Raw genomic sequence first — 243,793 nt, forward strand, 5'->3', positions numbered from 1 at the left:
TATCACTTTTCATCTAGTTATCATGTATATATTCTTTTTATTTGATATTGTCCATTGCCCAGAGTTCTTTGGGATTGGTGTGAGTTTTAAATTGTGTGCAACAAATAAATAATTAAACTCACATAAGTGACATGGTTATATGCTATACTATACCTTTAAAATTGAACAATTTGTTTATTTCATTTGATTTATTTGGCTACCCGTCTTCCAAAGTGACTCTGTATAATGAACAAGATTAAAACATCAATATAATAAGTAATAAAATTAATTAAAAAAAATATAATAGAATTAGAAGAATGAAGAATGCCAATCAGGGATAAACACATCTTTGATCAATTATTTATTTATATCCCATCTTTATTATTTTTATAGATAACTCAACGCAGCAAACATACATATTACTTCCTCCTAATTTCCCCACAACAACAACCCTGTGATGTGGTAGTCTGGGATAAGAAAAAGTGACTGGCTCAAAGTCACCAGGCTGGCTTTCATGCCTCAGGCAGAATTAGAACTCACATTCTTTCCCATTTCCTTTGCCTAAGAGGAAAACACTTTTAGAAAGGCCAGCAGAGTTGGGGCAGATTTAATCTTCAAAGGGCCAGAATTGTCATTAATTTGTTAAAGTCATCTTATAGAGGAGATGGGTGGCATAAAAAAATAATAAATAAAATAAACAAAAATGCCCCCCCCTGCTAGACTGGACAGAGTGGGTAGTAAACAATCAGAGACAGGCAACCTCCAAAATCCTGGCCTCATGTCGTGAAGATGGCATCCTACTGAGATCCAATAGAGTTTGTGAAGCAATGATGTTACATGGGCATGTAACCAAGGTGCAGTATAATTGTTTGTGCCACTGCCGCATTCTAAAACATGGGTGTATAATCTTTTGGTTTCCCTGGGCGGCATTGAGTAAGACGAATTATTTTGGTCTGTATATAAAATATACAATATAGTTAATGTATATATATCACATAAAGTCAAAGGTTTACAATCTTGTGGGACCACATTACTAGCTGTGCAGAGCTGCATGTAGCCCATGGGCTGGGTTGGACCCGCCTGTTCTAAACCAACTTCCAGATGCTCTTTACAGGCAGCACCATATGGAATGCAGGACCATAATTCACTCGGGAAATAATCAAAGTGTCAATGATTATACACAGTGATGTGTATAATACACAGCATCTCCTGATCCAGAAAGGGGCACAATTAATATCCAACATAAAGTTGTGTAAAAACCTTTCTATCCACAGCTACTACCTCATGTACAGCTGAGTATCATCAGCATCACTTTATGTATAGATTGTATACATACAATGAAGCAATGATGACCTAGGACTAAAGTAAATACTAGAATAGCAACATCTTGGCTCAGCAGTGTACTATCTTCTCACAAGAAGTAAACACTTTTGGCAGGCTTATTGGCTGAGTAAATTAATGTTAGGTCAAATGGAATTGCTATGGAATCCTCAAAATATGGAACCAAAATGACCGTATTTTACTGTGTGACTATTCTGTCTCAAATTTAACTTCATTGTGGCAGTGGAGAGAAAGAATCTGGAATCCAGATATAATTATTGTGTTGCTGTATCTGTTTTTATGAATTTTGTTTATTTAACACATGTACATACAATTGACTCAAAACGTCAAGGAGAAAAAGATAAACCATGTCCACCTGCATTGAACTTGCAAACATTTTAGCTTAGTACATTATATGGTGAAATTGCGCATATAGTTTATGGTCCAATGGATCAAATTGGCTTAAGTAAATCACAGAGTTTGCTGGAATGCTTTTAACCAGGTCAGAACATCCCTTCTGAAGTTGTCTGGCCCCAGGTGAGGTGAGAAAAAAAATGGAATAGGTTGAGAGGCGGATGGATAAAGAATGCAATTTTAGCTCCATTAATACAAAAGTAATTTCCTGTAAAATTTGCAAAGGCCTTGCTTTGACCTATACCTGAATAATTAGAAGCATGTTTTTCTTTACTCTATTAGCAGCCAAAGCTTATGCATTTCCTGAGGACTATTATCTTAGATTTTCAGAAGTAATTTTCAAATGACTGTACCCGGTTTTGCATTCAGGAATCGTGATGATAAAAAAGCTCTACCGTGGCTCATTTCCAAGGTTGATCTCGTCCGCCCACCCCCACCCCTGCTGGACAAACCATTCACTAAGAAATGCATGAAAAAAAAAATCTCAGCAAACTTTTCCTTGGCAAAATGTATTCATTCGTATAGGTGGCAATGAAGTAAACTCTTTGACAAGTCCTATAAAGAGAACAAGTAATTCCCCAGTTCCACCCCAAATGCTAGAGTTATTTTCCTCTTCTACTGCTACCCAATTTGACAGGCCTCTGTTCTACTAGCCTCCCTTAAAGCTTTGAAGACCAGGCTATCCCAAGTGTAAATTCTGTTCATTACTCTGTAAGTTGTGTAATTGCACATTATAAGTTTGACTTGGTGTCAGGTCTTTGTTATTTTTAATATTTTAATGTGGTTAGTTTTATGGCTTATATTTTATATTGTTTTAACTTTTTGATTGAGAGCCACCCAGAGTTGGTAAAAGTTGGATGAGGTTGGATGAGAGTTGGTAAAAGGTTTTGAAAGGTTGTCCTCTAACACCACTGGATGAAGACGCTAGGACTTACTGTCTTAGCAGAGTGAGGAAAATCCTCAGGGATGATTCACACCCTAGCCAGCACTCCTTCACTCTCCCACTATCGAGTAGGAGATATAGAAGCATAGCCAGTCATATGAACAGGCTGGAGAACAGCTTTTATCCGTGAGCTGTCAGACTCCTGAATGCAATGTAACATCATAACTATGTAGTATGATAGATTTGCAGGGCCAGTGCAATATGCAACATGTTCACATTGGTGCAATATAATGTAATGTAATGTTATGCACATATATGTATAGAGGGTAGTGTATTTGTTAGTATGATGTATTGGGTTAGGGATGTTCTTTCGTTCACTGTGAGTTACTGAGATGTATTTGTGTTGGGGGGCGTGCACTAAGGGAGGCTCAGCCAATCTTATTATATACATGTTGTGCATTGACAATAAAGGTTTGAATATAGACAGTCAGAGCTGGATTTTCCCATTAAAAGAAGGGAGCTGATCCTGTAATGGGAAGAAATTTTAGCCTCTTGTCTCCCTCTACCTGGCCATATTTAAAATTAACATTGGCCTGAAGTTGGGCTATTAGTCCAATCCACGAATGGGAAAGTTTCAATTAGGGCTAACGATAACCTAGTTATAGTAACAGTTACAGTAGCAGACTACAGAGTTGGAAGGAACCTTGAAAGTCTTCTAGTCTAACCCTTGCTCAGGGGACCTTATATCATCTTAGACAGATATAGTGGATTATAGAAGGAACAGATCAGACATCCAGCCCTTGCTTATCAATGGAGACCGAGTGGAGCAAGTGGCCAGTTTTAAGTTTCTGGGTGTTACCCTAAAAGAGGACCTGACCTGGGGTGCCCACATTGCAGCCCTGGTCAAAAGGGCCCAGCAGAGATTATACTAGCTAACAACAACTGAATGAAAAACTGCTGGTGACCTTCTACCGCTGCACCATAGAGAGCATTTTAACTTACTCCACCTCTGTATGGTTTGCCAATTGCACAATGGCAGATAGGAAAGCACTCCAGAGGGTTAATGTCATTGCCCAGAAGATCATTGGTTACCCTCTCCCATTTGGAAGAACTTTATAGCTCCCACTGCCTTAGGAAAGTTCAAAACATTCTCAAAGATCCAACTCATCCTGGGAACCCTTTTTTTAAACTATTACCATCTGGCACACTGTACAGAATAATAAAAACAAGGAGAAATAGACTGAAAAACAGCTTCTATCCCAGGGGAGTAGCTCTTTTAAATTCTACTGTATAGTGCAGTGTCGGTGCCGTGTCAGGGGATTCCGGTTCAATCTGTGAAGGGTGAAGGATGTATGTTTGTGTTTATTTTCATGGTCATAGTCATGATGTGCACTGAAGATGGTATTTATTTCGTTGTACAAGGTGTAATGACAATAAAGTAAACTAAACTAAATTGTCCTATCTCTTCTTAAAAATCTCCAGTGATAAAGCACCTACAACATCTGAAGAAAAGCTGATCCACTGGTTATTTCTTCTCACTGACACGAACTTTCTTAATTCTAGATTGCTTCTCTCTTTAAGAGCTGAAGAAGCTTCTTGGATGAGAAGCCAAACGTCTTCAAAGCAAAAAAAAACCCCAGAAAGTCCAGCTGCCTCTTGAAAAAGCATCTTTGGGACAACCAAGAATTGGATGACGGACAGACAACCAGGACTTCCGTAGACTTCTCCCTTTAATGAGCCTAATCGCAAGTCCAAAGCGCTCGGTTAGCGTTATTTATAAAGGAAAGGCGACCAGCAGAAGGTCAGTACAGCTTAATTTACACTGAGGAAGCAAAATGCTGCAGCGACTAAATTCTATGGAGGTCGGCACTGCACGTCACACTCGCACACCGAAATCAAGGCAAACCAAAACGCCACGTGTAACACCGGCAGCGCTGAGCAGCCCGCGCCGCCCTCGCAGCAAACGTTCACTCAGGCAAGAGCGTAGACAGCCGGTTCTGCGGGTGCGTCACGCCATCCGGAGGCCTTCGCTTCACGGGAAGTCGGAAGTCGCCGGGTTTGCTGACGTGTGAAGAGGCACTCCGATGATCCTGGGGAGTGTGGCGGATGAATGGTCGGCATGGAGGTCCTTTACCATCAGACCAACAAGTGGGTGTGCGAGGGGCAAGCCGTGGAAAGCTCTCCGGAGCTGAGAGCAAACGCGGAGATAAGCTGGGGAAAGCGAAGCAGGCTTTGGGGGAGGAAAGGAGCGGGAAGCGGGGAAGAGAAAGGCAAAGGGAGAGGACCGTTTGCCAGGAGGCAACCAGCGCCAAGAGCCAGGCTTTTATTAAAAAAAAAAAAAAACACTCTCCACGACCTTGCATCCTTCCCCGTAGGAATGGGGGACCCAGGCCCTTCAGGTGTTCTGGATTGCACCACTCGGTATCCATATCTCCCCTGCGGGGCAGCAGCACTTCAAAACCCTTGCTGCTTTACTCAAATTTTAGGGAAGAACCCTTCTGGATGAGAAGCTCAACAACAGGCAGCTTCCTGAAATCCAGTTCCTGAATTTAAGAGGGATTTCAGTTTGAGTAAATGGTGCCTTGTTTAATTATCCCTGGCTATCCAATAAGCTAGGGGTCTTCAAACTTGACAGCTTTAAGACTTGTGGACTTCAATTCCCAGAATTCCTCTTCTAGTCATGTTGGCTCAGGAATTCTGGGAGTGGAAGTCCACAAGTCTTAAACGTGCCAAGTTTGAAGACCCCTGCAGTAAGAGAACCTTATTGCTCAGTTGGACTTAGTCTAATAATCGAAATAAAACTCACGTTGATGTACAAAAGATGGCTTTGATTAATTTCATGCTGAGACGGTGGACCAGTACAAAATATTAATGGTAATAAAATGCGCTTTGCTTATAGAAAGGAGGCTTTGTTTAATTTCATGTTGTTACAATTAAACACAATATAACCAAACAATTCAGTTCAATAAAAAATTAACCAATAACAGGAGCTACCCTGAAGTGAGAGATAATTCATAAAAATAATACTTGCTCATTGAATTTCTAATGCTTTTGAAATAGCTTCCGTTACAGCAAACTGGGTATTTCTGCCCAGAGTGATGAACTGAGAATTTTCACTTGAGGCCCTGGCAAAAGGATCTGAATTCTTATTGAGCAAGACAAGGCATCCATGATTCCTCATTTAAAAACATTAATTTCATGTTTTCTTAGTTATGGTATTCTACAGAGATCTTTGGATAGGGTTTAAAGATTTTGGAAAAAAATATTAATAGGCTAAATAAACTTCATAATTGAGAAAACTATGAAGTAAATTAACACTAAGAAAATTAATTCTCTTTAATTTTTCATTGGAAGAAATTTGATAATTATAAATATTTCAGGTGAAAAAGGCCTTGCACTTTGTCTCTTCATCTTCATAAAATTCCAACATAGATAATCCACTTCTGCTATTAGGAAACAGAGTGAGTTCTTTATCAGTAATAACATGAATTGACCTGAACTTTGGTGTCCCTGGTCCAACTGTATACTTGAACCAAGATTCAAATTTCCCTTGTGTTATATTTAAAATATGCCTTCACATATGACTGTCTTGTGAAACTATGGTCGTAAAGTTGGACAAGATGGATTCTGATTTGAAAGGGAAAGAAATTGTATGAGAGGCATTGAAAGTCTGAAACAATCAGCAACATATTGATAAGTCAAATGTAGAATGAAGAAGTCTAATGGACCAACTACATGAATTCATCTGAGCTATAATGTGTTATTATCTTTTTTTCTGAATGTAGTATTTGCCATTTCTCCAATCCAAGGACAAATATTAACTTTAAGTACCAAGTTTTGAGTGCTTACTTCTTACATTACTTAATTTTTGAAAAAGTCTAAATGATACCTTTGCATCTGATTAAAATACTATTCAGTATTTTGGGTTTGTACTGTAGGTTTGGCATACAACCTCGGCTGAGCTTAGTTTTTGTTTACTAACTTGGTCTGGTATATGTTTAGATTTTTTGTTAGCCAATCCAAATCCTTGCAGAAGTATGTTAGTATGTTTTCTTTTCTTTTGTGGTTTTAAAAGGTTTATTTTACTGAGATATGATTTAATGACATCGTAACTATAAAATAAAATGAGAGTAATATAAAACATCATACACTACATATTATTAAAATTAGCAACATTAAATATTGGTTAAATCCAGTGGTGTGATTCAATTTTTTTTTACTACTGGTTCTGTGGGCCTGGCATGGGAAGGACACTGTAAAATCTCCAGTCAGAGGTGGTATTTGCTGGTTCTCCAAACTACTCAAAATTTCTGGTACCAGTTCTCCAGAACTGGTCAGAATCTGCTGAATACCACCTCTGGTTAAATCTCTTGCTTCATGACTTGGTAAAGTCAGTTCGGATTTATCTGTTGGGTTATCCATATCATAGGACACTTGGAAGGTTACTACATCCATCAGAATCAAACACAGCATCCACTATCCAACAACTATTTATAATTATCCATGATCAAATTGATTTTTAACAACCACATAAATAGATTTTTCTCCATGAATATAATAATAATAGATACATAGCACAATTACAGATGATGTCACCTCCTAGATATTCTGAAAAAGTGTTAATTATGAAAAAGCCAACTGTATGGAGTTATATCAGATTCTGATGGGAGGAGTTTTTGCTTGACACTGCATCAGAAAGTGCCTGCAGATCTCTCTTTCTCCCCTGCCCTCTCCACCTTAGCAGAATTGGAAGAACGCTAGCAGGTTTTCCTGGGACAGCATACTGTCTAGACCAATACTGGTTCAAAGAAATGGTACTTTAAGCACCTTGGATTGAATTCATCAATTAAAATTAATTCTTACTTCAGATAAACTGACAGTAACATATTTCTATGAATATTTTCTTTCAAATATACATATTTGCGTATGTAACATTGCTGCACATTTGAAGAAATTAAATGTTTTTAATTTTTTGGAAGGGGGAATTGAAATATATGTGATATTTAATTTTTAAAACCCATACCAGATAGCATTTACTTCATTTCTCTATAAAATGCGTTGTATATAATAGGATTCACTAGTAGAAATAAATTAATTGAAAACATTGAAACATAGCTTATTCAAGCAATAGAGTTGAAAGTTTCCTTTAAAATTGTTTTAAGTTCTGTTATAAATGGGAGTTAAAAATGCTGACCTTTAAGAAAAGTTTGTTTTTTAATTCTTTGCAAGTTACTTCTAATGTTGAAATAAAAAGAAATATAACCATCAAAGTGAAGAAAGGCATTATATTTTAGGTTGTGTTTTTCCCTTTATCAAATAGATACAGACAATTTTGATTGGAAAATAAAGAAAAAAGAATGGGAACTATGGGCCAGAATATACATTCTGGAGTCAGATGTTTAAATCAGTTTCCATTTTTGAACCTAAAGTTTCATTAACAGTTCCTCTTCCTTTTCCACCTCCTCTATTTATTTTTTCATTCTATCCTTTTCATGACTTTCTGAAAAATAAATGTTGCTGTGGTTATTTTTTCATATGTTTAGTATGTGTAATGTATTAGAATTGTAAGTCATCTAGTCAATTGGCAGAGATGGGCGGCTATAGAAATTGTATGTATGTATGTATATATATTATGTATGCATGCATGCATGCATGCATGTATATGAATAAATATTTTTCTAATATAGACCAAATTTTATATCTAGTTTATGAATGATATTTAAAATGAAATACATGGAAAAATATGCCATCATTTATTCTTTTGCATTTTCATGGAGAATAACACCACACGGCTCCCTGTCTTCACATTAGTGGTCTTTTTCTTGCATATCTGCTCCATACTTTATCTACCTTCTCATTGCTTTTTCTTTCTCTCCTGATGTGATGCCATCATTTCTGTGCCGTGCATCCATTTCCAGGAGATTTTGTGGAGCAGAGCATTCTTTCCCTCCTTTCTCCACTGGATCTCCAGTGTCCTGTCCCATTTTCTGTGCCTCAGGTGTGAATTGTTCTGTTTCCAAAACAGGTCTTCCAATTGGCAAGGCTGAGTTCTTCCCATCATTTCACTCCCATTGTTTGTTTTGGAGATGATCCTTAGGAAATGTGCCAGATAATTAATGGAAGCATCACACCTCCCAGTTTTAAGATAAACTAGAAAGCACAGATCCATCAACACCCTCATTTTATTAGAATGTGAAACTGTGTTTGAGAAACTGCTTGAAGTAGAAAGTCTCCTATGTTTAAATTGATTTAGGTTTTTCTAGTAGCTAAAATAGTTAAATATTGAAGTAAAAAAAAAGAGTGAAGTATTGTATTCAAGCAATTAAAGATTGGGTTGAAATTTGCCTTTTAAGAATATTAAATATTTGAAGACAACTCACTATTTTCCTTAAGACTATTTAGACTGGAGTTTATTTATTTGGTTTCTACAAAATATACCTGTAGCGCACAACTTTTGAGGAAGACTTTTGTAGTGTTTAGTCATGAGGGGTAGGAAGAGGTAGGAGCATTAGATGGATGTACGGGAACGTAAAAGGTTAGTATGTAAAAAACAAAATACTGACTTTATAATTTCTTGCCTTTTTATTTCAATTGCCTGGAATAACCAATGATATTCAGAATACCATGAATTTAAAACAAATCTTAATAAAAATAGAGATGGGGAAAAAAACCATCCACATTTTTCTTTTCTTTTCTACAATTCTGTCACCTCAGTTTTGCAAGTAATGTGGTGATAGTTGGTAGATTCTGTAAGGCTACTGTATTTAATCAAGTCTGATGTGAAAAGAATCAATTTGACTTTCTTGGTCATCTGCAGGTGGTCTTAGTCTCTACAGTTGGGGAGACAAATGGTTGCTTATAATCCTGCATTGGGTTTGCATAAAAACTTATTTAAATCCTTATGGAAAAACCTTTAATACTTATGGAAAGTAATGTATCAATATTAAGAAGTACATGTAATTTACCAACCATATAATATTCGTTTACTTGAACACAACTCATTTGGAGAATCTCTTTTGCTTTGTGCATTAGTGTCTATTCTTGAAAAATTCACTTTTTCTTTTGGAATAGCTAATAGATTTCCTCTTTTCCTGTTTTCTTTTTCACAGGCAGATCCACGAAGTTCAGTCGTACATGGGCCGCCTGGAAACCTCAGACAAGGAGTCTGTTCACTGTGAGTAATTGGTATATAAAAGCAGCTTAACTGTTGGTTTAATCTAATGCCACAAGCATTTTGCCCTCTAATAATATCTGAAACTCACTTTGTTGAATTCAACGAAGAAAAACAGATCAGAAAAATATGGTATAAGAAATTTACTATTAACTTGTCAGTTTATTTAACATGCCTCAATAGACTTTAAAATCGGTATCAGTTGTGAAGCCATGTTATTTGTATCTCATTTATTATTTACCAGAATCTCATTGGGTTATTCATCCAATTTCTGATAGCTCCTTTTATCTGACCTATGCAAGTTGAAGTATTCACTTCTATTAAACAGGATGATTAGTTGGAAAGAAAATATTGTGCATCTTAAAGGAGCAAAAGAACTTCTTTTTATTTGTTTTCCTCTGTAGTGGTAGAAAATGAAATTCAGGCACGTATAGACAGAATTTTTAGCAATCTAGACCGGCTGGAAATCTTCTGTAACAAGGAACCTCCAAACAAGCGGCAAAATGCCAAACTGTGAGTGATTCTTCTTCTTGATGTTATCTTAACCCATTTTAATTTCCTGATACACATCAAGGGTTGTGTTATTTTTATGCTGCTGCTATTATTAAAAAAACTCCCAAAACAAATGAAAGGTGAGGAGTAATAAATGCTGTGATTCAGATAGATTTCTTTGGTTCTATAAAGTTTAGCTGCCATTGAGAAGGGCTTTTTGTGGTTATCATTGCCTCTTCCCCCCCTTGCCCCCCCCCGAGCTCTTCCCCCCTTTGCCCCCCCCCCGAGTGATTTCTCGGCAGATCTCCTGGACTGGATACTATAGGAATAGTAGGCCCAATAGTAGTAGCAGTCTTGATAGAAAGAGTATTGGAAAAATTTCCCATCTGAGACATGAAAATTTGCTTTTCAACTAAAATATATAATAGCAGCTAAAGAGGTATTTTGTACATCTATCTGTATGTGGCCAAAAGTATAACACTGTTTGAGCACAGGTTTTCTATAATCATGTTTCACTAAACAATAGCAGGTTGCTTTATAATACTCCTGCAATCTTTTCCCATTAATTATTGTTTTATTTGGGGGGGGAGCTTATTATCTATTGCTTCTTTTCAGCCGGGTTGACCAGTTGAAATATGACATTCAACATCTGCAGACAGGACTGCGAAATTTCCAGCATCGTCGCTATTCACGGGAGCAGCAAGAAAGACAACGTGAGGAGCTTCTGACTCGAACATTTACCACTAATGTAAGTCCTGCCCTTAAAACCAGAGAACTTAGGCTTACATTTGCTTGCTTTCTGATTTCAGTCCTCAAAATTTTACAGCCACATTTAAAAAAAAATAGCTGTTGTTCGCATAGGTTTTTTTTTAACCTAAAAATTAAGTGAACAATGCACTTGAGAATGCATCATTAGAGCACAGGATTTCTATAAGTATGGGGACAGAAGTGGAAAAGAATTTGGGAGGGCAGGAAGTTTGAATTTCATGGCCATAGCATATGGTTGACTCTGTAGAGGCTTTGGGTTAAGAATGTTGAGGAAAGATAATCAAGATGCTTCCATTTCCTTCCCTCCCCCTGCAGGATTCTGACACCACCATTCCAATTGATGAAACATTACAATTTAATGAATCCCTTCAAAATGCCCACCGTGGCATGGATGATCTTATTGGAAGCGGAACCAGCATCCTACAGGGCCTGAGGGATCAGAGAGTGACATTAAAGGTGGGCATAGGGTAGGACCTTCACCTTTTTTGTTTATGGTGACATCAGGCATCCACTATATTTTAAATTGGAATATCAGAAATTCATCAGAACAGTTCAAGCCCCCAATTCAGTCATTTTTGCTTTGAATTACATGGAATTTAAATCTAGCTTTATTTTTGTTGTAGCTTTGCTCTCAAAGCTGGCTGCAGTACTTGCATCTTTGGGAGGAATTGGGTGTTTTATTAATGTAATAATTCAATTTTTTGGAAGATGCCCATAGTTAAAATAAGCACAACTATAGAAATAAAAGATAATTTTAGAAGTCTGCTCCTAGACGAAGCTCTTCTGGCTTTTGTGACTTGGACTGTTTCACATAGCAAGTGCTTTGCCTACAAGAGATCATGATTCTCTGGTTTGTCACTTACAGCTTTCCAGTGATGGTTGATTGGAAAGACTCATGAATCCATAGAGAGAGAGAGTTGGATTCAGCAACAAACTGGGCTAGATAGGCAAACTGTCTTTTAAGCTGTGTGGCAACTTTAATAAAGTAATGGAGCTACAAAAAAACTTGTATCTGATGGTTGTATCTCCATTCTGAAGTTCTGAAAGTGGATCCTCCATGCCAGTGGTACCTAAGTTTCTTTTCTTTTTAGTTCTTCCATTCTTCATCTTCCTTGCTTCTTTACCCTTCTTCAGAGGTCCTGTTTATAATCATTACTGATTCTGGTCTCATTTCTCCAGTCACGCCTTGTGTATTTGATCTCCTCTACTTTTTCAGACTGTCTTTGTATTTTCTATGTAATCTATTTTGTTACTGTGTATTCTATCACTATCAGCATGTTATATCCTTAGTACAAAGCCCTTGGTATTTCTAAATTATGTAAATCCTTTCTCCTCATCTTACCTTCAAATGCCCCATAGCTTCTTCTGCAGTGGTTAAACAAAACAATTAGAGTGCTTAGTAGTTGCTGATGCAAAGAACGGTTCGGAACCTGATGCCTGTTTTTATTCTAACCTTACTTTGTTCTTGAGCTAATACTTAGAAGAGGCTGGATTGGTCAAGGGATGCGGGCCTTGTGGATTCGGCAGTTTCTGATGTTTTGGAAATAGAAATATTTTGGAATGCAACTGTTTTCTGAGATCTAAATGACCAGTTCCAGAAATCTTTGAAACTGTGACAGATAAATAAAGTGCCTCTATTAAAGAAAAAACTATTGGTTGAATATTTACAAATAGCTGAAAGGTCCCTTTCTCCTAATTTCATAGCAAACATACTCATTTTCTGCACACCTATGCCTTGATGGACAAATAAGCTTCCAACTGGTTCATTATTTAATTACATAGTGCTGTTTTTTAGTTAGATATGTGTATAGCATACCATTCTGGAGAAGTCTGCAACATTCCATTTCTCCTCTTGCCCACACCGGCTGCCAAACTATCATTGGAAATGCCAGATCTGTGAGCTCTGGAAGATGGCAGAACATTCCAGATTTCTCCTGAACATTCTGTATCTGGGACAGTGAGTTTTACACATTCCTGTTGCGTTACTATTCTGATAGCTGCAGGCATATTCTCCTTGCTTTTAGGTGGTTCTTATTAGCTGCTGTCTTATTATCTTGGTATGTTTTCAGCTTAAGGACCAGACTTCAATATATTCAGTATATGCCAAGGTATTTACATATCTGTGGTTTGGGCCATTTTTTGCTACCTTATTTATGCACAAAATTGTGAATAGGATTCTATGACTGTGTAAAGTTACACTATAGTTAGGTCGTCCATATAATGTATTTGCTCTTCCTGTTATTGTGGTGGATCTATTTGAGTCAGTCTAGCTGCATAGTTCATGTCCTTGTAGTTGCCGGACTTATTTGGTGTGATTTGCTCAACTAGCAATGGAGAAAATTCTATCAGTGTGCTCTGCACAGAGGAGGGAAGACTATCGATACGGTAAGCATCCTAGCCAGTGGAGCAAGTCCCAAGTAATCTCTATGCAGCAGTAGAATCCAGTGGTACATGAGATTGTGAAACAGCCATTTGGATGACAGACAGCAGAGAGTCATATGGCTCTAATGGGACAACATCTTTCATCATCATCCAAGCGACTTAGTTCAAAGAATAAAAGGTATAATGGTCACAAGGATGTCACTTTTGGAGTTGGTGAACCGAGGAACAAATACATTGCTGAGACGATTCTTTCTCCGTAGGGGAAAGAATAAGTGCTTGGGAGAGAAAGATAATAACTATGCGTTCAGTATGGGCTCATTTTCTCACCCCATTTCAAAGTCCCGTTATTTATTATTTTGTTATTTGTAGTTTCCTGGAACAGAACTTTGCAAATAACAAGGATGACCTATATTGCTTTATGGCTGGGCAGACTTACATGGGAAAACGTACATAATAAGGAGCTTTTATTAAAAACAGTTTCTTAGTTTGTGATTGCAAACTGTATGCAAGGAAGTTGTGTAGAACAGTCAGGAGTCAGCCTGTGGTACAAAAACCAGCCCCTCTGCAATGAGTAAATCATGATCCACAAGTATATTGCCATTTAAACTGATCTTAATTTGCAAGACGGCTGATAATGCCATTTCAACTGTATACATTTTAAAACACTCTTCTATTGGATTGAGCAATAATAGGGGATAATTTTAAAAGCAGAAAGGAAATATTAAATAAAAATAGAAAATACTACTCTTCTTCTCTCCTCTCCCCTCCTATCCTTCCCAAATCATTTTTAAAATTTCAGGTGGCTGTAGATGCTTACCGAAGGCATAAGAATTATAAAGAATTTCTGAAGAGCAAAAGGTTGTTGGTTGGAAATTTAGAGTGGGTGAGAAAAAATGGGTATGTAAAATAAAGTGGTTCACACATTTGTGTAAACTGTGTATTTTGCTTCTGGAGAGACTGAAGGCTCTGTAGGAAATATCTGAAGAGATAGACCTTGATAGTCAAAAACCCTTTCTGACAATTTTTTTTAAACTAATATTATCATTTTTTTTCTGTCACTTTTAGGGCACTCACAAGAAAATAATGGATGTTGCCAATATGCTTGGTTTATCTAACACAGTCATGCGTCTCATTGAGAAACGTGCCTTCCAGGATAAGTACTTCATGATTGGTGGCATGCTTGTGACATGCATAATCATGTTCCTTGTAGTGCAGTATCTTACCTGAAAGGCTGAAAAACATGCTACCAGACTGGGTTGGACTTTCTTTCTACACCGACTACCAGCATAACTGTGAATTTCCTGGATTGGCCACCGCTGCCGTGTGACTCATAAGATGCTCAAGTTGAGCGGCTTATATAGTTTTCTGCCATTGGTATGCAGAGATGCTTAGCTATACAACACTCATCATTTCTCAGTCATTTAATGGACAGTTGCCCATGTGACTCTCAGGCTTAGTTGAAGAGCTGTCTCCTTTTGTTCTCTTAATAATCCTGGTATAAGTTAAAAAGCTTCTCAACAAAGTGCCCAATAAATAAAGTGTTACTATTGGATCTATAGATTTCATAGTTCCTCAAGATCTAGATATTTATGAACACTGTAATTACTAGAGAAAATGAAGTGGCTTGGCTTGAAGGACTTGTTGGCTTAACTTATTGCAGGTGTGGGACGCAGGGAGACTGTCTTGTTCCCAGCAGTGATTAAAATAAATAGAAGTCTTTTAGTCCATGTGCAATGGTGATGGTTTTTGATAATTATAGATTCTGTGTCTGTCATTTATCTAGAGTAAACAGACAGTGAAGACTAGCTGAACTAGTTGCTAGCTGTAGCAACTTACTTTCAAGTAAACAATTGATGTGTTAGGGACCATGATAATTTAGATACATGTGCTAATGCTCCCTGTAGCAGAATCCTGCTTTTAGTATTGGGAAAGAAATGTGGAACTTGCTGCTTATCCTAAAAGAGAATAACAAACTTCCTTACAAAATGCATTTACATGTATATTTTTAAAAATTTATACTTAGAATCACTGGTTCACAGTATAGACAATTGTCTTTATCACAAAATTGTTGTCTTTTAATTCCTCCAGCTTTTGTGTATTCAGTTTCTTCTACTATTCATGAATGTAAAATTTGTTACTTATTTCTGCAATTTTATGCTGTACAGTTCCCACAAATCTCTGAACTTTTTATATAGAGAGATTTAACAAGATGAATTTAGCCACTTTTGAGTCTAAAGTATATAATTCTTAATGGATTTGGGGCTGGGGGGCAGGGGTGTTGAAATTTTGTGCAGATCTCTTAAAGAACAGAGTTAAGTTGAAAACTTCCAGGTAAATGCATATAAACCTATCTCAGACCTATTGTTTTTTGTTCCAACTGGACCAGTATTATTGTTCTTTTTGAAAAACCTGATTGTGAGGAGATGAATAGTATAGATACAGCAAATTATGTGGGCTGTTCTATACTGTAAATCTCAAAGATTTCAAAAAAATCCTTACAGCTGACATATCCTGTGTTGTGAATTTTCTGGTTGCAAATGGTGCCTGGCTGTCCAAGTAAGCTGGGCTAACTAAGGTATATTATCAAAGCTTAACTGTTTATTATCAAAACTTAACTGACTCACAGATGAACACAATACAGAAGCCTGATGATGGCAGGTGAGATTCTGCCAAAACGTTGCTACAACTTTAAAAGGACAACTATAATGACGTGGGAAAATACCCGAACAAAGCTGAATACCATACAAAGCTTAACTGTCTTTCTACATCCCCAAATTCATTAATACAACCATATGCTGAAATAAACATCCAAGCATCATGTACAAATTGCAATCTGGCCATGTTTCCGATAACAATTTATTTGATTCTTGTTCCATTTTTACTGATAAGGATAATGTTTCAGTAAGTTTAAGCAGATTAAAAATGCTTCCGAACAGATATGGAAAATATTCAACAGTAATTATAGTTTCATTCTGTGTCCCCCCTCCCCCGCTTCTGCTGTATTGACCTACTTCAAATTAAAGTTCCTTTTTTCCTTTAAGGAGTCACATGCTTTGCCTTAGATGAGGTAGTTAATTGAAAGATGACTCAATGTTAATTAAGTTTATTGTCATGCTATATTGTACATTTTTTAAAAGATAGAATATGAAGCAGAGATTTACGTGATGAAATTTTTTTTTTAAGGATGTACTTATGGGTGGGTGGAATAATATGAGAACAAATTGTTAGATATTGGAAAGCCCTTGAATCTTAATTTTCAAATTAATGTCTCTTTAGAAACATTCAGTTTGCCTTTCCAAGCCCTTAATAATGGCAGGTATAGTATAAGTCAACAGATTATTATAAACAGCCATAAATGGAGGTAACTGGAATTTTAAACCTTGATCATTAAAATGAATTACCTTGCATAGTTAGTAGAATTATGCATGAATAAATTGGAAAAAGTTTGAAAGCCTCCAAGTAGGTATGCGTATATGGCAGAACATTATATGTACCTTGTGGAATGCCACCAATAGTGTGTTTGCTTGCATATCGCCTAGATCAGATGTGATTTTGGGGCTGTTATAGTGGCACACAAGAAGCCAGCACATCTCAAATCTATTCAGAACTGTTCTTGCTGTTGACAGGGAATGCTGCATGAGATGTGGATCTCACCAGCACTGGTAAGCACACAAAGTCACTGGAGTGTAGAGATTAAGGGCTGTACTGGCACTGGGGCAGCGGCCTTAGTCAAGGGTACATTCCAGAGGAGCAAAAAAATAACACAGTTTGGATAGTTTGTGTCAGAGAAAGAAGGTGAAGATGGCCTCTCCCTAGTCATTCTTCGAGTACATATTTTGGGTGGAAGCAGTCTGCTTTGGTTTGACAAGATTTCTATCTCTAGATGAGAAGCAATAAAGAAAATTGCTTAGAAGGATCTCAACTTGTCTTTCTTGCATTTTGGAGTCTGTCAAAGGTTTATTCCATATTGAGAAGTTCTCAGTATACCTACTTTACAGGGTTGATGTGGGAGAAAAATAAAAGAGGATGCTATGTATGCTGCACTGAGCTACTAAATGAAAACTGGTTAAAAATTAAATGAATGAATACATAAATAACTTAGTCTATGCCTTCCATACCCAACAAAACTTTAATGAATCTTTCTGGGAGAGAATAATCCATGAATGTCAATTAAATCCCATTCACATAAAGTTACCTTTTAAAAAATGTTAGTAATAACATGTAAATTATATGGGAATACTTCATTTCACCAAGGAAACAGAAATCAGTGTGTTTGAGTCTGTCTGATGACAAAATCAAAGATTACTTTGGAATATAAGACACGTGGCACACGTGGCACACGTGGCAGACAGAGAGGCGTGGAAGCAGTACTCAAGGACATTAGCGGACCTCGCCCGAGCGCGAGACAAACGCTGAAGAAAAAGAAGAAGAAGACTACTTGGAATATAAGAGACTAAATGGATTAAGGAGCATGAATCAATGAATGAAACTAAGGAAGGAAGAAAAAAACAGGTAAGTTGTATGGATAAACTGGAATGGAATCTCTACAGTGGACCTGGAGGAAGATGACTTTCTCTTGTAAAGAAGAGTTGAGAATACATGTAGGGAGGCATAGTTATAGTTCGTGGTCTCTCTCATTCCCACCCATCCATTCATGCCATCAAACAGACTATTTTCCCCCATGCATCATATTCATTCATAATCTATAATATTTCCCAAATCTCATCTATTTTTTTGTTTATCACAGTTCATTGGATAAACAGGAGCTGGCAAATCCTACTTTTCATTGATGTACTCAATAACCTAGATAAAACCAATTCATTCTGACACAGTAACACATTTTTATCTTTTCATCCACAGTGGACTATATTTTACAATTTTTCACTTAGTGACCAAAGTTCACTACAGCAACGAATAACCACTACACTACAGAACAAAGTGTCTAATGAAGTGTCATATCACAACCACTGCAGCATTCCCGTGGTCACGTGATCAAAATTTGGATCCTTAGCAACAGGTTCATATTTAGGATGGTTGCCAGGTCTCGGGGTCATGTGATCACCTTTTGCAACCTTCTGACAAGGGAAGTCAATAGGGAATCCAGATTCACGTTACAACCATGTTACTAACTTAACAACTGCATGGCAAGAAAGATAATAAAATAGGGGCAAAACTCACTTAACAACATTCTTGCTCAGCAACAGAAATGTGTCTATGTTGCCCATGGTGCATTTGTTGAACTGAAAATGGATTTGGATTAGATAATGTCTTTGCCCATTTTGATTATATGGCAGCGAATTGGCTATATTAGGAGATACACAAAAAGTAGTTGTATGAAATAAAAGCAAAATAATAACAAATAGTAAAGTAGAAAAGATAGACGCAAGTAAGAATGCAAATTGAATCAATTTTGGATTGGATAAGGAGTATTGTACTGTACATCAAAGTAATTTGGCAATATATAGTACAGAGGATGAATGAGGATTGAATCACTAAATAAATACATAAAAGAAGAGCGAATAATTCAAGAGAAAGCCAGTAAAATGTGTTGGTGATCAGATAGGATAACAGATAACAGATAATCAGAGTTGGAAGGGACTTTATAGGTCATCTAGTCCAAGCCCCCACCCGTGGGAGACCCTACACCATTTCTGACAGAAATGGTCCAATCTCTTCTTGAAGGTCTTGAAGTGATGGTGCTCCCACAACTCCAAGGGCAAGCTGTTCCATTGGTTGATTGTTCTCACTGTCAGAAAGTTTCTCCTTATTTTCAGGTTAAATCTCTCCTTGTTCAATTTCCATCCATTATTCCTTGTCTGGCCTACAGACGCTTTTGAAAATAGCTTGATCCCTTCCCCCCTGTGGCAGCCCCTCAAATATTGGAAGACCGCTATCATGTCTCTCTTGGTCCTTCTCTTCACCAGACTAGCCAAGCCCAGTTCCTGTAACCATTCTTCATATTCCTTAATCTCCAGTCCCCTAATCATCCTGGTTGCTCTTCGCTGTACTTTTTCTAGAGTCTCAACATCAACATCTATAGAGTTAATGAAATCCTGAATCAGAAAGACACAGGAATAGAATAAAAGGCTATATGAGCATGAAGCACTGCATGGACACGATATAGACAAAAGTAGTTTGGAAGGTATGAAGAGGTATAATGAATGGTACTAAGTTTAAATTAGATTTATCTCTTTAATTTTCTTGACTTATTTATTTCTTACTCCTTTTCTGAGCTATTCAAAACATTGCTTATCCTGATATACCTATCATTTAGGAAAGGATACGGAGGTTTTGAAAGAGATCAGATGTCTGCCAGGTGTTACTGCCAGCAGAGACAAGGGGCATATTTTTAAAACAGTCAAGAATACTAAGGACTGTGATGTTGATGCTCTCTTGGCACAAATAACCAAAAAGATGTACTGTCTGGGCAGAATAATTACCATGGTTTGGGGTAGGAACTTAGTAGCTCACCTTTTCAGAGGTTTTACCTTAATAATAAATACACCCAATCTTATTAAAAAATTTAGTTTCCCGTACTTCCTTAGACAGTTCAGGAAATGTTGAAATCCTAATTTCTGGAACAAGGAAAGTTAACAAGTAAATCAAGTAAACCAAGTGCCAAATGGTTAATTATTCCTGAAGTTAACCTGTGCCTCTAGTTTTCTAGTCCGTTGACATCAGGGAAACAGCATTTATCCTGTAGTTTTATATTCAGCAGATTCAGAGCACAAAAGAAGTGGACCTCCCTTTCTTAATGCTAGTTAAATACACTTTGAGATAATCAGGCAAAGTTTGATTTTGCTTTCTCTTTCAGCAGCTTACAAGCTCCTGGTATTATACCCAAAGACTGTCAAGTTTTCCCAGTTTTATTTTATAAGCAAAGGTTGTCCTCTAGTGGTAACAGATGCAAATTTGCTCTCTAACTATATGTAGATTGAGCCTGCTTATTTTCTTGCAAACATTTCATTACCCTAACTAGGTAACATTATCAGTGCTAGTAAGAAGTACTGTTTGCTGTCAGCTTATATTCTGGTGTCTTGCCTTCAGTAGGTGGGGGGGAATTCTTTGGTTGGGCTGTTTACTGATGACTCTGGTAATTTCTTGATTGGGGTATTGCTTACTTGATTGTTGGTCTGAAGTTGACCTTAGAATTAATCTATGCTGATCTCAGTGATGATTACTGGCAGAGTGGTACTTTTTCTCTTTTGGGCTGGTTGATTGTCTCTTTTGCATAGTCTATATATTTTGTTAATGCCTATGTGTCTATTGATGTCTGATTTGTCAGAGTGCCAGGTTCTAGAAATTCCCTGCCCTGGTCAAGGATTGTCACATTTTCCCAACTGAAACTATAAATCTAATTTATATGTCGTGAAATTAAATAATTTTCATCATGTCTTCTAGTTGCCAGTTGGTGTTTATGAATGCGTCCTGTCAATCTTCTGCTTGTTTGTCCTGCATAGTGATTGTTGCACTTCTTACATTGTGTGTTGTAGATGACTCCTGTTTTTTTTTTTTCTTCTGGGGTTGCTGGGTCTTTTGGTTTGCTTAGGATGTTTCGAAGGGCTTGTTTGCTACAAGATTCCATGTGTTTGTAGTAGTCAGTTGGTTTCTGAGATATTTTTGATGTATGGTAGTGTAATTCTTTTTAGGATTTATGTTGGCTGTGCTCTATTGGATTGAATGCTCACAGACTTTCTGATAAAGTTGTGTGGCTATCCATTTTGTTGGAATGTGTTGTACAGAAGCTCCCTTTTCTTTTTCTACTGTTCTGAGTTGCTGTAGTGCAGGGGTCACCAACCTTTCGGACCTCAGGAACCACTAAATTATTAATTTTAAATCCCACGACCACTAATATGAATTCAGCGCACCACTCACTGAAGTGCCTGGACTCCCAGTGACAGGATGGGGTCCTTCAGGCACTTAGCTTGGCCGCCTGTTTCTGCAACCTTAAACACTCAAAGAACCATTTGGACCCATTTCCCATAGAAAACAAAACACTGAGATCTCTCATCTCTTATCCATCTCTCCCTCTCTCTCTCTCTCATCTCTCTTTCTTTCTCTCTCATCTCTTTTTCTCTCTGTAATTCTCTCTCCACATCTCTCTCTCTCATCTCTCTCATCTTTCTCTGTATCTTTCTCTGTCATCTCTCTCTCTCATTATTATTTTTTACAACAAAATTATAATTGTGTGAACAGTGTGGTCCCGTAGAGTCTTACATTTTTATACAATTATTACAATATTTATTTTCTTTAATATAGTTGACTATCTTTTAAATTTTGATCTTAATACATATAATTTGTTAAATTATCAATCTTAATTATTCAATATTACAATGTATTATTTTTGTGTCAATCTCTGTAGTCTTAAGCTCACTCCTTATGTGTTTCTGTTTTTTTAATTTTTGCTTAATATTGAAAACACTGCCTTTTAGGACATATTCATATCGTTAATATATTTAAAAGTTTCATTCATGTCCCCTCTCCCTACTTTCCTTTCTGTTCTCCAGGCTGTACATATCCACTATCTCCAATCTTTCCTGATACGTTATGCATCTGAAACTTTGCACCATTTTTACTGCCCAGCTCTGGACTCATTAGAACTGGACACAGTATTCCGAATGAGGTTTGACCTGTATAGCAAGATCCGGACCTCCTTCTTCCTGCTGGTGATCCCTCTAGTGATGTACACCAGATTTGTTTATATTTTTGCCTTCACAGCTGCCTAACCACACTGTTCAATTTACAGTCATCTGCCATGAGTTCATCTAAATCCTTTTCTCCTGTTGTTCTGTCTAACACTGTACTCCCAATACTATATCCTGCCAGCATCATTGCTATGGGGGACCTGAAACTTATTTTAGCTGACTAACAGGAAAAGCTCTCAATATATTCCACAATGGAAGAAAAGGTTTATATACTGTATAGGAAGAAAATACCTCTTCTCTCATTCTGAATCAAATGTAGCATTTAGATTTGTGCCTTTCTTAACAAGACATTTGAACAAAATAGCAAATATATAGGAACTGGCTTCATCTTAAGTGCATTGCTGGGGAAAGCAATAACTGGAAGACAGACAAATAACGTGTTTTCTGGTCCCACAAAATAAAAAACTGTGGTCTTAAAATGCCAAATGTTATAGGAAGATAGCTTCATTGAGGGCTTTGATGTACAACATTACTTTTCCTACTATTTCTAGTGGATAATAATACAACAATTGCTGTGTTGGACTGGGTGAAGAGGGTTCTTTGGGGTCCAACTGTCTGCTGATAGTCAAATGGATGTTTCTACTGAGAAGTCCATAATGGAAATTGTTAGAATCCAAAGCCTTTAATTCTCAAGAGACAACTATTTCTAAATAGTCTGTGTGAGCATTGGTCATGAAAATTATTTATAAGCCTTTTATGAATTTGGCAGGTAGTTAAGAATACTTTATTTTGTTGGTATTCCTAAATGATCCAGCAGGGGGCAGGAAAATGCCAGCAAAAAGACCAGAGTATAGGAAATAATTAAAATTAATGGACATGCTTCAAACAGCCTCTTTCTATAATATGTCAATCAGATCAAGAGGAAAATACTTAAAATGGGGAACAAAACTTCCCAATAATTAGATTTTCCTAAAAGCAAAGTATATACATTGTTTATACAAAGTCTGCTCAACTGGAAGACACTCAACTGCTTTCAATTTGGTTTCAGCTACATCACTGAAAATACTTGATTGTGGTTTTAACAGACATTTCAACTTCTACAGTTAACAGATAGGTTTAGCCCATGATTGGAGCTATAATGAAGATAGAGTATTGGAATGAGTACAACCTCTTTCTCCAGTTCCTCTAGTTTTAAAATCTGAAGAGGGTGTAAGCACATTTCTTTGACAGTCCTCCCTCTCTCCCCTATTCTCATGTCAGCATTTTTGCTCAGAATGAATTGTAGACTAATGTACCGTATTTTTCTGAGTATAAGATATACTCCCCCCCCACACACACAAAAGAAGATGAAAATTTGAGTGCGTCTTACACACCTAATGTAGCCCTGCCCATGAGGCCAAAAATGCGAGGCACAGAGGCGGCAATGGTCAGTGGCAATCCTTGCAGCCTGGAGCAACTGATTGGGGGTATTCCAGAGGCTGATCCACCCACCAATCAGCTGCTCCTGCTGAATCAGGCTGCAATAATGTGCTGAAGCTGACCTGGCTGTTTGCTATTTCCTTCAAGGACGTGTCAGAGTTTGCAGCAGCAATCACATCCAGAAAGAACACACAAGTAAATGATTCAGCAGGATTCAATAACTTCTCTTTATATATAATATAACAAATGAAGTAAATATACAATACCAAAAGCAGGTTTTCCAATGGTAGTAAATACAAGCAAAACACAAGCAAAGGAGTGGAGTTTCAGTTTCAGTTTCAGAGCAGCATGCAGCTTTAGTACAGAACAGTTAAGCTAAGCCACGCCCAGGCTCCTTGCTGTCTCTTTCTTGCTCACACAGCAAATATTGTTTCAGTTTCCAAACAGGCCTCAACTGTCTCACACACTGACAGGATGCTAGCCAGATGAATACCAATGGATGCTGGTAGGCAGAGGCAAAATCCCCCCTTTATTTTCCTCCCCCAAAACTAAGATATGTCTTATACTCAGGAGCATCTTATACTTCAGAAAATATGGTAACTATCTTTTCAGATATCTGTAAGGACTTCTTGACAGATAAAATAGAAGGTTACTTGGAATCAAAGCTTTCCTTCAGTTCACATGTTGAAAAGATACTGAAATGGATTGATTGATTGATTATGTGCTATCAAGTTGTTATTAACTGTTAACGAGAATTTCTCTCTGACAATCTGACCCTAACTCAGTCTTTCTGGTCTTCATTGCTGTTGCAACTGAATCCCTCTAAGCTGGTCATCATCTTCTACATTTCTCAGCATTAGAGTCTTTCCAGAGAGCTAGGTCTTTGCATAATGTACCTCTTCCCAAATTAATCCAAATGTTGTCATTTGAGTTTCATTTTTCAGAATCTTGCAAAACTCTTCCTCAAACAACTATATATATGATATTGACATAAGATATTGAAATCCTAGAACATTTCTGTCTTTCAGATTTATCACCAACAGCAATAAAGGAACAAGCAGTCAAGAAATATTCAGTAAGCTAGCATTGGGTAAAGGCCTTTGAAAAAATATTCAGATGCCATGTGTCCATGGTTGTGCAGATGGAACTGTGTACACAATATTCCCCCATGATGTTCAATGGAGGCAGCAGTTGGATTTTGAAAGTACAATAGAAAAAGTGTTGACATTTTCAAATTTTGGTGATGGACAAAACTCCTTAGAATATCATAAATAGCCAAAAAACAAAAACAAAACCCAAATAAATATATCACTCAAAAATCAGTTCAGTGTTTTTATTTGAGACACAAATGGCTAGGCCCAAATTATCATATTTTGAACACAAAATGCGAAATCTCAGCTCCATTGAGAAATCTATAATGCCAGGAAGGAAGAAAAAAAAAGAAAAGGACAACCAGTAACAAGATAAATGGACTCTTTTACAGTGGTGATAGGTACACTTACATCACCAAAAGACCAGATTGGTGACAGATCAGAAAATGTATCTGCGTGGCCTCTAAGGGTCAACACTGAGATGATGGCACATACAAAAAGCAACATTCAGTATAAATTCAGTGGGGTTTGAATACAGAAATAAATGGAAGACTTTGTCTAGCTTTTTTTTTTAAGTCAAAAATTGGTGTATGAGTAGCACAGAATGAAAACTAGATTCTGAAACCTTTTTCTTGCTTTTCAGAAATCATGTAAGAAAATATCTGATCCTACTATGATTCCTGTACTACTTTTGCATTGAATAGCAGGGTTTTTTTTTTGCATTCACTTTATATATTTGTGACCATTAAAATAATACTATGTGTATATTTCATATTGAGAAACTTTTACAGTACAATAGTTTTACTTACAGATTACAGTCAAAAGAAAAGTGGGGCCAGGTAATAATTGTTTAAAATTATCTGTGCCCTGAAGTAATTTCGTTTAACTTTTCAGATAGATGATGTTAGAGATGATAGATACTTTTTGAGGGTTCATTTGGGTATACTTTCAAAGGTTTAATGCACTGATTGATTTTCATGAATCTCTAACAGAAAATACATGGACTGCGTCTGTAGAAAGTTTATATTTCTATTTTTAGTGTAAAAAGATGGGAAAGTATGGCATTTCTAAGAGATTTGGAGCTTGCTCTGCTACATTGGCTGGATTACTACTTCAAATTGCTCAAGGCCTGCTTTTTTAATTTTGTTTTTACTGTCCCAGGTTTTCAAGAAATAACAAGCTGCATGGAAGCTGGTTGTGATTCAGATATCTGCTTTTGATCTCAACAGAGATATATTACTGATGATCAAAGACTGAACATTTGTAGGATGAATTTGGCCCATAGGCAACCAGTTTATAAATAAATCATGTAAAGGATTTGGATAGATATGAAAAGGCTATTAAAACTGAAGCTTAGCCAGTAATATGAGGCAATGTGTGGATGGCTGTTAATTAAACTTTTTGTTTTGCAAAAATGCCAAAGCAGTGGGAATTGGCTAAAATATAGACTCCAGCCTGAAGGAGTAGCCTACATTTAGACTACCCTTTCATCAAACTGTAATTAGGAAAATCCAAGGTGGGATGGAGACGTACATCCATTTACCCACCCACTCAGTGCGTTTCTGCTCTGTTGAGAGTTTAACAGTCTCTTTTCAGCACCTGGACAGCTCCAATTTGTCTGCAAATGCCTAAAGAAAGCAAGTCGGATATGTAAGAACACATTTTTTTGAGACAAGACTTGGGGGGGGGGGGGAGGCTTTCCTTTTTGGTGACCAGTTCACATATTCATTATTACTGAAGAGGCCTTAGAAAATCACAGTTGAAAGCTACAGTGCTTCCTTTATGGCTTTATAATCTATGGGTTGGGTTCAATTCAATTATGTAACGGAGTGGTATCATCAGCCCACCAATTTAGGATTGTCTCCTAAGTCAGAGTGGATATATGCAGCGGTTATATAGGGTGATGTTGATGAAGAGAGGGAAGATCTGTTACAAAGGCATGAAACAGCTAAATGGGGCTTAAGCCCATACAAAGAGTTTTATAAAAACAATTCCACTCCCATTTTTAATGTAAAAAAAGGGAAAGCACATTCATACTTGCAAGCTTGTTTACTACAGCCATTGTAATTCTAATATAATAGCTTTAAGCCTGTGATTCTTAGTTTGCTCTACCTTGTAGGGGTGGCATAAGCTACCCTTAAATGAATGATCTGACTACAGTTGTTTTATCAACTACCAAGGGAGGCTTTGCATGAATCTCTCTATATAAAAGCGAAATACCACTCACACATCATCACAAAATCTCAAGAACCATAAAGCTTACAAACTTGAAATTTGGCACGTATGTTCCTCTTGGCTTCTAGGTGCTCACTAAGAAAAGATTTTTTTGAAATTACCATCACAACATTAGTATTTTGTATATTATTATTAACACGCTCTGATGCTAAGGAGTTCTATTCTCCCTCCTCACCTGAAAAGAAATCTGTTCCAAATGCAAAACACAAGCAGAGGAGAGGAGTTTCAGTTTTAGTTTCACAGCAGCAACCAGCTTTGGCACAGAACACTTGAGTTAAGTCACACCCAGGCTCCTTGCTGTCTTCTTCTTGCTCACACAGCAAATACTGCTTCAGTTTCCAAACAGCTCTCAACTCTCTCACCACTGACAGGATGCTAGCCAGATAAATACTTATGGATGCTGGTAGGCAGAGGTAGAAATTTTTCCCCCTTATTTTCCACTCCAGAAACTAAGCCCGACCACATAATTTTATAGTGAAGCATGAGTATCGAGCTAATAAAATATGTTCCAGTGTAAAATAATCAATGACCTTATGCATGGGAAGAATGATTAGGCTTATTATCTCAACACAACATCTCCAGATTATTCTGCATTTCTATTCCTTTCCCTCCTTATCTTGCCTTATCCCTGGGCTATATAGTTTTTCTTCCGTGGCTAGCAACCCAAAAGTTTCAATCAATGCCAGTCCTCCAATTCCTTCCCCAAATCTCTGCCACTATCCCCAGGTGCTCTCTTTTATTAAATCATTATTGTTTTTCAAACTGCAGTCCTCCAGGTGCCTTGGATTAGAATCCTGTTATATTACAAAATCTTGACCAATCATAAAATAAAGTTTGTTAAAGAACCAACAGATTTTAGCCTGTAATAAAAAAATTGTAGACCAAGACAGTGAAGGGGGAAAGATTATAATGCAGCATTTCATAATCTGATACCATCCAAGTATATGGGACTACAGCTCCCATCATTCCCCATACTAGCTGGCCAATGGTTTAAATAAGACTCATTCAGTTTTTGAATACTTCAGCTTATTCTTTTCCCCTATTTTCTTGGATTGAAGAAACATCTTGCGGGCCTTTGCCAAGTACTTGACTGATATTTCATCTGGTATTCCTCTCCCTCCAACACATTGCTTAGAAACCCAACTTTTTAAAAACCTAAGCAATGTCAACTGCATGTCTTGGCTCATTAGGTGGTTTTTTCAGGCCCAGGGTGCCCCACCCCTGCTGCTAGCATCTGTCTGCAGCAGCACTACTAATGAAGCCCTGATGCTCCTCAACATTTTTTGAGGGCTGAGCTGTCTTAAACAATGGATTTACAGATAGGAAAGCAGAGCTGCCTGTCTTTTGATTAGTGGCTCATGGTAGCTGAAAGGCAAGTCAGAAGAACTTTAAGAATCTATGACAAGCAGGCTTCTCCCTTGTTAATGTCATCTGGTAGGGGCAGAGGCCCAAGGGTCTTGCACAGTAATTCATACAGTCTGATTTTCCCATATCAGGAAACAGCTGGAGCCCACTTAATTTTTACAATGCAAAGTATTAGGCCATGGAGGTCATAGCCTCAGGAAACAATCCAAGATTGTGAGCCTGGGAGCAGAAATTTCAATTAGGCAATTTGGAGGAAGAGATTCCACTGAGTCCGCTTTGAAAAGGACTTTCAGAATGACTTTCTCTTTACCAACTTGTGTCCTATGGGCAGAAAGACAAATTATAAAACAGAGACAAATATAAATAAATTATTTAGCAGGCAAGAGAAAGGAAAATGCTGCGCCTTTAAGGATTGCTGCTCTTCAACCATGACTGAGGAAGGAAAATCCATTTGCAAGACTTGGAAGGATATAATATGTGTCATTTGTGGTTCGGATGCAGGGCAAGTTACTGTATTGCAAGTATGAATAATCAGTTGGGTTCTACTATAAAAACTGAGTACTTTCTCAGCTCTTTCACAATTTTAAAAATATAATTGATGAGAAAAATCACCTTTACATTCTTATGAACTCCTCTTCCAAAGTTTTAGCTTTCATTTTTAGAAAAAAATGATTTTCTATAATATTTCATGCTCTTGTAAAATCATTGTCAGCTTCCTTAACCTGTCAATGCTACTTTTCTCTGCTTCCCCCGCTACTGGTGTAAGAATTAAAGATCTCAGTCAGTTGGCCAGACTAAAAGACTTTGAGCAACTTGTCCTAACTTTCTCTATCATCTGTTGACTTTTCCAGATTCCCGATTGTTACAAAGTGAGAAATTAACCTTAGGCTCTTCAGGTTTTATTGCACAATACTTCATCCATGAATACCAGTCATTCTGATTAAGACAGGTGAAAGATGGATTACAATATAATTGGAAGGGACATATATAATCCAAATGTCTGATTGTCTTACAGCTCACTTGGAGTTATTTTAAACTGGAAGCATTATATTGGGGAAGAACTTGGCTGTGGTCATTGAAAATAAGCTGAATATGAGCCAACAGCATAATGCACTTTCTGGGAAAATTAATTCAGGTCTAGGCTGCCCTACATGAAGCAAAGATGCATGAACTCTTCATTTTCCTGTACTTTGTATAGGTGAGACCATTTCTGAAATACTGTGCTTGGAGCACCATATTTCTCAAAGGATGGGTTTGGAAATACCAGAAGACTCAGGAATTGAGATCATGCCTTATGAAGATAAACTGGAAGAACTTGGGGTACTCATTCTAAAGAAAAAAAGAATAGGGAGAAATGGGGCACCTGTGGTCAGGTACATAAAAGAGCTCTGTTGGAAGGATGGTCCAAAGCTATTTTCTATTTGCTACCAAAACTACCCCCCAAAATGGGGATAAGTTGCATCTATGGGGATTTTGTATAAATATAAGGAAACATTTCCTAGTTGTAAATTTATACTTCAGTAGAATTGTCTTCCAAGGGAGGTTGTCCGTCTTTGGAGTTTTTAAAGAAGAGGTTAGAGAATGATTTAATGAGCTTTCCTTGTGGTCTCTTCCAATTCCACAATGACATGATTCCATGATTACACTCTTCCTTGAAGAGTATATTGACAATAATGGCCAGGAACCTGTTATGTTTTTTTTAGCAACAATTAGTGGTACATACATTCATAACAGCCACCCCAACTTTCCTACTGTAGTCTACACTAATTCCTAAATGAGAATGCTTATTATAAGGTACATTGTTTTCAATTTTTTTTTTTGCACGGAGCAGCACATTTTTAAAAGAAAGGTCAGCAAGACAAAATGTTTTGAACTAGAAGTACAGGCATGCACTCTCAACACCACTCTCAGCCAAAGAAACACATTGGATGATTTGGGGCCATTTACTATTTCTCAGTCTAAGTAGAGAATATTCTATAACAGGAGCCTGCAACCTTAAACACTCAAAGAGCCATTTGGACCCGTTCCCCACAGAAAAGAAAACACTGAGAGCCAATAATTTAACACTGATTGGGTGGGGGGGTGTTCTCATTGTCTCATGCCCCCAATCAATGAGAACACCTCCCACCCAATCAGAACACAGCCAAACCCCCACCCAGTCAAGTCGCACTCCCACTGGCAGTTAAAAGAAAAAACACCTGCAAGCTCACATTACTCCAAGAAGCACAAAGTCAAGACACAAGCCTGAAGATGACGAATGAGATTTCATCAAACGTCACCAAAATATTTCCAATTTTACGCGGAGAAAACCCGAATAACCAAAGATACACACACACACACACACACACAAACACACACACACATATATATGTTTTCTTAAGTTTTCGTGGCACTTACATGTATGGATTCAGCTTTGTTGAGTATTCCCACGTCATTATAGTTGTGCTTTTAGTTGTAGCACTTTCAGCAGAATCTCATCTGCCATCATCAGGCTTATGATGGCAGATGAGATTCTGCCAAACGCTGCTACAACTTTAAAAGCACAACTACAATGACGTGGGAAAATACCTAACAAAGCTGAATGCCATATATATATATATATATATATATATATATATATATATATATATATATATATATATATACATATATATATATATATATATATATATATATATATATATATACACATGCACGCACATACATACACATACACACACACACACACACACACACACACACACACACACACACACACATATATGTATGTATATATATATAATATCTCACCTGTGCCAATGAGGTGAGAAGTCCAGGTTTCCAAATGAATATAAACAAGCAAACAAGTCCAGTAATGACAGGGTTAAATTCTTTGAGCCAGGAAAGTTCTTGGCAGTCTCCCACAAGCTGTCTGCCAAGTCCAATAATAAAACAAGAACATAAAGCACAGGCTATCGCCACACACAGAATCTATCGGAGCTTCTCTCACAAATTAACACGTTGACCCGAACAAGAACCCAGAGCTAACACACTGACTTTTATTCCCTGTGGGGTGTGTCAGTCTCTCATCTCAGTTTCTGATTTGTCCTTTCTTTCTGCGTTGCATCTCATGCTTTTGCCTGCGTCTTTGCCTCGCATCAAACCAACATTCCTCAACCAGAGGCTCTGATACGTCCTCCTGGTTATCTGCCGACACCTGAAGCACAACCAGGGAGGAAGGTCTTGCCGAAGAGGAAAGTCCTGGGGAGGAAGGCAATTCCAAATCCTCTAACAAAGCAGGCTCAAACATTGGAGCCAAATCCTCCTCTTCCTCATTATCCAAATCTGTGTCCTCTAACAGAGCAGGCTCAAACCTCAGAACCACAACACTATCCCTCACCGCAGGGGCCTTCACCCGAGTCTGATGATCAGGACGTGGTTTCAATGGGAACTGTGCATGGAATCTCCAGATAAGGTCTGGGGCATGAACTGTGGAAGCATCCACCCAGGAAAGAACCTCCGGTCCATCCCCCAGCCTCTCAACGAAGTATTGAAACCATCCTTTCAGCCAGTGAGAATCCCGAATACTGACCACCGTGTCGTCAGCAGTAGGATCATCTCCGGGTACAGTTGGAGGAACTTTCTCGCAGGGGACAAGTGCTCCAAATTATGATGATCCGTCCGAACCTCCACCTTGTGCCAGGCCCCCTCAAGATGATGTCGCCAAGTCTCAAACGCAGTCTTGATAGCCAGCAACTCTTTTTCCCAGATAGTATAGTTGCGCTCAGAAGGAGTGAGTTTCCGAGAATAGTAAGCTCAAGGAAAAAGAGGAGCACCATCCGCTGGGGCTTGCAACAACACAGCCCCAATAGCCACGTTGGACACATCCATCTTCACCACAAAAGGACGATGAGGATCAGGATGCCTCAGGATAGGTTCCGCGACAAAGGCCTTCTTGAGGGCCTCAAAGGCCTGTTGCTGTGGGGCCCCCCACTGGAACGGGACCTTCTTTCTAAGGAGCTAGGTGATGGGATCCGTAAGCTTGGCAAAACCCGGGATGAAGGTCCGATAATAATTAGCGAATCCCAAGAGATGTTGAATGTCTTTCACTCGACGAGGGGGTTCCCAATTACACAAAGCCTCCACTTTACGTGGGTCCATGGCAATGCCTTCGGGAGAGGTGATGTGCCCAAAGAACTCTATGGAAGTCTGGAAGAAGAGGCATTTCTCCAGCTTCGCATAGAGTTGATGCTCCCGAAGACGTTGCAATACCTGACGAACTTGTTGAATATGGTTGTCCCTGGACCTGGAATAAACCAAAATGTTGTTCAGGTACACCACCATGAACCGATCGAGCATGTCCTGGAACACGTCATTCATCAGGTGCTGGAAGACCGCGGGGGTGTTGCTCAACCTAAACGGCATCACGGTGTATTCAAAATGGCCGTATCGGGTGCCAAATGCCGTCTTCCATTCGTCCCCCTCTTGCATCTGCACCAGGTTTTAGGACCCTAGAAGATCGAGCTTGGTGAAGACAGTAGCCTCCCGTAACCGCTCCATCAACTCTGGAATGAGCAGCAAGGAATAACTATTCTGCACCGTAATGGCATTCAACCGGCGGTAATTGCAACACAAGTGCAAGTCTCCTGTCTTCTTTTTAACGAAAAGAACGGGAGCAGAAAGAGGGGACAATGACAGCCAGATAAACCCCCAGGCCAAATTCTTTTCCAAGAAATCATGAAGGGCAGCCAATTTGGGCTCAGACATAGAATACAGGCGTCCCTTGGGTAGTGGGGCATCGGGCAGAAGGTCCATGGGACAGTCATAGGGTCGATGCGGGGGTAACTGATCTGCCTCCTTCTCACTAAATACATTGGAGAAATTGGAGAGTTCAGGAGGTACGGAGACAGCGGGGGCAGCGATGTCCTGGCCAGCACAGGTGTGTCATAAATGGTCCACACACTGGAGACTTGGGAACGAAATGGCGTTCTGTGCCCATGCCACCCAAGGATCATGTAACTGTAACCAGGCCATTCCGAGGACCAAGGGGAGATGGAGGTCCACTGTGATATAAAAACTAATCGCCTCCTCATGGTCCCCAATAACCAGGCGCAACATCTGGGTAACGAAACGAATGGGCCCAGCACACAGTTCTGGGCCATCAATCATTTCCACCCTGATTGGAGGCTCCACTGCAATCAAGGGGACATCAAAATGAGTTGCAAAGGCCTGGTCCATAAAACTGGTCGTAGCCCCCGAGTCCACCAACGTAACTGCAGGAATCCCCTCCAACCGGGACAGCAAGAAAACCCGAGTGTCTAGAAGTAAATGTCGAGGGGGTCCAGAGTCCACCTCCGCTACTTCGGGTGGTTGATTGATACGTGCCTGACCTAGGGTTTCGCCGAGGCCGGGCCTGCCCCATTTCCCAACTGATCGAGTTTTGATTTGGGCACTGGCTTGTGTGCCCCCCGTTGTTTAGCAGAACAGGAATTCGCAAAATGTCCAGGCCCCCCAAAATATAGGCATAAGCCTCCCTGGAGTCTCCGTGTGTGTTCTTGGGCCATCAAACGAGGTCAGATCGCATCCAACTCCATCGGCTCCTCGGCCTTGGCCATGGCACTGTGGGAGACCTGGGGTGCTGGTTGTACAGGATGCTGTGGCCTTGAGGTGGATGGCTGCTCCGGAACGGGGCATTGAGTCTTATGCCGTTGAAGTCGGGCATCAATGCATAAGCATTGCACCACCAGAGCATCGAGGGTCGGGGCCGGCGCCACATGAACCAACTTTCCTGTATGTCCTCTGACAGGCCATCTTGGAAAGCATCCATTAAAGCCGCATCATTCCACGTAGAGTCCAAACAGAGCAGTCGAAACTCTGAAATGAACTCCTGCAAGAGGCGTTTCCCCTGGCGAAGTTCCTTCAGGCGTCTGGCTGCTGTCTGAGCCCGTATGGGGTCCTCATACATAAGTCTCAGGTGATGCCAAAACCCCTGATAGTCTGTTAGCAATGGACTGTCCTGTAGCAACAAAGGAGTGGCCCATCTGGCAGCCAAGCCTGACAGAAGGCTGATTACAAACCCCACCCGAGCCTGGTCATCAGGAAAATCCTCCGGCCTCAGAGCCATAAACAATTGGCACTGTCCCATGAAAGCCGGGAACATTTCAGGCTGCCCAGAGAACTTATCCGGCACAGCTACCAGGCATTTCCTATGGGGAGGGGCAGGAGAAGCAGCACGAGCCTGCAGCAGAGTGAGTTGATTCATCAGCTGAGTAACTTGTTGCTGCAAAACTTGGTTATCGTTCTGCAGCTGATTAAGTCGCTGCTGTTGCTGTTGCTGTTGCTGCTGCTGTTCATCCATCTTGGTCAAAAGATGGTTTTTGTTAAGGTTCGGGTCAAAAATATTATGTCTCACCTGTGCCAACGAGGTGAGAAGTCCAGGTTTCCAAATGAATATAAACAAGCAAACAAGTCCAGTAATGACAGGGTTAAATTCTTTGAGCCAGGAAAGTTCTTGGCAGTCTCCCACAAGCTGTCTGCCAAGTCCAATAATAAAACAAGAACATAAATCACAAGCTATCGCCACACACAGAATCTATCGGAGCTTCTCTCACAAATTAACATGTTGACCCGAACAAGAACCCAGAGCTAACACACTGACTTTTATTCCCTGTGGGGTGTGTCAGTCTCTCATCTCAGTCTCTGATTTGTCCTTTCTTTCTGCGTTGCATCTCATGCTTTTGCCTGCATCTTTGCCTCGCATCAAACCAACATTCCTCAACCAGAGGCTCTGATACGTCCTCCTGGTTATCTGCCGACACCTGAAGCACAGCCAGGGAGGAAGGTTTTGCCGAAGAGGAAAGTCCTGGGGAGGAAGGCAATTCCAAATCCTCTAACAAAGCAGGCTCAAATGTCAGAGCCAAATCCTCTTCCTCATTATCCAAATCTGTGTCCTCTAACAGAGCAGGCTCAAACCTCTGAGTCACAACATATATACATATACCTATAAATGTTATGTCTCACCTGTATCCACAGGTGAGCAATCAAAACTCTAAAGTTCCAAAAATATAAGCAACCAAAAACAAACCCCAACAAAGATAACTGCTGAGGTTTTTCCAGTCCTCAGCAATAATTCTGAAGTCTGTTCAGCAATCCTGAAGTGCCTATAAATCACAATGCCTCCGAGAATCTTCACAGTACTTTTGCTTCAACAATACACTTTGCTTCTGGCAAATTTCTCAAGCCAATCCGTTTCCTTTTATCCCCTAAAGAGGGCATGTTAGTCTCATTAATCACTCGTTTGACGCTTCTTTCCCAATTGAGATTGACGTCTCAATCTCCGTCTATTTCTCAAGTCAAGCCAAGATCCCTCAAAGCCCTCTTCCTCACTTGAAACCTCTCGCATGTTTTCCTGATTATCTGTTCTCGGCTGCTGTGTAATCAGAGAGGGATCTTCAGGGGAGGACTCTACCCCTTCAATAAATTAGGTTCGTCTCTCATAGCTAAGTCCACTTCCTCATCCTGGCTACCTTCAAAATCACTCAACAATGCAGGCTCAAATCTCAGTGCCAGATCCTCTTCACTCAAGCTCACATCTGCTGACAGACCAGATTCCAATCCCAGAGTCACAACATATATATATATATATGTGTGTGTGTGTGTGTGTGTGTGTGTGTGTGTGTGTGTGTGTGTGTGTTGTGACTGGGAGGTTTGAGCCTGCTGTGCGCTTTGAGTCTGATGTGTCAGAAGACACAGGTTCGAGTGATGAGGAGGGTTTGGCATTGGGATTTGAGCCTGCTTTAATGGAAGATGCAGACGTGAGCCAGGAGGATGAGGAAGTGTTGGCATCACCATCCTCCCCAGAACCTTCCTCATCAATTATGCCTCAAGTGTCAGCAGATGATTGACAGAATGTGCCGGAGTCCTTGGGTGATGATCAAGCCGATGAATGTTGGGTTGATGTAAGGACTAGATGTAGGCTGAGACGTCAAGCACAAATTGAAAGAAAACATCAAATCAGGGACTGAGTAGAGAGACTGACACACCCCTTTAAGGAATATAAGGAGGCGTGTTAGCTTGGAATCCCCGTTTGGGTCAAACTTTGTTATTTACTTTTGCAGTTTGGAAAAAGTTTTCTGTTTGCCATTTGGCTGTGATTTATAGTGCTTCTCGTTATCTGGATTTGCAGACAGCTTCTGGGAAAGCTGCCAACGATGACTTCAGCCAGAGGAAAGTTAACTCTGTTGTTCCTGATATTGTCTGTTCATGTTTTTGCCTTTGGACATTTGGACTCTCACCTTGTGGCCACAGGTGAGACAGAACATGTATGTATGTATGTATGTATGTATGTATGTTGTGGCTCTGAGGCTTGAGCCTGCATTGTTAGAGGAAGAAGACTCGGACGATGGGGAAGAGGAGGAATTGGGAATGCCTTCCTCCCCAGGACCTTCCTCTTCGGCAATGCCTTTCTCCCTGATTGTGCCTTAGGTGTCGGCAGATAACCGAGAGGGAAAGCCTGAGGCTAATCAGGAGAAGGAGGAGGGCATATCGGAGCAGAGAATCAAGTAGATGAATGCTGGCTTGATGCTAGACAACATCGCAGGAAAAAGTGTGAGCTGCAATGCAGGAAGCGGGGATGAATCAGAGACTGAGCTGAGTGACTGACACACCCCACAGGCTATAAAAGTGGGTGTGTTTTCTCTGAGAGCTCCGTACGGGACAAAGTGTGAGTTTTTCTGTGGAGCTTTGGTGTATCCTGTTTATTGAAAGCCTTCGTGATTTATGTTCCTGTTATCTTGTCGGACTTGGCAGGCAGCGTGTGTGTTACTGCCAAGAACACTGCCTGCTTCAAAGAATTAACTCTATAACTACTGAATCTTCTTGCCTGCCTGTATTTTGTCAGAGTTGTGAACTTTCCATCCTCAAAGAAACAACTGAGAGATGAGATATACAAAGTGACAAGAGACAAACTGCTGATATTCAAGGGAACAGAAATTGTAATGTTGAAACAAATTCCAAGAAGAATAAGGGAGCAGAGAAAGAAATACAGATTTCTGGCTGCCCAACTGAATAAGAATAACATCCTGTTCAAATGGCTCATCCCAGAGGAAATGTTAATATCATGGCAGGATAAAAAGTTTAAAATAGACAGTATAGAAAAAGTGAGGGAATTCTTTGAACTGTATGTGGTATCAGGAGAAGACCAGAACAGCAAAGAGGAAGTGGAAAGTAGGAACCAAAAAGAAAATCGGGTGGAGGAAAGAGAAATAGAACAAGAGGAAAGAGAGCAGAAAGAAGTGGAAAGAGAAGGCGTAAGAATGAGACACCAAACAAGAGCAAATAAGCTTCAACAAGAAACAACTGCAGAGTAAGATGGCGGAAGAAATCAGATTGATTTCCATTAACATCAACAGTTTAAATTCACAAATTAAGAGGAAAAAAACGATAACTAAACTACAGAAATTGAACTTAGATATTATATGCTTTCAAGAAACACATATCCAGACACATCAAAGTAAACTGTTAGAAGCACCAAAGTTAGAAGATTTATACGTATCTCTTGCCCATCAAAAAAAGAGGGGGGGTAGCAATATATATTAGGAAACATTTACAAGCAAAACAGGTATATGCAGATGAGAAGGGTAGGATTAGAAGTTTACATAAATTATAAGAAAATGTTATTGACAGTGATATATGTGCCGAACGAGAAACAAGAAAATTTTTATACCAAACTATACAGAAAATCAGTAGAACAGGAATATGAGAACATATGCTTGCTAGGTGACTTCAATGCAATAGCAAATTTAGGGAAAGGTTACAATAACAAAAACCTAGGGAAAAAAAGGAAAACATTACCAAAGTATTTTATCACATGGCGGAAGAATTAGGATTAAAAGATATATGGAGAGAAAGAAATCCAGACAAAAAACAGTATACTTACTATTCAGCACCACACACATCATGGTCAAGATTGGATATGTTACGGACAAATGGAGAAATGGAACATAATATAAAAGAAATAGAAATTGAATCTAACACATGGGCATAATCCCATTAAAATCCCATTAAAATAATTTGGAAAGGATTGAAAAAAAAACAGAAGGTGGATACTAAACAAGGAGATCCTAAAAGAAAAAGAATGTGTTAAGATGATGGGAAAAGAATTGGAGTTCTTTCTGAAGGGAAACAAAAAACAACAACATCAATTCCAAACCTATGGGACATGGCTAAACCATATATTAGGGGCCTGGCAATTTCATATAATACACGTAGATATAAGGGGAAAAAAGGAGAACAATCTAAACTACTAGTTACTCTTAAAGATTTAGAAAAAACACTAGAAAATACACCACATAATAAGACAGCAAATACGGAGAGGATAATTATTAGACATAAATTGAACATGTTAGCACAAGATGAATGGTTACAGGACATGAAAAAGATAAAACAGAATTATTTCGAACATGCGAATAAGCCAGGAAGGTGGCTAGCTTATAGACTTAAGAAAGAAAAAGAAGAGAGCAATCCAACAATTGAAGAACACTGATGATACACTACAACATCAAACTGAAAAGAAAAAACATATTGTTACAAGTTTCTTTGAGGAACTATATAGTAGGGAAGACATACCAGAGGGAAATATCCAACATTATTTAGAAGGAAAAGATCTACCTGTGATCCCGGAAGAGGATAAAGAAGAGATAAACAGGGAAATAACATTAAGAGAACTGCAAGAGGCAATCCTGAAACAGAAAAACAATAAGACACTGGGACCGGATGGTCTCCCTGGGGAACTGTATAAAATGCTCCAAGGAAAATTAGAAATGCAATTATTAGAACTCTATAATAAGGTACTGACGACAGCAAAATTATCTAAGTCATGGGGAGAGACATACATAACATTGATCCCAAAAGAAGATTTGGACCATCAATTAATTCAAAATCCCTTTTAAATGTTGATTATAAAATGTTTATGTCCATAATGGCAGAAAGATTGAAAAAAACCCTTAATCAGATCATTCATAGTGATCAAAACAGATTAGACAAATTAAAAATAATACTAGAATGGTATTGAATATAATAGAATATTATGAAGCAAACCCAGGAAAACAATTGGCAATGGTCTTCCTCGATGCACAAAAGTCATTTGACAATGTTAATTGGCAGTTCATAATACAACAATTAAAAAACATGCAATTTGGCAATAAATTTATTAAATTGATTTTGACAATTTATACGACACAAACGGCCAGTGTAATAATGAATGGTGACAGAACGGAAACATTTAAGATCAACAAGGGAGTAAGGCAGGGATGCCCACTGTCACCCCTTCTCTTTATTCTTACTGTAGAAAACTTATTGGAAAACGTTAGGAAAAATGTAGAAATCAAAGGGGCTTTAATTAAAAAGGAGCATTATAAGGTACAGGCATTTCCCGATGATATAATATTTTTTCTGGAAGATCCAGACGATACAGGAGTAAAATTAATAAAGGAAATAGAGGAATTTGGCAAGGTCGCAGGCCTTAAGATTAATAAAAACAAAACAAAATTATTGACTAAAAATTTAAAAGATAAGCAAAAAAAAAAAAAAAGAATTAGAAGGAAAATTGGGAATGCAAAGTGTGAAAAAGGTAAAATACTTAGGCATTTGGTTAACAGCAAGATGCTCTTCAATTAAAAAAGATAACTATGATAAATTAATAATACAAATCAAAAAAGATTTGGAAACCTGGGGGAAATTACAGCTATCACTACTGGGGAAAATTGCGGCAATTAAAATGTTCTACCCTACCAAAAAATACTATATCTTTCTCAAACTGTACCAATAAGATTGGATAAAACCTTTTTTAGAGAATTAGATCGAATAATAAGTAAATTTGTTTGGGATGGGAAAAAAGCTAGGATAAAAATGAAATTGTTACAGGACAAAAGAGACGGGGGTGGCTTTGGACTCCCTGACTGGGAAATGTATTATCGGGCTGCGGCTATGGTATGGATTAAAGATTGGATCAACCTGGAAAATAGAAGAATATTGTCGATAGAGGGTCACGACTTGCAGAGAGGGTGGCATAGTTTCCTATGGGATGGGAAATGTAAACAGCATGCATATTGAATAAGGAAACTTCAATCCAAAAAGAGATCACTCTGGCGGAAAAACAAATCTGGTCATGTTGCCAATTTCAAAAGCCGATACAAAAAGTTATGCCACCAGATAAAGACCGAATGCACCAATTATCACATTAAACAAGAGGAAAATCTTCTAAGCACCAATTCCACCAGTGCTTTTTACAATTTTGTAAACAACAAACTAAAAGATTCAAGGTCCATCCCACCCCTGATAGGACCTAATGGTAAAGACTGCAACGACGACACCATTAAAGCCAACATCTTTAACACATTTTTTGGCTCAGTATTTGTAAACAGCAATGGATCATGCCCAGTATTTCCTAGCCGAACCACAGATAACTACAATGATCTAATACATATCAATTTTACAGAAGACAATGTTGAAAAAGCACTTCGCAATCTAAAACCATCTCTATCTATTGGACCGGATGGAATATGTGCCTATTTCTTAAAAAAGCTATCCACTGCCATAGCCAAACCTCTAAGCATAATCTTTGAAAAATCTTTCAGGACCAGTTCCTTGCCTAACCTATGGTCACAAGCCACAGTCATCCCCATCTTCAAAAAGGGAGACCCCAGCCTAGTTGAAAATTACAGACCAATCTCCTTATGCTGCGTCACCTATAAAGTCATGGAATCAATTATTAACCAATCCATCATCCTCCACTTAGAGACAAACAACCTACTCTCCAATAAACAATTTGGTTTCAGAAAAAAACTATCCTGTAATCTGCAACTGTTACATTGCAAAAACATATGGACTACACAACTTGATCAGGGCAAAACAATAGACGCAATCTACATAGACTTCTGTAAAGCCTTTGATTCAGTGGTACATGACAAACTACTACTAAAAACAAAATCCTATGGACAACTGCATAACTGGATAGAAGCATTCCTGTCAAACAGACAACAAATAGTCAAAATTGGGAGCGTCCTATCAAATTCTGTACCTGTCAATAGTGGTGTCCCCCAAGGCAGTGTTCTAGGACCAACTCTCTTCATACTCTACATAAATGACCTCTGTGATCATATTAAGAGCAACTGCGTTCTTTTCGCTGATGATGTAAAGCTGTTCAATACCACAGACAATACTGCTACCCTTCAAAAAGATCTTGACTGTGTATCAGAATGGTCAAACAAATGGCAACTTCAAATCTCAACAAATAAATGCTCTGTCTTACATATTGGCAAAAAAAATCCAAAAATAAAATACAAGCTGAATAGTCAAGATCTTGTTGATGATCCAAGCTCTGTAAAGGACCTTGGAATATTCACCTCTAATGATCTAAGTGCTAGAGCCCACTGCAACTACATAGCCAAAAAGGCATTAAGAGTTGTTAACCTAATCTTACGTAGCTTTTTCTCTGGTAATATCACACTACTAACTAGAGCATACAAAACATTTGCTAGACCAATACTCGAATACAGCTCATCAGTCTGGAACCCACATTACATATCTGATATTAGCACAATTGAGAAAGTCCAGAAATATTTCACAAGAAGAGTTCTCCACTCCTCTACTCATTGTAGAATACCTTATGCCACCAGACTTGAAATTCTAGAACTAGAAAACCTTGAATTATGCTGTCTTCGGTCTGATTTAAGCATGGTATATAAAATCATACATTGCAATGTCCTACCTGTCAATGAATACTTCAGCTTCAACCATAACAACACAAGAGCACACAACAGATACAAACTCAAGGTTAACCGCACCAAGCTTGATTGCAGGAAATACGACTTCAGCAACAGAGTGATCAATATCTGGAATACTCTACCCGACTCTGTAGTTTCTTCCGCAAACCCCAAAAACTTTAACCTTAGACTGTCTACTATTGATCTCACCCCTTTCCTAAGAGGTCTCTAGGGGGCGTGCATAAGCGCACCAACGTGCCTACCGTCCCTGTCCTATTGTTTCTTTTATTTTTCTTTTATTTTTCTTATATGTACCCATTTCATGTATTCATAACTATGTATACACTTATACTTATCTTGTAAACCATTGACAAATGAAATAAAATAAAATAAAATAAATTTTCAGAGACACATGATTAGAGATTCATTAATTCGGACATGGAACAAGATTAAAAAGAATCATTATACTAAAATACCAAACTGGTTGTCAACTATGGAAGCACAAATATACCCAAACGCAATGGATCTGGGGAAAAAGAGGAGTTACAAAGACCTATTAGACCCACAAGGAAGATTAAAAATGAGACAAGAATTACAGCAACAAAATATAAAGATAAATTGGAATACAATTAGACAATGGATAGAAGAATTATGAATCAGGAAATTGAATTTAATTTGGAAACTGTTTTATTAGGTATAATAACACAAAAATGCAATAAAACAGATAGATATATTATGTTATATATATTAACAGCTGCAAGGATTTCGTACACACAACTCTGGAAGGAAAAAAAGGTTCCACCAGAAGGCATGGTTATTAAAAAAATAATAGATTGCATAGAGATGGAAAGGCTAGCAATGAAAATAAAAGACGGAAGATTCAATTTATTATAGGGCCTGGGATGCCTGGGATGTGTGGTTTAGAAATAAAAATAAAATAAAATGGCAATTAGGAAAAGAATGAGGGAATATGTAAATATGTAAATATACCATGGAGAAGATTGAGATGTAAGGATAAAAGATATTGATTTATAGTAAGAGTAAGATGTAATGGTAAAGGAATAAGTAAATACATATACTGAAAAATGTGAGGAAATGCAAAAGATGTCTTGATGTTGATAACAATGTATAAAGTTTTGTTTTATGTTTTTTAAAATTTGGAAAATTAATAAAAAAATTATTTTTTTTAAAAAAGAGTCTGGCTTCCAGCAGCCTATGTAATTTGCAATGTTTTGTTGGCTATCTGCTTACTGTGCTTCTTGGGAACAGAAGTTATATTTCTGATAATAATACTAGCTAAAGTAGAAGTCCCATTATGACAGAGTATACTGCAGAAAGTTAAAAAAAACACAGCCACAAAAACTCAGCACGTACCTTTTATTTACACAGTGGGCTCACTAACTACTTTTATCACATATCCTCCCACCACTTTGGCAGTTTCTAAGCATTGCTTGATAACCAGTTTGATGTAACGGTTATGGCATCCTAGAATCTGGAGTTCTAGTGCCAGCTTTGGCATAAAGCCAGGTGATGACCTAGGGTCAGTCACTTTCTCTCAGCCCTAGGAAGGAAGTAATGACAAACTACTTCTGGGAAAAAAAAACTTTGCCAAGAAAACTGCAGGGACTTGTTCAGGCAATATCTGAGGACCAGACACCACCAAATGAGGAAAAATAAACACAACTGATTAAGTATGACTGGGGTTTTAGAATACACATTTGGAGAATACAAGTTAGAGAATTTGGCATTATTTCATTTATATATTACATTCATTTCATTTCTAGTAGATTCATTATGGATATTCTGTTTCCCTATGAGAATTGACGTGGCTAAATCAGGGCACAAACCTACTTTGCTAGTTACTCTAAAATTTAATAAGATTTTGTAAAAGTTGCAAAAATATGGTAATTAATACTCCAGATATGTGAATCTGAACTTGCATTTCATTTTCATCAGCCCAATTTAGCTCTTGTTTTAAATTTAAATGTGATATTCTCAGGAAGCCAATGGGGTTTCTTCCCTAGTTAGTCATTCTTATAGAAAATCCATTGGCCAAGTTAAAACTTTGCCTTAACATAATATCATTTGGTTTGAGCTTAGCAACTTGTCTGAACCCAGACACAGTAGGATAATGTATGAATCAGATTACTATGGCTTGTTCAGCAAACCTAAAACAAACCATAACTTAGCATTGACTGAAATCAGTGGGGGTTAACTGATGCCAGTTCCAATCATCTTAATTGGTCAAATGGGGGTTCAGTTTGGAGTGCAGTTTCCAGTGCTGTGCAGTATGAAGGGCAATTTGGAAAGGTGGAATATAAATGTTTCAAAATAAATAAGGAAAAATATGGAAATTCATATATACTCATATCCCCCATAAAACATTGAATATATCCAGCAAAAACGAAAACATCAGCTTATGCCTGTCCTTATAATGATTCTTCTGGGATTTTTTCTTCTTCTTTGGGAGGATGGGGTGAGGGGAGTGTTCTGTACCTGGGTTATTTTTTAATCTTGCTTCTTAAATGAAAGAACAGCATTTCAGAATCAACAGATGGAGCTGACAGAAGGAAGACTATATCTTTCTGTGGGTGCACAAACACACACACACACACACATATTTGCAAGAGACAACACCCAGCACCAACACAGACCAAGCTTGAGACCACAATAACTCCAGCAACAGTATCTATGGTAACACAAGCTCCTATATAACTCCAGCGAGTCACAGTTAATGAAAACCTTTGAAATGCTAGCTGTTTAATTGTCTTTGTTTTTTTTAATTTTAGAGTTCTTTAAAAAAAAATTGGCATTTAAGTAATGTACGAAAGAAGCTATAATTGTATCTGCCAAAGCCCAAATTCCTACAGGAACTTCAAAGGCAATTATAGCAGGAAAGATAAAATTAAGAAGGAGAAAAAGAAGAACTCACAATTTACTAAAGGGGAGTAGAAACAATGCTCTTTTGACTCTTTTGGGCCCCCAGTAGTCTCCTGCAGGAACAAGAGTTTCATATGCCCCAATTAAGGTTTTTGGGTGTGCAGGGAGAAGGCAATTGAGTTAGTGATGGCAAAACACCACTTCCTAAATCCTGAGTGGCTACAATCAGCCAAGAACAGAATAAATGCTTTTGATTTTCAGTATGTCCCTCTCTTTTTAGTCCGAAGCCGAAAGCAACAGCCTGAGGATGGCGAGTGGGACCTCGCCAAAACATCGCCAAGTTACTCTTAATCTGACACGGGAAAAGACCTGAACACACCTAGACCTACATATATGTACCTGTGAAAATCTACGAATATGTGTGTGTGTGTGTGTGTGTGTGTGTGTGTGTATGAGTGTATGTGTGTGTATATGTATACATATACGAATACGTATTCAGCTTTGTTTGGGTATTTTCCCCCGTCCTTATAGTTGTGCTTTTAAAGTTGTAAATCTCATCTGCCATCATCAGGCTTGTGTATTGTGTATACATATAAATACCCGCGAAAACTTAAGAATATATATATTCCACAATTATCAACACCATTGTCCATTTTGGGACTATGCAATCTGCATAGGATTGTGATGTGGGAGCCCAGTCAGGAGGAGGGGAAGAGAGGCAAGAGAAAGGAGGAATGGTCATGCTTTCATATCATGACTGCTTATTGTACCCCATGACTATCATTAAGTGTTGTATCTTATGATTCTTGACTCTTGATGAATGTGTCTTGTCTTTTATGTATACTGAGAGCCTTTGCACCAAGTCAAACTCCTTGTGTGTCCAATCACACTTGTCCAATAAAGAATTCTATAAAGAATTCTATCAAACACAAGCTCTATAGCTGCATGGCATGCTTACCAATGGCTAACTGAACTATAATTTATTAATAAACCCAGTTCTTATCTAGGCTCAGAAGCTAAGAATCAGATTTTAGGGGGGGGGAGGGGGAATCTTATAGAAGGCACTTCTAAATCACTTCTGTAACACTGCCAAGTTAAGTGCAAGGCTGTGTTCCTGCAATTGAAGTTGAGTTGACTTCTAGAACATTTTGGTTTTTTAACCTCATGGTAGTTTTGATTATTCAGATTAGCCTATTTTCAAAGTGCTTCACAATGATGATGTAAGTATCAAAAATCTCATTACTCTGATAAATTATTCCAAACACAAATACTGGATTTTTATCATATGATCACTTGAACTGCATGTTTAATACAGACAGTAGCTTCACCTAATGCTAACTCCTATTCAGAAACCAAAAAAAAAAAAAAGGATATAAAGGAGAGAGTTTAATGTGTGATCCCTTTCAACTTAGCTTTCTTTGCAAGCAAACTAAATCAAACCAACTTGTTTAATCAGGTGTCTTAGGGACAGGAAGAGTTAGGAATCTATTCTTTTCTGCTTAAAGAAAAACAAGATTAATCCAGTTTCTAAAGGTTTTACATTTACACATCAATCTAAACAGGATGCTTAATCAGGTTGTTGAATGAACAATACTGGTTGGATGCCCAGAACTCATTAAACTTACACCTATGTTGAAGAAACCCCAAAGTTATGATTAGGTTCATTAAACACATCCATGATGTGCAAACCAAAACAAGACTAGACGCTGTTTAGGTATAATATGTTTAGTGAATTCATGATATATTCAAAAAATTACTGTGACTAAGCACAATCAACTACAGTTTATTAGTTTGGTTGATTCTCATTCTCTCATTCTATACTCCTGGATGCAACTCTTTACCTTTAAGATGGAGATTGGCTTCAGCTAGTTGCTTTAATAGTCAAACAGGAGCAGCTGATGATCCCTTTCAGAAACCTTCCCTTAGGATCCATCTTTCAACAGGTTAGCGTTTTCTCGATGTTTGCTTTTTTCTCCCCCTAAGATGACTTTTGCAAAAGGCCAACAAACACGATCTGAATTGAGTAGTTGAAGGGCATTTTTCAGATTCAGATGAACTACTGGAATAGTTACAACTATTGTAGCTACAACAGTGAGCTCAGGTGGTGGTGGTGGTTGGAAAGTGTACTTCAGATAATCTGAAAATTCCTTCTAAAATGTATTTCTTGACAGATTAGAAGATGTTCATTATTTTTATTTTTCCTGTTGTTATGTATTTGCATACTTGAAATACTGCCTTTTGATTGGTCCATCAACACTGCCTTTTGATTGGTCCATCAATACTGCCTTTTGATTGGTCCATCTTATATATTTGAATACTTGTAATACTGCATTTGGATTGGTCTGTTTGACGGCGGGAAATTCAAGGAGCCGTCATTGGCCATGAACCACGAGCAGCCACTATAAAAGAGGCTGCCGCGGCTCCGCAGTCGTTCAGTTTTTGCAAGAGAAAAATAAAAGAGCTGAAGTCACACTGGTCTCGAGTCGATCTTTCCCACGACTTAACACTGGTGATGAAGGTGGGATTCTGAGACAAAGGAGACCAGTTGAGCACGTGGCAACAAAGACCAAGCAAAGACGAAACAGCCGGCAGCAACTCGCCACCCACACTGTTCAACCCAGCGACAGAGGACTGGGACTCTTACATTGACCGATTCCTCATGTTCCTCAAGAGCAATGAGTTACAGGGGATACCCGACAACAGGAAGAGAGCCGTGTTCCTGACCCACTGTGGGCCCAAAGTCTTCAGGATGGCCAAAGCATTGGCAAAGCCCCAAGACGTGAAGCAGATGGCGTGGCCAGACTTGGACAGAATACTGCGAGCCCATTATGTGCCAGCCGTCTCCAGCCTCACCCGGAGGTACGAATTTTACAAGCGAGACCAAAAAGAAGGTGAGAGCATAGGAGATTTTGTTGCAGCTCTAAGAAACATTGGTGGAGCGTGCAAATTTCTCAATATGGACGAGGCCATGCGGGACCGCGTGGTCCTTGGACTCAGAGATCTCACCTTACAGAGCTGGTTACTGACCAGACCCAACATAACAGTAACCAAGGCCATCGCAGAAGCTACCGCAGCTGAAGCAGCGCAGAAATCAGCAGCCACCATGCAGAAAATGAATAGAGCAACACAAGGAGCTTCAAAAGACCCCAGCCCCGCTCCAGATGAGAAGCCAGAGGGGATTCAAAAGACCACCGCCACTACACACCATGAGGACATTGAATCCATGTCTGAAAACAATGAGGAGGAGGAAGAGATCAATAAACTCCAGGCGGAAAGAAGCAGATGAGACCGAAGAGAACAGAAATCAGAATTCCATTGTGCAGGATGCTGAGGAAACCACCCACAACCCGAGTGCCGTTTCCTTGATGCTGTTTGCAGGCACTGTGAAAAACGGGGACACATAGCCCGGGTCTGCCGCAACAAAAATAGCTACAGCCCTCGATGAAGAGGGAGCAACCCCCCAGAATGAGAGAGAAACAGACAGGGAGCCATTGGAGCTGAGAGAACAGAAGCACGCATTTCAACGAGACCAACAGGAAAGTAGAAACGCACCAGACAATCATAATTGGCCACTCGAGCGCAACCGATGCAAGAAAGGTGCACGTACGAGTCACCATAGAGGGACAGCCAGGTGAGATGGAGTTGGATTCCGGTTCATATCTGTCCATGGCATCATGGAACACACCAAAGAGCCTGATACCAGGTATGCAAAGAAAAGAATTGGAAAGGCAAAAAACTAACACTGAAAGACTACCAGGGAAACAGGATTCCTGTAGTCGGACTTGGACACTTCCAAGTCAAGTTCAAAAGGTACACAGCAATCCTTCCATTGACAATAGAAGACCAGGATTTCCCCAGTCTGCTGGGACTCGAATGGTTCACACCCCTGGGAATCGGAGTGACCGGAATCAACAGCGTCACTGAGACGGACTGGGAGGAGAACCTGATGAGGGAGTTCCAGGACATGTTTGATGGGAAGCTAGGCAAGTACCGAGGGTCCCCTATCTCATTTAATTTGAACCCTAACATAGCTCCAATCAGCCTGAAGGCAAGGTGAGTCCCTTTAGCATTAAAACCAAAAATTGATGAGCAATTGGATAAACTCATCGCACAAGGGGTATTAGAACCTATAGACCACGCAAGGTGGGAAACCCCAATCGTGACTCTGATTAAGCCAGATGGGTCCGTGCGCATCTGCGGAGACTATAAGGCCACCCTCAACCATGCGCTACAACAAAGCATTCGTTGGGGGGAGAAAAAGTTTTTGTGAAGCTCGACCTTGCACAAGCGTACCAGCAATTGCCAGTTGACCCAGAAACAGCAGAGACACAAACAATTGTGACTCACAGGGGGACATTCAAATGCAAAAGACTGCAATTTGGAGTCAGCGTGGCCCCAGGGGTGTTCCAAAGTTTGATGGACCGCCTATTACAGGGAATAAAAGGGGGGGGTACCATATTTTGACGATGTACTGGTATCAGCCCGGGACAGAAAACAACTGGAAAGCCTCCTCAGGGAAGTCTTACAAAGATTTAAAGAGGCGGGACTCAAAGTGAAAAAAGAGAAATGCCAGCTAGCCACTGATAAGGTTGAATTCCTGGGGTACCTCATAGATAAAGAAGGGATCCACTGAAAGGAAAATCAGAGCAATCAAAGAAGCTCCCAGACCCGAAAATAAAACAGACTTAAAAGCATTTCTTGGACTTATTAACTTTTACAATGTCTTTTTGCCGCACAAGGCAATGACGGCAGAACTGCTACACAGGTTGCTGGATAAGAAAGCTACCTGGACCTGGGGGTGACGAGAAGAAACCGCATTCCAGGAAATCAAAGACTTACTCACATCAAACTCTGTACTGATACAATACAGCGAAACCTTGCCCCTGACATTAACCTGCGATGCATCATCGTTCGGCGTCGGGGCCATACTCAGCCACACTACCTGATGGAAGAGAAGCACCGATCGTGTTCTACTCCAAAACACTATCCAAGGCAGAGAGAAACTAAAGCCAACTGGACAGGGAGGTGCTAGCCACAATAACTGGAGTCAAACAATTCCATGAATACCTCGACGGCAGGACATTTTTACTGATCACAGACCATAAGCCACTTCTAGGAATACTTGCAGGGAACAAGGTCACCCCCAACATATTGTCACCACGGATGACAAGACGGTCTGAGTTCCTTGCTGCATACAGCTACAATTTAATCTACCGGCCAGGGACGAACATATCACACGCTGACGCCCTGAGCCGTTCCTCCCTACCTGAATGGGAAGAAGACCTGGCACCAACCACATCCACTCTACAGATTGAGACATTACCAAACCTGCCCAGAACCGCATCAGACATCACAAAAGAAACCGCGAAAGACAAAAAGCTGGTGCGGCTTTTAAATTGGGTAGGTAAAGGGTGGCCAGAAACTGAAAATGACAAGACTTTTAAACCATTCTGGAGCAGACAAACAGAACTCTCGATTTTAAAGGGATGTATACTATGGGGGGATCGGGTAATCATACCGGAAATACTTCAGGAACAAATACTGTATATGTTGCATGAAGGACACCCAGGTATTGTAAGAATGAAATCCCTGGCCAGGAGTTACGTATGGTGGCCAGGGATGGATAAGGATATTGGGAGATGGGTGGAAACGTGCACACAATGCCAGAAAGTCAGACCTACACCCCCTGCGACACCTGTACTTGACTGGGAAACACCGAGGGGGCCCTGGTCGAGGATACACATAGATTTCACAGGGCCAATGAAAGGACACACATTTTTGATAATAGTAGACGCTTACTCCAATTGGCTGGAGGTAAGCGTCATGCATTCCACAACAACGGAAGCCATAATCAGACAGCTGAGGAAGCTGTTTGCAACACATGGGTTACCGGATCTATTGGTCTCAGACAATGGGCTGCAGTTCACAGCGTTGACTTTTGAAAGGTTCCTAGCTGAACAGGGAATACAGCATGCCCTAATAGTGCCGGTGTGGCCAGCTACGAACGGACAGGCAGAACACATGGTTTGGTTTACTAAAGAGACACTAGATAAACTAGACACGGATGACATCCAAGAAAAAATCTATAAACTGCTAACCATACAGCATATCACACCCAACACAACAACTAATAAAAGCCTAAAAGAACTACTGATGGGCAGAAAATTAAGATCACACCCCATAGATTACACCCCACATACAACCCTGAAAAGCCAACAGACTCCTCCAGTAAGTACTGCACATTTGGAACAGGGGACCTGGTCTATGCAAAAAACCTCATGGGGAGACCCACTTTGGATACCAGTGAAAATAACCCAAATAACAAGACACTGGTCATACAGAGTAGAGACAGAGAAACATAGACCAACTGAGATCAAGAACACTAGGGAGAAATACTAACAACCCTAGGAGTGAAGGAGAGGAACACGCACATACACAGGAACCACATCAAACATTAAAAAATAATAGCAACCAAAACAGAGAGGGGGGAGACCCCACAAACACAAATGAAAGGGGAGGGGGAGACTCTCCACAAACATGAGAAGCAATGAAACAAACCATAACAACTCACCAACCAACAATACCAATAGCCCCGGTAAGAAATCACAATTACTTACCTGAAGATGACATCGAAAGAAGGAAGCAGGCAGTGGAAAGTCAACACGACGCCACTCCTGGAGGGAGCAGCCGAGCCGACTCAACCAGCCCAGGTGGACCAGGTGGGAGCGGCATGGCTGACTCACCCTTCCAGGAGGTTCCACGGAGAAGGACGAGAGAAACAGCGACCCCATCCGAACCGGCCGAAGACAACACCGCAACTGAATTGCGCAGATCAAGTAGAAACCATAGAAGCCCCGCCTACTTACGTGACTATGTAATGTAGGTTGGACTAAACCAAATGGGGAGGGGTGTTATGTATTTGCATACTTGAAATACTGCCTTTTGATTGGTCCGTCAATACTGCCTTTTGATTGGTCCGTCTTATATATTTGAATACTTGTAATACTGCATTTGGATTGGTCCGTCTGACGGCGTGAAATTCAAGGAGCCGTCATTGGCCACGAGCCGTGAGCAGCTGCTATAAAAGAGGCTGCCACGGTTCCGCGGTTGTTCAGTTTTTGCAAGAGCAAAATAAAAGAGCTGAAGTCACACTGGTCTCGAGTCAATCTTTCCCACGACTTAACACCTGTAATAAAATATTTTTCCCTTCCCAATTTGTATGTGCTGCACAGGGCACAGGAATATTATGAAAAAAGACCATTTGTGCTGCTCCAACCTAGATTGGGGAAACAAGTAGAAATCTGAAGTTACAACAAGGAAACCTTGAGTTAATCATATTTCTCTGTACCTGGGAGCAAAATAATAGAAATGCAACTTCTAAACATTTAGGATTTTGCTGCAACAATTTTTAAATTAGATGTTACTTTGGGCTTGTTTGTAGTTGTCTTCTGAGTCTTTTTAAGAGGATATTTCATTTTTGAGCTTCCTTGGGTATCTGTGGCTGGATTCATTCATTATGCTGACCATAACATGCTTTATTTGAACTGGGTCAGTTTTCAACAAATAATAATTAAAAAATGCTGTCTTTCTATAGGGCTTCTCTCGTGTTAGCTTCACAGAAGAAGCAGTCTATCCCACAATGGCTTTCAGATGTGAATCCCAGCTGAAATAACTCTTTCCATTTCCACTCTGGTCCCCCAGACATTTTCCCCTTCTTTCCTTTTCCCAGGCCATAAGAAAATCTTCCATGCCACAAAAGAATACAGTGCTTAGGTGAGCAATACTTTCCACTTATTTCCATGGGTAAAATCTTCTCTGAACTAAATAGTGAGTGACAAATGGTTCTTTTAAGAGAAGAAAAAACAATGAGAAGCAGATGAGCTGAGTTTCTCTGGTGGTGAAATATCTCCCATGCATCAAACATTCCAGATTGAGAAAAACCAACCTTTATTTCAAACTTCCTGACGTTCTTCAAAGGTTTTGAGACCACTAATCCCCAAATTCCTAATCAATATTCAGCAGATATACACTGCTTTCTTGGGTTTGGCTTAGTTTGTGTGATTCTAATCATTGTGTAACATAAGCCATATATCATCATGGTTTGTAAACCCATTGTAGTTTATAAACAATGATTTAAGGCTTATGTTAACCAATTATGATTTAACCATTGCTAAGCAAATATAGTTTAACATCTGGACCCTATCCTATTATGCCCATCACTAATGCTGGATAGCTTTCATTCCATCACTGAAGTTTTATATAGTTTTTTATAAAGCCTCAATAACATGACAACAACATAGCAATCCAGGTTTTCCTGGCCAGAGTTTTCTAAATTCTTAACAAATTGATGGTTTTTACACTGTAGTTTTATTTGCTTACTATATGAACCTGAGCCACTTTGGTGAGATAAGTGCCTATATAAATTTAAAAAAAATAAATCATAAATAATTGAATTCCATTGCAGAGAAAATGCTGCAGGCACAACTCCCCTTAAATATCATTTTAAGAATATCATCTTAAAGTGCAATTGTGCTGTACCAGCCAGTCTATGGGAATTGGATAGTTACTTAGGAATTATGAGTTGTACCCTTAAGGGAATGCATCATGGTAAATGTAGTTAAAGGTATCCTGGGAAATGTGGCCACATCTGTAATCCTGATTGGTCACTAAATTGACCCTCGAGGGATTGGGGGAGGTTTCCCTCCATTCTTGCCTGGACTCATGAACTGATAGTAGCTTTTTCTACTGCTACAAGATGGGTTAGGAGATAACCATCTTTTACCTACAAGGCAGATATACAAAGGATTGGTCATAAAAGAAGAACTTCATTACAAACGTGAATTATGAGGATACCTGATGAATCAATAAATGTTCTTGTTATGGACTTCTTGTTGAGTTATCTCTCTGCATCTGTACAGTTTATGAATCGTAACACAGAAGCATGCAGGGCTCCTCGGCAGACTGACAAACTGCAACCAAAACCGAGGATGAGTGTCAGTTGCACAGAACTGTGTGCCGACACACCATGCCCTCGTTCGTGTCTTCCCATCTGTTTAGCCAAAGTGAAGGATGCCCTGAAAATGTATGTGTGGATAGACACTCAAAGCACCTGCACCCTGGCCAGACCTGCATTCTTTGACCTTTTTGAGATGCAACAGGCCAAACTTCCCTTCACTGTATCAATGTGCCACGGACCAAGAAGCACGGCGTGGAGGAAAGCTACTGGACTTTGCATAGAGTCATTAGACAGAAGTACCCAATTCCCACTACCGCCTGTATTTGAATGCCATGGGATACCGAACGATCGCAGTCAGAGGACCTGAGGTCATAAATAACATGCCTCACCTATAGCACCTGGCTCATCACTTTCCCGCTCTAGATCCAGAGGCTGAGGTCCTACTCTTGCTGAGAAATAATGCCCCATGCGCCTTCTCTTCCCCGAGTCAGTTGGCAGCCCCATAGACGGCCCAGTGGCCATCAAATCTCCACTAGGATGGGGGATAATAGGAATTATCAGTGATGATCGGATGCAGGCTCCAATCAGGTGAATGCCTTAGCACCATTGAAAATAAGAAAGCCGTTTCAGACTAAGAGTCCACTGCCGATCAGTACACTTTCGCTAGGACACCCTAAATGGCTGCCAGCAACCACCAGGTGTCCACTAAGATGCTCTACACGAGCATACGCATCTGCAACACCCTTTCCAGGAGCTTCCCAACACCCTTTAACACCGCGGAAGCAAGAGTACCATTCCAACCCTAAAAGGCTGCCAGAAGTGACCACCAGACTTTCACCTTTGCCAACAAGAGTACCTGTACACCCTAAAAGGCTGCCAGAGGTGACCAGCAGTCTCGCACCAAGAGGCCGAACTTGAAGATTGGACCTCAATCTTTGCATGCTTTGCTTTGTTTGATGCTTCATTAATGTTTACTGTTTTTTCTTAGTTATATAGCTAACTGTTTATCTTAGTTATATAGTTATATGCTATTCAGTTAGTGTTACTGTTTACTGCTTATCTTAGTTTATACTTAATTTTTTTCTCTTCTCTTAATAGTGGAATTTACAATTCCAGGAGGGGAGTGTGCTGTCCCAGCCAGTCTATGGGAATTGGATAGTTACTTAGGAATTATGAGCTGTACCCTTAAGGGAATGCATCATGGTAAATGTAGTTAAAGGTATCCTGGGAAATGTAGTTCATGTCACGTGGCCACATCTGTAATCCTGATTGGTCACTAAATTGACCTTCGAAGGGTTGGGCGAGGTTTCCCTCCATTCTTGCCTGGACTCATGAACTGATAGTAGCTTTTTTTATTGCTATGAGATGGGTTAGGAGATAACCTTCTTTAACCTATAAGGCAGATATATAAAGGATTGGTCATAAAAGAAGAACATCACAAACATGAGTTATGAGGATACCTGATGAACCAATAAATGTTCTTTGTTATGGATGTCTTGTTGAGTTATCTCTCTGCATCTGTACAGTTTATGAATCACCTCTGTACAAGATACAGAAAAGCAATGGCTGGAACTTCTAAGTATTCAGATTTATGTGTGTCCACGAGGAAGAGAGTGTCTGAAGATGGTATAAGATTGCACCCACTTCTCCAGTCCTTTAACCTGGTTCTAGCCCTAGCTTGCAAATATTTGCCAATTTTGTAAGGATGTGGTCAATGCCCTATATTGTCCAGCAATACAATAGCACAGACTTTTGGTGGTCTTTCAAAAATTGCCCTATTTCTATACCAAATTCAGAAGGAAAAAACAGCATGCTAAGCTAAAAGCTACAGTTTGCAAGCCACAATCACTACATTCATACAACACCAAATTAAGGATGGACCAAATTATAGCAGAGTCCCATGTGTTAACTTACAATACTGTACAACAGGAGCAAATGGCAGATATGCAATAAAATTTGTCCACATTTGACCTATGTTACTGTGTTTTTAAGACATTGACTTTAATTTTTTTTGGTATGTCTTGGTCTTTTTCCTTATCCCTGGATAGGACTCCAAACAACTTTGATGATCCCAGTTCAAGAACCTCTGAAAGCAGCAGTTTTATCTTCCCAGATTAATTTCTGATCAAAAAAATTGTTTCACAAGTGGAGTTCTACTTTTCAAATGACAACTTGTCCAGAGATCTATTCCTTCTGAGGCATATGCAAAGGGACAAGATGGGATTTGTGAGCATAAAACTTCTGACAACTTTTTAAAAGGTGGGTAATTTTTTTTTGTCTGTAAAGAGAGATGTTAAGTATTACTTGGATCCAAGATTCTGATCATCTGATGCTCCCCCAATCTGATGTCCTTCCATGTTTGGAATGGTAGCTCCCAGGATTGAGATTTTTTTTTGAAAAAAAAATCTTTTAGAAATGTAGATAACAATTATAGCTGTTTTAATGAAAGAAAAGTGATCACAGTTTTTATAAATTTTTCTAACGTGGCTCTTTTCCTTACCTTTTTTATAATTTCTGAATAAAGATCAACAATTAAAGTCCAGTTTGATGCAATTGGAAATGGCAATTGGTAATTTGGCATGTTTCCTTGATCTTTATTTAAAAAACATAGTAGACATTGCCTCAAGTTTTTGTTTTCTAGAATAGAAAATACTGTATAATTAATATAATTTGGAACTGAAAAGTTACAAGATATGACACTAGCCTAGTTGGATTCAGAGGATTTTGCTAGCAAATTTATGGAAGAAGAAATTCCAGCATTTACTTTTGGTGTATCTTGGCTAAATGGAATCTTGTTGAAGGAATTGCACCTCTAAACTCTTGTTCATGGTGAGCAAATACCTAGGACAACTATTTCTCTGCTATGCATCTATTTGTTGATTGTTGGCCATGATATGATAGATCAATTAGCCCTTAAAGACCATTCTTTTAATAATCTTCTATCAGCTGCTTCATGCAGCTGTCCTGTTGAATTAGGGGCAACTTAATGTTTGTTTGCATCTTACAACTTTATGAAATCATTTCCTGATCAACAGTTCCCTGGGCTGTCCCTCACCAAGTATATTGGATTATCTGTCCCACCTACAACTCAAAATTACTAACCATGGGGGTATTTGGAGAACATGGTAGGCACTGTAGCTCAATATATTTAGGTAACCAGGATACGGAAAGGCTGAAATGCAGGCTGAAATGTTTTTCTTTATAATATTTGTGATTACTTCAGCTACTATATATGGAATGCATAAACTTGTTTTCCTGTATCTTTTAAAACAGTTTCCAAAGCATGCTATGATCCAAAGTCACATGAAATGAAGTAAATTGTTCTTTTGAATGTCATTCATAAACCATTGAATGTCTGCAGCTTGTTTTCCGAAGACAAGCTCATGTTTCTTTTCAAGTACATGTACAATTGGGAGATGCAGATAGGATCTGTTTCTAGATTTGCATAGTTATTCCTTATTTTAGATGCAACCTAAAAGCATGATGTTGATGTCCAAAATATCGAACTTTTTTTTAATCAAAAGAATTTAAAAAAAGATATCTGCCCCACCTGGTAAACCAGATCTTGAAATAAACTCCACAGGAAGACTAAAATTACTTTTTATTGAAATTGGCTATAAAAACCAACTTTATATTCTTTCCTTTTACTTCAGTCTTAAACTTTGGCTCATTCAAATATTGTTAGAGGATTAAAATTAATTTTTTCTTGGTCCCACCACACAACTAACAAGCTTCTTTTGTTAAGTCCAATGGGGGGCGGGGGGAAGGCCCAGCTACTCTCTTGAATTGTTATTTGTATTTAAATTTAAAACCTCGCCAGTTCCTTTTTAGATCCAAGGAAATATTCTTTTCTAAGTTATTTAATTGGACTGTCATTTTTATCTGGTCACAATAATAACTTTTGGAAGGTCTATCCATAGAAGCAAACCTGATTGCTGACATATGGATATTATGACTACTGTTTTTTAATTCCAATATTTTAAGTTGATTTATCTAATCAAGGCTTAAATGAGATGTATTGTTACTTCTAATCATTTGTGAATTTTTTCTGACACCAGGATTGAAAAGATGATGTTTTATGGATTTGTTTATCAATAAGAGATGAGATATGGGATGAAGACTTATTTGCCATCCTAGACAGAGGGAAAAGTCTTATTTTTTTTGTATTTGTGATTGGTTACTCTTGGAAGTCATTTATTTATTTTCTTTTTTTATAATGTTTTTTTTCTTTTTCTTCCACTTTTCTCTTTTTTCTTGCACTTTTTATTCCTTCTGTTCTTTTTATTCCTTCTGGTTTTTTTTGCTAAGTTTGAATTAGATTTTACTATTATGATTTTAATAAAATTAAGGAATTAGGGAGGTTTGAACTGCTTCTGAATATTATGTGTATGTTCTGAGCTTAAAATATGCTCTATCTCTTGTCAAGAAAAATTGTATATCTTTATCAAAGTCGTCTTACTAGCTTCTGATTTTTTCTCTTAAAAGAAATAAGTAGATGAAATGCTTAACTTGGAACTGGCGAGCGACCCTTTATGCTCTACAATTCTTGAAGTTGCTGGAACTCAATGAAGATGGGACCAAGGTGAGGAGGAAAAACCCTCTCCCAGAGACTTTGATAAATATCCCTCTAAGCAAAACGCTCCTTGCATAGAATGTCCTTTCATGTGAAGAATCTGGCTGTTCTTCATTCCTGCTTCAGGAAAACTTTCTAGATACAATCACAAAGCTGTTTGGGCCTTTTGGTGACATTGCCTGCATACGCATCTTCAGACCTGGCAAAAAACGGTGAAGAAAACTACCTCTTCTTATTCTGAGCTTTTGGTCAGATGGTGTGCATTGGTAGAATATGACAGGCTGAAGAGTGCCTGAAAGGCTTTTAGAGGGCTTATCCACAAGCTGTTCTGTTCTCCTGGGCAAAGCATCGAAGTGATCAGCCTCTCTATTCTCAAAAAGACGAATGTGGTCTGTCAAGAAGATAATGAAAATATTGAAAAGGTACCAAAGTCTTTTAGAAAATGGTCCAACAAGTCATCGGAAGGCCTTGAAGATTTCTCCCCCTGCAGTTTATCTACAGAATCAGATAGAGTCCCAGTTTCTACTTCTATCAGTTGTAGACCAGCCTGAAGTCTTCTCTCCTTGGCATGTCTACAACTAAGCCCTACAACTTAGCAGGTCAGGCCATCAAACCAAATTCCTCCAGCATATCACATACAGACCCTCTTCGATTACGCAAACCATTGTCAGGGCCACGATGCCCCTCATCTATTTCTGCACCAAAGTCAGGCCCATCAGAATTACAAAAACCATCCAACTCTTCCCGGGGCAATAGTGTAGGTCCAGAAAACTTGCAGAGACCAAAGAGGCATGGACCACCCAATAACCAACCAGTTGTACAGAACTTAGAGTGTTTAGGTTCACGACCTTCTTACACAACCTTCTGTAAACCAGTAGGTGTTTCTCCTATGGTAATTTGCCTTCCTCAAGGGCCTGATGGGACCAGGAGTTTCCACAATACCAGAGGGAGAGGGGGAGCTCTCTCAAAACATTAAACTTTGTGGTTTCTTGGCAGGGGGCAAAATCTTTATGCATGATAATTGGGCACATACAACACCCTTTGGAATGAGTTCAATTCCAAGGAAGTCAGAAGTGCAAGGAATAAGAAGGCTCTGGAGAAAAAGAGAGAGATAATCTGCGCAGTGTAAAACTGTCTTGTATGAGTTGGCAGATACTTTTAATTTCTCTGTTTTGTTTTCCTCATTTAGTCTCTCTTTCTTTCCTTTCCTCATCTCCAAAGATATTTTCAACTTACACTGCTTGTAATATTTACCTTTCCAACCCCAACTGCAAGATTTTGTGTATCTCTAGTTTTTCCCTTCCCAAACACTTCTTTTCCTTTTGCAACATGATCCTTTGAATTGACAACGTATTATCAATGGTTAAAGTGTCCAAATGATTGACGGTTACAATTGCCATTTAAATTTTGCATTAATTAGACTTTGAGCACTTGTCTTGTAGTGCTGTGAGAAATTGACGAAGGATATGCTGTTTAAGCGCAGACAATAAAAAGTGATACAGAGATCTTTTGCCTCTCTCTCTCTCTTTTTTTTGCTGCTTCTGTCTTTTCTGCCCAAAGCCTTGGACAAGGACAAAGAACCAAGAGCAGCAAGGGCTACACATTGTCTCCCTGTTACTTGGCCTACAATCTGGTTAAGTAAAGGCAGTCTAGCCACATGCAACTGGACAAGTTAATAGAATAGAATAGAATAGAATAGAATAGAACAGAACAGAACAGAACAGAACAGAACAGAATAGAATAGAATAGAATAGAATAGAATAGAATAGAATACTTTATTGGCCAAGTGTGATTGGACACACAAGGACTTTGTCTCGGTGTAAATACTGTCAGTATACATAAAGAAAAGGTACATTCATTAAGAATCGAGAATCATAATGTACAACACTTAATGATGGTCATAGGGTACAATCAACAGTCAAATCATACTAGGAAACAGTCAATATAAATTGTAAAGATACAAGCAACAAAGTTACAGTCCTACAATCACAAATGGGAGGGGATGGGTGATAAGGAGTAATGAGAAGATTAACAGTAATAGTAGTGTACACTTTGTAAACAGTGTTGAGGGAATTATTTGTTTAGCAAAGTGATGGCTTTCAGGAAAAAACTGTTCTTGTGTCTAGTTGTTCTGGTGTACAGTGCTCTATAGCGTCGTTTTGGGTGACACATTTCTGATATTTGACTTTATGGAGTGAAATGAATACATGATTACCCTAGGATAGTAAGCTTAGTGAGACAGCTCTTCCCATTTCTCTTAAGAATGAGAAATTAAAGAATTCATGTGCTTGGCCATTGGAAGGAGGGTCTTTTTTTTCTTTGAGTTTCATTAGGATACTCTGCTTACAAATGAACAAACATCATACACAGAGGCCAATAACTTCGTAACTCCAAACAACTACCAAGTGCCTCGTGTGACAGCTTGCAAGGAATGGAACGTGGTATTCAGGTTTGGATGATGGGCAATAAGCATTGTATCAAGCTATAATGGAAATTAAACTTTGTAATTTAGTACATTGTGGCTTCAAGCATTACAGTTTGGTCAATGAAACCTAGTTAATATTTGTGGTTTATTAAACCTGGTTAATAATTGTTGCTTTGTATAAAGTCTGAACTTTCAGGGTTGTACATCCACATTATTTTAAAAATCATCTACTTGACAAAGGTTTATCTTGGTTTTCTTTGCTCAGTCATTGGTGCTGGCAGTATGAATCTTCCCCAGCCACCAACTAGTTTTCCTGGTCATTATATGGAAATTCCACACTAGCTAAATCCACCCACTTTCCTGTGAATTATTAAATAACATAATTCCTAATCTTGAATGTACAATCTTAAAAAATATATAGGAATTCACTGAAAAATGGCGTTCAGTTAACAGCACATGGAAGAAAGGTTTTAACCCTTCAATTCCCTGCTATTATTGTATTGATGTAGCTGGAAAGGCATTGGGAGTAAAGCTTGATGTTTTATGGATGAGAGGGAGGCTGAGAAAACTGATATATTTGGGGATTTGCTGCCCATCTTTCCCTAAAATGAAATGAGGTTAGCTGGACACAGTATATTTTCTTTTCATCCAGTATATTTCCATGGCTGAGGAAATACTAGAATCTGTATCTCCTCACTCCTATTCCAACACCTTCACTGCACTGTTCCAAGTCTTTGCAACATACATACCTGTTGCACTAGCTGCATTCAAAGAATGAAGCCCCTTGATAATATTACGATTGTAGCCAAGTATGTAAGACGTTTCCTTCTGCTCTGCTTCACCTTCAAACACTACCTCCAGACATGTGGGCATTAATTCATCCAAATTATACCTAGTGTTTTAGAATATAGAATATATAGAATTCTTTATTGGCCAAGTGTGATTGGATACACAAGGAATTTTGTTTCTGGTGCATAAGCTCTCACTGTACATATAAGCAACAAGTGATAAATCATGATCATAATCATAAAATACATTCATCATAAATCATACAATACAATACTCTGTGATAGTCATAGGATACTAAATAAGCAATCAACATAAATCATACTGGGATCCTAAATAAAACAATCAGTATAAATCAATATTTTTTAAAGTTTATTTAATAAGGGATTAACTTTTAAACTTGAAGTCAAGTATATGATTGTAATGCATCAGATGAGGATTTTTTGTTCTTCCAATTTCAACTCCCCATTTGTATCTTTGCCACTCAAAAATTGATTGATTTTCTTGAAGGAAAGGTATCACAGGGACAGTTGAATTCTAATAGCATCTGCAAATCAGCATAGCCTATTTTACATCTTTCATATCAAGCTAGGTTACATTTTATATATGCACAGATACACACAGGTAATCCTCATTTATCAATTACCTTGGGAGCATGCAAATGTGAGTAGAGAAATAGGTACCACTTTGGTGGGAAGTAATAATGTTCTGTGTGTCTTGGTATATAGTCATGCTGGCTAATTGATCACCAAAATATCTTCAGATGACCCTGACTTCCCTGGATAAGAAATGGAGATGAGCATCGCCCCCTAGAGTAATTATGATGTTGATGAAAAAATAACTTTAGGACCATTTACTACAGTGGTCATTTTACTGCAGTGTAAAATTGATTAAGGGTGGTCAGCTTCAGTCTGTAACTGCAGTTGGCCAAACTGCAGTGCAGATCTTGGAGTTGAGCTGTATATACACACAAATGTTTGCTCTGTGTATATGTGAAGTGTAAGATAATTGAGCAAAAGGACAACCATTCCTGATATGATATATTTTCTCACCATCCCTTCAAGGGTGCTATAACTAATAGTGACTGAAGATATCAAATGAGATATTGTTTCCTGTTGTATTTCTTGTAATCTGCCATCAGCACAAAGCATGCAAATTAATAAAACATAAGTGTGTCTTTTATCACACAAAAGTCCTTAATTTAAGTCATAAATCATAGCATGGAATTTATTTCATATTTTCTATTTGGTTCTAATCTAACACATAATCCAAAGGCAACATAAAAACCTACAACTTTAAATTAACCAATCACAGTTTAGGGAAATTCCTGAGTTCGTTTCATAGCTCAAGTTATGTGAACCTTGATTCAATTATTTCTGCTAATGGAGGACTGTTGTTGAAACATAGCCAAGTCTGTACATTAACTATATAGAAAAATCATTTCTCATCTATTAGTTTATTCATGCAAGGACATTATCTCAATGTACAGTTTTTACAGCATATAAGTAAAGGCTTCCTGGTAGGTCTTGAATAATATGTGGTTAGGTTGTTGTTGTATACTTGTAAAGGAGGTCCTATATTCCCAGATTATAGCATAAATCTGCATGATATCCCTATTATCCATTAGAAAGTTTTTATTACTGTTTGCAGCCAAGTTGAAGTCAATAATTAAATGCTTCTACTGTCCACCATATAATGTTGTTATTTCTGCTTTATAGAGAACATGAAGTTGCTCAGAGGCTTCCTTCTCCTCCTCCAACTGTGAGGGGATTTTTTTTCTACTTATGGACAAACTTCACAAGTTTGGTTTTATTTAATCACATCCTGAGCTATTTTGAGTTAATCAGTTATCAACAACCACCTACATGTTCTTCCCCTTTTCTTGATGCCCAGCATAGGCTTACACTGAATTAATTTACCAGCCACAGAAGAATATTTTCTAGGGAATTAAAAAGTAAATAAATAAAGTATCCATGGCGTGCTTTCACTTGCAGAACACAGAATCGGGTACTGTAATACCTCACTTCCATAAGTTTCTTTAGCCCAAGGGAAGTCAGGTCATCAATCGTTTCATTCCTAGGAGCTGGATCCGGAAATGTTTAGCAGAGCTGCAAATTCTGCGCTCCTTTAGTATGACCCTCTCAGGTTGGATGTTGATTCTATCAGCTGAGATCTAAATTCCTCAAATTTAGTCCTCGAATTACAACAGTTCATTTAATGACTGCCCAAAGTTACAGAAGCACTGAAAAATGTGACTTATGACTGTTTTCCACAGTTACAATCTTTGCAGCATCCCTCTGATCATGTGATAAGAATTCAGATGCTTGGTTCATATTTATGACCTGTTGTTTTGTCCCATGGTCATGTGATCGCCTTTTGCGACTTTCTGACAAGCAAATTCAGTGGGGAAGCCAGATTCAATTAACAACCGGGTTACTAACTTATCAACTGCAGTGATTCACTTAACAACTGTGGCAAGAAAGGTGATAAAATGGGGCAAAACTCACCAAATGTCTCACTTAACAACAGAAACGTTAGGTTCAACTGTGGTCATAAATTGAGGGCTACCTGTATTACAGTGGCTTCACCTAGGTCACAGATTAGGCAACTTGGCATCTTCCATGTAATTTGAATTACAACTGCCAGATGCATCATGTGCTGGCTATGCCCCTGCCTGGTTTAACGAAGTGGGGAGGGAGTCCTGATATGTTACTTGACACCACTGTGATGACATGAGTTTGACACTCCTGCTCTATTGCAAAAATACCAGGTTTACTAATCTGGTGTTAAACATGCCATCGTAGTAAACATGATCATGCCAAGTCTGTAGCTAATATAAGTTAGAGGCAGGTCAAAAGAGTTGAAACAGCTCTTTAATTTCCAGGTTTTGGTTTTAAAATGTTATGTTTCATAAGATTATATATAATTGCTGTCCACCAAATTATTTTCTTCATGGTGTAGAATAGAGGAAGGATCCTCTGATATTCTACTTTCCATCTCCTTTCTACTGCCCTTATGTAGGGTGGAAAAGGTTAAAGATGGAATTAACCTTTGGGACTTTCCATATTAATTTGTTCTATATTAACATACTCCAAAAGATGAAATCTGATTGGTCCACACAGGCCGTTCCCCGATTGGTCAACAGAACTGCCGTGATTGGTTTTCTAAGAATCAACCGCGATTGGCCGAGCCGATCGTGGGAGATTCAAAGCCCTGTCATTGGCCGGCAAGCCGCGAGCAGTCCCTATATGAAGGGCTGCCGCGGCTCCAAGATCCTGAACAGAACTATACAATAAATAAGAGCTTTGAAGTATACTGGTCTTGCGTCTCTCATTGGGACCAATCTACCTGATCTAACACTGGCGACGAGGATGGGATTGTGAGACAAGAGACCAACCGAGCACGTGGCACCGAACTGGCACGACCGACGAGATGGCCAGCCAAAACTCGCCACCTGCACCCTTCGATCGAGCAACCGAGGACTGGGAATCATACATTGACTGATTCCAAATGTTCCTCGAAAGTAGCAACTTAAAAGATGCAAACGGACAGAAGAAAAGGGCTGTATTTCTGACGCACTGCGGGCCCGCAGTGTTCAAGATGGCAAAGGCCCTAGCCAAACCCACAGATGTAAAAGAGATGGACTGGACCGACCTCGACGTCCTGCTACGGAACCACTACGCCCCCACCGTACCCACCCTCATCAGACAGCACAAGTTCTACCTGAGAGATCAGAAGGAGGGCGAGAGCATTAGCGATTTCATGGCCACACTCAGAGACCTCAGGGGCATGTGCGGGTTCACCGACATGGATGAAGCCTTGCAAGACCACGTGGTCCTGGGGCTCTGGGACCCCATCCTCCAGAGCCAGCTGATGGCTAGGGCAGACATCTCTGTCACTAAGGCCATCGCCGAAGCTAGGGCCGCCGAAGCCACCAAGCAGTCCGCAGCTCGGATGCGGCAGACAAACGCAACCAGCCGATCAGCAGCTGGGGAGACGGCACCAGCCCCCAAAAAACATCCGGAAGCCAACCCCAAGATCACCACCACGCACCACGGGGACCTCGACTCCATTTCCGACACCGAGGATGAGGAGGAGGTGATCCACCGCCTGCAAGCAGAATGAGACCAGTGGGAGCGGCAAAATCGTAAGTCGGGGTTCCAGTGCACCGGGTATGGGGGTGACCATGCCCAGTCAGAATGCCAATTCCTCGATGCCGTTTGTCGGCATTGCGACAAAAGAGGGCACATCTCCAAAGTGTGCAGGAATAGGAGAAAAAGCAGCCCCCAGCGGCGAGATGGCAGTCCCCAGTGACGAGACGGCAGCCTCCGGCAACGAGATGGCACCCCCCCCAGGAACCGAGACCGATACGCCGAGAGCCAATGGAGCCGGGATGGGAGGAACCAGCGGTTCGGCGAGGCCAGGCGAAAAGAAGAGACCCACCAAACGGTTGTCATTGGACACTCGACTACCTGCGACGCCTGGAAAGTGCACGTGGAGGTAGGCATCAAAAACCAACCATGCAAAATGGAGGTAGACTCGGGATCATACCTCTCCATGGTCTCCTGGCGCACCCTCAAGCGCCTGCTGCCTACCATCCACAAGTGCAACCTAGAAAGCCAAAAGCTGACCCTGAGGGACTACCAGGGCAACCCCATCTCCGTAGCTGGGATTGGACATTTTAAAATAACCTTCAAGGGCCACACAGAGGTGCTTCCGCTCACAATCGTGGACAAAGACTGCCCAAGCCTCCTGGGACTTCAATGGTTCACACCATTGGGAATTGAGGTGACAAGCATCAACCACGACTGGGAAGCAACGCTTGTGAGGGACTTCCAGGAAGTGTTCAATGGCAACCTAGGCAAGTACCAGGGGTCCCCAATAGCCTTCAATCTAAACCCGAACATTGCCCCAATACGCCTTAAGCCACAGAGGGTGCCATTTCCGCTCAAGCCCAAAATCGATGAGCAGCTAGACAAGCTCATCGCGCAAGGGGTCTTAGAGCCAATTGACCATGCCCGCTGGGAAACCCCCATAGTCACCCCGATCAAGCTGGGTGGGTCAGTGAGAATCTGAGGTGACTACAAGGCCACCCTCAATAATGCCCTGCAACCAAGTACTTACCCCATCCCAGTGGTGCAACACCTTCTGCATTCACTGTGGGGAGGCAAGGTCTTCGCAAAACTCGATCTGGCACAAGCGTACCAGCAGCTGCCAGTCGACGTGGAGACAGCAGAGGTGCAAACCATAGTAACCCACCGGGGGGCTTTTCTATGCAAAAGACTCCAGTTCGGAGTCAATGTGGCACCCGGGGTATTCCAGAGCCTGATGGAAAGACTACTTCAGGGGATAAAAGGGGTGGTGCCCTATTTTGACGATGTGCTAGTGTCAGCCACCAATGAGAAACAATTGGAGAGCCGTTTAAGGGAGGCACTACAAAAATTCAAAGATCCCAGGCTGAAGGTGAAAAAAGAAAGATGTCAACTTTACACAGAGAAAGTTGAGTTCCTGGGGTATCTCCTAGACAAAGACGGAATCCACCCCACTGAACTGCAGGCATTTCTTGGGCTTATCAATTTTTACAATGTTTTCCTACCCCAAAAGGCGACCACAGCAGAACCCCTATATAGGCTCCTGGACAAAAAGGCTACCTGGACCTGGGGGAAGCGGGAGGAAAACGCATTCAAACAAATAAAAAATCTGCTAACATCCGACGCAGTTCTCATCCAGTACAGTGAGACCCTGCTGTTAACTGTGACCTGTGACGCGTCACCCTTTGGCATTGGAGCAATCCTCAGTCACACGCTGCCAGATGGGAGAGAAGCACCCATCGCCTTCTTCTCACGGACACTATCTAAACCGGAAAGGAACTATAGCCAGCTGGATAAGGAAGCCCTAGCAGTCATCAGCGGCGTAAAAAGATTCCATGAATATCTCTACGGTAGGCCATTTTCAATTATTACAGACCACAAGCCGTTGCTGGGGATACTGGCAGGGAACAAGGCCACCCCAAACATCCTGTCACCAAGGATGACGAGGTGGTCTGAGTTCCTTGCTGCCTACAGCTACCAGCTGACACACCGACCTGGAAAGACCATCACGCATGCAGACGCATTGAGCTGAACCCCCCTACTCGACCTGCAGGATGACCCGGCACCCACCACAGCCACCCTGCACATAGAGACTCTACCCAATCCACCCCTGACTGCGTCAGACATTGCCCGAGAAACCAATAAAGACAAACGGCTGGCGTGGGTCTGGAATTGGGTGGAGAAAGGGTGGCCAGAAACCAACGGTGGCGAGCAATTTAAAACCTTTGGGAACCGGCATACCGAACTGTTTACACAGAAGGGTTGCATACTTTGGGGGGACAGAGTTGTGATTCTGGAAACGCTGCAAAAGAGGGTGTTGTCTATGTTGCATGAGGGGCACCCGGGCATAGTTAAGATGAAACCCCTGGCAAGGAGCTACGCCTGGTGGCCAGGGATGGACAAACAAATCAAGATTTGGGTAGCCTCATGTGGGAGGTGCCAGGAAACCAGACCAAGCCCTCCCTCCGACCCAATCCTGGAATGGGAAACCCCCAGGGGACCATGGTCCAGGATCCATATAGACTTCACCGGACCTACCAAGGAACACACATTCCTGATAGCGGTCGATGCTTACTCCAACTGGCTGAAGGTAAGCACCATGAAATCCACCACTACGGAGGGCGTTATCAAAAAGCTAAACAAACTATTCACCACCCATGGCCTACCAGATGTACTGGTGTCAGACAATGGGCCACAATTTACCGCAGTGGCATTTGAAAAATTCCTGGCAGAACTGGGCATACGACATGCATTGACAGCTCCCACTCATCCGGTGGCGAACAGGCAGACGGAACGCATGGTTCGTTACACAAAATATGCCATACAGAAAATAGAAACTGGGGACATGCAGGAAAAAATAAATAAAATGCTATTAGTGCAACACATAACACCCAACACAACGACCAACAAGAGCCCAGGAGAACTTCTCATGGGCAGAAAATTACGATCCCAGCTAGATAGACTGCACCCCGAGAAATCCCCAGACTCAACAAGCAAACACCGAACATTTAACACAGGAGGCACAGTCTACACAAAAAAACTTCACGGGGGACCCACTCTGGGTACCGGTGAAAATCACCCAGGTAACAAGCCCCCGATCATACCAGCTAGAAACGGACGATGGACGAAGCTGGAAATGGCACATCGACCAATTAAGGTCAAGAATAGCCACCGACAACGAAAACAACTCACAAACACCACAAAGAGTTACTAATAAAGAAACTGTTATGTCCCTGGAACTTAAAGAAGTTCCCACCCAGGTCCGCTTCGGTGCTGCGGGGGCGGTTGCCCTCTCTCTCATTGGTTGGTTCCCCAGCAGCCAGCTATAAAAGCAGGCTGCGGGTCCAACCAGTTGCTGATCGCTGCGAGCCAGTTCCAGGCTTGGCAATGCACGTTCAGTCCTTTATTATTCTAATAAAGTATTTGTTGCATCCATGCCCTGGTTCAGCCTCTCATTTCCCGAACTTAACACTGGCGACAAGGATGGGATGGCTACCAGAGGCACAATGCAACCGCTGAATCACTAGCCGCTGATCCGTAGCCAGAGAGAATGATCAGCAGGCGAGCAGAGCAACGCTGATCCGCAGCCAGAGAGAGCGGTCAGCAGGCAACGAGAGCGAACGCTGATCCGCAGCCAGAGAAAGCGGTCAGCAAGCAGCGAGAGTGAGAAGCGCCTGTAGCCGCTTGTTAGCCAAGCTACAGGGAAAGTGAAGCGCCTGCAGCCGCAGCCGCTGCGTTTCTTTAGGCGCGAAATTCAAACGGCTGTCATTTGAATTTCCACCTAGAAGTACAGCGCGTGCTGTATTACAAAGTCACTGACGCCCACACAGGCGCAAATTTCAAAACGCTGCCAACGACCATTGCAGCCTAACCTCGTGTTAACCCAGAGAGAGAGAGAGTTGTGAAAAGCCTCCAGAGCTGAAGTCACTTGCCTGCCACAGGCACAAAAACCTTCCTGCTGCTGCCCCAGAGAGATTTTCTCAACAGATTATTCCAACCTGATTTTTCATCATGAACTCCAACCCGGTTTTCCCAGCGTTCAAGCCAGATGAGGAGAAGTGGGAGTCATACAAGAATCGCTTTAACCATTACATCGACGCAATTGGGTTGGCTGATGCAGGGAGCACCGGAAAAATCATATTTCCTGATCTACTGTGGAGCCATCGTCTTTGATACTGCCACAGCACTCGTGGCTCCACGTGAGTTAAAAACGCTCCCTGGACAGAACTGTTAGAAATCCTTACTAACCACTATTCTCCTAGACCCTCACAGATTGCCAGGCGGTTTACTTTCCGAATGAGGAAGCAATCAGACAAAGAGACCATCAACCAGTACATGGCTGCCCTCAGAACTGCAGCTCTCCATTGTGGGTTTGGGACCTACCTGAGGACATGCTCCTCGACCAGCTAGTCTGCGGAGTCAAGGACCTTCACCTCCAAAGGCGCCTACCGCTAAGAAGGACCTCAACCTCACGCAAGCCGCCGAGGAAGCCCTGGCAGCAGAGCTGGCAGCACACTCAGCCACCGAAATCCAAGGTCCTGCTTCCAAGCAAAGTGCAGTTTCAGTCCACTCTGAAGAGGTGGTCATCGAAGAGGACCCCAGCGATGCAGCCGACATCCACCGCCTCGCCCACGCCAGACCCCTGCAGGTAGGAGCCAAGCAAGAAAGCGTCAGTCCACCCAAGCACATCACCCTGTGCCTATCCTGTGGTGGATCTCACCTGAGGACCACCTGCAAATTCAAGGGAGCCACTTGCAACATTTGCCACAAAAAGGGGCACATCGCTAGAGTCTGCCAGGCCGCTCACAACTCGGCACAAAGGCACCCTCCTTTTCACATTCTGGACCCCAAAGGCAAGTATTGAACTGTCGCACTCGCCACCATGCTAAGCACGCTTGCCATGCCATTAGTAAAATTTCTCTCTCCGTTTTGTTAGAAGGTAGACCTTGTCGCATGGAGGTTGACACGGGTCAGCGCTCTCAATTATCTCTTGAGCACCATCAAGAGACTACAGCCCAATCTATCCAGAAACCGGCTCCAGAAGTGCCAGTTTAGCCTGAAGGACTACCAGGGGAAGGACATTCCTGTAATCGGCAGAGGCAAGTTTTTGTCAATTTTAAAACTTTCAAAGGCCACCTACCTCTAGTGGTAGTTAACGGCAACCTCCCCACACTCTTGGGGCTTGATTGGTTCCCCTATCTCGGCCTAGGGTTAACAGGAGTCCATGCTGTCTCAACCTCAGACACTGACTCCTTATTCGCTGACTACTCAGACGTATTCAGCAATGAACTGGGGTGTTATAACGCAACCTCTATCTCATTCTCAGTTGACCCCAAGCAGTCCCAATCAGGCTAAAACCCCAGAGAGTCCCATTCGCTATTCGGCCTAAATTAGATGTGGAACTGGATAAATTATTAAACAAGGGGTCATTGAGCCAATAGATTTCGCCAAATGGGAGACGCCCATTGTCACACCCTCAAAAAGATGGTAGCCTGAGAATTTGCTGACTACAAAACCACAATTAATAAATTTTTACAAGTTAGCGCTTACCCAGTGCCCGCCATTCAGCACTTATTACACACTTTTGAACCTGGCAGCATTTTGCCAAATTGGACATGTCTCAAGCGTATCAACAGTTCCCTGTTGACAACCAAACAGTGGAACTCCAGACCATCGTCACCCACAGGGGTGCTTTCCGTGCAAGCTGCCTAATTTACCCATGTAAGTGTTGCCCAGGCATTTTTCAATCCCTCATGGAGCGGATTTTGCAGGGCCTCCCTGGTGTAGCACCCTACTTCCGGCGACATCTTAGTCTCGGCCAGGGACAGACCCCAACTCTTCCAGAGAGTTCGAGCAGTGTTAGAGAGGTTCAGACAGCATGGCCTCAAATTAAAAAAGAAAATGTGCCATTGCCACTAGACAGGTGGACTTTCTGGGTTATAAAATTGACGCCTCAGGCATTCACCCCTGAGTCCAAGGTTAAGGCAATCCACGAGGCACCCACTCCAACCTCCAAAGCGAACTACAGGCCTTCTTGGGGCTCTTGAATTTTTATGCATCGTTCCTGCCCCATAAAGCATCTGTGGCGGAACCCCTGCACAGACTTTGGATAAAAAATCGGCTTGGCATTGGGGTCACAAGGAAGACTCAGCCGCCAAGCGCAGTCAAATCACTACTCACGCCGGAGGCGGTCCTTATTCAGTTTGACCCCAACCTTCCATTAGTGCTAGCAGCGGACGCATCCCCTTTGGAATTAGGGCAGTGTTAAGCCACAGGCTCCCCAATGGCTCCGAGGCCCCCATCGCTTTTTTCCAGGACGCCTCTGCAACAGAGCGCAACTATAGCCAAATCGATAATGAAGCTTTAGCAGCTGTCGCAGCTGTGAAGAAATTCCATGAATTTCTTTTGGCCACTTTTTCGAGCTGGTCACGGATCATAAGCCTCTCCTGGGCCTACTGCAGGTGACAAACAGACCCCTCAAGTCCTGTCTCCTAGAATGACGAGGTGGACTCTTTTCCTAGCGGCATACTCGCATAGACTCATACACCGTCCAGGTAAAACATTGTCTCACGCAGACGCCCTCAGCCGCTGCCCCTGCCTGCTCCAGCTGAGGATCCTGCCCCGGTCCACGCTATTTTTGAGGTCACCCAACTGGACCTCCCATCACTGCCCTAGACATTGCTGCCAAATCCAAGGCAGACAAAACGATCGCCCAGGTACTGGACTGGGTGAGGAGGGGGTGGCCGGGCAGTGATGTTGAAACCAAATTCACGCCTTTTAAGACCCGCCTACAGGAGTTATCCAGTTTGCAGGGATGTTTGCTGTGGGGGCACACGAGTGGTCATCCCGACCTCACTGCGCACCCGAGTTCTGGAGGCACTGCACGAGGGCCACCCTGGCATCGTCAGAATGAAGGCATTAGCACGCAGCTACATATGGTGGCCCGGCCTCGACGATGACATCAGCAGATGGGTAAGCTCCTGCCTTCCCTGCCAGGAATCCCGTCCATCCCCTCCAATTGCCACCCCCACCAGAGTGGGAAAGCGCCAGCGCACCCTGGTCCAGGATTCACATCGACCTAGCGGGCCTGACGCATGGCAAAATGTTCCTGGTGGTCGTGGACTCTTACTCTAAATGGATTGACGGCACACTGTCCACAACCACCACGCAAGTGGTTACCAAGGTATTAACTCGCCTATTCATAACGCACGGGCTACCAGACTCAATTGTTTCCGACAATGGCCCCAGTTCGCATCGGCCGAATTCAGTCGCCGCTGCCAATCTGGGCATCCGCCACATCTTCACGGCTCCCTTTCATCCTGCCAGTAGCAGGTTGGCAGAAAGAGCCGTTAGGACCACTAAAGAAGCTCTGGCTAGGTTCAGCAAGGAAGACTGGCACCACAAACTCTCCCGTTTCTTGCTGAGCCAGCACTCAACCCTGCACAGTCACTAATAAGTCCCGGCTGAACTCCTGATGGGTAGACGCCTGCAGACTGTATTGGATAGGCTGCACCCACATTACTGCCCTGACTCTCCCTCGCTTCCACATCGGGGTTAGGCATTTTGTCTTACAGGAACCCGTGTTCGCTGAGGAACTTCGCTGGAGACCCTCTGTGGATCCCGGGCGAGGTCGTGGCCATCACCGGACCCAGGTCATATCGAGTCAGACTGGAGGATGGCGGATCTGGAGAAGGCACCTGGATCAGCTGCGGAAGCGCCTAGACACTCACGTTAGCAGTGACTCATGGTTGCAGACCGGTGCAGGGCTACAGCATCAACCCCACATCAGCACCAATTCCAGGGACCAGTTCACGCCTGCAGCCGAGTCGGGACCCCGAACACGACTCGTGACCACCTGTTGGCTGACCAGTCCGAACCAGTCAACGGAAACACATCCCCAGTGACCAGCCCTACGAGTCCCGATCCGGCACTGACCGAGGAACGCGCTCGTGACACCCCACGGTCCAACCTTCAGTTGCAGACTCTGATCTACCTGACAATGCCCCAGAGTTGCGCCGTTCTGGGCGCCAGCACAAGCCTCCCGCGTACCTTAAAGACTATGCGTGTTCGCATCTGGGGGAAGGGGTGTTATGTCCCTGGAACTTAAAGAAGTTCCCACCCAGGTCCGTTCGTGCTGCGGGCGGTTGCCCTCTCTCTCATTGGTTGGTTCCCCAGCAGCCAGCTATAAAAGCAGGCTGCGGGTCCAACCAGTTGCTGATCGCTGCGAGCCAGTTCCAGGCTTGGCAAGCACGTTCAGTCCTTTATTATTCTAATAAAGTATTTGTTGCATCCATGCCCTGGTTCAGCCTCTCATTTCCCGAACTTAACAGAAACCAGAGGGGGGGAGAACCTCAGGCAATAAAAAACAGGAAAAGAAAATCCTAAAACGCAAACTGAACACCCCCAAGCCGAAATAAACCAACAATACTCACTGGGAAATGATGAACCAGTAACAGACGAACAACCCGGAGCTTCACCTGGAAGGAGCACCCAAGCCAGTTCAACCAGCCTGGAAAGACCAGGCGGGAACAGCGGAACCAGCAGCTCAACCAGACCAGGTAGACTGGGAGGGAGCTACCGCAGTAGGCCTGGCTCACCCTTCCAGGTGGTTCTATCAGAAGGGATGAGAACAGCAAGGAGTCCATCCGAACCGGTGGAAGACCAAACACCAACTGAACCGCGCAGGTCAAATAGGCAGGTACGAAGCCCCGCCTATCCGCGCGACTACGTAATCACATTGCATAGGACTGAACCAAGAGGGGAGGGGTGTTCTATATTAACATATTCCAAAAGATGAAATCTGATTGGTCCACATGGGCCGTTCCCCGATTGGTCGACAGAACTGCCGTGATTGGTTTTCTAAGAATCAACCACGATTGGCCAAGCCGATCGCGGGAGATTCAAAGCCCTGTCATTAGCTGGCGAGCTGCGAGCAGTTCCTATATGAAGGGCTGCTGCAGCTCCAAGATCCTGAACAGAACTATACAATAAATAAGAGCTATGAAGTACACTGGTCTCGCGTCTCTCATTGGGACCGATCTACCCGATCTAACAAATTAACACACACAATCGCTTTGGATGGTTTTGAAAGGTTGTCTGCTCTCTTGAATTAGCTATTTAGTTAATTTAAATTCTTGCTTGTTGCTCATGTTTCTCTCTCTTCTTGCCTTTTCTGCCCTATTTTACCAGTTAACTGTTTTGGTTTTTGTTGATATTTAATATGTAAACATCAGGCTTTATTTTTGCTCACTGTATGAATAGCATGTGTGCATACTCCAATTTCAAGATAGTGATTGGCTGGAAATATGCTGGAGGAAAACAAATTTGGAAATTATTCAGAGCAATTTTCCAATAATCCCACTAGCTGACCACCAGGAGTTGAGGTTCAAATCAGAATTCATATGTTGAGTATGGTCACTCTGTTGTTCTACTTATATGCTACTACTGTAGAGTTACACACTGTGTAAGACAACACACTAAAATAAAAATGAAATAAACTGTATGGCTTAGTCAGTGCAACCTACAAATTCAGCCCATTGTGGTTTATTCAACAAATAACTCAGATCCATCCAATTCCCTGTTAGCTTTAGAGAAAAAAGCTCCAGCGTAAAAGGCAACAAACTTAAAAATTACATTAGGGAAAAGAAGTGACATGATTTAAGCAAACAGAGACAATTTATTCTATTCTCTCTGAGTTTAGGTAATGTGGACGAGATCTCAACCTCTCTGAAATAAAGATGAGGAAACATATACGGGAACGGGGGGATGAAAATATAGTTACCAGATGAGAAATCTGAGGCAGACCTTGCTATTTTTAGAGTCCTGCACACTTGAAATGAAATTATAGCAATTAAAACCACAATTTCCTAACTCCAATTTGCAGCCATGCATGATGACAGGTATAGCAGATACATGAGACGGGGTGGGGGGTTTGCCTATGCCCATTCCCCCTTCACAACTTCTTTCCTTGCCTCATAATTGTGAAATTGTCCTCTTTTATAACTGGCCTGTTCTAAAAAAGAGGGTTAAAATAAGGAATGGCTGCTGTAATTAACATTTCTCTTTTCCCTTTTCCTTTTAAAAAAAGGTATAATTTCTGTTTGTAAAAATGAACTCCTTTGCAAAAAATCAAACTTGGCTAGATAGAAATATGCATCAATGGAAACATTTGGGAAGGAGTTACTGTTTTTCAGAGCCCACTCGACCATTAGGCAGCATGAGGCAGTGTTGCTGAAGGGCAAAATTGATGATAGAATTACGATCAAGTGCAGTGTACGACTTACCTTTTTACCAGTATTGAAAGAAATGGAGTTGCCTGGAATAAGAGTCAGCTGCTCCTATACCTGGAAGAAAAGAGGGTGGAAAATATTTTTTCTCCTTTATGCCGTGGCTGGCATGGCAGGTTTGCATACCTTACATTTTACAAGAAGAAAGTGCCAATGAGCCATTGGCATCTCTATTTTAAAAAGCATCTTTGAGTCCTTGAAAGATGCTACCAATGTCCACCAATCTGGGCCCGAGTAAGAAAAAAATAAATGAACAGGAACATACACATATAGCTAATGTTAAAATATCTGTTACATCCCTCCCTCCCTTTTCTGTTTTTCAAGATCAGTAGCTAGGCGGCCATGATGACTCATGCTGGGCTTGTGCACCACTGAGGTCAGCAGCTCGGCGGTTCCATTCCCGTAAGAGAATAAATTGTGCAGGCAGGGGTGGGATTCAAAAATCCCAGCAACCAGTTCACTGCCCAGTTTCTGGGTAGGCATGGCCATGGTGGGCGTGGCCTACTGGAATTTCCAGGAGGCCATTTTTCACCTTCCCCAGGATCTGGAGGCTTCCCTTGGGCCTCTGGGAGAGTAAATATGGCCTCCCTGGGATCCAGAGGCTTCTGGAAGCCAGAAATAGGCCCATTTCTGAACTTCCTGAACTTACGGTTCAGCATTTTCTGCCTTCCCCAGACTCTGGAGGCTTCCCTCAGGCCTCTGGGAGGGCAAAAATGCCTTCCCCCAGGGTCCATCGGCCCTCTGGAAGCCGGAAACAGGGCCATTTTGCCCTCCCAGAGGCCCGAGAGAAGCATCCAGACTCTGGGGAAGGTGGAAAATGGAACCGGAAGTTCTGGAAGTCCAGAAATGGCCCTGTTTCCAGCTTCCAGAGGGCCTCTGGATTTCCAAAAGGCTCGGTTTTTGCCCCCCTAGAACCTTCATGCAGACCATGCACTTACCTGCAGCCAAAACGGACCATGTGGTGACTCCTGGGAGGGGTGTGGTGGGTGTGGCCAGCGGTTGGTTCTACTACTGGTTCAGTGAACCAGATGTAAATTTAATATCCAGTTCTTCTGAACCCAATAAAATCTCACCCCTGCATGCAGGGACAAGAAAGGAGCTTTCCCTGAATACAGCATTCAGGCATCCCACGGGTAAAGATAACATGCCCCCCCCGCAAAGAAAATCCTTTCACAGAGGCAGCCAGTCACCTCAATGATCCCTGGATAACACATGCCATACACTATGTCAGTGTTCCAAGTAAATTCTCCAAACAACCCAGAACTCAGAGACAAAGTCCATCAAAATAAGAATTTATTAGTGTAGTCCTGTTGGCACATCTGGGAAAACCTAAATCTGAATTCCCATTTTTCCCCCTTTACACTAAAACTCACACCCTGCCCCATTTAGTGACTCTCAGATCACATTGGCCAATCAATCTCCGGTCTCAACTGGCGCCAAATTCCAATCACTCCCCTCGAGATGCTAGCAGCTTGTCTTTGACTGCTGGTGAAACAATGTTGTTGTGACTATTCCCTTTGCAACTCTCCTGTTCCCACAGCTTGCCCATCCCCCACTGTGGCAGCCCAGAATTTGTCTCAAGATGGATCTGGGGCTGACATGCTAAATAAATAAATACACCCGGTGGCTTTGAAGTTCATACTCTCAAATTGGTTGTCATGCCAAATCTGGGCGAGTTTTGAAATCTATTGTTGTGGTCCGCCAGCAGCCCGCAGTGCTGGCAGCAGAGTTGGACAGTGGGGAGGAACATGGGCCAGTCCTGGAGTCTGGGGACGCCTTGGACGAGGGGTCTGCATTTGACATAGAGATGGGCCAGGGCCACCTGAGAGTTATGTGTGGACTCTTCAGAATCTGACATCAGTGAGGCAGAGGACAGGAGAAACCAGGTCCCAGTGCGTGCTTGTGCAGAGTTGCCAGAAGGCAAGAACAGTTAAGACAAAAGGGGTGACTCAGGAGTAAGGCTTGGAGATGATTGACATCTCCCATAAGACATAAAGGAGGAGCAAAGGGACATGAGCTTTTGCAGGAAGCAACTTTGTTCATTCTGGTCATATTAAACTCTGAAGCTCCGTGTTAACTTTATGCTCTGTTTGGCCTTGTACAGCTAATTAGCAATTTAGTTGTTGGCAGCATTTCAAGGGAGATAAGGTGGGTGCTTATCAGCCTTAACCCAAAAGACTGTGGCAGACTTCTATTGGCTGTGAATGCATATAATTCATAGCTGTTGAAATAAAACAAAAGGTTTTTGGGAACAGTGTGTGATAGTTACTGTCTTGGTTAAGCCTTGGACAGAACATCTATATTCATGATGATACAGCAGGTTTCATCTGCGATAAGCAGTATGAATTGTGGTAAGGACTCAACAAAGAAGAGGACCCGTAGAGCTTTCTCTCTGCAGATCCTGGGTCAAAGGTGGGGTATTTATTTATTTGGCATATGGCATGTATTAGCCAGGGATCACTGGCTGCCTCTTTTTTCCAGGCAGTATTATCTTTACCGGTGGGATGCCTGAATGCTGATAGGCTTTTAGGGGAGGCTTCTTTCTTGTCCCTGCATGGTTTATTCGCTCATGGGAATTGAACCGCCGAGCTACTGACCTTAGCAGTGCACAAGCCCAGCATCTTACCACATGAGCTACCGCAGCCCCAATGGTGGGCTAGTCAGACACAGTTATCACAATGATTTCTTGTATTGAGCAGAACAGAAACCCTACTTCCATGATGGTGAACCTATGGTACGCATGCCAGAGATGGCATGCAGAGCCCTCTTTCTGGACAAGCGAGCTGTTGCCCCAGTTCATCTCCACTGCACAGACATGCATGTGCTTTCCACCAGCCAGCTGGTCTTTGGGTCTCTGTCATGCATGTACAAGGGGCAGGGTGCATGCAGAGGTCACACATGCATGTGTGGGGCAGAGCATATATGAGGGGCAAGGGGCAGGTCGCATGCACAAGGATCACATGCTTATGCACCGGGCATGTGCATGGGAGTAATGCATGCATGTGTGGGGAGGTGGGGTGTGTGCACAGGGCACGCATGTGTGTTGCAATTTGGGAATGCGTGTGCATGCATGTACTTTGGGCACTTGGTGCCAAAAAGGTTAGCCATCACTGATCTACTTATTTGTGTTCTGTGCAACTAAAATAGTCAGCCCGCAATGAGGCAACATTAGGGTTACAGTTAGGGTACCATAGGATAAGTACAAAACCATAGATAAGTACAAAACCTTATATTGTGTTTCTCTAGTTAATGGCCATGGCCCATCAAAAACAAAAATTTACCTTAAGCTTGGAAGTGGTACAAAAATTGTCCTGCTCTTCATGTTTAGGGCACAGCTAAAATAATTCATTAAAAATAGCTTCTTTCATATCAACAGTGCCCATCACCATGGAAGTCAAGTCCATATCAGAACACATTAAAAAGCTTCAAGTAGTGCACACAACCCTTTATGTTCTTCATGGGTAACCATTTTATCTTCTGATTTTACACAAAGTTTCTCCTTCAATAACTGTGTAATGCCCACTATCCATCTCTCCCCTGCCCCAAAGGTATATTCTTTCTTAGATTCACACAGCAATTACAAATATTTGCTGGTAATAACAACACAGTCAGCTTAGCTAACCTAGTTATCTATGACATTCAGGGATAAGCTGTTTTTAACACCAAGAAAAATAATTGCAGTGAGACTGGTTGGAGGAGGATTATCTGGGCTTCTTATAGGATGTTACTAGGCAGATGTCATTGCTCCTTCTGCCTGCCTCCCCCATTTGAACATTATCTTCAATTTCATAGAACATGAAGAATAATTTAAAGCTACCTTGTTCGGAAAAGTTTATTTGCTTATCTATATTAATTTATATGACAGTCTGTTTCATTCAGTGGTGGGATTCAGCCAGTTTGCACCAGTTTGGAAGAGTTTCTGAGTTTGGTGAACTGGTTGTTGGAAAAAAATCATTAGGGCAGAGAACCAGTTGTTAAATTATTTGAATCCCACTACTGGTTTCATTAGTGCAACTTTGCTTGGCCTAATATAAAATGTCCTAGAGATTAAATGTAATAAATTACACTTACTAGAATGAAAGACAAAAATCTAGTTTTTTTTTCAATTGTACCACTGTATAAGTAATATTACACAGGCAAGTATTTTAAGGGAGGGAGGGATAAGTTGAATTCCTTTTATTTAGGGCTTTGAGCATGGGATAAATGCAGTTGATGCTTCAGGGAGCTCTTTGGTGCCACACCACAAACTACAAGTACCTCAAACTGATCTTTGTAAGCTTGAGAATTAAAATCCTCTTCTTCTTCCTTCTCAGTTGAACTTGTAATGGAACAACCTAATTCTACTTACCTAAGAGTAAGCTTTAAGAGGGCTTAGTTCTCAATAGATATGTATAGGAGTATGCTGTGTGTTATCGTTATTGTTTTTTCTCAGAGTCCTCCAAGATCTCTCTCTCTCTCTCTGTGTGTTTGTACAAGCAAGAAACAATCCTGCAAGATGTGTGTGTGTGTGTGTGTGTGTGTGTGTGTGTGTGTGCAAGCAAGAAACAGATTGCATTTTTCTCAAAGCCCCATCCCTATGCTTTTTCATGTAATAAGGATTGCATGTAGGTTGCCAGTTGCTCCAGAGAAAAAGGAGGAAGGGGAGCAGGTTATTTCTTTTAGAGACATACTTTTTCTGCATAGAATGCCATAAAATTGTTCAGAATGTCAGAATCAGAGGTGATATTCAGCCAGTTCTGACAGGTTCTGGAGAACCAGTAGCGGAAATTTTGAGTAGTTCAGTGAACCAGTAAATATCACCTCTGGTTGGCCCTGCCCCCATCTATTCACTGCCTCCCAAGTCCCAGCTGATCAGAGTCCCAGCTGATCAGCTGGGCCTTCTTTTGTTGCCCCGCACAGGAGAACGGAGCTGGAAAGTAGGTTAGTGGGGTGGGGAGGGAATGGAGATTTTGCAGTATAGCCTTGCCCTGGAGTGGGGTGGAAATGGGGATTTTACAGTATCCTTTCCCTGCCACGCCCACCAAGCCATGCCCACCAAGCCACACCCACAGAACCAGTAGTAAAAAAATGTGAATATCACCATTGGTCAGAATATTTATTGATCTGGCATATCGATGGAACTGGCATTTAATTCTTCTGCAGGCAGGGTTATCGATAGCATGTGGTAAAAAAAAGGCAGAGTGCTAATTACATCATTACCATTGCCATTTTGACTTTTTTGAACACACCCTGTTAATGCTGTGTTTAAACTGCACATTAACATTTCTGAATTTAGCTCCAGCGTCATAGGATACACTGATGAACAGGGGACAGAGAAGAGATTAAAAGCAAAATTATTTTTACACAATAAACCTGAGGCTGGGAGAGGAGTTCATTTATTATCTCATTGTTTGGGCCATTCTGTTAACAATGAAAGATTCATGTGACTGCAGATAATCTAATAGGTACGTGCAGAATGGGGCTGTTGGTAACAGATATAATTGGATGTCATGTTCTGATGTGTTTTAGTAATTTAGTAAGCCACTTTACACCAATTTGTAAACAAAAGTAAGAGCACTATTCTACTCATTCTATTAGATTTACTGCCAGGTTGCTGATTAGGTACGCTCCCCAGGTTGTTTTGAATCTAGATAACACTAATATTCCCATGTCTGATTGTTTATAACTTGGGTGAAATGTTGCATGATAGGTCAACAATTTTTGAATCAACATACTTCAATCAACATACTTCAGTTTAAAACCTGGGACCTTCACTGCCGTAAGATTGAAATTGGGTAAAATGGTTGCCACTTCAGTGTTGCTGCACTATGGAAGTAAACCACACAGGGGTCTCTAAACTTGGCAACTTTTAAGACTTATGGACTTCAACTCCCAGAATTTCTCCACAAGCCATGTTGACTGAGGAATTCTGGGAGTTGAAGTCCACAAGTTTTAAAGTTGTCAAGTGTGAAGACCTCTGACTTACACTATCTTCATATTGTAGAAAGTTAGCACCCACTCTTCTCCTAGAAAAACAAAATATTCTAGGAAATATTAAAAAGGCCCATTATATCCCTGAAGGAGAAAAGGAGAAACATGCTCTTGGAAAGAAGCCCCTACCTTTGTTAATAGCCCCAGAAAGACAAAAGATATCTTATCTACAACACAAAAAACCTTCAGCTCCAGAGTGATATGGGATTAGCCCTCACTCAGATCCAAACAAGGACAAAGACATTAAGCCATAATAGGAATTGCCCAAGCCCCTTCATTACATCACCCAGCAAGATTCAACCAAGCTTGGGACTCTACAACCTACCAAGTTACCCCTACATGGCCCCATGGGAGTCTGACAACCAATCAGGATATATTTCTTGGCACAGGAACAGGAAGCAAGTTCAAAGCGATTGAACTTTTAACTTTGAGAGATTTATAACCTCTCTCTCTCTCTCTCTCTCTCTCTCTCTCTCACACACACACACACACACACACCCCTATGCTTTTTTTGCCTAGGACCTCAAAACCGTGTGATCCTGTCCTCCATTAAACTATCTTTCCAAATGACTTCTATGTTTCCAGTGTCTTTCTCCCCACTTGGAACTGAACCCAGATGGACATTATTACCCAGTCAATGGTGAAAAAAGTGACAAAATGCATTGTGATACCACAATGCAAAACCTGTTTTTTTGATACAAGCATCCCAATTTTTAGTTCACAGAGTCTTTGTTATGATATATATTCCATCATTTTCTCCCCACTTTTCCCTTTGCAGTTGTTTAAGCACTAAAACAATAAAGTTTCTCTGCATTATTATTATTGTTGTTGTTATTGTTATTGTTGTTAATCTTGGTGAGATTCACAGCCTCTGGGGCTAGTTGGTAGCTCAACAGCTCGAATCCTAAGAAGGACCTAGGAGCTATTAAAGTAGCATCAGAGGATATAAGCTGTTCCAAGTAGCGTGGCTATTATTACTATTACTATTATTATTTTGGTAGAATGAGATGATTTGGGAAGATTCCGTAAATTGCTATGAGTTAATGACTTTTATTTTAATGTTAGTATTTGCAATGTTCTGAATCATGGAAGAATGCACTAATCATTCAAACCATGTACCGCAGCCAATAAAAAGAGCAAATGAGGACGTGGTGGTAGTGTTAGTTACTGTAAGATGATGATGATAGATAGATAGACGATAGATAGATAGATAGATAGATAGATAGATAGATAGATAGATAGATAGATAGATAGATCTGTAGGATGGATAGATAGATCGGTAGGATGGATGGATAGATAGATAGATAGACAGACAGACAGATAAAGTGAGATAGATAGATAGAAAGATAGATAGATAGATAGATAGATAGATAGATAGATAGATAGATAGATAGATAGATAGATCGGTAGGAGGGATAGATGGATCGGTAGGATGGATGGATAGACAGACAGACAGACAGACAGATAAAGTGAGATGATAGATAGATAGAGATAGATAGATAGATAGATAGATAGATAGATAGATAGATAGATAGATAGAAGAGACAGACATACATATTCATAGAAGATGCATTTTCTTATATGCCCATACTTATACATACAAAATGCTAAACACTAAAAATGAATCCTATATTTTGAATATTTGACTGTAATATTATTAAGATATACAGAATAATTTTATAACCCAATGTTAATAAATGTGAATTTGTAATTTATTTTTCCTGTTCTGTATTTTGTCTTAGTTTATGCATTGAAGTTAATCTTGAGCATTTTTAATTGTTTGTATTTTATAAAATGCCTACTGTTCGCCTAAAATAAGACAAAAAAATTGCAGTGTTGTGGTTATTGCTTTTTTCAGATTTTCCAAGCAGGCTGTTTGATCTGCGATGGTATTTTCACAAATGCAATGCCACCCACAAGCCTCTTACATCTGTAACAATCTTGTCCATATTTTGTGAGGATGTGGGAAGAAAAGAAAGCCTAACTTCAGTGCCCTTGCCTGAATGCTCTTGATTTCTCCCACTCCCCAAAGGCACATAAATTTATTTAGTTATTTAATTCAACAATATAAGTACTCAAGATTAAAGACGGTAGTTTTTTTTTAAAGAAACCCCATTTTTATTTGTTTATTCGATTTCTATAGCTGCCCATCTCAGAAAAGTGACTCTGGATGACAAATAATCATGAAACAATTGTTTAAAAGTGACACTAATTTAATTCACACTTTGCAACCTGCTATGTGGAATAGAATCCAGTTATTCTTTAGCAGTGCTCTGAATGGTATGTTGCAGTTCTCACTTCCAAAAGTGCACACCAATATATATTGATTTTGAAAAGGGACATATGAAAATAAATGGAAATATGCTTTCTCCACTTCGAGAATGATACAAAATGTGACATAGATACATTGATTGATTGATTGCGGATAAATAGGGAAATAAGAAGTGCTCTATACATACTATAACTAAAACAATCTAATAATGTGTTAATTCATTTTTAATTAATCTTTTAAAAATATACATCTCTCTCTCTCTCCCCCCTCTCTCTCTCACACACACACACACCATCTAAAATGTAACAGAGTGCTTTACACTTGAAAAACCGTTGAGGCAATAAAAATGCTGCAGGTATGATGGAATGTACCAGCCTAGAACATTGTGTTACTCCAAATATTCTGAGGGGAACTCTGGACCTCATACTTACCTTTAGGAACCATTGTTTTAACATCAAACATATGTATATGTATAGTAATATTCCCACTTAATCTTGTTTCTACCTCTATTCTAGCTCTCAATAAAGCCAATCTTATATTAAACAGCATTCCCTTTCTAACGATCATCTTTTGTCTGCTTTAGTATTTCAATTCTTATTTATTTTTTGACTTGCTTCCCAAAGTCCTCCCTTGGGTCTTTGTCTCTGTCTACATCTTTCCTATTTAACCCAAATATTTCTTCCATCTCCACTATCTTTGCTGCAGTACCTCTGGAGGATCTGCCTAAGCCTCTATTTTCTCTTCAAAAATACATTTCTTTTTATCCAATCCCATATTTTGATCTCTTAATATATATTGTCCCTGATTTAATTCATAAGTCTTTATCTTCTTCTCTTCCTTCTCTTCTTGTTTTATTTGTTGATTTCTCTGTTTTATCTTTTCCTCTGGTCTTTCTATTATCTCCTCTATTTCCTGTGTTTTATGATCTTTATTCATTGTCCCTTGTTGGATATTTTCTAGTTTCCCCACAACATCATGCATTAAGTCTTTTATCTCCCTGTGGTTCTTTGTCAACATATCATAGGTACTTTGAAGCATCAACACCATCTCTTTTTGAAATCTGCTCATCTCCCCTTGATGTAACATTTTAATAGGTCCAAATATTGCTCAATAGCCTGTTAGTAGTCTGTTACCACTTCAAAGTCTCAATTGTCTATGACCTCAGAAAGCCAGTTTAGAAACTGTTGTAGAGCGATGGTAAGGAAGAGGCATGAGACCAGAGCGTACAACTAACAGGCTTTATTGCAATGAATAAAGGGTTGTTGCGTCTGCTAAGCTAACTCGCAGACCAGCGGGCGACAACGGGCTGGCTCTGCCCGACAGCCGACTTATATAGCCGGCTGTCAAACGGAGCCAACCAATGGGAGCTGCTGGTGCTCCCGCTCAAACAGCGGACCTGGTTGGGAACTCCAACCAGTTCCACAGACATAACACTCCTTTCCCCAGCTGGGAACATGCATAGTCTCGTAGATATGTGGGTTGTCTCGCTGGCGACCAGAGCGCCGCAAGTCGGGTGAACTGCCGGCCGGTGTCAAGTCCTGGCTCGGACGTGCCCCAGCGGTCGTTGCAGCGTGGGCTTGCCCTGGTGTGGTGTCCGGCGGTGCTGGCGAAACCTCCTGCTCTGGTTGGTCCGACCGAGTCTCGAGGTCCTGCTGGTCAGCTGGGTCGCTTGGTGGCTGGATCGGTGACTCCGGTTGTAGACTCGGGTTCTCCATCCAGCCCTCTCGCCGCCAGGGAAAACCAGGTTCCGCAGGGGATCTGCATCAGGCGTGGGTGAGGCGCTGTTGGCGCTGGCAGGTTGGCACGGGTTGGTATCTGTCGCGCCCATCCGTCGCCTTCTGAGTTGATCCACGTGTCTCCGCCACAAATGTCCATCCTCCAGGAGGACCCGGTAGGATCTGGGGCCGGTGACCGACACGATTTGTCCCGGCACCCACAACGGGTCCCCTGCGTAGTTCCTGGCGTATACCAGGTCTTGTGGGGCGAAGTCTCTGACCAGACTATCGGACCCTAGAGGGGTGTCTGGGCACAGTGGGGTGTAGCCTGTCTAGGGTGGTTCTAAGCCGTCTCCCATCAAAAGTTCGGCAGGAGATTTGTTGGTGGTAGTGCAGGGTGTTGTGTGCTGGCTGAGTAGGAAACGAGACAGCTTAGAGTGCCAATCCTCCTGGCCAAACCTGGCGAGTGCCTCCTTGGTTGACCTAACTGTTTCTCTGTCATCCGCTGTAGCGGGATGGAATGGTGCTGTAAGGACGTGCCTGATGCCCAAGTTGGCAGTGTACATGCCGAATTCACATGATGTGAACTGTGGGCCATTGTCTGAAACCAGGGTGTCTGGAAGCCCGTGGGTGACAAATAAGCGAGTTAGGGCTTTCACTATTGCCTGGGTGGTGGTTGTGGGAAGTAAGGCTACATCAATCCACTTGAGTATGAATCCACGACTCACCAAGAAGGTCCTGCCGTGCACAGGTCCAGCCAGGTCGACATGCAGGCGGGACCAGGGGGCGTTAGCACTCTCCCATCTCGTGGACGTGGCAGCTGGAGGGGCGGCCCTGGTTTGTTGGCAAGGTTGGCAAGAGCTTACCCAGTTGGCGATTTGAGTGTCCATACCGGGCCACCAGACGTAGCTGCGGGCCAGGGCCTTCATTCTTACAATGCCTGGATGTCCTCGTGCAGCACTTTCAGGATGGGTACTCACAGGGATGCAGGGATGACCACTCTTGTTCCCCACAGTAGGCAACCTTGTAATTTTGACAGCTCCTGCTGGCGGGTTTTAAAGGGGACAAAATCAGTTGTACATTGAGTTTCCGGCCACCCCTTCCCACCCAGTCCAGAACCTGGGCGATGATTTTGTCCTTTTTCGAGTGCGCCGCGATGTCCTCGGCTGTCACTGGAAGCTTGAGTTCGTTGAACTCCGAAAATGGCATGGATGGGCGCTGGGTCTTCGACTGGGACTGGCAGGGGGCAGCGACTCAAGGGCATCGGCGTGGCTCAAGGTCTTGCCAGGACGATGCACTAACTTGAATGAGTAGGCGGCCAGAAACAAAGTCCATCTGGTCATTCTGGGTGAAAGTACTGCATGGAGTTTGCTTATCTCCAGACAGAAGTCCTAAAAGAGGTTTGTGATCAGTCACTAACTCAAAGTGGTGGCCAAACAAGAACTCGTGGAATTTCTTAACTGCAGCCACTGCGGCCAGGGCCTCTTTATCGATCTGGCTATAGTTCCTCTCGGTAGGAGAAAGAGTCCTGGAAAAGAAAGCAATTGGTGCCTCGGAACCGTTGGGGAGTCTGTGGCTCAGGACAGCCCCAATGCCAAAAGGGAATGCGTCAGCGGCCAGGACCAGGGAAGACGTTGATCGAATTGAACTAGGACCGCTTCTGATGTGAGTAAGGATTTGACTGATTTGAAGGCATGGGCTTCTTGGGTCCCCAGTGCCAGGGTGAGTCTTTATCTAGTAGCCTATGTAATGGTTCAGCGACAGATGCCTTGTGTGGGAGGAATGAGGCGTAAAAATTCACGAGTCCCAGGAAGGCTTGTAGTTCAGTCTTGTTGGTAGGTGTGGGTGTCTCATGGATGGCCTTCACCTTGGATTCAATGGGGTGGATGCCAGAGGCGTCTATTCTATAACCCAGAAAGTCCACCTGCCTAGTGGCGATGGCACACTTCTCCTCTTAAGTTTTAGGCCATGCTGCCTGAACCTCTCTAGCACTGTCCTGACTCTCTGAATGAGCTGGGGCCTGTTCGTGGCTGAGACTAAGATGTCATCGAAGTAGGGAACCACTCCTGGGAGACCCTGGAGAATCCTCTCCATGAGTGACTGGAAAATGCCTGGGGCTACGCTGACCCCGAATTGGAGGCGCTTACATTTGAATGCCCCCTGTGCGTGACTATTGTTTGTAACTCCGCTGTCTGCTCATCGACAGGGAACTGTTGGTATGCCTGGGACATGTCTAACTTAGCGAAAATGGTGCCGGGTTCGAAAGTGTGTAACAGATGCTGAATAACGGCACAGGGTAAGCGCTGACCTGCAGATAGCGGTTGAGCGTGGTTTTGTAATCCGCGCAGATTCTCAAACTGCCATCTTTCTTGAGTGGGGTGACTATGGGGGTCTCCCATTTAGCGAAATCAGTGGGTTCTAGCACCCCTTGCTTAAGTAGTTTGTCTAGTTCTGCATCCAATTTCGGACGGATGGCAAAAGGCACCCTCCAGGGTTTTAAACGAAGAGGGATTGCCTGGGGGTCTACTGAAAATGATATGGGGGTGCCCGAATAGCAACCCAGCTCATTGCTAAATACATCGGAAAAATCTGAAAATAGTGTATCTACATCAGAAGTTGAGACAGCATGGATCCCGGTTACACTAAGGCCGAGAGAAGGGAACCAATCAAGTCCCAATAGACTAGGGAGGGTACCATTAACAACCACTAGGGGCAGATGGCCTTTAAAGGTTCGGAATTGAACAAGGAACTTGCCTTTCCCGAGGACAGGAATGTTCTTGCCCTGGTAGTCTCGTGAGCGTCAGGTGGCATCTTTGTAGCTGTTTTCTTGACAGCCTGGGCTGGATCCCCTTCAGGGTATCCCAGGAGATGATCGAGAGCGCGGATCCCGTGTCCACCTCCATCCTGCAGGGTTTACCTTCTAGGAAAACAGAAATTTTAATTTTATCAGGGGTTAGGGAAGTATGGTTAGCATGGTAGCAGGTATAGCAGTCTACCACTTGCCTTTGGGAGTTAGAAGGTGGTGGAGGTCTTTGAGGTAAGGATCGCCCTGCTTGGCAGACTCTAGCGATGTGACCCTTCTTTTGGCAGTTCAGGCAGATGGCGTTTCTGAACCTGCAGGATGCCCTAGGGTGGGAGCCTCCACAGGTTAGGCACATGGGAGGTTGTTTGGGGGTGAAGTTGCTTCTCTGCCCCACTCCTACCTATGAAGGCTTCTGATGATTTAGGCGGTTAATGTCAGACGTGTCTGTGGGGTCATCTTCGCTGATTACCTCTTCGGAATGGACAGTGTGCGTGCTGGGTTTAGATTGATTTCCCTGAATTTCAGCTGCTGACTGGGCTGAGAGCTCAGTAGCCAGGGCTTCCTCCATGGCTAAGGCTAGAGTCAAGTCTTTTTTCACCAGTAAACACCTTTGGAGTCTCAGATCTCTTACCCCACAGACAATCTGATCCAGCAGCATGTCCTCCAAATATTCTTTGAATCCGCACTGCAAAGCGGCTGTTCTCAGGGTGGCCATGTATTCGTTGATCGACTCCCCCTCTGCTTGCTTCCTGACTCTGAAGGCATACCTCCTGGCTATTTGGGACGGTTTGGGTGAATAGTGATTTGAAAGTATTTCCTGTAGCTCGTCCCATGGGACGCTTCTGATGGCGCGGGGCGTGACTAATGCTGTGGCCGTGTCGAAGACGGTGGCTCCGCAGTAACTCAGGAAATAGGACTTCTTCCTATGCTCCGCAGCGTCGGCTAGACCGATGGCGTCAAGAAAATGGCTGAATCGATTTTTGTAGGAGTCCCATGTTTCCTCGTTTTGGTTTGAATGGAGGGAATGCTGTATTCGCGCTCATCGTGGAAAGGGAAACTGGTTCGTCTGCTTCAAATCGCTATTTGAATTTGCGCTCTTAAAAGAACGCGGTTGCGGTTGTCTCTCTGGGCTGCTTAGCTCTTTTTGAAAATCGCGCTCTTGGTGAGCATGGGTGGCCTCGGCTGCTATGCCTGTGGCTCGTTTCAGCGAATCAGCTCAAACAGTATCAGTTTGAATTTCACGCTCTTTGCGAGTGCGGGGCGGCTGCGGCTACAGCGCCTTGGTTTCTCTCTCTGTGGCTTACAGCTTTCTGAAATAACGCGTCTGGTTAGCCTTCGACCATCCCATCCTCGTCGCCAGTGTTGTAGAGCGATGGTAAGGAAGAGGCATGAGACCAGAGCGCATAACTAACAGGCTTTATTGCAATGAATAAAGGGTTGTCGCGCCTGCTAGCTAACTCGCGATACCAGCGGGCGACAACGGGCTGAGCTTTCTGCCCGACAGCCGGCTTATATAGCCGGCTGTCAAACGGAGCCAACCAATGGGAGCTGCTGGTGCTCCCGCTCAAACAGCGGACCTGGTTGGGAACTCCAACCAGTTCCACAGACATAACAGAAACCATTTGCTCAATCCTAGTGTTGCTACTCAGTGGAATGCAATAGTTATAGTTCTTTGTGTCCCACAGTTAGTCAATTAGTTCCATTTAAGTAATCCAGGAAGATTTCCAATGCCTTAAGTCTACTCTGTAAATTCAGTCATAGATCCTGGCATTTAAAAGTCACTTTCTTTAGATGTCTTCCATAATCTCACAGTTAAATCTCCAATAGCCATGAAGTAAACAAATATAGAACAGTAGATAGCACAGCAGTCCTCAGGGTGTTATTTATTTCCACTTTTTTTATCTTATCAGTATTTTACCAAGGTTGTAGGAGTTTAGTATATATTCCATTCACCAGTAGATAGTGCCTTCAGTTTAAATTTCAATGTTGCACAAAATCTAACAAACATTTATTTCTGTTTTTTGCAAATAGTCAATATTCAGACAAATAATTCCAGCATTTTAAAATTCCTTGCCAAAATATTGCCAATAAAGTTTAAAAATCCAATCTTTCTATATTTTAAAGATTTTGAATTCTTCCTTTAGTTCCTTTTCTTCCAAGCCTATATTTTTTCTCTCTGTAATTTTTCATCACTTTGATAAGCATTTCTTCTTTTAAAAAAAAATTTTTTTTTATTGAATTTACAATTAAAAACATATCAACAATACATACACAAAAAGAAAAAAAAAAAGAACATCCGGGCTAGCGAACTGGAAAAAGGAGAGAGGAAAGGATGTAAAAGAAAAAAGAAAGAAAGAAAAAGAGTAAGAAATGGAAAGGATACTGTTAAGTTTGGGTAATGAGAGGCTGAAACAGAGCATGAGTGCAACAAATACTTTATTATAACAATAAAGGACTGACCGTGCTTGCCAAGCCTGGAACTGGCTCGCAGCGATCAGCAACTGGTTGGACCCCGCAGCCTGCTTTTATAGTTGGCTGCTGGGGAGAACTAACCAATGAGCGAGGGGGAAAACGCCCGCAATGTGAACGGACCTGGAGTGGGAACTCCTAGAGTTCCAAGGACATAACACCCCTTCCCCCAGATGCGAACACGCATAGTCTTTGAGGTAGGCAGGAGGTTTATGCTGGCGCCCAGAACGGCGCAGCTCTGGTGGGTTGTCTGTCAGTTCAGAGTCTGTAGGGGAAGGCAGGATCGGTAGGGAGTCACTAACACGCCCTTCGGATCGGGTTGGCTCGGGACTCGTAGGGCTGGTCACTGGGGACGTGCTCCCGTTGACTGGTTCGGACTGGTCAGCCGTCTGGACGTCGCTGTCCGTGTTCGGATTCCCTGGATCAGCCGCTGGTGTAAGCAGGTCACCGGAACTGGTGCTTATGTGGGGTTGATGCTGTGGCCTCGCCCCGGTTTGTACTTCAGAGTCACTGCTGACGAGGGTGCTGTGACGCCTTCGCAGCTGGTCCAGGTGCCTTCTCCATACTCGGCCGTCCTCCAGTCTGACCTGATATGACCTGGGTCCGGTGATGGCCACGATCTCGCCCGGGATCCACAGATGGTCTCCAGCGAAGTTCCTCGCGAATACGGGTTCCTGTAAGATAAAATGCCTAACCCCTAATGTGGAAGCGAGGGGAGAGTCAGGGCAGTAATGTGGGTGAAGTCTGTCCAATACAGTCCTCAGGCGTCTGCCCATAAGGAGCTCAGCTGGGGACTTGTTAGTGACTGAGCACGGAGTTGAGTGCTGGCTCATCAGGAAACGCGAGAGTTTGTGGTGCCAGTCATCCTTGGTGAACCTAGTTAGGGCTTCTTTAGTGGTCCTAACGGCTCTTTCAGCCAATCCGTTACTGGCAGGATGAAATGGGGCCGTGAAGATATGGCGGATGCCCAGGTTGGCAGCAAAACGGCTGAACTCGGCTGATGCGAACTGTGGGCCATTGTCAGAAACAATGGAGTCAGGCAGCCCGTGTGTTACAAACAGGCGAGTTAATACCTTTGTAATTGCTAGCGTGGTGGTCGTGGATAGTTGTGCCACGTCAATCCATTTAGAGTAGGAGTCCACGACCACTAGGAACATTTTCCCCTGCAATGGGCCGGCTAGGTCGATGTGAATTCTGGACCACGGAGCGCTGGCGCTTTCCCACTTAGTGGGGGTGGCAATAGGAGGAGCTGGACGGGATTCCTGGCAGGGATTGCAGGAGCTTACCCATCTGATGATGTCCTCACGAGGCCCGGCCACCATACGTAGCTGCGTGCTAGTGCCTTCATTCTGACGATGCCAGGGTGCCCTCGTGCAACGCCTTCAGAACTCGGGTACGCAGTGAGGTCGGGATGACCACTCGAGTGCCCCACAGCAGACAGCCCTGCAAACTGGATAATTTCTGCAGGCGGGTCTTGAAAGGTGTAAATTTGTTTTCAACATCACCGCCCGGCCACCCCCTCCTCACCCAGTCCAGTACCTGGGCGATCGTTGTGTCAGTCTTGGATTTGGCCGCAATGTCAAGGGCAGTGATGGGGAGGTCCAATTGGGTGACCTCAAAGATAGCGTGGACTGGAGCAGGGTCTTCAGCTGGAGCCGGCAAGGGACAGCGGCTGAGAGCGTCTGCGTGGGACAATGTTTTACCTGGGCGGTGTATGAGTCTATACGAGTATGCCGCTAGGAAAAGGGTCCATCTCGTCATTCTAGGAGAGAGGACTTGAGGGGTCTGTTTGTCCCCAGCTAGTAGACCCAGGAGAGGCTTATGATCCGTGACCAGTTCGAAAAAGTGGCCAAAGAGAAATTCGTGAAATTTCTTCACTGCTGCAACAGCTGCTAGAGCTTCCTTATCTATCTGGCTGTAATTGCGCTCTGTTGCAGAGAGCGTCCTGGAGAAAAAAGCGATGGGAGCCTCGGAGCCATTGGGGAGCCTGTGGCTTAATACTGCCCCAATTCCAAAGGGGATGCGTCTGCTGCTAGCACTAATGGAAGGTTGGGGTCGAACTGAATAAGGACCGCCTCTGACGTGAGTAGTGATTTAACGGCGCGAAAAGTGGAGTCTTCCTTTTGACTCCAGTGCCAAGGCGACTTTTTATCCAACAGTCTGTGCAGGGGTTCTGCCACTGATGCTTTATGGGGCAGGAAAGACGCCTAAAAGTTCAATAGCCCCAAGAAGGCCTGCAGCTCAGTTTTGGAGGTTGGAGTGGGTGCCTCGTGAATTGCCTTAACCTTGGACTCCAGGGGTGAATGCCTGAGGCGTCAATTTTATAACCCAGAAAGTCCACCTGTCTAGTGGCAACGGCACATTTTTCTTTTTTTAATTTGAGGCCATGCTGTCTGAACCTCTCTAACACTGCTCGAACTCTCTGGAAGAGTTGGGGTCTGTCCCTGGCCGAGACTAAGATGTCGTCAAGTAGGGTACTACACCAGGGAGGCCCTGCAAAATCCGGCCCATGAGGGATTGAAAATGCCTGGGGCAACACTTACGCCAAATTGGAGACGGTTGCACCGGAAAGCACCCTGTGGGTGACAATGGTCTGGAGTTCCGCTTGTTTGGCTGTCAACAGGGAACTGTTGATACGCTTTGAGACATGTCCAATTTGGCAAAAATGCTGCCAGGTTCAAAAGTGTGTAATAAATGCTGAATGACGGCACTGGGTAAGCGCTAACTTGTAAAAACTTATTAATTGTGGTCTTGTAGTCCGAGCAAATTCTCAGGCTACCGTCTTTTTTGAGGGTGTGACAATGGGCGTCTCCCATTTGGCGAAATCTGTTGGCTCAATGACCCCTTGTTTTAATAATTTATCCAATTCTGCATCTAGTTTTGGCTGAATAGCGAATGGGACTCTCACGCGTTTTAGCCTGATTGGGACTGCCTGGGGTCGACTGAGAATGAGATAGGGGTACCGTTATAACACCCCAGCTCATCGCTGAATACATCTGAGTAATCAGCGAATAAGGAGTCAGTGTCAGAGGTTGAGACAGCATGGACTCCTGTTAGCCCTAGGCCGAGATGGGGAAACCAATCGAGCCCCAAGAGTGTGGGGAGATTGCCGTTAACTACCACTAGAGGTAGGTGACCTTTGAAAGCTCTAAAATTGACAAGGAACTTGCCTCTGCCGATTACAGGAATGACCTTCCCCTGGTAGTCCTTCAGGCTAAACTGGCACTTCTGGAGCCGGCTTCTTGATAGACTGGGCTGTAGCCTCTTGAGGGTGCTCCATGAGATAATTGAGAGCGCTGACCCTGTGTCAACCTCCATGCGACACGGTTTACCTTCTAACAAAACGGAGAGAGAGATTTTACTAATGGTATGGCAAGTGTGCTTGGCATGGTGGTGAGTGCGACAGTTCAATACTTGCCTCTGAGGTCCCGAATGTGAGAAGGGAGGGTGCCTTTGTGCCGAGTTTTGAGAGGCTTGACAGACTCTCGCGATGTGCCCCTTTGTGGCAGATGTTGCAGGTGGCTCCTTTGAATTTGCAGGCGGTTCCCTCGGATGAGATCCACCACAGGATAGGCACAGGGTGATGTGCTTGGGTGGACTGCTGTTCTCTTGCTTGGCTCCTACCTGCGGATGCCTGGCGTTGGTGAGGCGGTGGATGTCGGTTTCATCACTAGGGGCTTCCTCTACTACCACCTCCTCGGAGTGGACTGGAACTGTCGTTAGCTTGGAAGTTGGACCATGGATTTCGGTGGCTGAGTGTGCTGCCAGTTCTGCTGCCAGGGCCTCCTCGACGGCTTGTGCGAGGTTGAGGTCCTTCTTAGCAAGTAGGCGCCTTTGGAGGTGGAGATCCTTGACCCCGCAGACTAGTTGATCTAGGAGCATGTCCTCCAGGTAGGTTCCAAACCCACAATGGAGTGCTGCGGTCCTGAGGGCGGCCATGTACTGGTTGATGGTCTCTTTGTCTGATTGCTTCCTCATGCGGAAGGTGAATCGCCTGGCAATCTGTGAAGGTCTGGGAGAATAGTGGTTAGTAAGGACTTCTAACAGTTCAGACCATGGAACGTTTTTAACTCACGTGGAGCCACGAGTGCTGTGGCAGTGTCAAAGACGATGGCTCCACAGTAGATCAGGAAATATGATTTTTTCCGGTGCTCCCTGCATCAGCCAGCCCAATTGCGCCGATGTAATGGTTAAAGCGGTTCTTGTATGACTCCACTTCTCCTCATCCGGTTTGAACGCTGGGAAGACTGGATTGGAATTCATAGTGAAGAAATCGGTTGTACAATCTGTAGAAAAAATCTCTCTGGGGCAGCAGCAGTAGGTTTCTAGTGCCTGTGGCAGGCAAGTGATTTCAGCTCTGGAGAGGCTTTTTCACAATCCTCTCTCTCTCTCTGGGCTAAACACGTGGTTAGGCTGCCAGCCGTTGGCAGCGTTTTGAAATTCGCGCCTGCGTGGGCATCAGTGACTTGACTTACAGCACCGCGCTGTACTTTTTAGGTTTGAAATTCAAATGACAGCCGTTTGAATTTCGCGCCTAAAGAAACGAGCGGCTGCGGCTCGTAGCGCTTCACTTTTCCTGTAGCTAGGCTAACAAGCGGCCACAGACGCTTCTCACTTTCGTTGCTGGCTGACCGCTTTCTCTGGCTGCGGATCAGCGTTCGCTTCTCGTTGTTTGCTGACCGCTTTCTCTGGTGGCGGATCAGCGCTCGCTCGTTGCTTGCTGACCGCTCTCTGGCTGCGGATCAGCGTTGTTTATCGCCGCCGATCGATCTCTCTGGCTGCGGATCGGCGGCTAGTGACTCAGCGGTTGCATTGTGCTTCTGGTAGCCATCCCATCCTCGTCACCAGTGTTAAGTTTGGGTAATGAGAGGCTGAAACAGAGCATGAGTGCAACAAATACTTTATTATAACAATAAAGGACTGACCGTGCTTGCCAAGCCTGGAACTGGCTCGCAGCGATCAGCAACTGGTTGGACCCCGCAGCCTGCTTTTATAGCTGGCTGCTGGGGAGAACCAACCAATGAGCGAGGGGGAAAAACGCCCCCGCAATGTGAACGGACCTGAGTGGGAACTCCTAGAGTTCCAAGGACATAACAGATACCTACCCAGTTCCAATCACTGTTCATCTACACTCCTCCAGCACATTCTTTGTTTTTTCAGCTCCTTCAGCTTCACAGCAGCCATCTTTGTCGTTGGATGGGAGGGAATCCCTTGGTCCAGCTGGAGAGCTGCTACTCTCTGTGACTTGCAAGGTGCTCGTCCTTTCTTTGTCACCTCTACAGGGTGACTTTAGCCCCTTGGGGGCCCCTCCAACAAGGAGGATTTGACACAAGTTCACGGAGCCCTGCTCCTCACATCTAATCTCTCTGTTGTGTCAAACCGGAAGAACTTCCACCCTTTTAAAGAACCAGCCACCACAGACTGCACTGGAATAATGGAAAGTGAGTAAGGAGCTAATAGGCAATTGTCACCTGCTCAAGAATAATCTTGGTCTGAATGAAAATCACTAAATAGACTGCACTTTAGGTAGAAAAATCTAGAACAATCTAAGAAATTGGGGCTTCCAATGCAAGACATTCTGAGACTGTAGAGAAGAACAATTCATCTTATATATGCTTTGGTACATACAATGTCGACAGGAATGGAAGAAGACCTCAGAATGGGGAGAGAAAATGCTGTCAATGTATAATACTTGGCAAATGTCAATTTAATTTTAATATTACCTTTTTGCATGTGATGTAGTTTTGATTTATATCTCTCTTATTTGCTCAATGTTGAATGCTGCATGTTTATAATTTGAAGATGCTTCTGACACAAAGAAAGAACATTATCTCTCTTTTTTTTTCAGCCAAAAAGGCTCACAGCTCAGTTTTTATATAATCCCTGCCTAAAGAGATTGTCCCTAATTATGGTTTATGCTATAAAAGACATGGCATAGGAAGAAAAGGGGAATAAAGAGAGATAGGAAAAAAGGAAATTCCAAAATAATGATAACTGGATTATTCTAGAAGGGATAAGATAAGACAAACCAGAGTTTGCAGCATCCTGGGGAGTGTTCCATTAGCTTAGGAGTAGGCAATCCTATACCTGACACAAGAGCCACTGCCTCCAAAACGTCACAATTTCCTAGTAAAAGGGAAAGCCTTAAAGGTGGACACCAGTTATGCTGCTTGTGCGTGGTGTGAAAGATGTAAGTAAACAGTACAATCAGAGGAGAACTGGGGTGATATGGCCTATTGCCATATTTCAGCCTGCAACTCCATAATTGCATTCTGAATCAAGTGAAGCCTTCAAAATGTCTTCAAGGACATTAAAGTAATTGTTGCTGGAGGTTAATGATGCATGCTGAATAGTAGGAAGCGAAGAGGACAGATCACAGCTGGTTTACCCAGTGAAGTTGGCAAAAAAAAATGTTCCTGGCCCTTGGCATCAATGGAGAATAAAGCATCAAATCCGGATCAGAAGCAACCCTACATACTTGATCAGCAGAAATAATGGTCCCTTGTCTTGTACTGCAAGTATTCACAGTTCTATTGCCTGATTTGCTAATTGTCAACACTTCTGAGCAAAAACAAGTATAACATTAAAATACAATGGGCTGAATGAAAATGAAATGGAATGCATCTTGATTATTTTTTTTTCCATTTAAATAACCATTTGAAAAGAGCCTGATCAGAATTGTGCCATGTGGGAAGGGGGTTTCTGTTTCTTCCTAGGTCAGATGAAAAATACCCCAAAGCTGCAATTAGTCCTTATAGGACTAGGCTAGTATCATGCGTAGTCAGAGTATCTAGGAGCAATTTTCATCAGAACCACACTGGGATAGAAAGAATCAACCCCCCACCTCTGCATCATTGTCTCAGTCCTGCCCTCATGATGATTATTTTAAAAGAAACACCAGGATTTCTTGTTAACTTACGGGATCTCACTCTGCCTACTAAATCATGCACAGAAGTATTAAAGCGCATACTCTGAGCTGAATGTAAGCTGAATATTATTAGCAAACTGAAGATAAATTGATTGCTTTGATAATATGTGAGAAGCTAAACCAAGTATAAAATGAAAAATGTAAAACTGACAGATTGTATTGTAACCCTTTTCAAAGAAGCTCACATGTTTTGCTGTTGTAAGGTGTTATTTAGGATGATTAACAGTAGTCACTGTGGTCCCATCATTTCCCAAATAGCCTTCTTTAATGCATCAGGCATTCAAAGAACAACGCTGGAAATCAATCAGCCCTTATAACAGTATTTCATTATCCTATGACTTTAGTAAACAGAGGGGGTTAATTAACAATGGTAACGCTGAATGAATAAGTACCAGATTCCAAATCACCTTTGATTTTATGACAGTGACATCAGGTAATCATCATGTGACAAGTTTCTATCACAGAAATGTGGCTTAGATGTACTCTATAGCATGCAGCTGTCTTCAGAGGGTTTTTCTGCCCCATCTGGACCACCTGAGGCATCTGACTAATTCTGTCTAATGATAAGGCTGGTTCTGCTGGAGTGTTGGCTGGAAAAATATTTCATCGATTTACAGAAAAAGTTGTCTTTTAAGGAACATCTTGTCCTTCCTATTTTTAATTTGTGGGTTTGCCAACTCACAATATAGAGTGTGATTTATAATGGAAAGATTAAAGTGCTTCAGTTTATATTACTGGTTTCATATTTAATCTGTTTCAAATCTGGATTTTTGTTGTTATTGCTGAAGAAACTGTAGTGTGATAGCTTTGAAATCAATCTCAATGGTTTTGTTGTACAATGCAATTTGGTGGACATCTTGCTTTAATGTGGAAAAGGAAATTTCTGGGTTGAAAGGTTGACCGTAATTATTTTGTCATCATTCTCACCCTCTATGCATGCACATATGTGCATAGAGCAAAACTATCCTCTATTCAGAAAGCAGTCATTTATCTGAATAAAGGTTCTTTTCTCAAAGGCTCTTCTGCACTACTATTACTATTAATCTTCCCATCACTCCTTATCACTCATCCCCTCCCACTTGTGACTGAGGACTGTAACTTTGTCACATGTATCCTTACAATTTATATTGACTGTTTCCTAGTATGATTTGATTGCTTATTGTACCCTATGACTATCATTAAGTGTCGTACCTTATGATTCTCGACTCTTGATGAATGTATATTTTCCTTTATAGATACTGAGAGTATTTACATCCAGACAAATTCCTTGTGTGTCCAATCACACTTGGCCAATGAAGTATTATTCTATTCTATTTTAAAAAGTACACTGTTCAAATTTTAAAACTTTTAGACCAAATTAGACAATTAGATGTCCGGTTGGGCCATTGTTTCAGAGATATTTTTCTACCAAACACAGAATGATCAAGGGTGGACAAAGAAGTAATGGGAGAGGAAAGGGACAACTTCCTGTTGGTCATTGAGTTTCCTTGTGGAAGCACTGGGAGCACTGGAAATTCCCTTCCTTTCTGTTCCAAGTTAAAGGTCAGAACAATGAGAGTTTTAATAGTATATAGATGTATAAAGCAACCTTTTGAATCTAAAGAATGTCCAAGGAATTTGGGAGCTGAAGATCAGTTCACTTAACAAGGGCACAAGATTGGTAAAAGCTGAAATAATACCTCAGTTTTTGTAAATAAATAAATTATGGAAAAGTGAAAAAATACTGCAAAATACACTGACTCTTCAATCACCTTTTCTTCTCCTGTTTTTGATGAGAATGCCCTACAGTTTGAAAAAAGTTTTTAAACAATCACTGTCCTTTCCCTCTATAGAATAAAACTAATTTTTCAAAACAATTTTGTCTTTCCCTCTTAAAGTGAGAGGCCTATCAACTCACACACTTCGAAAGTGACAGTGCTTTTCAGCTGAATCCAAAGTGTAGGAAGGAGGAATGTTTGGGTGGGAAGATCATTATTTTCAAGCTCAGCTAGAAACAACACATGACAGGTCCTCCCTGAAGAGATGTTGAAAACTGAGAGTCAATTGTGAAAGTAGTCATTTGGCAAGCAAGCAGGTCCACAGATTTGACGTCTTTAAGGTTCCAAGAACAGCCACAAACAAAGATGACATATGCATGCTTAGAAAGTCGCCCACAGTGCAGTAGGCAGCCAAGTTAAACATGAAGAAGATATCAGAAGTCTTTCTTAACCCCACCCTCCACCTCCATCTGTTGAACCGACAATGCTATTTCTGCAAATAGATTAAAGTTGGGGAGTGGATATTTTAATGTTTATAGGACACTTGAGTTATTCTGAGCTGATTTCAATTCTGTCACTTGAAGACTATCGTTCTTTCAAGTTGCAGTCCACTAGAAGTCAGCCTTTGAGGACTGAATAGAACTTATTGCAAAATGGAAATGGGAAGGAAAGTGCTTTAGGGTCTCAAAAGACTTTGCAGGCTTGTTGTGTGCTTAACAAGCCAATCAGATAAGTTGCAAATCAACCTATGTTGTCTGTAATATAATTTTCTCATAATTTTGGGAGCAGGAGGAGAATGAGGGTGACATTTAATCCTGGATTAATAAATTACTTACATGCCTAGATATTCTAGGCTGTATCATTGCTATTTTTTATTTTTAAATATACATCAACATCAGTACATGAACAGTGTGGCATCTGGGTATCATTCATTTTGATACAGACAACAATATTAATATTAATATGTGAATCAAGAATTACCAGTTTTTGAAGACGCAGAGGAACTAAAGATCAAATTGCCAACATTTGCTGGATTATAGAGAAAACAAGGGAGTTCCTGAAAAACATCTGCCTCATTGACTATGTTAAAGCCTACTATAGTGTAGGTCACAACACACTGGCAAATTCTTTAAGAGATGGGAGTACCAGACCACCTTACCTGTCTCCTGAAAAACCTGTATGTAGGCCAAGAAGCAACAATCAGAACCAGACGTGGAACAACAGATTAATTCCAAATAGGGAAAGCAAAAGGACAAGGCTTGCATTTTCATCCTGCTTACTTAACTTATATGCAGAATATATTATATAAAATACTCAGGCAGGATGAATCACAAGCTGGAATTAAGATTGCCAGGAGAAATATCAACAACTACAGATATGTAGACAGTACCACTCTAATGGCTGAAAGTGAAGAGGAACTAAAGAGCCTCTTGATAATAATGTTGAAAGAGGAGAGTACAAAAGTTTGTTTGAAAATCAACATTAAAAAAAAAAAAAGATCATGGCATCATTTCCTGACAAATAGAAGGGGGAAAAATTGAAGCAGATTTTATTTTCTTGGGAGAAAAGCTATGAAAAACCTAGACATCATATTAAAAAGGAGATACATCACTTTGTCAACAAAGGTCTATATAGTCGAAGCTATGGTTTTCCTAGTTATAATGTATGGCTGTGAGATATGGACCATAAGGAAGACTGAAGCTGAAGCGGAGGTGGTATTCAGCAGGTTCTGACCAGTTCTGGAGAACCGATAGCGGAAATTTTGAGTAGTTTGGCAAACCAGCAAATCCTACCTCTGACTGGAGATTTTACAGTATCCTTCCGCTGCCACGCCCACCAAGCCCACAGAACCATTAGTAAAAAAAAAAATTGAATCCCACCACTGGGCTGAAGAATTGATGCTTTCAAAAGGTGGTATTGGAGAAGGCTCTTGAGAGTTCCTTGGAGTGTAAGGAGGTCAGATCAGTCAATCCTAAAGGAAATAAACCTTCATTGTTCTTTTGAAGGACAGATACTGAAACTGAAATACTTTGGCCACCAATGAGAAGAGATGAATCACTGGAGAAGAGCCTGATGTTGGAAAAGATTAAAGGCAAAAGGAGAAAGGGATGGCAGAAGAAGAGATACTTTGGTAGTGCCATGAATTTGGGCAAACTCTGGGAGGCAGTTGGAATAGGGGAGACTGCTATGCTGTAGTCCATGGGGTCATGAAGAGTTGGACACAACTTAACAACTGAACAACAATATAATATCTAACTATGTATAATTCTTTGCCATTAATTTTTTCTTTTCTTTGTTTTCTGTTATTAACTGGATTAAGGAAATACATAATTTGCCTTATGAAAGCACTTCACATTGCCTTGCAAGCTTGATCTATACACTTAACTGCCCACAGAAGCCTGGGCCAGGCATGTAGAAAAGCCTCTTCTCCAATCCCCAAAGTTCTTGAAAATATTGGTTGAGGCAATGGAGAAGGCAAAGTGATTCAACATGTCTGCTTTGAATCACTTTTAGAAATAGTAAGGTAAATGTAAAAGTTCCCCTTGCTCATACATGCTAGTTGTTTCTGGCAGTAGTACAGATCATCTAAAACTTTGGTGAAAGAAATAGGCCTTTCAAAGGTCTGTTTGTGACAATGTCTGCCTCTGTTTGTAAAATGATTCTTATATAGCCAGACAGAAAGCCTGGGCAGAAACAAGGGTGCCTGAAGCAGGGGTTTCAGAGTGGGTGTCTACTCTTATTTTTTTCCCAATTATCTGGAAGAACGATGTGGCTAATTGAGGTCTAATTACATTCCTCCTGTTCTATCAGCTGTCTCATCTCATTAGATCTGCCATTTGAGTCTTAGGGAGATGGATACATAGCTAGCAAAGAACTTGTCCAAAAGGGAGAGGCTCTTGTGTTACCCCAACCCCCCTAAGAAAAATCTGGATTTAACTCCTAGAGTCCTTCTGGTTTAACTGGAAACTGACATTTTAGACTTCTGCAATTTATAATATTGCCTTGGAGGCTATATTTCTACAAAGGTATCCTTGAGAGCCTTTGTGTGCCAGTTGTTCGTTCCCACTCCTATATAGGAGTCCCTGGGCTCAGTCATTCAAGCCCTGGTCATCTCACACTTGGACTATTGCAATAAGCTCTACATGAAGCTACAGCTGGCACAGAAAGCATCTACGTGGGTAGTTCTTGGGGACCCTGGAGTGTCCCATGTTACACCATTGTTCTACAAGCAACAAAGGATGTCAGTTTGCTTCTGGATACGAATAATTTTAGGAAATAATCATCAAAGTGTTTACAACACTGTTCATTACACTGATATTCATTCTATCATAAAGAAGCATGGAGGTTAAAGTTACCCACTAAGATTATAAATTGAAGCAGCTCAAAACTAGCCCAGACTAGGTTAAGCAAGTTGGGAGGTATCTTGCCAGGCAATGGGGCAATTGGTACACTAGAAGACTCGAAAGCCTACCTGTCTGGCCTTATCTATAGGCATTCACACTCTCAGGAGCGGAGACTCTGGTCACTAATGGAGAATCTTTAAAGATCAATGCTGTTACTCCGCTACTGAAGATTGAAGACCTAAAATACAGAACAGCAGTTCTCTGAGAGAGTGAAGCCACCATCTTTGTCCAAATGGTTCACAGTAATACACTCCAAATTTGCACATTAATCTACCACCAAATTATAAATGAATGAAACCTTGGAACTTATAGACATGGTGTTGGCCATTAATATCTTGAGGCCCAATGTGCCAGCAATGTGACCATTGAAGTATAGGTGTTAGATTGGGTAGATCGGTTCCCACAGAGATGCGAGACCAAAGTTTACATTCAGCTCTTTATTTCAGTGTTAAGACCTGTACAAAAAGTTGGAGCCGCGGCAGCCCTTCATAAAGGGATTGCTTATGGCTCGGCGGCCAATGACAGGGCTTTGAATCTCCCGCAATCGGCTCGGCCAATCGTGGTTGATTCTTAGCACGCCAAACATGGCCGTTCAGTTGACCAATTAGGTTGCGGTCCATGTAGACCAATCAGTATTCAGAGTATGCTGATATAGAACACCCCTCCCCTCTTGGTTCAGTCCGACGGAGCGTGGTTACATAGTCGGCGCAGGTAGGTGGGGCTTCGTACCTGTCTAGTTGACCTGCGTGGCTCAGTTGCTGCTTGGTCCTCGACCAGTTCAGACAGGCTCCTCTTTGTTCCAGTTCTCTTGGATAGAACTGCCTGGAAGGGTGAGCCGGGCCTACTGCGGTAGCTCCCACCCGGTCTATCCGGGTCGGTTGAGCTGCCGATTCTGTTGTTCCCGTCTGGTCTTTCCGGACTGGTTGAACTGGCTTGGCTGCTCCTTCCAGGTGAACCTCCCGGCTGCTTGTCTGTTTCGGGTTCGTTGTCTACTGGTGAGTATTGTTGGTTTCTTTTGGCTTGGGGTTGTTTGGTTTGCATTTTAGGATTTTCTTCCCTACTTTGTTTTTTGTTTGAGGTTCTCTCCCCTCTAGTTTCTTTATTAGTGGTTATCTGCGGTATTTGCATGTTGTCAGTGTCGTCGGTGGCTGTTCTTGACCTTAGTTGATTGATATGCCACTTCCAGCTTCGTCCGTCTATGGTTTGCAGTCAGTAAGACCGGGGGCCCGTTACCTGGGTTATTTTGGCTGGTACCCAGAGTGGGTCCCCTGTGAAGCTTTTGGCATAGATGGCATCTCGTATGTTGAATGTGTGGAGTTTGCTCTGTGGGTTTCTTGGGGTTATATGTGGGGTGTAGCCTGTCTAATGGGGATCTTAGTTTTCTGCCCATGAGTAAATCCGCTGGGCTTTTGTTTGTCGTTGTATTGGGAGTTATGTGTTGTATTAAAAGCATTTTATTTATTTTTTCTTGTATATCCCTGGTTTCGATTCTCTGTATGGTATTTTTTGTGAAACGAACCATGCGTTCCACCCGCCCGTTTGCCACCGGATGCCTGTTCCACCAGGAATTTTTCAAAGGCTAGTGAGGTAAATTGTGGGCCGTTGTCCAACACTAGCATGTCTGGTAACCCATGGGTGGTGAATAATTTGTTTAGTTTCTTGATGACTGCCTCTGTGGTTGTGGTTTTCATAGTGCTTACCTCCAGCCAGTTGGAGTAAGCATTGACTTCAATCAGGAATGTGTGTCCTTTGGTAGGCCCAGTGAAATCTATATGGATTCTAGACTAGGGACCCCTGGGCGTTTCCCATTCCAGGATTGGGGTGGCGGGTGGGCTTGGTCTGGTTTCCTGGCATTGTTTGCATGCAGCTACCCAAGTCTCGATCTGTTTGTCCATTCCTGGCCACCAGGCGTAACTCCTGGCCAGGGCTTTCATTCTAACTATGCCCGGGTGCCCCTCATGCAACATAGACAATACCCTTTTTTTGCAGAGTTTCTGGAATCACAACCCTGCCCCCCCAAAGTATGCAGCCTTTTTGCATAAAGAGTTCAGTTTGCCGGTTCCAGAAGGGTTTGAATTGTTCGTCGCCATCGCTTTCTGGCCATCCTTCTCCCACCCAGCTCAAGACTCGCGCCAGCTGTTTGTCTTTATTGGTTTTTCTGGCAAAGTCTGACGCAGTCAAGAGTGGGTTGGGTGCCATCTCTATGTGCAGGGCTGCTGTTGTGGGTGCCGGGTCGTCCTCCAGGTTGGCTCAATTCGTCTGCATGAGAGATGTTCTTGCTGGGTCAGTGTGTCAACTGGTAGGAGTAAGTGGCAAGGAACTTGGACCACCTTGTCATCCTGGGTGACAGAATGTTCGGGGGGGGGCTTGTTCCCTGCCAGTATCCCCAGCAGCGGCTTGTGATTGGTGATGATTGAAAATGTCCTACCATATAGGTATTCATGGAAACTTTTCACTCCGGCGATGACTGCTAGGGCCCCCTTGTCCAGCTGGCTGTAGTTTCTTTCCGGCTTGGATAGTGTCCTCGAGAAGAAAGTGATGGGTGCTTCTCTTTCATCCGGCAAAATGTGGCTGAGAACGGCTCCGATGCCAAAGAGGGACGTGTCGCAGGTCACGGTTAATGGCAGAGTCTCGCTGTATTGGATGAGAACTGCACCTGATGTTAGCAGGTTTTTTGTTTGTTTGAATGAATTCTCCTCCTGCTTCCCCCAGGCCCAGGCGGTTGTTTTGTCCAGCAGCCTATGGAGGGGTTCTGCTACCGTCGCCTTCTGGGGCAGGAAAACATTGTAAAAGTTAATGAGGTCGAGAAAAGCCTGCAGTTCAGTCTTATTCCTAGGTCTAGGGGCTTCTCTGATGGCTTTGAGCTTTTTTTCTGTGGGGTGGATTCCGTTTTTGTCTAGGAGGTACCCTAGGAATTCAACTTTCTCAGTGCAAAGTTGACATTTTTCCTTTTTAACTTTTGGTCCAGTGTCTTTGAATTTTTGCAAGACCTCCCTTAGGCGGCTTTCCAATTGGGTTTTATTTGTAGCTGACACCAGTACATCATCGAAATAGGGAACCACCCCCTTAATTCCTAGTAAGAGTCAGGCTCTGAAAGACCCCGTGTGCCATGCTGACTCCGAATTGGAGCCACTTGCACTGGAATGCCCCTTGAAGGTTACTTTAAAATATCCGATTCCAACTACAGGGATGTAGTTTCCCTGATAGTCCTTTAGGGTCAGTTTTTGATTTTCTAGCTCGCGCCGGTGGATGGTAGGCACCAGGCGCTTGATTGTGCACCAGGAAACCATGGAGAGGTAGGATCTACCTCCGTCTCGCATGGTTGATCCTCAATGCCTACCTCCACGTGCACCTTCCGGGTGTCAATGGTTGAGGAATGGCCGATGATGACATCTGATGGGTCTCCTCTCTCTGCCGCATCTTACTGAGTCACTTGCTTCAGCTGTCCTGGCTCCACCGGCTCTCGGCTTGATGGTCTCTGGTCCTGGGGGTGCCGTCTCATCGTTGGGGGCTGCCATCTCGTTGCCGGGGGCTGTGGTTCCTCTTGTTCAGGCATACCTGGCAAAGTGCCCCCACTTATCAGCAATGCTGACAGATGGCGCTCGAGGAATCAGCATTCTGAGCAGGGGGTGGTCGCCGCCACAGCCGGCACAATGGAACCCCAACTTACGACCTCTCCGTTCCTGCCGATCGCGTTCCGCCTGGAGTTGGTGGATCTCCTCCTCCTCATCCTCGGTTTCGGAGAAGGAGTCGACGTCTCGATGGTGGGTGGTGGTGGTTGCCCTGGGGCTTGCTTCCAGGTGTTTCTCTGGTGCTTGGGTCGCTTCGCTGGTCGCTGGCCAGTCCTCCGCATTCATCTGCCGCATCCAAACTGCTGACTGTTTGGCTGCTTCAGATGCAGTCGCTTCGGCGATGGCCTCGGTAATGGAGATGTCTGCCCTCACCATCAGCCAGCTCTGCAGGATGGGGTCTCTGAGACCGAGGACCACGCAGTCTCATAGAGCCTCATCCATGTCGGTGAAACCGCACATGCCTCCAAGGTCCCTCAGCGTGGCCATGAAATCACTGATGCTCTTGCCCTCTTTCTGGTCCTGCTGATAGAACTCGTGCCTTCTGATGAGATTGGGCACAGCGGGGGACATAGTGGCACCGCAGCAATGGTTCGAGGTCGGCCCAGTCCATCTCCTTCACATCGGTGGGTTTAGCTAGGGCTTTAGCCATTTTGAACACTGCGGGCCCGCAGTGTGTCAGGAACATGGCCCTTTTTTTCTGTCCATTGGCATCTTGCTGCTCTCAAGGAACATTAGGAATCGGTCAACGTAGGATTCCCAATCCTCGGCAGCCTGGTTGAAGGGTGTGGGTGGCGTGATGCTGCTGGCCATCTTATCGGTCGTTTTGTGCTGCTTCGCCATGTGCTTGGTTGGTCTCTTGTCTCACGATCCCACCCTCGTCGCCAGTGTTAGATCGGGTAGATCGGTTCCCACAGAGATGCGAGACCAAAGTGTACATTCAGCTCTTTATTTCAGTGTTAAGACCTGTACAAAAACTTGGAGCTGTGGCAGCCCTTCATATAAGGATTGCTCACGGCTCGGCAGCCAATGACAGGGCTTTGAATCTCCCGCAATCGGCTCGGCCAATCACGGTTGATTCTTAGCATGCCAATCACGGCCGTTCAGTTGACCAATCTGGTCGCGGTCTGTGTGGACCAATCAGTATTCAGTATTTGGAGTATCCAGATATAGAACAATAGGTATGAGTAAACTCAGAAAAGGACATCAGAATGAGATTCCCAGTCTCTTTTCCTCCTGAAACAATGAATGTAGTGCCCTCCACTATACCTCCAATTTATCTCCTGCTACAATATTCAAGTTCTCAGCCAGATTTTAAAAAGTAAAGGTTCCCCTCGCACATATATGCTAGTCATTTCTGGCTCATCTCGGTTACAAAGTCAAAGAGCCAGTGTTGTCTGAAGATGTCTCCATGGTCATGTGGCCAGCATGTCTAAGATGCTGAGCTTGTCGATCAGAAAAGTCGGCAGTTTGGCAGCCAGATTTACATTCACATAATTACAATCTCACAATCACCACACAAGCCAGGTATCAGAGATTTGACAATGCCACTCACACCTCAGTCAACACCTGAATCCAGAGTGGCTAGACCCAAAACACCATGTAACTTGAAAAAAAATTCTACCACTCTTTATGCCACTGGAAGGTTCATCTCTTCATGGAAGTCTAATTTCATTGCAGATGTTGATCCATACTGAGAAGAAAACAAAAGGAAGTTATGGGTGCTTTAAAAAGAAATAAATATTCCACTGCATTGAGCAATGAATATATCCTGGTAAACCTATGAAAATTTCCATAGGTGTCCATAGATTCTGGGCAGTAGTAAAGAAACAGCATCCATTGTTCCCACTGAGGATGTTTGCTTGTTTTTTCAGTAAAGTTTACAGCTCAGCTGTTCCCTAATGTACTCCATCCAAGTATTAGCTAGGTCTGATCCTGCTTAGGTTTCAAACCTAAAAAGGAATCATAGGCGTATTTAAGTGTTATATTTTCCACATATAATTAATGGGAAGCAGAGTCATCTCCACAAGGAAGGGACACACTAATACTCAGGCTGATCCAAGGTGCAAGATGTGGCTATTTCAAGAACTGAAAACCCAGCTAGAGACTAAGTTTGGTCCTATAAATCAGTTCTACTAACTCTGGGAAGGTCTCTTTTGTGTTGAAGAATCTGCGGAATAGCAATTTTTTTAAAAAATCGCTATCACGTGGGAATTTCCTAGGTTATTTTTTAAAAAATGGTTCTGGAACAAGACACTTGGTAACATCTTGATGTAACAGGTCAAACTATTCTAGGTAATTACGCTTGAAACGTTCAACCCTCTCAAGGGCATGATACTTGAGAACTGATTATGAAACTTTAATATATTAAAATATAGTTATTCGCCTTTAGATGAAATTTACAGCTGGATTGCTGCATTTGTATCCTTAAACAACATCCTTTGAATTATAATTGCTATGGTAATTATGAGCCAAACTGGATTACCATGGTAACTGGCTTTTAAACATTTGCACCTGAATAATAAAAATATATATACATTTCGTCCTTTTTGTTCAGTCTTCAGCCATTTTGTAACTATTTCTCCTTAGGGCCTAGAATTGTACAACACAGATGGGCAGATTTCCAAATAAGATAAAAAGCCTGTGGAAATTGTTGGGCAGAATTGAATGATGCAACTTTTACACTCCAATAATGTATATTCTATGGGATAATGTAATTCACAATCCATACAGTTTCTTCTCATTCCTCTTCCAAAGGATACCTCTTGAAGGTTGTTCCTCAGATTGCTAGCTGAATTAATGGCAGAGATCATATTTGAAGTAGTACGATGCTGTGTCTGATAGGTTAGATTTTTGCAGCGTTCTCCAAATGAAGCTGCTTTTGGAAACTATCTGGAATCTGCAGTTGGTCCAGAATGAAGTAGCATATGCATTCTGGTCACCTCATGGTCTGCCTTAGTTGTATCACTCTTACATGTATTGCACTGGCTCCTAGTTGTTTTTTGAGTACAACTCAAGATGCTGGTTATTTTTGTTAAAGCTTGACATGGATAGGCCAGGTTATTTGTAGGAATACCTCTGTTTCAACTGATATGACTTTGGAGCAGTGGTGGGATTCAATTTTTTTTTACTACCGGTAATTTTTTTTACTACCATGGCTTGGTGGGCATGGCAGGGGAAGGGTACTGTAAAATCTCCAGTCAGAGGGGGTATTTGCTGTTTCTCTGAACTACTCAAAATTTCTGCTACCGGTTCTCCAGAACTGGTCAGAACCTGCTGAATACCACCTTTGCTTTGGAGGCATGCCTTCTCCAATGTCATGGCAATGTGGTCATTAAACAAGACAGCATGTGACTGCTCATGTAACTGATTTCTTGAATGAACACAATTCAGCATTGCCAATTGAGATTGTTAAGCGATTGCTTAACAGGTAGTATAACCCCAAGCCATGGACCAGTGCTGGTCTGTGGCTCATTAGGAATAGGGCTGTGCAAGCAGCGGGTGAGAAAATGAGGGGTCATTTGAGCATGAACAGGAACTCAGTTGCACACACACACACACACCCTCCACACACACACTGCTGCTACCAGGCCATGAAGCCAGAAAAGTTGGGGACCCAATAGTATAGCAGACAGATATGTAGGCAAGGAGTATAATCCTCCCTGCTGAAATCCAACTAGGATTTCCAACTTCAGAGGAAAAGATACTCATGTGTGGTTTGCCCTGGACTTCCCAGGGCATCCCAAACCTGTCTACGTCACCTCACACTTCTTTTCTTACCATGTTTCTTCTCTGCTCTCTGCTTGGACTTTGGGTGTCTCTCTCTATCATCTCCAGGGTTGGCCGAAAGAGCTGCCTGCCAAAGGAATTCAGCTCCCTTCTGTGTGTGCAGAAGGGAATGGCCTTGGTGTGGTTTAGGAACAGGGCTCAGATATTCAGAATTAACCTTGGTTTCTACTCCCCTCCCCCAAACTCCCCATTCACATGGAAGAGAATTCCTTTGACAAGGTGTGGGAACATTTCTACACCCCTCCAAAGTTGCCCTTAGCTCTACTTGGCAAGCAGCTCCTTCAGCCAGCCCCCAGAGATGAGACACAGAATATCCTTGGCAAGTAACAGCCATTTACAACCTTCCCTACTGGCTTCCCCATTGACTTTTTGGGGGAATCCAACAGAAAAAAAAATGCAAATGGTGATCACATATTCCCAAAGTATTTGCCAAATGATCGTAAATAAAAATTCGTTGCCAATAAGGTACTCTGGAATTGAAAATATTAAAAAAACAATAACATTGTTCCCTAAGAAGATTTTTAAACTGCAAAGGAGAGAGAAAAGGGAAAAGATCTGGTTTTTTTTTCCTTTTCCTATACTGACAACTAAGAGACTTAAGCAAGAAATTGGAAAAAAATCCACTTTGACATTAATAGGCATTTAATGCTGAAAATAAAAAGTCAAAGGGATAATAAAGATTTCTGGATAATCTGTTTTGAAAACAGGAAAGGAGAGAAAAAGTATAAAAGGGCAGGATCTGGAAGGGAGGAGACTGCCTGGAATTAAAAAGAACCTACAGCAAAATCTCAACAAGACTTCCAAAAGATACATTTTAACTGAAACATCGCAACAAAATAGTAAAACCCCAGGAAGAGAAAGTAGAAAAAGAAATAAGTAGAAACAGCCTGGGACTATTTGGATTACTTGGTGATCTCTAGATTTTTGGTTATTGTATTTGAATGACTAAAATCAATCGGGTGGTTGTTTAAAACTGTTTAAAATGGCTCCACTTTTAGAAGAACTGAAAATGGAACTTAAAAAGTACAAAGAAGATGCACAAGAAGGGAGAGGTTCTTTTGGCTTCGTATTTCAGTTCTTAGAAATGGAGATTTGGAACTATGAGAAACAACAAAAAATGCCTGCAGAACAAGAAGATTGCGACAAAGAAGAAGCCATCTTTAATGAACAAGTAATCTTAGGTGGGGGAAAAAAAAGGAAAGGAGGAAAGAGAATGGAAAGTTTAAGACTGGGAAAAACAACCCCCCCAAAAAAGAGAGTGAAAAATAAGTATAAAATCAGAAAGCAACAGAAGAGGGAAATGCAGAAGAGAGAATTAGAAGAGAGACAAGGGGGTAAAAAGGGGAGAGAGAAGATGAGAGGGAAGAAAGAAAGGAAAAGAAGTTATAAAGGACATAAACAAAATATAAAGAAACAGGGTGTATATAGAGATAATGGGTGAAAATTTAATGGAAAAAGGGATTCTGCAAAGGTACATAAGATAGTATTGTTATATTAGAAATAGAAATAATTTTAGAAAATATGAAACAATGTATGATTAAAATGTTTGATAAAATTGCTATCGTAATTCAGTGGAATGCTTGTCAATAAATAAATGTAACAAAATGAATATTTAATTATTTATAAAACATATGTGAAGAGAAATAAGGGAAAAATTAATTATGGAGATTATATGTGTCTTTAAGGAAGTATGATATTCAATTGAAATGTTAAAGATGTTAAGATTTTAATGATTATTAATGATAGAACTGAATTGGAATGGAATGAGGGTTTATAATTACATATATTTATAATCCCTTTTTAAAAAGAATATAGTGTATATTATAAGAGTTGCAAATCCATCTAGTTAACTCATTATTTCTAAAACCACTGAAAGGGAGGTATATGACAACCCAGCAGAGTAGTGTTATGTTGTTATCTAGTTTTTCCAGTATGTCTTTTCTGGATGGTGGGTGGGGAGGAGTTGAGGTGATTGCAATAGCAATTACAGTAACAATATACAGTGTATGCACACAGTTTGTTAAGGATGCATATTTGCCTTGGCTTATTTCCAGGATGAAGTTTCTTCCTTTCTTAAAGCCATCCTTGTGCTGAAATAATTTAACATATGATTCTTCCAAAATTAGTATCTTCTTATATATTATTTAAACACTTTTATTGTGAATACATCTGAGTCTCTCTGTGCCGTCTAGAGAGCAGAGCACAGCAGTATGCTGCCAGCTTGACAAGTAGCATTACATAGTCAAAGGAAGCCAAGAAAAATATGAATTCTTTTTCTAATCAGCATGTTTTGTAACCCACTTGTTTTTCTTCATCCAAACTCTAATGATATTATTTCATTGGAAACCCAACAAGATTTCAAGAGTTCAATTGTTTCCTTGGATTTCAGGTCTTGAGAATTTTAGCCACAGATGGCTTACCTTGATTAACCTCAAAAACTTAACTGGATCAGATGTGGATGGGAGACCACCAGGAAATCCCAGAAACACAGGCAAGACCAGGAATTTTTTTTTAAAAAAAAAAACAAGGTGGCAAACCATGTCCATACTGTTGCCAAGATAATGACATGGAAAGTTTCATGTTGAATTCAGAGGAATGTTCCTCTTTAAAAAATAAATAAAAGAAAAGAAATATTGAAGTAGACTTCAAGCTTTGGATATACCTAGAAATGTTTAAAAATATATATATAAGTATGCACAGACCATGTAGAATGCAGCTTTAAAATATGTCTGTTTGTTATATAACCCTGAAAAGTATTTATTTATTTGTATTCCATCTTCATTATTATTTACTCAAGATGAACATATCCAACATTTTTTCATCCTCTTATTTTTCCAGAATAACAACCTATAAGATGAGTTGGGCTGAGAGAGTGACTGATTCAAAGACGCCCAGCTGGCTTTCATGGTTAAGGTGGGATTTGAACTCATGGTCTTCCACTTTCTAGCCTGGTACCTTAACTATCAGATCAAACTGTCTCTCAGTCTAAGTGTATTGTTATTCAAACATAATTATAAGCTTATTATTTGAATTTATTTTAAAATGTTCTAATTGTTTATTACAAATCTAAAAATAAGCTATAGGTGATGTACATCTGTTCAGTTTTGCCTATTTAGAAGAATTTGGTGTACAAAAAGTTGGAAAAAAGAAAAACAAAGAAAACATTTAATTTTCAGAAAAAGCTAAGAAAAGGTGGGAGCTGAGAAAGAAGGCTTAAAATAATCTTGTTGACATGTGCTACTTAATCAATTTCATTTTCTGAATCTGAAATAATGTTACAGTGCTATCGGTTATTTCAACTACTCCTGAGTCTGTATTTTTTATCACTTATTATTTTCATGGACTTGAAATCCATGAAAATGTAATAAAAATATTTTCTATTCTTTTACATGTTTCTGGATTTTGTATTCTGTCATTCCTAATTCCAACTAGTTCTTTCACAGTTTTTATGTATCATTTTAGAATAAAAAATTGGAAAATATTTCATTACAAAAACACAGAATTCCTTCTTCATAAGGCTTTGAAAAAAGGAAAACAACTCATATTTAGTGTGTTAGTGTCACACATGCACAGAAATACACACACTTTTCATTTTTTTTACAAGAACAGCTACAGAAGGAAGTTACTGTCTAGATTTATCTTTCACCCACTGAAAAATAAGAGGTGGCATACTGATTCCTCAAGGTAACCCATGACTGGAAAACTTACTGCCAGGAGGCTAAGTCATGAAAGTTCTAGAAATAATAAGCCTATTTTCGGGCTTTCTTAATGAAATGACCAGTCTACATAGTCAAGAGTGGGCTAGAAAGTGCTATGGTCTTTCGCTTTTCACTTTCTTATTTTAGGCCATAGGATGCTTTTTGTCACAAATCATACAAAGCAAGCTGTGAAATTTTTGAAAGCGGTAGTGTTGCCCACTCCTCCTTTTGAATCTGGTTGTGCTGGGTGATAAAATATAAATTTAAGGAAATTAAGCAGGGGTGGGATTCAAATTTTTTAATAACCGGTTCTGTGGGCGTGGCTTAGTTGGTGGGCGTGCCTTCATGGCCATGTTATTGGCTGGGCGTAACCAACTCAATATCACTCACATCAAGGCATGCATCTCCTCGCCTGGTCTCTCATGACTGTGGGGATGCTGCAACAGTCATAAGTGTGAAAAATGGTCATAAGTCACTTTTTTCAGTGCCATTGCAACTTTGAATGGTCACTCCACACAAGCAAAGTAGGGGAAAAAACTCCAGAGAAGTTCCTGAGACAGGAAGTCTAGTCCTGCCAAGAATGTAATAAAGGGTTAATGGAGAGGCAGTTTCTGTAAGCAATACCAGAATGTTTCCTTCCTGCCTTCCTTTCAGGATTAGGGCAGTAATTTCTTCTAACAACCAGTTCTCCAAACTGCTTAGAATGTTAACAACCAGTTCTAGTGAATTGGTAGAATCCCACCCCTGCTCCTAAGCCATCCTACAGATGGCTCAGCTTTGCTCCCACATAATATTTAATGGGGGAAGATGAGAGTGTGGAAACTCCAAAATGTGTCTGTTTATTCCAGCAAGCAAACTTCAAGGAGTTGGTGTAAGCTTTAAAGAAACCCAGTCTTACACAGAGTCTAACTCCCACCGAGAACTTGAGACAAAATCCCAGAGGGAGGGTCCTATAAAAATAGGGACTCTCTAGCACTTTCTCAGTGCCCGTTTTGGTTTTCACCTCCCTTTCAGCCATATGGGAAAGAGATGAAAAAGATCAGAAGTGGATGAGACCCTGAATCCATTTGAATGTTATTTACCCAAATTGCACCAATGTGATTCCCTCCCCTCTCCCCCCCAATTTTATTTACTTTGTTTTGAAAGAAGAAAAAGGTAATGTGAAAGAAAGTGGCAGCTTCAATTTTGCGAAGGCTGGGGGAAAAATCCCTGCAATACAGATATGGTGGTGTGTAACTGTGTAGAGCCAGCTCATGATATTGAGTCTGTTGACTGAGAAAAAGGGATGACTGGACTTTTTATAGCTATAAGTCTACATACAGCTTTATCATTTATTTTTTATAGTTAAAATAATCACCCCTTGCTCTTATTTCTTCCTCTTTGCCAGATGATCACTCTATGCAGCTTTCTTCAGACTTGTTTACTGAAAATAACTCTTCCCTGAAGGAGCTAATTAATCACTCATTAGCTCTCATCAGGGTTTGCTTATATCCATGCCTTAATTCTGCAAACATGGCACCCAGTGGATTTTTTCACACATTGAGAAAGGAATGGTAAGGAAAGGAAGGGGAAAGTTAGGATTTGTCTTTGAAAGATAAATTTTTATTTCCCTTACAATATATTTCAAAATAACTGATTTTTACCAATATGAAAACAAACTGAGCTACATGATTGATTGATTGACCATTTTCATCATTTATTGAGTTTTAGCAACCACCTAGATAAATGAGTTATGCCTAACTTGATCTTTCAAGTCTTCCAATGTGTCTCTATTGCCAACCATCTTGCTCTGGTCATCCTCTTCTCTTTTCTTTCCCAGCATTAGAGCCTTCTTCAGACAGGAGGAGGTCCTTGCATGATGTGTACAGAATAGAATAATTTGGTCATTTGTTCCTCCAATGAGAACTTTAGGTTGATTTGCTTGATGGTCCATTTGTTTGGAGTACATTAACAATAATTTTGTTGGTTGGTTGCAGGATCACAAGGCAAAAACAAATAACCACTTTTATTTTATATTATCTGTATGAATATTCTCCATGATATTCCTACAACAATGCATGTTTAATTGCATATGAAGAGAAGAAGCAGGAGTGCCTTCTTTTCTTATTGAAAAGAAGGTTTCTTTGAAATAATAAAATATTGCATTGTTTTCGCAAAGGTGCTTTTAAAACTACCTGTAGGAAAACTTCCTGTTTCGGCTCATTACGAAAAGTCTATTATCCTCTATATTGGGGGGGTCAAACCCAAGGCCTGCGGGCCACATCTGGCCCATGAGGTGCTTAAATCTGACCCATGGGGCCAACCTGGAAATAGCAAAGGATCGCCCCACGGTGCCCAGTGCTGCATTTTTAGCCTGGCCTCCTGCAGCACTCTGCTGTCCAAAATGAACTTCAGGGAGGGGCATACAAGGCCCCACCATGACCCATTTTGGTTGGCAGGGTGCTGCAGGAGGCCATCTAGGCTGAAAATGGAGCATGAGGGGAGGGGTTCGCACAGCTCCCTGTGCCCTGTTTTTGCCAGCAGGATGCTTGAGGAGGCATCTGTCCTGTCTCCTCCTCCAGCCAGCCCACAGAAGAGAACTACAATACTGATCCAGCCCTCGAAGAAATCCAGTTTGACATCCCTGACCTATATGATGCATTCCCTATGGTTTGGAATATAGATCCCATCATCTTAGCTAGCACAGCCAATGGACATAATAGCTCTGAACAAAAGGGAATTAGAGTCCAAGACGTCTAGTCAGCAAATGTTTCTGAGATTCCAACTTCTCAAGCCGATAATCTAAATTTTCTAAACCTCTTCTCTGGTCTTTAGAGAAAAGAAAAAGATCTAGAATTTCAGGAAAGAAACAGAAGGTAGGGTAAGATGACTCTAACCTAAGAGGCCTTACCATTCAATATGCAAACCCAGATAGTTATGAATGAAATCATCAGTCCAGCTAGCCAGGGCGGCCTGATTGAAAATGGCTATCCAGGGTTTCTTGTTCTTTCAGATTAGGCTCTCAAGGGACATGATAAGATGGCCAAGCCAGACTTTTGATTTTTTTTTTAATGCCATGGAAAGGCAACTTTTGTTTACTTGCAATATATGTATGTATACTGCGACAATGATTATTTTTTGAACCATTTTGTAGATGTAAAAAAGATTAGCCACATATGTTGTTCTGATGCCTCTAGAATCCTTCAGTCTTTGTTTATTTGTTTGACCAAAACTAACCCTTCGTTAAAGAATCTAGGTTCCATTTGTATACCTGTTTTTGGCTGACCTTGACAATCTCTCAGTATCTTGAGGGCTTTGTGGGGGAGAGGAGGCAATTATACCAATCTGTCCCAAAGGTTCTTTTTCAAAAGGCAACTGGACTTTCTTGTTTTTCTTTGGAGATCTTTCACTTCTCATCCAAGAAGTTTCTTCAGTTCTGACTGGATGGTAAGGAATGGAAGGATTTATATTCCTTGCAGACAGCTGGTCATTTGTATTCTTTTAGGGGCATTAAAGCCACCTGAGGGTTTATCTGTGTCATCAGGGGTCACCTCTAAAAGGATGCAAATGACCAGCTGTCTGCAAGGAATATAAATCCTTCCATTCCCCACCATTCAGTTGTGGAAATCATAGGAAGTTCAGTTGCCTCTTGAAAAAGCACCTTTGGACAACCATGACCTGGATGACTGAGAATCTCCATAGACATACATCAATCTGCCTTTGCTGATAAATATAAGAGGCTTGTTCCTATTTGGTTCCAATTATATTTTATGAACTGTCAGGAATTTATCATCAGATGTCTACAAGTTACTATGTTGTTTGCATGACTTGCTCTTTTTCTGGCTTCAGGGAGCTTTTGGTCCTCTCCATTCTATCTCATGCAACAGTAATCAGTTCTGAAAGTATCGCATTTGGTTTGGAGACTCTCGTCTTCTACACGTCTGTCAGGGCCAAAATAACCACATAATGAGAGGGGTGACAGTTTCCTGGTGTTTTTAGATTTTGCCCAAATGGGGGAGAAATTGTTCTAAGCAAAAAGCTTTTTGAAAAGGAAAGCTAGGGAGGGGTGGAGTGGGGTGGGGAGGGGAGGGGAAAGGAGGGGACAAGAGGAGATGAGAGAAGAGAAGAGTAATTCTTTTCTACATGAAGCCATGGACTCCTCTGACTATAAATTAGAGGTCTCCAAACTTGTCAACTTTAAGACTTGTAGACTTCAACTCCCTGGGAGTTGAAGTCTACAAGTCTTAAAGTTGACAAGTTTGGGGACCCCTGCTATAAATCCTGCTCAGCCACAAAATTTGTCTTTGTGGAGGGCCACCTGCCTACCTCTCTTTCTTCTCTTTTCCCACTTCACCCTATTGCTATCTGGGGGTTGGTAACAGAAGGAAAAGGAAGCTGAGCTATGCTTTTCCCCTCAGGAGAAGCAAAGGGCAAATCAGTGTTTTGAAAATGCTGCAAGATAACATTCAACAAGGTTGGCAATGCACTTCTTTCTTAAACTGGGCATTGGGAAAAAGAGTTTTCAGCCTCAGAAGAGAGAAGTTGGACAAACAAAAGTTTTCCATCCAATCCCATCCAATCATGGGATTTTGCTCTCTATTTTCTTGGAATATTGAAGGCTGCAGCTTAAACAGAAAGAAAATGGTTCTTAGTACAGTGAAGAAAATTGTGGCCAGATAACCTATGTGCTTACACAATCCACTGTCCAGATAGAAACTGTAGATGAAAATTTTTCAGGTTCTGCACTCCCTTCTTGGAGTTCATGATCTTCAAGAGGGAATCTTGATAGGCAGGCTTCATTGATATTGAGAAACTGCACATTTATACAAAATAATTGCAGTGCTGATAAATATTATTCAGAAATTTTGCCCTCCAATGAATTTAACTATCTCACCCAGGAATTCCATCAGTGCCTGTTTTTGTCTGGAAGTCTAAATGCAATGGACAACGACGATGTAGCTTTGATGGGGACATGCCTTGGTTAACTCTTGATAACACTTGAGAGGAATATAATAGACCAATGGTTCTCAACCCATGGTCCACCGCATTGTCATCACAGCGGGTTGCAAAGGCTTGAAGAAATTTTATGGTTTAAATCTTGTATTAATTCTTGGGTATGGTCTGTGGCCATAGTCCGTTGCCACAAAAGGTATTTAAAGAGATCTGTGGTGAAGAAAAGGTTGAGAACCACTGCAGTAGACAATTTAATGATTAAAAAAAACCCCTACCATATTGCTGGTCAGGAAAAAGTTTTGAAAGAAAAAAATATTTAGAAATTTTGCCTTGACTGGCACCCCAACTAGAATTAACTGACATATTCCATGCAGAAGCTGACAATGACCACTCATGAGGAACTGAGGAATCATCATACTATTTTTATAAGATTGCACAGATACAAAACAATTTAAAAGCAGCTGAAACCATAGCAAAACAAATAGATCTTTGACAGTTAAAGGATACTATCAAATACTAAGGTCTGAGGCTAAGATCAGTAAGGGAATGAGCACAGAAAGTAGTGTTTAGCAAAACAATTCAGTTTTTGTTGTCACAGTATTATAATTAAAATGTTCAAAGGAGTGATAAGAACCATTAGGAAAACACAAAATACATAAATACAAATATTTTTCACAAATCATTGAAAACATATATACATCGTCTAGTTATCGCTAGGTGTCATCTCTAGGTATCCTCTATACAGATACTCCTGGCTATAGTTGATTTTTTAAAAAGGTTTATTTTCTCATCGTTTTTAAAGAATTTTGTCTGTTCAGTTATTCACCGTTGTAAATGCTTGCTATAGAAAAAGTTATGTGGAAAAATAGAAACACACCATAGATTCTAACTGTGAACTTCTTGTCTATTTTAACAAGTCCTTCCCAGTATCTCTCTCGCTCTCCCTCTCCAGAGAAACATTGCAAAGTGGGAGAAATTGCAATATAATATAAAATAAATGATCAAACATGTTGGAGATGCATAATTTAAATATCCAAATCTAACTTTTCTTGGCACAAAATTCAGATTACTATAAACTACTGTAGTATAAACTACTATAAACAAATGACATTGATGTTAAAAGCCTCATGTGTTTTACGGAAAGACTGTCAATTTGGTTACTATGTTTTCTCTGGTGCCTCTTTCCTTCCTTTTCAAGCTATAAATGCAACATGACAAGCCTGAATTTGTAATCCCTGCTGTTAACTAGCTAAGAATTACAGATGTCCTCTTGCGTTTATTACTCTGTCATCTATTAGCTTCAGTCCAGTTCAATAGTAATATTTTTTTTCTTTTAATGAAAAAAAAGACGCGTAAGTACAAAAATATTTCCTCTTATTAGTTGAATATTGCCCTTTCTTATTTTGGAAATTAACCTTCTGACAATATATTTCTCATTACTTTTTTCTTCATATAAGATGTTCTATATAATATTGCAATATAACATCATCATTTGCTATGAACGGAAATGAAAACCTAGGATCTAATGTACTTCTTTCATTAGAAGCAAGCACTTTTTTTTTTCCAGGGCAGACGAACCTTGGATACATTGGCTTCTTTGGGTTCTCCCTTTATTTAAGCCATCTATCCTATCCCAAATATCTGATTTCAGAAGCAAAATTAGATGTTACATTAAGCTACACTAATTACATGTGTATTAAAATAGCAACTTATGGGGGAAAGGCAGCTTTGTCTAATTCTCAATCATAACCTCATTCCTGATATATATTATGCTTTGAACAAATTTTTCACTGTACCCAATCTAAGTGGGGTTCTAGACCATTATTGAAAGTATCTCAGTAGTGTCTTGGAGTTATAAAATATCTGGGAAGATATGTTCCATGGAAAAGTGATCTAAATGAGAACCCAAACTTGATCAAGCTCTGTGTGATTATGCTTTTTTCCATACACTGAGATCTCATAAACAACTTTTTTTACAACTGCTCTGCTTGTAGTTCTGATATAGCCAGAACTATATATAGCCTGCAATGGTGCCAAAAAAAAGTAGTCACAGTTATGCAATTAAAGCATCATTCCTTTTTATGTGTGTAGCAACATACACAGATACACACAAAAGGGGAGAGGACTTTAGTTACATGGTCGGGGCTGCCATCTTAATTTTTTTAACTCCTTCCTGTGGATACACCTGGATCATACCTTCTAATGGCTGAATGAAGTAGAATGTGATCACACTGAAGCAATTTCTAATTATGAGCTCAATACTATAAGAGCCATCAGTTTCTAATATATAGATCACATGAGGAACTTCTGGGTTTTAATCAATTAAATAACTTGACTGGGTTCTATGGAACCTTCATTCTCTGACAGGATAGTTCTTCAAAACCTGGAGTATGTACAGATTGCCATCAATTGTAACCATTCAGGCAATAGGATAAAAATGTTATTAAATTAACTGGATTGAAAGCTATCGGGAAAATGCCTGGCTAAACACGTATGGGAAATGGAAAAATGTCCCTGAAGAAGAGAATGATAAACCCTTTCTATATTGTTACTAAGAATGTTATATGGATCTGTTCATAAAATCATCAAGAATCAAGTTGCCTCAAGGAAGTCATACTACATATTTTGATTTATTAACATTCAATTTGGATTCAATCTTAATTTCAATTATATCAATTTAGTTTTTCTACCACCCATCCAATTTATGGCCAGTAACACATCACTTGAGACAAGTGTGGATCTCAGTTATCTAAGCTGCTAGCCATCATTTTATCTTATGATCTTGATTCCTCATTCATTTGTATGCTAAATGAAGAAGGGTGATCTACTAATTATTTCGGGAAGATTTTAGATCTTCTGCTCAACATTCTATCCTGAAGATACAGAAGCTTTTGTTCCTCAGCCCTAAATGAAAATATTTGAGATTAAATTAGTAAAATTGCATGAAAAGTTAGCAGTGTTCACCCGACACATTTACTCTTTGTTCTCAAAAAATAGAGAGTAGACCTGGGATCTGAGCAATGCTGATAATGGGCGAGTGTTTATAATTTGTCTGAGGTAAGGGCAGCTCTAAAGAATAGATGAGAATCAACACAATTTAAATTAAATACAAACTGTTGACATGACCACTCCTTATGAATAACATACCTTTGAATAATTTCTGCATTCTGAAATTTTAGTTCAGTATCAATCTTTCATGAAGCTTCTGGACTAGACTAAATATGTCAGATCTCCTAGTAGTTCAGTTTTACACCTTGGTTAGAAATTATAGTATAGCATGTAGTTCAGAAGAGCCTTGATAGTGAAAATAAGATTTAGGAATAGTTTTATCAGTGAGCTTGGAATAATGTTAATATCAATATCTCAATAACCAGAGTTCTGGCAAACTCACCTTGATGATTTCAGCAATAAGCTTAGCAATTCTAGTTAGGCCATAAGATTTGTACGATCATGCTTGAGATGGATCATGTGGAAGGAGATAGTATAATCAGAAATTATGTTCAAGTAAAGGTGGGCAAGGTGACATGTTAATAATACTGAGAAATAAAATTATTTTCTTCAAATAGAAGACAATTCAATTCAATTTCATGGAATGGTTATATACCCATTATTTTTCTTCCCAAGAGCAGTGCTGAGGTTTCATGGTCAATTTGTCAGATAGTTGAACTGAGATTTGCCTTATAACACAATGTTATACATGTCTACTTAGAGATTATAACACAACGTTATACATGTCTACTTAGAGATAAGCCTTATGGACCATAATTTATGTGTTTAGGAATTCAAAGAAAAAGTGAGGAGTTATGACTGTTGAATTCATTGTGAATGTATAAAAATAAATAAATAAAAAGAAATTAATTAAAACTGTCTCAAAACAAAGTTCAGTCAGAAATGTCAGACAATACTGCAATGTAAAACAAATACAAGACAATGTAAGGTTCAGCTGACTATATACCAAAATGGATTTAAATATATTTTTCAAAAATGAAATATAAAGACCCAAATTTCCTCTTAAGAAGGGATGTGCAAGGAGATACATTTGTTCATCATAGCTGAATGAAGTTTTCAACCTGACTTTTAACCAGTAAATCTTCAATTTAAGCTCACAAAGTGAGTTTAGACAAATTGTTTTTCCTTTGTGAATCCTTTACAAGGGTTTTAAGGCTATAATGAATACGTTCTTCTGAACTTCTTGGACAAAGAGCACTATGCAAATGTAAATATGATAATTTTGTATCTTAAGGAGCTTTATATGCAAAAGAGAAGTCCAAAAGTGTAATATATGCATCAGTAGGTGTTCTTTCTTCAAAACAGGTGTCATTTCTTTTGTGTAGTGGGATGTGAACATATATCTAATTGTAAATGTATGTTGTGTATATGTCACAATTCTGCACCACCCTGTTTCTGTTTGGCAAAGGCTTAGTTCCTTCACTTCTTTTTTTCCTCTATCCACACAATTATGTAACAGAAGAGCCAAAACATATATTAATTTTTCTCCACCCAACAAGTGGATGGTAATATAAAAAGAAAGTAATATGCTTAATTTGCTATGTTCAGTCATATCCTAAAACAGTGTTTTAAATCTGCAGAAAATTAAGTGGACTCCTTATCTGTTTAAGATACTTTTTAAATCTTGGATTATTAGCCTGTTAACCAAGCTATCTCCTCATGTTTCTTGTGCTTTATAATTGGCATATCTTTTTAAAAAGCAGCTGAACTCCCCCCCCTTTAAAAAGTTAATTAGGGAAATAAATAATAAATAAATTATGCTAAATATCCCCACAGCCACCTTTTCCTTATTGCAAGGGACTAACATCACATTGTATCTGAAAAAGATCTTGTATCATAATATTTTTAAAAAACACATGCTTTGACTATGGATGCTTCCAAACATGCAGTTCCTAGCATTATCAATCAAAGGCAATAATGTCCCTTGTAGATTTCTGAGATAAGAAAAATGAAGATTGAGGTGGATTACATTTAAAAGAAAACAATATTTGAATCCTCCTATGATTTCCATAAATGAGACTGTATGTTGGTTCAGTAAAAGCTTTCCCTGAAAGCACCCACTGAGTAGACAAACCAAAACATCACATTGCTTATCACTTTGAGGAACTTAGAGTGTCTTTGTCTTGAACAAATTTTGTGTTAAGATATGAATGTCCAGCTTGTTTTAACAAAAGCTTATGTCCAGTCACTTATGTCCTTATTAGCTCATGTTCAAGGGAAACAATGTAAAAGACTTGGACATCTTCACTTCTTATTTTTATATGTAGATCGGTCATGCAAACAATATGATATTTCTACAAGCAGAAATTTAAAATTCGCACAAAACTTGCAATAAGAATATTTCTCTCCTTCTCTCTTACATCTGTCATACACACAGATTTTTTTATTTACTTGCTCTCCATCTCCTCCCTTCTCCCTCCCTCCCTCCCCCTCCCTCCCTCCCTCCTTTCTTTTTTTGTAACTCCATCTAGTAACATGCTGCCCTGGGTTCCCCTTCCTCTAGCCACAACAGTATATCGCATCCTATACTTGCAGTGAGAAAGCTATTACTTGAGTCACCCACTGAGAAATGCTCCACAATCTTTGCTCAGTAGAGTCCCATGATGGCAATGCCAACATCCTTGGATGGCCGGCGGTCTTTGACCAAAAAGTTGATCATGCTCTCTGATTTGATGAGCAGGTTGCAGCCTAAAAAGAACACCCCAAAGATGACAGTCAATGAGAGGACACAAAGAACAGCAATCTGGACCACTTGGGTGATGAAGAGGTTCCTTTCATCTGGGAGCAGGATGGATGCCCCTCCATCGCTGGCCACCACTGTTCCTGTCCCATTGCAGCAGCCAATCAAAATCCCCAGATCTTGGGATCGATTGGAAAACATATCTTCTTCCAACAATGTTTGGTTAAATAAGGTCCCATTCATTCTGTATTTCAATCCAATGGAAGTTCCGGGAAAAATGAAAACAGTAAGCCTTCTTTTGCTGAGCGACCCTAAATGATATAAGGACTCCTCAGTAGTCAGCAAAGCTGTCTCCTGCTTCTTGATCTTCTTGTACAAAGGCACTGTCAGCACAAGAAGGTAGACAGCTGTAAAAGGACAAGGAGACCACCAACGCCACTCTATCCAATCTTTAAGAGAAACAGGGCAATTCCAAACGTCAGATTTCCAAGCAGCTGGGAGCATGTGCTGTCAAACAGGCTGGAATCTCAAGAGAGGCATGTTGCATTGCACAGTAAAGTCTGTAAGCAGCATGATAAAAACAACTTGCAGGGGGAAAAAAAACTCCACCCCAAACTGATCCTAAGCACCACCTTCATCCACCACTACAGGCAGAGAGCTGCCAGTCTGCTCACAGTCCTTCTCTATCCAGAAGAAAACCAGTTCAGTACAAAGAGTTCATGTGCTGAGATGATGCACTAGCATTACCAAACACATAGAAATCTTTTCTCCAAAGAGCTCCTGAAGTGCTGTGTGTAAATCCATTCTTTCGCTGTATCTAATCACTAGCTTATCAGCTGCAACTCCAGTTGAAAACTGTTCTCCCTGAGATTAGCAAAGAATACCTCTTCTTACAGTTTTAAAGGGAAAGGCTCTGCAGGGGCTTTGAACCTGAGAAGTTTCCTTCTTTCCCACACTCTGTGTTGAGAGGGATCAAGGACCAGCTGATCAGTCTGATTTTTCCAGTCTTTCAAACAAAAAAAATCTTTTTCATAGTTTCAGTATCTTTTACTAGTTTAATCTCTAATGGGTATTTGCAAGCATTTTTCCTTGCTGTGGATTGGAAAGGGTGGGAAGCTAATTTGAGGATTCTTGCATCAAAATTCACCCTAGATTATAAGCACTGTATGCAATTAGTTTATCCTCATTTCTTATGCATCATAAAATGTGTTTCCCCCAAATAGTGCTTCTGATTAGAATGAGGCTCAGGTCCCTTTCCTAAGCTAGAACTACCTTTTTAGGTGATCATTTTTGTTTTATTTATTTATTATGTTTATGGAAAACTACCTAAGAAAATTATTTTCTGGACTATTTTTACCCTAGAGGGTACAACTGTTGTACTGTAGTAGTACAACTGATTAATATGACAAAATCAGAGTAATATTTGGGTAGATCAATAGTTGCAGAAGAGGAATCAAGCCGTATGCTGTCATATTTATATGCAGAGAGAAATGCAACCATTATTGAAACAGAATGTAGACTACATTGTTTGTGATCTGATCCGGGATCAACAGAGTTCTTCTTACATTCTTACAATGTAAAATTCTTAATATCATAAAATAATGTGGGACATAAATTGTTTTTTTTTTTTTATAAATAGTTCTTAGCAAAATTAAAGCAGTGACCAAGTATGCACATAGTGTTTTACAAGAGTATATATTGATGTTTTCAAAGAACTAAAATGTTTTAAAATAACATTTTAGTGCCAAAGTGCCTAGCATGAATGCTGCCGGAAAGCATTTTCTAGGAAAGGAATACTACAATTATTATGATTATGATACTAAACGGGCAGGAATACCCAATACCTTAGATGATAGGTCAAGATCCAGATGGATCTTGACAGACTTGAACACCGAGTCCTATCTAACAAAATGAAATTCAATGTAGAGAAAAGGAAAGTCTTACACTTAGGCAAGAAAAATCAAAAATACACATATAGACTGGGTGAAACCAGGCTTAATAGCAGTAACTGTGAGAGGGATCTTGGAGTCTTAGTGAACAACCAATTAAATGTGAGCCAATAGTCTATGGCGGCAGTCAAAAAAGCCAATGCAATTCTAAATTTCATTAACAATGGGGGGAATTCAAATTTTTTAATAACTGGTTCTGTGTGTGTGGCTTAGGTGGTGGGTGTGGCTTGGTGGTCATGTGACTGGGTGGACATGGCTTGGTGGTCATGTTATTGGCTGGGTGTGGCCAATTCAATATCACTCACATTGAGGCATGCATCTCCTCGCCTGGCCTCTCAAGACTGTGGGGATGCTGCAACAGTCGTAAGTGTGAAAAATGGTCATAAGTCACTTTTTTCAGTGCCATTGTAACTTTGAATGGTCACTCCACACAAGCAAAGTGCCAGCAAAGGAGGGGGGAAAAACTCCAGAGAGGTTCCTGAGACAGGAAGTCTAGTCCTGCCAAGAATGTAATAAGGGTTAACGGAGAGGCAGTTCCTGTAAGCAACACCAGAATGTTTCCTTCCTGCCTTCCTTACAGGATTAGGCCAGTAATTTCTTCTAACAACTGGTTCTCCGAACTGCTTAGAATGTTAACAACTCTAGCAAATAGGTACAAACTGGTAGAATCCCACCCCTGGATACAATCAAGGTATGGGAGGTACTAATATTAATACCAGTTTATAAAGCCTCAGTAAGATCACACCTAGAATAGCTAAAGACCACCTGGTGAATCCCCTCTGCATTGGACTAAATCTCATTCAATCCTAATTCTGCATGGACAAATTGTTATACTGGGAAATTATAATGGAAAGCATACTCCAATATATCTAATGCTGGTGTGGACACAGTTAGAATGCATAGTTGAAAATTATGCTAAATAATGGAGATGAGAATCTTGTTGGGCCAACAGGCAATGGCCTTAGTTTCACTTTTTACATGATGCTGAGGTAGAAAAGAAGTTTGGAAGAAACAAATGCCCTCAAGGAATGAGTCATATACAAAATCTACAGTCCTTCAATAAATCCACTTCTTTAGTTCCTCCCTGAGTTTGTAATATAAATTCTCATGCATGTCTCCGTAGCCAGGATTTAACTGTAATTAGTTCACTGTATTCCAAATGGTCCTGCTCACAAGGAGAACTTAAACTCTCAAGTAGCTCTTCCACTCCCAAGGAGACTCCTGTTTTGATGGATCTTGTTGCCAAAGATACTATACTATATAAGGGTGTAGACATACTTTCAAGAATGCAGACAGGTTGAATAAAAAAATCTTTTACTGCTTGGAGCTTGGTCCTGTATAAGCAATCAAGTGATACGATTTTGGAATAGCTGTAAACATGTTCAGGTTGGGAATTAGAACTGGAAGTCTACTTTCAATTCAATTTTCCTCAGTTTCAGTTGCATGTTTAAAAACAAGCTAGGAAAATGGCTTTGCTTGACTATGAGGATTTTATTTTTGCACGGTAGAGGGCAGCAAAACTACAGAGACCAAATGAGATCAAAAGGCTACATGTGACTCATCTGCCTGTACATTAAAGAAGCTCAAATGCTTTCAGACAGTTTTGAAGTCCTTTACTAAGAGATTCCTGACATATCATTTTCCCATTCCATTAATGCCTTCTTTTGATAGTGTGTTGAGTGTATCTTATTTAATTAAGTAGGTAGCAAGCACCAGGAATTTTTACTTGCATTCGGATGAACATGCATGTAGGTTAAAAATATTCAGGACATCATCCAAAAAAATGATGAAATATTAGCCCCCTCCCACATCCCCTTGTGTAAGTTCCAAATTAAATTTCTTCAGTCTTGGTTAACATCTAGTCCCTTTGCCTTGACTTGGAAAGTTGTGAGGAATGTCTGCTGAAATATCAGAAGGAGAGGAGGATAAGGGGTGCATTGTTTCCCATGTTTAACAAAAGCAGAAGAAGCCAGTAAAATTGTACAGTAGGTTTATATTTGACGTAGTTTATATGGTTTATATTGATAGTGGAATCCAGTTTTTCTAAATTAGAACTGCAGGATGCAATTTTTAAAGCATTACACATAGCACTTTACCTATTCTATGCTTTATTCAACCATCTCAAATCTCTGAGTTTGTATCTGATACTTCTTGATCCCTTAAAATCTGTTCTGTAATTATCTCTAGAGCTATAATTGCTATACAAATTCTTTGATAAATTGAAAGTTTTGAGAGGGTTATGCAAAGCTGTAGGTGGATATACAAACTAACCCATCTAAAATCATCTTCAAAGAAGAGCATTTATGTAAATATTTCTCCAAGGATTATATACTTCTGTGAGATTTTTGCCATTTGTACATTCGTAGGGGATGATGCCAAAGTGGGCAAGGCCAAGGTATAACTTGCTTAAGGGTAAAAGGCAGGTAGTGGTTTGTGTGTGGGGGGTTTTTGGTGGGGGGGGTGGGAATGCCACCACCTCTCTCAACTTCTTTCTCACTTTCTCCCCCCAAGGGCTAGAGTTCCCATTTCTGAAGATGATGGTCAAGGAACCGACCCCGCCCCCGCCAAAAAAAACAAGGAAGGGGGAAGAAAAGGAAGAAGAGGAAGAGGAAGAGGAAGAGGAAGAGGAAGAAGAAGAAGAAGAAGAAGAAGAAGAAGAAGAAGAAGAAGAAGAAGAAGAAGAAGAAGAAGAAGAAGAAGAAGAAGAAGAAGAAGAAGAAGAAGAAGAAGAAGAAGAAGAAGAAGAAGAAGAAGAAGAAATAATAGTTCGGGGTTAGGAATTGGAGCCAGTTTGAATGGGATGATTGCTGCTGTTTCTTTAAATTTGTCATTAAACCCAGCGGGTCAAGTAGGTTAAAAGGAGAGGGGTGTTTTTCTCACGTTTGATTCCCGTAGTTTTGTTACAGTAGCTCCACTGTAGTAAGGGAATTAGGCGCAGGAGGAATAGGGAAGTTTAGGGTACATTCCGCCACTAAAAAGAAAGGGGGGGGAAAGGTGGCCAATGAATTTAGGCACTGGGGGAGGAAATCTTTGCCAGGGATAAAGGGTGTATGGCAGTGGCTGGCAGAGGTCGTCTCCTCCCTGCCAAGCCCCCCGCCCGTTCTTTCTGGGAGGGGTGGAGAAAGGATCCTATGAAGCTGCGACCTCAGCCACCGGCGAGGGCATTCCGTGACTCCCATCTGACAGCTGTTTCCTCTCTCTGGCTTCGTCTGCCCGATATTCGGACCTCTCGGCGACGCGGCTTGCTAGAACTTCGGAAACAAACTTCTCCACTCCGCTCCACAGTTTTGTTAAGTTGGGACCAGGATGGGCAAATTTGCTTCCCCTGCGCTTCTGGTCTTTAGCCTGCTTCTTCTGGTCGCCGCCGGAGTCTGCGGTAAGTTGGGAACACCCGCCGCTTCCCTCCACAGTTCAGCTGCCGAGCTCCTTGGATGGCTGCTGATTTTCCGTCCCCGCTCCTCCTCCCACACCGGTTGAAAGAAAGCGGTGAAGATCTCTTTCCTTTGCGTTTGCTGGCTGCGAAAGGGAAGTTCAAAACTTAATGAAAAACCGTCCAAGCGTTACCTTTTCCCTCTGCTTTCCAAGATAACTTGAGGCACGGTACAATTTTATGCTTTCATACACTACAGTACTCAAAAGAAAGCTTTTTTTGAGTCCAGTGCTCCTTTACCTTCAGGCCGGTGTGTGCCGACGGTTACTTTCCTATATTGAAGGGGATGGGAATATTTTTACCGTTGGAAACAAAAGCCTGCCTTTCAAACATAGTATTTAAAATGTAACAGGGCAAGTTTGTTTTCAAGTAAAATTATATCTGGTTCTTCCCGTCCCAAATTTGATAATATACAATAACCAACTCAAATCTGAAGGCTTGGAAAAGACACTCAACCTAGCTCCATCATTCAAACTAGAATGCTGCCCCATCCAGAGACATTCATTGATGGCAGGGTGGGGAACTACCATCCTCTGAAACAGGGGTCTGCAACCTTAGTAACTTTAAGCCCTGCGGACTTCAATTCCCAGAATTCCCCAACCGGCTGGGGAATTCTGGGAGTTGAAGTCATCCAGGCTTAAAGTTGCCAAGGTTGGAAACCGCTGCTCTAAAGAAGGTTGCTACCTTTTTTCTACATTATTCTAATCCTAGTTTTATAACTATTGGAGCGGCTCTTGATAACTTTCCATTTTCCAAATTGATTTTTTCCCCTTAGCCATGCAAGTTTTAAAAAAAATACAGGGTTGGCCTGTCCAGACTTGGGCTGGGGCCTCTTGGAAGACAATAATTAATACAGTTATAGCCTCTATTCATGTAGACAGATAAGTATGAAAATATAGTACATTCTACTCTACAACAAGAATGGATATAATGTGATCTTTATGTTCCTTTAGTTTTATTCAAAATATGTTAGGGATTAATCTCCAGAGTAACTAACAATTGACATAATCAACCTCAAATGGTTAGGTTCACACAAGAATTAAGACCAAAAGCATGCAATCCACACCATCAAGTTTTTGGGACTGGAAATAGAAATCCTAGTGATCTATATTGAAGAAATGCACCCTATGCCTTGGCCTTCCAAATTCTTCTTGTATTCAGATTTCAATCCAAAACATCCATTTCATCTACCTATTCACTTCCGTTCTACTTCACTTTCCTAGTTGGTGCTACATCAAGTCATGCAAATGAACAAAAGGAGAAGGAACATAATGTCTTTGGGAAAATTAAATATGTGTGTGAATAAAAAGTCACAGAGAGGAGCCAGGAAGGAGAGGTTTACATTTCTCCCCTAGTCCTGCTCACCACGTATTTAATTAGTACATTTCCAAACTGTCCATAGTCAGTCAGTGGTCATATATAATAAAACCAGGAGCATTTTAGGAAGAAAAAGTGATACATTAAATCTCTCTCTAACACACACACAAACATACACAAACTCACTGACTCTTGCAAAATGGTTTTCTTCTCATATCCAGTCCATCCCTAAAGAAGCTTAAAGTTGTTTTTAGCTCTTCTGATTTTCAAGTCATGTTTTACTTCTTGTTCTACAGATACGTTCTGGCATATTTTACATCATTTGGTAGGTATTAAAGTTTGGATCTATCTCCTGCACCTTTAGGCATCACTTCTTAGGTCTGGTTGCTTGGCACAATTCTCTCTGGCCTCTGACACGAAGTTGCAGATGTCAGCCCTTTGAGGTAGTTCAGATCAGAAGTACCAGTATTAACACTACTTTTATTGTAAAGTTACCATGACAGAATCTTGCAAACCTGAAAGCACCACTCCCCTCACTTATTTTTACTCTCCAGAAAACTAGGTAGGGTGCCATCTGAGATAATGTTTCCACACTCATCCCTCTTTTGGATTAAGGTTTCTCTTATCTAGGCTGCGGCTCTTCCTCCTGTTTACCCAAGGTTATTTTCACACAGCCCATTACTGTACAACAGGAGAAACCAACAGTTGGATTCCACATAGACTGTTTCACATGTCATGCCTGCTCATCACTTTCCATTTAACCCTTGTCAGGATTTATTTTATAAACAAATCTTTAGTGCTTTGGACCTGTTTCTTTTTTTAAACACGGGGTTATTGTTGCTTTGAAAGAATACTAGGCTTGTACTATTAGAATATCACTTTAAATTAAGAAAGAAAGTTGGATGGTGCCCATTGTATGCTACTAGTTCTGTCATCATTGGATTCATTTCAGGTTTTCTGATGCTTCTGCCAACAAAGGGATTTTTATGGCTGCTCTTTTTGATCCTTGTATTATTGTTTATCTCTGAAGAGGCAGCTAGAGTGCTGAAAATTGTTAGGATTGTTGTCTTGGAATCAGCAAAATGCAGATGCAGCCTCTCTTTCCCTCTCCTTCTCCCCCTCCCTCCATCCCCACCCCCTCTTTCTTCCCTCCTCCTAGTCAGAGGGAAGTGGACATCATTTCTCGACATTTGTTGACAGCACCATCCTTCCCTTGGTGGCGATAGATGACTAGCCTTTTATTGATTGTTCCCTCCTGCTGTATCCTACACACTCTCTACACCTGTTATTTGTGGGCCAGGCTATTGAACATTCTTTCAGAAAATTGCTATACCCATCTTCAGAAATAGCCTAATAGGTAAGAGACATGGGACAAAAATTGCACCATCCGAAGTACCATTTCTACTTCATCCTGTCCATGTTAATCAAATGACTGAAGTTATCACTTGATGCATCTTTCCAAATTTGCCCAGTCTGTGTTAGGGTTTGGTGTTTATTTTCCAGCAGATGGAATGTTTGGTGGGAGGAAAAATGAGTCCAGTGGAATCTATTAATGCTTTGCGCTATGCAAGTATAGTTAGTTAGGACTGTTCCTTGACCTTGTTAATGTTATGTGGCAACAGGGATTGGAACATGATTCATGCCATTTTTTTCTTGGCTCAAGGAAGTGGACATTACACTGATTTGGTCATGTGGAAGAGACCAATGAGTGCATCTGACTGCAAGGAATGGGGGAAATCATTTGGGAAACAGGTAGCTTGGTCTATATGAAGAAAGCTTATCTATCAGTTAAGTAAGTTTGCAGGTTGGAACATAGTACACAGACAGCACTGCTTGTGCTTGTGGACAATTTCTAAGGACATTGTGATGTAGGGGGTGATGACCTGGATTTCCTTGATATCTGCTTTCAGTACCATTGACTGGGATCTTTGAGGATAAGGAGTAGTGGCCAGGAGCAGGGTTGGTTTCCTTTCTCTTAAGTAAGTTCCATTAATATTAGGGGAAAGGGAGAGGTCAAGCCTTTGGCCTTTACTCATGGGACACACTAGGGGTTGAATCTCTTACCTCTGTTTTAACAGCTATATAAAACTGCTGAGATCAATAGCCAGCACCCCGCCTGTTTGTTTGGTATGCTGATGATACTCAGCCATACATCTCAAACCTGAACTGACCAAGTACTGTTACTAATACTATGTCCTAGTGCTTTGAGACTTTGAAGATCTAGACAGAGAGGAACAGGCTTTAATTTGACTTTACATGGGGTGGAGAGGCTATGGATGTTTAGTTCTCTCAAGATCAGACATATCCCAGATGGTGTTGCACAGAACTGATATGCAAGTAGGGTTCTCCTTGGTTACCTGCTCCTGTTTAAAGAGCAAGTGACAGTTGTGACCAGGAAGGCCTTTGTCCAGATTCTCCTATTGCACCAGTTTTGTTCCTCCTGGACTCAGAATCCTTTCTCTCAGTCACTCATATCCTAAACACTTCACATTTAGACTTTTTCAATGCATCTATAAAGGATTATCTATGAGAACCATTTGGAGTCTGTGATTGGTCCAGAATGCAACCTTATGTGACGCTTATGTCTATCTAAAATATATCTAAAGGTTGCTTGAGCTGAAATGGCTAGTGAGTTTCAGTGTGCAATTTGAGATGCTGGTGGTGACCCATAAAACCCTTCATGTGTGGTTACCCAGAGGATCCACTTTCTCCCATTATAATTGCCCACTGGCAGATCCAGCAAAGTGAGAATGTTCCTTGAAACAATATCTAAAGGATCCCAGGAAGCATGCCTTATCTGGAGAAGCATCCACAATGGTATAACCCCAGGGATTTTAAAAAACAAATTAAAATTTTATTGGTTTTTAAAAACAAACATAAACAAACAAAACATAACAAGCTATATTCCATAGGTGTACATACAGTGTGCCGGTTGGTTTACAAATTGTTTTGTGCTTCCATTTCGTAGTCTTCAATTACAATTACATTACATATAATATCATATTGTCAATCAAAAATTAAATACCTTAGTATCATCATTAATCAATCATTTAACTATACTTTTACTCATTCATGTTTTACAAGATAATCATAATTTACTTAGTTTGTTTTATAACAGTTCATATTATCATCCCAAATCTATCCTAAAATCATTTTGTAGATATAAGAAAGAAGTACATCTTTATATATTTATTATTTTCTAAAAGTTTACATATTTCATTACTGTACTTTATTGTCTAACCATTGATAAAAGATCCCAAATTTTATAAAATTGTTTATCCTCTTGTTCTCTAATTTCAAATGTCAATCTACTCATTTCAGCACATTCCAATATTTTCTTAATGATTTCCTCCTGTGATGGTATTTTCTCATTTTTCCAGTTTTTAGCAAATACAATCTTAGCCGTTGTTAATACATTTACAATCAGGTATTTCAAGTCTTTATATTTCAGGTAAAATTCCCAATAAAAATATCTCTTGTTTCAAGTCTATATGTTTTTTTGTCATTTTTTTCCAACCACATGTGGATTTTAGTCCACTATTTTTTAGCATCCGCACAAGTCCACCACATATGGTAATATGAGCCAGGTGTCTGATGACATTTCCAACATTTTTCGGATTTATTCATGAATATTGGCACCCTTGTCTTGTTCCTCTTCTTATAATAGAGTCTGTCAGCTCTCCCTCTATCATTACCTTTGCTGTTTGCTTATAGTGTACAGCTTCTATTGCTTGAATAAATTTTCTAGCAAAACCCATCTGTTCCAACAGTAATAACATGAATCGCCAATTCACATTGTCAGATGCCTTCTGTGCATCTAGAAATATCAGAGCCATTTGTTTTTCAGGATGTGCCTCGTAGTATTCCAAGGTGTCCAAGATTACTCTCGTATTGTCTTTAATTTGTCTCTTTGGCAGAAATCCATTTTGATCAGGATGGATAAAATTATTTAAATACTTTTTAAGTCTTTCTGCCAATATTGAAGCAAAGATTTTATAATCTGCATTTAGTAGAGAAATGGGTGTATAGTTCTTAATTTGTAATGGGTCGGCCTCCTCTTTTGGAATAAGTGTAATATAGGCTTCTGACCGTGATTTAGGTATCTTCTTCTTTAACATAACTTCATTCATAACTTCTAGCAATGGAAGATTCAATGATTCTTGTAATGTTTTATAAAATTCTGCTGGAAGTCCATCTGGGCCTGGTGCCTTTCCATTATTTTGCTTCTTGAGTACTTCAGTTAACTCCATCATCATTATATTGCTTTCTAACATTTTTTCAGTCTCTTTAGGTATCTGAGGTAAATTAGCATTCTGTAAGTACTGCTTAACTCTTTCCTCATCAATATTCTCTTGCATGTATAATTTCCCATAGAAGTCTCAAATGATTTCCTTCTTCTCTTTGCTACCATGGCAAACTTGGCCTTGGTCATCTATTAATTGCAATATTTTCCTTGATTCTTCCTCCTTTCTCAATTTGTATGCTAACCATCTACCTGGTTTGTTTGCGTCTTCAAAATAGTTCTGTTTAGCACCTCTAATTTTCTGTGCTAATTCTTCTTTTTCTATTTGACTCATTTTGTGTTTAATTATATCCATTTTTAGCTTGATGTCCTTTTTCTGTGGCATTTTCAAGTCTTTTATGCTCATCCTCTAGGGCCTTAGAGGTTAGCCTTTTCGTAGTATTCCTTTTCCTTGTATAGTCTATTATCAAGCCTCTAACATATGTCTTCATTGTACCCCATACATTCTGAATTGATGTATCTTCTTTTTTGTTTTCTCTAAAGAAAAAAGCCAATTCTTTCTCCATCCACTGTGTGAAGTCTTTTTCCTTTAAAATAGTATTATTTAATGTCCATCTAGATCTTCTTTTTTGTCCTTTCCATTTAATTGTCATTGGATTGTTATCTGCCCAAATACTTGTTTCAATATTTATTTCTTGAATGTTAGATATTAATTCTGTTGACATCCATATCATATCTATTCTGGACCATGATAAGTGTCTATTTGAATAGAAGGTGTATTGTTTAGTTTTAGCATTTCTTTCTCTCCATGTATCTTTTAAGAACCCCGGGGATTTTTATGGCCCTGACCCTGTCATCCTTTAAGCGAATTTGAAGTTCTGGCTCTCTCCCCCAGGCCATAGGATAAAATATTCTTTTCATTGAATGTCCCCAAGGTGCTTTTTTCACGAGGCAACTGGACTTTCTGATTTTTATTTGAAGACATTTCACTTCTCATCCAAGAAGCTTCTTTGTCAGCAACCTGTATGACTGAGAATTTCCATAGACATTCTCATCTGGATGATGTTTTTGCAGAATCAGGCTTGGTTTTTGTTCTTTTTATTCAGGTTTGACCCTCTCATTAAAAAAAGTATTATAAGCTGCCCAGAATTGGATGCATTAGGCAGTTTTATAAAGTTGTTTAAATAAGCACTCCAAGTCCCTTGATCTGGCTCTCCCCAGAGTAATATTTTCAAATACAAAATAAGCGTATTTTCACTACACTGACCACATCCCTGTTCTTTTTAAGTGAGTCCTGCTGGACAAGGGGCTGCTCATAGGGGGGTGAATTTGCTCTCTTTATTCTTTATATTTGCTATAAATGCCTCATTAGGATTTCTAGTTATTTTTGGTAGGAAACTCCTATACTCTGCCCAGTCGCGTTTTCACTCACAGACTAGCAGAAAGAGAAGTGCACAAAAATATGTAAATAGATTCAAATGGCCTATTTTCAGACAATGGAAAGACTGTTTGCAGCAACCACCTCCAAATGCATTGGACTACAAATTCCAAAATGCCCACTGGATATACTGAATTGAAATTTTGGGAATTATTGTCAACACCTCGTCTGTATACCCTAGTACAGCAGGCCGGTTTGAAGAATGCTGATTTTCTTATTTATTCATTAATAACATTCAATATTCTATGAGATGGTGTATAACTAAAAATAACTGTCAAAATCTTTGTGTGGTGCATAGAGAACACAATACAGGGAAAGCTAAACAACAAAATTTATGGTCTCTCTTTAAAAAGGAAAACAAGATCAGAAATCCCCTAATTCCCCTTTTATAAGTATATCTAAAGGTTTTCCCTGTCCAGTTGTGTCTGACTCTACAAGGTAGTGTCCATCTCTGTTTCTTAGCCAAGGCACACAGAACACTGTTACCTTCCTATTGAAGTGGTACCTATTTATCTACTTGCCTTTGTCTACTTTTGAATTGCTAAGCTGGCAGGAGCTGAGGCAACCCCATCACAGAGAGCTCAGTTCTTGAACCCAGAGTGTCAGTTTTCCGTTTTTAATTGCTGAGCCATCGCACCCCTTTGAACTGCTAGTTTATCTCTATATTGTGATACGTGCCCCCTAATGGCCACAAATCCCTATAATGTGTCTTCCAAAGAGATACTGGATCTGTCTGTCCTGGATTCTGTTCAGTATACTCAATTCAATACGCTCCAAATACAAACAAGTCAATAACACAGTCCCCTAGACAACACATGCACACAAGCATCTGCAGTCTATTGTGCACTACTCACCCCTACTTCATTCTTGCCCACTGCTACTATTGCAACTCCAACTACTCCTTGTGAGTCCTGCTACTCCTACTCCTTGTAATTTCTGCTAGGAAAAAATATTTTTCTAGCTGCTTTCCCTCCTTTCCTTTACACCTCCTCCCCTCTTCTAACTCTTACACACCAACATCGCCACATCGGTTGTCCCTCAGCACCGATTTATAGCCACAGTAGCTAGGCTGGCTGAGGAGAGAGCTTAAAGAGACAGGACAACAGCAGCACATATCTTAGCCATTTTTTAAGAGACTGATGCCATTTCTGTGTCTTTCTCATACTGCAGTAGGGGACCAGCAATGACATGTTGCTGTCCCACTCTGTGTAAAATATTGAAACAATACAGTTGCAATATTAACTAAATGGCACAGTTGCAATGTTAACTAACTGAGACATGAATTGTTATCTTTCATTTGTTCCAGCCAGGTGAGCAGTTGGTGCTTGGCTATTACAGTGAATCCCTGACCCCACAAATATACAGGCAAAGCATTGATAGCCCATTTTAGTGCATAGGCTTCTTCTGCTGTACTTTTGTTGTTTCGGAGGAGTATCTTTGAGAGGTAGATCATAGGATACTCCACCCCTTCATGGTTTTGGGTAAGTACTGTGCCTGAGCCTATGGAAGATGTGTCAAACAAACAAACAAAAAGGGTATTGAAAATCCGGCCTTTTCAATATTGATTTCCCACATAGTGCATCCTTTACTTGCTCAGATGGTTCCTGGCATAATTTAAACCACTGCATCTTGGAGGGTTATGTTTTCTTGTTAGATCTATGGGAGCTTGAGCTACAGTAGAGAAAAGAGATATGAACCTTTGAAAATATCCTTCTAATCCACAGATTTTAGGATCTGGTTCATCCTTTCTGTAAGAATATCTATGGACAATAAAGACTACCTTTTTTATTTCTGGGTCTGCATATAAATATTTAAGCAGCACTAATTGGAAATTGGATCCTTGATCCATGAGAATCTCATTTGTTATTCCTACCCTACTAAAGATCTTTACTAGCACCTCTGCTATTCTTTTGGCTGTCAAATTCCTTAATGGGACCATTTCAGGATACCAAGTTGCATAATTGCAGACAACCAGGATATACTCTTTTGCTTTAATGAATCATTTATTTATTTTATTTGGTTTGGTTTGTCAGTTGCTTACAAGATATAGGTATAAGTAAAATCATAGTTATGAATACATGGATACATATAAGGGGAAAAAAAAGAAACAATAGGACAGGGACGGTAGGCACGTTGGTGCGCTTATGCACGCCCCCTACAGACCTTTTAGGAAAGAGGTGAGGTCAATAGTTGAAAGTCTAAGGTTAAAGTTTTGGGGGGTTGGCGATCATGGCAAAGGGCCTACGATGTCCACATCATTTTAGAAAAAGGAACTTTTTCTTCATAGGAACTTTATTCTGTTACTCTTTTGGTTTTAGCAATTGACACATAGGGCAGAATCTATAGTAATGGACCATTTCTTTATATCTCTCTGGCCAGTGGCCAATTAAAAATCTATCCAAGGTTCTATATGTTGTCCCATTTCTAGCAATAGAATTAGAATTAGAAGAACTTTATTGTCATTGTACAAGTACAATGAAACTGTGGATGCACCCCAGCAACTGTTCACAATACAATAAAACCAAAGTACTTAAAAATGAAGATAAGAAAAATACAGTACCCACATTTCTATTTGCAATTTGAGAATACAATATCTACAAATATCTACAAAATATACATCCAACACTGACTGTAATGCTTAGCCGAGTATAATACACAAGAAATGGATTGTACTGTAATATGTTATTATACATCTGAATGGGGTATTGAGATTTCACATCTTTTCACATCTTAATAAGGTAATTACTTTGTGTTTATTTGTGGTTCGGATGGCCCAGGGAAAGAAACTATTTGTTAGTCTAGTGGTGTGGGATTTTATTGACCTAAAACGCCATCCAGACAGCAGCAGGTCAAAAAGATAATTGCCAGGGTGTGAGGGGTCTTCTATAATGGCCTTGATTCTGCTTTGGCAGTGGGACCTGGCTAAGTCTTCCAGGGAGGGCAGAGAGCAACCAATGATCTTTTGAGCTGTGTTTATCACCCTCTGTACAGTTTTCCTGTCCTCAACTGTGGAGCCTGCATACCACACACCCAGACAACACGTCAGAGTGCTCTCCACAGAGGCTTTATAGAAAGCCAGCAACAGCTTCTTATCCAGATTGTTCTTCCTGAGAACCCGCAGGAAGTGCAGCCACTGCTGAGCCTTCTTCACTATGGCCTTGGTGTTAGGAGACTAGGAGATATCAGCTGAAATATGGATGCCAAGGAATCTGATCATAGGGACACTTTCCACTCATTCTCCGTTGATGATGAGTGGGGCGTGGTCCTGTCCATGTTTCCTGAAGTCCATAATCAGTTCTTTGGTTTTATGGACATTCAGTGACAGATTGTTCTGTGAACACCAGATAGACAGGTTCTCTATTTCTGCCTTATATGCTGTCTCATCCTCTCCGGAGATGAGACCAATCACGGTCGTGTCGTATGCAAACTTTATGATGGTGTTTGCTGTGTGGCTTGGTAAGCAGTCAAAGGTGTACAAGGCATATAGCAGGGGGCTCAAGACACAACCCTGGGGGAACCAGTACTGAGTGTGATAGTGGAAGAAAGATGGGGGCCAAATCTAAGAGACTGTGGTCTGTTTGTCAAAAAGTTCTTAATCCAGGAGCAGGTGGGAGTGGGGACCTGCAGATTATACAGTTTGGTTACTGTTAAGTTCGGGTAATGAGAGGCTGAACCAGGGCATGGATGCAACAAATACTTTATTAGAATAATAAAGGACTGAACGTGCTTGCCAAGCCTGGAACTGGCTCGCAGCGATCAGCAACTGGTTGGACCCCGCAGCCTGCTTTTATAGCTGGCTGCTGGGGAGAACCAACCAATGAGAGAGGGCAACCGCCCTCGCAGCACAAACGGACCTGGGTGGGAACTTCTTTAAGTTCCAGGGACATAACACCCCTTCCCCCAGATGCGAACACGCATAGTCTTTAAGGCGCGGGAGGCTTGTGCTGGCGCCCAGAACGGCGCAACTCTGGGGAATTGTCTGGTAGATCAGAGTCTGCAACTGAAGGTTGGACCAGTGGGGTGTCACGAACGCGTTCCTCAGTCAGTGCCGGATCGGGGCTCATAGGGCTGGTCACTGGGGATGTGTTTCCGTTGACTGGTTCGGACTGGTCAGCCATCAGGTGGTCACGGGTCGTGTTCGGGGTCCCGACTCGGCTGCAGGCGTGAACTGGTCCCTGGAATTGGTGCTGATGTGGGGTTGATGCTGTAGCCCTGCACCGGTCTGCAACCATGAGTCACTGCTAACGTGAGTGTCTTGGCGCTTCCGCAGCTGATCCAGGTGCCTTCTCCAGATCCGGCCATCCTCCAGTCTGACTCGATACGACCTGGGTCCGGTGATGGCCACGACCTCGCCGGGATCCACAGAGGGTCTCCAGCGAAGTTCCTCGCGAACACGGGTTCCTGTAAGACAAAATGCCTAACCCCGATGTGGAAGCGAGGGAGAGTCAGGCAGTAATGTGGGTGCAGCCTGTCCAATACAGTCCGCAGGCGTCTACCCATCAGGAGTTCAGCCGGGGACTTATTAGTGACTGTGCACGGGGTTGAGTGCTGGCTCAGCAAGAAACGGGAGAGTTTGTGGTGCCAGTCTTCCTTGCTGAACCTAGCCAGAGCTTCTTTAGTGGTCCTAACGGCTCTTTCTGCCAACCCGTTACTGGCAGGATGAAAGGGAGCCGTGAAGATGTGGCGGATGCCCAGATTGGCAGCGAAGCGACTGAACTCAGCCGATGCGAACTGGGGGCCATTGTTGGAAACAATTGAGTCTGGTAGCCCGTGCGTTACGAATAGGCGAGTTAATACCTTGGTGACCGCTTGCGTGGTGGTTGTGGACAGTTGTGCCACGTCAATCCATTTAGAGTAAGAGTCCACGACCACCAGGAACATTTTGCCGTGCGTCGGGCCCGCTAGGTCGATGTGAATCCTGGACCAGGGTGCGCTGGCGCTTTCCCACGTGGTGGGGGTGGCAATTGGAGGGGATGGACAGGATTCCTGGCAGGGATGGCAGGAGCTTACCCATCTGCTGATGTCATCGTCGAGGCCGGGCCACCATACGTAGCTGCGTGCTAATGCCTTCATTCTGACGATGCCAGGGTGGCCCGCATGCAACGCCTCGAAAACTCGGGTACGCAGTAAGGTCGGGATGACCACTCGAGTGCCCCACAGTAGACAGCCCTGCAAACTGGACAATTCCTGCATGCGGGTCTTGAAAGGTGAGAATTTGTTTTCAACATTGCCACCCGGCCACCCCCTCCTCACCCAGTCGAGCACCTGGGCGAGCGTTTTGTCTGCCTTGGTTTTAGCAGCAATGTCAAGGGCAGTGATGGGGAGGTCCAGTTGGGTGACCTCAAAGATAGCGTGGACCGGGGCAGGATCCTCAGCTGGTGCAGGCAGGGGGCAGCGGCTGAGGGCGTCTGCGTGAGACAATGTTTTACCTGGACGGTGTATGAGTCTATACGAGTATGCCGCTAGGAAAAGAGTCCACCTCGTCATTCTAGGAGACAGGACTTGAGGGGTCTGTTTGTCACCTGCTAGTAGGCCCAGGAGAGGCTTATGATCTGTGACCAGCTCGAAAAAGTGGCCAAAAAGAAATTCATGGAATTTCTTCACAGCTGCGACAGCTGCTAAAGCTTCCTTATCGATTTGGCTATAGTTGCGCTCTGTTGCAGAGAGCGTCCTGAAAAAAAAGCGATGGGGGCCTCGGAGCCATTGGGGAGCCTGTGGCTTAACACTGCCCCAATTCCAAAAGGGGATGCGTCCGCTGCTAGCACTAATGGAAGGTTGGGGTCAAACTGAATAAGGACCGCCTCCGACGTGAGTAGTGATTTGACTGCGCAAAAGCGGAGTCTTCCTTGTGACCCCAATGCCAAGCCGATTTTTTATCCAAAAGTCTGTGCAGGGTTCCGCCACAGATGCTTTATGGGGCAGGAACGACGCGTAAAAATTCAATAGCCCCAAGAAGGCCTGTAGTTCCGCTTTGGAGGTTGGAGTGGGTGCCTCGTGAATTGCCTTAACCTTGGACTCCAGGGGTGAATGCCTGAGGCGTCAATTTTATAACCCAGAAAGTCCACCTGTCTAGTGGCAATCGCACATTTTTTTTTTTTTAATTTGAGGCCATGCTGTCTGAACCTCTCTAACACTGCTCGAACTCTCTGGAAGAGTTGGGGTCTGTCCCTGGCTGAGACTAAGATGTCGTCCGAGAAGTAGGGTACTACACCAGGAGGCCCTGCAAAATCCGCTCCATGAGGGATTGAAAAATGCCTGGGGCAACACTTACGCCAAATTGGAGACGCTTGCACCGGAAAGCACCCGTGGGTGACGATGGTCTGGAGTTCCGCTGTTTGGTTGTCAACAGGGAACTGTTGATACGCTTGAGACATGTCCAATTTGGCAAAAATGCTGCCAGGTTCAAAAGTGTGTAATAAATACTGAATGACGGGCACTGGGTAAGCGCTAACTTGTAAAAACTTATTAATTGTGGTTTTGTAGTCCGAGCAAATTCTCAGGCTACCGTCTTTTTGAGGGTGTGACAATGGGCGTCTCCCATTTGGCGAAATCTGTTGGCTCAATGACCCCTTGTTTTAATAATTTATCCAGTTCCGCATCTAATTTAGGCCGAATAGCGAATGGGACTCTACGAGGTTTTAGCCTGATTGGGACTGCTTGGGGTCGACTGAGAATGAGATAGGGGTACCGTTATAACACCCCAGTTCATTGCTGAATACGTCTGAGTAGTCAGCGAATAAGGAGTCAGTGTCTGAGGTTGAGACAGCATGGACTCCTGTTAACCCTAGGCCGAGATGGGGGGAACCAATCAAGCCCCAAGAGTGTGGGGAGGTTGCCGTTAACTACCACTAGAGGTAGGTGGCCTTTGAAAGTTTTAAAATTGACAAGAAACTTGCCTCTGCCGATTACAGGAATGTCCTTCCCCTGGTAGTCCTTCAGGCTAAACTGGCACTTCTGGAGCCGGTTTCTGGATAGATTGGGCTGTAGTCTCTTGATGGTGCTCCAAGAGATAATTGAGAGCGCTGACCCCGTGTCAACCTCCATGCGACAAGGTCTACCTTCTCACAAAACGGAGAGAGAGATTTTACTAATGGCATGGCAAGCGTGCTTAGCATGGTGGCGAGTGCGACAGTTCAATACTTGCCTTTGGGGTCCAGAATGTGAAAAGGAGGGGTGCCTTTGTGCCAAGTTGTGAGCAGCCTGGCAGACTCTAGCGATGTGCCCCTTTTTGTGGCAAATGTTGCAAGTGGCTCCCTTGAATTTGCAGGTGGTCCTCAGGTGAGATCCACCACTGGATAGGCACAGGGTGATGTGCTTGGGTGGACTGACGCTTTCTTGCTTGGCTCCTAACTGCGGGTGTCTGGCATGGGCGAGGCGGTGGATGTCGGCTGCATCGCTGGGGTCCTCTTCGATGACCACCTCTTCAGAGTGGACTGAAACTGCACTTTGCTTGGAAGCAGGACCTTGGATTTCGGTGGCTGAGTGTGCTGCCAGCTCTGCTGCCAGGGCTTCCTCGACGGCTTGCGCGAGGTTGAGGTCCTTCTTAGCGAGTAGGTGCCTTTGGAGGTGAAGGTCCTTGACTCCGCAGACTAGCTGGTCGAGGAGCATGTCCTCCAGGTAGGTTCCAAACCCACAATGGAGAGCTGCAGTCCTGAGGGCAGCCATGTACTGGTTGATGGTCTCTTTGTCTGATTGCTTCCTCATTCGGAAAGTGAACCACCTGGCAATCTGTGAGGGTCTAGGAGAATAGTGGTTAGTAAGGATTTCTAACAGTTCTGTCCAGGAACGTTTTTAACTCACGTGGAGCCACGAGTGCTGTGGCAGTATCAAAGGCGATGGCTCCACAGTAGATCAGGAAATATGATTTTTTCGGTGCTCCCCTGCATCAGCCAACCCAATTGCATCGATGTAATGGTTAAAGCGATTCTTGTATGACTCCCACTTCTCCTCATCCGGCTTGAACGCTGGAAAAACTGGGTTGGAGTTCATGATGGAAAAAAAATCAGGTTGGATAATCTGTTGAGAAAATCTCTCTGGGGCAGCAGCAGGAAGGTTTTTGTGCCTGTGGCAGGCAAGTGACTTCAGCTCTGGAGAGGCTTTTCACAACTCTCTCTCTCTCTCTGGGTTAACACGAGGTTAGGCTGCAACGGTCGTTGGCAGCGTTTTGAAATCGCGCCTGCGTGGCGTCAGTGACTTTGTAATACAGCACCGCGCTGTACTTCTAGGGTGGAAATTCAAATGACAGCCGTTTGAATTTGCGCCCTAAAGAAGCAGCGGCTGCGGCTCGCAGCGCTTCACTTTCCCTGTAGCTTGGCTAACTAGCGGCTACAGACGCTTCTCACTCTCGCTGCTTGCTGACCGCTTTCTCTGGCTGCGGATCAGCGTTCGCTCTCGTTGCCTGCTGACCGCTCTCTCTGGCTGCGGATCAGCGTTTGCTCTTATTGCCTGCTGATCGTTCTCTCTGGCTACGGATCAGCGGCTAGTGATTCAGCGGTTGCATTGTGCCTCTGGTAGCCATCCCACCTTCGTCACCAGTGTTAAGTTCGGGTAATGAGAGGCTGAACCAGGGCATGGATGCAACAAATACTTTATTAGAATAATAAAGGACTGAACGTGCTTGCCAAGCCTGGAACTGGCTCGCAGCGATCAGCAACTGGTTGGACCCCGCAGCCTGCTTTTATAGCTGGCTGCTGGGGAGAACCAACCAATGAGAGAGGGCAACCGCCCCCGCAGCACGAACGGACCTGGGTGGGAACTTCTTTAAGTTCCAGGGACATAACAGTTACTAGTATATCTGGGATAATAGTGTTAAACGCAGAGCTGTAGTCCACAAAGAGCATCCTCACATAGCTCTGTTTGTTCTCCAGATGACTCAGTGCTCTATGAAGTGTGATGTCCACAACATCCTCTGAAGATCGGTTTGCTCTATCAGCAAACTGATGTTGAACAAAGGAGGTGGGAGGCAGTCTCTGATGTGCTGTGAAACCTTCATAATGGACCTTGTTAACACTATGGGCCTATAGTCATTGAGAGTGTTTATATTTGTTTTTTGGGGAACGGGGATGATGGTTGCAGCCTTCAGGCATTGTGGGATGATGGCATGTGTTAAAGATAGAATGAACAGCTCTGTAAGTACTTCTGCATGTGGTCAGCACACGCTTTAACTACTGCACCAGGAATGCCATCAGGCCCAGCAGCTTTCCTGGGATTTTCTGCTCTCAGTGTTTTTCTCACCTCATGCACCTGAAGAGAAAGAGGTGCAGCGTCGTGATCCTCGTGAGGCAGTATGTCCAGGTTATTGGTGGTCTCAAAGCATGCACAAAAGCTGTTTAGCTCCTCTGACAGAGTGCTACTGCTCTTGCTGTTTGTTGGGCGCTGGCCTATATAGTTGGTCAGAGCTGGTATCCCCCTCCACATCTGCCATGGGTCACTGTCAGTAAAGCGGCCCATGACCTTCCTCTTATACATCTCCTTAGCATGTTTGATGTCCCTTCTCAGCTCAGCTCTGACAGTGCTGTACTGTGAGGTGTCACCTGCTCTAAAAGCCAGGTCATGGGCCCTGATCAGAGTCTGGACTTCTCTGGTCATCCGGGGTTTCCTGTTTGGGAAGGTCCATATGCGTTTGTCCACATTGAGATTTTCTACACAGGTCTTCATGTAGAAAAGCACAGTCTCCGTTTATAACTCAAAGTCCTGTTGTTTGAAGATGCTCCAATCTGTGCGGGCAAAACAGTCCTGAAGCTGGGAGAGGGCATTTTCAGGCAAGCATCTAATAGTTTGACTGCTAGGTTTTGTTCTCTTCCTAAGGAGAGTGTAGTCTGGTAGTAAAAGCAGGTGAGATGGTCTGAGTGTCCTAAGTGGGGAAGAGGTTTTGCTCTATAAGCATGCTTAATATTTGAATACACATGATCAAGTGTGTTTTTTCCCCTGGTTAGGCACTTAATATGTTGGTAAAGTTTGGGGAGCACAGTTTTAGGCATGCTCTGTTGAAATCCCCAGCAATGATACGAATGCCCTCAGGATGAGCTCTCTGTTGTGTGGTAATTAAGTCTTGAAGGTGACTGAGCACCATGCTAACATTAGCATCTGGAGGTAAATATACAGCAGTGATATACCGCAGCTCCTGTGGCAGATAAAACAGTCTACACTGAACAGTCATGGCCTCTAAATCTGGTGAGCAATGGCTGTTTGTTATTTTGCTGTTTGTGCACCAGTCTTTACATACATAAATAATTAGGCCCCCTCCCCTTCTCTTACTGGAGGCTATATTGCAATCTTGAGGGTGCAAAGCCCAGTCCGCTAGCTCCACTGTAGCATCAGGGATTTGCAGGTGCAGCCAGGATTCTGTGACAATTATCAGACAGCACTCACGAATTGTGTGATTGTGGGAGATCTGCAGCTGTAGTTCATCCACTTTGTTTATGAGGGTTCTGGCGTTTGTGAGGAACATAGATGGTAATGGGGTTTCTGTGGTCTCTTCCTCAATTGAGTTAGCAGGCCCGCTCTGCATCCCCACTTCTGTTTTCTCTCCCTACTCTGTCTTCTATGCTTGCTTGATCTGACAACAATCCACGGAGCTCCTGGGGATCTTGCTAACTCCAATGGGATATTGTGGGATTCTGTTTAAGTATAGGTGACTTCAGTTTTGAGTTGCTGTCCTATACTTATCAGGTCTTCTCTACAGTACATTAGTCTGTTGCAGGATGGAGTAAAATGCAGGAACAAAAAGAAGTAAAAACACAAAAAGAAGAACAGACGTCGGGAGCATTGAGCCGCTGCAACCATGTACGCTGCCATCTTGTGTGCTGCTCATCCAGACCATGGATTTCCATGGGCTGATTCCAATATGAGCCTTGGTGGCGCAGTAGTTAGAGTGCAGTACTGCAGGCTATTTCTGCTGATTGCTGGCTGCCTGCAATTTGGCAATTCAAATCTCACGGGCTCAAAGTTGATTCAGCCTTCTTTCCTTCCGAGGTGGGTAACTTGAGAGCCCAGATTGCTGGGGTCAAGGTGCTGACTCTAAACTGCTTAGAGAGGCCTGTAAAGCACTGTAAAGCAGTATATAAGTCTAAGAATCTTAAGTGCTAGTGCCATTACCTTGAAATACAGAAAGGACAAGACAGAATTGTTCTGGCTTGTCCTTTCTGTAGGGAAATATGGGCTTCTGACTTCCCAATGCTTTTTTCAATTGGGCAGGAACAAAAGGTTTCTTAACTCTTTTCATCTTTACACTTCTGTCTCCTTAGAGTGCCTAACTCTTTGGACAGGCTTTTTTAAAATTATCCTTTCTCCTTCTGTATCTTCCTTTCTAACATCATCTGACCTTTTTACTGACATGTATTTCTCAGCCAATTCCTTGACCCATTTCTGGGTTGTGATCTTACACTCCAAATGTCACTTTAGCAAGGAAAAGCAATTGCTCTAAAATTATTTCCTTTATCACAATCAATTATTTTCTGCCTAAGTCTACCAATCTTGCCCCCAGTTCATAAATCCCTTCATGTTTGTTGTAGGTGTAGCTCCTAAACCTCTGTTCGTAGGTATAAGGGGTTACAACAAACCTCTACAGGACATGGGAATAATCCATTACTTCTCTTGTTGGAAGGTGACTTTAAGCACTCAGAGCCTTTTCCATTAAACATGGGGCTAATCTGGCTACCCATTCACTCTCAGGACCTTGACAAGAGATGGCAACTCTTTCAAACATGGTACAATAGGCTTCTATGTCTTTTTCCCCTGACAACTTAGGGATTTTTTTAAAAAAATCTTTGGGACTACTTCTCTTCGCTAGAAATTCTGAAAAACTTTAGAAATGACTAGATCCCGTTAAGGCTACCAGTCCCTAAAACACTTTTGTTCTTGCCTATCCTTCCTTTCTGTGATATTGGCCAAGTATCTGAGCCTAGACCCATTTTTAGCTGGGCTGTCTTTTTCTTTGGCTTAACTACAGGTGTATGATGGATACCCATATCTAACCCAAGTAGTGGGCTCTTCTAAGGGAGAATGTATTTTCTAACTTTTCCATGTCTGTTTGGTTTAGACTTTGGTAAGGGCTCTGATGTTTGCAGCTAGGATGTTGGCTATTTCCTGCAAAGTCTGGCTCTAGGAGGGCCAAACTCCTTTCTTTTTGCAGCTAGGTTTTGTTTTCTGTCCATGGAGTCTTTAATAAACTCCCTGAGTTTAATCCATCTTCATTTGTGCGGTAGCTACCCTGTTTTGATATCCCACCCAATTTTCAATGCGTAACATCTGGTTTTGGATATTCCACTGCTACCACCACTTTGTCACATATTCTTTTCAGTATAACCCAACTCAGTGGGCTCCAAACGCAAATGACCGAACAACAACATCCCATTGCTACTACTGGTACTCAATTACTACTCCTTGGGAGTCCTACTACTCTTATTCTTTGTGAGTTCTATACAAAATTCTCTTGCCGGCTAATTTACTTCCACACATGAACACAATACCTCCTCTCCTCTTCTTTTTCTTCCACACAGCACCATAACACCCAGCTGTCTCTCAGCACAGCTTTTATAGCCACAGTTGCTATGCTGGCTGGGGAGACAGTTTAAAGAGACAATATAACAGATGTTGGGCATTTTCTGGGCAACCTGCTCTCTCACAGTGTCAGGTAAGTGTTCATCTGATTTATCATGCTTACAAAAAAAAAAAAAGTCTGCTGACAGTTAAAATTTCTGAGAAAGATTAGTTTAAAGCATAATAATAGACTGGTTCACATATCATGCTTAGCTATGACTTATTGACTAAGCCACCACTGACTAAATTCATATACCACACCAAGTTATGACCAAGGTCTTGCAAATCATGGTGGCTATAGTCACACAATGTAGTAATGTACTAAATAAATTATGTTATAGCCCAATGCAGACATAAACACTTTCTGTCATCTTGAGGACTACCCAAAATTCATAGCACATCGAGGCCACATTCCAAACACAGTCTAAATTTTTCTAGAAATGTAGGATTTAAGGTATCTATTTTATCTATTGACAATACTTATCATTTTTCCTTTTTGGGATGTTTTGGCCCTATCATACTTGTACCAAGAAAAGGATGCTATAGCCCTCCCCTCACTTTGGCCTAATATAATGTGTGAATTGAATCACATTTTTTTTTGGTGGGGATTTAATGCTTCTTAAAATTACTTTAATTGATCAACCCAGATGCTTTCATGTTCAAACTGGGCATATATTACAATCATGCAAACAAGATAGTGAAAATGAAATAAGACAAGTGACATAAGTGAAATAAGTCATATGCCACTTGAATTCTCTAAAAAAAGACAAAAGTCAATATAGCAAGTATGACTATTTATGGTCAGTTCATATTCTATATAAGCAGTATATAAGTCTAAGTGCTATTGATATTGTGCAATTTTGGCAAAATATGTAATTACTGTTAAGTAAAACATTTATATTGTACAAATGTTTATATTGTACAAATGTTGAGTTTAGCAATGAACAAAGCATAAATAAGTTTAATTTCATGCCCTCATAGAATTTACATCCTAAGAAAGGAACTAAATGTTAGAAGTGCCAGCGTTCCAGGAAAACAAACTCCAACCGGAAAACTCTGAGGCAGGCATTTTCTCAAAGTTCCATTTTATTAGAGCTGTCATACTGGCACATCTGGGAAAACCCAAATCAGAAAGTTCCAGGTTTTTGTCCAATAATTTAAAATACAAATCCATCCCCTGCACCCATCATTCCAGCACATCCGTGCTGGATCACCATCCGTTCCAACTTAAGACATCCTTCAACCACTCCTCATCCAGGTTCAGAAATAACATGACCTTGACTTTAATAAAGAATGCTATTATGTCTAAATACATACGCTCCATAAAATCCCCTTTCCCAAATTCCCAAGCTCAAGAATGTGGCAGCATGGAAGCTTCTGGTGCTAATATGGCTTCCAAAACTGACAGGAAGGTGATAAAACTGCACCAGATATTGCATTCTGCAATGTATTATAGCTATAGGAAACAAAAGGCCATGATAGCTCAAAAGCTAACTACCAGTACTAGAAAATTGCTTTTTGGTGACCATTCCTTGGGAAGATGGATATAGATAAATAGATTTCTGATCATTCCCTATAGTAAAATTAGGATATCTAACTTAGCCAGGTTTAAATAACTACAGAACCCTGGGAGAAATGGCCTACTCTACATCTGAGGAATGCTGTTCCAGGGGGTGAGGTCCATGTCAAGGAAAACATGTTTGCTCAGTCTTGTAAAATGACAACATTTAATAGAAGAGACACAGATTGTATCTACCTGCCTGAATATACCAGGCAAGCAGAAAGAACGAGAGTAAGATTGTCCTTCAGATAACCAGGTCTTAAGTCACAAATGGCTTTAATGACAGAGGGAAAAGGTAACAACCAGCATCTTGAGTTGCACCTGGAAGCTATCTGGCAACCATTGTGGTTCAAGTAGCAATAGTGACACTGATCAAAACAAGAAAAAAATGTCTTATAATTATTGAGGAATGTATTTTTTCTTTCTTTTTATGTACACTGAGAGCACATGCACTAAAGACAAATTCCTTGTGTGTCCAATCACAATAAAGAATTCTATTTCTATTCTGTAAGAAGTGCCAATTACCATTTATTTTGAATCATAACTTCAAGATGGTCTTCAAGGGCACTCCCATGTAGAATGTATTGCAGTAGTCTAATCATGGGGTGCCCATGCCATGAATGACTATCAAATATATCCTCATTCTTATTTATAAATGGTTTCCTGTTAGCAAACTTGTTCTGTCAAATGTCAAAATAAGCTCAGTCCTAATTTTCTGATAAGGCATAAAGACTCAACCATTTATCATCTCCCAAGCTATGAGCAAAAAGATAGTTGAGGGTGAGGGCTGGGGGCAGGGAGAGGACTTTGCTGAAACTGATGACCAACTTTTTTGCCAATCCACAAAGACAAAAAACATTCCAGGAAGAACAGGGAAGGCAGCTCCTATACACAAGTCACCATCGAGTTAATAATAACCCAGGAAGGTTAATCAACAGTTTCTCAGAGCTTTTAGGAGCTACAAAAGCCGCAGCCTGTGAATCAGCAAACCAATGTGGTTATTAGAGGGGGTACACTAGTAAGCAAGGAGAATAAATTATATAGAGCTGCAGAAGGGGCTACAGCAACCCTAGATGGAAGACTACCTTCCTCCCACATTAAAGTAGACTCAAATTTATGTTGCTCATCATTGTAGGCAGTGTCCACTGATGACAATAATGTCTTGTGCAGAAGTTCCTGGTAGTGCAATAATCCATGTAAAATTACTAATGGGAGCAAAGAGATGTAGAAAGCCACTGCATTTTTTGCAGGACTGACCTCTGGGGCCCTTAGATCTGATTCCTGTTCAAAGGAGAGAAAAAAATCTCCCTCTGTAAGGTGAGGGTGCACTAGTTTTGCACGTAACCTCAGAACTAACGCTGCAGAGGTTGCTGGAGTCACACAGCACCGCAGGCCTATACGGGGATCTGCTGCTACTTTTTAAAATTACTTTTTATGTTTGTTTGTTTTTAAATACAGAATAAAATTTAAGGAAAAAGAATAAAACAAAAGCGATGAGACAAGAATAAATAAAGTGAAAAGAAAAAAATAGGAGAAGAAAAAATACAAAAGACACTACATGGAGCTTACCTGTGAAAATTATCTGGAAGCTACTGCAGAATGCAGCCATGCAAGCAATCTTAGGCAAGCTGCATTTATTGTCGGTTTGCTTCTGTGTCCAATGCACAGTGTTGGTTATGAACTTTAAAACCCTACGTGGCATGGGGTCAATTTACTTGTGATGCATGCAGCCATGGGGCTGGTTAGTACCCTGAAGTCCCTTCCCTAACTTTTAAATATTATTCTTATTTTTAAGAGTTTTATATTATAATATTTAAACATGCCCAATACCACTCTATGAGGGTGATAAAACTGATGTATAAATAATAACTAAATAGAACATTTGATTGTCTTTGCAGCAGTTGTAAATGTATTCAAAATGTATTCTCTAGAGCAGGAGTGTCAAACTCAGATTACATTGAGGGCTACATCAGGGCTGTGGTTGACTTGGGGGGGCGTGGGGCGTGGTCGACTGGCTGGGTGTGGCCAACTGGGTGGCATGCCAGCTTGACGCCACTCACTGGATTTGGCTGACTGGGTAGGTGTGACCAACTAGTGGGCATGGCCAGCTTGACATCACTCCCCAAAGTGCTGGCATGTTTCCTCTTCATATTGGGTAAACCAGGCCAAAGCAACGTGGGCCGGCTCCTTACATTTTTTAGGGTAGCCCAGCAGGCTGGATCCAGCCCGTAGGCCTTGTGTTTGACACCTCTTCTCTAGAGTTAATGGTGCTTCTTTATTTTAAAAAAATACTTGTGCTTTGCTGGAGCGGGCCAGAGCAGCTTCAAAGGATTTTCAAAACAAATTAGTCTTCTCTTGTGAACTTTATTTCTTTCTATCAGAAATAACATATAAAGATCCAAACTCAAAAGTGTAAAAACTTTGTGCAAGGAAGTGGGGATTTATCTACATAAACTTTTTGCTATGTGAAAGAAGGCTGACTAGAGGGGTTTGGTCGTGTCTTGTTTTGCTATTTTTATAGTAAGCTCTTTGGGGCCAGGACAGTCTGCTTCTAGCTTTGCAAATTTTCCACTGTATTAGAGGAAGAACAGCCTGGTGGAGTTTTAGAGAATCATACCAACTTTTTCCAGTAGCAGATAGAAGGCTGTATGTGCAGATTTTATTGGGTTCAGTTTTTATTGTATTTGTCTTTTAGAAAATACAGATATAAGAGCATAGGCACCTAGAGTTCCTGAAAAAGGAAATGATTTTGTTTTAGCTGTTGTTAGGCCACCAACGTGTTTCAAGCCCGACTTGTTTTTATTGACATGCATTGTGCAAAAGCTGGCTGCACCGTCTGCCTGCCTGCCTGCCTATGGAGTTCAGCCTTCACAATGGCAGAGAGAGTCCTAGAGAGCAGGAGGCTAGTTACAATGCAGAGACTAGCTCGATTTAAAGCAGAAGCTGGATAACCTCCAGCTTCTTTTTTCTACAAATAAAGATCAGGTGACGAGGGGAACATTGCATACTAGGCTTTGTTTAGTTTTAATACTACCACACACTAAAAATTAAATCCATAAAAAGAGAAAGCCTGAACACGCAGATTCTACTCACAGTCTAAAATAGGATCTGTTTGGTCTTCTGCTCCTGGCCAATATACACAGTTCTGTATCCTATTGCCTGTCTGCCATGACTTCATGGCCAATATCCAAATACCTGAGACAGCACATTTGGTCTAATTTTATTTTCTTTGAGAGTGTGGCCAGAGTAATATCATCATTTCCTTGATTTGGCACAAGGAGAAAGAAATCCATTCATTCTTGTTAGCAGAGAATTATACAAAAACAGAGAATTATACAAAATTATACAAACATTTGTGATTTGACAATGTCCCTGGTGAGAGCTAGTTTGGTGCATTGGTTAAGGTACTGGACAAGAAGTGAAAAACCAGGAGATACCTGCCTTGTATATGAAAGCCAAGAGAGTGATAGCCAATCACTCTTCTCAGCTCCACTAAAAAAAGCAATAACAAACCACTTTTGAAAATTCTACTTAGAAAATTGCATAGACTTTTCCAAATAGTTGCCGAGTTATAACTGACTCGAAGGCATATGTATATATGTATAGATGTGTGTGTGTATGTGTGTGTAACGTGTATATGTAAATGTATATATAATTGTAACTACATATTATAATTGTGTATTTAGGGCAAACATAGGTTTCAACCCATTTAGTATGTAAAATCATCTTCCTTTATATTTAAGTAAGATATTTACCTATATTCTTTCACTAAGAGAGGTAAACAAGGTTAATACATTTCATTTCTTTTGCATTGCTGTAAAGATATTGCTGATAATTCCTTAAGGAATGCAGGCATTAGCTATTCTGAAGTTCTGTGTAAATCTTCAGAAAGCAGTATTTAGCATTTTTGCTTTTAACCCTTAAACATTTTTCCTAGATCAGCCTTGTAAAATGGAGGAGTGGAGCAGTAGAAAACACTGTCTGGTTTAAGCATGTTATACAGATTCAACTGGATATTTTTGAATTAGATCAGAAATTAATATTTGGGGCACATTTTTTAATTGGAGATTTTCACCAATTACTTGCCAGTATCTAATAAAAATTATTAGCAGGACATTCTATATTGCTTATTTTATGACTAGACAGATATCGCTGAGCAAAATAGGACTGGGCTTCCTTTCTTCTGCTACCATACATCCACTTGTTTAAAAATAATTATATTAAACAGCATCCTCTTTCAGAAAAACAAAACCTGTACACATTTTGATATAGATAGCTGTGTGCAGGAGTGGGATTCAAATTTTTTAACAACCGGTTCTATGTGCGTGGCTTAGTTGGTGGGTGTGGCTTGGTGGTCATGTTATTGGCTGGGCATGACCAACTCAATATCACTCACATCGAGGCAGGGCATCTCCTCGCCTGGCTTTTCATGACCATGGGGATGCTGCAACAGTCATAAGTGTGAAAAATGGTCATAAGTCACTTTGTTCAGTGCCATTGTAACTTTGAATGGTCACTCCACACAAGCAAAGTACCAGCAAAGGAGGGGGAAAAAACTCCAGAGAAGTTCCTGAGACAGGAAGTCTAGTCCTGCTAAGAACGTAATAAGAGTTAACGGAGAAGCAGTTTCTGTAAGCAACACCAGAATGTTTCCTTCCTGCCTTCCTTACAGGATTAGGCCAGTAATTTCTTCTAACAACTGGTTCTCTGAACTGCTTAGAATGTTAACAACAGGTTCTAGTGAATAGGTGCAAACTGGTAGAATCACACTCCTGGCTGTGTGTGTTGAATTAAACAGCCAGCTCTCACTTAAGAGATTGATTCCATTTTCCAAAGAAGAAATCTACTCAGAAATAGAATTAGATATTAACTTTCTGAATTTGTCATTTTGTCAATTGAGCTCTAGATTAGCAGGTTCAAATCAGAACTTTGGGTGTGAATAGAGTCTTCCCCAATCCCTATCTGATCAGCTTTACTTTAAAAGCAAGTACTGCAAAGTTTTCCAGGTTTGTTTCTCTGGATTCTGTTTGCTTATTCAGAGCACAGATTGCTTAATAGTCTGCATATTTCCTGTTTATATTCATTTAAATGTGCAAAAGTATTTAGAACCAACAGCAAGCAGAGTTAATAAATCTCCACTGGTCACATGGAAAGAACAGATGTAGAGAACAAACACTGTATGTTATATTGGTTGTGAAGGTGGGGGGGAATTAACACTCTTTGAAAATCAAATGGTTGAAGGTGTAATTAGGGCAGCCAACAGCGAATTGCCAATAAATTTCAAAGAATGCCAAAACCAATGAAGAGCTGTTGATGTCAGCTGCTTTGTTGTAACCAAGGAAAATGCTTTTGAGGCCTATGGGCTAATTTTTGTCTGTTGTATTTCAGATAATAATGTATGTACCACAAGAGGAGCAAATTCATGTCAACAGTGCCTGGCTGTAAATCCACATTGTGCTTGGTACTTCAATGAGGTAAGTCAAAACTAAATCTATATGAGTGCATAATAAGCACTTATCATGTAGGACTCGAAGGACACTTCAAATGTAAGTTTAGGGGTTTTTTTTGTACACAGACACAAGGGCTTTGAATTCTATCCTAGATGTTCTGATGCTACCAGTAACAAAGCAGAGTGTAACCAAGTTTCAAAAATGCTGTCCTATTGCCTTTGCCTCAGATTCTTTTATGGAGGGAAAAGCGCCAAAGGAAGAGTGGGGAAATACGAGAGAGTTATTGGTGAAATATTGCACCATCTAGACCTCAGATAAAAGTACGAGTTTCAGGCATGTTGTTGCACAATAAAAATCGTGTATGGAAGCATGCCCAGATTTAACCATCTGTAGTGAAACCTGCTGACTGACTGTGTAGTTAATTGTATATTTAAGAAACAGAATAACAGATAAAACCCACAGGAAAGAAAAGCCAGATAAAAGCACTGGGCAGATTAAAATAATCAAATGCTGTTGGAGAGTTACCATAAAAGGCCTTGGGCAGAATTTCTAAGGACAAAAAACCTGACATTTTGGAAAGCTTATATTTATGGAATATAAGTTTATGGAAGAATGTATTTCGTCAATATTGGTTCTGAATAATCCATAATTGGTAGTCTTTGCTAATAGTTATTTATGCCTGGATCACTGCTTGAATGGACTATTATAATGCACTCTAAATGAAGTTGCCCTTGAAGAAACTTCAACTGGTACAAAATGCAGCAGAGCAGACAATTATGGGTGCCCCTAGAGTGGCACATGTCCGTGAACTGCATTGGTTGCCAGTTTGCTATTGAGTGCCATTCAAAGTGCTGTTTTTGACATTTAAAACTTTACATCACCCCAAAGCCAACGTATTTGAGGGACTGCTTCTTCCTGATTATTTATACCAATCCCATCAGGTCAGGTGAAAAGAACATGTTACATGTCCTTTTCTGACATGGCATTTTGGAACATCACTCCCCTCAAGGTCAAATTAGGCCTTACAGATATGTCTTAAGATGTGGTTTTTCCAAGAGACAAGGATCCTTTGGGAAAAGGGACCCCGTGAGATGGTTTTATTATGTTTGAATTTTTATTGCATGCATTAAAACAACATGTTGTATATATGTTTCTTGTTTTTTGTGCTGATTTCAAGATGCTTTCTAATCGTTTTACTTAATGTAGACTATACTTGTAAGATAGATAGCTATATACATTTGATAAATAAATAAATACCCATGTAGAGCCTACCCACTTTCCATTATAGCTCAGTTGTTATATATAGTGATCTTACAACACCTATCATCAGCTGTGTTTCTATGTCGTTAATCAATCTGGAATGTGCCATTTACCAGCTTCTTTCGGGGGGGGTTTCAGCTAAAATGGTAAAATATTATTTCAGCCATTCTTAACATATATTAATATATTTGTATACTTGTGTGCAGTAATTCCTGGTCTTTGTTTCACTTACCAATCTTCTTGCTCTTTTGATTAAAGTATTTCACAAACAAATACAAAATTTTCAAATCACCCAAGCATCCAGATTTTATTTTCCTTTTCCTTACACTGTGTCAATTTAACAAGCTTCAGTATTGACAGAATATTGCAGAAAGTCTACACTGCAAAAAAATACAACAGTTGCAACTGCCTTGTAGCTTGCAGTAGAAGAATTATGGTTGAGTAACTGTTAGAAATACATGGTAAAGGAGTGTGAAATGCTACATGTAAAAAAAATAAGCTGAAGGATATGTTTCTTTTAAATCACAAAAACCCAATTAATAATGGCATCCTCTTAAAGTATTTAAATAATGCTTTTCCATTAATGTTAAATCCCAAGAAGGAAAGCCTTTTGGCTCCAATCTGCCAGGAATAGGAGAAGATTTTAAAAGAGAAGCAAAATGCCCACCCACCCCGCCCATTTCTCTAGAGTCTTTTGATTATGTTCCCAGAATTTTTTCAGTTTAAAAAGCATGTCTTCTCACTGAAAGTTCCTTTATTATTCCTTATTGAATAATTGTAAGTTGCTTCAGCAAGTAGCTTTATTTTTGTTTTTGACCCAAGATTAAACACCATGGAATAAAATCTCAATAATATTATACAGAACAGTTGGAAGAGCACTTGGCAAGCATATACCACTAGTGAGATATTAAAAGAATCGTACACAATGACCCCTAAAATGCATTTATTCTTTATAAGCAAGCCAGAAAACAGAGGCAATTTTAGAAGCCACTAGTGAACTCCAAAGAGCTGTTTGGTATCATTTGGGAGGCAAAAATTGCATTTCTTAGTGTTTCTTCATCAATGAGAAGTAATCAGGCAACCTTGGCATTTACTACACAATTTTCCTTTCTGTGAATACGTGTATGATCTAGTTCTATCTTCTGGTGTTAAGGCTTGATAGGTTACTAGATGATAAACCAAATAAAGGAAGATTATGGTCCCATAATCTCTTAAATCCGATAAATTTAAGGGACTCTTAAGTCCCATACATTCAAAACTCCTTGAAGACAAGATTACATGGAGATTTCTAAAGAGAGCAGTATCTGTGCCTGCTGATATATTGACAAAGGAAGGAGGCACAGTCATTTTATATTAATAAGTACAATTGGTAGATTCCACAAATTTGAAATGTACTGCTGTCTACCCTGGAAACCTTGCAATTTAATCTTAAAACTATAGGTTTCTGAATAATAAATGTGGAAGTGAATTGCAATTTACTTGTGGATGGAGGATGCCAATATACAGTATAAACCAAATGTGCAGGTTGCCCATGTGAGGAGTATGTAGCATCATTAATTAGGCATCTAGCTAAAAGACAGGAGGTTTCCAGAGCATGGCTCAATTCAGGCCGCCATCTCTCAGACTTGAAGCAGATCTGAAGTTTTTGCTACAGGCTGAATCATGTCCAAGTGCGTATGTATAGGAATTTAGAGGTGACTTGGGGAAATTATGAAAGAATCATTGAGGAGACTTGGGGAAGTGATTCAAAGTCCAAAGACTGAAGCAAATGAGAGAAAGAAGTTCAAAATAACCTCACCTTGATTTTGTTTAGTGTAAGATGAGACAAAGAAAAACTTTGTTAGGCTTTCAAATTCTGTTATTATACATGGCAGCAATAAAGTATTATTTCACTGTCTATTTCTCGTCCTGGCCTACCTTGAAAGCATGATAGGGCATGAGATTCTTCAGCCTGGATGTATATATGACCTGAGATTAATCATCTTTCACTTAGACAGAATAGCAGAATGAGAAACAAAAATGGTACATAGAATAAACCTTAATTCTCTGTTTATACCTTGTTGTCCTCTTGTAGGTCCTGAGATATTGAAAAATCAGACCATTGGATTCATGTCTCTAACAGTTTTAGAATTTAAATCTCTTTATTGGGTTTAGAATGAAAATAAATAAAATTTGAAGCCCATCATCTTTGTTTTGAAGCACCAGTCTTACCCGGGCTCCTTCCTTGATTACAGCATCCTCTAAATCAGGGTGTGGAATTATGGCTCAGGAATTCTGGGAGTTGAAGCCCACAAGTCATAAAGAGGCCATCATTGCCCACCTATGCTTTAAATGCTCAGCACAGCTAGCATTCATGGCTATAATGTGACATATCTCTATCCATGCCTATCTGTCATCTAATCTGCTAATCCTCTGGGCAGCATAGAAATTTAATAAATAAATCCTCACTGTCCTGTTGTCCCATTGATGGAATGAACAAGGAAGTAGGAATGGATGCTGTTGCTCTGCACTCACACTCCTCTCATTGCAAAGCACCTCCAGGTGCCTTTTCCTGCTGAAATTTTAAATTACTCCTCTACCTTCCCTTATGTCACTTTGAATGTTCATCCATTTTGGTGATATACACTTTTTGTTACAGACTATGCCCAGAGATCACTCGCTACTTTCCAAAAGCAGGAATGCCACCTCAAGTGAATCAATAGTTACAAGTCTCTCTGATGTCTTTTAGAACTTTCTTTAGAAGGAATGCTGTAATAACACAATGTTTGCCTTATATATACAGTAGAAGATTGCTGGCTTGGGACTCATCAGAAACACTTTTTGCTTATGAATTAGCTACTCTTCTTTGGATTTTTATTAAATTAAATACAGAGATGCATTGTTTCATCTTTAGATAAAGATGATAATTAAACAAAAATGTTACTGCTGGGTTCCAAGTCAACAACATTTCATGTGTAAGGCAAACATATAGGCATTGATAGCAGAATTCTTACTTTAAAACTGGTTTCTTGTACTTTATGCTTGTGCATTTTGGTGATTTAACTTCATATACATAAATAAGTTTAATTTTGTACATTTGTGTATAAATAAATAAATGTACAAATCATACACTACTAAAATTTAAAACCATCCTGTCAGCATTCTAATATGACAGTTTTAACATTTTCATACTGAAGTTCTTTTTTGTTTGTTTGTTTATTTATTTATTTAATTAATTTTCCTGACAGCACAGTTCCTAACAGCACAGTTTCATTAACTCAGTTCATTATAAAAAAAACAGTCCTTGAAAAAATAGTATTGTATGAAGATTTACTGTAACACTCAAGTTGCTTTCTTTTATAGGTACATCAATAAAAGCCTACTTATTTATATTGGTTTTATAGCTTAGTATATCCTTAGTATTTCTCTTTCCTTTATTTTGTATATGCTGGTTACAAAATGCTAGCGTGTTTCCACTTTTTTCCCTCTGTCCAATTGACTGTCTTCCTCATAATTCCTTTCCCTCCTAATTCTTCCAGTTTCATGAGTCCCTTCCTTATAAGAAGCATCCAGTTAATTCTTTATTTACTTTAATAGAGTTCAAGTAGAACTTTATAAAACTAAACATTCCACTCCAGAGTAGTCCAGAAACACTGATCTGTCTATTATGGTATTGAACTGGTTGTTTTCTGGAAATCAAAGAAAGTGATTCATGATGATCCAGAGCTATTGTTTCATATCAAAAGATCAGATCATGTTTTAACTACCCTAGCAATTCAGAAGATTAATTTCTGAATAACCTCTGGATTAACTCTAGGAACAGTCAGTTCAGTATGATCCAGAGGGGGCAAAAAATGTTAGGATTTTCCAGAATATTCTGTTTCTAAATTGTTGAGTCTACATAATCATAACATATTATTTTATCATAACCATCTACTTTATAATGGCCTGCCTTGAGGATCTTTCAGTTTTTAGATATACTATAATTTCTAGAAAGTTATCCATCCAATGCTTCCTCAAAGTGAGGATCAGGATTGGTACCACTCATATTGAAGTGGTCAACCATCTTCACATTAAATACTAATATCACCATTCCAAGGAAGATAGATAGCCTCTTTACTGCTTGAAGAAGAGAATTTGTTTAATTCCAGGAATGCAACCTGGTGATTGACCATCTGCGTGAGAAGCAGCCTTCTGAAATCTTGTTTATAATCCATAGACACATTTTTCACAAGTCAAGAATTATTTCTACAGTCAGGGATTGATAAAGAAGTGGAACGCACGCAAGCGCATACACACACGATATATGTGTGTGTGCATGTGTGTGTGTGTGTGAGATGCATGCTTGTGATGCAGAAGTAGTATGTGTGTGTGTGTGTGTGTGTGTACATATATACATATACATATACATATATGGATCTTTGGTTATTTGGGTTTTCTCCCACGTAAAATTTGAAGTATCTAGGTGACGTTTTGATGAAGTCTCATTCATCATCTTCAGGCTTGTGTCTTCAGCTTTGTGCTTCTTGGAGTAATGTCAGCTTGCAGCTGCTTCTTCCTTTTAAGTGCTAGTGGGGGTGTGACTTGATTGGGTGGGGGCTTGGCTGTGTTCTGATTGGCTGGGGTGTGTTCTCATTGGTTGGGGGTTTGGCTGTGTTCTGATTGGTTGGGGATTGGCTGTGTTCTGATTGGCTGGGGGTGTGTTCTGTTCAGGTGGGGGCTTGGTTGTGCTCAGGTTAGTCTTAGTTGCTGGGGGATTTGAGCTGGTGAGCTGTGATCCTGCTGCTTGGCTTCGTGGTCGTGCCACGTGTCTTCATGGTGGGCGTCAGTTCGCTTCATGTATGGGTCGGAGGGGTTTGAAGTGGGTAGTGGTGCAGTTGCGGTACGGCTTCTGGTCCGTGGTCGTGTCTCATCTTCTGTGTGGGTGTGAGTCTGCTTTTTACATGGAAGTGTGGTGGTAGTATCTTGTGTGGCCCTCGTGCATGTGGGTCTGGTGTCATTCTTCATGTTAGGTACTTGTTTGTTCATGAGGACGGGTTTCCAAATGGCTGGTAGGTGGGAGGTATCATCTCGTTTATTCATGCAGTGTGGGCATTTTTCTATCTCTATGGCTTCTGATTATTCTGTTGTTGAAGTGTTCCAAATAACCAAAAATCCAAAGATCACCAAGTAATCCAAATAATCCAAAGCTGTTTCTTCTTGCTTCTTTTTTCCACTTTCTCTTCCTGGGGTTCTATTTATTTTGTTGCCAAGTTTCAGTTAAAATGTATCTTTTAGGAATCTTATTGAGGTTTCACTGTAAATTCCTTTTAGTTCCAGGCAGTCTCCTCCATTTTTCCAGATCCTGCCCTTTTATTCTTTTTCTCTCCTGCTTTTAAAAGCTTTTAAGTATCCAGAAATCTTTATTATCCTTTTGACATTTTATTTTCAGCTTAAATGCCTATTGATGTCAAAGTGGATTTTGTTTCAATTTCTTGCTTAAGTCTCTTAGCTGTCAGTATAGGGAAGGGAAGAAAAAAAACCCCAAATCCTTTCCTTCCCTCTCTCCTTCTCTGCTTCAAAATCTTCTTTGGGAACAATGTTATTTTTTTTATAGTTTAAATTCCAGGGTACCTTACATTGTTGCTTTTGCAGTTTAACCCAGTCAACCAAAACTTTCTCTTCTTATCTTCCTCCTGCATATTCTTTTCTGGTCGAGTTTTTCTTTGAGGTGGCCATTTCTGACCACCACTGCAACTGCCTTTGGGAATGGGAGTAATGACTAGCTGAGGAGGAGAGATGTGGCTCTCCTCAACCCTGCTGGCAGTCTCTGCCCTCTTCACCACCTCTATGGGGTGGCTTAGCCCCAAAACCAGCCGGCTTGGGGCACTCCAGCAGCGAGCATGGATTGAAACTGCGCACGATCACAGTTTCGGTCTGTTGGCGAAGGAACTTAAACCGGAAGTCCCTTGATTGGTGTTTCTAATATCTTCTGTCTGTTTTGTGGCTTTTTTTTGTCTTGATTGGCTGCCAACATTGTGTTTCCTGTATTGGAGGCTTTTAGTGCAGCTTGGCTCCAAGTAAATGGATGGCTATCATTTATTAGGAAGCTAGGTTTCATCTGGGTGGCTGGTTGGGGTGTGTTTGAGCTGGAGGTATCGGGGGTGTCTGTTTGTGCCCAGGTGTTTGCCTGGCTTGTGGTGTGGAGATTTTTTTGTTTGTGAGTGCAGGCTTCCAAATAATTGACAGTCTGGTGGAGTCATCTCTTCTATTCATGCTTTCAGGTCTTTTTTCAGTGATACTCCTAGTGATACTCCTTTGGAACTTTCTATGGGTCTGAGAGGTATGCCTCCTTTGTGTATTTTTGGGAGGCCGTATAGTTTGGGGCATCTGGAAGATTTTTCTCTTGGGATGCTCGTCTGTTGGATCTCTTTGTTCATGTGGCTGGTTATAATTTTCTTCTTGGTTATTTTTTCCAGATATGTGGTTGGGTCCATGTTTATGGGTTTGTATGTGGAGTCTTGGAGTAGGTCTGTCAGTTTTGTTTCGTAGTCTTTTCTATCCATTACTACTGTGGCATTAGATTTATCTGCTGGAAGTATGATTATGCTGCTGTCGTTCCTTAGGGCTTGCAGGGCTTTTAGTTCCTCTTTGTGCAAGTTGCTTTTGGGTGGTTTGCTTGTGCATAGGATGTTAGTGACTTGGTGTCTTATTCTATCAGCTTCATCTGTATTTAATTTAGTTAGGCTGGATTGAATCCTTTGGTTAGGACATCTGTTTCTGTTTTGGCAAGTTCTCTGTTGGAAACGTTGTATACTAATTGTTTCAAGTGTTGTTGTGAATTGTTGGGGGCTTTCTTGTCATGTTCTAATTTCTTTAGTTTCTTCAGGAGTTTGTCATTTTTGTAAGTGGTTTCAGTTTTAGCTCTCCAAGTTGTAAGTTGTTTTATCTTGTCCCAAAGTAGAGGGTGGATTTTGTTGCTCAATTCCAGGTGTAGGATTAGGAGATCTTTGTTTAACTGATTGAGTTGGAATCTCTTTCTATGGAGCTCGTTCCTGAGTAGAGCCATTTCAGTTCTTTTCAGGATATGTTTAGTAGCTGCTGTGCTGTGCTGTGCTGAAATGTTAATTTGAAGCAGGTCGGTGTTGCACTGTTGTCTCTGCATAGGAATTTGAGATCACATAGTATTCCTGCTCTTTTAACTTCTAGCTTCTCATAGGTTTTGGTCTGGCTGTTTATTTCCTCCCCGTAGAAGTCTGATATTTGTTTTCTTAAGTTTTTGTGGGTATTTATATGTATGGTATTTAGCTTTGTTCGGGTATTGTCCCACATCATTATAGTTGTAGCAACGTTTCGGCAGAATCTCATCTGCCATCATCAGGCTTCTGTATTGTGTTCGTCTGTGAGTCAGATTTCACAGCCGTTTCTGTTTTAAATTTGGTGCTAGCCTCCTGCTGTGCCAGAATGGTTTTTCCTTCATCCTAATTGGTTGGGAGTCTTGGTCTGTGATTATTGGTCTTGGAGTTTGCTGTGTTCTGCTTGATTGGTGTTTCTAATATCTTCTGTCTATTTTGTAGCCTTTTTTGTCTTGATTGGCTGGCAACATTGTGTTTCCTGTATTGGAGGCTTTTAGTGTGGCTTGGCTCTGAGTAAACGGATGGCTATCATTTATTAGGAAGCTAAGTTTCATCTGGGTGCCTGGTTGGGGTGTGTTTGAGCTGGAGGTATGGGGGTGGGGGAGTCTGTTTGTGCGCAGGTGTTTGCCTGGCTTGTGGTGCGGAGATTTTTTTGTTTGTGAGTGCAGGCTTCCAAATAATTGACAGTCTGGTGGAGTCATCCCTTCTATTCATTCTTTCAGGTCTTTTTTCAATTTCTATGGCTTCTCTGATAATTCTGTAGCTGGGGTTTTCTATAGTGGCTAGGGTTTTGGTGCCATTGAAGTCGATGCTATGACCTGTGGCTTTCATGTGTTGGACTAATGAGGGTCAGACCAATAGAAGAATAAGTACCCGCTTGGATGAACACAAAAACACAGTAAAAAAGCTGGAACACACTTCCTCATTAGTATGTATATGATATATATATATATACACATACATACATACATACATACATACATACATACATACAAATATGGATCTTTGGTTATTCAGGTTTTCTCCCGCGTAAGATTGGAAGTATCTAGGCAACGTTTCGATGAAGTCTCATTTATCATCTTCAGGCTTGTGTCTTCGGCTCTGTGTTCGGGTATTTTCCCACGTCATTGTAGTTGTGCTTTTAAAGTTGTAGCAATGTTTCGGCAGAATCTCATCTGCCATCAACAGGCTTCTGTATAGTGTTCATCTGGTGAACACTATACAGAAGCCTGATGATGGCAGATGAGATTCTGCCAAAACGTTGCTACAACTTTAAAAGCACAACTACAATGACGTGGGAAAATACCCGAACAAAGCTGAATGCCATACATGTAAGTACCCACGAAAACTTAAGAATATATATATATATACACATACATGCACACACACACACACACACACACACACACACACACACACTATTGAAGGGGTCAAACTATTGAAGGAGTCAAACTATTTTCTAAAGCTCCTGTAGGCCAGACAAAGAATAATGGATGGAAACTGAACAAGGAGAGATTTAACCTGGAAACAAGGAGAAACTTTCTGACAGTGAGAACAATCAACCAATGGGACAGCTTGCCCTCAGAAGTTGTGGGAGCGCCATCAGTTGAGACTTTCAAGAAAAGATTGGACTGCCATTTGTCAGAAATGGTGTAGGGTCTCCCGCTCTGGTGGGGGGTTGGACTAGATGACCTTCCAGGTCCCTTCCAACTCTGATTATCTGTATTATCTACCCCACTTCTGCATCACATCAAAGCAGGAGGCCAAGTGAAATGTTGGTGCCATGGACACAAGGCAAGGTGGGGGGAGGGGAGAGCTGCCCCACCCACCTTGAACTGGCTTACTTCAGGGACCCCTGCAGCCAGGTCACCTGCCCCACCTCATGGCCATGGCACCAGCATACCACTTGGCCTCCTGCTTCATTGTGGCTGCGAACAAGTAGAAGAAGGGGGCCAGCAGCCATGTGTACTCCTGCTGCGCACGAGTGCTAATGCCACTGCCGCAAGGCAGATGTCATGGCATGGAGGGTCTGGCTGCGGGGGCCCTGAATGAAGCCATTGCCGGGCATGTAGGGCAGCTCCACCACCATCCCGCCTCGCCTCTTGGCTGCAGCACCACAAGCAACCATGCAGAATTTGCAGCCAGCTGGCTGCGCAGGCTCTTAAGTAGGGCTTACTTTGTGAGTAGTATGTGAGTTGTATATTAATCCTATTACTCTTCAATTTATATCTAAATCCAAGAACTCAAGCACTCACTCTTCTAGCCCACCATCAATTCATTCATGCAACTATTCTATGCCAATGATATTGTTGTTATGTCTACTTCATAGGTGGGAATTAAAAAAAAGCAATTAGAGCATTAGCGTTATTCTGCAGAGTACAAAAACTATTAACAAATTATTAAAAAACCCAAGTCGTAGTTTTTGCCCAACAGTATCATAAAATCTACAAATACCAAATAAATGAGATTCCAATGGAACAGATGTGTACCTTTAAGTACCTATGTGTGCAATTTCATACTTCCTTACACTGGAATCTCCCCCCACTTTTTTATTTACTATATAGCTATTGTAAGATTTTACCATTCAAAAGATATTATGTTCCTGCAGCCTGAAAGGTCTCCCAAGAGAAGGTAATCCCACAGTTTCTCTATGGCTTCCAAATTTGTTCCCCTGCAAAGGTCAATATTATTGAAATAATTCAATAATTTGTTTCAATTAAATATGTTTATTGGAGCCATTTTAATGGTTTCAAACATTATTAATTAGAAACAGGCATAGTTTCAATGGTGCCAAGGCATGCTTTCTTCTTAACTTCTGACTAAATTTTATTTATAGGTTTGGCCCCTTTAATATTAGAGATCATTTTAAACATTCATAACTTTAAAAGCCTAGGGAAAATTTGGTTGCTGGACTTCTTTATGGAAAATCTATGTACATCAGACTTTAATAATGCTATGATTTCCCTTAAGCAATGAATCTGAGATACAGATCTCCAGACAGGCCTAAGTATCACACCCCAATATTTATTATTTGCTTCGAAATGGGTCCTTTCTGGCCATGTATTTATCACCCTTTCCAATTTTAAAATTTCATAAGGCTAGCATTTTAGCAAGGTAGAATGCTTTTAGCAGTCCTTGGATGTTTTAAGGGTATTCCCATGTGTCTTTGATTATGTTCATGTGGTGATAGTTCAATAGAATCTCTAAACCATATCTAGACTGTTACCTATTTAACTCTAACAGGCCCTTATGTTTCCTATTTCAAAAACATTTCCAGGTAGGGAGTGTGATTTAATGCTCAAACTCTCAGACGACTTGAAAATATCCTGTCATGTCACCCAGATTTATGCTACCATTTTCATGATATGCCATAACATTACTTAGGATTAGAACTTCTTAAAACAGTATTTTATTTGGATTTATTTTAGTTTCTGTATTTTCATGCATATTGTTTTTCTCATAAACACATACATATGCCGTATACAGAGGGATATAGTATTTCTTTTATTCAATATCCTGAATAATAAATTTATTATATATTATTCAAGGTTGTAATAAATAAATTTTAATTTGATCATCTCATGGGTTTAATAGAGCTTGTGGGACATCCTAGCTGCTGTTCATATGAGCAGATATTTGTGGGTTTGTGATGGCTGGCCCACAAGGCTTTATGCCAAAATTACTTGCCAGTTTTCTATATAACATGTTGGAGAAGTTCTTTTTTTAAAAAACATTGACTAGTTCAGGCCAATACATCAACAGTTCTGCCTACTCTGGCAGCTGCTTCAGTTTTTCATCTTCCTAGACAGCAGCTATGGCTAGAGAATTGTTTTACCTCTGAGAAAGCTTCCAAAAACGGCAATATTTTTCCGGCTGGACCACAGTTCACTGAAGAGATGTAAGAATTAACAAAGACATCTCCTGCGTCTTGCCAAAAACTAGGTCCTATGAATGCAAAGCTTATTAGCCAAGCAATTTCCTAACATGTTGCTTTAATTTAACAAATTAAAGATTTGTTAATCTTTAATTAGATTTTCCCCTTCATTGTGTCCTCTATGCTCCTGTCTTATTTCGGACTTGGACTCCCCCTTGTTTCCATATTTTTTCCTAATAAAATCACTCCAATGAAAAAATACTATTGCCAACATTTGAAAGAAAGAGTGAGGGAATGAACAGGGTTTTCTGTTCTCCTTTTCATTTTACAATGCACATTTTCTCAAATTTTAGAATTAAAACCAAACATAATAATAAAATATGGAGATAACAATGGGATAATTTAATTTATAAGATCCTAGTTTAAATTCTGAATTCTGGGAACAAATGTTCTGCAAAATCTATTTTCTGAGGAAGGCATATTAAAATGATAAATAACAGGGAATTACCTCTTTTTCCAAGGGCCATGCACATACAAGAAAAATGAGACCGCAGAAAAATACATTCTCTCCTGGAAAACTTTCCAATTGCAATTGATCTGAGCAGACCAAGTAGTAAGAACGAGATCTGACCAGGAATTCAGGATTTCTATCTGGAAACACTCAATTTCTTTACAACCATGTTCCTCAGTGGCAGACAAGAAATGGGCTATTTAGCTCTAAATAGATTTGTTTGCAATGTTCAGTTGCACAAAAGTGTTTCCAGATGATAATTTTCCTGTGTAATTGTCTGCTCTTGCTCACAGGATTTTACAAAGGAAGTTGACCATGTTGTTTTTCCATGTGTAATTCCTCTGTAGTTCCCTGGGATACTTTCCATTTTCTTTTACCATTAAAAAAACCATGAACAAGGAAATAATGCAATGATATTATGAGACTTTTGTCTGGAAATAACCAAAGAATGTTCTGTTGCATTCTCTATTTATGCAGGGCTGTAATGAAGTCCCACAATGCACTTTGTGGCTAAGATATGCAAAAACTTGTCTGATTTACTAAGCCATTTTTGCAATTGAAACCTAAAAATGTAAAGGAAATAAATAGCAGTCTAATGTTTGAAAAATTTTGCTTTATAAAGATAGCAATTGAAGATGTGCTTGAATCACTAATCTCAGAAGACTTCCTCAGAAGTGCTCTTAGTGTGTTTCTCCGCAGAATATTCTAGCATTTGTGATTTTATTTTTCCTTGTCAATCAATATGTTTATTGTTTTGACCACCAATCACAACAATCTCTCCCCTATGTTAAAATAACATATTTATAGTTGAAATTAAGTGTCCTGAAAAACAAACATATTTGCAAATAATTCTGCAAAAACACACACTTGGTGGTTGGATTCACAGATCATGCTAAACTAAAATGTGGTTTGTTTGATTTGGGATTAAGGGTGCTATGTAAATCCAATTATTAAGATTTATAAACAAAGGTCTATCTTAGTGTGAAATTTGGACTCATATACAGTAATTGTAGTTTTGTTAAATATATATACAAACTATGGCAATATTTTTTATTAAAGTTAGAAATACAAATATAAAAAATACAAGCTAAGAAAAATATGTAAAAGAAAAAGAAAATGTGTGGAGAGAAAAAAAGGAAAGGGAAAAATCTAAAGAAAAAAGATATATAAAGAAATGACTTTTCCCTTCAGTCATTCACAAACAATTTCAGTAACTTATTACCTTTTCAGCCAAAGATATCTTCATTCCATATCTTGTCTTTTATCTTTACAAATAAACTCTCATCAATCAATCCTAATCAGCAAAAGTCCATTAAAAGAAACACACATACATGCATGTATATATATATATATATATATATACAAACAAACATACATGTACACATCTCTAAATCAATTTTGTATTCCTTTATTTTACATTTTATTTTAGAGTTATTTATAATTTTTTCTAAAAGAACAAGAGAAAATCCATTCTTTCTATATCTTATCTCATATCTATAAATAAACCCTTAAAACTTCATCAGTCAAACTTAAACAAGAAAAATTGCATTAGAGCTATTAAAAACAACATATTGAAAATCTCGATCTTTAATAGCCCTTCAAATAGTATCTCACAAGTTAATTTCTTATCATGTTCTCTTCATCTCTCATTTCTTATCATGTTTTCTTCATCTCCTCTCAGAAACTCCTTTGGATGATTAACCCCTCTTTTAATTTGAATACCACAGTTTATCACTTTCTCTAAAAATACAACAACAAATATCTTTTTCTCATATCTTGTCTAAAAAATATCTTTAAAGCCTTGTCATTCAGTCATTGTTAAGAAAGGCTTATTAAATGCTACTAGGAAAAAATGATTGAATAAGGCTAGTTTATATTCCTTCTTTTTGCTTTTCTGTATGTGATGTTCCTTTTAAGCAATTTCCCAAAAGTTTGTCTTCATTTTTTCTTCATCTATTCCCAGGAATCCCTTCATTAAGTATAACACATCACTTTTGTAAGTCCAAATAAAAAAAAGATGTAAAAGTAAATATTCTGTGTTGAAATCTACATATTCAAGTCACTCATTTTTAAATCCATATCCAAAAGAGCCTGATTCTCTGTTGTATCCTTTTCTATCTCCTTTTTAAAACCCATTTTATAGTAGCAGATGATCTTAAGAAAAAGGTCTGAGTACATTATTGCCAAGTATCTTTGAATTTTTGCAGAGTTAAAATATTTTTTTCCCTTCTGCATTAATAGTTTTCTTTTCCATTATTACACTCTTTAGTTCTTTCTGGTTGCCTCTAACGATCAGCCTTCAAGTCTTCTCTGATCATACTTTTCTCTAATTCACATTTTCCAATGGAAAGATTTTCTTAGATTTAAAATATTTAAATATATTAAATATATATTTTGCTTGCACAAGCATGAAGCCGAAAGCACCAGCCTGAAGATGGCGAGCGGGACCTCGTCGAAATATTGCCAAGATACTCTCAATCTTACACGGGAAAAGACCCGAACACACCAAGACCTGTATACCTGTACCTGTGAAAATCTACGAAAACATATATATACCAACAGAAAGCATTCTTATAATTAGTTTCAAAATCTTATCTTCAGTCCATGTGTCTCCTTAATCTATTTGTAACTTTCCAAAATCAATGTTCTAATCCACCTTTTGCTGCTTATTTCTGCTTATTTTTTCTTTGTTCTTAAACTAATAAGAGATAATAACAGATAACAGATAATCAGAATTGGAAGGGACCTTATAGGTCATCTAGTCCAACCCTCTGCCCAAGCGGGAGACCTTACACCATTTCTGACAAATGGCAGTTCAATCTCTTCTTGAAGGTCTCAACTGATGGCGCTCCCATAACTTCTGAGGGCAAGCTGTTCCATTGGTTGATTGTTCTCATTTACATGGAGCTTCTTTCACTGAGACTTGAAGGACAGTCAATCACCCAGTATTGTGAAACTTGCCCTTCTGAGGATTCTTAATTTCTATAAACCAGTTAACAAGCCATTTCTAGAAGTGATTAACAGAGGAAATAAATGAATCTAGTGTCTATTTGAAGGCTCCAAACTGCTCCAAACTCAAACTCAGTTGAGATGAGTTTCTCACAGTTCCCAGAGCTCTGAAACTTTGCTGGAAACCAGGGAGACAATTACAGATTGAAGACAGCAGAGCCAATAGCCTTGACAAAAACAGAAATTGATAAATGAAACCAGCTCTTTGAACTCCTCTCAAGATCAAGGTGAGAACTAGGATTGGTCACAAGTGCTCCTTACAGTGCTTCCATATAAAGAGATAATAAAACAGTGATATGAATGGATGCAAGAGCTCAGAAATTGGGAAAACTCTTTAGTAGTATTTGCTATAATTCCCTATAATGAACAGTCTAGAATAAAATACAGTAATTCAGTTAATGCTTTTATATATGGAATCACTCAAATGTATTTTTATTTATTTATCAAATATAGAGACGATCCATCTCACTCATAAACTTCAAATGCTAAAATCAAATAAATATCCTTGTGGATATGTTTATACAAAAATAATTTTTTATCTCTTGTATGAGAAGAAAAACTGATACAGCAGAGTTACAATTAGCAGAAACTTGGCTATACATCAAAAAGGCTCTGGGTCAAATCTTACTTCTTCCATCATATTTCCAGGGTTGTATCCAGAAGTCCAGTTCTAAGAACAATCAATCAGAGAAGCACTGTAGCGCTATTTCATATTTTCCTCTTTGATTGAATTCTTCTCATGAAAAAAAAATATAGAAAGATTTCAAGGGAAAAGCAAGATCATTCTTATGATCTATACAATTATGTATATGAGATAATATGATTACAGATTCATTCAGTGACTGTTTGAAATTACAGTGGCACTAAAAAATGGACTTACAAGCAATGTCCAAAGTTACAGTCATTGCGGTACCTCACGGTCACCTAGTCAAAATTCAGATGCTGAGCAGCACTCCTTCTTAAGACTGCAGAGGTGTTGTAATGCTCCCAACTGCCTATCTTCCCTGATCATGTTTTCTAGCCATGCATCCCATTCTCATGATCTTTTGGAAAACTTCTGGTTGGACATTAATGGGAACCTGAAGGAACTGAAGATTAGGATTAAAAGGGAAGAACAATTAAATTTGACTCACTAATACAGAATAGAGCAAAATACTTTAACATTGGACATATTGAAGAATATTTTTGAACAATGAAGAATAATAGTTTTACTAGAGAAGACTGAGCTTGATCTGAAAGTGGATTTAAAATTGACAGGCTACAAGAGTGTTATGGGTGGAAATGGTATATTGAATATATAAATGTAACTGGTTGGTGTCTTAATAATTAAAAGGGATTTACGAAAGAGATGTATCAAAATTTTACGAGAAAGAATAAAGAAAAAATGAAAAGAAATCAAGGTTTAGAATATTATTTGAAGGGATTAAAAATTAAGATTGTTAAAAGTAAAAGCAAGGAATATAAAGTTGGTTTATTTGATCAAGGTTAAATTGGATAGTGTATATTATTATCTCTAGGGGATTTTTACTGATCATGAATGAACAATAAGATTTAAAATATTTATTTATAGAAAAGAGATATCAAATAGATATCATTTTTTGTACTTTAAGAAAAGCTGATACGTTGCTAAAATTGTTTACATTGATGTAATGAAGTCATTTCTTTATGTATTTCTTTTCTTTTTCTTTACTATAATCTTTTTTTCTTTCTTCTCTCTTTTTCTTTTGTGCAGTTTTATTTTTTCTTTTATTCTTTTTGTTTGAATTCATTGTTCTGCTTTCAATCATAATGTTTAATAAAAAAATTATTTAAAAAACGATTACAAAACACTAGGTTGCAACCACTCAATATCCTAGCCATAGCCTAAATGTCATTTTTTTTTCTAGTCAGGAGACCATAAACACAGGCAAAAAGAAGGATCTTTGTAAATATGTCCATGATTTATGTAAAATGTGTATTTAATGTATTCTTTAATAGAATTCTTCAGGAGCAATAATTGGCCCATGGCCAGAATTCTCATTCTTTATCCTAAAGTTATTTTCAACTTAAATTTGACTCCTAATGCTTTGTGGACATGTCCATGTAGTTTTCTTGATAATAATATAGAATTAAATTCCCACTGCTCTCTTCTGAGATCTATTGCAGTTCTGTAGCCTATGGCCTAACAATCCTTGGAGAACACTCATTATAATAGTTTTTGAACCTAACTGCTGAACCCTTTCCCATAAAATACAAAGCTGTTCACATTGCAACCGTCATAAATGTGAATCAGTTACCCAAACACCTGAATTTTGAATTTTGATGAAGGGGCTGCTATAATGGTCATAACTGTGAAAAATTGTCATAAGTTTCTTTTTTTAGTGCCTTTGTAGCTTTGAATGGTCACTAAATGAACTGTTGTAAGTCAAGGACCACATATCCCTAGGCAGATTAAAAGAGTAACCTTTTCTGAGTGAGGAATGCCAGGTGGTTGCCCAATTTTTTGCTGAACAGTCACAGACAGGACTAGGATACGGTTCACACTCAGCTCACACCGACACCATTGTCTGCATGAACTTGCGAGGAAAGATAAGAATAAACTCCACCTCCTCCCATCCCCTATCAGCCATCTTGATCAAGATGTTGCAATTTTGCCTGGAGGGATCAGTGGAGGAAAAGAAGGAACATCCCCACTTCAATTCAGTCTGGCTCATTCTTCATGCTTTGAGCTTCCTCAGTTCTAGTGCTCAAGTGAAATCTACTAAATGTACCGAGGTGTTTATTTCTTTAAAAACTAAATATGGTGATACAAAACCTATTTTAGTGTAAGTCTGTTTTTGGAAAAAATATCATTCAAAACCTGAACGGCCTTTTCTTTTTTCTGTAGAACCATACAAATATCTCTAAGTCTCAGGATGATGCTATATTTCCTTTCCTTGTCCTCTGCTTTTCTGCTTTCCTTTCCATAGTATATGCCTTGCTAAATTCTGGTGCTTATTCCTTTTTTGGTCTTATGTTCTCTCCCTTGTCTACTGGAGGAAATGATAAGTCTTTTGGAGAGACATTTTTTTGTTTCCAGCCAGCTTTTTGGAATGGTGACTAAGCACTGCCCTATACAGGTTTAGGGAATTTTGCCTGCAGAAAAAGCAAAATTTCCTGGCAGTTTTTCAGAGGTTAATAGGATGCAGCAAGTCAGTACAATTTATTAAAGGCTGCCAAAACATGCTTATGATCCCTTTTTAGAGAGTTTTGCCTTTCTAACTAGAGCACAGAGAGACGTGTGATGATGCAGATAGAATTTTGCATTTGACTATCTTTCAGCCAATTCTAGATTTCACTTTTTTATGGTTTTATACCTGCAGAATTGGACATTTTTAGTCTCAAAATCAAATTTGGTTTTAATCAAATTAATGTGTTTTAATTAAATTAATATGGCATGTCTAATAAAGTGATCTTCAGAAACTATATTAACTTTAGCATACCACAAACAATTCTACCACCCAAACTTCAAATTGTCTCTTTCTAACTCCAATAATCTTCTAGTTCTCAGCATCACCCAATCTCTCATATAGATTAAATAACAAACTGCAAAGTATACTTTTAAATCAGATATAGCCAAATCTCCTGTCTCATTAGCATCTTTAACATCTTAAATTTAACTCACTCTTTTAACACTTCTACATATTTTTTCTTTCTGCCATTATTTAAATGGTACATTAATTGTCAAAACAGATATTGTCTGAAACAAACATTCTAGGCAGAATATTCATTTAATCACAGAAAATCTTCCCAATAATGACAATTTTAATTTTCTTTTTCTTAATGTAACTTTTTAAACTCCATTTCATATTCTAACATAATTATTTGGAACAACATATAATTTATAATTGTCAAATTAATACCCAAACATTTTACTTTTTCTCAGTCTTAAAAACTGTTTTGTTCATCAATTCTGCTAGATCTTCATATTTTATTAGCATATTCTGTTTATTAATTTTAAAACCACATAATGCAACAAATTATTTTAATTTTCTTATTAATAATTTAATCCCTTTAAAGTATTTTCCAAAACCAGCATTAAATCATCTGTAAAAATTCTCAACTTGCATTTTTTAAAATTTTTACGTCCCTTTTCCTATACTCTTTCATTGTGCCGTATATTTCCATTTAAAACTTCAAAAATCAAAATAAACAGAAAAGGAAATAATGAATAACCTTGTCTGGTTCTTCTCTCACAAGGTTTTGTTAGATCTTTATTAGTAATTATTTGTGCTTTCTGTGAGGTATAAATGGATTTAATCCATTTTATAAAATTGTCTCCAAATCCATGTCTTCCAAAACTTACTTGGAACAAATATCCATCTGGCACTTGAACTTCCTATTCCTGTGCAAGAACCTGTATTTTATTGGCTGTTGTCAGGCTCCCATGGGCCCATGTACAAATCCTAGGAGTTTGAGCTAGGTTTGGTTGAAGTTTCTGAAGGTGATGCAATGAAGGGGCATTGGGCAATTCCTATTGTTGCTGAGAGATAATCCTATCTTCGTTGGATCTTGGGTGAGGGTATTTGCTTATGTCTCTTTATCTCTTAAGTGCTGACATCTGCTGAGGGCTATTAAGAAATATAATATTCTGCCTTTTTATTATTTCCTAAAGTATTTCATTCTTGCAAGAGAGAGGTAGTTGCTAACTTTCTACAACTTTAAATAAAAAAGTCCAATTTAAATTGTCAAAATCTTTCATTGCATCTACAAAAATTAATGCAGCTTGTTTTTCATTATGCTGTTCCAAATGTTCTATAATGTTCATGACCTTTCTGACATTATTTTTAACTGTCTTTTAGGTAAAAAAAATACACATCGATCTTCACTAATAAATTCTTCAAAATTAGTTACAATCTGTCTATTTAAGGCATTGCAAATAACTTATAATTCACTATTCAATAGTGATATTTGTGTGTAATTTCTTGAAGTTAAATATTGCCCCTCTAGGTTTCTTTCCTTCTTTCTTTTTTCTTCTTTTCTTTCTATTTTTTTTCTTTCCTTCCTCCTTTCCTTCCTTCTTTCAATTTGTATGCCTATGTGCTTCTTATCTCACAATTCAAGGCAATTCACAGCAATTAAGAGCAATCTAAAAATCATGAGTTCTGAATGGAGCGGTAGTGGTATCTTTATTGTTACTGCATCAAGTACCTCCAACCAAGAGCTATACCTTCAGGGTCCCATGGCAGCTGGTGAAGCCAGGTTTTAAGGCTTTTCCTGAAGGTCAGAAGAAAGGAGGTAGCTCTCACTTCCAGTGGCAAGATATTCCAAAGGACAGAGGCCAAGGCAGAAAAGGCTTTTCTCCTAGACTCCAGCAGCCAAAATTCCTTGGCTTGTGAAACCTGCAATAAGCTTCTTCTGCCAGATTGAGTGGGGCAGGCCGATCCTATTGGGAGAAGTTGGTTCCTCATATATCCTGCACCCATGCTACACAGGGCTTTAAATTCAACACTTTGAATTGAACCAGGAAGCTGACAGATTTAATTTAATTTAATTTAAGCAACAACTTTATTAGATTGGACTTTGAGAAGTTCTCAGTTCCAAAAACTTATTGTTCTTTCTGTTCTCCCTCCAACAGTTTATGCCAAAACCTTTCTCTCGCTGTGATTTCACTGAAAATCTTCTTCAGAATGGCTGCCCAAAAAAGTATATAGAGGATCCAGCCAGCCAGACCTTCATACTGGAGGACAGACCTCTCAGTGCCAAAGGATCAGGGAGTGACATTACCCAAATGACTCCACAGAAGATTGAACTCCACCTGCGTCCAGGTAAAACCAGATGCAATACTTGTTTTACCCACAGAAAGTCTTGGGTTCATTCCTCACCATCTCTAGAGAAAAAGTAAGAAATAGAAAAGAAAGTATCTATGTAAGAGTTTGAAGAACTGCTTCACTTGAACTGATAATACTGCAAACATGGTCCAATAGTCTGAGACAATATGATAATAGCTTGATAGTTTCAGAGCTATCCTATGATAGCTTCAGAGCTACATTGACTTGACTATTAGCTGTCTATTCAGAATGGACATATTACCTTCCGGCAATGATAGTCAACTTTTGAGATCTTGTGGGCATACTGGGAATCTGAGGACAAACTGCAGCTGCTGTTCACAAAATGGCCACCATACTGGGTATGTCCAATCTTTCAACCTTCATTTACTAGAAATGCCTACTACCCTTTAGCTTTTGGGGTAAAAACAGGTTTAAACAAGCCTGTGGGGGTTGTTGTTGTTGTTGTTGAGAATGTGGGCACATTTCCTGGCAACGCATTTGGCAGCAGCCACCCATTATTTTTATTTTTCATGAATATAAGGCCTATCTGGTGCATAGAACCATTCTTGGAAATAAATATTGCTGCCTTGTCTTGTTATATGTCTTTTTTATTATTTGTAATTATATACTTGAGTTTTGTAAGCCACCTAAAATCATCTGGAGTGAATGGCTATAATAAGAAACAATAATATGAATTTGCACTGTTTCATATCACTTTATCACTTGCTGATTTTTATTAATATGTAAAGATGTTGGCTGAAGCAAGCAATCTTGCAGTGGCCAAAAGAGATGTCTGCAGATGTGTTTGTGGGTCATCACATTATTCTGCTGTGATTTGGAATATTGATCCTGTATGGCCAGAAATATCAATCAGGGGAAAAAGAATGGGGCATGTTTGAGTTAGTTTACGATAGCATGAGTCTGTAACAATGTAACTTAGAAAAATTTGGAAAGAGTAGACTAGGTTGAAATCTTTGAAAAAACGTTCAGTCCTTATCTAATTTTGCTATTTCAGATGACTCCCAAACTTTCTCAATACAAGTGCGCCAGGTGGAAGATTATCCTGTGGACATTTACTATCTAATGGATTTGTCTAACTCCATGAAGGATGACCTCCATAATATCCAGAACTTAGGTACCAATCTTGCCATGGAAATGCGCAAAGTGACAAGCAACCTGAGGATTGGCTTTGGAGCTTTTGTGGACAAACCCCTGTCCCCTTACATGTACATTTCCCCTCCAGAGGCCATTGAAAACCCATGCTATGAGTAAGTTCTCTAGTCAGAAGAAATATCTTTGTTAAACAAGCCTGAGTTCCCCAACTGCAACTGAGGTAGCTCCCATCACCTTCTGCCAACTTGGTCAAAAATCAGAGAGGAAGGGTGTTGCAGCCTAGAAGCATCTCAAACACTTCAGATTTCCTAATGCTAAAATTTATAGTCTGTAGTTCTAAACATTGCTAAATATGTATTCCTATTACCTCTTTATCTTAAAAATGTGCAGACAGAATGAAATGTTTATTTCTTAATATCAGGTAAAATCTAGGGAATTTTATGAATTTTATTTTATGTAAAATAAAATAATAAATTTTATCCATTGGTATAGCTGGCCATTTTAACAAGTAACTCAAGTAACTCCAGGCAGCAAATAAACAAAAAAATAAATAAAAAATAAAGCCACAAATCCAAAATTAAAAAGCCATAGCAGTCAAGGAAAACATCATAGTTTACACCATGAATACAGCTAGGAGATGGATTCCTTCACACACTTGGGAATCTAGATCCAGACACAGAACCAGATCTTCAGAATCTTATGAAAAGCCAGGAAGGTTTGGGCCTTCTTGTTTCCTGTCTGAGGAGGTTTCATGGGATAGGCATTATAACAGAAAAGGACATCTTCTGGACTCTGTCAACCAACATTCCTTAGCTGATGGGATCCAAAGCGTGCTCATCCTGCCAGACTGGATCAGACAGACAGAAACAATCAGTGTGAGATAATCCCTCAAGAAACTCAGTCTCAAACATTGAAGGGCTATAAAGGTGTCAACCAGCCCCTTTAGTTATATCTGGAACCACACTGATTCACCTAGTAGTGGTGTTATATAGATGAAGTAACTCTAGGAGTAAGTAGTATCTGAGTTCCTACTTAGCTATTTCAATTACTTATTTTTTACTCTCACAGGAATAAACAGCTAATGAGGGCACTACCAAACTTCCATGTGTTTGGGAACTACTGTGACAGAGGGGAAGTGTTGGGTTAAGGACTCTTTTAATTGAGTTTAGAAGAAATTGATTGGGTTGTTTAGCTGGGAGGGTATGTAATTTGAAGCCAGTGTCTGTGCTAAATTCTGTGGACTTCTTTGGCTTTTCAGTTTCCTGTTTCCTTTTCTAAGCTTTATATCCTATGTTTTAGCTTGAAACCACCAGATGATCACTGCCTGCCAATGTTTGGCTACAAGCATGTCCTAGCTCTCACAGATGAAGTCAAGCGCTTCAACGAGGAGGTAAAGAAGCAAAGCGTGTCTAAGAATCGAGATGCACCTGAAGGAGGATTTGATGCCATCATCCAAGCAGTTGTCTGTGATGTAAGAGGCAATCTCTATTATCGGGGATTGAGAGTTTCTCAACAAATCAGTGCCAATTAAGTGGGCAAAGAAGTATGAATTGGATTCCCCTTTGGGGACCAGACATATTTTGTCTCCTAAACATCAGTCAACTCTATGTTTTTAGAAATCAACGATACTTAAATTGTCATATAATTAAAAGGATAGAAAGAGCATCCTGAATCCCAAGAATCAATTAGCCTACCTGCCTTTAAAGTTTTTTTCCCTTCTCAAATACGGGAGTGGGTAACTCCCAGATTTGAAACTCCCATCTCAAATATGGGAGTTTTTTTTTCTTTTTTTTCCCTCCCACTATTTATATGTATCTATGTTGCTATTTTGCATTGTAACTTTTTATGTTTTGTTTTATTATATGATTGTTACTGATTTTTACTATTGAATTTATTTTTTTTAAAAAGGACATGACTCAGCCCTATACACCACTTTTTCCCCTCCCATTTATATTTCAGCCTTAAAGGGTTAACTAATTTCCTGGGACTGGTGCTGTGAATATCTTTGTGGACTGCTTTATGAGGTTTTGTTTTTGTTGTGAACATATGGAGATTATTTTCTTACAGGACAAAATTGGCTGGAGACCTGATGCTTCCCACTTGTTGGTCTTCACCACAGATGCCAAGACACACATTGCTTTAGATGGAAGACTGGCTGGGATTGTAATACCCAATGATGGGGAGTGCCACATGAACAGCAATAACTATTATGAAGCTTCCACCACACTGGTGAGGGTATTTCATTTCATAGCCACAGGACTGGAATTAATATAGCTACAAAAATGGTTCCATTGCAGCGGATGATACACTTGGCTAGAATTTCATAAACTTTAAGTTTACTCCCGCTATGTTATCTAAGTTAAAAGTTAGTTTAGCCTTCCCTATCCTGGTGTCCTCCAGATAAACTAGACTACAAGTGCTGGAATTTTCAGTCACTGAGGCTATCTGCATACTAATCATTAGCACTATGAACAATAATGTGACTCCATGTTTGTCTATATGCTTATTCCTGATTTAAAAAATGGGGCTTTTGCCATTTTGATTTAACTTTCAGCTGAACTATCTTAATTTTTAGATAGAGTCATCTTATTGATGAGCGAGGCAGCATATTAAATAAACAAACAAACAAACAAATAAATAAACATGTTCTTACTCAGTAAAGGCATTGCTGTTCCTCCTTCATTAGCTACAAATTACTTGCTCCTTTAGCTCTTTTTTTCCCCCTCCCAGTGATGATACAGAAAAGTTGGTCTTAGAGTGTTTTGGGCTTTCAGAATGACAACAGCATTACTGAAGGACAGGAAGATGAAAAGAGGGAGGTCTTAGGTAGTCAGTGGGACTTCATAATCTGAAAGAGCATTCTGGATTCTTCCCAGTGCTTTTGGCCTTCTAAGATTCTCTGTACCAATAATGAGGAATATTTATAGCTTGGGGTTGAAATGAGGGGTCCTTGGTGCTACTGGGCTTCCTTGTTTTCTTGTAAATGTTTCATTACCCAAACTGGGAAACATCATCAGTGCTGGTAAAGAGTGGGGTTTGCTCTGTTTATATTCTAGTGGCTTGCTCTGACAGAACAAAAGCCATTAGTATAAAATGTAAACTGAGAGCAAACCCCACTGCTTACTATCACTGATGATGTTACCTAATTTGGGTAATGAAATGTCTATAAGAAAACAACCAAGCTCAGACAGCACCAAAGACCCCTAGATGCTGGCTCAGTGGTGGCCAAGGTTCTCAGCAAATTCTGAACAATGTTAGAGTCTGAACCTTTTTTGTGGGGGTTATATTGTGTACAGAGATACACTGCACCCTCAGTGATGATCCAATTACCAGTGATCTGGTAATTGAGACCAGATCATTCATTGTCCCATGAAGAATGCAGACTTTGCCCTAACTTTAACAATGTTCTCAAGAGCAGTAATTTCCCGTCCAGAATAAATCACATTTTTACACTAATTAGGGAGAAAGTTAAGGTGGTGTGCTTAAAATCTATGCTGGATGTAAAATCTATGCTGGTGGCTCTGCAACTTCTTCATAGTGCCATCCTAGATTGTCTGTCTTGCTCACAATAAAAGGCGACTGTAGATTGGAAAGAGGTCTTGAGAACTGGCCTTTTCATAGATAACATTTATACTGCAAATATCTTGAACATTTGAAAGAAAGGTGAGATATCAATGTTTTAATTAGGTACAGTACATAAAATAACTAGTAAGTGGCATATTTCTAGGTTCAATCAATTCCAAGCTAAGATTTGCAAGCAGATTACTCATTTGTCTCTCTTGATTTTTCTTCCCAAGGATTACCCATCCCTTGGCCTACTGACAGATAAACTCTCACAGAAAAACATTAATTTGATTTTTGCAGTGACTCAGAACATAGTTGGTCTTTACCAGGTAAGAAAAAACATTATGGTTAGGGGATATTGTGGGATGGAAAGTCGGAGAAATAGGAAGAGGTTGGTGCTATCTCCCTTTTAAACGTTTTTTAAAAAATCAGTCTGACATAGAAAAACTGTATCCCAATTTTCTTCGCCTGTATTTGTCCATTTAAGGGAATTCTCTGCTGTTTTCTTTTCAGAACTACAGCGAGCTGCTCCCAGGCACTACTGTAGGGACCTTATCAAAAGACTCGAGTAATGTTTTACAGCTCATTTTGGATTCCTATGGGGTGAGTCCATGAATAGGAATGTCTAAAAGTTTCACTGGGTTATTGTCAGGATTTGTCTGTTACTAGACGCAAAAGGTAACTTCTGTAGATGCCTAAATGTCAAACTGATGGGGGTAGTAATGTAATCGAAACCTTGCTTATTTAATGAGTATAGTAATTGTGACATACATAAAAAAGAATGTAACTTTGATCACATGGTCACAGATACCATCTTGACTTTTTTGACTTCACTCAAAGATGCTCTTAGCCATAAATAGATGTTTAAAGCAACAGCTTGTGCTTCCCAGCCCTCTGCTTCACTAACATTTGTCACCTATCAAAGATATAACACAGAGCCTTCTAATTTAGGGGATGAATACAAATAAGCGGTTAATTTCTAAAGAACTCTAGTAATTTTATTTGGAATTTAATCATTTAAAAAAAAAGAAAAGCCAGATAAAATAATTGATAAATCACTGCACTTGAGGGTTTTTGTTTTTGTTTTGCATTGTCCCCCGTCCCCCCCATGCATTTTCTGCCCCTGTGTTGTGGTTTTCTTAAATTTATTTGCTAAAATAATATTGTGTTATGATATGAACAATGAAGTTCTGTTGGATTGTTTTCCTTCAACTTAAAACTTCTGGCATTGCCTTCTTTTGAATATGGCAGCAGTATGGATATATATTTATGTAGGCAGATCTGAATCTAAATAATAAATGTAGATAGCATAAAACCCCAGTTTCACATTAAAACGTTCATAGCAAAGTTGTCCTTTGCATTTCTTATCTTTTCTATTAGCATTGAAATCCATCTCCTGTTTGGAGGGTGTCTTTGAATCCACCTGGACCCCTGGCATATCTATGCAGTGTTTTTGGCAAGATTTCAGAAGTGGTTTGCCATTGCCTTTTTCCTAGGTTGAGAGAGAGTGTGTGTATGTGAGACTGGTACAAGATCACCAGCTGGTTTTGTGCCTACAGCAGGACTAGAACTCAGCCTTTCCCAAAGTTCCAGCTGATGCCTTATCCACTACATCAAACTGGCTTTTTTGTTTTATGCTGACTGAATCACTGAACAGTTCCTTTTAATAATGAAGATTCCTATCCTGCAGCAGATGGATACTTACAGAAATCTACATTAGGAACTTTATGGCTGAACAATCCAATCCTTGATTTCATAAGAACATAGAACTGGAAGGAGCCATTTATGTAATGAATCCAATCCCTGCTTAGTACAGGAATTCAAAGCATCCTGAGCAGATAACTAGCAGTCTATTTCAACATCTCTAGTAAAGAGAAATCCAGCAGTCTTTGGATAATTGGTTCCTTGCTGAACTATTTTTATTGATAGAAAGATTTTCCTTAAATTCAGATATAATCTGCACCCCAGTAATAAAAATCTATTATTCATTGTTCTGTACTCTGAGCGGACTTTTCAACATTCTTCTTTGAAATCATTTAAGGCCTTTGAAGAGCTTGATCATATATCTCCTCAGCCTTCTCTTCTCAAGGTTCTACATCTCAATTTATTTCCATCTCTTTTCATAAGATGGTTCTTAGACCCCTGGCAATACCTCAGTGCTTTTCACTTCATCCATTCTAGTTTGTCTGAATATAAGGCTCTGCTATTAGCCACGATGGCCACAAAATGATAAAATATGCATCATGATACTGTTGACCAAAGAGACAACAATGTGATTGTGTCAGTCATGTTATTCTCTCTGACTGCAAATAGGTGTCACGTCATTTGCATTATAAGATGGTACACATGTCATTTGGTTTTCCTTGCCCCATATGCTACCTATTCATCCTCATGGTCTCAATCTCTCTCCATCTACTCAGAATGGAACATTGTATTAAAGGTCTGATTGTCGTAGGTTAAGGGAAAGCTATTGTCTCTTGTGATTTGGAAATACTCCTTCTGCTAATGTAGCCTTAAACTGCAGTTGCCTTTTTTTTTTTTTTGCAGCAACGTTACACTGCTGACACATTTTCAGTTTATAAACAACTTCTATTCCAAGATGTTTTTCACTGAACCAAAATAGTAGTTGAGTAGCTCTGCCTTTTCTTTGCTATTTGTTAGCATTTTGCCATCTTTACAGAACAGCTGTTGCACTAATTCTTTTCTTGTGAGTATATTGAAGAAGCTCCTTTTGTTATTCTTAGCATCCTTTGCCAACATCCTGCTGAGCTTTAATCTCCCCAAGTCCATGTCTACAGTTCTGGGCTACTTAGATGCCCCTCTTGTTTTCCATTATTTATCATACCAGGCTTTTTCTACTGTCCCCAATATGTTTCTCCCTGGAATTGTTACTGCCTTATTTTAGAAAGTCCCATCCATATTTAATTGCTTTTCCCATTAGTTTCCCCTGCCATGGAATTGAATTTTTTTTTGCTTAGACTTAAATGCAATTGAACTACTCTTCCCAAATGATCTAGATCAACTCTAAGTAATTTAGGTAGATTGAAGGAAATGCTGGAAGCATGATTAACTTTTTAAAAAATGAGCCTGACAATTTTAAATTGGGAAGACTAGCTGGGTTTTTGGATGAGGTGCCACTCCACAACCGGATGGAGGCTGATTTTATCTTTTCTGTCCTTCCTCAGAAAATCCGTTCCAAGGTTGAACTAGAAGTCCGTAATCTCCCAGAAGAATTATCCCTCTCATTTAATGCCACCTGCCTTGATAATGAAGTCATTCCTGGAGCTAAGTCTTGTGTTGGACTCAAGATCGGCGATACAGTGAGTTATGGGTGCACCATGTTAAGGCAAAAATAATTGCAGGGAGTTCCAATTAAAGCTACAATTAAGATGGTGATTTTCCATCATTTTAAAGAGAAATGTCATACTCTATTTCCAGTACTGTAAACATGCTATAGGGTTAAATATTAACCCCACAAGAGCTCTGAGAAACATTTATTGTAAGCTTTGCTCCAAGGTATTTAAAGCAACATTTCCTGAACAGAACATACATCTTTCCATTATCAAGCTAGGTTTTTGCCTCTATTTCCTGAGTCACCAGTCTGGAAATGATCACCTGATATCAGTCCTATTTTAGCAAATGTATTCTTGAAAAGAGGTCCATCAGTGTTTTTAAAAGCTCAACTATGATGAACAAGAATTAATTTTAATTAAATTTAGAAACATAAATTCCTGCAAAAGATAGGTAGATTTTGTGGTCAAAAAGCTGTTCCTTTTCTGCATTGTAGCAAAAAAAAAAAAATCAACACAAAATTTATGTTTTTTTAGTATCTGCATCCAGGCAGCAAATGTGTCACTATAATGTACTGCTATTACAAGAAGCACCATTTCAGTCCTTGCAGTCAAACAAAACAGCCAACCACAAGGAAGAAGCAAAAAATAGACATAAGTGCCAAGGAATCATGGGTCAAAAAGACCTCAATTATAGAACAGTACATTTTTTATTACAACAAATTCAATAAACTTGCTTCCTTCTATCTTTATGAACAACCTGTTTGTAAAGAACCAATAACACTTTGACATTTCCAAAGTTTTTCAAGAAGTCACACAAGCTCCTCTTAAGCTCAGAGAAGACACACAAGCTCCTCTTAAAGATTTGAGAGGAGCACAATTAGATCCACAATATATTTATTTCTGGAAAACTGGTACACAAAACAGATTTCAAATCTGGGCAGTTCAAAACATACTTTGAATATTTGTTTGTGAGAGATCATCCTCACATGTTCCTAGTTGCAATACAAAATTCAGGCTTAGGAACAGGGGTGGGATTCAAATTTTTTAACAACCGGTTCTGTGGGTGTGGCTTAATTGGTGGGCATGGCTTGGTGGTCATGTGACTGGCTGGGTGTGGTCAACTCAACATCATTCACATCAAGACATGCATCTCCTCACCTGGCCTCTCATGACTGTGGGGATGCTGCAACAGTCATAAGTGTGAAAAATGGTCATAAGTCACTTTGTTCAGTGCCATTGTAACCTTGAATGGTCACTCCACACAAGCAAAGTACCAGCAAAGGAGGGGAAGAAAAAATCCAGAGATGTTCCTGAGACAGGAAGTCTAGTCCTGCTAAGAACGTAATACGGGTTAACGGAGAGGCAGTTTCTGTAAGCAACATCAGAATGTTTCCTTCCTGCCTTCCTTACAGGATTAGGCCAGTAATTTCTTCTAACAACCGGTTCTCTGAATTGCCTAGAATGTTAACAACCGGTTCTAGCGAATAGGTGCGAACTGGTAGAATCCCACCCCTGCTTAGGAACCATTTTTATGTAATGCTTTTTTGAGACATTGCATCTCCTCTCCCTCACATTCAAGGCAGCTTAAAGTGATATGTAGCTATTTTAGTTTTAAAGAAACTTCTCTCTTCTCCTGACACAATTATTACTGGAGAGAGAATGTAGGATGTTTCATTGACAATGAGGCTAGTAATGCACCAATGGCCATCTGCGATCACCCTAGCTCCTTTTGCCTATTTTAGTCTGCCTTCTATGCACTAGTACTGTCCCCATGGCCATTTTGGTATTGACAGCCAAATAATCTATTTCCAGAAAGATTCTTGTCTGTAATGGTCAAAGCTAAAATGAATAAGCATTTGTTATTTGAATGAGCTATATGAACTTTAAATTCCTAAGCACGTTCTCTCCTCTTCCCAGGGTGAATGCACATTTTAAGAATCCAACTGCTTCCTATTGGAGAGGTAGAATTATATTAGAGAAAAGATATTCATTTATGTCAGTAGCATTTTAGTCTGCCCTTTAGCCTACGGCTTTTTGCCTTGGCAGACCTGTGAGACACAAAGTGAAAGAAAAAGATTGCTGTGTGTGGATAGTGAAGAGAAAATACTTTTCTGCAAATTCAGAAATTCTGTATATTGTCTCTGTCTGAACCATGCTAGGCAAGGATGGCAGTAGCAGGAAGTGGCTATAGTAGAAGAAAAGCCAAGATTTCTTATTACACAGCACACATAATATAGATTGTGACAATCATGGCTAGAAGGAGGACCTTCTCTCAGTCATTCATACCCTGGTCATTTCCCACATGGACTACCGCAAGGCATTCTACATGGGACCGATACTTGAACAGTATCTAGAAGATGGAACTGGTGCAGTATATGCCATAACTAGCAATTTTACACATTCTGAAGGTGGTACATATAATATCTCTGCTGTATGTGCCACAGGTGCCAGTTTGGTTCCGGGTCCAATTAAAAATGTTGAATTTAAAGCCCTTCATGGCATGGGACCAGATTATTTGAGAAACTGTTACATTGATCCATCCCACCCAGTCAGTCAGGGAAGGTTTGTATGGGCAGTGCTAATTAAAGAATCTCAACTGGCAACAACTAAGAAGAAGGCCTTCTCTGCTGCTGCCCCTGCCCTCTGGAACATAATTCCTCTCAATGTGAAATCTACCCACGCTTCCTGGCTTTCTGAAAAGGCCTTAAAACCTGCCTTTGCTGATTGGACCTCCGATGTGGGTGTTGCATACTGGAGATCGCTAGTGGATTAAGAAGATGTATTTAATTATTATGAGATTAGGATTAATCTCTACCCCATTGTATTCTGGTTCCTACTTTAGCTAATTTTTGTTAAATTGCATTTTAATATTTAATGTTTTATCACATTGTAAACTACCCAGAATTGCTTGATAATGAGATATACCTTTCATTAATTCATATCTTGCTCCCAGAAATGAGGTTGCCCCCCCCCTTCCCTTTTGGAAAAATGTGATGATCTTGGCTCTGTCAATCAATCCAAGAACTAAATAATAGCAGGCAAATTAGGGGTTGGTTGCTGGCCTGAGGATGCTCCCTTCACCTTTTAACTTAGTTAAACTTAACTTTTTAAACTCTGTTTTTATTTTGTTCTTTATTAATTTTGCTTTTAATTATGTCACTTTGAATTGGTTTTATGGTTTGTATTTGTAAACAACCCAGAGTCACTTGGATAGTGAGATGGGTGGTGTCTAAATTTGATAATGAAATTATAAAATAAAATAAATCAATGGTTACGATAGGAATAGAAATACTTAATGTAAGTAAGTAGTACTTACCTTTTGTTGTTGTGGTTTAAGTTTTTTGCCGTCCACTACACAATCCCAGCCCAGCTTATTTATGACATTGGAGATCAACTTAGGAAAAAAGAAATAAAAAAGAAGTTGAAAATGATTTGAGGGAGGGATGTGGAGTTGAACAACAATTGAACATTTTTCTTCCATCCACAATTTTTCCTCCTGAAATTAATGAGTGTTTCTTCCTCTTTTTATTAGTAATAGGTTAATTAAATATATGAAGATATCCATATAGCCTTCTTTGCAATCATGTGGAATTGGTTTCTCAAGGTTTCATTGCTGTTTCTGAACTTTACTGTACAGCCTGCAGCCCTAAATTTTTTAGTGGTCTCTCATTAAAATACTTGCAGGTTTAACCCTGCACAGATAATCCAAGCTGATATGTTCTATTGCCTGCTACAGGTGCATTAGCGTTACAAAGAAACTATACCCCTGTGCTGATTTTGCAACCAGTAACTCTGCCCAAACAATTATACGCTATTCTGGTTGATTTTTCTCTCTCTTTCTCCATATATACATCTAAACCAAATCTGATGTATTTAGGATATTTCCTTAACCTGAGTAATTCTTCCTCTTAAACTTCTCCCAAGGTGAGCTTCAGCGTTGAAGCGAAGGTCCGTGGTTGCCCAAAGGACCGGCAGACCTCTTTCACCATTAAGCCAGTCGGCTTTGAAGACAGCCTGACGGTTCTGTTGAAGTTTAACTGTGACTGTGCTTGCCAGGCGGATGCCGAACCTTACAGCAATAAATGTAACAATGGGAATGGCACCTTTGAATGTGGGATATGCCATTGCCACCCGGGCCGGCTGGGTTCCCAATGCGAGTGCTCTGAGGAAGAATATAGCCCATCCCAGCAGGACAATTGCAGCCCCACTCAGGGGCAACCAATTTGCAGCCAGCGGGGAGAATGCATCTGCGGCCAATGTGTTTGCTACAGCAATGATTTTGGCAAGGTATCAGGCAAATACTGTGAATGTGATGACTTCTCTTGTGTTCGCTTCAAAGGGGAACTATGCTCAGGTGAGTGGCATCAGCCTGAAGGAGTGGGATGGGCTTCTAAGAGCTGTAGATACCTACAAAGAAGAATGATTATTCCCAGAGAGTCTCCTTTCTGTCTTAAAAAACTCTACAATGTTTAAATACAATTCTAGTATAACAGTACAGGTAGTCCTTCAGTCCAAAATTTCTGTTGTTAAGTGAGACATTTTTTAAGTGAGTTTTGCCTCATTTTATGACCTTTCTTGCTATACTTGTTAAGTGAATCACTGCAGTTGGTAAGTTAGCAACCCAATTGCCAAGTGAAACTGGCTTCCCTACTGACTTGCTTGTCAGAAGGTCGCAAAAGGAGATCCTATGTCCTTGGCATACAGCAGCAGTCATGGATATGAACCAGTTGCTAAGCATCTGAATTTTGACCACATGATCATGGTGATGCTGCAATGGTCATAACTGTGAAAAACAGTCATAAGTCATGAGTTTTTCAGTGATGTTGTAACTTCGAACAATCACTAAACTAAGTCGAGGATTACCTGTATAATCTTTAAATATTACAATTTATATTTAAAGGTAAGATAAGATAAACAGAAAAAAGGCAAAGAGCAAAGAAAGAAAATATCATGATTTCCATCCTTCTTTCTACTGAATTGTTTCCTCTCCCTCTTTATATCTCTCTTCGCAGACAGGCAGGCAGCCTTATAAAATTATTTTGATTAGAAACTGATACTGAAAAAATCACGCATGTCTTTATCCTGTGGGAAGCTGCAGTGTTCTCATAACACACCTGCAAAAATGTAAATTCTTTAGAAAACACTTCATAATGAATAATTATAAATAGGATCAGAAACATCTGCAAGGATGTCAAAAGAAGTGCGAATAACAAAAACCAAGTTGCTCTATCACAATGAACTCTCCTATGTACATCATGGCACTGCACACATGTATGTAGGGATAAGGAATATTTAGTATTTGGTACACCTTTTCAATACATAGGCCTTTACATTTTTATTAAGGAACAGCAGTGTCTCATAGCATCCTCAGCAGCTCGCATAGCCAATTCATAACAACTGCTAAGAGGGATAATTCAGCAACATTTGGAGAACTAAAGTGTCTCATTTCTGGGTATATTTCAGGTGTTTTATGGCATAATCACATGTGGTTTGAAAAATAATAGAAGGAGCTATCTTTTTATTTCTCTATTTATGTCTAGGCTGTGAGCAAGCGCAGGAGTGTAAATATATCGCAGATTATTCATTCTCCTTCTGGCTAAAGAATAACTCAGATATTAAATTATCATTTGGATTGTAAACATACAGATGCAAAGTTATTTATGTTTGCCAGAGCAAGTTGGAATAACTATAAATACATATAATTTGTCATATAATTTTACTAAAATTGTTTGAGAAAGAACTGAAAAATCTGTTCCTTAAGAAAGAATTAAATCACAAGCTTGATATAGTAGGAGTTAGCAAAAAGTGTTTGTGTTTGTATGCCTCTAAAAGCAAGCTAAAACTTGCTGCTTAAGAAGAAAAAATAACAGTTAAACACTGTTTCCTACAATATAACCATTAACTTGGTGATCCAGATAGGACTCAATTTGCTTTCATGAAAGAGGAGGAAAGTGTTAGAAGCAGCTATCTGTTTGGAACTCATGACTGTTCGTGTGTGTGTGACTCAGTCTTAAAGGAAACAATTGCTGTGATTTGATTATGAGAAGTGGATGAATTGCACAGTACATGCTTATGTCTAGAACAACAATTCATTCTATTCCATGGAAGTTTCTGTATGTGTTGTAAAATACAACTATTGTGCAATGTGAGATGACAGGATGTTCCTCAACTATTGCTAAAGCAGGCTGGCCAGGTACACATCACACAACTTAATCATGTGTTTTTTCCCCAGAAACCTATTGCACTATTATGTTCTGCTAAGTGGCTACCAGAACAGTTAGAATTGATCTGGGCTGCAAAGTCTCATTTGGGCCTAATTTCCCATTTGAGGAGGACAGCCATGGCTTCCTCTCCTTAATAATAAAGAGCCAAGGCACAGTTTTGTACACAGTAACCTCAAGATTGCAACTTGGTACTACAAAGGGAAGGAAGGTGCTTGCTTTTCTCAAAGAACCCTTTGTGCAACCATTTCTAACTTGCTCTGAGAAAGATGTTAAAGGGCACTAGTTGTCTTAGAAATATGGATAAAAATGAATGTGGGGCTCTTAATGCTCTCTGAGCTTGGTTGTTTTCCTGAAGATGTTTCATTATCAAACTACATCACATCATCAGTACTAACCGTACTACTTGAAGTTTGCTCGAAACTGAATGTGAATTCTGAGTGGTTTTGCCATATCCCTTAATGGCCCTGCTGTATATTGTGTACTTCTAAGAACAATCTGTTGTCCAGATGAAGATGTTCCTCTACAAGAAAGATTTTCCTCCATATTACATTTCTTTGTGACATGGGACTTTAATTAATCCTGTGTATGAGAGCAAGTCAAGTGAAATGGCTTGCAAATCTGATTCTGAGACGTGGAGTTTAGCAGGAAAATCCAAAATCTAATCGGACATCTGTAATTGTTCCAAGAAACATTTCTATTTTTGCTGTTCTGCTTTCTAACCTTCCCCTTCAATATCTTTTGATGAAGCCGTTGTCTCTTGGTTTATTCCAGACAAGTAATTATTTCTTAGCTATGTGACAAACTCACAAACTGTTCCTAATATTGTATATATTTTCCTGGTACTGCTAGAGATTTTGTTCCAGCCAGCTGCTCATTCAGCTCATTTTCCCCATGATACACTGGAATTTCTCATTAACCAGTCTTCATTATCATTCGTCCTCTGCAGAGGGGGTTGTTGTCTGTCTGGCTATTTATCTGTTTGTCTGTCTATCTGCCTAACTGTCTGCCTCCTTCTCCCTTCCTCCCTCTGTTCATGAATGTGTATTAGTAGGTAAGTCAACACTATCGTAAAAATACTTCCGCTGATTATTTTCATGGCAGTTTTTCATAGAGGCCTCTAAGCTTTCCTCTCATAATGCAATAATGTTCTGATTCTAATGACTCCACTGCTTCAGTAGTTTCAAAGGGTCAGTGCACAACTGAACAAACTGTAAGCAAGGGCAAATCCTAGTTATTTGGCTACACTTAAGTAAACTATTAAGAGCAGGCACTTCGTTGCCTTTAGCTTTCCTTATCGTAGAGCAGTGCATTGGCTGATGAATTCTGGGGTTTGAAGTCCCCACATTTTAAAAATGCTGAGGAGATTGAGAAACACTGTTCTAGAGACACCATTTTGCACCATCTACAATGGTTAAATTAACAATTATATTTCAACCTTCCTGGGGTGATATCAGGGTGGTTAAAAGAAGTGACCCTGTGGTACTATTACAGACATTTTGACGGGATAGCAGCTGGTGAGGCTCAAATGAGATAAGCAAAAAGGTCTCCCATATATACTTGAGAATTTGACACTTCAGCCATTTGTGTTTTAAATTAATCATTTTATGTACACCAACATGCAGTACTGCATCCTGAGATATGACTCAGCTCTAACCCGTATGCATAAAATGAAGAGGAGTTGATGAAATATCACAAGTCTTTCTCCAGATCCCTGGGAAACTTGTTCAGTCCTGCTTGGAATGTCTGAAGAGAATCCCCAGTCTTTGAAGCCAATCTTGGGAAGAAGCCTTTTGTGGAAAAAAATAGGGAGAAATTCTCTATAACGAAGTAATGAAAATAAGTATTCGTTTAAACATTACTAACATTTGTATGACAAAAAAGAGTCAGAAAATAAAAATCACTTTCCTAAAATCAGTCAATGATCTCCAGAAATTATGTTACCCTTTTTAACTTTTGCATTTGTTTTCCATGTGTTTCGGGAGAAAGGTTGGGAAGTAAAGAGGAATTGACTTCTTTAATACTAAAATCGAGATCTTAGCATTAAAAATAAAGCTTTCTGAGAAGCATCCCCTCCTTCTCCCTTCCCTTCCATGGCCTCCATTACAGACCCATTTTCATATGATTGTAGGACATGGGAAATGCGTCTGTGGAGACTGTGCCTGCGACCCTGATTGGACTGGAGCATATTGCAACTGTACAACTCGGACAGACACCTGCATGTCCAGCAATGGGTTGATGTGCAGTGGGCAAGGCCGCGGATACTGTGCCTGTGGGAAATGTGTCTGTACTCAGCCTGGCTCTTTCGGAGAAACCTGTGAGAAGTGCCCAACCTGTCCCGATGCCTGCACCATCAAAAAGTGAGTGCCAAATTCTGATTTGGTTTCAAGAGAAAGAAATCAGTTCTTAATGTTTGAGCCTTAGGACTTCCCAATTACTCATAACCCTAGGTAATGGTACCTGCATTCTTCAGGAAAGAAGTTGATTTTTATTCCGCCCCAAAAGCCACCTACTCTTGACCTAATTTCAAGATTAGCTCTCTGAACTAAATTTTAAAAACATTTTGCAATTTTGGAATTCTGACCAAATTATCTTGGTCCCCACCAACAGCAAAGGAGACTAGGGAGGTTGCCTGTGATATTGCCTATAGCCCTTAGAAGATGGCCCCAATGAAACAAAGATTAAGTTTAGCACAAGTTTGTCAAATTCAAGTCCCAAGCTTTCAGGTGAGTTATATTTTAGGTGTTCTACTGCTTTTCCTCTAACACCAGGGTCTGAAATTTAGGATATTTAGAAGTACTAATGGTTTAGGTTTTCCGACTCAATGAGCACACAGAATAGTCAAACCTTCCTCACTTTTTTTTCCTCCACTGACAGTTTAAACTCTGGCAAGAAAAGATCCAATGGCAGTGATATAAGTGATGATACATAGCCAGCAAAATTCCTTGAAATTCAAATGATCACATGTCCTATCGCGACAAATGTATAAGTCCTAAATATTCTGCATTGTATGATGAGATGGGTGTTACAAACCTGTTTCTTGTTTTAATGTATGTGCTTCTGTAGTGAACACAGAAAACTTTCTGCTCATTTAGCAAAGATTCTTTTCAGAATCGGGGACACTGAAGCACCCTCAATTAGTAATATCAGCATTTAATAAGATAAAGTACTTTCCTAGAATAACCATTATACAGTAAATTAAAATGGCAGTGGATAAATGTCTTAGAAGATTGCATCTGATTTTCAAGGATATACTGTACTGACACATGGAATCTGTAAGATCTTGCAGCTTTTGTCAAAATGAGGAAAGCAACGTTGCACAATTGGGCTGCAAGTCAAACTTTTTCTTACATAGGTGCAACCATTTGTGTGAAAAAAGCAGGCTTTGCACTGCAGTGATGCAATACTGCCTTCATATTATACCTCTTTGTCTTCCTGTAAATGTGGCAATGGTGAGCTGTGGGTTAAATGCATAATAAAAAGGGATGATCAGTTTTACGTTTACACTTTTTAAACTGTTCTGCTAAAAGATTATGTTTACACCTCTCCCTAAATTGGTCGTATGAGGGCCTGGAATGAAGCTCTCTGCCTGTATTCCCACTGGCCTGTACTTGATAGGTCAGTGGGAATAAAATCTGTAGTCATCCCTCAGATCTTTTTAAAACAATGACTGCTATTTCCAAATCATTGGGATCTGGCCATGCTTGTGAATGTCAATATTTGTAAACAGCAAGAACAAATTAGACTGAATTGTTTTTAATCGGCTCAAATCGGGTTAGATCATATCCCAGGAGACTTCCAAAGTCTTAACAATCCTAATCAAATTCCTAGCCTGTGATGACATTATTAGTGGCCACTCAGGTAAGTTGCCTAAATCCCATTCATAACATTCATAAGTCAGTATCTCCTCCTTGTAGAATTAACTGAAAAGTCTTTCTCAGTTTTCTGGTAAAATGTTTTAATTTTTTAAAAATATGTTATTATGTTTTTTGCTGTCCACCTCGCTGCCAAATGACTATATAACAGTAAAACTGTCTGTATCATCCATAATTCAGATTTTCTATAATGAGGTATTAAAATATGGCTGGGAATTTTGTCTGACTTTTCTGAAAAAGTTCTGTGTTGTTTATCTTTCATAATATTTCTTTCCTAGCAGTGAAGCAATTTCTTAAAAAGCTTTTTGTTTTACTTAAGATACTGAGCAGTACATTATTCTTGTGCTCTTTCTACATGCATAACAGCAATGGTGAACATGTTTTTTTGGCAAAAAATAAAGGAAAAAACTGAAAAGAGGGAAAATCTGGAAGAATCAAAATTTTAAACTGTTTATAATTGTGCTTTACAGAGAAAAGTTCTGGAGCAAAACCAAGGAAAATATACAAAATCATATTCTAATAAAAATATCTAAACTCAGACAGTATAGGTCAATGTATTTTTAAAAGACAATTCAATTTCCATATTTTTCACATGAATGTGAAAGAAGGCATTGTGGTACTATTTCTACAGTACAAGTTAAATGACCAAAATAAAGGATAAATATAAGTTTTGTGGGGGAAATGATGTAAGGTCACTATAATTACAGCTTTTGGGGGGTATTGCTTCAGCACGTTTATAGCATTCAAACCACAATTTAGAACAAGTTAATGTGGACTAGCAATGTTAGGTTAAATAGGTTAACTTTTTTTTGTAATCCTTACACTGTCTTGCTACATATGGAAACAGGAAGTTCTGCTGAAAGCAAAGAAAGATATGAAATGCTCGTAATGTCCTGAAATAATACAGTCTGTAATTACTTTGTCCAGATGGAGGACAACCGCCTCTTTCTGCTGAAAAAATAAAGTTGATAAAATATTTCAGCATTAATCTGAGCCCCATGGTTCAAACTGTCTAGTTTTTAAAGGGATCACTGTCTGAAGAAAACAGTCCTCCCCCCGCATCTCTCTCTTACAGCTGCCCATCTTACAACTTAATTCTGGATGGTTTCCCATCAAAAATACAATGATCTGCATTTCTTCTGTTCATATCCTTATTGTCACTCTCTACAAAGCTGTACAGAGAGTTCAAGCTATGTTTTCTATTTCTACTCCATCAGAGTCTTTACTGTTCGGTCACTTTTTCTACTTGCTTATTTCTGGCTAGTTTACTTTTATTCCCAGGCTTTTTGGTTTCTGTTTATTCTATTTAAACAATCTGTTTATTCTGCCTGTTCATTCTGTGGCTGTAAAATTCTGTGTGCTCTAAAATAGAAATCTTGTTCTCTCCCCTCCTGGTTCTGCTACTTGATAGGCAGCTGGGCTGTCCTGATGCTAAGGGGAGGGGCTGGGAAGAGGCTAGAGGTGGCAGCCGATCTCTCCTCAATCCGTCAATGATTTTGATACTTTTATTGATCAAAGTGTGTGCTTGTGGGGGAGGCAGATTGTTTGCATAAATGAAATCATTATCAGGAATAGAAATCTCTTGAAGTTTATTACTGAAACGCTGCTCCTTGTGTGAAACAGAACCTTTCCTGGTGGTAACTACTAAGATCTTTATGGTGCATTTCTAGATTGGATGTTTAAATTAAGAAAGTTTAAATCTGTATGTTCCACGTGTCAGCTGAAACTTAAACAGAGATCGGCTTGATTGCTGGACATGTGGCTGCAGCAGTGCTTCAGTAGGCATACTAATAACCTGCAGCTCTTATCAACTTGATAAGGATTGTCTATTTGGCTTTCTTGTTCCTTTTGCATGCAGATCTGTTCTCCAAGTAATCCTTCTCCAAGCCTCCAGTGCCTTACTATTACATCTACTGCCCTTTCATAGGACTTGAGCTGACAGCCAAATTGTGCGAGAAATGGGGTCTGATCACATCACCTGATTCTTACTGTGGGTTTTCCCATCCCTTAATTAAACCTGATGAATCAGAATCATTATCTTGTGGGCACTTGTAGGCATGTATTCATTTTTTGTTATGTCTGTTTATCCTCTGGATGAATCTGAATGCTCATTATTTTCTGTTCTGTTTCCTGTTGCATGTCTATCTGCCCTATGTCATGTTCCCCACTGGATTGCATTGGACTATTATCTTCTCTTTTTAATTGATAGGAAACCATATCCAACATGGTGATTCACAGCTTTAATAATCACTGAGTGCTGAATGTTGTCACTTGTTTATTTCTTTTCTTATTGGTACAAAATTTTTAGAATGATTTTGTTGCAGTTACAACCGGAGTCAGCATAGTTTTAGGGCCTCTACCCATGAAGATTTTTTTATTGTTGCTCCTGTTCAAAGTGGGAAAGAATTTTAAGAGTGGATCAGAGCTTTTTCACCATCTGTTTCTTCCGCTTCTTCTTTCCCTTCCCTTTTCTGCTCAGGTTTCTATTTATACGACCTTGAGGCTGACTATAGTCCATGTCTGAACTGAACCTGATAGCATATCACTTCCTGTTCCATATGTCATCTCCACTGCATTCATGCTTTATGCTAAAAGAAATGTGCAACTCACTTGTCAATCTAAATGAAACATTTCCTCTCTTCAGAGGTTGTTCAGAGCTTCCGGTTCTGAGCTTTCTGTGCTGTAAATTTTTCTTTGAACTTGGTAGCCGTTCTCTATGTTGCTATTTTATTTTGCATCTTCATTTCGATACACTGCTTCTCTCCCAGGTTTTGCAATGATAGAACTAAATAGATGCCACCTCACCAGAAAAAAAAAACACTGAAATGAGGCAAGTATGGCATTACTTAAAGTAATTACTTATTAATTACTGTAACTGTTGGGTTATTTTCAGTTATTCTAACCAAGAGTCTAGGACTCATGGAACAACAACAATTTGAACTATATAGTTCAAATTGTACATTTAGAAGTAATAACTTAATTGTATTATAACCACATTAACCATACTGAGAAGGAGAGAAATTGTGGCTACTCTGTGCAAATGCTATCGGGATGTAATACACAGATTTCTTGAGTTCTTTCAAAATGTTCTCTAACCAGTTTTGATTAGGTAGCCCTTCAAATAAAGAGTACATCCTCAATAAAATAAAATGGATGCCCCATTTAGTCATAGGAAACTAACAGGTAACAGAGTAAGACATCATGGAGTTGTGAGAGGAGGAAGGGAGCTAGCTAGAGAGAAGACTTCATATCATGGGACGTGGCAGCAGTATTTGCTATTGCTCCCTGTTGTCTTTGTTCATGACTCTCTCTTCTGCACAGGGAATGTGTGGAATGCAAGAAATTTGGGAGAGGAATCCTGATAGAACAAGGCACCTGCAACCGTAATTGCCGGGATGAGATTGAGTTGGTGCAGGAACTTGGTATGTAAGAATTATAGTGGTGTTTTTTTTGCAAGAACTGTTGTTGTTTTCTTCTAAATTCCTTTCCTCTTCCTCCTCCTCCCTTTTCTGACTTAGAAACTTTCCAGATGATTCAGTTTCTAAGTTAAATGAAGTCACTCTTCCTTTAACGGAGAGCATTTAGATCTCCAACAACAAAGCCAAGGCTAAACTGTGAATATTGCCTGCTTGAGATACAGGCAGTCTTCAATCATTTGTTTAGTGACTGAGCAAAGTAACAGTGAGGCTGAAAAATGTGAGTTATGACCTGCCTTTGGACTTACAACTGACACAGTGTCCCCATGGTCATCTCATCACAATTCAGGTGGTTGGCAAGTGGCAAGTGTTTATGGGGGTCCTGGTGTGCCAAGATCACATGATTGCCATTTTTGATCTTCCCAGCTTCTCACAAGCAAAGTCAATGGAGGAAAGAGAGCCAGATTTGTTTAACAACCAAATTATTCTTTTTACCACCAAGGTAAAAAAGGGTTGTAAAATCAGTCATGGTCACATGAGGACTCACTTAAAAACATCGCTTAACAATGGAAGTTTTACTCCAATTGTGGTTGTATGTTGAGGACTGTCTATATAGTGTTGAACACAGATTCAGCATCATCTACCCAAACAATAAACCATGCATATGCAAGACTCGAAGCAGTTAATCTCATCATTATAGAAAATTAAGGTTTTAACACAAGAATTCAAGCAAGAGCTCTATTTTAAATGAGACACCTATAAATAGACAAACTATCTCAGCAGAGCTCTGTCTGTTTTCCTTTGCTTTTTTACATAATAGGGAAGGTTTGTCTTTTTCATGAAGGAGGGGCACTTTGCATATGTAGCTTGTTTTTGGCATCTACTGTTTCTTTTTTTAATATCAGAAAACTCTCACCAGCATATCTTCCTTTCTTGTTCATACGGAATTAATGAAAAATAGAATAGTGATGTCACACCAATTCCCCCTATAGATGTTAAATTGCAACAAAAATAAGTATTTTTAAAAAATTCTAAGTAAAGGATCTTATAGCCTTTTATCTTCGGACTTCATAGCTAGTTTAAGAGTCACTATTCCATCGATTCCCACCTCCAGAACCTATCCAGAAAGATAACATAATATATAGCACCAGAGATCACTGAAAACTGAGCAGACACCACAGGTGTTACTATTAAAAAAAAAGAATCAAAAGGTTTCTAAAGTTTCCTTTCTCATAATTTGTGGCTCTGGGTGACATATAAATTCAATAAATAAATAAATACAAAAGTTAATTCTTTTTTTTAAAAAAAAGAATAAATACAATGACAACCTACCCCAAACCAACAAAATCAAAAACATAAACCCCTAATTGAAGCCAACAATAAAAATATGCACACACATTACAGAACAGTTTCATCCATCATCCTGGCACAAATGCACAAGAGAGCCAGATCTTTACAGCAATATCAAAGGCCAAAAGACTCAGGACTGTTAGAACCCTGGGTGAAGCTCATTCCAAAGATCAGGTGTCCCTGCAGAGAAGACATGCCTCCAAGGACAGAGAGATGAGACCAGAACATGCCAGCCCTGTGCAGCCTCTTGAGATGGACAGAGTTGACTGGGAGAGATGGCTCCCCAATTTATTTATTTGACTGATTAATAGTCTGCCTAACTCTCAGAGCAACTTCATCTTAATGATTCCTGAAATAGGAATGGCTTTGTAGGTGCTTTCTACGCCTTCCCTCCCTAGCACCAAGAGGATCACTTAAATAAGGTCACCAGCCAGTAATATGTGAAAACAATAAGGGTGAAGAAATATCTAGTTTTACTGTTTCCATTGCCATAAAACAATTAATAAAGGCTATTCACTCCATAGTCATGAGAGGGGGGATGTACTTTTGGACTTGCAAGATTCTGTTAATATAGCTTTACAATAAAATATATTAGCTCATCTGACTGTGTTTCCTGTCTGTTCTGCCCCTCAAAGCTGACAATGGCTGATGCCAGACCCAAAACTAGGTGGGCACATTTCAGAGAAGAACACCCCAATTCCCCATGCCCAACAAAAAATCTTGGTAGAACATACCAAGTTGGCTCCCTTCTATAATTAAGTTGTGAATGGGCCTAGGCTTTATTACAGACTGTCTTGACATTAAAGGGCAGAAGCCAGAAAACAGAACCACCTAAAAACTAATGACTGGATGCCAGGGCAGTGCGTAGGAAGCTGGAACATGGAACTGGCACCCACCCAAATACATCTGTTGTTGTCTTCCAACAAAAAGTTTTTCATTAAGACAACTCCAGCAACTTCCATGCTAGAATCCAGCCTGAAATTAATTGGTAATGGATCCAGATAAATGGTCTAGTCTACAAGAAAATGCCAGAGAAGCCTACTAAAAATAAAATAGTACAAATTAGCTGATAAATATTAAAATAAAAGGAGGCTGTTTCAAGAAGTAAATTTACAGACATTTTAATTGCCTGTTGGAAGCAGTCAATCAGTCCCCTTCAGCTACATGTAATTAGTCAAGAAAGGTTTTTAAAGTCAGGAATTAGGCCATAGTACTGCAGCAGTCAAGAATAAAATAACTTCACAATGAGTGAAATGTTTATGTTCTGAACATATTCTTGGATTAAATAAATAATGGTGTGACATTTTGCTTGTGGCAGATAAGCATGATTTTTTTTTTCTTCAGATATATCACTGCCCACTCATTGAAGGTTTCTTAATAATGGCCTTATCTACCCAGAGTATGGCCAGAATTATTGAGAAAATGCTGTTAAAAATATTACTGTATAAGGATGAAAGTACGTTGGTGAAGCATTGACAATTATTGTTGCTGGAAAGTAGACTATATAATGAATATAATATCCTGAGAATTTTTCTTTACTGTTAAAACTTCTTTCATTTTTAGTCTGCTTTTTGGAAAACCAGAAAGCTATCCTTGCTTTGCAGAACAGAAGTTCAGGTTGTTTCTATTAAGTCAGCTTCATATTTTGCAGTAAAACTGGAAGTTTGATGTTAGTACCAATCATGTCGACTATTCCAATAGCACCCAGGAATACATTTGAATTTAATTGGCCTATAGGTAAAGCATCCTAATGGGCCCATCACTTTGGCAGAAGTGAATGATGGCTGAAGATCTGCAACTTGAGAAGGGGTTTAAAAGAAATTCTTCTATATTTTCACACTTCTTTTGAGAATAGCAGATACAAAATGTGATGTGCCACATGGATCAATGATAATGGACACATGTCTGGAAAAACAGTCTTTACATACCCTGTTTCTCCAACAGTATGGCCTCCCCCAATAGGAAGTCCCAGCATGTTTTATAGGCATGAAATGAAATTAAGCCCCTCCCCCCAAATTAAGGCCTATAATAAAACATGAGAAATGGGGGGAATGGGGCGGGGCTTGCCATTAGGAAGTACATTTGTTGCACACCCGGATATGGTGCTGCCTGCGTTGACCCCAATATGAAGTGCCCCACCAACGCAGAGGTCAACATCCAAGCCATCGCTGCCCACCCACCCAAAGATGCAGGGGGGGGGGGAATTAAGTCACCCCTGAAAAGACGGCCTAGCCATTTTTTCGGGGCTCAAAAAAAAAATAAGACCCAGCCTTATTATATGAGAAACATGGTAGATGGTGTGATTTGTCAGAGTCACCCTGTTTCTTTAACACCCCTGGTGACAATTCTAGATGTAAATGCTAACTATTTCTTGATTAATGTCAGGGAACTAAATGTTTTTTCCTTTGTCCTCTTCTGTAGGAGGCAAGGGGAAAGATGCTGCGAACTGTACATACAAGGATGAGAATGACTGTGTAGTGTACTTCCAATATTACGAGGACTCCAGTGGCAAATCTATCCTCTATGTTATTGAGGAACCAGGTGAGGGCCAAGGACCACTAAAATAAGTCTTCAGTTTGGATAGCAAGTTGATACTTTGCAGGATGAGAAATGCCAGAACTCAGCTTGGTATTCCATATTAATTTGGAATGTATGAGAGGGATGATTATAGCGACAAGTGAGGTTCTTAAATGCATGTTTACAGGACAAGATATGGCTATTTGAGAACAAGATATGGCTATGGAAAAACATAGATTCTAACTGAGACATGGGATGAAATACCTTGGTTTTCAGTGTATTAAATACCTTAAAAACTAATTATGGACATAACTGTACAAGCTCAACATGAATACAAAAACTGAATGTGGTTCATATTATAATAAGATAAGAGCTAGTTGACATCATAGCTTCCTTTTTCTAGCCCTAACTTTCACCAAACCATCCCCATTTTCACTGGAGCAAGGACCTCATAGATTTTTAGAGATACAAAAGGAAGTCACTGACCCTAATTACTTGTATAAGGACCATTTTCTATATTATTCATGTTGTATTGTATTTTTGTTATGGATAGCACCAGGAGAAGCAATATCAATTTCATTGTAGATATGTATAATGACAATTATTATTATTATTATTATTATTATTATTATTATTATTATTATTATTATTATTATTAATCACACAGTCAGCCAGATGTTCAGACTGGGTTTGGCATTTTTGTATACCTATCGAGTCCTTATCAAGGACCTGGGATAGGCAAACCTGGATGTTTAATGGTGTTACAGACATTGCTGCAGGATGGAAGCTGTTCGAAGTCAAGCTGCCTTCTGCAATTGCAAACATAATAATAAATAATAATAATAAATTGAAAACATCATCATTATTGCTGTTATTGTTATTGTTGTTGTTATTATTATTATAACTTTAGATGGGCAGTTATTTCTTTATGATATCAGTTTTCTCCCGCCTTTTTCCTTCAAAAGGCAGGGAGGAAAGATCCTTGCTATCTCATTAGAAATTAGTAAACTCACAATTATCCATTCAGATTACTTTTTTTTTTTACAAGGTACATAATCATGTGAAAACAATATAGGAATGGTTCATGAATTAATATATGCAGAACAAAAGGATTAGGAAGAGATAGATCCATTAATCCTTAATTGTGGCCAATCAATTCAGAAAGAGATCACCGCTAGAAATATTTGGAAGGTGCTGAAGGGCCTATTTCCCCTTAGCCTAGGACAGCAAGGGAAGCCAGTGACAATAAGGCAAACTCATTCCCCAACCTGAAATCATATTAGAAAAAAATCTGAATTATCAGATGCTTTAAATCAGGGGTCGCCAACCTTTTGGACCACAGGGACCACCAAACTTATAATTTTAAATCCCAGGGACCACTAACCGGTTCTGTGGGCATGGCCTAATTTGTGAGTGTGGCTTGGTGGTCATGTGACTGGCTGGGCATGGCTTGTGTGTAAATATTATAAATATTTATATTAATATTGATTTTTTTATAAAAAAGAGCAACTTTTATCCAAAATCAGTCAAAGCAGGCAGGCAGATTGAGTTGCTCACATAACCATTCAGTGATCTATCTATCTGCCATCGGCTAGCTCAGTCTGTCACATAAAATTTGCTTGCCGTGAGTCTGCACTGAATAATAGAACCTTCAGTGCTAAGGGAGGTTCGGCTGTCCTTAAAAGCAGAGCTGAAGATCTAAAGACTAGCTAGAAAGCAAGAAATCCAACCATTTCCTGCTTCCTAGCTAATCTAAATCTCCCAGCACAGCAGAACACCTGATGGTCGGAAAAAGGAAAAATAGCAATTTAGCAGGCAGGTTTGCCAGGTAAGGAGTGAGTGGGTGGGGAGGGTTCCTGTAGGCCAAATGGGCGGCGCAGCCTTGTGTTTCTGTGCAGCCTGGATTAATTGCTTTTGGGGGGGTGCCCTGGGGGTGAGATTTCCCTGCAGCACACCAAAATTTTCTCACAGCCCACCAGTGGGCCGCAGCCCACCGGTTAGCAGCCGCTGCTTTAAACAAAATTTACCTAAGCAATATGTCTGTTTTCAATAATTCATAAAGATGGCAGGATTATGTATTTTTTATTGCAATATTACTTTAGGTCAACTTGAGTATAGTTCTGACTAGAGAGCAATGATTGAATCTGGCAACTTTCAGCTCAGAATTAAACACATTATCTATCATCCATGGATGGAAAGATTTTTTTAAGCCAGCTGCTGGATTTGTCTGCTTTGATATTTGACTTCAGTGACTAAATGCAAGTCCTCCTGTCTCTGCTTGCTGAGAGATGAGCAAACAGGCCCACAGACACTGACTCTGCCATAAACTCCAATGAGACAATATCTCTTTCTGCGTGCTTGTGAGCATGAAGGGGACACTAGAAATCTTCAAAGAGTGTATTCTAAACCCAAAGAGGATGATAAAGCTCTCATTAGTTGCCAAAAGCATGCAATAAATGATATAACCTCACCACAGGGTATTAACTTGGCCGATGACTCAGACTGCACTTAGAAGGTTGACAAGGATGGCGTCTCAGGCAGATTTTGAATGAGCTTAGCCAGACCACCTCGGACAGCAATTTGAATCCAGCTAATACCACATGGGGAAACCACAAAAGCTGCCATGCTTCCTATCATAGCCTGGAGCCTTTAAGCCCTCTTTTCTCTTTAAGGAAATATTAAAAAGAATGATATAGTTAGGAGGGTAAGAAAAATTTCTGGAAATGAAATGATGGAAGAAATTGATTTGTCAAAACTTGTTTGATAGGATGCAAGCTGTTGGGACCTGCAAACTTCCTGGGTCATTGAAAGTAAATGATTTCCCTAATTCAGCTTTAAATTCTTGCAGGAAGTATGTGCTGCTGTAATCTTGGGCATATTTTCTATTGTTGTATTGACTTTGCTGTCAGAAAGAGTTTGCTAATATCAAAATAGGATGTTTTCTCCAACTAAGTTTAAAGGATTAGATCAAAGATGTGCTTTCTTTTTGTCAAACTACTCTATAATGGTCCCATTATTCTGAAGAGCAGATGGCTCTAGAATAACATTTTGTAAAAAAGATGTTAGATCTTATATACTGTACTTAAATCGTACATCTGATAGTGGCTATCTCCTGAATAATTGTGCACTATTTTAAAGCCACTGATGGGTTATTTATTCCTATTAGCCTCCACTTAGCATGAAGGAAGGTCTTACTTGTAAGCTGAGCACTAAGAGTTTTTATAAATGGTCCGTTCTTGCTACAAAACATCCATCTTTCCCATCATAATAATTATGCGTTAGATATTCATGGCACTGAATTAGAGAACAAGAGCTCCAAGAACATGCTTGCAGAATAAGCCTTCTGACTAGTTATATGCTCATAAATCCAACAGTAATCTTTGGTTGCTTCTCCTTAGTAGGGATTTCCTTTGTCACAACAGCTTGATCAAATGCATGGATGTATGTCTTTAGTGAACTAAAGTTAAGAATTTAATGGTGGGGGGTGGAGGGTAATTTATAGCTTTGCAATTCTGTTTTATGATGCAAGTATTTTCTACAGATTGTCCCAAGGGACCTGATGTCTTGGTTGTTCTTCTTTCTGTAACTGGAGCCATCTTACTTATTGGCTTGGCTGCTTTGCTCATCTGGAAACTGCTTATTACCATCCATGACCGACGAGAATTTGCCAAATTTGAAGAAGAGCGTGCTAGAGCTAGATGGGACACGGTAAGAAATATCAGAAGTGTGTAAGGGGACAGAAAGCAAATATTTTGCTTCATCCTAAGAGGAGGGAAGGTTGCAATGACTTATTGTTTTATTTCCCTGACATAGCAGCCTGTTGTTGATTCTGAATCATCCATAATGCAATATATATCAGTTTTATTGTACCTTGAGGGTGTGTTGTTAGCATTCTCCCAATAGCATGTTGTTGAAAAAAAAAACCTGATGCCTGAACGTTATTGCATCAGCATTTCCTGCCCTCTTGCTTTATTGGTTAATGGTTGCACAGAAGTGATTATGAAAATGTGTGCGCATGTGCATAGACACACACACACACGACACACACTATGGAGCAATACCTTTTTAAAACATCTTTCTAGGAGATACATCATTTTACTATATACCTATATGTCTGTTGTAGCTTCTTAAATAATTCTGGGTGGCTATTGAGAGCACTAGGAATCACCTCACCCTGTTAAAAAATCCTATTTTAAGCTACTTGGATGACTTGGCAACTGTTAAACTAGTTGCCAAGTATATATTTTTCACCATGTATCTATGAAGTAGAAGGTACAATTATTTTTGTTGATATTTTTACACTCTGTTTTATCTTTTAGGCCAACAATCCCCTGTACAAAGGAGCTACCTCCACCTTTACCAACATTACATACCGTGGGAATTCGTGAGATTGTAGTCTTCCAAGGTCTTCTCCACTCATGTTTACAGAACTGTCTCTGTTATGGGTGTGAGAGATTTTTTTAAAAAAACAAAACAAAACACAAAACAGCCATTGCTCAAGAGCCTTCACTGTTCTGCTGTCACAAGAAAGTATCTGCACTGTGATTCTTCCAAGACTCTCTTTTTTTACCTCAGCTTTCCCAAGGCTACGGCCTGGACTCATATACTGAAGAAGAAAGCAGGACTTGCTCTTCAGTATGAACAGCACTGCATAAATCCAGGGTTAAGAGAAGATGCTATCTGAAGAAAATCAGGGGGTCGTGATTATTGAGCTTTACAATATAACTCAGATGTGAATTAGTGAAATTTGGGGTAGAGGAGCTTTGAAAGATTCATGATATCTAAGTCCATTGCAAACTGAACCCCAAATCTCTCATCCGGGCAAACTTTCAAGGGGCTCAGCTGGCTGCTGGTGCTGCTACTATTGCCCTTTTCATCCATCTTTCCAAACATGAAAGAACTGGTTGGGTTGGCCAAGGAAACAGCCTGCTGAAAGTCCTTCATTTACACTTTGCACACTGCTGTCTAACACAGAACGTGCGAGGAAGTAGGGGAACTTTCTTCAAAAATCGTTGCTCCTAATAAACATAGCTTAGGGGGAGAGAGAACAAGAAAGGGAGTTCATTGTGGGGCTTAGGAACCTGTCCAGTTCTTGTTTTGCTGTCAATAATATTGGTGGCATAAAGAAAAATTCATTTTCAAATCCAATGTTTTACATATTAGACCAGAGCTCCAATATTGTTAGACTATTCTTTTTGTTACACATATCCCAATATAATAAATTTCTTGGTTTTAATTTTTAGAAGGAAAGAGTTCCTAGTGTGTATAGATTATTTGCTTTCTCTAGTGAAAAAAAGCACTCAGCATTAATCCCTTTTGTACGCTGACTTCACATATTTCTAGGTTTTGGGCTCAGATTATATTCCTCTTAGATAATATTTCACATAACAGTAGTATCTTAGTAGGGTTCACACATGATAACAAGTTCTAATGTGGAATTTTTGTTATTGGTTTAGCATCATGTACAAATTCATTCACTGTATTGATATTGTATATAAACTGGGCCACTGTAATTTAGTCTTTTTTTTATAGAAATAGCACTGGATAGGGAGTTGCACTTGATGATGCCCCAAAAGCCTTTCATATCTTACAGCCTATGATTCTCATCAACAAACTGTAATTTTAAAATCCTTACTGCAATGTGTGGACATCAACACCTAAGTGCATGAATATATAACTACTTGATCTTCATGGGGAAGGTTGGGGAAGAAAATGTAGATCAGGCATACCAGAGGTCCCACGTTTAATCACCAGCATGTCAGTCTAGAAATCTCTTGTCCAACAAGAGTGAGCCCTTTGAACATTGCTGCCTACCAGTACAATACAAGGTAGCTGCATAAGTTCATATCATGCACCATATAAAGCCAGAAATCTCCTTATAAGTAAATGACAGGTAGGATTTGCCATTTGCTTTACAATGCTTCACCCAAAGAATTGGGACAGATTCTCCTCAGGTTCTGCTTTTCACTCAGGGAATCAATACTCACCCAGGTGAGTGTCCTCGATGACCAGAAAACTCTCCCTCAAGTTTTCTGAAGCACGAGGGGCTTGCTGAAACAACCTGGCTAAATTCTTGGGGTCTTTGTATCATAGAGTCTCTAACATAGGTAAAGCATGAAAGATGTTTGGCAGGATGAAATATTATCATACCTGACTTTCAGCGGCTCTTTTCATCTTGCAGCTCTTTCCATTAGAGACTCGAGGCCATATCTAAACTTGGGAGCAGAATAATATAAATGTGCCTTTCCTTTCTCTTTTGCTTTTCACAACTGCATTAGTACCTTTACTGCTTTAACACTTCCTATAAATATACATAGCATCTTGGATCTCTCTGGTGTCTTTCTGCTTCTGTAATTAAGAAAATGACATTTCATTCTCCTATTAATAAATGTTGAACACAAATTTGTTACTAGGAATACTAGAAAGATTTTCATAAAAAGATTTTCTCTTAAAAAGATTTGCACTGAACCAACTTTGAGGTATACCTTTTATGATTTCCCACAGTCATTCTTCTAGTTCCCTTATCCCAAAGTCAATGTATTCTCATTTTCAATGTTGTTGAATCCTAACTATTTGTTCCAAAAAAAAAAGGAAAGAGGCCAAGAAGTGAGGCTGCTTTTTCCTGAACTGAGATCATAATGAAGGGCAGAATTATTTTGAGTAGTGTTTGTTAAAAGTTAGGCCAATGTGACCCTTTGTATAAGTAAAAGAGTGCCATTTATGGCACACATAAATAAAGAGTTTCAACTCAACTAATGTATTTGATCTGTCTAACTAATATTTCTCAATTTTATTTTATTATATTTGCTTTTATTTTATTGTAAAATGATGGGAGTTATCTTTTAGTTCAGTTAAAATATAAAAACTGTATAAATCGTAGGGGGGAATTATTTAAATAATACAAACACCAACACAGAGAATAGCACAGCACATTCAATATGAAATCATCATTAATAGCAGTTGTTTACTTCTAAGGTTCCTAGGGTGTCATCCCCCAAAAGCCCCTTCTTTTTTGGAAAGCATTCAAGAGGAGATTGAAAGATTGCCTTTGCTGAACATTTCAGAGTCAAAGTAGGATAATACTTGAGGAGATGCTCCTTTGAGTGATCTGTGCCCAGGTCATTTGTGTGTCATATACTGAACATATATTTTAAATTAGGCCTGGAACTGGCCCGATAGCTTGTGCAGATGCCAAAGAGTTGGCATCCTATTGGATTGGTGAAACCCAACGGTCTATCTGTCTATTGTGAACTAGCTGAACTTTCCAAATCATTTGTCTGATTCATAATGATAATCCAGCTGGGAATTTATCAGTAAAGGAACAGAAGGGCTGACCTTGGGGATAGAGTGAGAACCATGAGGGTGGTGCAATAGGAGTGAGCTGTTAAGGAGGGACTGAAGGAAGCGTGAGAAACAAACTCTAAATATGCCTTGATTTTGTTTACTATAAAAATGTGACAGAGAAAAAATTGAGCAGGCTTTCGAGATTCTCTCATAATCTACAACAACAAGGCAGCATTTCTGGAATCCCTGTGATCTGGTCTACTTCGAAGTGCAGACATCAATCTTGGAAAAAACCTTTTCATGTTTCTTTATACTCCATCTTGTACTAAGAACAACACAAATCAGGATGGGATTAGTTTGTCTCTCAGGCTTCCTTCTACTTGTTTACGAGCATATTAACATCTTACATACACACACTGTGCCCTCTTCATCCCCAAATAACACTCTCAGAATTTTCCCAAGATGAGTGCTAAATTTCCTTACCAGAGCAAGAATAATGGCTATAGAGCTACCTTTGTCCAGATAAGGTCAACTTAAACATTCAGCAAGGCCTCTTAATTTTCTGGTGATAATTTTGTGTTAGCGTCCTCTATGTATCCCCTGCCGGAACAGAATGGACACTATACTAAGTTGGGCAGATGAGCCACGCATTGGCAATATCTCTGCCTTATCCAGGTTGAGCCACAATTTAACCTTCTTCCTATTTATTATCCCTCTAGAAAAAGGCTGTCATGGCCATGTTTTAGCAAATGGGGAAAAAAATTGTGATACATCACGTGACGCTGCCATGATGACACGAGTTTGACATCCCTGCTCTAGAACAAGGGACTCCAAACTTGACAACTTTAAAACTTGTGGACTCCAGAATACTCAGGCACTACTGTGGCCGGCGGAGGAATTCTGGGACTTGAAGTCCACAAATCTTAAAGTTGCCAAGTTTGGAGGCCTCTGCGCTAGAAGATTGACTACTTTGCACGTTTTAGACAAAAATGAGAAATAAAGCCTGAATCCATATAAGTCACATTATATCAATATACTGAGAAATTTATTTATGGCATATATTTATAAAATATGTTACATGAAATAGAGAAAGAGAGCCCCCTAGCTGAAATTAGAAAAGCAATCCCATATTATTGCTTACATGGAATAGTCAGCCAGCTACTGAAAGAAAGGGGAATCCTCTGCATGTTACAGCTGTCTAGGAGAAGATATTTCATGAAATACAATTTATTTTTTCCTTCTCTCCTTGCTATGGTGTTCCAACCAAATCATCTCTTTCAGTGCAATGATTAAAAGCGGCAGGAATTTATCATGTATGTATATGTGCTGCTTTGACTTTCCTTTGATTTCCCTGTACTACACAACTAGAAAGAAATCTGAACTGCTTCCATGGAATGCACAAACCATAAAATGAGTGAAGATCAACATGAAACTTAGCTCATTTCTTACCTGCTGCCCTTTTTTAAAATTAGCATTTCAGGTGCTTTCTTTTAGCAAGCAGCATTATTAGCTTGAGGCTTTTAAATGAAGCCAGATAGATTTTTAAAAAAATCTAAGGTTGGGTGGACAGTGACATCTAGAGGCCCTTTGTGGGACTACATCAGAAATGCAGGCAGTTACAACAGCACATGGGAAACGTCAAAGTTAGAGCAATGTTTTCAACACCATAGTTGTAGGATACCAGCAATGACCAGTGTGTATAAAATGGAAAACCTAAGAACATTGGAAGTGAGGGAACTCCGCATAACATGAAAATGCAATACAAAGGTGAATGCTAAAGAACTCATTTAAAGATCAGATTCAGGATATAGAAGGTACATTGCATGATCAATATTAATCAAAAATATAAGTGGATGGGGCATGCTATAAACATGCATTGCAATAAATCGGCCCATAACATTCTGGTTGTCCTATAAGTTTGGGTGCCCAGATCCATGCCCTCTGAGCTGGAGATGAAAAGGGGAAACTTAGGCTGCAGGTGGACCATTACAGAAACAGACTGTGTAGTTTTGTTTTGGGCACTTAAACAATATATTGATTGAAGAAATGACTATGTAGAACATCCGACTATTTCTGCAAAGTTTTCCCAACCTACTGATCTCATGTAAGTTGGAACATATCCTTTCTAGATTTGTTAGTTGAGAATGATGGGTATCGTAGTCTTAGCATATATGTAAGTCCTACACTAGAGAAAGCTAAACTGCTGTTTTCTTCTGCATAATTTTACTACAGGTGAGAGAGGGAGGGGAACTTGTAAGAAATGATTCAAATCACAGTTGCAGAGATATTTTGTTTTCTGGCCCAGGTTTCCCAAATGCTATGTTGCAGTTATTCATACATCCATGTGACACATATATTACTCTGTTTATCCTTTACTGAACTTTAATCACAGTTACAATAATGATAATTGCCAGAAATCTATCCAGGCAAAAGTTCCACTGGGTTCCAGCCTTCAAAGTCATCCAGTGTGACCTTCTTTGTTAATTAAATGCTACGAGTTTTTCTGCCATTGCTACTACAAAGATCCCAAAAGCTGTTGAGAATGAGGACAATTAATTAAATTACCATTTCTTTGTCAGCTGTTTTGTTTTGGTGCCAAGCTTTTTTGTTTGTTTTAAGGTACACTAATATCTTTGATTGGAAATAGGCACATGTGTTAATGTGTGGGAACAAGCAACAATGCTGGCCTTGTTAGACAGCGGAGGAGGCACTATTTGGTCCATCTGTACTGCTTTGTTCCCAGGATGACAATCGGCATCTTGGCAGGAACCTGCACCTTTGGGGTGGGGGTGGGGAGTTGTTTTCTACAGTGTAATCTTTGTTTGGATCACCAGCTGCTCTGTGACATCATCAGGCTGGAACTTCTCATACAACAATTGCTATCCAGGCAGAGGTGGAAGACCCTGGCAAAGGGAAGAGATGATTCTTTAATTCACCTGAGAATCATTTCCCCCTCTCCTAACAACTGAAGCCCTCCCCTCAGCAGATCTAAAACCTCAGCTGTTTTGGTGGTTCAGCTGAAAAAATGGAAGTCCTGAACTATTGTCCTTCTTTATGTTTGTGATTCTAGCTGCCCCTTCTCCCAGCCTGGCTATTTCATCCCAGGTCGTCTGGCATTGCCAACTGTACTGTTGGTCCCTACAGCGTCATAAGTGAGTCATACAGGAATGGGGTTAGGAAAAGAGCAAAGCACTCTGGCATCTTTTCGTGTTCTTTTTTCCTCAAGGAGAAGGGAGGGCACGGCTCCATGTAATTGGTTGTAATTGGTTGTTAGCACTATTTCTTTTCCTCTTCCAGCAAGGATCTTTATGCAATCTTCTTGACATTTGCACCTGTGCTCTTATGGAAAGAGTGAACCCCACAATTTCTGAAAAATGGAGCATGAACTTGGCAGGTAATCTAAATTTTGCCCAGATGATTAAGAAATTTCTCAAGAATACAGGTTCTTCATGAGGTTTACCTATTGAAGTTCAATATTTAAGTCACTTTATAGTTGATCTGAATAAATCAGAAGGGTTGTACTCTACATTGCTTGCCACTGTCCCTATCATTTTTATCCATTGACCAACCAGAAGTTATTCTTCATGGGAACAGTTGCTAGGAAGATGTTGCAAGGGAGATGTCCATCCTTTCTTATATTTAAAGATTGGAGCCAGATGAAGCAAATTCTTCTGCCCATATGTAGAGTACCCTAGTAGAAAATTATATGAGAGAAACACTGTGATGCTCTTGATAGGCCTCCAATTTCTGGAGGCAAGCCATTCCATTGATTTATTGTTCTTACTGTCAGGAAGTTTTTCCATAATTCTTTGTTGGCTCTCTCTTTGATAATCTTTCATCTTTTACTTCTTGTCCTATTCTCAGCTGATTTGGAGCATAGGTCAACTCTCTCTTCTGTGGCACAGCCCCCAAATATGGAAAACTGCTATTCATGTAACCCCTAATCCTTCTCTTCATAAGGCTTAGACAGACCTAGTTCCTGCAACCATTTATCATGCATTTTAGTCTCCAGGCTCCTAAATAATCTTGGTTGTTCTTTGCACTCTTTCTTGTGTCCCAACATATTTTTAGCATTGGGGTGACCAGAACTGGACAGAGTATTCCAAGTGTGCAGTACAAAGTGGTACTAACATTTCACATGATCTTGATAGTATTCCCTCTGCTGAGTTAGGATATTTAAGTGGTTGTCCACTAGGCCATCTAGATCCCTCTCACAGTTACTCCTATTGAGCCATATTTTACAACTATTTATTTTACTTGTACATACTTACATATCTACTATGTATGTATGGATAGATAGATAAATAGATAGATGAGATATATAATATGTAGATATTGAAATATCTATGTATTTGTCATCTACAATTAATTCTGCCTTCTCAGTTCAAAACCCATATTCTGGAATAAATGATTTGTGGAAGAAGTTCAAATTGTACTTTTTTAAAACCCAGGTCTTTAATTTCAATTTATCAGTCTTTGTATTTAATATTTTAAATTGCAAATGTATTGTTCTCTAGCTTTATTAATATTTAGGTTTTATTTTAATCGTTCCTTTTTTTAATTGTATTTTTGTAAGCCATCTTGAGCTGTTAAAGCTGTTGAGTTGTTACTCTAAAAGAATGAATAAATAATCTAATAATTAATTTAAAAGATAATTGAAGCATCCTATGTATCTAAACCATGTTTTTATCTATTCATTTATTTGTACCTATTTATTTGCATTTCCTATAAGAGGATCAAAATGCTTCTATTGTTATCTGTTTATTATGTTTTCTTTTATACCTGTGCTGTGCTTACTTTCTCACAGAGAATCCAAAAATGAGCTTGTGCAGGCTGAAAACATCATGCCCAAGGGCCCAGATGAACAACCTGATAGCAACACAGTCGAAGTCTTAAAAGAGGAGGCTGAAGAGATCATCCGTCTCCAAGGCCCAAATGAACAAACTGAGGAAAATGACCAAGGCCCAGATGAGCCACCCAGCGATAGCACAACTCAGAAGCTAACAGAGCAAGAGGAAGAGAACCAACCTCAAGAGCTAAGTGAACTGAGTGAAGAGAACCAACCTCAAGAGCTAAGTGAACTGAGCGAAGAGAACCAATTTCAAAAACTGAGTGAGCAGGATGAAGAAAAACAACTTCAAGAACTGATTGAGCAAGGTGAAGAAAGCCAACTTCAAGAACTGAGCCAGCAGGGTGAAGAAAGCCAACTTCAAGAACTGAGGGAGCTGGATGAAGAAAGGCAACTTCAAGAACAAAGTCAGCAGGGTGAAGAGAAACAGCTTGAGGAATTGGGTGAAACAACTGAAGAGAAGCAACTTCAAGAACTGAGTGAACTGGATGAAGAGGGCAAACGCACAGATATAAGTGATCTAGATGAAAATAGCAAACTACAAGATTTAACTGAGCAAGTCAAGGACTTTGAGACTAAAGATTTCACATATTTTCTTGACGAACAACTAGGGGTACAAGAACAGCCAATCCCTTATTATCAGCCAGCCCCAACATCTTTTATTGATTATCTATCTATTTCTGCTTCTGGAAGGCAGGATGCTCCAGAATCAAAATTTGATATGTAAGTAATCATCTGACATTGCAGAATCAAGATTTTAGCCTTAATAAGAAGAAAGAAAGGCATTTGTGGATGCATATGAGCAATCCTAGATGGAAAATCTAACTAATCCTTATTGTAATAAAAGATATTTTATAAGTATAATAGAAGGGGGATCAAATTAAGAAAATACTTGATAGGAGTAAGCAAAGCCTAAGATAACTATACTGTGCATTTGTGCTTGAGAACAAAAACAAAAAGAAATAGCTGAGATTAGCAATGTCATAGACAAGTAGAGGGATAAGCAAAATTCTTTAATTCTCTGCCACTATCTCATCGACTTTAGTAGTCTGTAGGGTAGTCAATGCAATAACCAAAATGTCTTCCCACTTGCCATTCTGGTCAATGATCTTTTGAAAAGTGATTATATACTTATACTTTCAGGGTTTTTACTCCCATCAAGAATGGATAGATGAGGCGGGGGGGGAGAAAGAAAAAGAGAGACAGGCAATGTGATTTATATCCCATGAAGTATATTTTGTATCTCTAAGATATAAGGTTGAAGTTCAGCCAAACTGTTTTAGCCAAAATAGCCAGCATGGAGGGAATCTCAGAAATATAATTCCACAAAATTTGTAGAACTGCATGTTACCCACTTCTGGCTCAAGGAAATTCATTGAAGTAAATTTTTGGTTTTCTCCTTCCTTCAGTAGTCAGGTAGAATATTGCTCTTTGATTATTATTTTTTAAAGCTTAATCCTAAAATACAATTGAATTTGAAAGCCTGCAGTATATGGATAGATGAATGTATATATCATATTTAAACTCTTTCTCAGATAATTAGCCTGGATGGAGTGAAAAATTCATCTTCAACATTGGATGATATTATTAAATAATTGCATCACTTGGAACATTTTGAAAAGAATAGCAAACAACTTGAGAAGGAACATTTTAAATATACTTGTTTAATATTTATTTAGATTTCTCTTTATGTATTTTGTAAGTATATTATTGCCTCCTCTGAAAAATGATTTGTTTCTCTCTTACACTAGTACTCAGCTTGACAAAAAAGACAGCAAAATCCAAGATATAAAGAAGATTGAGGGAAGTAAGATTTTCTCAGAAATAACTAAAGAGAAGGAGCATTACCAATCCGCCATGGACACGTCATCACTAAAACCCAGAAGGAAATCTGTTACTACTAAAAGTGAAAGCAGTACTCCTGTTCCCAGAAGTTACTATCTCCCTACCAAGTAAGCAAGCAAACAAATGAGTTTTGAGTTAAGATGGCTTCCTGAAGAAGGCCGGGAAACCAGAAGGAGTCTAGTAGTACATTTTCAAATTAATCAATTTTATTAAAACATACGTCCTTTCAAGAACAGCAACCCATTTCATTAGATGCAATGAAGAGGTTTGGTAGAGGATTTCAATTGGGATAAGGAAAGAAGAAAAGGTACCTATGAAGAGGCGGCTTACATGTGAGACAGCATACAAGCATCTTGTCAATTAAGATAATAATATTTGAAAAGGGTTAGTTGAAGATGCTGGTTCTTTGTTAGCATCCTTAGTTATGCTGTTGCTTGTTCATTATGAAAATCGGTTTCAGGTTGGATAGTTTATTCATTGATTTATATGGCCGCTCATTTCAAAATAGCAACTCTGGATAGTTTACATTGAAAAACAATACAAAACATAATATAAAACACAGGCATACACAGACAATAAGGGAGATGGCTTTGACAGATATATGCAAGAATAATCATCTAGGCAAAAGAAGCTAAAATATTTTTATTAAACCCAGAACAGTGAGAAACATTTAGAAGTTGCTCGCCCTTACTTATACTCTATATAGGTAGAAGGAAGAGATATGGCACAATTAGACTTGCGGGATTCTGCTATTACAGCCAATCTCAATAATAGTAGTTAGAGCCTTCAGCTGGAGTTGTGTTGGGATGCTGACATTCGCAGCACATGCAGTAGCTGAGAACAAAACCAGTTAAAACAAAAAGCATACCACAGGTTCCTAAACTAACTCTCTGACACTGTGCACACATCTAAAGGCCCTTTCAAAAGGCCAGCAGGATAGGGACCCCTCTAATCTCATAGGAAACAGTGTTCTATATAGAGCAAGGACTGCCACCCTAAAGGCTCACTTCCTGGGCTCTGCAAGATGACCTTCTTTATTGACGGGATCCACAGCATGTTCTTCTACAATTATGCCAACCTTCAGGGTAGATCAGATTAGAAGGAAGGCTAGAAGTATATTTTATTGAGATAGGCTATAATAATAGAAACTTGCAAACTTAATTATGTTTTACTTTCCCTCTCTCTTATATCCCAGTAACCACAAAGAAGCCTGTCTGAGTATCTTCCAAATGCAATCTTACTATATTTCCTAGGATTTATGCAACGTTTCAGTCCTTTTTATTAGATAACATTTCTTGCCCATTTCCCTCAAAGTCTTCTCCTTGGTTCTCTACAATCTAATATAATGGCTGAGGATAATCAGGAAGGGCCAGTTCTGCAGTTCGGCTGGCCTTATGCCATAAATGACTTTATGAGTGACAAATGCAATAGTACTTTGAGTGTACCCAGAAGTACCTAGAAGCTAACAGAGTTTTTGGAGCTGCAACAAGTTGCAACATTCAAAACTGCTGGCATCATTGCACTGTTTATCAGTTGCAGCTTCTGGATTCTCTTCTAGGACATCCCATGTAGAGTACATTGCAATGATCCACTTGAGAGGTGCTTAAGATATGATTGACCATGAGCAGAGCTTCCCAGTCCAAGAAAAAAGCAACAGGCACAAAAAAATGAAGTGCAAAAGTTTTCCTGGTCATGTCACCAGCTCTTCAAAGAGGAGTCACAAGCCCAAGAGGACTGAAACATCTATTAGTTTTCTCAGCAGGTTATTTACTTACTTTTTTGGAGTTATTCTTGAAAGAGTTCAATTTATTATACAAAAAGCAGATAGAGGATTGCCTTCTTTTATTTCCAATAGGCCAGTGGTTCCCAGAATTACTCTGCCTCGAACATCTGATAAAGCAATTCAGGTGAGCATCATGATATCTGCAATAAAATTAAGGTAAAGGTTTTCCCAGTCCAGTGATGTTAAACTCCAACAGGTGGAGTTCATCTCTGTTTCTTAGCTGAAGGAGCCAGTGTTGTACAAAGACATTTCCATGGTCATGTGGCCAGCATGATTACACATCAAGGTGCATGGAACAGTGTTATCTTCCCACTGAAGTGGTACCTATTTATCTATTCACATTTGCATGTTTTTGAACCAGGCAGGAATTGGGGTAAGAACAGGAGCTCAGACTGTTCCACAGTGCTTGGATCAGGAACTTGAACTGTCAGCTTTCCAGCTGACAAGCTTGGTGTTTTTAACTGCTGTGCATAGGTCCATACATCATCAATACATAGCATATGCTTTGAGGACTGCTGTTCTGTAGCAATGAATGGCACCACAGTGTCCTCACAATTTAAAAAAATCAAACCACAGGGATCTATGTAGTAAATAAAGAAAAAAAAATCATGATTCTGAAATACAACAATGCTCACAGAACACCAGCTGCAAATACCAATACTGAATTTTAGGGCAAATTTGAGTAAAAAAAATAAAAAGAACCTTGAACAAATTAAATGCTGTTTTCATTTAATCCTTAACTGGATATGCTTGCAAAAACATTCAGGTTTACATAAACATTGAGAATTTTGAAAGAGTCATCCTAAATTTAGTCTCATATAACCTTCTCACCAGAACCAGCCAGATGCCTCCAGAAAGCATCCTGTTTTTTGTTTGTGTTCACTGTAAGCAATATTGGAAGTATTTTGCATAAATGGTTTAGATATCCAAATGTGTTTAAGCATAAACAGGTACAGAAATGAGTTTATTGAGATGTGCCAACAATCCTTGTTTTCTCACATGTTACTATGAGAAGGTTTATAGGAAGACATCTATTTATTAGTCATATTTCTGTGACATTAGCCAATTTCAAACTTTTACTTAGGTTATACTTTAGATAATTCTTTAAGATTCTGTGGTACATAAGCATAACAATGGCTATTAAATATTAGGTATTTTATTCTTTTCTAGGTCTATGGATGCAACAAAATTTAAGAGTATTTGCAATGTTTGGAGCATAAGTATAGCACTTCTTTAAAGTAGCCACATTTTTTCAGGTTTTTTTTTTTGAATGAAAGCATGTAAAAAGGACCAGTGCTTTACTAAGTAGTTTTAAAGATGCAGCTACTTTAATGAGTTGATTCATTAAAATATATTAAATTATTTCCAAAAATATTACTTTTTTATAATATATTTTTCTGAAAATCTATGGCAGGAATGTTTTTATTTGGGAAAAGATAAGTGGATATAGACTGATTAACATTGCTAGTTTAATGCCACTGTGAAGTCTGCTGGGTATATTTCCAAATTTATTTCTAGTAGAGTTCATAGTGGAATCCCTTTTGACAATCATGTTTGTACATATAATCTAGGGCATTGTTTTTCAAACTTGGCAAATTTAAGATGCTTGGAACAACTCAGAAATACTGAGTATGGAATTGTGGGAGTTGAAATCCCCAAATCTTTAAGTTGCCAAATTTGAAAAACAATGGTTTAGGGTGGGGGTCTTCAAACTTACAAGCTTAAGATTTGTGGACTTCAACTCCCAGAATTCCTGAGCTAACATGACTGGAGAAGGAATTTGGGGAGCTGAAGTCCACAAGTCTTAAAACTGTCAAGTTTGAAGACCCCTGGTTTAGGAAATAACCAGGGGTGGGTTTCTACTGGTTCTGTCCACCTCTGTAGAACCAGTAGCTCTGAAGAGCAGTTCTATGCCTGCTGATGTTTTTGCCCACCCACCCGGGCTCTTACCCAGGGGCGGGATTCAAATTTTTAACAACCGGTTCTGTGGGCATGGCTTAGGTGGTAGGCGTGGCTTGGTGGTCATGTGACTGGGTGGACATGGCTTGGTGGTCATGTAATTGGCTGGGTGTGGCCAATTCAATATCACTCACATTGAGGCACGCATCTCCTCGCCTGCCTCTCCTGACTGGGTATGCTGCAACAGTCATAAGTGCGAAAAATGGTCCTAAGGCACTTTTTTCAGTGCCATTGTAACTTTGAATGGTCACTCACACAAGCAAAGTACCAGCAAAGGGGAAAATAAACTCCAGAGACGTTCCTGAGTCAGGAAGTCTAGTCCTTCCAAGAATGTAATAAGGATTAGCGGAGGGGTAGTTTCTGTAAGCAACACCAGAATGTTTCCTTCCTGCCTTCCTTACTGGATTAGGCCAGTAATGTCTTCTAACAACCAGTTCTCTGAACTGCTCAGAATGTTAACAACCGGTTCTAGCGAATAGGTGTGAACTAGTAGAATCCCACCCCTGCTCTTACCTGATCTTTATTTCCTGATTTTTCAACTTTAGCTGCTGAACGAGGCAGAGCTGCAGTTAAAAAAGCAGGAAAAGAGGGCTGTTTCAAAGGCTGCGTCTCTGCATACAGCATACTGATGACGATTTACAGGCGCGCGGCTCACAGCGTGCAGGGAAGCTCATAAATCCCGAACTGGTAGTTAACCCTGTCGTATCCCAACCCTGGGAAAAACCCGATATTGAAGTCATGAATGCTCCCTAGGTGACTTTGGGCAGAATTCTCTCTCAGCTAAACTGACTTTGCGGAACTTTGCACATTAATGATCATGGGAAAGGTAGAGACAGAGAATGTCCTAGAAACTGAAATCAAGGAGCAGAGTTCTTCCCATATTAAACAATGGAGTACATTTCGGTATTATTTTTCACTTTGGAAGTGACATTTATTTTGAATTGGACAGTGTACTAAGATGCTCATGCGACGCCTGACACCGCTTAGGAAGCCGCTCCCTCCAAAAGCCGCCGTCCCCAAAACAAGCATACCAACCAAAGATAAAGATACTCAGGTGAGGCTTTTCATCCATGTGTAAAGTGGTTTTCTTCCTAAAAAGATTCCTTGGATAAATTATCTTCAAAGAGCTTTTCACCCACTAGTTTTCTAACTCCAATAACTGCTTTTTTTATTACAAGTAAACAAAAACTTAACACTGATTCCTGAAAAAGAAATTTTCCCCATGAATGTTCTTATCACAGGATTTCCTGAAATCTCCAGCTCTTTGCTCCTGTCTGCTTTATTCCAACTCTTCCTTTCCACCCCCTGTTACAAGGAGGAGAAAAACAATACAATAGAGCAGTGGCCCCCAACCTTTTTTGTGCCACGGCCCGGTACCGGCATCAGAAAATGATCCGCGGCCCGATACCAGCATCAGCACGCATGACAAGGCAAGGTGAGCCAAGCGACCGGCCAGCCAGCTGTCCCCCACTTCTCCCCGCCACCTTCAACTCCTCCTTTGTACCTTTGTCGATGGGCTTCACTTCAGGATGGCTTCAGGATGGTCGCTCGGCTTGCCTTGCCTTGGGTGCTGAAAAAATCCTCGCTCCTTAGTTTTGTTTGAAGCTGCCCCCCTCTTCGATGAAACTAAGTTTCAGTTTAATTAATACATCACTGTTGGCAGTTTGACTGTGGTTGTTTAATATGGATTATCTTACTCTTAAACTGTCCCATCTCATTTGCCTTTTTTCCCCCTCTCCATAAGTTTCAGCAGATATTTTGAAAAGGCTTTATAGCTATAGCTCTATAGCATTGAATCAAGACAGAGCACACTAATCATGGTTTGTTAAATGGTGATGAATGGCTTACATGTTCTTACATGTAAGCAGTGGTTTATGGTGCAACATTAAAACTATGGCCCTATTATTTATTGAAAACATCATAGATGAAGCAAACCATTTGTTTACATGGGATGTGAATCCAGCCAATTATTTATATACATGCATCAGCCTTTTGAAGATTTAACTCCAAGCTTTGGATGCCATGCTTTAACTGGAATTTAACCTTTATTGGCCAGGTGCCATTGAAAGTTTTTCTTTATACTACTATACCATGTGTGTTGACTGTATATAAAGAAGCATGCATTATCATAATCCTGCTGTGCTCACCCATCAGATTACTACTTCCTTTGAAACACTGATGAGGAAACCACTAGCTTCAGTGGAAAAGAAGAAAAAAGAACCTAAGAGTAAGACAGTTGCCAAGGTGTCTTCAAACAAAGTTTCTCCAACCAAGACTCGCCGGTCCCCTTCACGCAGAAAAAGTGCCAGCTCTTCTGCCAGGTAAAAACCCTTGACGGCTTGTAATGGGCCAACTTACCCATTCCTTCTTCCTTCCACTTCCTGCTACATATTCTGTTCCAGATTTTTCCTTGACAGAAGCCAAAACAGTTGGACGCTTAAATATGGGGAGTAAATGTAACAAATGTGGGGGGTGGAGGGTTATTTGTTTTTTAAATTTCCATCAGTGGAAAATCTTCCTTTAAAGATATTTTACAATTTCATTAATATATCTGATGTACATCTAATTTTTCTTTTTGTTTTAAAACATTCTGGCTGGTAGTTTCCTTCCCTTCTTTAATGTTTTCTCCATAACTAATTTTGCACAATATTTTGCAAGATTAGTGGTGCAAACAGAAAAGAGGAGGAACTCAAGTCAGCGTCCTGCCCCTTGATATTGCAATTGTTCCTATGCCATTTCTGTAATTCTTAATAGTTTTTTTATCTGCATAGTTAAAGTGACCTGAAGGATTATTCATTTGCTTAGTCAGGCATTTTTAGGCACATAACAAAATCTATAATCATACAAGGCACATATTACAGGCATTGGTTAGAGTTTCACATCATCAGGCTATGCCATGATTTGCTTAACCAATAAATGATGGGAAGAAAAACAGTCCAAATTAGTTGAATTCACAGAACATGCTAAACCAAAAGACAGACTAACATTTGAGTTACTAGTAGCTTTAAAGTCAGCCTTTAATATTTGTGACACGTAATTGTTCTACATAAAAGTACTTGAATGATGAACTGTGAGTGGCAGCTCAACAATAATTTTTATTCTCTCTACAGCCATGTCTCACGATCCGCACCAGCGAAAAAGAGCAAGTTAGTGGCACCCTGCTTATGCTCCGATCTACCTCCTTTTATTTTTCTTCCTCTGTGATGTTCTTTCTGTTCTCCCTGTTTTGGCTTTCTCTGTTTTTGGGCTCTATAATCTCTCATTTCCATTCCTGGAATTTGCCTGTAATAAATTGAGCATGCATGTATCAATATCTCTTAAGATCAAAACTATAAAGGTATGGATGGGCAAGAAAGAAATAGTAAGACATACCTAGTAGGGAAAGAAAGAAAGAAAGAAAGAAAGAAAGAAAGAAAGAAAGAAAGAAAGAAAGAAAGAAAGAAAGAAAGAAAGAAAGAAAGAAAGAAAGAAAGAAAGAAAGAAAGAAAGAAAGAGAAAGAAAGAAAGCATTATGGTGCCTGTATGTTATTATAATAAGGATGGTTTGCAAGGATGAAACAGTATTGAGGTATAGTAAATGAATATAGCTATTTTTCTTTTTCTTATGTCATGTACTTGATATTTTTTTGTGTGGATAATTACTTCTTTCCAAAACTCTGCACAATGTTTTTTTTATTCCAAACCTGTCAGGTACCTATATATGAGCATAGTGGAATGACAGGAAAGCTGAGACATTGACAAATCAAGAGGAAGGTGCAAGGGGGATGAGTTAAAGCATTGTAATGCAAACTCTATCCATTTGTTTGCAATGTTGCATTGCTAGTAAAAAGGGCAAAGTTTGGATTGTGGCTTAATGACTTATATTTATTACTTTGGGTCTTCATAGGAGCAGACACTAATGATTCAAAAAATGATGTACTGCAGTAAATCTCTTGGTGATCCCTCCATTCTGCATATTAAGTGGGTCAAGTCCAGAAGACCCTATTCATGGCCCCAGTTCTATAAATTGCTTTCATCCAGAAGTTAGACTTGCCCTACTGTTGATTGCTTTCCAGAAGCTTTTAAAGACCAAATTCCTCCAGAGAAAGTATCTTGCTTTGTGCTCTGGTTATTATGGAAGTAATTCATAATTTATTATTTATTTAGTTATTACATTCCAATGGTAGTGTTTTTTATTCTGTGCATTTTAATTTATTTAATTCACTTAGTCATTATTTAGTCGTAGTGCTTATTTTTTTTCGTACGCTGTAACCTGTCAGGAATTTTTGTGAAAAACAGCAGTACTTTAGAAGAAGAGAGAGAAAAAGTCAGCAATGGATGGGTTTCTTAATACCAAGCATGAGAACAATCAAATCTGTTAGAGATGAGGAAATTGATACAATCCCAAGTTTGTTTACTATGATACTACAGATACATTTAATATCTTTTCATTCAGCAACCATTCAAATTTACAGCAGTACTTGCATGACTGTTATTTACATCCAGTCAACCTGCACAGCCATTGCACCCTCCACAGAGTCATGTGATCAAAATTCAAGGGCTTGGCAGCCTGCAGAAACTTATCCCCACTTCAAATACTCCCACTGCCTATCTCCCCGCCCCCATTTCTGTCCTTTTGACCATTTTGTGCAGCAGCACTTCCACAGATAAATGGCAATCCAATCTCTTCTTGAAAGTCTCAAGCGATGACGCTCCCACAACTCTTTGGCAGTGGTGGCAGCACCAGCGCTGAGGCAGAGACCTGGGGCCTTCAGGAGTCTCAGACATCCACCCTTAACCCCAGGCTTCTACTTCAGCTCCAGTACTATCACCACTATGGAATCGTCACCATGCATTATGGTCAAAAGGGTTAGGGAGAGGAAGGGGGAAGATAGGCAGTGGGAGAGAAATAAAGGGGCAGCAGATGAGACAGTCCCTTATCTTATCAAAGTTCAGGGCTGAAAGGGTTGAATTGGGAATGACATGGATCATGGTGGGTCCTCTCATAATGATTGCTGAGATTCAGTTAATGACAGCAATAGAGATTGTGGAGATTGCTGCGGCAAAGAAATGTGGTCACATGACATTGCACTTTATGATTGCATAGGTTAAGGATAGGAATTCCAGCTCCAACTCCACCATAGTATCTACTCCTGTAGATACTTGCTTCTAGATGTGAAAGTTTAAAATTCAGTTTAGAAGATACCAGCTTTGAGAACAAAGATACGCAGAGATTATAATGATAATCAGATTTCTATCCATGTTTTGGCAGGAAGCCTAACGTTGTCTACAATGTCCACATAACAGTGTATGACAGAGGGAGAGACATTAATACCCAGTTTATCAAGGACACAACCTGGGAAGGTAATTCATGTGATCTGGCCTTGCCTCATTCGAAGAAGTCTGTGTTGGTGAAAAACTCGGCAAGCTACAATTATTTTCCGTTTTGATTTTTGATTTGTTTGTTTATCACCTAAAATAATATAAAGTATATATAGTGCTTTTATTCATTCTTTGAAACACAAATCCTAATCATTCCATCTTATTAAAATTTTTGAAAAATAAACCTTTATGCTAAATGATTCATATTAAATTGCCATTAAGGCTAGTACAGGTAATCCTTGACCATTCATTTAATGACTATTCAAAGTTACAGCAGCGCTCAAAAAAGTGACTTACGACTGTATTTCACTGTTTTCATTGTTGTAGCATCCCTATGGTCAAATGATCAAAATTCATATACTTGGCTACTGGCAAGTATTTATGACAATTGCCATGCCCCATGGTCATGGGATCACCTTTTATGACCTTCTAACAAGCAAAGACAATGAGGAAGCCAGAATCACTTAACAGCCATGTTACTAACTTAATAATCTGTGATTCACTTAACAACAAAGGTTGCAAAATGAGGAAAAATTCAACAACTGTCTTGCTTAGCTTGGAAATTTTAGGCTCATTGTGATCATAACTCAAGGACTATCTGTAGTGGATCTTCATATATAATTAAATATAGTTTTAAATTGAACATTGCTTCATTTGTGAAGAGCTTCACGATCAAAAATGACCCCCATAGTACTTCATTCAAGCACTACTATACTGAAACCTTGCATACACCCCTTTGCAAAACTGCCTCACTACAGAATAAATTAAACTGGACAAAATAATAATACATACTGTGATTAAAAATGTGGAGCGGTGGGGGACTGTAGTTAGTCAGGGAACACAACAAAAAACATGCAACGTTTGAGAGTACTTCAGTTATGAGGTCAACACTACAGGCTTAGCAGAAATATTGTAATTATACAGAATTCTAGAAATAATTTTTATGGTCCAAGAGAAAAATGAGACGGGGATGCCTAGAATCTGGGCGTACTGTACAGAATATTTTACCATTAATGTACTGATTTGGTCTCCAGCTAAGATAAATTGTGCTTAGTGCTAATTTTAAGTCCTAGTTTTAATAGTCATATAAGATAATATTCTCTCCTTGTCCCATTTCTGGAAGTATTTAAAAAATAATTTTATTAAATTTCAAAAAATAAAAAGTTAACAAAATTACAACAAAAAAGGAAAAGTGGGGGAAGGAAACAGCAATGAAAACTTTTAAAGTGGCATTAAAAAAAAGTACACAATAAAATAATCAATCAGTGTGTTTTGAATCCACACACTTTTGAGGTTCTCTTTAACTTCATTCTGTTCACTCGGTTTTATGTGGTTTCCAGAACCATCTTTCTTCTGCCCAATTTCTATCCCATTGTACTCTGTTCCATTACTTCTGTTAGTAGATGAGTCTATCTTTGATATATTTTCATAAACATATTTGTTTTTCCTGCACTGATTCTACTTTCATTCTTATTTTTTTCACCTTTTTTTTCATACTACCAAAATGTTTAGAAGCTGTCATCACTCTTGAATATAACACTAATTCTCTCACAGTCCAACCAAATCTTCAGAGAAAACTGAACTAGAAGTTTAGGTTTTTTTGGCTCTTTTCTTCTGGAAAATATTTGCCATCTGGAGAATTTGGAGTGGAACAATTTCTGCCACCACAGGCATTAACAAATTATTCTTTTGCCCTCAAAATATGCCCCCAAGACTGTAAAAGTGCACATCTCTTGCTCTGCTGTAGGGTTGCACTATTACTGAACAAGGGGTTTTCACAAGACTCAGAACAGATCATTGTCCATTCTTTGTGAAGCTTTGCCTTCAATTCTATCCAATTTCAGCCAGTTGTGGAAATAATTAATGCATGGTATTTTACTTTTCAGATTGCGTAGTGTGCTCAGGGCTCTCTAGAATTTGCACTGTTTTCAACGTCATGAAGTGTGACAGAGTTCCTGTCAGCAAACTCCTATTTGTACTTCACACTCTCAAGATCCTAGTGACCAGAGATGAGATGTATTGTGCTCTTCAGTTAATGAATGTGGATGGTATGTGATAACCCTGATCCAAAGGCTTTTGTGTTGTTAGCAGTTATTTAATTTACAGTGCAAGCTATCTGGGGAAAGCTGATATCCTCATGAAATTAGAAGATTATGTCAATGTATGCATCAATTTCAGTTTGTCTGATTTATTAGCCCTGTGCAATGGAGGTTGTGCAAATGACAGCCAGATTTCCTGCATGCTTAGATCACTGAATAAATTACAGTCTGGGGATAAGAAAATAATTTAACCTGCAGTAGAATTTTTAGAACTATTATCTGGTATCTTGGACTGCTTCTGCATTTATACAATATGTTTAACTTGAGGTCTGGATTAGTCTATTACAGTATTTAGATTTGCAAATTGAATAATAAACTGATCAAACAATCTGAGTACACTGAACATTTTGAACCAAAACAAGGTTAACATTAATCCAATTTAGCATGTTGTGCTAATTGTCAGATACATCTTTACTTGATATGGCTACCTGTATTGTGCAAACACACCAGTTGAATGGAATTACAAAATCCACTGAGTCAGAACCAAATATATCACATTTTAATTGCGCATAATATATGACATTCAGCCATTATAATAAGTCATGCTGACTGAATATTTCCAAGTCATCCCATGTATGTTCTATATTTGGCCAGTGGAGATGTGTGTGTGTGTGTGTGTGTATGTGTGTGTGTGTGTGTCCCCATACATGCCCAACCCTATAATATTCCTCTAGATGCCCTGATCTAACCTTCCCTTTATCCTGTTATGCTTACTTTGTAGATCTTCCTAGTTCATCAACTAAGTTTGAAAGGTCACATCTTATACACCCCAACTGTTACTCTGTCTGTCAACCTGCTTATCTGCATATATTTATGTCACTCCCACTTGTAGTCTTTCTTCTTTCTTACAGTACTTGGGACTGTGAATTTATCAGAGTTTTTGGAAGTTGTGAACAGGACCTCACCATTTTCTCAAACAGAAGGTATGAGAAGAAAAACTGAGGCAATAACAAGGAAAAATGTTTGCACCATTGTTACTGTATGGCATAATTCTGTTTCTTTATCTCTGTTTGTACTTCCATCACCTGAAAAATATCTGCTGCTTTTCCTTTTTTAAATATAAAAAAACGAACATCACTCTTGTGATAACGTGCATATTTGTTTTATTTTATGTTTTTAGCTGAATGAGAATAAAAACTGGTTGCCCTTCAATAAGAGCAAAGAGGAAATTCTGATTGACTGCTTAATTTTGTTCAGTATGTTACATGAATTACACTCTGATATTTGGTTGCTTTCATAGCTAATGTCATTTATGATGGAATAATCACCCAACTCTCTTGATATTAGACATAGCTAAATTAAGAATAAGGTTGCTTGAGCACATCTTAAATTATTGTATAGATTTTTGAAAATGTATTCTATAGATTTCTGACATTCAATTGAGAGAAGGAAGCCTGCATAGGAAAGTCATACTTTTCATGTTTCGTCTCTTGATTTATGAGTAATTAATTGAAAGCAAAGCAAGCTTTTCCTCTCATTTTCGTCTTCTGCCTTTTGCCATGCCTTATATTTATATCTGTCTAGTCAAATCACAGTAGCAACTCTATTGGGTTTTTTTTGTTCACCCCAGCTCGTATTTTACACTTTAGTGTCCATGGCAACAGTTGGCTGAAGTCGGTTGGCTTGCCCTCTATGTCATCTTCACCCTTAGCTACAACTACTAATCATTGCTATAGAAGCTGGCATTTGTTTCCCCCTTTCTCTGCCTCAGAAGTTGAGGGAACAGAGATTCTTGCAGTTATCCCGTCCTTTACTTTTCAGTTGAAGTAACTATCCATCGTGCCCTCTGCCACAGTGCTGAACAAGAAGCTGAACTCTTGGGATGCATTTCAAATCTGTATTCCTTTGGGATCTACTACTCTTGCTGGCAAGGCACTTTAGGATAGAAGGTATTGGCTATGAGTTGAAGTTGGAATCTGCAGAACTCATTCTCTCACAATACACAAACATATGAAGTCTCCTTGTTCTTCACTAGTTGTCAGCCTGACCATGGAGGTATCAACAATATTATTGCATCCCCTTTCTTCCCCTTACTGCCTCATAAAAGTCAGACAGACACTTGTGTTGCTTGAACGAGATGAATTAGATATAGGGTACGTATGACACATCTATGGCTTTTAAAGAAAGGGTTGAAAATGCATGATTTCAGGATCTCCATCTCTCTGCATGGAAGCATCAGTTATTGCTGTCTTTCTCTGGTGTGTTTCTTCTAGGCTTCCAGAATACCCTCTGGGCTTTCAAGAAAATAAAGAAAGATATGGTTTGTATTGATGATCTGAGGTTAATCCTGGAAAACCTTGAAGTCAATCTGAGTTGTGAAACTATGCATGATGCAATAAAATGCACTCATATTAATAGTGAGTATCTCCATTTGACATTTCCCTCCGCCCCGCACTCCACAAATGATCCAGCCTAAGAGGAATCTCATATCAAAATAGAATCTCAAGGCAGACCATCCAGCATTAATCTGGGTAAATAGCTCCGACTGTTATGATGGGCTTAGCTGGTTTAGGTTTATAAAAGTTTGAAGTAGGATTTTGAATCATGCTCAGAAATCTATTCAAGTTATTAGCAAATGCTAGGGATGACAACATTCCTTCTTCTCTTTATGTAGAGAACAGGCTTTTGAACTTCAAGGAATTTCTTCTGGCTGTAAGGGAACTACAGAAACGTCCTGAAGAAGAAAGTGAGTTGTCTGGTGGCTCTTAGTCAATCTGTGGAATAAGTTCTTGGTGCTCAGTTCCATCTTGTTCTTGCAAGTGAATTAATATACTAATATAATAATATGTTGACCTTTGCAACTTCCATCCTAAACCTAACACTCTGGTTTTTTACAGAGAAATTATCTCTTTCAGAATGTTGTAAACTATACTCAATTAGAGTGACCCATACTCAAGAGAGATACAAAAGACTGAATTCTGGAGAGGTGGTTTCTTTATATTTCCCTATATAGGTTGGGAGATGTTTTATTTTAAAAAAACAAACATAGAAATTATGCATTAATACGTGAATGCTTCCTATATCCTATTCTGTTGTTATCTCTATACTATTACTACATAGTGATCATAATAACTATGATAGTAACTATGATAATTATGACAATTACTATACTCTATACTGGAAAACCTTGAAGTCAACCTGAGTTGTGAAACTATGCATGATTTAGCATATTAATCTATGATTATTACAACTATTACCTATTATTATATTACAATTACCTATGTACTATGCTTGACAGTATTGCTAGAATACATCAAACTTTCTTTTTTAAACTTGTTCTATCTTAAGTCACCTCTCTCTGAGATTTCTTGTTTTTCTGTTAATAGGCAGCATGGAGACGTCTTTTTTATATTATATTAATATTTTTATATTATATTTTATATTTTTACATTAAGTCTTTTTTATTGATATATTATATTATAGCTTTGTCTGCTAGGCCTTTATACTTTTTTTCCCTCCCTTTTGGACCATTCACTCTTTCTGAAGGAAAAATGCCTAATTTCATTTGGCTCTTGACTAAATTTCTAGTGGGTGCAAATATACACACATACATACACACACACAAACACACACGTATATAGAATATGTATAAAATGTATACATATATACATATTATATATACATATATACATATTCCTATGTGTGTGTGTGTATGTATGTATGTATGTATGTATGTATATATGTGTATATATCTATCTATCTATCTATCTATCTATCTATCTATCTATCTATCTATCTATCTTTGGTTATTCGGGTTTTCTCCCATGTAAGATTGGAAGTATCTAGGCAACGTTTCGATGAAGTCTCATTCATCATCTTCAGGCTTGTGTCTTCGGCTCTGTGCTTCTCAGCTTCACTCTTCATAAGGACATGGGATAGGCAGATGTTCCTTGATGGTGAGAAATGTGCTATCACAGGATGTTAAATGGTTGCAAGGGAAGCTGTCTTTTGCATTTAGCTGCTGGGGATTTTTTCAATGCCAGTGATGAGGTGGTGCTCCAGGTGTTGTGAGATTACAAGCTTATTGATACTACCTTTGCTTTCTTTTGCTACTGTTGCTCTACTCCTCTTTTCAGGTCTTTGTGTTTTTCTTCCTCTCCTATTCTGCTGTCTTCAGATAGTGCAATGTCCACTCCCCAGCCTTTTGTTTTGTTTTGTTTTCTTATTGATATTTGTTAAATCTGATGTAGCAGCACTTGTCTGTTCGAATTTTAGGGTCCCAGATCACTTTAGCTTCTTTTCTTTCTGTTACTTTGTCTATTTTATAGTCTCAACAGTTCTTGCTTGCAGGCAAATAGTACTTTTTGCAGTTATTCCAATGAACCATTGTTGCTAAAGTTGTTTGTAGTCAGTTGGTGCTACTATTTCTTCAACTTCTTTGCAAAAGCTGCATTTACTGTCCATTGCTGCCTTCTCCACTTTGGCTTTATATGTATTTGTTCTTAAAGCTTTTCCACAGCCAGAATTAGCTCCTCTGTTTCTTTCATCAGCTTCTATGCTCTTAATCATTACAAATCTCATTATTATCTACTTTGCCTTCTTTTTTTTTAATTTACCAAATAAATTAAAGTAATACTTTTCATTGCCACATTTCTTTGCTATTCTTTATTTGGTCTTTCTTACAAACAGTTTGCTATCTTTAGTAATTGGTAACCCTTCATTACATAGTTTCAGTTTGTCCTCTTTCCTGTCCTTTAGATATTCTTCAGGTGCCTTTTTTCTTCTGCAACTGTGTACTTATAACATTTCACACCTATCTATTTTCCTTAATAAGTTGAATCTGTCAACATTGCTACATGGATGAAGGCCATGATTCCTTGTCATTATTTTTCTCACCTTCCTGTTCAGCTGTGTATCTAATGACTAGAACTGCCTAAATGTTAATTGCCTCAGAGGTATTTTATCCACTGGCTTTGGATTCCTCCCATTTATTCTCATGAAATATTCACTTCTAACCTTCTTCTTGACTTCAGTGTGCTTGATGTTGTCAGTTTGAAGGATGCCCTGGTATTTGTAGTGATCATCTTCCTCCAAACTCTTAATATTATTTCCATAGAGTCTCTTGATTCCTTCAGTTTTCACCATTTTCCTCATTGATAGTGAGAGTGGTATGTTTGTCAGTCCAAACATGATTGCAATATCTGTTCTGTATATATAGACAACATTGAGCAGTGACTCTATTTCAGATTATTGTTCATGCAAAGGAGGTTTTGATATTTAAAGCCATGGCATGACTTGCTCAGTATTGTTGACTCAGAAATCAGTGCAATGACAAACAGTAATGTGGTAAGAGTAGGTCTCCTTGAAAAATTTCTCTCTTGATGTTAATCTCATTTAGTCAATCACCACTGACTAGCAACTGTTCTTCCATTGTGCTATAGATCTTTATACAACATTTCTGATGTTTCTATTGATTCCTGTTATTTTGAACTATTTGAATATCCAATGTTCAAGTGGTTCTCCAATTCTTTTGGGATTGTACCTAAGGCACTTATTATTATTGGTACTACTTTTATTTTCTTTTGCCACTGTTGATTATTATTATTATGCTGATTGGCTTATGTTAAAAATACATTATCTTTTGAAGTTGAAAGTCTTTATTTCTCCTGACAGTATTTCCGAGTGAATACGCCCTCTTGGAACGGAAGCCTTTTAAGGATGTGACTGGGCTTGTCGGTGCTGATTCTAGGTGGAGAAGAAAGTACCAAAGCTATTTTGATGATGAAACATCTGAATCCACAACACCATACTTCTCAGGACAGCTGAGTTCAAGTTCAGCTACATATAGTGATTTCACTGAACTCAACAGCAATTCATTTGATCAGAGTGTCTTGAAAAATGCACAGGCAGATGATAATCAGAAAATCACAATAGTGAAAATTTTGCAATCAGATATTTCTGAACAAAAAGAGCCAAGCACTGCATTTTCTGTAGACCATGATGAAGGCAACACAAAAGAATCTGACAACGTGGAAGAGAGAAAGTCAATGACAGATATTGCTCTTATAGAAAGCACCAATGCTGAACATGACTTAACAGAGGAGAAAAAATCCATATCTGATACTCCTGATCAAAATATCCCACCTGATCAAAATATCCCACCCAGTCAAAATATCCTACCCGATCAAAATATCCTACCCGATCAAAATATCACACCTGATCAAAATATCACACCCAATCAAAATATCATACCCGATCAAAATATCACACCTGTGGATAATGCAGAGGGCAAAGATAAAGAACATGACATTGTAGAGGAAATATCTTAGAATTCTATTCTTCAATTCAGGCTACTTGGCTTCCACAGATTACTAGTTGACCTACGTGTTAAGAGAAGTTGAGTTTTCTGAATTTCTGAAATTTCTGAATTTCCACCAACTAATCTAGTATAGGGAAATCTCAAGTCTTCTCTGATATTATGTGCACCCTTTGCCCGGCCATATAATCAGCAGGAGAAAATTTCTAAAATCGAAGATGTTAGGAAAGGGAGTCAATTTCTCCTGAAAGTGGAATAAGCTGGGGAGCGATCCAGGGTTATTTTATGTGACTCATTGTACATGATTCCTTGACAGACCTGAATAAAATTCAGCAGGTGTGTGTCTTTCTAAAGCATTTTAATGTGCTTATTTGTTTTTTTATTGCTGTCTGGCAATACTAATATTTTTAAGATCCTTGTTGGGTTACAAACTGTTAGTGCCCCAGGGGAAACAGGAGTACAGATAGTCTTACTTGACTTACAATTCTGATGACCTAGGGTGGGATACAAAACAAACATAGTCATAAAAAACAGGTGAAGCCCCTTTTATTTCTTCATTTTGCTTCCAAGCTCTGAATATTATTAACAGAACACAAAAAACTCCCACACAAACAGTTACAAGAAGAAGGAAAAAAGCAACACAAAGCAGGCAAGATAAGGGCAGGAGGACGTCCATAGATAACACACACTGGAAACTACGCCAAACTCAGAATGGAACCATAAACTAGAGATATTTCCACAGTTAGTTTCCAGTGTTCGCCCGTACACAGGTCCAACCTCTTATTCGGTTGTCACAGCTACAGCCTATGAAGAGGATCAAGGCCCTCTCCTTCTGAGTAGACCATGTCTCTCCCTTATCCTCTCCTGCCTGCGTGCCCTAGAATGGAGAGGGGATGGGCCTGGGTCATCCTCTGACTGCTTAGCAGGCCTCTGCCCTTCCGCAGCCTCCTCCACAACCTCCTCCACAACCGCCACACTTCCACTCCCTTTAGGCTGTTCCTCCTCTCCCTCAGAGTCAGTCTCCATCAGCGGCATGACAACAACCATCTGTTTAGTGATCATTCAAAATTGCAACAGCACTGAAAATAATGACCTCTGGTCATTTTTCACACCATTGCAGCATCCCCATGATCAGGGGATCAAAATTTGGATACTTAGCAATTAGCTCATATTTATGATGGTTGCAGTGTCCCAGGGTCATGCGATCACCATTTGTGAGCTTCTGACAAGAACTATCAATGGGGAAGCTAGGTTCACTTAACAACCATGTTACTAACTTAATAAGTGCAGCGATTCACTTTATAATTGTAGCAAGAAAGGTCATAAAATGGGGCAAAACTCACTCAACTGTCTTGCTGAGCAACAGAAATTTTGGGGACCATTGTGGTTATAAGTTGAAGACTAGCTGAATCTTATAGTCCAAAAGTAAACCAATCCATTTCCCTAAATGTTTTTAATGTGTATATTTGCTTTAAATTCTCATTAAAAAAAAATTATCTCCCCACTCAACGTAAACCTTTTAAGTATTGAGTTAATGGTTACAGACACAGTGAAATTGAAGTTTTGCTATTCTCTAAGTTACTGTAGGCCAGTAACTGTTGTTCTCAGAAATCCATTCTGAGGCCGGCTCTGTGCTTCTGGAGCTGACTGTGAAAACTTCATAAAGACACAAAGCAACTTCTTGTATAATTAAGACTAATTCGCAAAAAAAAAATTCTATCATACATAAACTAGTTGTTTAAAAAAAAGAAAAGTTGGTTTTAGCATTCTTTCTCTCCATGTATCTAAGTTTATTTCATCTACCATTTTAAAAAAAGATTTAGGGAGAGTCTTTCTGTTTTGCTTTACTGTTTTCTGTGTTGTATAGTCCAATTTATTGTCTACAATTCCATTAAAACCTCCCATCATAACTATATTAGCATAGTACAGTTCAATTATTTTCATATGTAATTTTTTGTAGAATTCTTCTTGTTTGTCATTTGGAGCATAAATTGCAATCAGGAGTGTTTTCATATTATTGTCCATTATTTCCACCATTAGTATTCTTCCATCATCATCGGTATAGATCAATTTTGCTGGGGTGGTCTCTTTAATATATAAAACCACTCCTCTTTTCTTACATTGGGTCAAGGAAGTAAATATTTTCCCTAGTTTTGGCTGTATCAACAATTGTTTATATTGTTTTTTAATATGTACTTCTTGTAGACAAATTATATCAAATTTTAATTTTTCTAATTTATGAAAGGTTTTCCTTCTTTTAACGGATGAGTTAAGTCCATTTATATTAATTGTAAACAATTTTTTCTTTTCCATGGTTATATTTTATAGTTAGGTTTAGCAGCTCTCATAGATCTTAGTTCACGTTGTTCTTTGGCTTCCACCTTTCCACCTACTGCGCCTTCTTTTTCAGTCACCATTTGGCAGTCCTCTTGGAATTCAATTAGTGAGATCTCTTTTTCTTCCTCTTTCCTTCCAAAAAATTCTGTATAAAATAATTCTGCTTTCTCAATTGAGTCAATTCTATGTCTCTGTTCTTGCCATGTGAACATTAAACCTTCTGGAATCAGCCATCTATAATTCACCTGTTTTTAAAGTAGCATTTTAGTCAGGAATCGGTATTCTCTTCTCATCTCTCTCACTCTTCTGGGTATTTGTTTCAAGACCACAATCTCCTTGTCTTTGTATTTCAATGTTTTCTCTTTTGCCACTTGCAATATTTGCGTTTTAATGGCTTTCTTTGTAAATCTAATGTGAACTTCTCTTGGTAAGCGATTTCTCATTGCATATCTTGTGAAAACTCAATAAACCTCATCTATTCCATCCATCATCTTCTCTTGAGTTATTTCCAAAGCTTCAGCCAGTATTTCTATCATTATCTCAGCTAGGTTTTGTCCTTTTTCTTCCTCTACGTTTTGGAATCTAAGATAGAATTCTGATCTATCCATCTCCCATTTCAACATACCACTTTTATCTTGTTCAACCACCATTAATCTATTATCAATATCTCCAATCTTCTTGTCTCTTTGTTTATCTTCTTCAATTTTTTGGAATCTCTCACCATACTTCAACATCATTTGTTGGATGTTCTCCACTTTTTCATCAATTTTCCCTGTTCTTTTTTCAATATTCTCTGTTCTTTGTTCAATGTTCTCTGTTCTTTGTTCAATGTTCTCTATTCCCTTTTCAATATTCTCTGATCTTGCTTGAATATTTTGAATTCCTTGCATAATCATCTGCAGAATCACTTTTTCTTGTTCTTTTTCTTGCTTTAACATTGTCTGTATTGAACGTTGTCCTCCAGATGGTGGAGAGGAAGTAGTAGAAGTTGAAGAACCAGGAGCTGTTAGTTTCCTACTCATTTTAAGCAATTCAAAATCTTCAGGTTCTTCTAAACCTTAATCCAATTGTGAAGTAACCAATTATAGTTCAAAATAAAAATAGTAGAAAAAAGAAGCCCAATAATAATAAGAAAAAAAAAAAGAAAAAAAAGGGAGGACAAAATTTCTTCAGGTTCTTGTATACCTTAATCCAATCAATGGTTAGATAAAGAAAAAGACTTTAGAAAAAGAAAAGAAAAAAAAGGAAAAATTCTTCAGGTTCTTCAACACCTTAATCTAACTGAAAGGTCTCAAATAGAAAAAAGTGCATAAAAATAAACCAGAAAGGTAGGTGAAAAACAAAAATACCAGGAAAGGAAAAAAAAAAGGCTTTTAAGGCTTTCCCTTTAAAATATAAAGAAAACATAGAGATTGGACTTACAAAAAGAAAAAAGAAAAATAAAAATAAAGACAAGCTCCAACAAAGCCAAAACCCCAAATAGTTATTACCAAAAAAAAAAAAAAAGATTAAAAAAATACAATAAAGCTGGTGAGGAGGGATAGCACAACTTAGGAAAAGTAAAAAGGGCACATTGCACTTGGTTTGATTATCCAAGGCTCTTATTATAATTCTCTTCTCCAAAAACTTATCACCTTTTTTCCCCCTACGTTTCAACACCAGACTCCAGCTGTTGATAGAAACCCAGAAGTGCCCCTGCAATAATACTCTCCCATGCTCTTCCCTCTATCTTATCAAATAGCAATGTCCTTCAAAAAGAGTCTCAGTTCTTTCTTTCTCAGCTTTGTCTGGTCGCAGGGAAAAGAATATTTTCAAGCCTCTAGTTGGCAGTGTTACAAAGTTTCTTTGCTCTCACTTTCCCCCTCCTTTTCCAAGCAGGATATAATAAGAATTAATAAAAAGAAAGAAAAAGATATTTAAAAAAAAATAAAAAATAAAGGGAGCCTCTAGCCTAAAATATTACAAAATCAAAAAGGAGAAGAAAAAAATAGATATAAATGAAAAAACAAGTCCAGTTTCAAAATACAAGATCATATATAGAAAATCCAGCAATGAGAAAAAAACAAACATTACTTTGACATTCCTGTTTAAAATCGCCGCCTAATCACTTCTGTCAAAATTTTTACAGATTCTTTTCCTTAGGGTGTCCTTTCAGATCTTAGAATAAAAAAAAAAAGTTCTCACCAAACTGGCACACTCTCTCTTTCTGCTCTCTTCCGTTTCAGAGCTGTCCCAACTTCAGCAGCTTTAATGGCTGCCTCTTTGCCGCTGGCAAGAAGAGCTTCTCCTGGATCTACCAGGGACTTTGCAGTATCCCTGGGATCGACAGGATGCGCTCTTCACTTTCACCATCTCTTTGAGACAGTTTAGATCTGATAAGACATCCAGGAGCAAAGATATTGGCAGCGATCTCAGACCTCCAAGATCGCATGCTGTATCATTGCGACGCCAGTGAGAAAGAAATGCTAAAACTAAACAATACACCTTCTATTCAAATAGACACTTATCATGGTCCAGAATAGATATGATATGGATGTCAGCAGAATTAATATCTAACATTCAAGAAATAAATATTGAAACAAGTACTTGGGCAGATCACAATCCAATGACAATTAAATGGAAAGTACAAAAAAGAAGATCTAGATGGATGTTAAATAATAATATTTTTAAGGAAAAAGACTTCACACAGTGGATGGAGAAAGAATTGGCATTTTTCTTTAGAGAAAACAAAAAAGAAGATACATCAATTCAGAATGTATGGGTTACAATGAAGGCATATGTTAGAGGCTTGATAATAGACTATACAAGGAAAAGGAATACTATGAAAAAATTAGCCTCTAGGGCCCTAGAGGATGAGCATAAAAGACTTGAAAAAGAGATACAGAAAATGCCACAGAAAAAGGACATCAAGCTAAAAATGGATATAATTAAACACAAAATGGGTCAAATAAAAAAAGAAGAATTAGCACAGAAAATTAGAGGTGCTAAGCAGAACTACTTTGAAGATGCAAACAAACCAGGTAGATGGTTAGCATACAAATTGAGAAAGGAGAAAGAATCAAGGAAAATATTGCAATTAACAGATGACCAAGGCCAAGTTTGCTATGGTAGTAAAGAGAAGAAGGAAATCATTCGAGACTTCTATGGGAAACTATATATGCAAGAGAATATTGATGAGGAAAGAATTAAACAGTACTTACAGAATGCTAATTTACCTCAGATACCTAAAGAGATTGAAACAATGTTAGAAAGCAATATAACGATGATGGAGTTAACTGAAGCACTCAAGAAGCAAAATAATGGAAAGGCACCAGGCCCAGATGGACTTCTGGAAGAATTTTACAAAACATTACAAGAATCATTGAATCTTCCATTGCTAGAAGTTATGAATGAAGTTATGTTAAAGAAGAAGATACGTAAATCACGGTCAGAAGCCTATATTACACTTATTCCAAAAGAGGAGGCCGATCCATTACAAATTAAGAACCATAGACCTATTTCTCTACTAAATGCAGATTATAAAATCTTTGCTTCAATATTGGCAGAAAGACTTAAAAAATATTTAAATAATTTTATCCATCCTGATCAAAATGGATTTCTGCCAGAGACAAATTAAAGACAATATGAGAGTAATCTTGGACACCTTGGAATACTATGAGGCACATCCTGAAAAACAAATGGCTCTGATATTTCTAGATGCACAGAAGGCATTTGATAATGTGAATTGGCGATTCATGTTATTACTGCTGGAACAGATGGGCTTCGCTAGAAAATTTATTCAAGCAATAGAAGCTATATACTATAAGCAAACAGCAAAGGTAACAATAGAGGGAGAACTGACAGACTCTATCGATATAAGAAAAGGAACAAGACAAGGGTGCCCACTATCACCTTTGTTGTTTGTGTTAACTTTGGAAGTGCTAAACAGAAATATTAGAGATGAAAAGAAAATAAAAAGAATGAAAATCAAAAAGGAAGAATTTAAGCTGCAAGCATTTGCCGATGATCTGGTTTGCATCTTAGAAGACCCTTTAGAAATAGCATCAAAATTGATAGAAAAGATAGAGACATATGGAAAGGTGGCTGGTTTGAAAATAAATAAAGATCTTGACAAAGAATATGCTATTAAGACAAAAGGAGAACTGGCAGACCTATTGAAAATTCAGGTCACAAATAAGATCAAGTACTTGGGGATATATTTGACAGCAGGATGTAGTACACTAAAAGAGAATAATTATATCAAACTTAAACAGCAGATAGTGCTAGATCTGGTGAAATGGGAAAATTTACAACTGTCATTAATAGAGAGAATTTCCACAACCAAGATGAATATATTACCCAAAATTTTATATTTGTTTCATACAATTCCAATGATGCTTGAAAAAGATTACTTTGAAGATTTAAATAAAATTGTGTTGAAATATATATGGCAAGGTAAGAAAGCGAGAATAAAGTTAAAAGTTTTGCAAGATGTTAGAATTAGAGGAGGATTTGGTTTGGGAGTTGTATTATCAAGCTACAAATCTGATGTGGGTTAAGGAATGGATAACACTAAGAAATACTAGATTGTTGACATTAGAAGGACATGATTTGTTGTTGGGGTGGCATGCTTTTTTATGGTATAAAGGAACTAAAACACAGGGGTATTTTAGAAGACATTATATATGGGAGTCTCTGTGGTTAAACTGGGAGAAGATTAAAAGACAATGTTATTTGAAAATTCCAGTCTGGCTATCGACTATTGAAGCATTTTCGTATCCTATAATATACAAAAAGGAACAAACAGTTAGATATGGTGAAATATTGAATGAAAAGGGTGAAGTTAAATCTATGCAAAAACTAGAGGAACAAGGTATAAAGATGAATTGGTTTTCATATGAGCAAATACATTCAAGGTATGATAAAGATTCTAAAATGGAAGGTTTCTATGATAAATTGACTGATTTGGATAAGATTTTGACAGGTACTGATGAAAAGGTGATTAAACAATTCTATGGATATTTATTAGAAATTAAACTAGAAGAAGAACAAGTTAAAGAAACTATGATTGCTTGGGGGAAGAATTTTGGATATGGGATTCATTTAGAGAAATGGCAAAAATTGTGGTCTCAAAATTATAAAATGACAATGTCAACAGCATATAAAGAAAATTTGTATAAGATGTTTTACAGGTGGCATTTTCCCCCGACAAGAATAGCAAGAATGTTCAAGAATAAATCCGAAAAATTTTGGAAATGTCATCAGACACCTGGCTCATATTACCACATGTGGTGGACTTGTGCGGATGCTAAAAAATACTGGACTAAAATCCACATGTGGTTGGAAAAAATGACAAAAAAACATATAGACTTGAAACCAGAGATATTTTTATTGGGAATTTTACCTGAAATATATAGTGAAGACTTGAAATACCTGATTGTAAATGTATTAACAGCGGCTAGGATTGTATTTGCTAAAAACTGGAAAATGAGAAAATACCATCACAGGAGGAAATCATTAAGAAAATATTGGAATGTGCTGAGATGAGTAGATTGACATTTGAAATTAGAGAACAAGAGGATAAACCATTTTATAAAATTTGGGATCTTTTCTATCAATGGTTAGACAATAAAGTACAGTAATGAATTTTGTAGACTTTTAGAAAATAATAAATATATAAAGATGTACTTCTTTCTTATTATATCTACAAAATGATTTTAGGATAGATTTGGGATGATAATATGAACTGTTATAAAATAAACTAAGTAAATTATGGTTATCTTGTAAAACATGAATGAATAAAAGTATAGTCAAATTATTGATTAATAATGATACCAAGGTATTTAATTTTTGATTGACAATATGAGATTATATGTAATGTAATTTTTAATTGAAGACTACGAAATGGAAGCACAAAACAATTTGTAAACCAACCGGCACATTGTATGTACACCTATGGAAGATAGCTTGATGTTTTTATGTTTTGTTTGTTTATGTTTGTTTTTAAAAACCAATAAATTTTTTTAAAAAGTTGGTAATTTGCTAGTGTAAGATTATTTAAGTCACTAAGCATGATTTATTTTGATATATTCAAATTAACTTTTTCACTGACTATTAAGAGTCTATTGTCATCATCTTTAGTAAAAAATGTGCTATTGTTTGCTATAACAGTGCACTAATGTCTTCTGTTGCATTTTCTATTTTGATTCTGATTCCTTGGATTTATATTCAAGCATCTCTTCTTTCATTCACTCTTTTAATTTGTTCTCTCTCTTTCTCTGCCTTTCTTCTCTCATTTTGCACTTTTGGACATGGATCAGGTCTGCTTG

At 39.7% G+C, this 243,793-nt stretch overlaps 4 protein-coding genes and 1 pseudogene across 7 annotated transcripts; 4 read left to right on the forward strand and 1 right to left on the reverse strand.

Annotated features, from left to right (window-relative positions):
• Positions 1–4,640: 4,640 nt before the first annotated feature.
• On the forward strand, positions 4,641–16,449 carry GOSR2 (golgi SNAP receptor complex member 2). 2 transcript variants are annotated; one of them, XM_026718237.2, is made up of 6 exons: positions 4,641–4,744; positions 9,706–9,770; positions 10,172–10,280; positions 10,875–11,007; positions 11,343–11,483; positions 14,475–16,449. In XM_026718237.2, exons 1-6 carry the CDS (start codon positions 4,707–4,709, stop codon positions 14,634–14,636), a joined length of 648 nt encoding a protein of 215 aa, XP_026574022.1. In that variant the 5' UTR covers positions 4,641–4,706; the 3' UTR covers positions 14,637–16,449. The 2 variants fall into 2 exon arrangements, with proteins under 2 accessions (XP_026574022.1, XP_026574023.1); XM_026718238.2 differs by lacking the exon at positions 11,343–11,483.
• Positions 16,450–49,949: 33,500 nt separating this feature from the next.
• On the forward strand, positions 49,950–59,291 carry LOC113447848 (la-related protein 6-like; annotated as a pseudogene).
• Positions 59,292–123,948: 64,657 nt separating this feature from the next.
• RPRML (reprimo like) lies at positions 123,949–125,439 on the reverse strand. The gene has a single exon (XM_087915424.1). The coding sequence runs from the start codon at positions 125,400–125,402 to the stop codon at positions 124,806–124,808; it is 597 nt and encodes a 198-aa protein (XP_087771550.1). The 5' UTR covers positions 125,403–125,439; the 3' UTR covers positions 123,949–124,805.
• Positions 125,440–129,760: 4,321 nt separating this feature from the next.
• ITGB3 (integrin subunit beta 3) lies at positions 129,761–210,464 on the forward strand. 3 transcript variants are annotated; one of them, XM_026718275.2, is made up of 15 exons: positions 129,761–130,223; positions 156,765–156,850; positions 178,171–178,360; positions 179,379–179,631; positions 180,776–180,947; positions 181,544–181,705; positions 183,274–183,369; positions 183,554–183,643; positions 186,226–186,360; positions 190,258–190,687; positions 194,686–194,914; positions 199,751–199,851; positions 203,617–203,736; positions 207,254–207,420; positions 208,032–210,464. In XM_026718275.2, exons 1-15 carry the CDS (start codon positions 130,154–130,156, stop codon positions 208,098–208,100), a joined length of 2,370 nt encoding a protein of 789 aa, XP_026574060.1. In that variant the 5' UTR covers positions 129,761–130,153; the 3' UTR covers positions 208,101–210,464. The 3 variants fall into 3 exon arrangements, 2 of the variants coding, with proteins under 2 accessions (XP_026574060.1, XP_087773671.1); XM_087917545.1 differs by lacking the exon at positions 129,761–130,223 and adding an exon at positions 156,469–156,553; XR_015740309.1 differs by lacking the exons at positions 199,751–199,851; positions 208,032–210,464 and having other exon boundaries at positions 129,951–130,223; positions 207,254–207,389.
• Positions 210,465–213,863: 3,399 nt separating this feature from the next.
• On the forward strand, positions 213,864–235,504 carry LOC113447847 (uncharacterized). Its single transcript, XM_087917543.1, has 14 exons — positions 213,864–214,148; positions 214,294–214,390; positions 215,804–216,568; positions 217,597–217,797; positions 219,546–219,597; positions 222,382–222,486; positions 223,587–223,753; positions 224,543–224,578; positions 226,684–226,775; positions 228,680–228,841; positions 229,744–229,815; positions 231,106–231,249; positions 231,507–231,578; positions 234,506–235,504. The coding sequence occupies exons 2-14, from the start codon at positions 214,371–214,373 to the stop codon at positions 235,159–235,161; spliced, it is 2,544 nt and encodes an 847-aa protein (XP_087773669.1). The 5' UTR covers positions 213,864–214,148; positions 214,294–214,370; the 3' UTR covers positions 235,162–235,504.
• The last annotated feature ends 8,289 nt before the right edge of the window (positions 235,505–243,793 follow it).

The sequence above is a fragment of the Pseudonaja textilis genome, chromosome Z, assembly GCF_049901715.1.
Source record: "Pseudonaja textilis isolate UNSWEBS1 chromosome Z, rPseTex1.2, whole genome shotgun sequence".
In the NCBI taxonomy this organism is placed as follows: domain Eukaryota; kingdom Metazoa; phylum Chordata; class Lepidosauria; order Squamata; family Elapidae; genus Pseudonaja; species Pseudonaja textilis.

What these genes read in the sequence shown, in the direction of transcription:
- GOSR2 (XM_026718237.2), top strand. Translation starts at nt 4,707, where the DNA reads ATGGTCGGCATGGAGGTCCTTTACCATCAGACCAACAA. An exon ending in AAGCGGCAAAATGCCAAACT is followed by an intron (nt 10,281 to 10,874) that starts GTGAGTGATTCT and finishes GCTTCTTTTCAG; the next exon opens with CCGGGTTGACCAGTTGAAAT. An exon ending in CTCGAACATTTACCACTAAT is followed by an intron (nt 11,008 to 11,342) that starts GTAAGTCCTGCC and finishes CTCCCCCTGCAG; the next exon opens with GATTCTGACACCACCATTCC.
- RPRML (XM_087915424.1), bottom strand. Translation starts at nt 125,402, where the DNA reads ATGCTCCCAGCTGCTTGGAAATCTGACGTTTGGAATTGCCCTGTTTCT.
- ITGB3 (XM_026718275.2), top strand. Translation starts at nt 130,154, where the DNA reads ATGGGCAAATTTGCTTCCCCTGCGCTTCTGGTCTTTAGCCTGCTTCTT. An exon ending in TCCAAGCAGTTGTCTGTGAT is followed by an intron (nt 180,948 to 181,543) that starts GTAAGAGGCAAT and finishes ATTTTCTTACAG; the next exon opens with GACAAAATTGGCTGGAGACC. An exon ending in ACATAGTTGGTCTTTACCAG is followed by an intron (nt 183,370 to 183,553) that starts GTAAGAAAAAAC and finishes TTTTCTTTTCAG; the next exon opens with AACTACAGCGAGCTGCTCCC.
- LOC113447847 (XM_087917543.1), top strand. Translation starts at nt 214,371, where the DNA reads ATGGAGCATGAACTTGGCAG. An exon ending in AGTGCCAGCTCTTCTGCCAG is followed by an intron (nt 223,754 to 224,542) that starts GTAAAAACCCTT and finishes TTCTCTCTACAG; the next exon opens with CCATGTCTCACGATCCGCAC. An exon ending in GCACCAGCGAAAAAGAGCAA is followed by an intron (nt 224,579 to 226,683) that starts GTTAGTGGCACC and finishes ATGTTTTGGCAG; the next exon opens with GAAGCCTAACGTTGTCTACA.